The following is a 288,358-nucleotide window of genomic DNA, read 5'->3' as shown; positions in this document are numbered from 1 at the left end:
CACTCATTGATAAGTGCATATTAGCCAAAAAGCTCAAATTAACCAAGATGCAATCTACAGACCACAGAAAGCTCAAGAAGAAGGATGACCAAAATGCAGATGCTCCCACTCCTTTTTAAAAGGGGGGAAATATTCATAGGAGGGGATATGGAAGCAAAGTTTAGAGCAGTGACTCAAGAGATGGCCAATCAGAGCCTGCCCCACATGTAGCCCATATATATATATACAGCCACCAGAACTAGATAAGATTGATGAAGCTAAAAAATGCTTGCGGAAAGGGACTGGATATAGATCTCTCCTGAGAGACATATCCAGAGCATGTCCAATTCAGAGGTCAATGCTAGCAGCAAATCACCAAACTGAGAATAGGACCCCCTTAGGGGGAATTAGAGGAAGGATTGAAAGAGTTGAAGGAGCTTGCAACCCCATAAAAACAATGCCAACCAACCAGAGCTTCCAGGGACTAAACCACTACCAAAAGACTATACATGGACTGACCCAGGGCTCCAACTGCATATGTAGCAAAGAATAGCCTTGTAGGGGCACCAGTGGAAGGGGAAGCCCTTGGTCTTGCCAAGGTTGGACGTTGCCTCCAGTGCAGGGGAATATGTGGGAGGGCAATAAGGGGGATATATAGGGGAAATACCCGTATGGGGAAGGGGCAGGGGAGGGAATGGGGGCTTATGGACAAAAAATTGGGAAAGGAAATAACCTTTGAAATATAAGTAAAGAAATATATAATTTTTTTAAAAAAGATCAAAAAATTAGTTCTAATGAATTCCAGTTTATCAATTCTTTTCTCATGTCTCATGCATTTTGTATTGTATAACTGTAATAACCATACTCAAGGACAGGTATTTTTCGTCTTAGTAACTATGAGTCTTACAGGTTTATGACTTATAATCTGGTCTAGTATCCATTTAGATTTTGCCTCTACTCCTTGTCAGAGACCGTCAGCCAATCCTGTTTATAGCTGGCCAGCATTCTGGATATATTTCTGGGCTCTCTGTTGTGTTGGGTTGCTCTTTTGTCTCATTGTTTACCAGAATCATACTCCCTTGATCACTGTAGTTTTATAGTAAGACTTAATATTGAGCTGTGTCAATCCCTTGAGCTCTTCAATACTGAACTGACTATTTTAGGTCTTCAGTATTTCCATATAAACTTTAAAATCAGCTCTTCAATAGCCATCAAATGACCTCTGACTATGGCTGTCTTAGTTACTTTTGTTGCTGCTATGATAGGATATCCCATAAGATCAACATAAGAACATAGTTTTGTTCATGACTCAACATGGCAAAGAAGGCAGTGGGTGGCACCTGGGCACTTGGCATCCACACTCTGGAAGCAGAAGTGAGAACGGTACTGAGTCCTGAGGATTGTGCTGCCCAGGGTGTCTCTTTCCATCTCAGTTAAATCTCTCTGGAAATGTCCTCACAGAAACATTCAAAGATGTGTTTCTATGGTGATTCTAAACCAGTGAAGTTGACAATGAAGATTAACCACTGCTGTGACCTCGTTTAGAATAAGGTTGTTGACAGGTGTCATGAATGGGGATCCCAGCCAGTGATAAAGGTCCCTAAAAGAGACACAAAGAAGAAACAGTGACCCCACAAAGAAATATAGGCGATGGTAGAGACAGGTGCGGGAAGGTCTGAGTGTAAGAAACTTAGTTTCTACAGTTTTAGAAGCTGGGGAAAGCAAGGATTATCCCCTAATAAAAGTAACATAGGCATGTCCTCATCTCGATGGAAGATTTGGCTTTCAGAATCATGAGAGAATAAAGTTTTATTAATCTAAGTCACCAGGTGCATGGATATTTGTTATGTTCATTCTAGGAAATAAGTCCATGTGGAAATCTGAGATGTTGGCTTTTCTTGTGGATTTTCGTTTCTCTCCAGAGGTGCTGGGATGTGAACGGAGCCCAGATGCATGCCTTGCCAACTGCCATCCTATCACTTGGAACCATTTGTAAGCATGAAGGAAACTGTACCAATCTCCATAGCTATCAAGACAGGCAGTCTTCTGGAAGTCAGTGAGGGAAAAGATGTTTCTCTCATCAAAAGGCATCTGAAAATAGTCGCAGTTATCTTTCCCTTCATTGTAGGAGTGATACAGACATTGAAGTCATCTTGCCTACACCCAAGAAAATTCTTCCATGCTCAGGGGAAGATGAAATATGGAGTTAGGTTCATTGCACAGGCACAGCCATATTGACACACAGTGTAGCTTGAAGCCAGAGCAGAGAGATTGGATTCCAAACCGTGAGAACATGGAAAGCAGCTGGTGATGAGGCAGGAAAATGTGCGGTTGGTTGCCTTCATGAACCTTCCCTTGCAGAGACAGTGTAGGAGTCGGCCATTTAGCTTCTTCATGCACCGCAGCTGAGCACTCCAGAATAAGGCCCGCGTGTCCTTGCTGGATGGTCAAGGTTGAGCCTCAGCTGTTACTGCCCTGGCCAAGGCGCATGCCCCATGTTTCTCACTGTCCTGGCAAGAAGACCAGAGACGACATCAACTTTGGGACCTACTGCGCAATAGTATAACATTGTCATGGGAACGCAGATTAGCTCTCCTATTTGTGAGACTCGCATGTGAGCAAGGTTGGTGGGTGCAGACAACCTGCCTTGCCTTTTGGTCCTGGGTTCATGAGTGATTGTGGGTACTAGGATGCTTTATTGCTCACTAAACCACTGGTATTTTATCCCAGTGAATCCATCTTCCCCTTCCTTGCCCTTCCCTTCCTTTTGTCTCCTCTCCTCTTCCTTCCCTTCCTTTCCCCTCCCATATTTTACCCTTCCCTTCTCTCCCCTTCCACTTTCTTTTTTCCTTTCCTTCCCTTCCTTCCTTCCTTCCTTCCTTCCTTCCTTCCCTTTTCCATTTCAAGCCCGTGCTGATTAGCATTAGTCTTGACTGGATTGGCTGTCACCTAGCAAACAGCTCTGGACATGTTCAGGAGAATGTTTGCCAACAAATTAGCAGAGGAGGGAAATGGATGGCCACCCTGAATGTAGGTAGCACCATCCCAGGGGCTGGGGTCCCTGGCTGGAGTAAAACAGGAAAGGGCAGGAAATTGCCTGACTACCAGTATCCATCGTCTCTGCTCCTTGACTATGGATGTGGTGAAAGCAGAGGCTTCATGCCCTCACCGCCATGCTTCCCTATCCTGGGGACTGTGCCCTCCAACTGTGAGCCTCAACAAACCCTTTAAGTTGCTATTGTCAGGTTATTCTGTCAAAGGAAGTAGAAATGTAGCCAATCCTGTCTCCCTTCCATTCATCCCCATTTCCTTTTGCCCTCCAGCTTCCAATCTTCCTTCTGCTGGTGGTGAGTTCAGAGGTTTTATTTTTAATGTCTGAAGGCAATAGATACTATGACAGGTGAAATAATGCAGTTCAGCTGAACCACAAGGATGTCGAGAGAGTGACAGCCTCCTGCAGGTACAGAAGGCATGGAACTGCTGGGCAATGAGTGTGAAGCAAGTACTTCCTCCTGGTACCCAGCCTGTAACACAGAGTCTATGGTTCTTGTGTTCTAAATGCCTATAGACTATTGAAGAGATCAGAGAATTCATAAGAAGGGAAATGAAAAAGCAAAATGATGTGTGTGCATACAGAATGGGGAGCAAAAACATAGCAAGTAGTTTGAGAAATTGTCTACTTGTTTAAAATGGTTCTTGAAACCTGTCCCGCCTGAGTGTAGTGTGCTTAGCTATCAAGGAGAATCAGCCCCCAGGAGGAGCATGGCAAAGTGATGAATTTCAGAAGAAAAGGAAGCCTCTGGCTTATTAAGACACAGAGTCTCTGCTGGCCAGCAGCTGAAAATGAGCATCCTTTGTGGTAATACAGTGCCCTCTCCATCCATCCACATTACAACAAATGACAGGATTTCATCTTTTGGGATGCTGAATGGTATACTATTGTGTGTATCCATTCATTTGTTGATGGACAAACAAGTAGACACAGAAAGAAAACACTTTTTAATTGAATCTGCAAGATCTGATTTAATTCAAGTACAGGGTAGGCTGTTCTTACTAGAGGGCATACAGAAAGCCTAATCAATATGTCGGAAATTATTAGTGGAAAGGTCTGGTGTTCTAGATCATTGTATGTGATTAAATATTATATCACATATATAGCTAGTGAAACTAGAATTTTCTCACTATAAAGGGCTCAGGATTGAAGATGAGGTAGGCCTAAGCAGTTGATGTCATCTTGACGTGGCAGATGTCAGAATGTCACCCTGGACCCCATAAGTGTTATGTATCCGTCAGTAAGGTTATCCCACGTGGGAGGTGGGAGCAGTAAGAGCAGGAGTTCATGGACAATCTCAGCTGTGTTGTGAGTTTCAGGCTGGACTACGTGACAGCGAGATCCCGCAACAGGAAAACAAAACAAAACAAACAAAACAAAACCTGTGAGAGGGCTGGAAGGCAGCTCAGTGGTTGGTGTGTTTGTCCCTTGCAGCACAAGTGTGATTGGCCATAATTTGCATCCTAAGAAGACCCAGATACCTGCATAGTGGGGGTGCCACCTGCCTGTAATTCCGCATTCTGAAGGTGGAGAAGAGGGACCCCAGAACAAGCTGGCTCAGGTTCGATCAAGAGACCCTGCCTCAGTGGGTAAGGTGGACAGAAAAAGTGAGGGAGGATGGCTCCCACATTAACTTTAGGCCTCTACATGCACAAGAACCACACACAGACAAACACATGTGTATACACAGACTCACAAACACACACGCGCATGCACGCATGCACACACACACACACACACACACACGCATACACACACACAAGCATGTGTGTACATAACTGAAAAAGGAAAAAGTGAAAAAATCTTGAAGAGCCCTTTGCTCCTCCCCTCAGCTTGTGCCTCCTGGCAGGCTGTTGGCTCTAAATTGTCCCCTCTCTTTTCTGAGGCGTGTCTATGACTCCGAACATTTCTTTTCCTCAAAGTAGAAACATCTGTAAATTCTTCTTATTCTATAAATTCTATTAGTCATTAATTCCTTGTCTGGAGAAGTATCTTATTTCATTTTTCTTAAATATTTCATTCCCCTTACTCTGTATGCTTTCTGCCTCATTGAGAAATCAGTTTTATTGAGATACAATCCCCTCACACAGAATCCATCCCTGCAAAGCATGCACTGTGATAGCTTTAACTGCAAAACTAGAGCAGGACACATAGAACAAAGTCTCCTACTGAACCACTTCTAAAGGACTCATTGTAGGCGTGATCAATTCCCTAAATATGCAAATGCAAGCTGCCCCAGCACAGTACAGCCCTGGAGAGTCTGGGGAGGTGCAAGCCTCAAGCACACTGGATCAAGGAAGCAGCTAGCGCAGCTAAAGGGACCATCTTAACTGATTCTGTGGCCATGTCTCCACGTGAGCCACTGTAAGAAGGAAACACATTTAAGGTGTCGAAGGTACCGAACAGCACGGCATGGTTTGGGTTTTTCGTATATCTTTTCAGCTATGTTTGTTACAAATGTGGATGCGAGAACGATCACCAGGTTGAGCCTTTCCAGGCTGAATCAGGTTGTATCCTCACCTTCACCGCTGCCACCAGAAGCCGGCACAGGAAGACCACTCACAATGCAGCCTTCATTCTGGAAACTTCCGGAAGGACCGGCAAGGGGAGTCGGGGTGGGGACTGCTCTACTTAATGTGTTTTTCTTTTCCTTAAGTACAAATGCACACGGAAATAACAACAAACAGGTGTAGTTGTATACTAAACGTGCAGCCCGGTAACGGCTTCTTGCCACCACGCTGTGGCTGTAAGAGCTTTGTGCAGGTCGGCGGCTGCAGCGCCGCAGGCTTGATGTCAGCATCATCACACAGGAGCCACGCACACACGTAGCTATGAGTCTCTTAGCACCATTGTAACGTCACTAGGCAATAAGAATGAGTCATCACAGTGTCATCTTACAGGGCTCCAGTTACACAGTCGGGTCCAAGGCTGCTATATCCCATAAGCACTCGGGACTTCACACTGCCACTCCCAGAAAACCCCTCACATCTTTGTATTTATGAGACAGCTCCCACTCTATTCTGACTAGAGTAGCCTGAGATATGCTTTTTGGCCCAAACATCTAACTTTTTCTCTGGAAGTACCTTTCAATTTTATCTTGAAAATACCCTTTGAGCAGTCCACCGAACTAGGCCCCTTCATTTCTCTCAGAGCATCACTTTCTCCCAACGACCATGCCTCAGCTCCCAAACTGCAGATGGACAAGGGTAGAGAAAGGTAAAGGAGAACAGGAGGAGAAATACAGTTGGGACAGGCAACTGGCTAAGGCTTACATGATCTGTCCCCTCACTGTGTTTATAAACTTAGATGTCAAGGCACTGAAGAACTTTAATCATTTAGGTTCAGATCTGTGCTGTCAGTATTTAAATCTTACCACATGGTAACAGTACAAACAGAACCAGGGACAGCAGGCAGCTACTGCCCCTGTGAGACTACTTCAGAGCCAACAGGAGTGATTTCAAGGCCAAATGGTTTGAAAGGACCCCCCACTGCTACTCACACTCTCCTCCCACTCCATCCTTCCCTCTCCCTCCCCTTCTCTCACTCCCCCTCTTTTCCCCTTCCTTTCCTCTTTCTCCTCCCCTTCCCTTATCCCCTCCATTCTCCCCTGCCCGTTACTCACACACATACACTCTCCCTCACTCACACACTCACACTCACACACACACACACACACACACACACACACACACACACACTGTTACTTTCGTTTTGAGAGCACAGGCAGCTAAGCCTATTATTAGAACCTGGTCTATCGATGCGGTATTAATTTCTATATTATCATTTTATAGTTCAGATGGTCTAAGCCCTGTGCCATATCTGAAAAAACCTTCTACTTACAAAGCATGTGGCTTTCCCCATATCCCAGTAAGGATGAACACTAACTGCTGTCGTGGGCCTGTGCGAAGCAGCATAGCACCCTAAACCCCACATGGGAGGCAGTCCTCTGAGTCACAAGGAAAGCCATGGGTGGGGTGCTGTGGACCGCAGATGCCCAACTCACCACATCCACTACCCATCAAGCTCTTGCCCCCGTGAATGAGAATTCTTGGAAAAGAAGTAGTTCCTACAAAGTCTCAGGAAACCTTTAATGTCCATAGCGGGGTTGGAATGTTGCAGGTCCAGAGCCTAATGACTCTTGGGTGATCTTTAGTCCCATGGATTTAGGAGCCAGTCCTGCATGACTCTTCTATGTCGGACGGATATAACACTCCCAGAAACAGATTAAAAAAAACCCTTGGAATGTAATAACAACAAAATGCTGTTCTTCACCAACCAAAAGACTAAAGTCAGGTAGCATCTGAGGCCTATAAGTGAGATTTCTTCCCTCCGCTGCAATCCATTTGTCTGGTGTTCCCACCGGTTTGTTTGGGTTTGTTTGTTTGATTGATTTTCTTCTTAAATTTTTTTTCTTATAATTGGGGCTTGCTTCCAATGTCAGAGATTTAGTGCATTGTCATCATGGTGGAGAGTGTGACAGTGCAGCACGAGAGCAGACAGCACTAGAAAAGTATCTGAGAGCTCTATGTCTGGATCCTCAGGCAGGAGGAAGAGAGACCCTGGGCTTGCAGTGAGATTTTGAAAGCTCAAAGCTCACCCCTAGGGATATACTTTCTCCAATAAAGTCACAAATCCCATTCCTTTCAAATTCACCAGGAAATGAGGGAACACCCCCAAAACACATGGTTTATTGTTCCATTCATGTTAACTTTACCACTGGGAACAGTGCCCCCAAATACAGCAGCTTCTAGGCTAGTGATTTTCAATTTCCCCAATACTCTGATCCTTTAATACAGTTCCTCCTGTTAGACCCCCACCTATAAAATTGTTTTCATTGCTACTTTCTAATTGTAATTTTGCTAATGTTATTAGTATGAATTCAACTGTGACTTTTAAAAGGATGCCACATTACTTAAAGAGTTAAATAGTGTTTTATATGAGTCAGCAAAATGGTTAAACAGCCAGAATGATTTCCAGAGTGGTTGTACCAGCTTGCAATCCCACCAAAAATGGAGGAGTGTTCCTCTTTCTCCACATCCTCACCAGCATCTGCTGTCACCTGAGTTTTTGATCTTAGCCACTCTGACTGGTGTGAGGTGGAATCTCAGGGTTGTTTTGATTTGCATTTCCCTGATGACTAAGGATGTTGATCATTTCTTTAGGTGCTTCTCAGCCATTCAATGTTCCTCAGTTGAGAATTCTTTGTTTATCTCTGTACCCCATTTTTAATAGGGCTATTTGATTCTCTGGAGTCTAACTTCTTGAGTTCTTTGTATATATTTGATATTAGCCTTCTATCAGATGTAGGATTGGTAAAGATCTTTTCCCAATTTGTTGGTTGCCATTTTGTCCTATAACAGTGTCCTTTGACTTACAGAAGCTTTGCAATTTTCTGAGGTTCCATTTGTCTATTGTTGATCTTAGAGCATAAGCCATTGGTATTTTATTCAGGAAATTTTCCCCTGTGCCTACATGTTGGAGGCTTTTTCCTACTTTGTCTTCTATTAGTTTCAGTGTATCTGGTAGTTCCTCAGAAAATTGGACATAGTCCTGCCTGAGGACCCAGCTATACCACACCAAACCCAGATAATTTTGTGGATGCCAAGAAGTGTATGCTGACAGGAGCCTGATATAGATGTCTCCTGAGAGGCTCTGTCAGAGCCTGACAAATACAGAGGCAGATGCTGGCCGCCAAGAATTGGACTGAGAACAGGGTCCCCATTGGAGGAGTTAGAGAAAGGACTGAAGGAACTAAAGTGTTGCAACCCCATAGGAAGAACAACAATATCAACCAACCAGAAGCCCCAGAGCTCTGAGGGACCAAACTACCAACCAAAGAGTACACAGGGACAGACCCATAGCTCCAGCTGCATATGTAGCAGAGGATGGGCTTGTCGGGCATAAATAAGAGAAGAGGCCCTTGGTCCTTTGAAGGGGAATGCCAGGACAGGGAGGTGGGAGCGGGTGTTTGGGTGCGTGTGGGAGCACCCTCATAGAATCAGGGGATAGGGGATGGAATGGGGGGTTTCTGGAGGAGAAAGCAGGAAAGGAGATAACATTTGAAATGTAAATAAAAAATCCAGTAAAAGAAAAAATGCTTCAACAGGTTAAAATGTCTGTGGCCAAAATTTATGACTTTAATTCGAACCCTAAGTTGTACAAGTTTCCATGACATCTACACATGAGCATGTGCATGTGCATGTGCATGTGTGGGTGCATGCATGCATATGTGTGTGTGCACAAGCATGGGTGTGTAAACACACCCAACTTGAATACAAATGTAATTTAAAACATGTATGCATCTGATGGCCAGGATTTGTATCAAAAGAAATCCATACCAGTGATGTGTTGCAGAAGGGCCTCTCACACCTCAGCAAAGACTTTTAAGCAATAACACCCACTTAGCCTCATACAGGCACCAGCCTTGGTACTGACCTTAGAGCATCCTGCCTACCAACCTTCTGATCAAGGCTATTGCTAACAAATAATCATCGAAGCCTCCTCATCTGGCCTTTAAAAAGGTTCTACACATATGCCCCTTTCTCTGATTCCTATGCCATGCTGACTTATTTGATGTTAAATAGCATTGTTACTTAGGGAATCCCCTCTGTCTGTCTGTCTCTTTTTCTCTGTCTCACTCTCTTTCTATGTTTCTGACTCTATCTCTCTGTCTCCCTCCATCCCCTACCCGTGTGTGTGTGTGTGTGTGTGTGTGTGTGTGTGTGTGTGTGTGTGTGATGTCTGGAGGAATGGATAATGTCAAATCACGGAAGTCATGCTTATAATTCATGAGCATATTGACAAAACTCAGGAAATGAGGTTGGAAATATGAGTAGAAATCCATAATGAATCCTCTGATAGGCTCTGCTGATGGTTGATTAAAAAATAGTCGATTAGAAAAAAAATCTAACAAAGGTCTAAAGAAAATGGTGTAATTTTAAAAATATACAATAAATATGTAAATATAGTCTTCCCAAACCTCTCTTCTAGTTCCAACACACATAAAAATAAGAGATTCATAATAAAAATACACAACAGTAAAAAAATCATAACAACACAGCCGTATTTGGTGAACAGAAGGTAATCTATGTGCACACGCCAATATGCAAGCTAGATCAAGATCAACGCCGGAGAGTTAGATCCAGCTCGCACCAGGAAGGTCGCTGTTCCCGGGAAAGTATTTTAGCAGCCATCAGAGACAAAGACGACAGAGCAACGGGATGGTTCTTAGGACATCACCAGTGTGGACTTCTTTTGATACAGATCCTGGCCATTATGTGACATATTTTTGTCTTAATCTTTTGATTCTTTGCCTTGTCTGTGGAACTTTGGTGGCATTTGAAAATAGGAAAGGAGTATTAGCTGTCCAAGGTTCCACAGAGCTTTCCTCACTGGAAACATCAAAGGAAACACCGATGCTTTTGTGATGGCTTTGAGACAGAGGAGGGGACCCACCACTCCCTTGGCAATTGGTAAGGAAATCACTGTTAGTATTGGTTATCATTATTAATAGCCTTCCTGATGTTCACACAGCTATAATTAAGCGAAGATCTTGGTTACTAAGATAATTAGATGCCTCATTTACAGCCCAAGGACTAGGAGTCAAACAGGCAACTGGACTGCTGATGCTGCCCCTCCACAGAGCCATGCCATGAGAAAGCCACATGAGATTGCCACAGTAGATTGTCCCAGCTTCTGAAGGCACAGGATGTTTCACACTTTTATATCAGACATTCTACTACCACAGCGTCAGTAAACCGTAGATGTCCCTGCAATTATGTCTAACAAGGCCAGAGGACTTTACACTTACCCTGGCAGCCTAACAGAGATACTGTTGTGACTGGCACTAAACGAGAACTGCTGAGATTATGAGGTTAACACAAACACAAGCCTTCATTTGCATGTGGCTCTGTGATAGGTGCAGACACAAACCGTCATTTGCATGTGAGGTGTTCATAACTTGTCTAAACACCCATTCTCCAGCTACTTAATAGGCTGCCTAGGCTCACTCAATGGGCCAGCTGGAAGATCCTTTCTTTGGCTGCCTTTCTTGGTATTGTAACATTAGGACCAATAAAGGGTTTCTCTCTAATTCTCTTTTCTTGCCTACTTTTAATATCGTAGGCTGAGCTCATAACAGGAAGAACGGAACAATGGGCAGGCTATGAATTCTGGAAGAGCTCCAGAGATCTGTGAACATCTGGAGCTAGGGTCTCAGAAACCCTCTCCTCAGAGCTGTACAACTGGATGCTGTCAAAGGCTGAGGAATTCCAACATCCAGACCTGACCAGGAGTTACACCACCAATTGCTGCCAAGTGCTAAGGAATCTTGAATCCCTGAACTACTTACCAGAATTAGGGATCACAATGCCTATGACCTTCATAGATGCTGTGTCTGGAGGGTGCCACCTGCTGCTGTTCCTGCCACCATGCTGCCACCACTCACTGCTTAGAACACCAAAGAACTCCAAAACTGCCAAAGACTGGCCATTAAGTAACTTCTCCTTACCTAGCTGTAGTTTCTGCTGGATAGCCCAATATGGCCCCAGGCAGCTAATTGGTAATAATTTCACTTGTGACACTTCAGAAGATTTGTGAAACCTGGTGACAAAATTACAAGTATCAATAAAAATCTGGAAATTTTAAGTAAGCCTATTTTTAATAGTAGTGACCATTTAATGACTTTTTAAGCACCATGATATTAGTAGGATTAGTTGAAGGTGTCCTTTTCCCAAAGAGATCTCATTGCAGCAGATAAAATTTTGGCCCAGATTCTTCTCAGTGGCATCATTTTTAGGCTTCCCAGCCAAGCAACAGCAGCTCACCCAGGACTCAAGAAAGAGGTCAAGGAGCTGCCTTCAACTTCAAGGTGACCCCGCAGGTAGCCACTGTTAGCTTTAAAGATGAGAGACAATACACAGAAGCAATGAAGACAAATCTTGCCAAGAAATGACAGTGAGGAGTAAATAGCTACTATTTACTAAGCAAAAACAGCAACAGCCATCAATCAATCAATCAATCAATCAATCAATGAGAATCACACAGGAAACAAACCTACCTCTTTGAGGCATAGGTTTGTAAAAGCCGTGTCTCTGTGATCCCAGAATAGGCTCAAATAAGAAGAGAGCTATAGACTTAGGCTCTGGACTTGGACAAATGGACACATTTTATACTGTGGTATTGGGGGTATCAGAATCTGGTAATATCTCGAGGAGAAGAAAGATGACATATGTAGGATATGTGGAAAGAATACACAAAAGAGGGGCCTTGTAAGGAGGAAGCATTTGTGAAGTCTACACAGGGGTCCAAGAGTCTTGAACTGAAACATCAGTCTTAGCTTGCAAAGAATAAAAGCCATAAAGTCAAAATAAAAGCTATTTACAGAGGAAGAACTACTTGACATACCAGCTCTAAGGGCTAACTCAGGGCAGAAGGGCTTCTGCATTCCTGTCAGTAAGGAGGAGACTGCACCACACACACAGCACTGAGCAGAGCCCACAGAAGAAAGACACTTAATACGAGACCACCATGCTAGTGTAGGGGCTACTCTCGATGCACCTTGAGTGGCCTTCACTTGGTTCGGGCAGCTGGTGCTGAGGCAGTGTCTGTGCTGTCTCTGTGAAGGCTGCCATGTTTTAGTAAGGCAACCCTCAAGCATTGGGCCCCAAAATGAGATCAATCCTTTAGGAGGCAAAGAAGAGAGTGCTGTTTTCATCAAAGACAGAATGTTTTCATGTTTAGCCAAATGAGGTCTGAAGTCTGGCTAGCTCCACGTGTGGCAGTACCACTACTGCTTGGTGAGGCAGCTCACTGGGCCTTTTAGACCTCCAGCCATTGAGTCTGAGTTGGTCAAAGCCAGTAAGGGATGCTACAGTAGAAAGACAAAACTGCTTTATTATTTTTATTTATTATTATTATTATTATTATTATTATTATTACATATTTTGTTTACATTTCAAATGTTATTCCCTTCCTGATTTCCTATCCATAAGTCCCCTATCCCATCTCCTCTCCCCCTTTTTCTATGAGGGTGTTCCCCCTTCCCAACCACCCCTACTTCCCGCCCTGACATTCCCCTACACTGGGGGGGGGTCCAGCCTTGGCAGGACCAAGGGCTTCTCCTCCCTTTGGTGCCCAACAAGGCCTTACTCTGCTACATATGCAGCTGCAGCCATAGGTCAGTCCATGTATAGTCTTTGGGTAGTGGTTTAGTCCGTGGGAGCTCTCATTGGTTGGTATTGTTCTTATGGGGTTGCAAGCCCCTTCAGCTCCTTCAAACCTGAGACAAAGCTTTTATGATCAGAGTTTATAAGCACATTTCCACAAGAGACTAGGAGCCAGCTAATACAATTTGGTGTGTACCGACAGGCATAAAAGGGAGAAATGAGTCTGAAACCCCAAAGTACTTTGTCCTTTGGCAGTCCAATTGACATACTTCTGTTACACAGAGCTGATGCTAACATAACTCAAAGCGAAGAGCTCTCCCCTATCTCTTCTGTATAGGAAAGATCTTTGTACCAGAAGAGCTACCCCTGGCTCTCATCAACATCAGTAGTACACACGTGAAGGCTATCAAATGTTCTATGACCCTGTCCCAATACCACCAGTCTCAACTACGTGTGCCCATACCCCGTGGTTCATGGTATCTTAGTGACTTGACCCCAGCATCCAATGGAATCACCAGCTCGAAGCCTTTTGCACACATGCTCCCTTGGAGACTTGGAAATCCCAGCCCTGCACCTGGTCATCTTCAGCGTTCAATCAGTGAAGTTCATGTTTGTGTGTGTGTGTGTGTGTGTGTGTGTGTGTGTGTGTGTGTGTGTGTGTGTGTGTGTGAATGCAGGTGTGTTCATGCCAGGATGTGTTTTAGGAAGATCAGAGAACAACTTTATGTATCAGTCCTTGTCCCCCACTTCAGCCCCCATTTTGGAGACAGCTGCGTACACCAGGCTAATTGAAGTGGGAACTTCTGCCACCCCCTCCCCCACCCCCGTACCTTCCATCTTGCTCTCAGAGCACTGGGGTTATGGCTAACTGCACTTTCCAGGCTTTCCATGGGTTTGTAAGGTTGTATTTATCTCCTAAACCATCCCAGAAAAATGTAGTTCACTATCTTTTTTACTGTTGACCTTTGCAGTCTGAGAAAGACAAGGCGGCCCCAAATTAAAGTTGAATGTTTGGTGGGAGATAGCTCACCAAATTTAATATAAAAAATTAACCTTTTAAACATGTTTTGTCCGGGAAGACATCTAGTTACATTACCTGTCAACAGCTTACCCTTTAGCGCTGTGTCCAACCTAGGGCCTCAACCACTTTTCTGATTTTTTTTTTTAACTAAGCAGTGACAAATCTGAAGGCTACTTGCTGACAAGCTAGTGTTTAGACATTTCCAGTTGTTCCTTAGAGAGTCAGCCTGCTCTCCCCATTCCTAATAACAACTCTTAAATTCTCACCCAATTCTGATGTAAACGATCGGAGTTTTCAAGATGGCCGGGCTGGCTAAGAGGTTCATCTAGAACTTGGGAGTCAATTTGTCTGGTAACCACCATTAGCGCTAGAAACCTGATCTAGCGCAGCTGGAGTCTGGGCCCAGTCCAGCCAATTCCTTGCAAATGGTTTCATGTGGGTGTGAGTCTCTGTGATCCCTCATGCAGTAACTTATTTTCTCCTGGAGGGCGAGATTTTCCTGGTGGATTTGGTAAGACGCTCAGCAGTAAGACAGTAAGATGTGCCTACGACCTTTACAGAACAACCCGAAGGACTTTGTCAACTTTATGCTCCTGGTTGTCATGAATAACAACCCTCTTTCACTCTGAAGACAGTCACACATGCATGTACACACACACACACACACACACACACACACACACACACACACACACACACACACACACACACGGTTCTCCACAGTTGATGGCTTCTGGCAGGGGTGCAGGTGGAAAAAGATTCATCTTCCCTTGGGGGTGTGGGGGTGTGGGGGTGTGAGGGTGTGGGGGTGTGGGGGTGTGGGGGTGTGGGGGTGGCCACTAGGAAAGAGACTGCTCTAGTGAGCATATGAACAACACAAAATGGACTTGTCCTTTTTCAATTGAGGAAGAGGGCATGGAGGAGAAGACGCAGACATGGGAGGACTAGAAAATGAGTGTAATTGGGGGCACACAATGTAAGACATCCAATAATCAATTAAATTTTTAAAAAAAAAAATTGATAGACTTTACCCTTAAAGCCTCAGAGTGCTGAACTTCTGTGGAAGAAATTTCAATTATTAACTTAATTTTCTTTACTGATCTATCTACTGAGATTTTCCATTATGTCTTGTATCACTTTAGATAACATATTTCATACAGATTCTCTCATTCTCTTAAATTGTCTGCTTTATTTACAAGAGTCTCTTGCATGTTTCCTTCTAGCCTTTTACACACCTGTGAAGTTACTAGTGGCCTATCTGGTGTAACTTTCTATTTTGATTATGTCTTTTCACGTGTGTTTTTCTTTTGTATGGTTTTTGAAATTTCTAGAGAACTGGCTATGCAAGTTTATTGTGTTTTCTATTGACGTGCCATATGTGCGGTGATACTCACTTTCCCTGCTCAATGGCAGCCCCAGGGAGGGCATTCTAGACAATCGTGCTCCTTCTGGAAGGCTTTAAATGACAAAACCTCAAGCATTACTCAGGGTCTTTTAGAGGAACGGAAATGGTAGAATGGCTCTCTCTTTATAAAGGGGATTTAGTGAAGCGCCTCACAGGCTGTAGTACAGCTAATCCAGCAATGGCTGTCTACCAGCAGAACATCCAAGAATGAAGGCTGTTCAGACCATGAGGCTGGATGGCTCAGCTGGTCTTCAGTATGTATCAGAATTCTGAAGATGTAGGCTCGAAGGCCAGTGAAGGAATGGACTTTCCAGTGTGAGGGAAATCAGGCGGAGAGCAAAAGCTTTCTTCTTCCATGCCCTATATATGTGCTGCTAGAACAAGGTGACCCATATGAAAGTTGTATCTGTCCACCTCAAAAGGTCTGGATGAAAGGGAGGTCAGTATCGGTATACTGAGGAACAGACTGCAGCATACCAATTCTGAGGAACAGAGCACACCCTGAAAGCATCTAGGGACCACGCAGATGTCCTGAATTTTTGAAATGTAATGGCTACTCTTGGTTGTCAGCTTTTAAGGACTACGTCCAATGACTTTACAGGGCATGCTTGCCTACAGATGTGCATTACTGTGAGCAAGACCGTATGTCAATGATTATATAAACGTACTTACTATGCAACTGATTACAAAATACAGAAATATTTGTAATTTATAATAAATATGGTCTTAGAAGATGTTAACATCAATCAATGGAGGAAATATATTATTTTTATGTGCTTCTGAAGAAAAACTTTTATTCACATGAAGAAATATGGAGTTAGACTCCTAAGGTATTCTAAAATTTACTAAATATATCACTGTTATGTCAAAATGCTAGAAACAATTTCTAAAAGTAAGGACTAGATGAAGTCTTTGTAACCTGGAATGGGTCAATTATTTTATTTTTTTCTTTTAAAATTTATTTTCATTAAATTCACATAAATCTTTATTTCATTTAAAAGTGTTTTTAATTTAATAGAATTATATCACTTCTCCCTCCCCTTTCCCCCTTCATCTCCTCCCAGTTACTATTCTTCAGATCCCTCTGGGTCTTTCAACTTAATAGCTTCTTTTTCTTTGAGATATACATAGTACATGCCCACAAATTATATGCCCTATACGACTTGCTGAGTCTATTTCTGTTGTTTGTGTGTTATGGTTTCAAGGATGACCTCTCTGCGTTATATAACCTATAAGGGGGCTCATGCCTGGGTTAGGCTAATTTTCCATATCCCAGCAGTCATGTATAGCCTCTTCCTTCCATGACGTCATTCCTGCTGATACTGATACTGTTCTGCTCTTGTCTGTGCGACAGTTTCCAGCAGGGACTGTTTCATAGCCCACTGCCTGCTACTATGGCTCTTACGATCTTCCCACACCCTTTTCTGCCATGTTTTCTGAGCTATAGAAGCAGGAGCTGTGATGTAGATGTAGCCATCGGGCCTGGGTTCTCCCAGATTCATTGATCTCTGTACCATGTCCAGCTGTGGTTTCCTGTGATGGTCCTTATTTGCTGTATGTAAAAGATTCTTTGATGAGTGTTCGTCTCTACACTTCTGTGTGAGTATAAAGGTAAGGTTTTAAAATGTGATGAGGAATTTCTAGCCTATTAAAGCGGAAGCAGTATATTCTTTTCTAAGATCCATGACCTCACCAACCACAGAAAGCTGGCCAGGTTTCCAGCACCAGACATGATTTTCGTCCTGTTGAAGGGGCCATAAGTCCAACCAGACAGACAGCTGTTGGCTGCCACCGATATGTGAATGCCACTTCTTGGGCCTTTATGCATATCTTAGAAAAAGAAAGTTTAGATATTACATTAAAATCACAACCCATTAAATAGGTTAAAATTAGACTTTGCAAATATTTCAAACATTTTGTCTCTATAAGATATCTTTAGCACTAGGAAAAGATGAACCGCTAATAGGAAAGTAACTTCAATTATCATATCTTACAAGGACCTGTATCCAGAAATAGTCTTCTCTAGCTCTTCACCAGCATCCCAATCAAAAGCCAACTTGATATTTTACCAAAGATGTACAGACAGCTAAGAATTGTGTATGTACGTACGTATATAAAGATATAGAACAAGGACTTGAAATGCTGCTCCACGGCATCAATCATTAGTAAACTGAACGCCAAGTTCTGCACTTTCACATAGCTTCTAGCACATCTAAAACCCCAAACTCCGATAATAACGGGAGCTGGCGATGGGACAGAGCCTCTACCCCAGCTGCTGTCAGAGTATGATAAAGAAACCTGGGGGAAAGCTTGGCCGTCTTCACAAGTCTTAACTTATTTACTGCAAGATCCAAAAATTTCATTCCAAGGGTGTGCCCAAGAGAAATTAAAAGCATATGTCCATGCAATGATTTATATGCCTATGTTTTAAGGAATATATATATATATATATGTGTGTGTGTGTGTGTGTGTGTGTGTGTGTGTGTGTGTGTATTGGTGTTTTGCCTGCATGTATGTTTGTATGAGGGTGTTAGATCCCCTGAAACAGGAGTTATTGTAGACAGTTGTGAGCTTCCATGTGTGTGCTGGGAATCGAACCCAGGTCCTCTGAATGAGCAATGCTCTTAACCATTGAGATATTGCTATTTTCCTATTTCTTTATTTTATTTTATTTTATTTTATTTTTATTAACTTGAGTATTTCTTATATACATTTCGAGTGTTATTCCCTTTCCGTTTCCAGGCAAACATCCCCCCCCCCTCCCCCTTCTTTATGGGTATTCCCTCCCTTCTTTATGGGTATTCCTCCCCATCCTCCCCCCCTTGCCGCCCTCCCCACAACAATCTAGTTCACTGGGGGTTCAGTCTTAGCAGGACCCAGGGCTTCCCCTTCCACTGGTGATCTTACTAGGCTATTCAATGCTACCTATGAGGTCAGAGTCCAGGGTCAGTCCATGTATAGTCTTTGGGTAGTGGCTTAGTCCCTGGAAGCTCTGGTTGCTTGGCATTGTTGTACATATGGGGTCTCGAGCCCCTTCAAGCTCTTCCAGTTCTTTCTCTGATTCCTTCAACGGGGGTCCTATTCTCAAATCAGTGGTTTGCTGCTGGCATACGCCTCTGTGTTTGCTGTATTCTGGCTGTGTCTCTTGGGAGAGATCTACATCCGGCTCCTATCGGCCTGCACTTCTTTGCTTCATCCATCTTGTCTAATTGGATGGCTGTATATGCATGGGCCACATGTGGGGCAGGCTCTGAATGGGTGTTCCTTCTGTGTCTGTTTTAATCTTTGCCTCTCCATTCCCTGCCAAGGGTATTCTTGTTCCCCTTTTAAAGAAGGAGTGAAGCATTCACATTTTGATCATCCGTCTTGAGTTTCATTTGTTCTAGGCATCTAGGGTAATTCAAGCATTTGGGCTAATAGCCACTTATCAATGAGTGCATACCGTGTGTGTTTTTCTGTGATTGGGTTACCTCACTCAGGATGCTATTTTCCAGTTCCGACCATTTGCCTATGAATTTCATAAAGTCATTGTTTTTGATAGCTGAGTAATATTCCATTGTGTAGATGTACCACATTTTCTGTATCCATTCCTCTGTTGAAGGGCATCTGGGTTCTTTCCAGCTTCTGGCTATTATAAATAAGGCTGCGATGAACATAGTGGAGCACGTGTCTTTTTTATATGTTGGGGCATCTTTTGGGTATTTGCTTGGAAAGTTGTTTTCCAGCCTTTCACTCTGAGGTAGTGTCTGTCTTTGTCTCTGAGGTGTGTTTCCTGTGGGCAGCAGAATGCAGGGTCCTCGTTGCATATCCAGTTTGTTAATCTATGTCTTTTTATTGGGAGTTGAGGCCATTGATGTTGAGAGATATTAAGGAATAGTGATTATTGCTTCCTGTTATATTCATATTTGGATGTGAGGTCATGTTTGTGTGCTTTCATTCTCTTTGTTTTGTTGCCAAGACGATTAGTTTCTTGCTTCTTCTAGGGTATAGCTTGCCTCCTTATGTTGGGCTTTACCATTTATTATCCTTTGTAGTGCTGGATTTGTAGAAAGATATTGTGTAAATTTGGTTTTGTCTTGGAATATCTTGGTTTCTCAATCTATGTTAATTGAGATTTTTGCAGGATACAGTAACCTGGGCTGGCATTTGTGTTCTCTTAGGGTCTGTATGACATCTGTCCAGGATCTTCTGGCTTTCATAGTTTCTGGCTTAAAAGTCTGGTGTAATTCTGATAGGTCTGCCTTTATATGTTACTTGACCTTTTTCCCTTACTGCTTTTAATATTCTTTTTTATTTATTTTGTAGCGTTTGGTGTTTTGACTATTATGTGACGGAGGTGTTTCTTTTCTGGTCCAATCTATTTGGAGTTCTGTAGGCTTCTTGTATGCCTATGGGTATCTCTTTTTTTAGGTTAGGAAGTTTTCTTCTATGATTTTGTTGAAGATATTTACTGGTCCTTTGAGCTGGGAGTCTTCACTCTCTTCTATACCTATTATCCTTAGGTTTGATCTTCTCATTGAGTCCTGGATTTCCTGTATGTTTTGGACCAGTAGTTTTTTCCGCTTTACATTATCTTTGACAGTTGAGTCAATGATTTCTATGGAATCTTCTGCTCCTGAGATTCTCTCTTCCATCTCTTGTATTCTGTTGGTGAAGCTTCGTATCTACAGCTCCTTGTCTCTTCTTTTGGTTTTCTATATCCAGGGTTGTTTCCATGTGTTCTTTCTTGATTGCTTCTATTTCCATTTTTAATTCCTTCAACTGTTTGATTGTGTTTTCCTGGAATTCTTTCAGGGATTTTTTGTGACTCCTCTCTATGGGCTTCTACTTGTTTATTTATGATTTCCTGAATTCTTTCAGGGATTTTGTGACTCCTCTCTATGGGCTTCTACTTGTTTAATTATGATTTCCTGAATTCTTTCAGGGATTTTTATTCCTCTCTGTAGGCTTCTACTTGTTTATTAATGTTTTCCTGTGTTTCTCTAAGGGAGTTCTTCACGTCTTTCTTGAAGTCCTCCAGCATCATGATCAAATATGATTTTGAAACTAGATCTTGCTTTTCTGGTGTGTTTGGACATTCCATGTTTGTTTTGGTGGGAGAATTGGGCTCCGATGATGCCATGTAGTCTTGGTTTCTGTTGCTTGGGTTCCTGCGCTTGCCTCTCACTATCAGATTATCTCTCGTGTTACTTTGTTCTACTATTTCTGACAGTGGCTAGACTGTCCTATAAGCCTGTGTGTCAGGAGTGCTGTAGACCTGTTTTCCTGTTTTCTTTCAGCCAGTTATGGGGACTGAGTGTTCTGCTTTCGGGCGTGTAGTTTTTCCTATCTACAGGTCTTCAGCTGTTCCTGTGGGCCTGTGTTTGGTGTTCACCAGGCAGGTCTCTTGCAGCAGAAAAGTTGGTCTTACCTGTGGTCCCGAGGCTCAAGTTTGCTCGTGGGGTGCTGCCTACGACCTCTCCGCGGCGGCAGCAACCGGGAAGATCTGCGCCGCTCTTTCCGGGAGCCTCCGTGCACCAGCGTTTGGTGTTTTCCTCTGGCGTCTGAGATGTGTGCAGAGTGCAGTCTCTTCTGGTTTCCCAGGCGTGTCTGCCTCTCTGTAGGTTTAGCTCTCCCTCCCACGGGATTTGGGTGCAGAGGACTGTTTATCCAGTCTGTTCCTTCAGGTTCCGGCGGTGTCTCAGGCGCAGGGGTCCTGCCACTCCTGGGCCCTCCCCCACGGGAACCCAGAGGCTGTATACAGTTTCCTCTTGGGCCAGGGATGTGGGCAGGGGTGGGCAGTGTTGGTGGTCTCTTCCGCTCTGCAGCCTCAGGAGGGCCAACCTGAGCAGGCGGTGAGGTCTCTCTCCCACGGGGTCTGGGAGCAGAGAGCTGCTGCGGGCCGGGATCCGAGGGTCTATTTTCCTATTTTTATAGCAGAAGTTTCCATAGGACCCATAGACCCACAAACCCCATCAGTGTGTTCATTAAAGAAAACTGATCATGTCTGTAGTGGAGAATGGAATTTGTGGTTTTATTTGCAGTTTGCTAATTATGATTAATGATATAGAATATAAATTTGAATTAATATTCTATATATTTATACTCACACATAAACTACTGATGCTTATATTAACACAGGGAGTTTTCAGGAACATCATGCCAAGTGAAAGAAGCCAGAAGCAGACAAAGGAGAATATTGAGTGGTTATATTAAAGGAGATTTATACAGAGACAGAGACCGGGTCCCAGGTTTCGCAGGTCCAGGGAGAAGGGAAGTGACTGGAAATGGCTGAAGGCAATGTTTGATGATGGGAAGAGACCTCCTATCCTTAGCACAGTAGTACCCTTAGCATAGTGGTTCCCAACCTGTGGGTCCCGATCCCCACTGGAATTGCATATCAGATAGCCTGCCTGTCAGATATTCACACTATGATTTCTAACAGTAGCAAAATTACAGTTATAAAGCAGCAGTGAAATAATTTTGTGGTTGGGGTGCATCCCAAGATGAAGTGTATTAAATGATCGCAGCATCAGGAAGGTTAGGGATCACAGCTTTAGTCGCATGACACAAATGTGCAGCTTTACTGAGATCTTCAGTCTCCACTGAGCATGGCCGGGGTTGTTTCTATTTATAGCTGTTGAAAGTTATTTTTTGTTTTTCTGTTTGTTTGTTTTTACCCTGGCATTTCAAAAATTTAGCAAAATCTGAGGGGCAGGGATAGAGTATGAGCACTGCCAGTGTGTTTGCTAACACTAAAATAGCAGGAAAGCAGAAGTGAGAAACTTTGCATTTTAGAATGGCATCTCACAAAGACATGGCTGTTAGAGAAACACGCTTTGGGTGTGAAGCTTGTTGAAACCCCACGATATCCGTGGGCTCACTCTGCTGCATCTCCCTGCCTCTGTCCACCTTGCATTTATTCCTAAAAAATCTAGAAAACGTCTTTTACCAAACAGTAAACTCATGAGGCGACATTTTTTCCACATTAGAGACTTCAGTTTTCAAGAAATGTTGCCAAACTTGCTTAGATGTGTGTTTCTGTGTATTTTCCAAAGATCCAGAGGTAGGGAGAACGTTATCTGTGCAATGTGGATAAAGTTTACTTTAAAGCAGTTAGAAGATTTTACACAGAAATAGCTTCCCAATTACTGGCAGATTTACACTTAGAAACTTCTAGATGTAGAAGTTTGATTGGCCACTCTATTTAAGAATGCTCTCGACTAATATTTGATAACGTGTAGACTGCTCTCACTTGGAGTTAGGTTAGGAACGTGTAATCACTGACTGTTTTTTTTCCTGACAGCACATGAGAATAAAGAGCTACATACATCCCAGGAGGAGAGATGTGATGAAAGGACACAATTCTTTCTTCCCTTCCCAGGCAAGTGGTGACTTGGTCTTTGACCTCAGGCTTGGCAAATGTTGCTGTAACTAACAACAACTAAATGAGAGTAAATACACAGTTGTCATTGGGGGCTGGCTGCCCCAGCATCCTCTTGGGCATCTGCACATTTCCACAAGAGAAGGTTCTGGTATAGGAATGAAGAGACCAGGAAACAAACCTGACTCCAGCTCTGATCAAGGGCACAGCTGGGCAGTTCCCATGAGATCCCAGCAGTCACACTGAGTCACTTAGCCGAGTGCAGGAGGAACACAGTTGGTAAACATCTTGACTTGCACTTGTTATTCAGTGCTTCATGGCCAAACCCATGGGCTAGCATCACATTTGCATGACATATATATTATTTCAAAATTAACCCGTGTTTGTGATGACGAAATAAACTGTTTGCTATGACTGATGAAAACTTTGAGAACTGTTTCCTTGGTCTCCTGTGAGATGTGATTCTCCTCTTAGGTTGACACAGTAAACTTCCTTTATGTAAAGGAGTCCAGGAGGAATGTTCTATGTCTAGCATTCTGTTCTAGTTCCCTCATTATGACTAATATCTGAGGCAGTTAACTGATGCAAAGAAATCATTCATGTTGGCTCACAGTTTGGGGTCTTCTAGTTCATGGTTGGTCCACTCTTGGTCTAAACTGATGTAGTATATCATGGTTGTAGATGTATGGCAGAGAAAACATTGTTCTCTCATGACCAGGACTCTGATGTCCTTTAAGGCACACCTACAAAGACATAAGGGCCTCTCCAAACCTTTTTGAATCCATTTGTACCTAGGGGTTAAACTGTGTGTGTGTGAGTGTGTGTGTGTGTATGTGTGTGTGTATGTGTGTGTGTATGTGTGTATGTGTGTGTATGTGTATGTGTGTTTGTGTATGTGTGTATATGTGCATGTGTGTGTATGTGACTGTGTGTATATATGTATATATGTGTGTATATGTATGTGTGTGTCTGTGTAAGAGAATGTGTATGTATGAGTACATTTGTATGTGTATATATGTATTCATGCATGTGTTTGTGTGTACGCTTGAGTATGTGTGTTTGTGTATGTGTGTATATGTGCATGTGTGTGTATGTGTGTATATGTGTATGTGTGTATATGTGCATGTGTGTATGCGACTGTGTGTGTGAGTATATGCGTGACTGTGTGTATATAAGTATATATGTGTATATATGTATGTGTGTGTCTGTGTAAGAGAATGTGTATTGAGAGTGCATTTGTATGTGTATATATGTATTCATGCATGTGTTTGTGTGTACACTTGTGTGTGTGTGAGTGTGTGTGTGAGTGTGTGTGTGTATGTGTGTGTGTGTGTGTGTGTGTGTGTGTTTGTGTTTGTGTGTATATGTGCATGTGTGTGTATGTGACTGTGTGTGATTATATGCATGATTGTGTGTGTATATGTATATATGTGTGTATATGTATGTGTGTGTCTGTGTAAGAGAATGTGTATGTGTGAGTGCATTTGTATGTGTATATATATATTCATGCATGTGTTTGTGTGTACACTTGTGTGTGTGTGTGTGTGTGTGTGTGTGTGTGTGTGTGTGTAGAAGCACAGTCAGAATCAGGTAGAGGAAAGTTCGTTTAGACCACATCCCCTGGATACACTGAAGAGCCAAGGCCTTGCTGGAGTAGCGAGCATTCAGGACTTCATCAGACCTTTTCTCAGTGAATAAACAGGAGGCTGGAGAGACCACTGTCCATGCACTAAGGGCACAGAATGGCACTTGCTGATGCAGTGTGGTTATATGGTTCTCTGAGCTGGCAGTGTTCTATAAACTCAATCGGGTCTGGTGTGTCAATGGCCCATGCCAAGTAACAAGGCGTCTCCCTAGGGCAAAGTGTGCACACAGAGAGATTCTATTCCTCCTGTCCTCTCCCTTTTGCTCCTCATTCATTCATTCACTCATTCGCACTTGTGATACTGGACATTAAATCCAGAGACTTATTTAAGTTATGTAAATCTCTCCTACTGAGGCCCACCCCAGGCTTCCATTTACTTATTTTCTCTGGCTTTTAAGCTTTCTGAAAAAACTTCCATTTTTCTAGTAACGTTTTTTTCTGGAAAACAATGGTGAGAATGATATGTAAGTGTAGCACTTCTTTAGCTTCTCTGTACAGACTCACAGCCTGTGGTACCTTGCAAGTCTAGTAAGTTCCCCTGCCTCTGGGAAACCTTTGGACAGGGACGTTAACACACAGTCACTGAAGAATGGAAGTGGTGGTTAGTGCCCACACAGAGTGGACTCTAGGCATGAGTTCAATTCAGGACTGTTTTTATTGTGGAAGCGGGTTTGAGCAAAGCAAGATTTGCCTAAAGTGTATTTTCGTTGGCTCTAATTCCAAGTGTCCTAAGCCTAAGTCATTTAAATGAAGATAACTAGGCATAATAATTTCTAAAACCCCATTAAGCACAATCACATGATCAATAATGAATGTAAAGTAAAACATTTAAGTCAGTATGAAAAACTGAGTATGAAATCTATAAAGTTCTAGAGAAAAGGCAGAATTTGGTTTTAATGCTCAAAACATTCAATTTACTTGAAGAGTGAGAACACACTTCAACCCCATTTCCCATGAATGATTCTTGACCTTGGCTATGTCAAATATGCACGTATGATGCTCAGACCTTGCCCAGCCTTCATCACTGGGCTCTCACAGGGAAGGCCGTGTAGCCCCAGCAGAGCTGTGAATAGCCTAAATAAGCTCCCATGGCAAAGAACGCATCCTCTGTCTGGAAGGTGAGAAATGACTGAAAAAGCCATGTCATGATTTGGTGTGTTGTCTCCTCAGTGGGTCTGAGAAAGCAGTTAAATCTGTGACCATGAGGTAAACTTGGCTAAATGTATGCAGACTATTAGTGTGGGAGGATTTCTAGAGACTCTGGGGATCTCTAAACCCTATAGGTTCAATTTAGACTATGGTAGCATGGAGTTATAAGGATGGTCTTTTCTGTTATTTGAAAAATAGCAGATTGTCTGGGATCAGTGAGATGCCCAGAGGGTGAAGGTACCAAAGCTTCAGCCTGTTCAATCCCTGGGTCCCACATGGTGGATGGAGAGATCCAGTTTCATGTGCATGTGCTGTGTTATCACCCAAATAAGTAGATGGATGGATGAATGGATGGATGGGTGGATGGATGGATAGATAGACAGACAGATAGATACAATTTTAAAAATATATTAGATTAATAATAAATGCAAAATAACGACAAACCATGTCTTAACAAGATGTTTATGTAATTTGGCCGCTTACTCCCTGGTACTCTGCCTATGGATGTGGGAGACACAGATGTGTTGTTTCATAACTATAAAGGATTGTTTTGTTTTGCAGACCTTGGTATTCAACTCTGTCCCCAGTACATTCTAGGCAAGGGTACTACACTCTGCTACATCCCTAGCTTGGAATCATTTCTAATGTTTTGCTGCTGTTTTATTTCTGAGGAAATCTTTCTCTATAGGCCATGCTGGCCTTGAGCTCTCCGTGAACACCGGGTTGACCTTGAGCCCATTACGTTTCTGGATCCACCACTAGAGTGATGAGATTAAACAAATGCCTACTGATTGAGATTAACTCCAGTTTTCATAGTATTGGAAGGTTCTATACAAACTCCTGGGGGAGCAAATTAACCAGCAGTCATACCCAGCTGTGAACCTCGAGAGTTACAATAATGCTTGCCTGCTGCTGCTACATATGCTCATTGGCCCAATAGAGACATGAAAACCACTTGCTATAGGAGTAACCAACAGCTTTCTGGTTGGATTAAGGCCCACTTCACAAGATGGAGCTCATGCCTGGTACTATTATCGGGGTTCAAAGCTTGTGAGCATAGAATAAACTGCCCTCTAAGTGAATGGTTGTTAATACAGGGACTCTTTCCGACCTGGTAAACAAGCAGAGACTAAGGGCGTGTAGAGTTCTGAGCACTCTGTGGAAAGATTTGAGTGAGAGCAGAGGTAGGGAGATTAGGGAGGAGTTGGGGGAGGGGCGCCGTGATCAGAATATAACATATGGAAGAAAATCTATTTTCAATAAAGAGGCACATGAACCTGAGAGAGGAGAGCGTTGCAAAATGAGGAGGAAGGGAAAGGGAGGGTTTGTTGAGGTGGAATATATATATGTTGTGGTTTGCCCTGGAGTTATCTGTATTTTGATGCTAATTCCACTGCCCCAAGGACAGCTGCCTAGTTGTACTCAGGACTCAGATGACTTCACCAGAACCTTCTCTCCATTGAATTTGCAAAATACCAGTGAGGGGAAGGTACAGGGTGGAAGGAGGCCTGTCATTGGATGAGAAGGAAGGATGGGTGGGAGAGAAGTTTGAAGGAAGAGGAGGAGACTGGAACGGAAAGGAGGAAGAGACAGGAGGGAGAGGGAGAGAAGCCGTGGCAGGACAATATGGCAGGTGACGTTAAGATTCCTCGCTGTACCTTTACAGGTTGTTATGAATGTTTTTAAGGGATGGATGGGTATTGGGCTTTGTATGTTTAGGTGGGCAATTATATCAATTGGGCCAAAGGTTATTTTTACAACACACACACACACACACACACACACACACACACACACACACACACACACGTACATATATACATACGGAAAAAGAGTTCAGTGAATAAAAGCATTTGCTCTGTAAGCATAAGGACCCAAGTTCCAATCCCCAGCATCGACATAAGTGACTGAGAAAAGCTGCACACGATGGGAGCTGGCACGTTGTCTTCTGGCCTTGTGTCTTTGGTCTTCTAACTGTACCTGCATGGCAACCTCATGTACTTGATCTGGGGAACTTTCTGTGACTTCCTGAAAGCTGACTCTATATTTCACCTGAAATTGTTCTCTGCCCACCCTTCACAGATCTGACCACTTTAATGTTGTCTCTCAGATCTTGGGGCCCTGATATTCTGTGTGCCCTGTGGACACTGGGGAGGATTCCCATGGGGAGTTTTCCTCTCTTCATGTGCACACGACAGTGTAGTGTAGGTGTCTGCTGTGTATCTGCACAGGTGTACCTCTGTGTGCACATAGTGAAAGCTAGAGAGGTCCGAATGCTGACTTCTATTGCTTATGCCTTTTTGAGGTGGGGTCTCTCTTCAAACCTAGCACTTGCATGGTTTTGGCTGGGTTGGCACCCAGTCCTAGTGATACAGTCTCCATCCTTATATTGGTGACATTACAGAAAAGGATGGCCACATCTGCCTCTTTCCTCAGGTGCCGGAGTCTGAACACAGGAACGTGTTACTTTATTGTTATTATATTGTTTTAAATTTCAGTCTGCCTTTCCTTCTGTATTTCTACCTCTTTTTCTGAATCCCACCTTTGTAAGCACATTGTCTTTCTTTTGTCATCCAAGTGTTTATGCTCTCTTCGGAATTCATTCTTTTATTTCTTAAAAAAAAACCACAACCCCTTATACTCATTTTGTTGATCTCATTGGGATGCTGTCTTGTTCACTCTCGCTGGTGTGCTACTGCAGAAATGGGAATTTCTGAAGCCAATTTGCCTTGGATTTTCATGCTTTTATATTTTTGTGTTGGGACGATTGCATCTAGGGTTAAAAAACAGTTGGGATTTATTTTTATTTTTATTTAAATCATCTTACTCTTTCAGCAGAAGCATTTAAGAAGGACTGGACTACAATCAGGGTGAGATGCCATTTTTCTCTGGTAGACTGGTGTTCAGGGCACTCCTCTGAGAGTAGAAATCCATCTACTAAAATATCACCATGGAAGGGTAGCCTCAGTATGAAAGTATAGTCATGCTCACATAAAGAATAATCATTCCTCCAAGCCAGTCCCTGAGGATGTGAATGAGCAGTGCAGTGCCCTTTTACGGAAATACAAAGATTTCTTAAGCCTCTGTGTCCCGGCCACCAGCAGTTGTTTAAGGCGCTCCCTAAACAGTGCCAATCCCCCCGGGATGAGCTGTGGCCTTTCCCTCCTGCTCTGCCATGCTCCTATTTCAGTTTGCTGTTGATGCTAGAATATTCAGGCACCACCCGTCTCTTCTGACAGCATTTGTCTAGCTTTCTCCAGTTTATTTCCTGCAGATTCTGCCAGAATATCTTTCCCAGTCTGGACAAACTTTGCTTAACATCCTTTAGTTTTAAATCCAGATGTTTCTCTAAGAACACCTGTACTATTTGAAAGGGCATTTCCCCCTGTAACTATTTGTCAGTGGCTAAGAACACACAAACTAAGACAGATACTTTATTAAACAGGGGGGTTATACGACACTCTTTCTATTAGATCTGTTTATGAGCTTTGCCATTTTTATTGACTAAGATTTACTGGGTACCAGAGAAATTTAATGCCAGGAAACAATACTTTGGTATTTCCCCCAATGTCTGACTTAGAAACAAGTATTTTGGGTGGGACTGTATGTGGCCGTGATTACCTAACTACAAAGTTACATACTTCAGAGAGCACCCTGTAATCAAAATAGCCTAACACCTTACAGTGTAGTTTTCATGTAAAATGTTTTAATACTCATTCCTCAGCTGAGGGTAAAACATTTGAAAAACAGACCCTGGTCGGTGGCCTTTGGTTACCAGGGGTGGACTTTGAAGAGTATTCTTCAATTACCTGTCTATAATTCTAGTCTAGACCTCTGTCTGCTTCTAATCCCCAAAGATGCCAAGGCAGCAGCCCAGCTCTTACTTTGGTGAACTCCAACTAGCTTCCTTGAGGCAAGGGTTGAAACTGCAAGCCCACATAGACCCTCTACATTTGTGCTGCTGCTATGGGGCATTTTGTTACAGCAACAAGGAGAGTGACTCACAGGCACCACCGGCAAAGGCTGAGTGACTGTGGGAGCCTGAGGGCTGTCCAGGTGCTGAGCATGCCAAGCACTAAGCAGAATCAATACACCCTCTTCCTATAGTGCCACCTGTCCTGTCTCCTACCTCACTGGCTCTCAGTCCCAGACTGACAATCACTATTCATGGAATGGTCGTGTGGTGCTGGATTTATTTTCTCTTGTCAGTTTTGTTGTTGTTACTTTTCTTAGCTGATATTCAAGTTGGCTTTTGTTTTTAGAGCTATCCACTGAAGCCAGACATGAGTCCTCTCTTACAAAATTATCCTACCTTACTACTCCTGTCTGTAGCACTGTTTTTACAAGGAAGGATTTTGTACAGCAGGTAGATTTTCAGGAATTTAGTGACCTGACATAGGTGTTTATAACTTATGTGAGGTTGAGGACATGATAGTTGTTTCCATTGCAATTCTACATGGAAGCAGGGAGTAGAGGCAACTAGCTTACTGGGTGGTTGTTTGAAAGGAAGTGTTTAGCAATGTAACTCCGATAAAAATCATAGGAGGAAACCAAAGCCAGGGTCATTGTGTGATCTTCACGGTTACAGCACTAACTGGAAACATAGTCAAAACAGAGCATGTATGAAAAGCTTGGCCTCTGGATTCTATCTCAATTCCTGTACTATTAACAACTTTGGTTTGTTTGTGTTTTGTTTGTTTTGTTTTGTTTTGACTCTGCAAGGTGACCTCTAACCTAAAATTCATTTTATAATTGCATTATAAAAATTGATCAAAAGCAAATCTGGTTTTTGCCTCATCATCAAAATAAATTCTATTATATATAATCATCATTTCCACCTGTCATTAAAAGAACGTAGAAGCAATTACGATGTATTAAGTTTCCAAATAGTTTCTTTTTGTTCAATAACAGGAAAGTATGAAATATATCTTCTTTTGATAAAGCACTATTGTTTTATTAATCTGAAAGTCTATGTTGTTCTTGCTATTCATCCCAAGTATATGGATCTATTTTTATACTGTCTACCAATTTATAGTTATCTTAACAAAATGTTTACTCTACATTTATGTGAAAATGAGGAGAAATTTTACAGAATCATAAACCAAATAAATGTTCAACTTTAGTTGATATTTTCTTGCTACCACCTTGGGAGTTCTAAGATTTGACAAATTCTAATTATATAAAAAGTTGGGTTATTTTATTTATGCTGTAGAAGCCGTCCAATTTAGTAGTTTTGGAAAAGGGAGACCAGGAAAGAGAGAAAACAGAAGAAAGGGGAAGAAGGGAAGGAGAGCGAGTTAGAAAGCAAGGGAATTTTCTCCAGGGAATGTGTGGTCTAGCATTCAAACAGATAAAATAATTTTTAATTCTTCCTTTAAGGTAGTCACCAAATAACAGATACCTATCTTTTTTTAAAAAAATGTATACATTTTATTAATTTTTAAAGATTTTCATGCAATGTAGCTTATCACAGTAACCTCTCCTCCACCCAGATACACCTCTGCTTCCTCATTTACACCATCCCTGGTCCCCATTAAAAATGCAAAAAACAAAACAAAACAGAAACCACGATGACAACAGCAGCAACACGACCTCTTTAAGAAGAGGCCACTGTGCAGCAGGTGTTCCCATCCTCTGGCTCCGAACGATCTTTCCAGCTTTCTGTGGATTCTATGCAACGTTCCCTGAGCCTTACGTGTAGGGCTTGTGCTGTAAATGCATTAAATGGGACAAGCCATTTCTGGTCAACTGATCTCTACATTCTGACCAGGTGTGGCTTCCTGTATTGATCTCTGACTGCTGCAAAGAGGGAGGGCGAGAGCTACACCTAACTGTGTAAGGATATGTATTTAGAATACAGTTAGGAATCATGCTGGTTTGGGAGAGTGGCAAGGGTAGGTTCTCCTCTAGGTTTCATGGCCTCACCAGCCATGGGTAGTTGGGTATGACTACACTGCCAGGAATGAATTACCTCCTAGTGAGTGGGCCTTAATTCTAGTTAGAGAGGGGCTGGTTACCCCCCAAGATACAAATGCTATTATTATAACCTTAGGAATATCTTACCTTCCTTTTCCAAAGGTACTAAGAGTAGTGCTAATCACCTATAATTTGGGGGGAATTTCTTGGGCTCCCCTGACCAATAGTCTATGGTTTCAGGGAACAGCATTATTGCTCTTAATGGGATAGCATTCAGTTCATACACATGCACACACACACACACACACACACACACACACACACACACACACACACACACAGAGAGAGAGAGAGAGAGAGAGAGAGAGAGAGAGAGAGATTTTGGCAAACACGGCTAGCATATGCAGACATCCTCCGTGTTATCCGTTCCCCTCTACCACCTCTGCCGCCTTCCCTCTCTCCCCCCACACAAGCTCACCTTCCCCCACCCCCGGTTTTCCATTTTCCCTCTCAGAGCAGCTGTGTCTTACTCTTCCACTCTGTAGTGCTCCTGCTACCCAGCCCCATCCCACTGTCCCCATGGTCCTCATTGCTTCCCTGGCTCTGCACTTCCTCCCTCTATATACTTATATCTAAATACTTGGCGCTATGATCCACATAAGAGGAAATATGTGGCACCTAAAGTCAGCAACTGAAATTACGTCTAACCAGAGTGTCCAGTTAGCATGGAAATATTTCTATTTGTGGGATAAAAGGGCAACAGAAAACCACCCTGACCCTGACTTGACCCCCAAGACCAGAGTCACGGAAAGAACACACTGACATAGACTTGACCCCAAGCTCAAGGCCAGGGCCAAGAAACAGAAGCCCACCAATCCCTGAACAGGAAAGCCCACCAATCCTTGAGCTCACCCAAGCTCAGGAATTGAAATCCCACCAATCCTCATCCTGGAACACTCACCCAACCTTGGAAAGCTCGGTCCCCCAACACCCATCCACCACCTCCCTTCTCTCCAGAAACCTCGTATAAACCCTGCCTTCTGCTCAGTTCCCTGCTGCAGAGAAAAACCCAGGGGCTTTTCCTTTCAGATAAATCTCTTGTGTGAGGTCTGTTGTACGATCAGGGTGACTGTGCTATTCCTTTGCCCCTGATTGCTCTAGGGAGCAAAGCTGCAACACTCTTCAGGAGCAGAGCTTTCGCTGCGGAAACCTCCTTCTGCAGAGCTGTAACAGTTTACCTGGAAAATGTCCCGTGCGGCGCTAAACTGTTGTATTGGGGAAAACTTTGTCTGCAGTGGCTGGAGCAAAGCTATAACACTCCTGTGGGGAAGCTGTGCCCTTCAGAGCTGCAATGATCACACTATTTATTTTACTATGATCCTTAAACATAAAAATGAATATATTTTGTAATAGAAGAAGTGTGAGGCAATACCAAGTGACCAGAAGGACCTGTAGCTGGAGCCCTGCAGAGATGGTCCTTGTACAGGACTCATAGTGATCCCCTCTCACTGTAGAGCTGGTTCTATACAAATGGTTTTCACATCAAGGAAATCATTTTGGTTAATAGATGATAATTTAAAAGTTTCCATATCAAGATAGAATTCTTTTACTTAAGTTCATATGCACTAATACGAAGGCTTTCCCTCACTCTTCTCTTAAAGTTAATTAAAGTAAAGAAAGAACACTGGGTGACTGAGCAAATTGTTCCTTTCTTCCTGGAGAACATGACCAACTGCAGCTCTAGTCTTGTAGTGAAGTGTGACTGAAGTCTGGCCAGTCACAGTGGATCCATTGCCAGGGCTGGCCTCGTGCAGAATCATGAATGACCTTTCTCTTTGTCCATTGGATATCCAGAATCTGGTGTTCTAATGGAGAACTCCAGAACCTCCATGATTCCCGGTCTGGGGATCAGAACACCCAGCAACAGGTAATTTACATCTATTTTCTGTTGCCTAAAAATAGCTGTCATCTCAAAGCATCTTTCCTTTGATGGAAGAGTAACAGACTCCTGGCTTGGTGGTATAGCTCAGTGGTAGAACGTTTGCTTAGAATGTATGAATCTGTATGTTTTGTCATCAACACCAGGAAACAACAAACAGAAAAACAGCAAAAGCTGCCGTAACATTAGCATTTTTTTTTTAAAGGATGTGTCTGTTGTTGTAGTTGTTGTTGGTAGCGGTGTTTTGGGATTTTGTAGACAAGGTCTCACTATGTAGCCTTGGTTGTCTTAGAACTTGTTAGGTAGACCAGGGTAGCCTCAAATTCTCAGAGATCTACCTGTCTCTGCTGAGATCAAAGCTTTTTCTGGCACCTTAAACAATGATAAGAATGGGCTAATTTTAGAAAAAAGTTTTAGGAATATAACTCAAAAATAATAAAGTAGGAAGGTATCTTCATACCTGTGCCCCGCCACTTCCTACCAGGCTCCAAGATACCAGCATGCATGTGCCTACTCTGTCACTTCCTACCAGGCGCCCTGTCTCAGTGTCTTCTTGAGAAATGGCTTATGGACCTTTGAAAGACAGATGACAACGCACTGTCATTAAACGGCAGCTATGTCTACACTGTACTGGTTGGAGAGCACTGCACAAGCTGTGTCAGTAGGACTCCCAGTTGGGCTCTCTGACCAACAGTCAGAAGCCTTCTGTGCTCTGGCCCTGGATGATGCTTAGTTGCCAAACTTAGGACACAAAGGGATCACTTCCTCCAACTTGATGTCTGGACTCTATCTTTGGCTGTCCAGAAAGTGACATGGTGGCAAGTCAATTTAATTAAAGAAGATGTTGCAATAAAGTTTCCAATATTGTAGCATCTGCCACTCATACTTGAAACAATAGCAACAGAAGCAGAAGAAGTGGACTGCTCAAATTTTATCATAGCTCACAGCAAGTGAGATTTGATTCATTTTGTACTTAACTACTTCACTCCAAAAATGTGGTGGTAAACATATAGGTGAGTCCTGGACTGGATGCTAATGATTGGCCTGAAAGTTGGGACTTGAGGAGCACGCTTGATTCTAACCAATAGTCCAAGCCTTGCTTGAGGACAGGTATTAGCTTCTTAACTGTGACACTGTGCTAACATATAGGTGCTTTGTGACATATATCCCTTCAAGCCTGAGGGTGCCTTCAACCAAAGAGGGACGTATCACTAATTAATAACTCCTTAGTAAATGATGAGTGCAGGCACTGCAGGCTACTGTCTCTTAGTCTCCGTGGTCACCTTGGTTGGTCAGGAGCACACACTTCCCACCAGCCTTTTCTGAGGTTGTACTGTGTCACTGCCTTAATGACAACTTCTATAGAGATCTTTAAGTAGAGGATACCATGATCCAACTGGAAGCTACAAGTTGTGTTCTTTTTCCTTCTTTGTCTTATTTATATTACCCTGCTGTTTTCTTTAATAGATATATTTGAATATAGAAAACACCTCATTTTTTTTTACAAATATGTCCCTTTATTGCTATCAAAGTGTAGAAAAATATATAATACAAACCAGAATCATGCTATTACCCATGAATGGCTATACTTACATCAGACAAAATAAGCTCTAAAACAAAAAAGGTTACAATAAAAAAAGGCTGTTTTATAAAACAGTCAGTATACCAGGAAGCAATGATAATTATAAATATATATGTAGCCAATAATAGACTAGCAAAATTTTATAGAAACTACAAAAGATGTATTTTAAAAGTCAACAATACTAGACTCTTCCATAGCCCATACTCAAAAACAAGAACAATTAGACAATCACTAAGATATCAGGAGAGTTAGGAAATGTTCTACATCAACCAAGCCAGACATTTACAGAGCACCTTCCCAGCAGCAATGGTGGCTTTGCTCTTCAGTGAAATGTTATTCAGGGTTGGAACCATCCCAGACCATAAAACAAACTTAAATTATCTATGAAGCTCAAGCCTGCTACAAAATATACTATCTGACCACCACGGAATGAAGTTAGGCATAAAAAACAAAACAAAACAACAACAACAACAACAAAGCAAGATCTATTTGAGAAACTCACATGCAAATGGCAACTAAAAACACATTCCTAATAGGTCAGAAAAGAGATCAAAATGGAAGCCAGAAAACATTTTCAGATAAGCAAAAATAAAGGACATACAAACTGATTTGGGATATTTCTAGAAGAAACCCTAGAGAGAAATGTGTACATACATATCTACATTTTATGTAAATTAAGATTTTTATAAGCAGCTATATGATGAAAGGTGAAAGATCTTAAATCAATAGACTACACTTCCACTCTAAGATGATGGAAACTAAAAGAAAACTCAGACTAAAGCAGGTAGAAGAATTATAAAACTTAGAGTTACCGTTAAGTTGCTGTGATTAAAGACCATGGCCAAAAGCAACTCGTTTGAGAGTTTCTTTTGGTTGGCTGCTGGCTTGAGAGGTATAAGGGTCCATCCTGGCTGGAGGAGTTTGACCACAAGAGGCAGATGTTTCAACTGGAGCAGGAAGCTGAGCGATCACATCTTTAACCACAGTCACAAAGCAGAGAGGAAGCAAAACCATAAATGCTCCAAGTCTGCCCAGTAATGCACTTTATCTAGCAGATTGGATCTCCTAAAGGTTTCTTAACAGCCCCCCCCACCCCCCGTCAGTGCTATCAACTGGGAACTAAGTGTTCAAATAAGCTATGGGGGTATTTAAAACCTAACAAAATCAAAAATTATAAAATAGAAATTACAAAGAATAGAAAGAAAATCAATAAACCAGAGCCTATTGCTTGTAAGTTTCAACAAAATGAAGAGGAAAAGAAGTCCAGTTGCCCGGCTAAGAAATGGAAGATAAGACATCATTTCCGACCTTCTTCCTAGAGACAACAGCAAACATGTGTTCATTGCAAGCATCTTTAATGGCAACAAACTCCGGGAAAAAAAGAGTATTAGATCCAGATGACAGGGTTGAGATACTAAAAAGTCTGAAACAGATGAGAGACGTATAAACAAACATATGCTATGTACTTTCTAACATAGAAATGTAAACAAACATAAACATGTAAACAAACGTTCAGTAGTAAGATTGTTAATATTGAACAGTTAATAGGGGAAATGGCCAGATGTGTAGTCCACACCTGGTGCACCTGCAGTCTCCCTCACACACAATAATAATCAATAAAAAAGAAGGTAGAATCAGCTACAAAATTACTTCAGTAAAATGTGGAACCTCCTCCAAGTAATTATAGCAGTGACATAAAAATAGAGCGAAAAGAATGCAAGAAAAGAAGGGAAAGGAACTGGATACATCAGAAAAATAAGAAACCATAAAAGTGTAGAATGAGCAGTTATCTATGCAGAATCTCAATATGTGCATATAAATCTAGCTCCCAGGTCACCTAAGGAAACATTTCAGGTTAGGTTTACAAAAAAAAGTACCTCTAAGTTGTTTTCAAAAGACCTACTTAAGGTAGAGAAATTAAGACTAAGCGGCACCGTTCGCACGAGAATGCTGGCGGGTCAGCAAATCCAAAGGAAAAAAAATAACAAACGCTACCGTTGGACAAAATTTAAATAAGAAAGCAAAGGAACAAAATTGCACACCTGAAAATACAGAACTGTACTGTAGTTTTGAAAAAATGGCAGTGGGTCATCCCATAACCGCAGAAGGCTTTATCACCATGAAATTCCAACAGCTTATGACTGCAACCCTCTCATTACGCTGCCATAAATACACAAAGTAAAACTGAGGGCATTTGGAAGGTGTTTGAGTCCATCATTCATTTAACTTAAGAATAGACAGTCTGAACAAAAATTTATGAAAGCCATAAATTATTTGTATTGTATAATAAACAAGTTTTGGTTAATGGGGCTGTATTTTATATTCTCCTTAAAACTGTTTGAACGATCCTTTGGGAACATATTAGATTTATTTATCTCTCCCCACAAATTATATATGTGTGTATGTATTTCATAATTCAAGATACTTTATAATCAGATGAAATGTTAAAAATATGTGAAATATTTTTAAAATAATTATTATCCTTTATGTGAAACCCAATAAACATTGATATAAAATTGATTGCATAAAACTTCATAGAGGCCTCATGTAAGAGATGCTGTAAGTTAGAAGTTATGGACAAGTGTGTCAGAGAGAAAAGTTAGCTCATTTTCTTTAAATGAATAAAGGTCAGGAAGTAAGTAATACGTAGAAAACAACCATAACATTTGCTTAGTATCTGTATACCTTTTAAGTCTCACTTAATAATTACCTTTATCTCCAACTTTCAGAAGAGCTAAGGAAGCTCTGGAAGAGTGAGCAAAGCCACACAAGCGGGAAGAAAGTGTTAAACTCTAAGCCATCGTTTGGGGATGGCTGTATTGTGTTGGTTTTGGTGCCCAGGATTGATCCCAGGGCCCTCTGTCCCACAGAGCTACACTCTAGCCTCAAGCCTACTATTCTGATTGCAGACTCTGTATGAGCTCCTGACATTAAGCTGGAAATGGAAAGACTCATCCATCCAGAAAATTATAAATGACAAGCACGATGACGAAATGAGAAGACTGAATAAACATGGTAAGTGTACAAACAGTAGGGAAAGAAACCCACCAAGGTGGCCGCAGCAAAAGGCTCTGTGGGGTTTTCTTCCCAAATTAAAAACAAATCACTTCGGATATTCAATGCTAGGGAGACTGAAGGAAACTAGAAAATTCCAGATCCTTGGGATAAAATTGTGGCAGTGCACTTGGCACTATTTACTAAATTAGAGAGTGAATAAACTCTCTAATTTGTTTCATCAAAATACTAGATGCTTGTGTGGCAGACAAAAGATTCTAAGTGCTCTCTCTCTCTCTCTCTCTCTCTCTCTCTCTCTCTCTCTCAACAGGGATCACAGAAATTCTTGAAGGATATTAAATTCTAACAAGCTACTTTGTAGCTTTACTGATCCCTGTCCTCATCTTGAGGTCATAGGATTGGCAAAACGGAGAACGTGAACTCTCCTCACCACTGGCACCTAGGCATTTCCACAAATGCTTCTGCCTTTCTACTCATCCATCTTTTCCTCTCAGGAAAACACTGTGCCAAAAAGCCTTTGGGAGAATAATTACCAACACTCCTCAAAGCTTGGACAGAAATTTCCTAAGAGATCTTTTTAATTTCTCTCTCTCTCTCTCTCTCTCTCTCTCTCTCTCTCTCTCTCTCTCTCTCTCTCTCTCTCTCTCTCTCTCTCACCAGGATTCATTGCAATCGAAGCTTCTTTTGTAGATACCCAGCAGTGTAGAGCTGTCGAACAGGGACTGGTGAGTTAGAACAAAACATCAAAGTTCTTCCTTCACCTGAGCACACACTCTATCTTGCCATCGCTCCACATCTTCTTTAGGCTCTTCCCAGAAGAAGAGGCTATGCAGATCTTAATATGGAGGATGGTGTTTATTTTCCCCTCAGATACATGAGATACATTTTTGCATATCCTAATGACCATGTTCATAAGGGTGAGATTTCTGGCTCCAGCCAGAGCCATCTGTAGCTATGGAGCAGCAAGATTGTGACACGTCCAGATAGGGGTCCTTTCCAAGACTCTGGTTTCATAAATTCCAGCCTTCCATCAACTGAGCCAGAGAGCAAGCAATAACCTGCTCGTGCCAAGCACCTAGCTGCTCCCCGTTGATCGCACACTGTGTTGACAGAGAGACCATGAAACTCTTCAGCACAACAGATAAATACATAGAATTTAACTGTCGGGTTCCAGTTGGACTTCCACAAAAGTAAAATACATTCAAAATAGTGCTATTCAAAGCTGCAGATTATTGGACTACAATATAAGCAAAATTGGATTATAATCTTCGGTGACTCTTGGAATTTGAGTGGGCCCTCTAAAGGTAAATCTTTCATGCTGAACTCTGCTTTATAATCACGCCCAGAAAACAAGGTGATTTTGACAAACCGGTTCTCAGCTTGGAAACCTTCTCCCTCAAATAACATCTTGTCAGGTTCTTTCTGAATGTGTGTGGGGGTGGGGTAGGCGAGGGGTTGCAAACATAGCCGAGTGTCCAGGGAGGGTAGGCGAAGACCGATGCGGTGAAGGTTTCCTGGGATTTTCTAGAGATCAGCCAGTTTCTCATTCTCAAAAATCTCAGGTGTGAGTTGGGAACTCAGCCATTAATTACAGTCTAAGTGCGCGACGTTTCCCGATAGTGCCGTAGAGAGCTGTGCTGGCATCCGCACATGCTTCGGAGCTCTGCCAGATGCCTACACGATGACAGGTGAACTGTAACAGCAGAAGGGGCACATTGTTTTATTTTTGAGAAGCCATAGGAGATGGGAAAATGTCAGGTAGCCTGGTAATTATGTTTAAAGAAACTTGATAATTAAAAAAAAAAAACTAGTAAGGAATCTGCTGAAACGTGTGGTTATTATGTGGCTACATGCCCCATCCCATTGCTTTACCACAAAATTAACAGTTAGAAATCCTCTATCTACCTCTTGAGTCTCTCAACAAAAGACACTAGGCCTAAAACCCTAATGAGGTGGGTGAAAAGTTATTCAGTGCTGTCATTGACAAAAAAAAAAAAAAAAAAAAAAAGAAAAAGAAAATAAGAAAAATTCACCGAGGCTGTCCCTCAACCCAGTGTGGGAGCAGAGTGGGCAGTACTCTCTGGAAAACATTTTGATTATTTTCTCATTTTGTGGCTGGCATTATGCTCTGTGGATGGGAGAAGAAAGCAAGAGAAACGCCACTCAAAGTACACTTGTAATGACCATCCGGTCCTCAGCTAAATGTCTACAGTAGGTGTGTGGGGGTCCTCTGATCGATTTGAAAGATTTCAATAAATCTCAGGTCCATGGACTGCCCAGAATTATTCAGTCATGAGGAGGCACGAATAGGGTTCGTGTATCTCACACGGAAAGCTCAGGTGGACTGCTTTATTTCAAAAACAAAGTAAGGAAAGACTTTATTTGTCTTACACTTCCACATTGCAGTCTATCATTGAAGGAAGCCAAGGCAGAGACTGGAGCAGAGTCTGAAGTAGACATGACAGAGGGACATTTCCTACTGGATTTCGTTTTCATTGTGCTTAGCCAGCTTCTCTATAGACCCCAGGACTACCTGCCCAGGGGTGGCCCCAGCCATAGTGGGCTGGACCCTCCTCTATCAATGAGCAATCAAGAAAATGTCCTACAGACACACGCGAAGGCCATTCTGATGGAGCGTCCATCCTTCCAGACGTGTCAGGTTAACAACCAAGAACAGCTTCACATCACACAATGTTTACACCCGTGTTTACATTGCACACTATAACATATATTTCAAATAGAAATTTTTACTGTAATAGCTGTACTGTACTGTAAATTATATTGAATTTAAATATTTCTTTTAAAACGACATGTCTTCCTTAATGAGAACAAAACTATACACGTTTCATGAAAGATAAAATCTTTACTAAACATCTATTTCAATAATTGGTTAGAGTTATCCAATGACGGGGCAGGTGAGCACGAAAATTCTTGGTACACAGTTTGTCTTGTTTTGTTTTTTCCAAACTCTGACAAACATGAAGTTTCTTCTAAAACGATCGTGTGGCTCTGGACCACTCCTGGGACTCTACCCCAGGGGATGTAAGTGCACACACCAGGGAGGTGCCACATGCCTGTGACTTCAGCACGCAGGAACCCGCGGCAGGAGGATTACGATAACTCAAAGCCAGCCTGAACTATGCAGTGATACCCATCTCAAGACAAAACAAACGAGAACAAGACAGAATTCCACTAAAAAGTATCTTCCTACAGACGAAAGCATTTTAATGTAGAATATTAGAAATTTCAAGTTGAATACTCAACACTTTCTGATCCTACCATCCCGTCATGTTTCTGTACCTTCTCAGCGAATGGCCCTCAGCACTTACTATAAATTAGCTTTCTATTGAATAACTAAAAATATAACACTGTCATATGGTAAAAAACATATAAACCTTATCTTGTAAACTTTAATAAGGGCTGGGAGATGGTTCAGTCCACGTGTTGCTCTTAAGAAGGATCTGGGTTTGATTCCTAGCACCCACGTGTAATTCCATATCCAGGGGATCCAATATCCTCTTCTGACCTCTACAGGCGCCTAGTGTATTCATGGTGCACAAGCACGTATGTAAGCAACTCGCCCATATACAATAAATTCATCTTACAAGGTAATGATAAAAAGAAAATATTAATAGAAGATTTCCAAATAATTTTGTTAAAAAGAGAATCGAATTCAAGGCATCATTATTGGAAAGTTGTCATGATAGTGAGAGATTTTTGGTTCAGTTCCTGGCACAGTTTCTGGCATAGTTAATGTAGATACTCGCTTCTGCTGGCAACATACAGTCAAAGCAGAAGAAAATAAGTGCCGGTGGGGGTGGGGTCATCCATAAATGGGACATTTCTATCCTACCCTAGCCTCAGGGAGCATCATAAAACTGATGGTTGAAAGACCGTAAGAGCCAGAGGTTGGAGAGACCCTGTCTGGCTATTAAGGATCATCACATTCGCAAGCTCACAGTGGTTGTGGTTGCCTAACCAGATCAAGCCAGAAGCAAGTCAAAATTCCAGAGTGGGTGAGGTAGATCAGAGAGCCTCACCCCAGCTACAGAGCTACTGATAGTTAATGACTGCTGGACATGGGCATGAGTCTGTTTTCTTAGGGATGAGGACCCCAAATTGCCCATGCTTCGGTGAATAACCCTACACTCATGCACGTGTGGGAGGCACTAACTGGACTCAATGGGTTAAAAACCAAATTATCATATGAAGTCCAGAGAAAGGCAGAGTGAGGTGGGTCTGGGAGAAGTTGAAGCAATCAGGGAGTGGTGGGTATGATCAAAATACACTGTATTTGTAAGAAACTCTCAAAGAGAATAAATATATAGGGAAAAAGTCATTTCCAAGAGTAGGAGTGTCACTCAGTGGTAGACTACTTCCTCGACCTACACAAGGCCATGAGTTCAGAATATTTGTCTCAAGGAGAAATTATTTATGAAATCTGTAAACACTGAGGAATATCCGCTGGCAGCCATCGCTGTTGTGTGTTTTAGCACATGGCTGGGATCGTGTGAGGAGATGGCGGTGGTCAACTGTCTCAGTGGGAGTTCTCTCCTTTGTCCCCCATATTCTAATTTCAGGTATGTATGTATAGTCATATTCCATTTCACCAAGGAGAATCCGTGTTTGTCCTAGTGGATCCCTAAGACTGTAACAGAACTGGAAAGAAATCCCTGTAGCCAGGCAATGCTCTCGGGCAACCATCGCTCCATGTTGGCATAGATATTGATGGAAGCACCCCCACTCTGCTTCCCTGTGGAAAATGAGCATCTGTGTGCAACTCACAGTGCCTGATAATAGCTGAGAAGGACCGTGAGACTGTCTATTTACTATTGTATGTTCTAGGTCATCCAGAAAGACCTTTTAAAATACAAGTTCCTTTAAAATATAAGCAAATAAGGGGGTTGGCCTACAGCTCTTTGTTAGAGAGCAGGCTGAGTGGGCTCAAGGCCCTGGGTTCCATCCTTTGTAAGAAGCAAGCAAGACTGTGCTTGCTCATCAGTGGCACCCTCGCACATCACATGGGTTGTTCAATGCACTGTTCTCCCTTTAGGACTCATTTAATCATATGCTCCCTTGTTCCTTGTGGCCCAAGGAAGCAGGATTATTCTTCTTACAAACTCCTTTCGCACAGCATCTCTGTGTGACATGCTTGATGCACAGGTTTGTATAAATGCATTTTACCTTATCTGTACTGTGACAAAATCATCGTACCGCATTCCTCAACATGCATCCCTATGTTTTAATGGACTGTATGCTATCAAAGCTCAAATCAGAAATGGCTTAAGGCAATCATGTGTGGGGGAGGAGTCTTCAACACTGACCTGTTTCAAACAGAGCTCTCGGTGACAATAAAGAGCTGACTTTTAGATATTTCCTGTGTATGTTTTCAGTACCCTGGCACTCAGGGCAAGCCATTCTAGACTTTCCTTTACTTCTCACTGGCCCAGCCAACTGCAAGGACATTTATCATCCCATTTCTCTTAATGGGGGCATTCGTTTCACTGTGCAGAATACTCTCTCAGGCTTGCACCTTTCCAGTCACTCTGCTCTCTGCTATTTCACAAGGTATCTTTAATGTTTTTTTTAATTGAATGTAACAATAGCATTCTCAAGACATTTTCTTATCTGACAAAAGGGCTATCTGAAAACTTAAATACCAGGAACCGGAAGAAAAGAGACTGCTGTTTTGATCACTCAACTAACCTCTTTGAGTCACACGATGAGAGTCGCATCACACCATCACCCAGTTCTTCCTCTAATGGAGTCAACACAAGAACAACTATCTGTTCACGGCACATTCAAGAAAACAGCATTAGACAGTTTATAAGGAGGATACCTCTTTGATCTAAATTTCAAACCTTGTTTTGCAAACGATATTTAAACAGCTACATATAATAAAGTGTCATATTTTTTTGAGCAAAGCTTTAGTAAAACTCATTGAATCTTGAAGTCGATACTGAGTCCTTGCCAGCTGCTGCTTGCCTGGTTGTTAATTAACATAACATTATGGTACAAGCCATAAACCTTGAGGAATACTTCTCAAGGGTCATTATTCCATCTCTTTCTAAGAGACTAAAAAAATGATACTTTAATTTTTCATTTTATCACCTCTTCCCTTCTATCTTCAACACACACATGCATGCACATGCGCACACACACACACACACACACACACAAAGAGGAGAAAGAGAGAGAGAGAGAGAGAGAGAGAGAGAGACTACAACATACATACATATAGAGGATGGAGAACAACATAAGGGAATTGATTCTCTCAACTGTGTTAGTACCACAGATAGAACTCAGGTAGTTAAGTAAGCTTGGCAAGTCCCTTTAACTGTTGAGCCCTGGTCTCCTAATCAGTGTCTTAAATATGTATAGTAGTCATTCGTTCTCTCCTTTGCTTTTTTGTCTCATGTTAGTGCCAAACAAGTTTCTGATAAAACTACTACATGCTTTGACAAATCATTTTAGACTGATAGGATCCTATATCCATATGTAGTTCCCTCCTGCCAAGAATTTACATTTTCACTGGGACTTACTTTTAGCCATGAAATGTGGTGGAACTAATGATATGTGGGTGACTTTTGTGCTAACTGCTAATAAGTCTGACTGTGTTCTCTGCTATGCTCTTGAGTTTGGAACTACCAGGAAGATTGCCCTGGTTGTTCTACTAGAACATGAAGCACATGGAGGGTGTGGGAGAGACAGGCACCACAGGGACTCCATCGAGAGATACAGAACCCTCCCTCCTGCACCCTAGTGGGAGGACGGCAGTAGAATCCCAAACACTGACATTTCGATCTCCATCTATCTAGACATAATCAAGAAAGAGCCAGCCATATTTTAGACCAGCAACTGAGCTGGTTATAACACAGTGGAAAATGGCTGTTTTGAGCCAGTAAATGATGGTGACAAGTTACTGGGTGACATCTTTCATGACAGCTCAAGTTTTAGATATATTCATATTTATGATTTCAGTGACTATATCTTTTAAATGTCCATTAGCTTATATAAGTGAGTAATAGCTCTCGGACTCACAGGGCATAAACTCTGCCATGGATAATTTTGGTTGCCAACTGGACTACACCTGGAATCAGTTAAAATCTAAGCTTTTGGGTATTCGAAGCAGGAAGACCCACCCTAAGTCTGAACCACCCCTCTGGTGGCAGGCCACACAAAAGGACACGGAAAGAGGAGAGGGGTTTGGGGGAGGGACTGTGTAGAGGGGACTGGGAGCAGGTGCAGAGATCAGGATGTAAAGTGAATAAATAATTAATGGGGGAAGGAAAGTCTGCTTTCTGCATGCTTAGCCTCGCCCTAGCTAAAACCTACTTCTAAGGCATTCTTTCACTGGTATTTGATCTATTTTTCAGGATTCCAACATAAACTGAAGAAAAACAGCTCTCCAGGAATAGCATTTCAGAGCCAGATTAAGAATTCTGACATCCAGACTTGTGGGTTGAACAACTACCAGATTCTCAACCTTTACATCACCAAGGAGCCTTGCTGGACTACATGGATCACTTCCTATAAGCCAGTCTAATGAATCCTCTTTTAATACATGTTAATTCTATCAGTTCTGTTCTATTATGGGTGGTTCTCATCCTTCCTAACAGTGGTTCTTGGGCTGGAGAGATGGCTCAGTGGTTAAGACCACTGACTGCTCTTCCAGAGGTCCTGAGTTCAATTCCCAGCAACCACATGGTGGCTCACAACCATCTGTAATGTGATCCAGATGCCCTCTTCTGGTGTGTCTGAAGACAGCAACAGTGTATTCACATATATAAATAAATAAATCTTTAAAAAACAAAACAAGACAAAACAAAATTAGTGGTCCTTAACCTTCCTAACACTGTGACCCTTTAATACAGTTCCTCGTGCTGTGTGGTGACCCCCAACCATAAAATTATTTTTGGTGCTATTTAATAACTATAAATTTGCTACTGTTATGAATCACACTGTAAGTATCTGTGTTTTCCAATGGTCCTAGGTGGACCATTTCAACTCTTATGAAAGGGTTGGTTGACCCACAAAGGGATCACAACCCACAGGTTGAGAAACACATCTTTGGAGAATTCTGACAAGTATAGATTGCAATACAGTTGTTCCTCAGTATCTACTGGGGAGAACTCTCAGGATTCCCTTAGTTACCAGCAGCTACAGATGAATATGTCCCTTGAATGAAACCCAAGTATTTGCATACAATTCAGGCACCTGTTCTTGTATAGTTCAAACCATTTCTAGGTGGTATAGCATATCCAATGCACTGCAAACACTGTTTACTAGTGAATCGTTACTACACTGAATTATTTAGATAAGAATGACAAGAAGAATGCCTCTAGATTGAGTGTAAGTGCAGTTTTAAAATATATACAAAGTTGATTGAATATGAGGATGCAGAGCCTGAGGATGCTTCATACCAAAGAGTGGGCTACAGGGTGGGTGTTATAACTAATACTTAAGTACTGGAGAAAACTCAATATTTGTATTTATGTGTGGAATCTGTGCTGTCTAGGAGTTTCTAGGTTCTCTCTCTCTCTCTCTCTCTCTCTCTCTCTCTCTGTGTGTGTGTGTGTGTGTGTGTGTGTGTGTGTGTGTGTTGTGAAGAAAAGCGACAAGACTCTAGAACCAACTGCCCTCCAGCAAAGTTAAGTTCTCATGGCACTGGGTCCTGCTCTGGTTTTATCTGGGATACTGGGTTCAACTCTGGGCAGCAGAGAATGTAAGGTATGTAATGATTTTCCTCTAGACTGAAATAGTGTGTTCTGATTAGTTTTGTCAACTTTACACAAACTAGAGTCACCTCAGAAGGGAGAGCCTCATCTAAAGAATTTCCCAGGTCAAACTGCCCTGTGTTGTCTGTAAGCCTTTTGCTTAACTGGTAATTGATGAATTAGCAAGGTCCAGCCTGCCTTAAGTGGTGCTATTCATAGACAGGTGGTAAGGGCTATACAAGAAAAGTAGCTGAACAAGCCATGGGCAGCAAGCCATTAGCAGTGCTCCTCCATGGTCTCTGCTTCAGCTCACAGGTACAGGTTACTGTTTGAGCTTCTTCTCTGCATTCACTTTCTGAAGGACTGTAACAGGGCAGCATAAGTTAAAGCCCTAACTTCTCCAAGTTGGTTTTAGTCAGTGTTTTCTCATAGCACCAGAAAGCAAACTAGGGCAGAAGTTGCTAATAGGCATGTGGGATATTGCTGTGACGGACCTGACTATGTAGTTTTTATCCCTTGCAGTGTTTTGTGGGAGGAAAATGGATGATTTGAGAACTTTGAGCTGGAAAAGCCATTGAGTCCTCAGAACTCAATGAGCTGTTGTAAGGACATGGAAGATGACGCTGAGGAAAATGCAGGTGATGGGGGCCTAGCTTGTGAAGTTTCAGACAGAACTTTGAGAGTTCCTTAAAGGCTCTATTGGGAGTCTTAATGAGAATCTGTGGAAGTGAAGCCTTCACTCGTAGGAACCACCAACACAGGTCAGCTTGACCACAAACATCAGCTGAACAATAAAGAGACCAGCATCCATCACTGACACAAAATCTTCTGGGAACTATTTCCTCAGGGTCAGCTCACAGGATCTGTGGTCCAGAGAGGTCAAACCTACTATTCAGTCTGGCAGCCAAACTTGGCTGTGTGTAGGAGTGTCTCCTTCATGGTACCCATTTTGAAGGGATAAAGGGGACATGGAGAGCAGAGGAGGCTTGGCACTTGTGGCAGGGTCAGAGTCTCCCTGCAGAAAGGCCATTGGTGAAGGCCAAGCTTCAGTTGTAGTGGAGACCCCAGTGTGTTGGAAAGACTCCTGGGATGGTGACACCCCGGAGCTGGCCTGAGTCTATATAACACAAGCCGTGCTTGTTGAGGATGGCAATGTTGGAGAAGTGAGATTGCCCGAGCCATTTGCAGCCCAGAAAATTGTGAGTTCCAGACATCAGACATTGAACTTTTTATAGTTGGATTTGGGTTTTGCTTTGATCTGTTTGTGACCATTCCCTGGTTCTTCCTCTTGAAGTAAGAAAGCATTTAACTTGTTTTGATTTTTATAAGAACCCACAGTTAAGAGACTGGATTTTTCTTTTTAAAGAGACCTTGAACTTTCAGTGTTGACATGTTTAAAGACTGTGGAACTTTTAAAGTTGGACAGTGTTTCATACAGTGAGGTTGACATGAGATCTTGGAGACAGACAAGCAAGGTTACAGTTTAATAGTGATGTTTGTGTGTCAAGTTTACACAAGGGTGAGTTGTGCTAGTTTTTTGCTTTTGTTTTTGTTTTACGCAAACTCAAGTCACCTGGAAGACAGAAACTCTCCTGAAGAATTGCCCAGATGAGATTGGCTTGTCCTCCTGTCTATTGTATCTTTTTGCATTGCCAGTTGATGTAGGAAGGCCCAGACCACTGTGGGTAGTGTCCTCTCTAGGCAGGCGGGCCTGAACTGGATAGGAAAGGTAACTGAATGAGCCAGGGGACACAGCCAGTAAGCAGCCTTCCTCCCCATTCTGCGCTTCAGTTCCTGCCTCCAAGTTCCTGCCTCCAAGTTCCTGCCTCCAAGTTCCTGCCTTCAAGTTCCTGCCTCCAAGCTCCTGCCTCCAAGTTCTTGCTTAAATCCCTGCCCTGGCTTCCTTCAGTGATGCACTGTGACAGAATAATATAAGCCAAGCCTTTACACCTCCCCTTCCAAAGTTGGCTTGGTCAATGTTTTATGACAGCAACAAAAAGCAACCTAGGGGGATTGGGGATTTAGCTCAGTGGTAGAGCGCTTGCCTAGCAAGTGCAAGGCCCTGGGTTCGGTCCCCAGCTCCGGGAAAAAAAAAAGCAACCTAGGGCATTGTCTCCCCAGGGAAGAGCAAAAGGGACTCAAGGGACTCAGTAAATAAAGTTCACATGTCTCAGACAGCAGAAACCTACACAATTCCTGAGTGTCCCTCCACAAGGAAACAGCTGTGAAGAGAGGAAACTGACGAGCCACACTGAGGAGGGGAGAGTCTTTGACCTGAGCGTCCTAGAAGCTGCACAGAGAACCTCAGGGATCCAGCTTGCAGGGCTCATCAGCTGCGTTAGCGTGGGCTTTTAGTGATGCAATTATCTTTGTGTTTTACCCCTCCTGTAAGTAATTCCTCGCCCACACTCCTGTAAGTAACTCCCATAAAAACGCACTAGTTCATGAAGCTGGACCTTGATGCGATTATGGCTTTGGTCTGTCGTGGGTTTCCTGCCTGGGTGAGTGGGTGTGTCATGTCTCCCCAGGAAAAGTCTCGCACATCAGCCCTATTTCAAAGAGCTGTTTATAAACAAGTGTGTGGAATCTAGAAATTATAACTGCCAGGTGTAGGGATATTGAACACAGCTGGAGCTACTGAGGCAGGACTGAAGAAGACTCATGGTGCACTTGAGTCCAGCTGTTAAAATATCTGAGGGAATGCTAGATCTGCCTTCCATTGCTTTCGGGAGAGTGAACTCTGTAGATACACAAAAGCAAACTGACTTAATGTGAAATGGACTTTTCCAACTGTCAGTGTCTCTCAGTTAAACAAGGCCGCTGCTCACATGGGAGCTTAGACTGTGCTCCTGACCTGACAAGAGCCTGAAACTGTGGAACATGGGTCTTACTAAAAATCGATGGTTTTGAATTATCTCTGCTTATAAGTAAAGTTGTATGGGAAATGTGTTTGTAGATGTTTTTACTTATCAATAAAGAACAGTTACTCTCACCTTTGTCATATCAGCTTAGCGATTTATAATAAAATATATGTCTGCGTGTGTTAGGTCAGGACTATGATCTTAATACAACTACTTAAAAACAAGAGAAACGTGTGCCACGGTGCTTTAATAGAGCGCACTGTTCTGAGTTAGCACGCTGGCCTTTCTTTGAAGTGTTAGAAATGGACACTGTTTATCCTGAAGCTCCTGAAAACCATCTTCCATGTTCCTGCATAGATTTATTAGCTTACACGAGTAGGAGTCACAAAGACATGACAAGCAGATTTTCTTTCATTTTTTTTTCCTTTATGACTGTACAATTGAAGAAACATTCTAGAAAAATTAGAGGGAAAAAAAGATGCTGTGAATTTGAAACATTTGCAAAGTTGAGTTTTTTCTTTGTTTGTTTGTTTGTTTGTTTGTTTGTTTTTATGAACCAGAAAGAATTACATGTGATTTGAGGAATCAGAGGCATCTTGCGGTTCCTGTTTCCAGGCAGTTCTCCTGAGAACTAGCGAGAGCTGGAAAACTCCCTGAGGAGGTCTTAGCAATTGTCTCCAAGAGCTCCTATGGTACAGAGAGCATCGATTTCAGCCTGGAGTGCAGAAGTCTTTTTGGATACTTTCAAGTAAACATGGAAGGACAAAGACAGCCTTAAGGTAATCAAGCTGATATACCTGGTAAGAAGCAATCATATCATAATAACAGAAAGAAATGAGAGAAAGGCTGCATGTGGAGCTGTGTGCCTTTCAATGTGGGGATACAAAGAAATGGGTGTGCGGAAGGGGCAGTGGCGAGTTTATGGAGCATGGACTGATGGATCATGGGAAGTCAAATGCCTTACGGACACTTTCTACACAGTTGGAGCATCTCACTTATGGACCACAGATTGGAGATTCAACATTGTGAATTTTCTACCTTACAGGCCTCCCAGGCCTCCCAAACAACCATTGGTCACATTCTTTTTTTTTTTCCTATAAAGATGGTCTTATAATGATAAATTCCCAAAAGACTGTGAAAGTTACTCAGATTGCAAAAGCAAAACATTCCTGGTAAGTGTAAAGCAAAAGAAGGGTTAATTTTTTTTTTCATGATTTCCCAGCTTCAATCCAATGATTATTGGACTTTGCCTATGTAATAACAAATAGCACTGTCTTAGTTAGGGTCTCATTGCTGTGAACAGACACCAAGACCAACATGAGTTTTATAAAGGACAACATTTAATTGGGGCTGGCTTTCAGGTTCAGAGGTTCAGTCCATTATCATCAAGGCAGGAACATGACAGCATTGCAGCATCCAGGCAGGCATGGTGCAGGAGGAGCTGAGTTCTACATCTTCACCCAAAGGAAGCCAGGAACAGACTGAGCATCCTCAGGCAGCTAGGAGGAAAGTCTCCAAGCCCGCCCCACAGTGACACACTTCCTCCAACAAGGACACACCTTCTAACAATAGTGCCAAGCATATGCAAACCATCACATGCACCTTTTATCAATGACTTGTTGATTATTATTCTTTTATTCTTGGTTTTGTGAAGAGAGCAGTAAGGTATTAAAACCTCGAGACAGAAGAGTAGGCAAGAAAAGGTGGGATTTCAAGTGAAAGAATTAAAAAGGGTAAAATGAAGATATTTGAAACTTGAAACTGATGACCAGAAGTGGATGACAGGAGCTGAAACAGCGAGCCATCATGTACTAGCCTTTGGCATTAGGCCCTGGAAAACCAGGAACGCTCATGGAGGGTGAGTCTGCATCCCCTTCTCTTTGTTTCTACAGTGAGACTTCCAGCTGTGGAATGCTGGCCTCTCTCCACTACTTACTCCCAATGGCTTAACAATTTGACTCCACTGTCATTGAAGTCTTTCTTTCTGGGAAGTTATGACTATTCAGAGCTGTGGCAAGGGCAGGTCAATTCTTTTCAAAGGAGGAGCATTAACTGGCTCACTTAAGTCACATACACAGGACCACAGATTCTAATCTAGATTATGTATCTCTGTGGGGAAGGTGCCTTATATCTCCATTTGTCTGACTCGATGTGGGAGGAAGGAGAAAACATATTTTCTTGGATGCTCCTCATCTTGAATGAGATGTCATTCCAGATGTATATAATGGCGGTCAACCTTGACATGTTTCCCAATAAGCAGCCATATTGTTCATGGATGCCTTTTCACTGTCATATAGAGAAGACACAAGAACAGCAGCCATCCTGGTCCTCTCATCCCTACAGCCTTCTCTCAGCCTCTTCTGGGATGTTACCTCAGCCTTAAGTTATAGGCATTGCATTGCAGACGTATCATCTGGGGCTGGGGACAACATAGCCAGTTGTTTTGTTTCGACCAGCTGTGGCTTCCAATGTATTCTCCATCTGGTCCAAGAAGAAGCTTCTTTGATGAAGAGTGAGATCAATGCTCATCTCGGGTATAAGGATAAGATCTAAATAATAACACCAGAGGACACATCAACTCTGATGGGAAATCTCACAAAGCCCCATCCTTAAATGAAGAGATACAGCAACTAGGGTCTGCTGAGAGGAGAATCATTCTTACCTAGACATGAGCCCTCTGATTGGTTACCCAACACCAACTAGTCAACCCTAAGAACATATACGTATGAGCAACACTAAATGGATTTAATAGGATATATGTTCATGTGTTTTGTGTGTGTGTGTGTGTGTGTGTGTGTGTGTGTGTATGTATACAATAATAGTAATTAGAGAAAAATGTCATGAATTTGAAAGGAAGTGTGTATGAGGGAGACAGGGGAAATATTAGAGGGAGGAGAGAGAAAAATGATGTGACTACAGTAAATATATAAGATTTAAGAACTATAAAAATATTATAAAATAATTGAAAAGATGACTCCAAAACCCTACCGTTGCTAGCTGTGTGCTTTGGGAAGGAGGTGGCTAAATCCCTTTGAGTCCAGGTTTTCTTGTTTGTAGAAAGGGAGTAGGCAACTGTAATGCTAAGGCAAACCAACTGTAAACTCTTCTGCTAAACAAACCGGTATGTCATCACTAAGATAGGAACTAGGCTTTTCCCCGCTGCTCCCTGGATCAACTTTTTGTACCCACCTGCTCTCATCCGCAGAGTCCCAGCTCCTAGTGTTTACCCAGTAGACCACAATGTTTTCCTTGTACACAAACAAGGACTGGCCCTTGACCATGAACAGCAACACTGTCAGCTGAAGTCAGCCACAGATCTCACAGGATATGTCACCATCCTCCAAACACCTCGTAGGTTCTAAATTGGAGATTCTGATAGGAACAAGACTGCTCCCAGCTATTCATCTCAATGCCCTAAACTCGAGCTTCCTGTAGCTTCCCAAGTGTGTTTTCTGCCATTGAGATTTACCAACCAAGCACTGGAAACTGAATCAAAACTCCCTATGTTGTAAACTCTCCTGTTTCACTTTCCTTAGACTTTCAGATTCTATATGTTCACAAACCACAAAGACACTGGTCACTGTGCTATTAACTCTTATCTCCATAAAGAAGATGGTAACTGTGGGACCAATGTGGAGTCAGATGGTTTCTTACTTACTTAATTTCATAGCCTTACCTGTTTGAACATTAGATTCTTCTTTCTTTAACAAAAAGAGGGGGCAACTAATGGAGTTTTGTTAAATAAAATAAGATGGGTTGGTGGTTAATACAATGATTGGCGTAAGCTAAACACATTATTTAAAAAAAATTTAATGTAGGCATTGAACCTTAATTTCTTGTTGTGATCAACTTAAATAAAATGACTGTCTTTTTTTTTTTCTTGAGACTGAGTCTCACTGTACATCCCTGGCAGTTCTGGAACTTATAGTAGACCAGGCTAGCTTGAACTCAGAGATCCATCTGCCTCTGTCATTGAGTGAGTGCTGTGATTAAAGGATATGTTGCTATTACGCCTGGCAAATGTCTGTGTGTTGACAAACTCTGGGTTACTTCCAAGTTAATAGTTTTTTTTTTAATGCTATAATGGTAACATAGAATTTAGGAAAACTAGAAGATTCCTAATCTTTTTAGCCTGCTCAGATTGACATCTACTCAGCAGAAGTAGATACAACTATGAAAGAGGTGTATGTGTTTGCAGCCACAGCTACATAGCTATATATACTTGCATGCACATTCCTCCACAGATCTGCATATGTATATGTAAGAAAACACACGAAAGGGCAACTTCGTACCATCTGCACGTGGTAGAGTGTAACATTCAGAAGGTAGAATGCTAAGCAGGTTGCAGATGGCTCTTGAATCCCATCAGTTGTGGAATAAGTGAGTTTCAAAGAACAATTAAAGACCTTAAAACCCTCTAATCCAAACTACTTGCAGCAAGAGCAGCTGAAGGCTACATTGGTAGAAGTCATTTGAAGACTTTGGGGCAACAGGAGTTGAGGCTCAGTTCTAAAGAGATGCCCCAGAATAGCAATGAGGGTGCTGATATGAACAGCTGCAGCAGGGCAGGCCGTACTGCACCCTCAGAACTGACTGTTGACTCTGCAGCAGCATGGCAAGCTTGGTAACAACAGGCTGAACAATGCCAAGGGTCAAGAAACATACAAGAACAGAAATAAGGTATATGGTTCACCTTATTGGGTGGCACCCATGAATCAGCAGAGGTAGAAAGCTCACCAAATCCCACAGTTTACAAGGGTACTACCATCCAGTTAAACTAACAATTGTGGTTCTAATGCTCCTGATAGATGGAATGAGACTAGAACGATGATTTCTCTCTTCAAACTCTTTAGGATAAAGGCATTTCTGTCCTCTTATATGAGGGCAATTGTTACATCATCAGTGTTTGATTGGCTCTGAAATTATCCCTCTTGACTAGGAAGACTAAGGATCACTGTGGATGAAGACATAGTGGCAAGAATCTATGGGTGCAGTGCGAAAGAGAATCCATTCTTGACCTGGAAAACCCCTGTCAGGATTTATCAGTCCCCACTGCCAAGGACCCTAGCCAAACAGTTTTGCCCGCTAGTCCATGACATGCAAGATGTTTATTGAATGCCATCAACATCAACACTGAATGTTCCTACAGAGGAACAACTCCTGAAAGCCACACCGGTGAGCCAACAATGGAATCCCTGGCTGGAAAGCATCTCCAATGGATATTCCTTTGGGATAGCATAGCTGTGTGGACAGACACTATTGTTAAAACAGAATAAAGCAATACTGTCGATAGCCCCTCGGGGTCTTTGATTTGAACACTGCAGACGGAACTTGATCCTCTTGACTTTATAAATATGACAGAAATAACTGTGGGAGAATATGCTCATGGTGTTGGCATGTGAAGAAGAATTTAAAACCCAGATGCATTTGAGGGAAAAAAAATCTATCGGCCTAAAAATGTAAAAGCAGGAAGTCGGGAGACACTGCCATAGATAATATTAAAATGTATGCGATACTCTGAACTGCATTAAATGCTCATATGGTTTATAACTGTAGAACAAAACCAGCCACTGCAAACCATGAGGATGATAGCTCAACAGAAGCAAGGAGATACAATGTGAACCATGCCAGAGGAAGGCTCGAGGGAGAGAAGTTCTGGGTGAATGTGTATTTGACACATTATACCCCTGAACATAGAAAAGCCCTATCCTGAGGGTGAGGCTCTTAGGGTTGCAAAGCCTTCTTGGGGGTCCATAGATGTTGTTAATGTGCATAAAAAATGTCCACCGTAGCTCCCCTGTCATATATTAATGACCTGAAGGCTGTTCCCCTACAGAGACTACTTTAACTAAGCTTAGCTAAGCCTGCCCTCTTCTCATCCGTACACCATTCAACCTGCCTCGTTATTTGTATGCAGTAGCCGTGCTTCTTTGTTCTACTCTACAGAATAAACACTCTGAGTTTTCAGGGAGCTCAGACTACCTGATCCCAGCCTTTTTATGTATGTGTGTGTGTGTGTGTGTGTGTGTGTGTGCATTCTCTCACCATCGTTGTCAGGTCGGGTCCTTGAAACTGTACAAAGACTCAGTCAGCAATGAGCCCACAAATGAATGAGGTATTCAGATATTACTTATAGTTAAACAGCATAGATTAACAAATTTAAACAACGGGATGCCAATTTTTTGCCATGTTGCCAAAATAAGAATATGGTTGTGATATCCAGCTGGTATGAAGAAACTTAATAATGGTGTCAACTCTACATGGCACAATTTCTTTGATGATGATTACGAAGAAGTACTTAATCTTGTTGGTACACATATACATGCATGATAATACGTGTGCCCACGCAATTCTGTTCATGAAGGCAAATAACTAATGAAGAAATTATTTAAAGGATGGATAAAATGAGTATTCAATTATAATATTTGACCCTGTAGTCCTGAAAAAGGACAGCAGACACATGCAATATTTTCACAATAAATCCTTAAGTGCAAAAAGCAAGCCACATGCCAGCACTAGCCTGTCTGTAAAACAAGCTATGTATGCCAGCATTGTGATGTGTGAGGAGAAGGGTGCATTGAATCCCAGTGCTCTCCTAATGCTCTTGTGTGCAGTTGAGTGGATGTAAATGTGCTTATTTCCCCACCCCCGAGACTAAATCTGTAACAAGATGTGTGACGTTTTCACATATTTCTTGTGATTCTTACAGACCCAATATGCTTTCTTTAAATGTATGAAAGATGAATATTTATAACATATTAAACTGTAAGTTTCCTAAAATTGTTTTTATAATTAAAATAGAAGATGACTCTTCACATTTCTAACATCAGAGGAGCTTGCAATGACTTCTGATGTGACATATGTCTCATTATAAATACATTAAGCAGTAAGTCAATATCAATCAAAATCAATGAGCCTTATTTACTACCATAATTTTAGGCATTGTTGGTACAAAACCCATGTATCAGAAAGTAGGCAAAAATCTGACTTGTTTTAGAGGGAGGAAAATATTCTGAAATATGTAGAATAAAACTAAAGACTATTTTAGAAAACTCTTAGTGAAATTTCTATTTTTACACTAAAAACAGTGTTTGCAGTATAATATCCAAACACCTTAACATAACATTTTGAATGTTCTTTTCGGTCATATTTAAAATAAGCATAGGAAAAAAATGTGTTAGGTGGCCAGGGTGAAAGGTAGCTGCCTCTGTGCATTAAGTCATATAATAAATTATGTAGCCCTAAGCACTGTAATCCACCGTCAATGGCTCAACTCAACCTGTTCTGCAAAGGAGACAGGCAAAGTCCTGAGAGGAGGAAGGCTCAGTCAGCAGGCAGGGGTGTGGATCTCTGTAGCTTGTGGTCAATCCACATCTGGTTCAGCTACTTTCCTTACATCCACTGCCAGAGAATTCTACCATGACTTCAACTTACGAAGCTGCTGAAACCCCTAGAGTGCTGGCAAAGGTTCCTGCTGCGCCTTTACTCCTCACCCTTCCACCCAAAGCCACGGTGGCCCGGAAATAGCTTGCTTGGGGCTATCAAGATAGGCAAGATGGCTTAGCCAGTAAAGGCAGCCAAGCCAGGGGACCCAAGTTTAGACCCATCTCCAGTTTAGACTTCTATGTGGTAGACGGAGAGAACTGACTCTCCCAAATTGTCCGCTGACCTTTACATGTAGATCAGGATGCATGTATTCACACAAACACAGTAAATAACTAAACTGATAAAATGGCCTGCCTCTGTTGATTTCAAAGTAGGGACAGGGTGGAACTTTTTCTGTTCAAACAAGAGGCTCACACGAAGACACACAATGCAAGCTGGGGGAAGAGGCACACACCTGAAATCCCAGAGCTGAAAAACTGAGATAGGAAAATCTCGGCTAATTTGAGCCAAGGTAAGCAACATCACTATATATCAAGTAGTGAGTTTCAGGCCAACCAGGGCTATATATAAAAAGACTCTGTCTCTTAGTCTCTCTTTCTTCTCTGTCTTACACCACACACACACACACACACACACACACACACACACACACACACACACATACACACACACATAAACACATACATATACATACACACATAACATACACATACATACACACACACATACACACATACACACACATACACACACATACACACATACACACACATATATACACACATACACACACACACCACACATACATACACACACACATAACATACACATACATACACACACACATACACACACACACTCATACACACACACATACACACATACACACACATACACACACACACACACACACACACACACATATACACACATACACACACACACACACACACACACACACACACATACACACACACACACACACACACATACACACACACACACACACACACACACACACACACACACACACACACACACACACTCACACACACCCGAGATGGATGATAGAAAACCCTCAGCAGCCTGGTGTGTCCATCTCCCTGAGGGCTCACCAGACCAGACTAATCCTAGATGTTCAGTGCCCTTTGTCCTATGAGAAATTAATTTCCTGAGCATAGAGAACTCATGGGAAGCTAAAACAAAACAAAACAAAACAAAAAAAATGAAAGAGAGAGAAAGAGGGAGAGAGGCTTTCAAGAATATTCTCTCCCTTCAACCAAAGAAAAGGATTGAAATTTAGAAATAATCAATTTATATTTGCATCTATTCACATAAAATCTTTATGCAAAAGTCAAGCTTTAGAAAATGAGTATATTGTCACAAGAATGGTATAGATAATTACAAAAATGAGCTGTCTGGGCTATTCTGCTGATGCGCAATTGAAACGCCACTGAATACCTTGTCTCTCTCACTTTGCACACAAATACTCTTGTTACTTGAAGCATTTTCATGGAGAAAAGACCTGAGACAACCTGTTTCCCTTGTCCCAAGTCCAACACGTTCATTTCTTAGTCTCAGTTTCTCACCGTGCTAGTTACAGGTTTCAAAGTCCTATGCTCACCTCTGAAGACACTGTCCCCATTATATTAGGATTGTCCTAGTCACTAGGTTGTCAGGTGCTAGAAAACATTTTGCTGTGATGACGGCTTGACGACGACGACGGCGGGCAACGGCGACAGCGACGGCGACATTTTGCTGTGATGGCGGCAGCGGCGACGGCGACGACGGCAGCGCAACGACGACGATTTACACGACGGCATTTACGGCGGCAGCGGCGGCAGCGGCAGCGGCGGCATTTGCGGCGGCAGTGATGATGATACCACATTCAAATGAATGCCGATTGACTCCCTAGCAAAAATAAGGAACTATGTGATATTCTTTACTATGGTTTGTATCATTGAGCCCAAAAGCTTTGTGATAGACGCTACCAATCTCAAGGTAGGGAAATATACCAAAGGCCAGCCTCAAGCTTGGGGAGGAGTTCTGAGGAAGGGGTATCTGGGAGCATTGAAACAAATGACTTGAAGTCAAATCATGGGTCCAAGCTGACGACCTATGTTCTGCTTGAGACAGCTTTTTACCCTATTTTCTTCTCTGTTCTGCTTTCTCTGGAGATCTCCAGACAGCTAGCCCTCCCCCCCCCCCTTCTCTCTCTCCAGCTTTCTCTTGCTAGTCTCAGCTGGAAACAGATCTCCAAGCAGTTCTGTCTTGCTATTCTAAAAGAAATTCTCTGGATAGCTCATGTCTTGCAGATCATAAACCCAGTGTTTTACTTTATATATCAATCTAGTCATTTGCTCCAGGTTCCCTTTTGATTATCCTATGAATCAGCATCCCACAACTCTTAGGAGATAGCAAGCACACATTTTCTTTTAACATTGCAAAGGAATTCAGAGATCTGCCTGCCTCTGTTAAACACAGAGGATAAACTTGCTGGGTGGGACCCAGTCCTGAAATTACAACGTATACCACACCTGGGCCTAACTTTGCTCTGTCCCAGACCAACCCTGACCTCAGGAATCTGCCTGCCTTTGTAAGCATAAACAACTTAGCTGGGTGGGATCTCCTGTGATCACCACTCCCTAAATCTCTACATCTACTTCCTTAGTATTTTTCTGCCAAGTTGGCTCACAGCGCAGCTGCTTTTGTTTCCTTTAGAGTCATGAAGCTCCTCATATAATTCATATTGTATCCTTATTTTTTTTAAAAATTGTATATTTTTGAACCCATGTTTTTAGAGTTTTTTCCTGCAGCCTTAAAAGCTGTCCGAAGGTCCCAGCGATAACCATTTTGCTGAGACTGTCTCTGATTATCATGGAGTCCTTAATGTTAACAGAGAGGACATTCCTTGATAGAGGAACATAAAATATGCACATTATTATACAAACAAGCCTTAGACCCACAGCAAACATTATTAACATTCATGGAGGCCGACACCTGCTGGTCCTGTCCCAGGGCCAGGAACCACGTCATTCTGTCCCTACCAAGACCATGCCACACCCGGCAGAAATGGCACCTTAGAGTGAATGCATTTCACAAAGTGCAGTAGTCAGCTAATATGGGAGACAGGCTGCTCCTTAGCTCTGAGTATGTCTTGAGCCTTCGTCTCTGGCCCCAGCTCCTACCGCGCTTGTTTGATTTCATAACGTTCTGAACGTAAGCGCTGTGTTGCTGCTGCACAACCACTGCAAACGCTTTCTCAGCTTACAGACTTCAGGCCAGCTCCTCTTGTACTGGCTTGTTTTATGTCATCTTGACCCAAGCCACAATTACCCGAAAGGAGGAAACCTCAGTTGAGAAAATACCTCCGTAATCGCCAACTGCAAGGCATTATCTTAAATAGTGATTGATGTGGGAAGGCCCAGCCCACTGTGGGTGGGGCCATTTCTGAGCTGGTGGTGCTGGGTTCTATAAGAAAGCAGGCTGGGCAAGCGGTGATGGGCAAGCCACGAAGCAGCACCCGTCCATGGCTTCCGCATCAGTCCCTGCCTCTCGGTTTCAACCCTGTTTTTAGTTCCTCTCCTGACTCCCTTCGCTGATGAATTGTGTTATGGAAATGAACTCTTTCCTCCTCACGTTGCTTTTGGTCAGGGTGTTTCATTACAGCAACAGTGACCCTAACTAGGGCACCCTTCCGTCTTAAACACTCTGTGCCAAGATCCACCTATGGTGGCCCCTTCCTGCCCATTCCATTGAACCATTCTATGCTGGGTCGAATGAGGAATGTTCACCACAGTCTCGGGCATTTGAGCACTTGGTCCCCAATTGGTGGCCGAGTTTGGGAAGGTTTAGGTGATATAGCTTTGCTGGAAGAAGTCTGTCACTGGGGGCAGGCTTGGGGATCAAAGCATGTTACTCCCAGTTCACCCCCCTCTACTCACTTTGCTTCGTTGGATGCGAGTTCTCAGCTCTCAGCAGCTGCCATGCTTTCTCGCCTTGATAGACTCTTAGCCCTCTGGGAACATAGCCCCCCAAACTCCTCTAAGTTACCTTAGTCACAGTGTTTTACCTCAGAAAAGTAACTAATCCCTGTAGCTACCACCTCACCCATCCCTGGTTCATACCATCATCTTACTTTAAATCGCAGCATAGCCTACAGACGTACTGACCAAATTTCTAATCTGTTTTATGAGTCCCCTCATAAAAAGCTCCACACTGTCTGGTTCTCCACCGCGACCTGGCATCTAGATAGTAGGTGCCCAACCAGACTTCAATGATGAGTACATGGCGCTGTCTTTACCTTGCTAAGATTCAACTAAACATGCGGGAGGTAAGGAAAAGTGTGTAAAAAGAAAAGTATGAAATTTGGCTCTTGCTCCCAGGACTCGTCCCCTAGCACCTGGCATGTCTTTATGCAGAGAAGGGCTAAATTAGATTCAAACCATGGGGTAGGTTTAACAGCTACTAAAAATAAGTATCAACACATAAATTTGGATGTTAGCAAATCTCACTCCAGATCTTTAAACTAATTCTATGTATGCAATATAAACTTAGAATATCTCTCTTAAAAAAGACCACATGTCAAAGGCTTAATTCAAAGTAAGTTTGGGTGACTATTGTGTGGGCTTTAAAGCCTTTCTAGACCTATGCAAGTACAGTGTAGGACGCCCCGGAGCAGACTTGGAGTCTGTACGAGTGAGAGGTGGGGCAGAGCGAGCAGGTACCATACGGGGGATTTCAGGTAGCAAGTGCTGGGAGGAGCACATGCATATTTATGAATGCCCTTCTTGTCAGTATGTTGTATTGTTTATTCCCACCTTCTCCTCAGCCACAAAAGACACCATACACATCTGCTGAGGGAATGAGAGCCTCAGAGCTTACAATTCAAATGAGATGATCAGACTTGTTACCCAAACAGTGTGTATACCCAATACAGAGAGCATCAGTTCAGAGAGGAATTTCTGCTGGACATTTGAGCTGGCTGGACCTTACCTGGGGATTGCTTAAAAGAGATCCAGTCTCCTCAATGGGGCTCTGCATTCTTAGAGTGGGCTGGTAGCTATGGGAGACCATCATTGTTCAGGACAGATCTCCTTCACGAAGCCCAATAGAGCAATTGGAATGAGAAGTCTTCCGCAGGAAATAGAAGCAAATCAAACTTTGAAAGGGGGAGAGTTTTCAAAAAGTAAAACAATGCTAATGGCATCTCCTCCGTTTAAAATGTGAACAAGTCTTTTCGCTTCATTCTCACACCTGCTCTACCCGCTGCCTAGAGAGACGAGCCCCCACACTGCTGTGCTCCGCGGAGCTGCTGTGGCAAGGGTTCTGATCGACAATAAAACACATCGAAGACTTTTAAACCGAGTTTGAAGAAATCCTAGCTGTATTTTTATACTTTTAACACGCACCAGAAAATAGTGTGAAATAGGGTGTCAGCGCGTCAGGAAGAAAGGTAAAACTGGAACAACGTTTTAATCTGCTTCTCTCACCCCCTATATAAAGCCACTGCACCTCTGTTTTATGAGACGGAGCTTGGAAGACTTGGGTTCTCCTTTCTTTTCCTTTTAGAACTTTGCTTTCTGGTTATGTTAATAATCACAAGGAAGAGACGTGCTCTTCAGGGTTTTATCACCCAGGAAGAAAGGAAATACTTTGCTGGGTTTGAAATAACTGAGATTATTTTCCCTATAGCGATATAGGCATTGGGTAAATCATCCTAATATTCCATAATTCCAAAATATTGTTCCACTTAAGACAGTTTAATTTGTCGACACTGGAGTGAGTATAGGCTCTCATTGCCTATTAAATGCTGCTTTGTTTTGGTTGGGTTTTTTTTGTTTTTGTTTTTGTGGTTTTGTTTCTGTTCGAGACAGAGTCTCACTACGTAAACTAGGCTGGCCTGAACTCAGAGATCTTTCTGCTTCTACCTCCCCGGGGTTGGATGTAAGGTGTGTGCTACCACACCTAACTTAAATTATGGTGTGTGTGTGTGTGTGTGTGTGTGTGTGTGTGTATGTGTGCATGCATGTGTGCGTGTGTGCATGTGTGTGCATGTGTGCGTGTGTGTGTGTGTGTATTCAATCATTTTAGTGGGTATTTGAAAATGTGGCAAACAGAGATTTTCACTGAGCACTACAGTGTTATCTACAGAGGAAAAAAAAACAAAGGAATTTAAAGTTGTTGGATATTTGTTTTTAGAAGTTTCTGGTCTACACGACTTTGTAATGTATAAATGAAATTCAAAATTAATTATGGATTCATTTATGTAAGATTTCATCTTTAAAATTCCTAATATTATATATGAAAAGAACCCTTATTTTCAAGAATTTGAATATTTTGCTTACAAAGTAAAACAAAGCACTTTCAATGTGTGAAGAGATCCTTCCTTCTTAGCTGTCACTACATCAGTGCTTTTGTTTCCATAGTAACAGTTGTTTGTACTATGGTGATATAACAGATGAAATACATGGTCTCTCTTAAGTCCTTCAATCCAAGAGGCTACCTCTCAGTAACAAAAGACTGTTTTGTGAAATTTCAAACCTAATTTTACGCTTCCCTGGTAATACTCAGACGAAATCTCCCAAGTTTGGTTTTTTTAATGAAGGCAAAAGTACTCAAGGAGTTGCAAACAATTGGTTTAAGGTCAGACACACAGGATTTAGTACCATTTGAATTTTGTGGCCACAATTTCAGAAACTCCCAACCCACCTGAGATTCTCGGCTAGCACATAGGCCACAGGGGTGGAGTAGCCTAGACCAAGTCCTTACCAGGTTTCCTGGAGGGAGTCATTAGTGTTGTTCTACCTGCCAAACCCAATGTGCACATTTTCCTAATCACCAAGAGCTATCTGAACACCCCTCACCCGCCCCCCGAATATAGCCATGGAGCTGTTGGCTTCCCTATCAGTAGGTGCAGCCAGTTAAGGCCGGCTCTGTTACCTCCTGACCCTAACATGAGTCTGTGGAAGGTTTCTCCCAGGTAAGATTCTGATCCACTTCAGTTCCCCTCTCTGTCTGTCTCTTAAGTACAGAACACACCATCCTGCTAACTCCTGCCTATGGCTACAGGTGCTCTGAATGCTTCAATCATATTTGGTATTTGAAAAATGATCTTTTGTCTGAAAAAGGGTTTTCAGAGCTCATTCCATAGGATTCAGACAAAGCCAGGGACCAGCCACAGACCCAAGAGACACAGGAAGAGAGCACATGGCCTGTGGGTATCAGTGGGCAGCCAAGGCTGTCTGCACTTCAGAAGATAGGATGGCTTTATTTGGTTTTTACCTCACTGGGGCCCTTTCTTAACGCCCTACAGTTAGCTGAACAATCTCCCTTGCTCACAACCCCATGGGTCACTTGTAAACATTTGTGAAATTGAAGCCTCCGAATGCTGTTAGTGAAAGCCCTCTGATCCTTAAGGCATTATCATCAGAAGAGAAAATGTGCAGACGTTTCTGAGCATGGTAAGCTCTTTGAATGGACTGACATTTCCCCAGATGCCCTAGTTCTGAAAAAAAATTATTATGAAAGTCAGCTATTTCCAGGTCCACTGCCCTCTGAGCGAATGAGTGGTTCTTTAATCCCAACAGGTCCAAGACTGATCACGATGGCGGAGCGCCTTGAAGGCATTGAGTCCGAGAACACACACCACTCCACAGACATGGTCCTCTAGACTCCTCGGTATCTATCAGGCTGTCAGGGTGGGGACTGCATCAAGACTGGTCTCTCGCCCACAAGTACTTTTCACTGGCTTGTTGGATTCCTCAACCCCTTTATGGCTGGTTGCAGAAGAGAAACTGGGAAATCATACCGATAAAGTGAACTTTGGAAATGTCCTTTCTCTTAAATACATTTGAATTATTTTTAAATTCCTTTTGTGCTTACTTCTTCTATGAAGGAAGAGAGCTGAGGCTTTCAGGAGCGGTGGATCCATTTTTTTTTCTTCTTTAAGACCAATTATAAGAACCAAGTCATATCCATGAACATATGTAGATTTTGAGTGTTTAATGAGCAGAAGTTATGAGATGCGCTATAAAAGTGACAGCAAGTGTTGACAATCAGCAAGGCACCTGCCACAGTCATTACCACCCTCCCCGGTGTCCCCTTCTAAACATGGAAAGCCATTACAGCCCCTCTTCTGTAAGTGGAGAATTGGGGAATGCACACATATGTGTGATGTGCTCATTAAGCAAGTCACTCCAGATTCATGAGCCCTTCTCAATTATTTTCTTCTTACATTAAATTTATTTAAAATGGATACATCGAACTTATAAACGTTTTACACCCAAGGGGGAGCCATGTGACATTTTGATACATGTACGGATTGCATGATATTAAAACCCAATTAAACATCCTTCTCTTCTCTGACATTCTTTATTTTTATGGTTAAAATATATAAAAATTGTTTCCTCTAGCCTTTAGAAGTCACGGACTACTGTCCTTCCTCTTACCTTTCTGTGGAACAATCCATTGCTCAGGACATCTGAGGAGCTCACGGGATCCCATCTTTATGTAAAACTGGCCATTTTTCATCATAAATGTTTTTCATTAATTTCAACATTAAAAATTTTAAATTGTGTGTGTGTGTGTGTGTGTTTGTGTGTGTGTGCACATGTACCAACTCATAGCAGAGCACATGTGTGCAGGTCAGAGGAAAACTTGTAGAAATTGGTCCTTCCTTCTACCAGGTAAGTCTCAGGGATTGAACTCTGATCATCTAGTTTGATAGCAAGCTCCTTTACCCATCGAGTCACCTCAATAGCCCTAGTTTTGGTATTAAATATGGCACTAAGCATTCTCTATCTTGGCTAAAGAGTTTATTGACACTTCTTAGATTGTCTACCAACAAATGCATTCCTCACCTAACCGAAGTATCCCCATTAAGAGCATCATAGATAATTATAGACACAGTAATGAAGTATGTGAGGCCTATGAAAATACTTAGAAACTGTATACACAGAATTAAACTCACAAATCATTTGTAAGAAGGTATCAGAGACACATGCAAACCAAATTCTCCAAACCCTCCTTTGCCCATGAGGAAGAAGAGTTTACATGTTAATCAAAGACCTATGTTTCCAAGTTTCAACTTTTTAGACCTTTCCATTTTGCTGCACTTAAACAATACAGTGACTTTTTACTCAGAAATTGCACATTCAAATTATTTTCACCGTTTATAATATTTTCCTGAAGTGGAGGCTATATGTGTTCATCAAAAATGACTCCTGTATTACAAATACACTGTCCCCTTAACTAGGATGCTCCTTGACTCAGAATAACATCTGGCTTTTTTAAAATCACATTTGTTTTAAACACCTGTGACTTAACTCTAGCACTTTCCTGTGAGTTGTGTGAACTTTGAGGAACGAATGGTATTACTCTTATCGATTCTGCTTAGCTGGTTATCAGCGACTTTTCACTGTGTATTTTTATGAGTTTCAACAGCAGGTTTAGCTGGTGGGGCAATTACCAGACCGGGAGATTTAAATCCATTGTAACTTCGAGTGCACATCACACCCAGCACAGCACATGGGTGGGGCCTGCTATAACAGTCACACACATTTGATGGGAGGAATTACTCCAGGCATGAGAAGTCTCTCCTCGTTTGGAGTCTGTCTTTGGAGAACTCCTCTGAGCAGAGACACAATTTATTACAGCATCCCATTTCTTTTATGTGTCTCTCTCAATTTGTAATTCTTATCCCTTTCTGCATGACGAGTTCACTGAACATCTAACTTAAAGAAATACACACACACACACACACACACACACACACACACACACACACACATACACACACACCACGGGCACGCGCATGCACTCAGGTTCTCCATAACAACAGGAAGAAGCAGGCTGCTGACTCTTTTCAAGAAAGAACCAGGATATCTTTTTTTTCCCCCCTGTAACCTCACCCACTGTTCCAAATGTGTGTTAACTTAAGAAGTCCCATTTGGCTGCTTGCAGAGGGCTGAGTCTGAATCTCTTGCCTACCAGAGAGTAGTAGCATCTGTCCTTGATCAAGCTCCTAATTAGATCAGCTAAAGCCTAAGAGGAGGTAAAGTGTGGAGACGATAAATTGAACATAGAACCTGGGTTTGGGGTGAAAAAAAAGAAGACACCCAATTAAGGAAGCACCCATAACAAGGCCCTGGGTTTACGTGGCCCAGACTCCTCTCCCCACTGGCGGCCAGGAGTGTTCACAGACTCAGTGCCCATCCATCATGTCTGCCCTGGCGGCTCTACTTTGAGCCTCAGATCACAGATGTATGCCGCCTTTTCATGGGTAGACATCTACATCTGGCTGAGCATCCCTCCACAAAGGCACATCCATCACCCTGAGAGGGGAGTTCAGGGGGTGACCGTGATTGGAGATTGTGCAGAGGAAGGGAGAGGCTCATCCCTCAGGTCACAAGCTCCCTCCAGTGCCTCAATGAATGGCTAACTTTAGAGCGGCCATGAAGAAGGTTGTTGTTATTGTTTGGAATGAAATTGATTTTCTTTCCCCAAGAATGCAGTTCAGAAGCTGCCTGTGTTGGTGAGAATTTGCAAAACAATAGTGGGAGGAGTTCTTAAACATGGTTCTGTGACTTAGAGCCCCTCTAAGCTAAAACGTCTTGTTGTGCGCCACCAAAAATATTCAAGCCAAGTGCTTTGACCTTGCTGTAACACCACTCCCATCTCATTGTACTTAGGATATTTTCTACCCTTAACTATCAGGATCTTACAACTCTGGCAATTGTGTGATTGGTGATTAGTAAAACCCTAGAACTATGACATCGTGTCTGTAAGAAAAAAAATCACGGAAATACTACACATGAGTAATCTTAATAACTGAGTCGCACAGATGAATTTGAGCAACTTCAGTGGTGGCTGTAGGGTTCCTTTTCACATGCCACTGCCTTATAGAATCTGGGTGAGTTTGATTGTATTTCCTCCTCCCTCTTGGCATATCTCTGCCCCGCCCCCAGCCTCCCTGCCTCCCCAGGTGGGTAATTAGAAGACTGCTAGGCCTCATCGTCACCCCATTCACCCTCTGATCTTTATTGGAAGGTTTTCTCCATTCCCAACTGTAAGCCTGATTTCTGTTCATGCAGGTACTTCCAGATGCTTTCTGCCCAGTTCCCAAGCTGAAGCAGAGGTATGGAAATTTCAAAGGGCACACATTGTCCCCATCAATGCAAATAAAAACCTCTCTTGCCCACTGGGAGACTGGAGACTGGGAATACAGATCTAAAATGGTGGCACGCCTGCCCGGGAATTCAGTCCAACACCTTCAAGGACTGTCTTGAACGTTTTTTAAACCACAGAAGATGTTGCCGTTTGAGCCAGAGTGAATTTGTAAAGGAAATGCCAGGTGGGGAACTACTCCAAATGCCTGGGCTGTCCACAGCCTCCCTGCCATGGTTGCCCAATAAACTGTAAATTCTCCTTTTAGGGAAGCTGCATGCACACAATTACAGCACGAATACTTTGAATTACCCTCCCTTGTTGTGAAGCTCATATCGTCACTCTCTGGTCATACTCATTTAGGGTTATTTTGGTTTCCAAGACCCTGATTTAACATTCATGGTATTCGAGAGTCCTTATGGGCAAGACACTGAACAGCAAATGTTGCTCAAATACATTTCCAGGTTCCGCTGGGCATCTTCATTCTATAGTGACCGAGTAACTCCTGCTTGGACAGAACTCTCCAAAAGATAGGATCTCTCCCTGGTATGTTATCCTGGTTTCTCTGCAAAGTTGAAAACTGGCAAAAAAATTTTGGAGCAAATGGAAACATAGTATACTTTATGATGTTTTATTCTAAAAGCTGAGTTTTGAGATTCACCTCCTCTTTTACACGGCTTCTAAGTATTCTTCTGATGTCTGCAGACTGACTCCACACTGGGAGTCATGGTCACGGGCACCAGCATCCAAAGCACCAGCATGGGTACCACTGCAGGGGAGGAGACGATTCCTGGATTCGAATGTTAGTTCTCATCGATGGCTCTTGTGACAGAGACCTTTGAGCACTTGGAAATTGGGACTAACAGTCTGCAAATGAAACCACTAGAAAACACTTCAACTAGGCACCCCTATTCAAAACCTACTCAATCCTCCTGTGACCTTTGGGATGCCAAGAAGAATACACAGAGACAAAGAGCATAGTATTTAAGCATACTCCCTCTGCTGGTATATTAAAATCTTCTTGAATACTCTTTTTTGCTTATAGAAAATATCATTTGGAAACATCATTTTACATTCTGACTTTATGGCTTAATGGCATCTTTGTCTCAGAATCGTGTTTATCCCGTCTTGACCATCTGAAACAGTATCAGTCTGCTTGGGAAACGATTGATAGTGGAGTTCCTTTCAGGAGAAGAAGAGACCATGCAGAGGCTCTTGTTTCCCCGGGAGTCCAGCAGAGGTCATTTGAGTGAGCATCAACTGACACCGGAAGGGAAATGGGAAGGTGACCTTTCCAAACATGCACTCTATATGACACTCACACTGAGGCCCTTGTCTATGCCACCAACTCAAAACTATTAAACAGCACTAAGTTTATCTTATAATTTGAAATGACGGGGGATCAGATGAAGGGATTGGAAGGGTTATAAATGGGAGATCAGGAGATCTGTGTTGTCAGATTCGGTGTTATGACTCAGAGCAAAATTAGAAAGCCGGTCCTGTCGGTGCCTTCCCTACACTTATGGAGATCAAACCCCTAAAAAGAAGCAAGGAGGAAGAATGGATGTTGGTGCATCGTTTGCGATGGCTGGAGTCTGTCACAGGGTAGAAGGCATGGTGGGGGAGCAGCTGTGGGCGTGGCTGCTGGAGACTGGGCTATGTGCACAACTCTCAATGGACCAGGACCGAAGCAAGAGGATTCGTGGTGCTCTCCTGGCTTGCTCCTTCCCTCACCTTAGGATGAGTCTTCATCCCTCTAATCCTCCTTCACAACCTCTGGCTCACAAACCCAAAGGTATGGGGACGTGGGTTCTGTTTCCTTGGGGTCTTGTGGCTGCTGTGGCCCCCTCTTCTACTGCACCACGCAGCATTCTTTTGGAATCCTTCTTTAACCTTCCCTGTTGTAATGCAAACCACAGGTGGAGAAAGCTTTCCTCAAAGGCCAGGCTAGAGGCTACCTTAAGCACACTGCCCATCTCCCTCTGCAGATGCACTACTTCACTAGGAGACACTCTCCCCAAGTGCAATGTGCCTACTGTTTTGCCCTTGGTTGCTTTCTGCCAGCTCCAGACTTGACTGGCTTTCTGAGGGGCAAGTGTTAAGGGAAGTTGAAGCATTTCTTAAGGGACTCGCATCCCTCAATCCCATGTTTACAGTTTCCAGCAGAGAGCCATCCCCAGAGCCTTCTTCACAGGTCTGAACACAGGGCTGACAGGTTCAGTTCTGACAGCCAGACTCTCCTGGCCTCCAGCCCTGAGGCCCTTTGAACCATCTGTCTGTTGGTTATTGGGAACCACTCCTAGATTCCTGCATTGTTGGATAGCTGACCTTCCTTTTCAGTCAGAAGTATTAGGAATATACAATGTTTCTTTTAAGCTACCTTCCCAAGATCTTGGGGATAGAGCTGTTAATCAGCTAAACTGTAATCCTGGATCAGATTTCTGCCCATGTCAAGGCTGCCTCTGTAACATGGCCCAGGCCTGAAACAGAGCCTCAGGCTTGGAAGCCAGCCCTTGTCAGTGTCACAGTCTGTGGGCCATGCTATGTTCCTTCTTTCCAGATCTTAATTGTCACAATATAGCTGCAGTTACTCAAGTCCTAATGGAATAATACCAGTGGGTGAAGAAATAGCTATGAGACAGGAAGGCTTTCGCTATGGAAAGACTATTACTTTCACTACTTGGAGAGGTGTTTCAAACAATGTATTTGGAAAGCAATTTTATCCACAAAATAATATATATTAAAATAAGGCCACAACAATCTAAGATTCATCGTCTGACGTCTGGAAACTATATGCAAATGTTGAACATTCACAGAATAGGAAACTGGATCCCTGAGTAGATCGTCACAGCAACCCTGACACACAGTCTGAGCTAGATACTCCTACATAGGGAAACACTCTTCATTCAGCTTGACCCTTAGTGACTGCCAACTTTGGCTGAGGGGCCACTAGAGATGAGGGACATAAGCATAAAGGCCAAAAGACAGTCCAGACAACATACTAGTGTCCGAAACTGGATTAGAGTCTGAGCGATCTGGGTTTCGTCTCATCTCTGATGCGGCCCATTCAGGAAAGGTCTTCCTTTGTGTCTTCAAGGGGTCTCATGGAACAAGTATAGAGCTTCAGCCTTGGTGGTTGCTAACACAGTGTTTGAGGAGGAATTTAAATATACCTTAAGCCATAGTTACCTCAGTACTACCATTTGCTCACCTACGTCTCCAAGCAAGGGCTATGTGTCTCAACTTTCTGTAGCCACTTTCTCAACAATAGAAACTGCCAAGACCAGCCATGTGTCATTTGTCATCTTCACCCAGAAATGTTAGAGCATTTTTTCCCCCTTATCATTCTGGAAGAATCTTCTAAGCATTTTAAGGTCTGACTAAAGATTGCAAAATTCACGTACTTCTGCCAAATAGTGTTTAATACTAACACCAAAAATAAAGAGTATTAGCCCTAAAGTCATGCCCGAGCAGGTTCAGGCAGAGAACAAAGCATGTCACGCGGGGATTGCCCAACAAGCATGCTTCTCATAACACTGGCTCTATTGTCTGCAATAAGAAGACCCGAGGAAAGGCCTTGGCAATGCTGCTGTACATTTATTTGGCTTTGAGCTTTGATAATAAGTTGGCTGGGATGTGATCTTCACTATACTGAGAGATGTAAAACGCAGCTTGCTTTTGAAGACCTTGGCCAGTGACTGATAGGTGTTTATTTCAATGTCACGGGTGTTCTGCGTGTCTCGTGACAGTCTGCCCTCGCTCATTTCCCCACGAGTAACTTCCCAGGTAACAGTGACACGTGTGGACTTATTTGACCTTGTTCTACAACCCCCACACTGCAGCGATCAGTCTTGCTCTTACTATATGTGATGGCGGCAGAACTTCAGTTTAGCGAGGAAATGTCCGGTGGGCCAGCATCTTGGTTTCGCCTGCAGTTTTGCCTAAGTTCAAACTGCACACCAGATTCTCAGTTGTAGGGGGTTGTAGGTGTGATTTTACACATGCGGTGATGAACGTATCCAAGTCAGAGTAGCAAGTGTATAGGAGTTTTAACAGACCTAGTCTTTTAAAAGAGAATTTGTCCTAGGGAGCCAGGAGGTTACCTTTTGGAGGACTTTAAATGAGAAATCAATTTTGGAAGAATCCTGAAAAGTTCTCATTTTAGGAGTTCCTCTTTGAGTGGGCTAAACTTTATACTTTATAGGGTTGCCCTAACGGACTGAGAGTCTGTGAGGAAGAGAGGTAAAGGCTAAGTGAACTATGACTTTGGTGCATGAGTCAGGAACGGGGAGGTGCAGGGTCCAGGAAGACTGGTGGGGGAACTTGAAAGTATAGTGACAATCCAATTTCTTCAGATACGAGGAGACTCGACACCAGTCCTGGACAACCAGGAGCCTTGTGTTTGTAGACTAGTAAGCTATTTTGAAAACTTTCAGGCTAAATACTTTTAAGTGGAACACACAACTCCACAGGCCTTGGGTGTCCAGGGTCGAGTGCCTGGCTCCTGATGGTTTCTGAGTTTTGGATTCAAATCATGCATTATCCATGAAGCACTCCCCATTTAACAGCGTGTTGGTATTCTAGACAATAGGCAGATTCCTATGGAAAAACGCAAGTAAGGTAACCCCAAAGTGCACACTGCTATCTAAGGCTTTCTTCTAACCACGTGCAGATCCATGAGGACAGTTAGCAAGGCCCTAGTTATATTCACTGCCAAGTCCGTGGCCCTTCGAGTGTGAGAGAGTGTGAATTTTGGCACACGGCTATGTTTCTTCTGCTCTCGCTGCATGTCTCAGAGATGCCATTCTCCATCACTCCTCCTCAAAGCAGACTCTCCCTCAGCTGCTTCTCTTCCTTGCCACAGAGATTAGGTTTGCTGTCCTATAAGAGGATGAGTTTGAAAATGCTGAAACAGAAGAAAATGTCAAAAAGATTAGTATCTGTATTTGTAAAGTGTCCGGAGAGTGTGAATAAATTGATAAGTGGCAGACTCACTGCCCTGTAATTTAACATGCTACATTTAGACACAAACACCCATACAGCAGAGGCCCAGTCAGGAGCACACAGAAACAGTTTTCATTTGCTGAATGACTAAACAACATAGTCCTCATGGGAGCTGAAATTTCACTACACACATACAGCTTTGAAATTTCAAAATTATTTACTTATTTATTCATTCATTTATTTAGTTTTAGATGGAGTCTCACTGTGTGGTCCTGTGTAGCCTGAAACTTGCTAAGTAGACCAGGCTGGCCTCCAATTTATAGAGGATCTGCTTGCCTCTGCCTCCTGAGTTCTGGGATTAAAGCTGTGCGTCATAATGCCCAGCTCTGATTTGTTTTTGATAAGTTCCTATAAGAGCTGTAATATTCTACAATATTTGAGCTCTTATATTTTATTTTTATCTTATTGGGAAAAGGTATATATGTAGTACTACTATTTAAATATTCAGTAAGACACAAACCAAAAAGAATCTCTTCTGAAATCAAGTGTTTTTAAATATATATGTGTTATGTCGAGACTTGTGTGGCCTGTTATAGTGAAATATATCGTGGGGATCTTTAAAATGAAATATCAAAATATTCTTGAGGCAAAATAAACTAATTTCAGAAGTGAATTAGATTTTAGGAACATATATAATTACTATTGCTATGTATTATAATTTCTGGTGAATCATTAATGTGGATTTGGATAAAGAAGGTTTCAAAATATGGTTGGCGTCAGATATTTTGTCAAAATAAAGGTTGTATTTAGGGACATAGAACAAGGGCAGAAGAGGAGAGAACAGAGATTTCATTTGTGGGTAAACTTGATATAGCTTCCAGTGCGTCACGTGTACTCTTTATTTTATATTTTGTTTTGATAAGTGTTTAGAGTGAACCTAGGGCCTCACACAGTCTATGTTCCATCATTTTGAATGAATAAAGGGCATTTCCTTAACATTTTCAGTGAATTCTCCTGGTGCTCAGTAACGCTGAGCTTCTTCCTGATTGAGCATTTACATTTCTTACTTTGAGAAATCTGTTTTCAGAGCCTTTGCTCAGTTTTTAAATTAGGTCCTGTAATTTTATGACCATTTGAAGTACAAGATGTCCCCAACAGACAAACTTATTTGAACACTTGGTCCCCAGCTGGTGGCACTGTTTGGGAAGATTGTGGATTCTTTAGGAGTAGAGCTTTGCTAGAGGAAGTATAGCCCAGCCTCACTTCCTGCTCGCTCTCTGTTTCCTGAGTGTGAGTGCAACTTCACTAGCCAGCTCCCTGCTGCTTCCCTACCAGTAGCCATGACCTTTGCACTGTGAGAATAGGTGCTTTTCTCAGCACCCTTCTGGCCAGGACTTCCACTTTTCTCAGAGAATTGTCCTTCCAAATCGGTCAACGCAGATTCCTTGTGAAGGGAAGAGCATATTCTGGCTCTGCAATTAGAAACAGATTTGCTTATAATTGTTAGAACTTAGTGCTGAATCAATGTTCCTCGCTTTTGTCCCCATCCCTATTTTGTACATATTGATATACCCAGTCCATATCACTTTTGGTTACTATTTAGACAAACATCTCATGCCACCCTTTCACATTAACCTTTGTGCCTTTAGACCTCATGTTATTTTCTTGTAGATTCATTCTTTCACTGTCTGCCTGCCCTGGTGGAATGTAAAACATTTACATTTAATGTAATTGCCAAGGAAAGGTGGTGTGCGTCTAGTACCTTGCCTCTTTTTGAGCTCCTGGCGTTTGCTTGCCCAAAGGGCTTATACATCTACATGAAAACTCGTGCAGTGATTTTTCAAGCAGCTTATTAATAGTTTTCCAAGGCTAGACACAATTTATATGTCATTTGATGGGAGAACGGATAAACCTAAATGTATTCCTCCAAACAATATGCTAGCATTCAGGACTGAAAACAAATGAGGATAAACTATGCCTGAAAGAAAAATTTATCAAATCATGAAAAGACATTCGGTGAAATAAGGGAAAGAAATCAAATTGAAAGGGCCACATGTCATGTGAAAAACTGTGGAAAAGGCCAAACTATGAAGACAGTAAAACACTGGTTTTATGGAGCATAGAGAGAGGTGGAGGGATATGTTTAAAGTGGTGAAAACACTTCATAAACGTTACACTGCTTGCAATGATGGCCGCCAGTCGTGGGCTTTATAAATACACAGAATAAAGCAGCAAGAGCCGAATTTGAACATTAAATATGTACTTAGGAGATTATGATGCACCAGTACGGGTTCCTATACTATGGCAAACATGCCATGGCGATGGGAGATACTGATAAAGGAGGAAGTTCTGTGTGCTTGGTAAACCTCTGAACATGGCTCTCCATCCTGAATCTAATTTCCTCTTAAAAATAAAACCCTTCCAAAAAAAAAAAAAAAAAAGAAGGGCAATATAACATTGTAACATCGTTACAGATTATCCCTACTTCCCCTTCTGATACTGTCCTGTGGAGAACTACTGTGCTTGGACAAAGCCAGTCCACAAGAACCCCCTTTGCTTCTGGTATCTCTGCTTGTCTTTAATGTGTTTAAGATGTATTCATTCTACTTTCATTGGAGTGACAATTGTATTCAGTATATCTTTATAGTGATGGTCTCTGATACAATGCCTATTAATCTCCCCATCCACTCACAATGTAACATACACTGTGTCGGGTGCGTTTTGAAGTATTGACAAAATGGTGATGGACTGACCTCTCAAATAGCTTTTACTTGCTACATCGTTCAATAACCTAACTTCCTTTTACGTATGTAACATTGTCTCCAGTTTAGAAGTGAGGCAAATAAGCCCTTGGACACTTAAGGTAATTTGTCCAAAAAAAATCACATGTTCACAGTAGTGTCAAGATTCCAAACCTGACTTCGAAATCAATAATTCCAGCCACATTTCTGGACTGTTTCATTTAATCCAGAGTGGTTCTTCTCTGTGTCCAAGGAGAGCTCACAGTGAAACCAAGGTCCTAATCTAGTTACAAGGAGATGTTGCCACTCAGGAAGATGTGTGACAAGCAAGGGAGGACACCATGATACCTACCTAGATAATCAGAAGTCTCGGCCTGCAGAGAAAGAGTGGGAGCCACGTTGCAAAGTCTCTGATAAATGAAGAGAGAAGGTCAAGTGTGACAAATAACACTAATGAGAGGAAACAAAAGGGAAGTAAAGTTAAACACTAGAGATGATTAAAAATGGTGGTAAAATGAAGAGAGTTGAAAATACCAAAGAAGGCAAACACCTTCCTGTCCTTTTTCTAGAACACAATGATACAAGCAAATGAAGCAACACAGTAAGGGAAACCAGGAGTTTACTTAAGGCACAGTCAAGGGAAGTTCTGAGAAGAAAGCTTGAGCTAAGGGTGGAGAAGCCAGTGTGAGCTAAGGGTGGGCAGTTGGTCCTTTAGAGTCCCCAAGCTGCATTTGAAGTGAGAGGGAAGTCGATGTGAGGGGGACTTGAGGGTTCTCACTAACATTGTGAGGATCACACAGGGAGAAAGAGCTCTCCACCGACGTCTGTCCAGTGGCCTACTGGAGGTTTCTTCTCTTTGTTTATCATGTTTGTAGTTTACATTTATTAAAAATGTATGTATTTGTTCATGTATACTTCTCCTATACTACATCCCAACTGCAGTTTCTTCTTCCTCCTCTCCTCCTGGTCCCTAACCCTGACATCCCATCTGTCCCAGTTCCACAGCTCCTCCATTTCCTTTAGAAAAGAGCAGGCCTCCCAGTGACATCAACCAAATATGACTCTGTCCACTCTGACTGTTAGGAGTCCTGCGAGGACACGAAGCTATACAACCATAACATTTATGCAGAGGGTCTAAGTCAAACCCATACAGGCTTCCCCATGTTGTTTCAGTCTCTGTGAGCCCCTGTGAGTCTCTGTGAGTCATGGTTAGTTGGTTTTGTGGGCCATATTCTTGTGGTGCCCCAGTGTCTGCCAGGGATTTTTAATGCAGAATAGTGACCAGAGGCTTTTCTCGTTTGCCACGAGGTTGACAAAAATCCCAATATCTGCAGTTTGAAATTTCTTGGTCTTTGGAATAATTCCAGCATCCTCATCTGGCACAGCACCGGGCAATGGCAAGCGAATGAGTATAAAGAGCTCTGAATTTTGAGAACGTATGGCAGTGGACTGACTTCAATCCCAGAAACACTTTAAACATCTTTAAACCTACACTATTCCTTTAAAATGGATAGAGATTTTAGAAGTCCGTTGCCTGTTGCTAGGATATCAGTACTCTTAAGAAACATGTGCCTTGTGAGATTAATAGGAGTTGATCTTTGAAAATAGCAGTAGAGAGAAATGGAGGCTTGAGAGAAATAGGCGGATGCCTCCAAATTAAGCAAGTCAGTGTCCCTGTGTTTGCTGAGTCAGGAGGAAGGCCTGGCACAGAGGCATGAGAAGGCAGGAGGATGGAGCCTCAAAGCCCAGAGAAGCTGGAGCCAAGTCAGCAAACCAGAGAGTCTGGGACTCAAAGCTTCAATTTGACTCGGGCTCTATGAAGAAGGCGATGACAGCCGACAAGCTTTCTTTCATTTATGAATCACAACCTTCTTGCAGGGAGAGAGATACGTGATCTCCATCATGTCCAGACTTTAAACTGTGATTGGGAATCTAATGTAATGATTTCTAGGGCCATATTCATTCCTCAAGTGTAATGAAACGACCTAGCTCAAGTCTGTCCCGAAATTTCCCAAGTGACCCTACTTTCAAACTACAGAACTGATCCCCCGTCTCTGACTGAAGTCAGGTAGAAAATGATGTTGTTGACAACACACATTCTCTTGCTTACAGAGATAAGATGGCTTGCAACAGTTATCCTAGTTCACAAATGCAGTTCCACAAAACTTTATTCTATTTAAATGGTGGACTTTGCAGAATTACCTTGAAATCTTTATTTTAATTTTGTCCATGGGCGTCTTTGGCTGGCACACATGTGTGCACACCATTTGTGTGCCTGTTGCCTGAGGAGGGCAGCAGCCATCAGATCTCCAGGAACTGAATTACAGATGGTCATAAGCCACTGTGTGGGTGGTGAGAATCGAACCTTGTCTTCCATAAGAGCAGGAAGTGCTCTCAATCACTGAGGCATCTCTCTACCCCTAAATGGTGAACTTTAAAAGAAAGATTTGTTCAGCTAAGGTGTGTGTAGCTGGTAATGTCGCTACTCTTTTCTTTCAAAGATGAAAGAAAATGATTGAGAATCTTCGCACATTGAAGGAAAAATCTACCACCACATAATTTGATTCATCCTTTGTGGCCCATAACATACAGTGGAGCAGTGTGGAAAAAATATTCTCATTTCCCAATCCTACAATAATCTGAAGATGGATTCTCTTGCTGCTAGATCCATGTGAGGGATACTCGCCCCTTGCAGGTTTATGGTTAACACAGTCAGTTCTAGAATAGTTTCAAATTGAGGTCATGTCTACACATCCAAGGCATCAAATACTTTTCTTGGGGGCTTTCCTGCTCAAAGTGAAGACAAAATGTTACTAGACTCCTTTGCCAAAGGTGGCAGCCAACTGTGATTCCCCTGATCCCTTTCTTGTGTGTCCCTTCATTGCCCCAATGTGTAACTTGTGTAACGGTTTAAATCTTATGCAAAGCTGTTGCATTTAAATCCCCAGCTCTCTCCTCCATTCCCCTCCCATTCTCCAGTCCCGTGGTCTGGCGGATGCTATACCTTTGAGAATGTCTTCATGAGAACATTGTTGGCCACTCTGCAATCATGTAGGGGCCAATAATAAATTTATATAATCAAATGTAAGTAGGCAAGTGTGTGTGGAACCTGAGTTACAAAGCTTTACTGTACACCTGATTCAAAGAACTTTTTGCATATGTTCAGCAAGAGGTTTTAAGCAATGAGGAGAACATTCTGGGAGCAAAGTACCAGCTCAACTCATTTGTTTGTTTGTTTGTTTGTTTGTTTGTTTGTTTGTTGGAAAGATCAGAAAATAGTCTTAAAAGTTTAACATTGAGACATCATAAAAAACCATGAGTATTTCTTGTTTTATTTAAAACATTTGAAAGTCAAAGATGCTTTCTAATTAAACCAATTAATAACAGATTAATTTATTATTTGTGCACTGCACTCTGCCAAATGCCAAATCAGGGAAAAACAAGCAGTTTCCACAAAAAGTATTTGGAAAAACAAAGCAAATGTGTTTCTTGTTCTCTCTCCCCCGAGATTTATTATCAGTTTCTATTATCTTTAACTAATTTGTTCAGTTCAGGCTCTAATTCCAGTGCCTGAATTGATTTACCATTCATCTTAAAATGTCTTGATACTACATTAAAATGTGCATACCATATGTTAGCCATGCCCTGCAAAATTAATCTAACTGATCTATTATAACAGTCACATTGCTTGATTGTACATGATAAATAGGCCTCGGTCCTTTTTTGTATTTGATGGGTTTGTACAACTGCACCAGAGGTTTGGTTTGTCAAACCCATCAAATAGGTAAGGTTTGTCTGTGACTAACTTCTTTTGTTTCTATTCATCTACTGACTGCACAGGGACAAGATATTAAGATGCAATTGAATTGTTTGAGTTGTGTCTCCTCCTATTTCTCCCCCTCTATCTAATAGACTGAGGCCAGAGATGTCTTAAACGTGTGTCTCACCCTGACCTTGGGGCATCTTATTTTTCTGTTCTTCATCCCAGTGTCCTGTCTTAATTCCCCCTTACCCTCCTTTCATTCTTTTCTTTCCCCATATCTCCTAACATTTCCCCTTCTGCCTATGCCCCACTGAAAGCTCATTCATGGAAAATTCAACATCCAACACCAGCCCTGTTAATATAAATATCTGATATGCAGGATATCTGATATGTGACTCCCGAGGGGTCTGGACCTCCAGGTTGAGAACAGCTGCTTTAGAACATGGGAACAGAGATAGTATTCTCTGAGTTCTTCTATGCCACTTGAAAAAGCTTTGCTTTTCTGTCTTTCCTTCCAGATCCATGACAATCAGTTCTCTAGTGCTTCATCATTCTGAGTCCTGTGATAAAGCTGTCCCCATTTTGTACCCAGAGTTATTGAAAATACTGGCACCCAGCCCATTGCCATCCTGTAGCGCTCATATCATACCATCCACAGCATAATTTCAATGTTACACATGACCAATACTTGACAGTTCATCAACACACTTAGATCTAATGATAGGGTTCTTGGTCTTACGTTACTCACACCCCAACTCTTTGACAGGGCGCTAAAGCTTTTCATTCTCCATTGACTACCTCTCCTACTCTAACATGCTATAACATTCATTCCACCTGCCTTTTCTGTTCCTTTGTTCCTTAGATGTCCCTGCTGCTTCAGTCTCCTAGATTTCCACTGCCTTCACTGTCTTCCCTCCTTCCTGGCTCAGGATAGCTCACAGGGGTACTTCTTGTTCAACTCTTGCATTTTTGTCATTTCTTGGCAAGCTACTTCAGAACACTTATCTTGGTAAAGACAGTCTGATAACACACCAAGCCCAGGTACTTGCTGGTCACACTGTTCTCTTTCTTCCTTTGTCAGTTCTAAACAAACTCCTACTTCAGTCTTTTCCTTCTTATCCCTGTGTCTTCTTGTGAAATCATGTCCCACCAATCAGAAATGCTCTACCGTGAGTGCTAACCCTTTTCCCATGGCTTCTCTTTCTCTACTCTTACTTTCAGTGAATGGTTGTAATGCTCTCAGTCTCATCTACGTTAGAAAGTGGGATCAATTCTCACACTTTCCCTCTCAGTCTTTCTGGTTAAAATGCTGTGGTGAGGATTTTCACACATGGTGTGGCCACCACACACAGTTCTTTACAAATGTTGCTTTATCTAATTCTCAGGTTAATTTTACCAATCCATTTACTATTGCTTTTTTTTTTTACCACTGCTGTGAAACAAAAATATTAAGACCCTGAAACCTAAAACAGCCACCCAAAGACCAACTAGTACTAAATAATAAGACAAAGACTAACCAAATACTGGTTGCAACTTTGAAACATAGCATGTCTCTTCCTGCATGACAAAATTTCTTTATTCTGGGTCCTAGCCAACTCTTATCCCAGTCACAGTAGTCCCTAAGGCAGGGTAGCTAACACTCACCTTGTACTCCTCAAATTATTATTCAGAACTGATAAGCCATAACATTGATCTGTGGGGGGGGGAATATCTAAAACAAACTATGAGCTGTACTGTTTGAAACCAACATGGCTATTGAAACAAATATGATGTCTTTCTTTTAAAATATTTTACATTGATGATCTACAAAGCTTTAAACTAGAGTAGAGGAAGTGTGTGGGCAGAATGAAATTGTTAAGTCTTGAATTTAAACTAGAATTTCAATTTGAGTCAACTCCTTACTAGATGTGAATTTAGAGATGGTCCCATAATCACTCTGCACAACAGACCTCCCACCTTTGATAGCTATAGTATAAGACTGTCATGAGAAATGGATTGGTTAATTTCTGCCATCACATTATGGCTGCCTGATTTCAGTAAGCCTACACAGTTAGTATGATTATCCCCATATGGAGGTTATGTGAGCTGGTTGGAGAACAGGACTAGAATCCATGCTTGTCTTGATCAACTGCCCTACTGTTCACCAGGAGACAATAGTTTTCTTACTGGAATTCATTCTGTCATAGAGCAGTGAGGAGCTGAAAAACATAGGTTTGGGTTGACAATCCCACACTTGGGGACTGAGTCACGCAGAAGCCTGTCTTCTAGAATTTGAAGTTGTCCTCCTTGACTTGGAAACTGGAATTAAATGTCATTGCCGAAGTCATTCCCTATAGTCACAGATCATTTTTCAAATGAGCGTAAAGTTTCTTTGAGACAAGAATGAGCACACTAATCCACATGACATAATTCCCAATAAACCATGTTAGCACCCCAGAAATCCAGCCAAGCAATCCTCTAACCACCACAACATCTGCCGAGTGAGAGTGGGCCTGAGGCCCTGGGTGAGCTGGGTCTCAGTGTAAGACAGACGAGAGGCAGCCTGCCAACTTGGGAACACCACATTTTCCAACATTTTAAAGGCATAGTGGAGGCATAAGAGATGATACAAACAATGGGCTGGTTCATGTCAACCTGTCTTCCAGATCACTCAATGACTGGGAACAGTTACTGCTCAATGCTGAACAAAGATTTGCCCCATATTTCTTTTAGTTCTGAAGACCAAGGCCAGCCTATTGAACATGAGCTTTTGTGGAGAATTTGATCCCAACTTTTTACAGTCTAATAATTTATCTTCTGCTTAAACTGGATACATTCAGCTGTCCAGTCCGTGAACCAATGCTAGATTCTGAAGCAACGCGCACACGTATGATGAAGTTGGAGAAGTAAAGATGGATTCGACATGACTTGGGAAATAAGCAAGTAGCTCATAAGAAGAGGAGGGGGCCTGGGAACCAGAAGAGACAGCCTGACAGCAGACAGAAAGTGATTTAACACTCAGACAGAGAGGAAAACTGAGATCGGCAGCTATGGCCAAGAGATACAACGTGAACCAACTGTACTGAAACGAGACTGGAAGGACACGACATATTACATCGACTTTTCCCATCACAAGATGTAAGCTAATCTACTTTGCTAAAAGCAAACACACTTTACCCTTGAGAGAATATTAAGTGCCCTGAAAAGGATCTGGGGCTCACTTCGTAAGACACATTTCATCAGATATTTAGAATGTTCACTGTAGAATCTCTGGCCTTTCATGTTTTTCATTTTCTCATTCTTCTGTGATAATGAGAACCACATTCACTCGGGGAACAAGTTACAACCCAACATTTTCCCAACCCTGGTATTCACAAGTAGATTCACATACATGGTTTTCATTCCCAGATAAGAGATTCAAAGGATTTAGCAACAAATTGTACACACATGTGCACAAGCACACACACGTGTACACACACACACACACACACACACACAGAGACACACACATGATTTTAATATATAAAGCCATGACCCTAATCAGCCTTAAATTGTTTTATCCATCATGCTTTCTGAAAAAAATTACACCTGTTTGTATTGTTACTATTCTAATTTCAGTTTATTGTATGTATGTATGTATGTATGTATTAATGTACGTATGTATGAATGTATGTATGTATGAATGTATGTATGTATGTATGTATTTTATATACAGTAGGTGCATGTGTACCATGGTGTACATATGGAGATAAGAGGTCAACTTGCAGGAATCATTTCTTTCCTGTCACCATGTTACTCCTAGGAATCAAACATAGGTCATTAAAGTTGGTGGCAGGTGTCTTTAACCTCTGACCAGCTCTCTGGTCCCTTGGTTTCAGAACTTTGGAGACCATCTTAATTGGTCTATATAGACTTGGTTTGTAGCTGCCATGTAGCAATGCTCTCCCATGTTCAGTGTTCTTGTGGATCAGTGAAAGACAAAGAAAGGATTGGGTGGCTCTAACATTGCTCTTCAGGGCACCACAGAAAGTGACTCCTGCTTAGACTCACAGTTAACTGAGATCCATAACAGGGATTGTTCAATTATACTGACTCAAGGGGTGAATATATTTTCTGAAGAAATAATACAATTAACACATAACTAACCCGGATACTTCCTTGATTAAAAGAGAAGGAGTGGAGGATTAAAAGAAAAGTGAACCGTCAGGATGATTGACAATTAAACTGAAATGATGCACAGAGCCAAAAGAAATGTGACGTTGTATGTGATTTATTCAAAGTCCTGTCACATAAATGTTCTTAAAGGAAACCTGATGGTGAACGTAGAATCCAGAACGCTGCTGTTTGTTTTATTTTCACGTGTTCACCTTCAGTAGACATTGTTATTTCTGGAAATCCTTTCTTGTGGTGGATGAGTTCATCTCATCCTTCTTCCTTCTCCGTTCCCCACTTCTGATGTTCAGACTAAGCCCTCATCTCTACCTGCCCAGACAAGCTCTGTTTTCAAACTTCTCATCACCCTACGAATTTAGCTACAGAATTACCACAGCGTCTCCATGCCCAGCCACCCTGTTCTCCTGCTAGGAGCCCCGGTGTTGCACCCAATGGCTTGATCTAAATGGGACTGAAACAGTATCTAAAAACTGACCTTCAGCAATCATTCATAGTGGATATGTAAAAACCATGGCTACCCAGCGCTTGCGTATTTCTATTGCACCAATGAGCAACAGATACATAGATAAATTCGTTGCTCTGACCCCCTTAGAAAATCTGAATTTCGTGGAAAGAAGTTTTCATAACTTGAATTGTCACTTTTTCTTTTATTTTATGACATTTTGTATCATGCCAAATCATTCAATTATAGAATTGTTCAATGCGTATACTATATTTTTGTACATAAAACGAAGTATGTGTGTGTATTTTTTTTTGTTTATTTGTTTTGCTTTAATTTTAGAAGAAAATCAAGAAGCTAGGGCTAGAAATTTGACCACCAGAGACTTAGAAATAGTAAATTCTAAATAACAATAGATTCAAACCTTCTAGGAATAAAAGGTGATAATGAGTGATTTCCCAATGGGGTCGAGTAAAACAAATTTAGTGGTGCCTTAGTCACAAGGACAGCTGAGAGTTGTGATTTGTCCACTCCTGGCTTGAGTCTCTCTCCTGTGACCTCTTTATAGCGCTTCCAAACAAGCGCCTTATCAGGAAGATTGTGCAGTCTAAAAGGGAACAAACCCACCGAAACTTCACAGTGAACCCTGTAGGCAAAGAACAAACTAGCAAAGAATTTCCAGGTATCATTGGAAGTGGACTAGGGTTTTCCCGAATTGTGCTGGATGGACACCAGAGTTTAGAACATACTAGATTCTCCAGTCTCAAGACTCCTGGTCTCAGGCTAATCACTGGGCTATTTTCTCAGCTGGCAGTCTCTACAAGTACTGTTACCAAAGTGACCTCCCAGTCTGATGCTGTAAACATCAGAAATAAGCACCATAGCCTTTCCTTCAGTTGGCTATTTTTGAGGACAAATGGAAAGGACCACATGGCCTTGGGACAGCTGTTCCTATGTTATTTCTAACTGAATGTGACATGCAGAGTTTTGGAATATTGCCTCTTCCTTCGAGCCCAACTTAAGGTCAGGTCCACCTACAACTTCACGTTTACAGAAAAAGAAGATCTACTGGTTTGGAACGGCAATTAAAATATTTTAACTTTCCATCGACAGTCCTGGTGGCTCACTGGGATTCACCAATTCAGTGGCCAGACAATAAGGAGGTGCTCACTGGGAAAGAGCGAGTTTGGAGACAGCAGGAAGGGGTTGATCTTCCCTTTCTGCCTTTTTTCCCATTTTAGACTCTGACCTTATCCATGTGATAGGGTGAAGTCAGATGCTAAGCCTTGTGGTAGGAAAGGCCATTCTTCAGAACACTCAAAAGCCATAACGATGTTTTTAGAACTTCCAGGACTTTCCAGTGGCTTTAACTTAATTAGTCAATGAAAGCAGTATCATGCAAATCAAAGGAAGCTGCCCAAGGCTGCTTATTATGAACTCAAGACTTTGCTTGCAGAGGTAGAATGTGTGGTGTGATATCCTCCAAAGACTGCTGTAAACAAACTTAGCATATCCATTGTAGATTTTGCAAGGAGACCTGCCTTGAAGATGCACTATGGGGTCTCTGTATTTTTGACTTAAGATGGGCCTTCTTGGAAGATCCTGCCAGGGCAGTGTGAAAATTTAGGTCTATGTTCTTATTTCAAAACATAAATTTTTGATCAATTTAAATACTCATCATACTTAATATCATGTAGAGATTTGTATTATAGGAGAATAGAATGCAATGTAAAGTAGGGAAATGGAATAATTTCATTTAAGTTCAAGAGTCCTCTTTAATGATCTATTGAGATGGCTCAGAGATTAAGAGCACTGGCTGTTCTTGCAGAAGACCCAGACTTGATTCCCAGCACCCACATGGTGTCTCACAGTGAAGCATATTCTAGTTCCAGGGTATCTGACTTCCTTTTCTGACTTCAATAGAGTGCACAGAGATGCAGGTGAATACTTATAGACATTAAATACAAATAAACATATCTCTCAGCTCCACCTGCACCATGCCTGCCTGCCTATGTCATGCTCCTCCCTTGATGATAATGGACCAAACCTCTGAACCTGTAAGCCAGCCCCAATTAAATGTTGTCCTTATAAGAGTTGCCTGTTCACAGCAGTAAAACCCTAAGACACAGGGCAACATCCACCTTCAGAGCAAAGCTTTGAAGCTCTACTGCAAGCCCCGGATATCCTGACATAACTGAAGCACAAGAAAATGACTTCAAATCCAACCTTATAAAGCTGATAGAGGCCGCTAAAGAGGAAATGAATACATCTCTTAAAGAAATACAGGGAAGTAACTATTAAACAGGTCGAGGCATTTTAAAAGGAAACTAATAGATCTCTTAAAGAAATATAGAACATATAATTAATCAGGTGAAGGAAATTAATAAAACTGTTCAAGACCTGAGAATGAAAAAGAAGCAATAAAAAAAAAACCCACAATCTGACAGAATCCTGGAGATGGGAAACCCAGGAAACAAATACAAGCATCTCCACAAAATACAGGAGAGGGAAGAAAGAATCTCAGGAGTAAAAAATATGAAAGAAGAAATTGATACATTAGTCAAAAATGTTAAATCTAAAAAATTCTTGACATGAAACATCTAAGAAATCCAGGACTCTATGAAAAGACCTAACCTATGAATAATAAGAATAGAAGAATAGAGTGCCAGCTCCAAGGCCCAGATAATATTTTCAACAAAATCATAGAAGAAAACTTCCCTAACCTAAAGAAAGAGATGCCTCTAAATGTACAAGAAACTTACAAAACAGCACAGACATTGGACCAGAAAAGAAAATCTTCCTGCCATATAACAATCAAAACATTAAAGCTACAGAACAAAGAAATAATATTAAAAACTGTAAGGGAAAATGGCCAAGTAACATACAAAGACAGACCTATAAGTATTATACCGGATTCTAAAATCCAGAAGGGCATGGACAGATGTCTTACAGTCTCTAAGAAACCACAGATTCCAGCTCAGGCTACTATACTCAGCCAGACTCTCAACCCCTATAGATAGAGAAAACAAGATATTCCAAGACAAAACAAAATTTAAACATTATCTAGCCACAAATCCAGCCCTACAGAAAATTCTCGAAGGAGAACTCCAACCCAAGGTGGTTAACTACACACAAGAAAGCACTGGACAGGCAGGCCGATGATAGAGGGAATATTTTCTATGGTATGGTTACCAATAACTCATGTTTTATGTAAATCAGTCTTTTTCTTGGATTGAGATGGATAGTTTAAAGGGTCAATTTTGGGGTAAAATTATCCTACCGTAATACCAATTCTGTTTTTATTTGATTATTTTTGTTTTTTTGTTTTGTTTTGTTTTGTTTGTTGGAAAGGCTAAGAAGAGAATGGTTAATAGTGTTTAATTACCGAAAGAGGACTCAAGATTGTCTTGGAACTTGGTTTCTATGTAACTGACTGAGCATGAGCTCTCTAACACCTGACTCGGGGATACTGAATTGTCATGAGTCAGCCAAGTTTCAGTCAATTACAGGCAACCACTGGAGCAGACCACATCCACACAGGCAAATGCCTGCTGGAACCAATCAGACAGTCCCTGTATTTTATTTCCTTGGTTTATGTACCCACACCGCCTCAGATGTTGGTACAGCTCTCAACCTCTTGTCCAGTGTGCTGTTAACTCAAATTGTTCTAACATTTGGGACAGAAGCTCTTTGGATTTTAAACTATTTTTGCATACAGGAAGATCTGTCTTGAGGATGAAGCCCAGGTATTAACACGAGATTCCTTTATGTTTCACGGACACTGTCCAAACAGCCTGGAGTAATTTGGTGCACTATTCTGAGTGTGTCTGTGTTTTGACTGTGGTATGTCACATGGGGTCAGAACTGAATTCTTCACTTGTGATGTCATGCTAACACCCAAAGTTTCAGATCCCAGTGTGTTTAGGATTTGGGGCTCGGGATATTCAGCTTGTGTTATGAAGGGCATATTTAAGAGCAGTAGAGTATGGCTGTGGTGAAATTGTGATATTCACGATTATTACATAAACTCTTTTAGAAGGAAGCTGACCTGTGGGGATTCTCTGGCAAATAGCCTTGCTTTGACTTCAGTAAGAGTGATTCCTGGCACTTATCATAGGGTTTTCTCCTCTACTCATGCCTTTCTTATTCTGAAATTTGGAAAGTGAGTACAATCTGGCCTTGTCTTTATTGTGAGTCAGCTGTCCATCTTCTGGGTCCCAGATTTCAGGGTTATAGTTGGCACTAGTATGATCCAGATCCTAGGGTAGCAAAAGCCCTGGGAGACCTTGACCATTGGCAGAAGAATCTGATGTCCAGACCAGTTCTGCAGACTTTGTGAGGAAGACCGAGAGTCTGCAATACTGTGGGAAGGAAACCTTTATCCTCTTACTTTTACTGTGGTTGTTAGGGTTCAGATCAGAGATGACCTCCAAAGGCCCATGTGGAAGACTTGGTTCCTTGTGCAAACCTCCTCAAAGGTGGAGCTTGTGGGAAGTGATTGGATGACGAAGGCTCTGCTGTCTCCAGTGGGTTACTCCATTCCGCATGTTTGCAATCTCGTGGGCTTTGGGGAGTTGATGGACACTTAGTTCTTTGCACTTATTGAAGGAAGTGTGCTCTTTGGAGCTTTCCTTCTCGGTCTGTCTTGACCTCAGTTTCTTGCCCTCTCGTTTTGTCTTTCTGCTTCCTGATTGTCAGGATGTCAGAGAGTAGTGTCAAGAGTGTTCCATCACATGCCCACCACCATAATGTTCTGCTTGTGATAGGCCCAGATAAAGGAGTCACATCATCACGGACTGACACCTCAGAAACTGAGGTTCTGGAAGGATGGTTCCTCTTGTCATGGCCTAACCCATGTGATTGGTGGCAGTGATGGGAAGCTGATTAACACAAGGATGGATGCTTCCCAGTCTTATCGTAAGCCACAGATCAATAAGAAGAGAAGTGCTGAGGACACGGGTATACCACACTAAGGAAATGGTGTAACTCCATCACCTAGACTCTATAAAGAGAGGGACACCTCGCACCATGATAGCAACAGTAACAGACCCATCAATCTGTCATGTGACCATGGAGTCTATGAGCAAGGAACTCCCAACTTTCCTGGGGTTTTAGTTTAACCTTGTCCTTGCTGCTCATGTTGCCTACTTAAATTGCCATCTGTCTGTCTTCTTGTTTGCATACAGGGGTCTGTGTGTCTATCCATCCATTTCTTCATGAACCTGCCCCTTCTCTTTAAGCGTCTGCAGCTAAGGTAAACTCTTCAGCACATCTCTGACCTGTCCCTGACCTGTCAACAAACAGCAGCCAGCAGCTCAGTCAGTTCTGCAGTTTTTGCAGCTTGATTGATTCCTTGTCAGAGCGGAGACCTTTATTCCCTAAATCTGTTTCCCAGCTTCTCCTGTATTTACTCTGTAAACCACATGTATACATGCTTAAGTATATTGGGGCTGGAGAGATGGCTCAGTGGTTAGGAGAAGTTTTTTGCTGTTGTACAGGACTTGGGTTCAGCTCCCAGCAACTATATCATGTTATTCAGAGAATTCGAGGCATTTTGCTGTCCTTCACTGGCTGCTGCCTGCCTGTGGTACCCAAACAGACAAGTAGGCACACATGCATGCACATAAACTAAATAAATCCTTATAGAATCTTTAGATAAATCGGCCATGTGGTATGTAGTACACGATATGAGAGTGAATACTGACTGGTAACTAAGAAGAGAACAGTAGAACCTGTGATGACCTTGGCCGAAGCTGTCAAAGAAAGTGAGAGAGAACATTGACCTCTAGAGCTCTGGCCCCTTGTGGATTCGCTGTCACTCAGAAACTTCTGGGTTTGTGCAAAGATGCAAATGTGTCACCTGTGTTTCTGACTCAAAACAATGTTCATTTACCAAGGAATTTCTTTGTGAAACAGCCAAATAACGTGCCCAGTATTTTCATAAACACTGGCTTTTCTCAGATTAGAAAATTTAAAGGTATCAACCTTATACAAATAAACACTCATAAACTTTTGTTTTCTTTTGTTTTTAGAAAGGGTCTTCTTTTGTAACATTGGCTAGCCTGGAACTCACTGTGTAAACTGAGACTTCAAGCTTGCCCCCTGCCTCTGCCTGCCAAGTGCTGGGACTAGAGTCATGAACCATCATGGTGAGCTAAAATTTGTTAATAAATGAATATATATGCAATATAGTATATAAAATCAAATATATGATTAGAAATTACTTAAATAGTTTTAATCAAAACGTTCATAACATTAAGATATCTGTTTTGAGGATTCTACAGAACAGATGGGATTGCTTAGTCCAAGTATGTGTACCATCTAAATGAGAGAGAAGGAAGCTGTGTGCTGACACAGCCTTAATTAATCCAAGACCATTTGCTAGTGTGAGTGAGCCTAAGGTTTTGTTTAAGACCTCTTAGATCATTGAGGAAATAGGCCAAAGTCCAGAGCCTGTCTTCAAGTTTAGGAAATCTGGACCATCTAGAGCAAGGTTCTTCTAAGCCTACAACTCCAGGGACTGCACCACGGACAAACATTCCCAGGTACCCACTCCAAAGGAACAGCTCAGAAGGCCGTGTTGGTAAGAGAGGAGGGAGGACTTGGAGCCCAGGAAACTCTAGGCTTGGTTAGCATAGCTCACAAGCTTGCATATTGCTATTGCACTCAGGCCGTGGCTTCAGTCGAGGGACATCCACACATTCTTCCAAGCGTCTTCTAGAAAAAAAACTAAACTTAGCTGTAGGCCACATTTTCTCCTTTTAAATTCTTTCTACCAATTTCCAGCAAGGGCGTTCACAAGAATGAGGTACCAGACCAAGTCAATGATAACCAAGCAAACAAACAAGACAAGAGCCAATGTTAGAGGAAAGACAGCTGAGACTGAGGGGCAAATACATCTACCGTCTAACTGATAGACTGTAAACAGACAGTACTTTTAAAAATTCTACATTGGGGGTGGGGTCTGGAAAGACGATGAAGAGCCCATATTGCTCTCACAGAGAACCTGTGTTTGGGTCCCAGCACCCACATCAGGGAACTCTCAGTAGCCTATAACTGCAGCTTGCTCTTCTGAACTCCCCCAGGCACCTGTACACATGTGTGGCACAGACACACTTGAAAGTAAAGTAACCCTTAAAAAAGTAAAGGATAAAACATCACTGGCTCTTGAAAGAGTTGAGGTAGCTTTAGGAAAAGCAGAAAGCTGTATGAAAAGCTGTAACAAGTCTCTAAAGGAGCCGAGCAGAAACTGTAAAAATAAAAAGTATGGAGATGTAAACTGCAGAAGAGAAAGCACGCATTACGGCAGGTTCGTATGTGTGTGAAAGCCACCCTGAGTATAAAGCAAGGAAGGGAACCGCGGCCCAGGACGTTTGAGAAAAGCAAGCGAGCAATGGCGGCTGAAAGACCATCCCCAGCCAGGCCGCATGCAGCGGCTCGTTCAGACCCACGTGTCCTTACCCGGTCGAAGGCGTGACTCATAGTTTAGGATTGGATGGCTCATTTCTAAGGGCACAACTACGGCAAAAGAGAAAACCCCACATCGAATGATGAGACTAAGGCAAAATATCAAGGAAAACAGACTTAAAATCAAGCAAATACAAAATGCGCCAAATATGGTATTGGGTGGAAACATAAAAATTTTTATTTTGTATCATGCAAGTTTTCACATTACAGATAATGTGGGTGGGGGGGAGCTCCCTACTGAATTTTTTTTACAGTTCTTCATTAGTGAAATAATTATTTCATACAATATCCTCTGATGACAATTTTCTCTCCCTCAACTCCCCTCACATCTTCTCCAACCACTCAACTACAATTCTTCTTTTTTCTCTGTTCATAGAGAAACACATTTAAAATATGTGAAACACAGGAAGATATAGATCAAAATCAGAAAGATACAAACGCCCAGTGAAGTGTTGAGGGTCGTCAATGCTCCTCAAAATGGACTATTTTACCAAGCATTGCTACACAGGGACTATTGCATTCAGTAACAATCCACACTGCTGTGAACTGCATCCTGGTCAGGTAACCAGACTCGGCCGTGTAAAGGGTCCAGTGGTCCCTGTGACAGATCAGAGCCTGTCCACATGTGAAACCATCCACCTGTGACAAAGAAACCCACCGAGCTTTGGAAACTGGACAGCTGTCAAGTTTGCTGGCATGACCTGCACCATCCTGAGACTTCCATTTTTATCCCACTTAGTGGGAAAGGGACCCCTTTACTGGACAATCTCGATGTATTGAACAGAGGGCCCTTAGTCTGCGCTGTGAGGGGGATAGTACGCCGAGCCTTCTCTGTGTTTCAAAATGGACTTTTCTCTTTTATTCTAGAACCCTAAAACAAAATTTATGACTCACACGCTTGGCTAAAGGAGAAGAGAGGGGAGAGAAAGAAGTAGGAAAAGGACAGAGAGAGATAGAGAGAGGGAGGAGAAGGAGAAAAGGAGAAAGCAAAATAAACAGAGAAGGGAGAAAGGGAGGGGAGGGGAAAGAAGCAATCCACAATGATTATAGTTGAAATTTCTAACTCAGCTCCAAGTAATCGACAGGATCTTCAGGAAAACATGATGGGCTTCTATGTATAAGCAGCCGAGTACACATAAATGTCAAATAAACGATCCTGTTCCCGTTTCCTGCAGAAATAAGTTCTTTTAAATGGAATGGAACTTTAAAACATGTTTACATAAATCCTGCTTTCATCTCCAGAGGATGAAGACCCAAAAAGGCGGGCGAACAAGCACGGCACAGGCAGATCTGGCCAATAAATCCTGCGGTCCTACTGTTCCTGAGAAGAGTGGCAGAACTGAGGCTGTGAACGACACAAGCTTAGAGCAGCTTAGAGGCCTGCAGCTCACCATAGCCATGACCAGCAGGACCATTTCCAAAGGCAGAAAGGAAATAACAAGTGGGTGTGGGGTCTGCAAAAATAGCATTTGAGCAAGTTCAGGAAGTGGGGCCTTAAGGAGGAATGCATTCTGGGAGGAGTAGAGAAAGAAAACAAATGAGTTCTTGCTTTGATTTTTTTTTTTTAAGTTTTACTTTAACGGTGTATTTGTGTGACTACAGACCTTCATGGGCACTGAGTACATACCTGTGGAGGCCAGAAGAGGACATATGGTACGTTGCCACTGGAGTTTCAGGAAGGCCAGAGTCTGTACTCCCTACCCAGAGTTGGTGCTGAGAATCAAATCCAGCCCTCTGAAAGAGCAGTAAGGTCTCTTAACTTCTAAGCTGTATGCCCAGTCCCTTTTGCTTTGACCTTTATGTAGGTAATATTTTATATATAGAAACAAGAAAAGCTAGATCAGTGGTTCTCAATCTTCCCAATGCTGTGACACTTCCTCATATTGTGCTGACCCCCCAACCATAAAACTATTTCGTCACTATTTTTGCTCCTTCTATGAATTGTAGTATAAATACGTGATATGCAGGATATCTGACATGACCCTCAAAGGGGTCATGACCCACAGGTTGACAAACACTGACCTAGGTTGGTTGGTGTGGGCAAGGTCCTGGTTGAGTCTCTGTTGCTGGGATAAAACATTGCCCACAAGCAACTTAGGGAAGAAGAGTTTATTTCACTTGATAATTCCCAGGTCACACTCCATTACCAACTGAAGCCACTGGCAGGAACTCAAGGCAGGAACCTGGAGATAGGAAGTGAAGCAGAGACTATGGGAGAATGCTGCTCACTGACTTTCTGATACAACTCAGGAGCACCTTCCTGAGGGGGGTGTCACTGCCCACAGTGAGCTGGCTATGCCCTTCCATATCTAAACCATTAATCAAGAAAATGTCCCATAGGCTTGTGTATGGGTCAATTTGATGGATACATTTCTCACTTGATTTCCCCCTTTGCAGCACAGGCAGTAACCGTTTTATTAAGAAAAAAATTATTCCTTTTGACTATGTCGTTTTGTGTAAGAAACATAAAAGCATGAAGACAGATGAGTCATATCTAATAATTGTAACTTCTGATTTTCAATCTGTATTAATGAAGCATATTCGGTTCTAGAGCTTCTTATTTGAATTACCTATTGCCCAATGATATAGTTTTTGGTGCCACTCTAAATAAAACTAATAAAACTCTTTTAATGGATTCGTATTGAGCAGCAAGATTAAACAGAGAGAAATCAAACTCTCGCATTTGAAAATGAACTCTAACAAAAGAAGGTGGGGTGGAGAGAGGCTGAGAGCACGTTAACTTCTCTAAACGTATTTCACACGACTCTGTACATGGGTGCACCTTTACGTAGCACCACAGCCCACCCACATTACAATTCTTGCCCTACCGTTTTATCAGGATTTAGAACGTGGGTCCCCCAATGTGTTTTTCCAGTCACCTGGCTGTGTTATCTCTGACACACATTCGGTTTACATGAAGCCTTTTTTTCCCTGCCTGCTCCATTTCTTTCCTAGGCCAGTTGGTTTCTCATTGAGGCCTCCTGGTGGTCCCTGCTCCCTCGTCAGCAGTCACCATGTCAAAGTCTTGATGCGGTGCACTACTGAGTCCCCATGCTCAAGTCTCCTTCCTGGCCCTCTGAACAGGTGGGACTGCCGGTAGGCGCTACCACACCCTTGACGCGTGCTTTTCTGCTGCTATTCTTCCATGCCCCGGTGCGTTTGCATGTGACCGTTTTCAAACCCTGCCTCTGCATGTGTGAGCTGTGCTTTCATCCATGCCGTGAGACTAGGAGGACCCCCACTTCCTGGACCTATTCCCAGCGCTAAGGCAGGATTTGTGCTTCAGCCATTGCTAATGTAAAATTTCAGGTAGTTCAAACGTACGGAACCGTTGTAACTGAGATCCGACACACACACCCCACCACAGTAGGCTTTTTGTTGTTGTCATTTAATCTTCCAGGCAGTGTGACTGACACAGTATGATTGACATATATAACAACCTTATGTCAGTCCCGTTTCCATCACTACAACAAAGTCTCCAAGCAAACCAACCGATAACAGACAAGGCTTATTTTGACTCAAATGTAAAGATTCCCATCCATAAGGGGTTGGCCCCATTGTTATAGGTGGACACAGCAGATTCCTGGGGCTTGTGGGCCAGCCTGCCAGTCTGGCTTGTGTGGTGAACCTCACACCAGAAAAATGATACCTGATGTTGTCCCTTGTCCTCTATGTGAATACACAAAAAAGTGTTCATGTAACCACACATGAACACCCACACAGAGAAATAGAAAATGATCTGGTTGAATGGCACCATGGGATTTGAAGCTTCTTCAAAAATTGGGGGATTAGCCATGTTAGAAAGAGTGTGGTGGTCAGTGATCCCACAGGTACTAGCCATAGGAAGGACATGGCGGTCACTGAAGCCACAGGAAGACCAATGAACAGAGAAATGAGGTCAGGACTGTGGGAACAGCAGTCCATGGGTGTACTGAGAATAGGCATGTGTGTAGTATGGGACTTACATTCAGCTAGTAAATAGCAAAATGTAAAATGTACAAAATGAGTTACATCACAATCAAGGAAATAAAGGAGTGTTTCAGTTGTTTCTGGGATGTGTGTGTATGACTGGCTGTGGACACAGGGAGGTGCAACCACACTGATAAAGTTAGCAATTCCACCTCCACCATGTCTTAGGAGCAGCATGTGAGCTCAGCCCAGAGTTCCGAAGCCACCCTCACACAGACAGCAGGGGGAACTCACTTCACACTTCTGTAAAATTGCTTTTGATTATTTGCGAGGATTAGCCAAGGAGGAGCAAAGTGGAAAGATTACCCCAGCTACAGAGACTTAACAGCCTGGTGAAAATTAGCCTCAGAAAAACACTGCACCTCTGAATTAAGAAGGAGGCCCCAGGTCCTGCTAGGGCTTAGCTGAGCTTGGCTCTGAGCCTGCTGAAGTACTCAGGACGATCAGCTTCTGCAACTGAGGCATTTGTTGGGTGGAAGCAGACTTGGCTGCTGCCGAGGATGCTACAGGGTCCACGTACTCTTGATTCCTTTGTTTCTCACACTTTAACTCGAAGCAATCTGTTTCCTCCAGGAAGGAGTCTTGTCTTCGCGCTGATCTCCTTAGCAACGTTGATCCTGAGGAGCTGCCGCACGCTGTCATCATCACCAGAGGCAAGCCTGTGTACCAGTGCCAAGGTCAACAGGTCAACTGTAGGCATCCTTGCTACTTTGTAGTGTAACCTTTATTGCGATTAGAATACATCATGTATGTTTCACTATGTGTGATGTATGTGAATGTGTTGAGTATGTGCACATGTGTGTATGTGTATGTGTGTGAGTTTGTGTATGGGTGTGTTCAGGCTTCATAGATACTGTCAAGTAACTTGGCAAGGCTGTGAGATTTCCCACCAGCAGAGAATGTGCCCCTCTCACTAAAGCCCTTGCCAACAACTTGGCATTCTCTTCTTTCCATAGCAACTGTTTATGTCTTTCAGCTTTGTGTGTCTTCCTCAAAACTTCCGTATCTGTTCGTGACTTGAGCATTTTTACATCAATTTTTCTACGAAACTGTAAACCTTGGCGAAGTCAGCCATGCTGTAGGCGGTTACTTGAGTCTGGGGTCAGTGTGGAGTGGGCCTGTGTCTGAGACGGACCTGCAGAGGTTGCAAAGCTGCTCTCAGTCATGCTTCTTGCTTGGTGTAGAGGTCATGCATGTGCTATTCTAGATTACTCTAACAATTTTCTATATACCTCAGTGTACGGTGTTTAAATTTTAGGTTATTGATATAGAAACACATAGATTTATATGTTAATCTTTTATCCATTTTTTTGCTGAATTTAATTGTTAACATTTATCTTTTGTCTACAGATTTTGAGAAGATTTTTTTGTCTGCAAAATAATTTGACTCTAAATAATGACATCTTCTGTGTTTCCCTTAAGCCATTACTGCCCCTTCCATATGACGTATGATGAAAACAGATGGCAACAGAACGCCCTTATCTTCTTCCACTCAGCAAGAATGTTTTCAGCTATGCATCCATGGGTTCAGGAGTCTCCTTTTAGGCATTCTTCATTAAATCTAGGAAATCCCCTCAAATTTTACTTTGCAAAAGCTTTTTCGTTTTTTCAATCAAATTTTGTGAGATGTGTTACTCTTACAATAAAGTACCCTAAATGACAAGCCCACTCCATTCTTCTAGTATAGGGGTGTGTGTGTGTGTGTGTGTGTGTGTGTGTGTGTGTGTGTGTGTGTGTGTATGCGTGTGCTCATGAGTACAGGGGCATTGGGGGCCAGAAGAGTGCATCAGATCTCCATAGCTGGAGTCACAGGCAATTGTGAGTAGCCCACAGTATGAGAACCTGACCCCAGTCCTCAGCGAGAGCAGCTCATGCTATTGGCTGCTAAACCACCCCTCCACCCCTCTACCTTATTTTTTATATCCCTGGATTTATTTTCATGGTGCATTTCACTTCTGTCTTCGTGAGATGCTGTATTGTAATTTAGTCTTGTATCTCTCTTTCCGACTGTACACTGAGCGTAAGTTTGTCTTGTACAATGTATTTGCAAGCGCCTCCACTTTTCCTACTCTCTGAAAGAGATTGTATTTTCCTGTTTACAGAAATCGCAAGTAAAGCTTTGTGGATTGCTCATGGTTGTGCCTCCCTTGCCTACCCCTGCTTGGTTGTTCAGCTTTTTTGGCCACCTGACGCACTCTAGAATTACCCGAGAAGAAGGAAACTTAGTTGGATTTTCTCCATCATATTGGCCTATGGACATTCTCTGGGGAACGTCTATCCACCCCAGATCGGGAATTAACAACAGACACAAGCATCAGTTACCCCTAAGTCCAGCTTGGTGACCCAGTGAGTAGCATATTGGAGAAGCTGGGGTGAAGAGTCCAAGGCAGCTAGCTGTGTCTCTCACAGTGGGTGGCAAATCATGAGCACTGCAGCCTCAGCTCTCCGCAGGACTTGAGGACAGCTGTACAAGTGACAGCAGCTGTCTACTGTTTCTGTAAAGTCAGGTACTGCCTTGTGAATCTTGCAAATGTCCACCGTCTCACATTGTGACGTTTGTTTACTTCCTGTCTCAAGTGTCCAGGAGAGAGAATTTCCAGTGGGAGAAAATTAGTATATGATAAAAAGTGATAGGCAGGAAAACAGGGAAGTGTGGAAAGAGAGGGAGCCATCTCACAGTGGATCAGGCCTGGCAAACACAAGCTCCACAAGCTCGTCAGCCATTGGCACTATGGTGTGTGGATGGCAGCTCACCTCTGGGTCTTTCTCTCCCAAAGGCAAGTCACCAAGGGATTGTGAAACAAATATCAGTTCCACCCCGGGGGAGGAGTTAGTGCACAGACCTGAACAGCACCCCTCAAAAACTAAAGATACTCCTCAAAGATAGGAAGTACCAGAGATATACTCACCTTCTATTGTTGCGTAAAGAGCAATATCAACTATGTATGATGTGCTCTCAAGTGGGATTCTGGGATGGAGACAGACTAAGAGACTCTGGATGATGTGTGATGATGTGTGACTTTTAAAATAAAATAATAGCCTATGGCTACTGCTCATTAGCATTCCGTTCTAAGGTGTGATGTCATGCTGTGAGAAAACAGGTATAACTTTGCTGCAATGTTTTCACAACTTCCTGTGAAGAGAGGGGACTCTACAATAAAAAAAAAAATCTTATATTGTAAAAGTCTGCTTTCTCCTACCTTTTGGAGCAGAACTGAGTAAGGCAGTGTCCATTTTCCCTTGTCCTGACAAACATAGTTAAGAGTTCATAACTGTGTAGTTGGTAGCCAGACTACAGTGACTGTCTCATGATCAGCTGACCTGGAACTTTGCTATTGATCAGCAAGTCTGAAAAAATTCCATGTATATAACTGAGATGACACAAAGATGTATATCTTTGTATCTCTCTCTCTCTCTCTCTCTATTTCTCTCTCCCCCTAATATACATATATATGTATATATTATACCAGAGAAGGTATATATGTACTCTGAACTTACTATTTCATTGGCTATCCTCCCTGGCCTTTGGTATAGTTTGATAAAACACTATCAATAATTTATTGATAACTGGTTAATAATGAATAAGAATGTATTAAAACATGGGAACTGGATTGATGACTTAGAGGTTAAGTGTATGCTGCTCTACAGAGCCTGGAGTCCAGTTCCCAGCATCCTCCCAGGCAGCTTACAACTGCCTCTGACTGCAGCGGCCCTGTTCTGGTTCTCTAGGCACCTGCACTCACATGCCCGCCCATACTGCACACAGACATGCACGCACAGGCACAAAAATAAAAATTACTTTAAAGGTGGTACATGCAGAGGCTTATGCACAACTTTGAACTCTGTGCTATCATGAGACAACCTAATCATCACTTCATAGTAGGACTCTCCTTGTATAAAACAACTGCGAAACCTTTAAAAACCATCTACTGTGTCTGTGCAGATCTTCATGAACTCCAATAGCAAAATTTAACCAGAGTGGCTCTGAATCTGCTTCTTAAAACTTCATTGCAGCCTCTAGGTGTGTCGGTGCAAGTCTGTAATCACACAAGAAGGCTGAGGCCGGAGGAATTCTCTGGCTTTAAGATTACTGCTCTGGGGGTTGGGGATTTAGCTCAGTGGTAGAGCGCTTGCCTAGCAAGCGCAAGGCCCTGGGTTCCGTCCCCAGCTCTGAAGAAAGTTGAGACAACAGTTCTGAAAGTAGAAACTTGAGCAGTGTTGTCCGCAGTCCAGTCACTAATTTTTCCATCGTGCTTTAGAAACAACCTTCTCCAATTAAGTTATAATCAGTTTCATAATTTTAATTTTCATCTTAAGAAAAATTAAATGGCCATTTAAATTTAAAATAACATGCTAAATTAAAAACAATCATGCTTCGTTTTAGATGCCAAAAACAAAGATCTGTATGTCATTGTTCATTCTCTGTTGCCAGGTCTTTGGTCTTTTGGTCAGGACTCTCTGGGCCTTCACACCACTTGTGTCTTTATGGTTTAAATTAAGAGGTGACCTAGTGAGATTTCCATGTCATGAGAATTACACAATAGATTTAACACTAGTCACTGAGAAAACCAACTCACCAGGTTCAATGTAATATTAATCTTACAAATTCTAGATCATCCCTTTATGAATGTGGGGTTTCCCTCCATCTTTTGACAGATGCTTAAGTGATTTATTAAAGGACTCTGTGTGTGTGTGTGTGTGTGTGTGCGTGTGTGTGTGTGTGTGTGTGTGTGCACGCGCGCGTGTGCGCTTATGTGCACATGAGACATGGCTGCATATATACTCATGTGCACTTCCTTCTAGAAAAATAAAATCTAAAAAAAAAAAAAGTCACCGAGAATCCTAAACACAAAGATGCTAACACGTTATGACTCCAAGCACTATAATTTGATGTTTGGGGTGAACACTCAGTGCTGAGTTCTAGCCATCAATATTTCTGAAAAAGAAAATAGACTTTATAACAGGCCAGGTTACTTTCTTGGCACGGGTTATCAAATGAAAACAGTGGCTTGAGAAATTACACAGCCTGCAACAACTTACATCAGAAATAGAAGTAACCCAGGCTCAAAAATAACTTACGGACCCATCAGCCAATCAAACGCGGTACTACTGAAAACAGACCTAAACGTCTTAGTCACAGCACAGAGGCTGATTTTCAGGGTGGGTACCATAGACAAGTACTCTGTGAAGCTACCACCAGGCCCCACAACTGGCTGTGCACCTGTGGGAAAAAGCATGGCGATGAGCCAAGCAGACAGTCCAGATCTCCAGCAAGAGGTGCAGGTGAGCAGGGCCAATTTCAGACGATGACAATCCTCCACGGAGCCTCAGGGCATAGAGATCACACGACTATCTCCCACAAACACATACTTCAAAGCTCACATCTTATGGCCTTGGAAACAAACCAATGCATCCCATGTCCACTGGTGGGACCAGGGAAGGGAAGAGAGTATGAAGTTAAGAGCTTAACATTGAAAGCGAACTGCTGGACTCTTGAGTTTATACAAGAGTCGGTCACCTCTGTGTTTTCCTTGGAAGATACTCCTTGCTTCCTGCTAAGACGGGAGTGTCCACCTGTGCTCTGAGGGCACACAAGTTTAACATGCTCAACTTGCACAGCTTGGAGCACTGTGGACAAGCCATTTGGGATATTACACCTAGCAGGGGTAAAGCAAGACCTGTGTGTGTGTGTATATGTGTGTGTGTGTGTGTGTGTGTGTGTGTGTGTGTGTGTATGTGTGTACATATATATATGATGCTCTCATCAATACATCCTCATACAGGTGCACCCCAAGCAGGATAGAAGGCTTCGTGTCAGTTGATCCGCTGCATCCTTTTAGATAATATTACAAGAGCTAGAGAGCAATCAAATCTCTCTCCAGTAAAGCAAAAATGATCCTTTTTAAAACACGTGCATTCTTACATCAAATATCAGTTGTGTCCTGACAAGACACTGTGATAGACGGTAGTAGCATGGCTGAACACACAGTTCGTGCCTGTGGTCCAGGAAGCTTGGGAGGAATAAGGATGGATGAGAAGCCAGAGCTCCCTCTAGCTCTCTGCAGGAGTGCGATGCCGCCATGACCCAACATGGTGCCACCTGTTTTCATGGGCCTTGCTGTGAGCTCCAAAGCTGAAGAATCCGCAGGGCCCTTTCTCCCCAGCCATCCTGAGGTGATGGTGAACACATTCCATTGTAAGCCACAGGCTTCCTCGAATTATTGACCCGAGTATTACCACATGAGTACATGCACAAAAGGTCGCATTTTATATACATAGATATATTGTATGCATATACATACAAGGATCATTGGTTGTTCTCTCAGCTGAAAGTGCCTAGGGACAGTAGCATCTGAGCAGGAATGGTCACACCCTGTGCTGGGGTCCTAACAACACTCTGCAATGACCTCAGTCTATGCTTCCTCCAGGATCTGAGACTGAGGGAGGACAAAAGTGATGAGGAAACCTGTGGTGTCAGCAAGGAGGGACATGCTTAAAGGAAGCGAATCAAGAAACTCACCTGTCGTTCATGGGACTCCTGCCTAGAGCAGCACAGGAACCAATTTGAACGGCTCTGATGAGCAAACCAGTGAGTCTATGGGTCGTAACCCTAAACGTAAGATATATATTGATGTATCTAGTGTTATGAAAATAATGACTGAATAAACAGTAGGAGGGACAAATCTGTTTATTACATGAAACATTTCCCAGCTTTATTCAGACCTTCTGCCATTCAGGAAGCCTAGGATTCCTTACTACATCAGGATAGACAGGAACGTGAGCACTGTTTGGATCATCTTGGGAATGTTTGTGATAGGTCCTTAATTATTTTAATAAGCTACTCTTTTTGTTCTTTTTTTTTTTTTTTCTGGAGCAGGGGACCGAACCCAGGGCCTTGCGCTTGCTAGGCAAGCGCTCTACCACTGAGCTAAATCCCCAACCCTATAAGCTACTCTTTAAAGAAGGAGTTTATACTTGTCTTCCTGGGACTTCTGCTCTACCCTCCCTCAGGAGGCTGGAAAGAGCAGGGCAGGGGAGGCAGGCAAGAGTTAAATCTCTTTCCCCTTTGTTCTTTACAAAGGGACAACTGCCTCCTGTGTCCAGGCACTGGGTCTGAAGGCCACTTTGTCCCCTGAAGGAGGAACACCTGGTTTGAATGTGTTGAGCAAGGATGGGAGGATGCCCATGGGGGCAGGACGCAGGGGAGGAACCCTGCCAGGAGCCAGGCCTCAGCTCCTGGACAGACTGTGCTAAATTACTGTCCATCCAGTAGGAAATAGAACAGAGGGTTACTCTAAAGTGAGGCTTGTTTTTAAATCATCTTGGGCTACTAGTAAGTACACAGAGATGTCACGGGGACAGCCATAAAAATACAGCAGGAGAGAAGACGTATCATCTTTAGTCCACAAACAATGACCATGTGGTAAATTTCAAGTTGTCCCTGTTAAGGGCTAACACCACCGTCTGCAGAAGCTGTGGCAACCAGAGGCTAAATAAACCTGGGCATGGAATCTCTCTGAGTCAGGGTCTCAGCCCACTGAGCCACTCCAGAGGTCAACCAAGGTCAAGGAGCAGCTGTGGGGATGAATCACCCCTTCCGTCCTTACAAGTTCCTTCCCAGTTCCTTCCCAGTGTCTGCTTCCTGGAATCCGGCGGCCTCTGCTTGCACCCCAGGCCTGACCCCTTTCAGAACCCAATCTATACACACCAGTACATGCATGCTTATTTGCATGTATGTATATGTGTTTGCATGCGTGTTTGTGTGTTATGGCTGTGCTGCAGTAGTTGAAAAGCTAAGACAGTTGCATAGAGAATAACATAGAGACTGGCCACCCACCCCGTCCCACCTGAGTTGTATCTTCTGAATATATATCAGGGTCTCTCTCTGCAAGCAGACTCTGAAGGGTTCTCAGTGTCCACGCTACTGTCCCTTACCAGGTTCTAGCTTATGACTGTGCCTTTCTCTAAGGGTGAAATAAATATCCTCTCCAGGCTCAGAACACCCACTGATGTGCTCGGACCATATTTGTCTTCTGTGAGCGATCCTAGACAGTGTAGCCTGACACACCCCAACCCCTGCCCCAGTCCACTCCTTCCAGGGTGACTGCCCTGAAAGCCTCTCTCACCCTCTCGGCTTCCACACACATTACAGTCTGGCCGTCACAGATCCCCAGTTGCGCCCAGTGCTTCTGTTGGAATCTGAGCCAGCCGTAGTCTGTTCTTTCTTGCCCCACGCACTCTCCCATTCAAGATTAGCAATATAGGACACAGTTGAGCTTTTAATGATTAAATAGCATCATACTTAATTCAAACTCTGGCATAAAATTCTGCTTGGGGACTTGCATATGCCTCGAGTGAGGTTCTTCCAGATACCCCATAGATTCCAAATATCACCCTCAGGACTCCACTCTTAAGAATGACACTTAATCACACATTTCTAAGCTAGTCTTGCATGTGCCGTTACTTTACCTGTTTCTATCTGTCCCCCTCAGCTAAACTGTGCCCTCTATGTGACAGGGCCCATATTGATTATGTCATTAAGCCATGCTGTAGCAGGAATGGCGAGGCCGCCTCTATGTAAATGCTGAGGGCCACAGAGCCGCAAAAGTATCTCCTGCAGGAAGACCTAATCGAGATCTGCCTGGGAGACCAAGGATTGCTGGTGCAGACAATGCCAGCCAATCAGGAACTACTGTTTAGAAGAGGGGCTTTCTTGGACCAATGGGACGCGTGTGGAGGATATTAGAGCTTGCAGCAGTGTTCAGATGAGCTTGCTGTGGTAGTCCAGGGCTTAAGCGATACCATGCTTTGCATCTATCTAGTCTGGCTGAACCTTAATATGTGTCGGAAAACTCACGGGGTCCAGGTGCAGGGATGCATATGTGTTACTGATGGAAAAGATACCAGAAATGGCGATGGTTAATAAAAGTGCCCAACGACCCTCTAGATTATGCTGGAAATATCGAGCAAAGAAAATAGAGAAGTAAACAAATTAATATGTAGAAATACTGGCAAGGAAGAACCAGAAACCAGTTTTTGTTGATTATATCAATGATATGCTTGTCTATTAAAAAATTATCCCAAGGATTCTGAACAAAACTGTATGAAAATGTTAGAATTCAGCAGCAGTCAACAGGGTTACAGAGGTAACCAAATCAGTTGGCCTTCTACGTCACCGACAAACACATACTCCACACTGACAAAAGTTGAGAGCTTCAGGTACGAATGTAAAGGAAAAAATTGTACAATCCATGTGGAGAAACATCATAACCAGGCTGAAGTAAAAATAAGTCATCATTGGAGAAAACAACCACATATATGATGGAAAAGCTTAATATTTCTTTAGCATGTCAATTCTCTATAAAGCGGCATTCATTTTACCTATGTCCAAATATATTCTCTGGAAGAGAATTCTAAGCAATGACAAGACATAAAAAAGGTATATATAAAGTAGACATTTTTGAATAAAAATTCTGGAAAAGGACATTCGGGTGGGGAAGGAGTCTACCCTTCCCCACAGACTGTTTATTTTGTACTATGTGGAATTGGCCAGGTTAGTGGCACTGTATCAATAATATACTGTGGAACCTACTTCATAATGAAAATGCTCGCCATCACTTGTCCTGTCGTTCTAGGCTTTCTCAAAGCAGCTTACCGTGTTAGGGACCACATAGCAGAGGAGGCTTGCTCACCTGATGCCAGCCAAGAAGCAGAGAGAGTGAAAACAGAAAACTAGGGCCAGTGTCCCAGAGTCCCCCGATAGAGAATGATCACAGTGACTTGGACCCTCCCACTAGACCCCATCTACTAGGCCCCACCCTCAAAAGGGTCTATTAACTCTCCCACAAGTACTGCAGGCTGTACCCCAAGATCTCAGCACGTAAGCCCTGGGGGATGTTTAAAGTCCAAACTGTTGCAAAGGAGCATTAGAAATCTATCAGCATGCTGTCTGCGAAGACGAGCTGAGACATTTAAAGGAATTAAATAAAGGAACACTTGGCATTCTTTCTCTTCAACAGAATTCTATCTCCGAGGAAGTAGTGAGCATAAATGTAAGAGTGTGTGATGAAGACTTAGTCACCCTTCCTCCCTATGTCTCACCCTCTGCATTCTCTTCCCAAGCAGTAACCACTGCTCCCAGGTTGTATGGCTCTTTGATAGTGGTCCTGCTGAGCACCACCAGGCTGGCACAAATGACAGCAAGCACGTACAGCGCCTCTATGTGTGCTGTGCTTTCTGTATTACTTGCTGCTGCGTCTGAGAAACCAACCCCTGTCCAAAGAGCTCACTAATTTGCAGAGCACCCCACTGAGTGGATGGTTCACTGGTCACCCGCTCATCTCATCTGCATGTACCTGTGCACTGTCATGGCCGTTCTGCTACATATAGGTGCTCTTCGTGAACAGCATTGCTGTAATCAGAATCCTGGGCATATAGACATCCTGCCTCAAAGGACATTGGAATCATAACTTGGATGTTAAATATTTCTCAAAAAAAGGCTCATGACTTAAAGGCTCGCCCCACAGCTGGTACTGTATGTGTCAGGGTCCAGATGGCCTGCAGCTCTTTTCTCAGGCACAAACCCTGGCCAAAATATGCCTATGGGACTGCAGAAAGCTAAAGCCATGAATAACGGTGAAGGAGGAATATTCTATGGAGAAAACAAGATCACAGAGACAGGGAAGTATGGGAGAAAGACTCAGATAAAGACTGTTTGCTTAATCAGTGCTTGGCGGACTGGCTTTAATAGCTGGCTAAACGATATATAAACAGTAGTGCAAAAAAAAACAAAAACAAAAACCCTCATTCCTAAAGTACCCAGAGTCCTGTGTCTCTGTCTCCCACTGAGTTTTTTTCCTGGTTCCTAAGCTGCCCCGAGCTGTGCTGGGTGTAGCAGAGGTGGTATAAGGAGGGCGATCATCGAGAGAACAGACAGCTTATAACAGATTAATCCACAAACAAGTCCAAAGCTCATGGACTGCTAAGAGCTCAGCTGGGGAGTTGGAGGATGTAGGTCCCGGCAGACAGCTTGGCAGACAGCTTTTGAAGCTAGAACTTGCCTCCTCCTCCCCCTCCTCCTCCTCCCCCTCCTCCTTCTCCCCCTCCTCCTTCTACTTCTCCTCCTCCTCTTCTTCCTTCTCTTCCTTCTCCTTCCCCCTCCTCCCCCTCCCCCTCCTCCTCTTCTTTCTCCTCTTCCTCCTCTTCCTCCTCCTCTTGTTCTTCTCCTCCTGCTCCCTTCCCAGTTCTCCAGCAAAGATTAGCCACTTTGCTCCACCATACCACAGACTCAGGAGCAATGGAATCAGACAGTCATGGAAGGAAAATTTTGAGCCATGAGCAAAGTTAACCCTTTTCTCCTCTGGATTGTTTTTCTTGGGGGCAGTTTTCATCATGATGGAAAGCTAATACACACACTTACAAGCGCACATTTATGTCTGTATGATCTTACGTGTATGCATATAATATAGTGTTGTATAGATCATCTTACCAGTTTCCACGAGGAATTGATCACAGGAGGCAATCAAATGGTAAAACCCGTGGCCCTCGAGTCCCTTACCTAAAACTGCCTAAGATTGGAATATGACCTATGCCCAACTGCCTACATATTTTACAGTAGGTAGCAAAATGTACACTCCATAAATAGCTGACATGCTATATTATTTGAGAATCCTAAGAAGAAACTGATCTTTATGAGTTCAGTTTGTCCTCATATCTCCTATTTGATGAGATCTGAAGAAAGAGAATCCCTGTGTGTATTCCTAATGGAAATGATTTGATGATGGTTTTATTAATATATATTAATAAACATTCCCAAGTGTTCTCTATAGAAATTTCTATTCCTAACAATTACATTGGACAGTACCTACTTCCCCACATGGCACTGTTAGTAAAGTTTTCACTTTTGCTTACCTGATGGGCTGAGAAAGGATGCCATTTCAGTTAGGAATTTCGTTTCTCCTAATATGAGTGAGATTATGCCCGCCCTCTGATCTTCTCCCATGTTTGTCCTTGTTTCCCACATGTGTCTGTGTCTTTATACGTTAAGGATCTTTGCCCATTCTCTGTGGCTTCCAAATTTATCTTTGCTCTTCCCCATGTGTATTTATCTTTATTAACCTTCCCATGTAATGTCATTTACTTTGTTTCTGGGTTTTGTAAAAGCTATAAATTTTCCGAAGAACATTAATGATTAACCTTCAATTAAAAAGTAATGTCATTTCTGTTTCTAATCTCATTGGTTTCTCATTCTGATAAATTTTCTGAGTTTTAGTGAAGGACAAAAAGATGTGATTGTTTTTCTTCCCCTACTCAAAGGGCCACAGCCAATACCACACTGCAAAAAGCAGGTGAATCAGCAAAGAACAAAACACCGTGTTCATTTAAAGGTCTATACCCCTCACCTATCCACATTCAGAATCTCATTGAAATGTTGGTCTCTTTTGATATCCAAATTAGAATCAGCTTGTGGAACTTTTATAGATGGATGAGCAATTCCTTCCAGAAGAAGGAAGCAAAACTAGACTATTAGAAGAAGGACTAAGTTTGATTTATCTTAAGCCCTTGACATGGGCCCACACCATCTGGGGTGATCCTGGCCTTCCCCAGAGACCTTTTGAGAACTTTCCTGTTCTGAAAACAAACAAACAAACAAACAAAGTCAAAGCAGTAAAATGTCTACTCATCATAGAGGAAAGTACTCTTACAGAGACCACATCAGACATTATACTTCCCTTGGAGATGCTTAGTGACACAAATCCTTCACTAAACCTTGTCTGAAAGCCAGACAGCATGGCCCCTCATAGACCAGTGTGTGAACAAGTGGGTCTCCCTTGTTCCTTGGAGCAGTCTCTTTCCTTCTCTTTGTTGGTTGTGTTTAATTCTGATGTGTTACCTTTTGTTTTGTCTTATTTAAAAAAAAAACTAATTGTCTTGGTACTTTCTAATTAGAAAGGATTTGGGGAATGTTTGAGTTAACGAAGCTTTCAAGAGCACGCTATCTAACCTGCTCCTCCTTTCTCTGTGATTTCTATCAGCTTATGGTGATGTTAGCATGTGGGCCCAATCTACACAAAGTCACTTAAGAAAACAAAACTCTTCCTTTCAGAGAGTGTAAGTCTGTAATTGGAGCAAGCAAAATGTTTACTAAATTGGACAAATATAATCTTCTACCACCAGTCTTAAATAAGTTGAATTTCAGAAGTGTTTTATAATGTAGACTTATAAGACATGCAATGTCAGGATTAGTGAGTAGTGCTGCCAAGTGTGTATGACCTTGAGAGTTAGTGCCCTTCGTTCAGAGGACAGAGTATTTGGAACCCTACTGTCACTAAATTACTGCAACGTTGTATATTATCTACCCAATCTGATTAGCTCACTCATTATTATTTATTATAGATGAGATACTCTTGGGGAAAAAAAGTCTAGCAATGACAGTGGTTCACAGTCCTGCTGGAATTTCCATAAACAGCTCTTGCACTCTTTCCTTGGACATGGACTTGCACATGTATGTTTCCGTTGGTGTTTGGTACCTATCCTGATGCCATGAAACAAAGGACATAGCCCTGGGTAAAGATTATATTGTCAAAAATAGAGTGGAGAAAGCAAGAGGGCAGAGTAGAGTGTGTGTGTGTGACTGGCTACTAAAGCAGTCACTGCTAAAGCCATTCCGCCTTGCAAATTTGGATCCTAAAGAAGTAAAGCAGCTGATTTGTGAAAAACAATAGTTTTAGGTGTGTGTGTGTGTGTGTGTGTGTGTGTGTGTGTGTGTGTGTGTAAATAGCTATAAGCTAAGCATGCCGCTGCAGTTGGCTTAGGAGAGAGTATAGAGCTGGTGGGATGGCTTCTTCTCATTTAAATGAAGTTACTAATCTTGTGACGTGACAGACTGTCTGAAGATGCTCTAAGTTGCCTTAGATGTGGTGGGAAGGGAAGATGAATAGCCTGGAGTTGCTACTCAACTTCCATTCATTCTCGTTGGGAGCTATGGTCTTGAGCTGGGCACAGGTTTCCCCTGCAGTCACTGTTTTCCCATTCCTCAGCCGGAAGGCAAAGTGCTTCTCTTCTCAGTGCTCTGATGGTTGCAAGCCTAGAACTGACCACTTGTGCCTCCCCTGTGCTTCTCACGGCGTGGGCTGTGGTGCCCTGGTTACAAGTTCAAGTCCCTGTTGCAAGTGAAGTATATGTAAAGACCTCAGAGGATAAGGAAGAGGCCATCAGATGCTATCTAATGCCACAGAGGCAGGAGGCCGAGGTCAATGCAGGGATCTGTAAGGTGTTGAGGTGGGTTAAATTCTCACCAGCAATTAAAACAAGACTACAGGGGATGGGTACAACTTAACTATTCAAACCTGTTGGATCAAATCCATGATTTTGAAGAAATGGAGGTGAACGCCTCTCAAAAAGTGCCAAGATGGTGAATAATAACGGGTGACTTGGGGCATGGGGTATGGGGATGTAGGAGGCAGAGCGTTCTTGATTTCAGTTCTAAATACCCAGGGTTGGTTTCTTACTAACTTATGAGCACTCGGTGTGCCAGTAACAGTATGGACACTCACATCACATATCATGCAGGTTCACACACTATAGACAGTTCTGGCAAGTGCTCTGAGTGACGCCAAATGATTTACCAAACATGGAGAGAGTCTCCTAAAACAATCGATAGATGGGCACCGATTTAGAGTGGGGCAGACTTCTACCCAGACCCTAGAACATTTCTACTAAAAATCCCTGCTGCCTTAGGGTGTCCCTTCTCAAATAGTCCTAGAAGGTGAGTATCCCCAATCTGCCTCTTTATCCCCTCATACTTGGACCCAAGAGCTTGGTTTTAGCAACTTTTCTTGAGTTTTCCCTTTAAAAGTCATGGATTCTTTCAAAATATCAGAATATGAGTTTTTCCGTTATATAAAGAGCTTAAAGTATATGTATTTTTATTTGATCTTTCCCTGTGGTCTGGGGAAGATCACACCTAAAAGTGCTGTGTTTAACTTAAAACCTTTTGTTGGAGCCATCAAGTTGGCTCAGTGGGCAAAGGTACTTCCTGCTAACCCAGAGGACCCGAGTCTGATCCTCCAGAAACACAAAAACACCTCTGTGTGTGTGTGTGTGTGTGTGTGTGTGTGTGTGTGTGTGTGTGTGTGTGTGTAAATACAGTAAATCAATTCTTCAATTAACTTTAAAACCTCACATCCTTAGTCAACACCAGTGCTAGACCAGGGAGGATGACTTCCTGTCCACTAGTAGGAATCGTCCTATTCTAAGTCTTTGGTGTTTTCCTCTTGGAGTGTTAATACTGAAAACCACAGAAAAAGAAATGATTTTTTAAAAAACTCCACAGAGCCTCTCACTCACCCTCTTCACAGTAGCTGACAATGTCAGAACATCGTGTCTTCAAAGCCATCTTCCGTAAGCATGTTTCTTTTGTGTTGAATGAGTCACAAGTCAGGTCTTTCCTACTCTCAGAATAGCAGTTTTCCCTGCACTAGCCAGACTGAAGGTACACGTGAATGCAATAACATGTTTTCTGCACCCAGCTCTCTTCAGGGTGGAGGGTCTGTGGTGCTGGAAGTTGCAGAACAATATGCCTCCTTCCTTGGGCCTGGAATGCCAGCCCCACCCAACAGCAGCCCTCCTCACCGTGGGGAGGCTCCAGGGCTGGGGACTTGGCAGCTTTGCACATCAAGCAGTCTACTTAGAAGAGTGGCTTTTGGCTTAGCTTCAATGAGAGAGAGGTCTTTGTTGTGCTCAGAGGGAAACTGGCAATGTTCTTTCATAGGTGTTAGGGTTTGAAGGGAAGGAAACAGTGGCATTAAGTTTACAACAGTTACTTTGCAAAATCTTCAGATCCATAGGCATGATCTGATTTTTGGACAAGCTGTGCATTAATTTCACAAGGCATTGCCTTACCTTTGCCCCCTAGTGTTAGCTGGTTTACTGCAATATAAGCAGGTTTCATTTTAAGGCATTATAACAGGTCTAACCCTGGGTGGGTCATTTTCAGACCCTTGGTACCTTAGATATTCTCTGGAACTTGGAGAATCTTTCTTGGTGAGATCTGTATCACACACACACACACACACACACACACACACACACACACACACACACACACACAAATCATTTTCAGCTCTGGGAAAAGCATCTCCATGCATCTTAATAAAGAAATACTAGATTTCATTTTTGTGGTGGTTCGGCAAAAGGAAACTTAGGGAATTATAAAGGGAGATATGGACTCCATTATTTTATTCTGGGGTTTGATCCACAGACATTCAAATTACTGTTAGAGATTTCCACCAGTCCTTTGAAGACTCCACCTAGCCTTCACCTCACGTCTGCCCCACCCCACCCCAGTCCCGCCAGGGAATTTGGTATTTCTGTCTGCAGCTGAATTTTTCAGTTACGTTGCCTCTCATCTGCCTCCAGCTAGGGCTCGCCTGGCACACTGCTGCCACATTTCCAAACAGAACTGTCTGTGCAAACACAGGCATCGTGAGCTCCCTGCACTCTGGAGGGAGGTTAAACAGTGGTACCAGCTCTTTTTTTTTTTTTTTTTATCTTTATTAACTTGAGTATTTCTTATTTACATTTTGATTGTTATTTCCCCTTCCCTGTTTCCGGGCCAACATCCCCCTCTCCCTCCTCTTCTATATGGGCTTCCCCTCCCCATCCTTCCCCCATTACCACCATCACCCCAACAATCACATTCACTGGGGGTTCAGTCTTGGCAGGACCCAGGGCTTCCCCTTCCACTGGTGCTCTTACTAGGATATTCATTGCTACCAATGAGGTTGGAGCCCAGGGTCAGTCCATGTAGTCTTTGGGTAGTGGCTTAGTCCCTGGAAGCTCTGATTGGTTGGCATTGTTGTTCATATGGGGTCTAAAGCCCCTTCAAGCTTTTCCCAGTCCTTTCTCTGATTCCTTCAATGGGGTCCGTTCTCAGTTCAGTGGTTTGCTGCTGGCATTAGCCTATGTATTTGCTGTATTGGGTGTGTCTACTTGGGAGAGATCTACATCAGCGAAAAGAAATTAGGAAACGACACCCTTCATAATAGACCCAAATAATATAAAATACCTCGGTGTGACTTTAACCAAGCAAGTAAAAGATCTGTATGATAAGAACTTCAAGCCTCTGAAGAAAGAAATTGAAGAAGACCTCAGAAGATGGAAAGATCTCCCATGCTCCTGGATTGGCAGGATTAACATAGTAAAAATGGCCATTTTACCAAAAGCGATCTACAGATTCAATGCAATCCCCATCAAAATACCAATCCAATTCTTCAAAGAGGTAGACAGAACAATTTGCAAATTCATCTGGAATAGCAAAAAGCCCAGGATAGCTAAAACTATCCTCAACAATAAAAGGACTTCTGGGGGAATCACTATCCCTGAACTCAAGCAGTATTACAGAGCAATAGTGATAAAAACTACATGGTATTGGTACAAAGACAGACAGATAGACCAATGGAATAGAATTGAAGACCCAGAAATGAACCCACACACCTATGGTCACTTGATTTTTGACAAAGGAATCAAAACCATCCAATGGAAAAAAGATAGCACTTTCAGCAAATGGTGCTGGTTCAACTGGAGGTCAACATGTAGAAGAATGCAGATCGATTCATGCTTATCACCCTGTACAAAGCTTAAGTCAAGTCTGTCTCTTATACACATCTGATGTGTATAAGAGACAAGGACCTCCACATCAAACCAGATACACTCAAACTAATAGAAGAAAAGGTGGGGAAGCATCTCGAACACATGGGCACTGGAGAAAATTTCTTGAACAAAACACCAATGGCTTATGCTCTAAGATCAAGAATCGACAAATGGGATCTCATAAAACTGCAAAGCTTCTGTAAGGCAAAGGACACTGTTGTTAGGACAAAACAGCAACCAACAGAGTGGTACCAGCTCTTACCAGAAACCATACCATGCAGTGCACAGACCTCAGGCATCTCTCCCATAGAGACTCCTCTCCCTGCTATTCCACACTGACAAACTGCAAGCAGTCATCATACAGCCCATATCAGTGTGTATTTGCTGACTCCTAGTAATCCTCAAATAAGCTGTCATACATTTTAAACACTGGATAATGAACAAAGGGACAAGAACAAGGCCATTATTTTTTACCTTGGAATTTTTATAAATGGGGACAAGACTTTGATCACGCATGTCACTTACTGTATGACATTTGGTACGATGGTCCTCTGCAGTGTAGACATCAGCAGTTAGTTCCCCTACACCTAAGGATGACATTTTCTAAGCCTGTCACAGCATATACGGAGTTTATGTATTGTCCATTCTCTGCCCATCTGTCTTTCCCATAGTTGTAGTCTCTCAATTTAACCTCACCAGTTTTCTGGGAGCCCATAAAACAAATGACAACGCTTCTAAGATTGATTGGTAAAGCTAACATATAAAGCTTCTACTTAGGGTCTTTCTACCCATTTGGGGCTCTGTCCTGTTCCTTTCCCTTCTTAGAAGCCACTGTCTTCCTTTTGATTTTGTAGATTATCTCCTTTCTGGCTAGCTTCTGGGTCAGAGGGCTGTAACATGTTTTACAATACCACAAAGGTGCTTAAGAGCCACAGTTGAGGGAACTGAGAACAGAGAAGCCCCAACTCCTGGCACTCAGCCAATCAGCTATATTGTGGATCTGCATGACTGATTCACCAAACAATGCTCATATTGGGTTTGGCAAGTTGGCTCAATGAATTAAGATACTTTCTGGAGAGAAAACACATGGTTAAAAAAAAGAGAACTAGTGCCCACAAACTGTTCTTTGACTTCTATATGCATACATACATACATACATACATACATACATACATACATACATACATACATGTATATATACACACATATATGCAATACTATATATAATATATAATATGTATATTAAAAGGAATTGATATTCTAAAACAAGTCCATATGGATTCAAAATGCAGTTCTCCAGGGGTGAGACTATCACATAATTACATCACATGTGGGTAAACAGGTGGGTTGATTCCATGCAGAAGAAGCTACTGAGCTGAGATCCTCCACTGGCAGATCTACTGTCTCCAGGTAGAATTTTAGTGGACACACTACCACCCAAACCCCATGGCCTATCAGCTGGTTACAGAGCAGGACTACTAGTCTTAAAAGTTTGAGTTGACTAGTCTTTGCAATTTTGTTGAATGACTTTCCCTTAATATTAAACCCCTGTGAATCTCAAGAAAAATTTAATCCATATGTTTTTGATTCGATTACTCTTAACTCATTAAGTGCTTTAAAAAGCTATTTGAAATTTGAGAAGTCGTTCTTTATGGGTTTTAGCAAGCCTTTGTTCTCTGAATTAGGAAGGAGAGTTCTGCCAAGACTTAATGGTATTTGAACCTCTGTCTGCTTAAGAGGACTCTACACTCAACAAAGTGTCCACCATCCTGTCACAAACTCTCACCGTATCTGCCTTGTGTCCCTCCTTATGCATGCTTAGTGACATTGGAGATTCTCTGTTACTCACATGACAATGACCTTTGTGTGCCAAATAACCATTACCATTAAAGTCAGTAACACCAGGGAGTTGAATACAAATTCAAGCTACAATTTCCTTCTGCAAACAGTGTATTAAAAGCAAAGCTAATGTTCTGAGAAATATGTGTTATGATTCCTTGATTCTGTTCTTTCCCATCTTCCATTCTATGTCCTCTTATTCTCTCCTTTTAGAGTAAAACAGAATGTCACTCTATAGCCCAGGCTGGCCTAGAACTTAATACAATCTTGCCTCTACCTTACTAGGAGAGCTGCGACACCATGCTTGTACACTGTTCTTTTTCTAGTTGTTTCTTATATAAGTCAGAATACAAGGATAGTTCAGTTTTAACTCTCAATATCTAGCACTGAGGAAAAAGAAGTATTTGGCATTGGCATTCACAGCATTTCTCAGCACAAGTACTTAAGAATGAATATGTGCAGAAAGCAAGACATGCTTGAGATTAGAGATGGTGTCTGCCTTATACATGATACAGATTTGTCTGTAGTAACAACAGATCTGGAGACACAGAGATGTTGGTGGCCCCTGACATTCATGGTAAGACATCAGGATACAGTGCTGTTCAAATACTGTGGATACATGGTCTTTGTAAATAAGAGTTGGCAAGTGTAGTGTTAGCTGTTCTTTCTAAAAAGTGAATTAGGTCATAACCCATATACAGAAAGAAAATAATCTTTAAGACACATGAAAGCTACAGGTTGGAACCATGGGAGAAAGGGATGCAATTTAAACAGGAAAAACAAACACAATTTACCTTAGTGGTAAGATACAGAGCAGTCCCATGGGACCCAAGGTTGCAAACAGCTCATGAGAAACAGAAAGAAACACCAACACTGGCACCTGCTAATATCTTTGGATCACATAGACATTTCCAGCATCAACCTATAACATCCTATGAAAAGAAGATTATGCAGAGAGCTGGAGTGTGGCACCTTTCCTTGACTCCATGGACAAATGCTTTCTCGGACGTCTGGTAAATACCTATTCAATCTTCAGTCTTTAGAAAATTGGATTCTGCGGAACCAAGGTCCCTCAGTGATTAGGGTCATTTGTGATAAGTAAGTGCAACACAACTTAACTTCAAAGTCATGGTGGCAAAGCCATTCATCTCAGCTCTAGGCACGGACAAGGGTTTTAATTCATTTTGAACTTAAAAACTACAACAGAAATAATTTGAGATTTGGGTATACAGGGTCGTTGCCTCATATCTAAGCTTCTTGAGAGCAAATGTGCTTTAGATTTCACGGCTTGGAATAGTCACTGATATCCAATGGTATATGACCAAAATTCTACACACAAAATATATGTGTTTCATAGATACCCTAGGCACATAACATAAAGGTAGTCCCATGTAATATCTTGCCTTTTAACAGTCATGTGTCCCAAGGTAGGATCACACAAAGAATTTCTAAATCATTGTGTTGGTCCTCGGACTTCGAACCTTTCAAATTAAATAAACATCTAATCTTTTCGCCTTTTATCTATGGATATTCGTGTGTGTGTGTGTGACCAATGTGTGTGTGTGTGTGTGTGTGTGTGTGTTTGTGTTTGTGTATTCTCAAAGTCCTTGAGAAGACTATTGGGCAAATATATGCACAAAATAGATTTTTAAATGACACAGTTTAAATCTTACTTAAAGAAATAGCTTGGTGGTGCTCACCTTTAATCCCAGCATTAGGGGAGGGGTAGAGGCTGGCAGATCTCTGAGTTCAAAGCCAGCCTGGTTTATAGAGTGAGTTCCAGGACAACCAGGGCTATACAGAGAGACTTTGATTCATAGAAGAAAGGAAGAAAGAAAGAAAGAAAGAAAGAAAGAAAGAAAGAAAGAAAGAAAGAAAGAAAGAAAGAAAGAAAAGAAGGAGGGAGGGAGGGAAGGAAGGAAAGAAGAAAGGAATAAAGAAAAGGAGGAAGGAATCCCTGGGTTCTTTCTTTTTCCTTTCTTGTTTTCAAGGTACTGATGGACTTCAGCAAGAGTTGAGGCCAGTCTCAGAAGAGTCTCATTTGAATTAGTATTTAACTCTCAAACTTACAGCTGATTTTTACTGCTAATGTTCACGTGATTTATTTAAACAAACAAACAAACAAACAAGCAAATTGGAGAAAAATATTTACCAGATCTGAAGTGGTTTGTCGTGTGATAACTGAATACACACAGGGTCTCCAGGTCACTGTTACTCAGCTAAATGTATTGAACATTCTGCCCAGCATACGAGAATGAAGACGGATACGATCCAATGGCTTCCCTGTGGCTCTGTTAGAATGTGGATGCACCCAGATGAGTCCCATAATGTGTGGCAATCAGGACCCTGCCGGGATTACATAGCAGCAGGCACAGTAAAGTCCACCTTTGAAAAAAGGAGGCTGGTTGTGCAAAGTCCTGGGAAGTGATATCTAGCTTTGGGACTGCCATGATTAATGTCAGAAGTTGAAGTGTCTGATCAATGTCTTTTCTACATCCTAGGAATGCTAGAAAGATCCAAAATTAAATGTGCTGGAAGAGTTGAAATCTACAGAACACATGTCGCTGGTTTCGTAGATAATGCCTATTCTGTGTCTCACTTGGTAAAAGGCAGGTGGGTCCCTTGGACCTCCTTCTTGAGGGCACTAATCCTGTTCATTACAGGTCTGTCTTGGTGAACTAATCATATCCAAAGGCCTCACCACCAAGTAGCATCATCTGGGCGTGGGACTTTGTCATGCAAAAGTGCAGAAGACTCATTTAGTCCACAGCTCCCTGTCAGGATTTCTGTCCTTTCTGCAGCCACTGCCAGGCCACACCTTTGTGTTCTGAACCATTGATCCAACAAGCTCCTGAGTCCCTTGAGCCCTGCTTGTTCTGTATCTCTGCCTGCCACCTAATAATCTCCCTTTACTTCAAACTAGGATGATAGATAGATTTGGCCACTCCCATGGTCGCTGGCGGATCAAAGAGAGAGAGCAACAGATGCCCACAGGGAACAATTAGAGAATCTGGACAAAGAGAATGGTAATCTACAGGTCCAGTAAGACCTTATGCCCCAACCCCAAATAAAAGTAGAGGAAAAACAGTTACACTGTCTCCTCTGACCTCCAGAGACATGCCAACATGGTGTGCTTTTCTGTATATGTGCCACACACATGTACACACACATTTAAAGTTAAAATATATATGTGTCACCTGCAAAGCCCCCTCCAATTCATAGTGTTCCTAGCAGCTTTATTCCTAATATCTAAAACCAAGGGAAAATATAATTGATTAAATAAATATTTTAACTGTGGTTCATTCCACAGTATACTACTCAGCAAATAAAAAAAAGGACAGAATATTGATACATAATCTGGATAGTTCAAGGGTAGCATGTAAGAGAAAAATCAATCTGTAATGATGAATGCTATATGATCCTATTTATATTAAACTGTTGAGATTACATAAATACAGAGAGGGATCACATATTGGTTTTAAGGTTATGGGTGATTTGAAGGGGCTAGGAATAGAAAAGTGTCAATAAAGTATTCTGTTTTTACAAAGATAAAGGTTTAATTATGTGTTGGGGGAAATGTTTGTACGAATTGAGATACACATGGAGTCCAGAAGAAGGGTCAGATCCCCTGAAACTGGAGTTACAGGTTGGCTGGGAGCGACCTGACATGGGTGCTGTGAATGAACTCAGGTCCAGTAGCAAGAGGTGACAGAGTTCTGTAGCTCCATTTGGATGGTGTTTTTATCTACACGTGAGAAACCGTTATACAGGAGCCACTTAGATGCACGTGAGAATGTATACAAGGTGACATCTGAGTAAGAATGTGGATTGGGCTTGTGGCGAGTATCTGGTTTTGATATTGCTTGTAATTTCATAAGAATCTACACTTACAAAAAAACCCACATCATCAAACATCTCCCTATGATCTTAGCTCTCCTTGGAAGAGCTAGCAAGGAAGACCCTGTAGGGAAAAACATGTGTCGTCAACAAAAACCAAAAAGTTTTCTTTGTCTTCAGCCCAGCATCATCTGGCCCAGCCTTCTATCCTGTATACATGAGACAGGATGCCTCCAACTGCCCTGGGATGAGAAATAAATGCAGCTTCCCAGTTAAAATCCTAAATAAGATAGAGATGAAAGGAGGATTTAAAATCTCTAAAACAGCCACAGAAGCCTGGGGATGGTGTACACACTACCTGGGAGGGCAGAGCCAGGTGGGTCTCTGAGTTTGAGCCCAACCTGTTTTACATGGTGAATTTCAGGACAGCCAAGAGTCCACGGAGAAATGCCATCTTGGAAAAGCCAACCAACCAACACAAAACAACACAACAAAAACGCACAGGTCATTAAGAACTTTGACATTTGAGAATGAAGGGATTCTCTTCTGGGTGGCTGAGCACAGTAGGAAATTAAGTATGATTATAGATGAAAGCATTGTTCATTCACTCATCAAATAATTGTTAGATATAACATCCTTCTACTTACCAACAGCTTTGGAAAAATTTAAAAGAAAATTCTCTTTTTAGGGTGCTCCCAACTTAGTGTGGAAGATTGAAATGAAAGCAGTACATGGAAACAAACGGAAACTTACTCTAATCCAACACTTAGGTGACTACCAATGGATATCTTAGTGCCATGGTTTTAGCTGGTGAATCCAAACAATTAAGGGTAGAAGGATGATCTTTAATTAAAAATAGGGATGGATACACTTGACAAACACATTGATCAATCAAAACAACAGATGTACAACTGTCTTTGAAATATAAAGATATGCTATTTAAGTCTGCAAATTAAGCTGTAATAATCTATAGGATCAGTAAACTTCTTTTCCTAATCTGGGGTTTAGGGAGCACTATGGGAAGATGGGAAAGAGAATCTCAGCTGACTCTCCCCTATGGGCCACCGTTACTGGGACTCCAATCTCCTTCAGCTTTTCCACACTTATAACTTGTCTGGAGTTTTCTCCTGGGCTTCATTTCAAATGTGCTATTTATCAGACCTCAGGTCACTCCATCCTCTGGGGAAGAGGAGGAGGAGCACACACGTGTGTGTGTGTGTGTGTGTGTGTGTGTGTGTGTGTGTTCTTCAATCTTCTTTTTTTTATTACAGAGATGGGTAGAATCTTGCTAGTAGAGAGGACATACCTTTAGGGACCTTTTGTCACTTTCTGGTTTCTGCAAGAGATGTGTGTGTCACCTCTGATTTCTTATTTCAAGGTTGTAGAGAAAATCTGTTCCTAAACCTGCTGATTTATGATTGTAAATTATTACGTTGTTTTCTCCTTTTTACACCCTCTGGAATTTATTAATTCACAGCTCTTCCCCATTTGCTTTCTTTACATTTTGAAGTAGCAGACAGCTAAATGAAGAGAACAAACCAGCGCTGTTCCATTAAGTCATGTACAAAGCCGTCCACCAGAAAAGATGTTGAGACCTCTCATCAAGACATCCAATCCAAAACTATGTTTTTTCCATAGAACGTTCACGTTTAAGTCACTTTAAACACTAGGTGTGGATTTTAAACTCATTGGCTAATCTTAAACAAGTCATGGCTGGATTTTCTTTGCCCTTCAATTTCCGAGGTAGTTTGTCATTCTGAGAATGGAAGGGTCTTTCCGGAGCCTGTCCTATCAACCAATGCAGTGTGGGGATTAGACAAAGCATACTCTACTCTCCCTCTCCATCTCCCTCCACTTTTTTTTTTCGTAAAAACACAGGAACTGAAGCATCTATTCCCCACCTGCTAATCCTGCAGCCAGCTCTCAAACCTCAAACTCACTTTGCACTCAAAGAGTATTTTGAAAAACCTGTTCTTGAAGTCAAAAATCGAATTCCCTATCCGTCAACTGTGTCTGGTTTTATTGCCCCTTGAGATTCAGTTGGCCCAATCATTCTAGGGCTTGCCCTACGTTAATTTTCTTGTAGCCATCCATAATTGGTAACCCATTCCCATCCATGTTTACTTCTCTTTCTCTTGTGAAAATTCAATTTAAAGAAGTATGGTCTGATGCCACGTTCAGGATATATGTTGTGTTTCAGACTCAGGAAACATTTTCCCTCCCTGTACTAAATTGAAAGCCAACCATGGTAGCATTGGATGAGGTAAGCAACCTATACAGATGTACATTTTTGTATCCTTAAAATCCTAGTCATGTAAGTCAATGAGTGATATCCTTATTTCAGGGAAGAATCCAAAGAAAACTTAATGCCTTGAAACTATATCATAGGAATGAGTCTGAGAGGGAGAGAACCTACATCTGTCCAAAAAAGTGGCCATTGGGATCATTTCCAGCCTATAAGTCTCCACTCAGTGAACTTTATTGAGCACCGATGTCTAATTATCTTCAGTCAGTATAACTGATTGCTTGAGATGTACCAAGAAATCCTTAAAATCAACAAAAGTCCACCCAACCTTATGTGGATCAACTGAGACCTAGCTAAGTTGGCCAATAATTTGACTACTTTGTCTGGTGGTAACTCTCTGCAGTGCTTATCTGACTTTAGGTAGACGTTTAGCTGTTGAGTCTTGTGCTCTTTTTATTCATTGTGTCTCTGTGGATTTAAAAATATCCCCCTCTGAGTGTGATGCCCATTCTGGAATCTGGAGACAGCTTTGGGCTTCATGAGTCAACGAGAAATTGCTGTTTTTGCAGAATCAAACTGTTTGCTAACAGCACTCCAGTGGTTCCTGTAAACAGGTACATTTTACATAAGGTATTTCCTTTTCTGTTTCCTGACCTAATGCGGCCTTTAAGAAATGAGTTATTATCTCATCTTGACTAAATTATTACTTTTAAGAGGGAGAGGCACTGGTGAATGATCCTAGAGAGAACACTGGACCCAAGTCAAGAAAGGGTCATGCATCGGCCGAGGCCACAGAAGTCCCAGAGGTGTGGCTGTCTGGGGCATTCCTGGGCACAGGAGTTTGGTTGCCTCCCTTTCCAGTTCCAGGGCTGCTTTCCACTTGATGCATTGTCTCACTTTCATTAAACCGTTTATGTGTACTACTTAGGAGCCAACTTGTCTTCTTATTAATGGAAAATATGAAGTGGAAGCCAAGAAATATCCAACTGTTTATCCACTCTCTTTCTTCACCCAAATCAACTTCTCTACCACTGCCCACATAGACATAACAGAAATTCATATAGCAATGTACATTGAAATTTCATCTTTTTCTTAGCTAGTGTATGTCTGTAGTCTACTCATTTATTAAAGGGTTTTCTTCCCCCCATACTTTCTATGTTAGAACCTTTAAGATCAGACCCAATGGAGGGTCTCTAATCAGAAAACCAGAGGTACTAGTTCATTAGAGCCATGAAAATTGAGTAGAGAAATAGCAAGCAAATGGCCGTATGGACTAGTTCAGTTTTTCTGTTACTGTGAAGAACATGACCAAAAGCAACTTGGGGGAGAAAGGGTTGATTTCATCTTACAAGTTCAGTTCATCGTTTTGGGAGGCCAAGGCAGGAGCTAATGGCAAGGACCGATGTAAAGGCCATGGAGAAGCACTGCTTACTGGCTTGTTTATCGTGGATCACTTAGCTTGCTTTTTTTATACAACCGCGGACCACCTGCCCAGAGATGACACTGCCCACCATGATCTGGGCCCGCCCACATCAGTCATTAATCAAGAAAACGTTAAACTTTAACATTACCTATAGGCCAATTTGAAGGGGACATTTTCTCAGTTGAGGTTCCCTCTTCCCAGATAACTCAAGTTGATTAAAACAAGACAAAAGCACCACCAACAACAAAAAAATTAGCTAGCAGAACCTATGACCTTGAGAAAAAGGTCATTATTGTCATTCAATCACACCCATACAATATGCATACCTAGCCATTCATTCTGGGCCTCTGGGATATTTTTAAGAAAATACAAGTTTCAGGAAAACCATTTTAAAAGCTAACTTAAATGATATTCCTGAGTTCTGAATCAGAAACTCGAGGTTTTGTTTAAGCAGCCTACTTTTGAATAAACTTTATAGAAGTTTCACTTATTTAAAAAAGAGAATTAGGCCTACAGATAATTTGTCTTAATGGAAGATTAAAAAAGTAGACCTCCACAAGTAAAGTCTAGGGATGCAACTTAGAGGAGAGGGCACATGGAGGGGTGGATCCGGATCCTCTGGAGGAGGGGTTCTTACAGCTCACCTGTGATAGTTGGAGTCTCACAAGTGGTCTGCAGTCTAAACATTGGCTCTTAGCTGAGGTATGCGATTTTACTTCTTAAAAGAACCAAGTAGTGTGAGTTATTAATCTAATGTGCCAGCATTTAAATATCTTAACTACCTTTTGAAATTCTGTAATTGTCTCCTATGCCCAGAGGATTTTTACATTCTATTCTAGGTCTTAGTCACACAGAAAGTATGACATTTTAATTTTTTCCTACTATTCTTTTTAGATCATTTGGAACCCATTGTTTTCCTCTGTTTTCTTTCTCCCCACCCTCTCTTTATGTTGGAAACTCTAAGCTCACACAAAATACTGGGCCTCAAACCAGAAAAGTAGGAGATACTTTTTCATTGACTGCTTAGAAGCCAAGTTCAAATTCACTTGGATGTTCATGGGACAAAATCCTCAGAATCTTGCTTCTTATTTCAAAATTGGATTTCCTATTGGTCTTTTGGAGTGAAGTCTCCCACCCAAGTAAAGTGGAGCTGAGTCCTGGAGAGGGGAGTTGAAAAATTCTTGTCCACAGTTTTTGCCGTGAGAGGAAGAACACTCATAAGTGGATAGTCTGTTTAGTGAGCTCTTGAATCTTTGATTTAGCCTAGAAAAACATTTTTGCCTATACTTTTAGTAGACCCTTCTACCCAAAATTCACTTTACTTGAAACGGCTTAGGAAAAGAAAGAAGCCAACAGCCCCATGTTTGGACTAAGAGTCTTTCAAATGTAGCTGTCATTGCTGCTAGCTGAGGCAAATGTCTCTGTGATTGGTGACCCTCATAACCTGGAGTACTCCCCAGAAAGAGAAATAAAAGAATCTTGTTTAAGTAACCTCTATCTCTAGATGATTTGAAATACTTTGACAGATCTATATTTTTATTTGAAGAAAAAGAAGAAGAAAAATAATTCAATCAGAAAAGCCCATCTGTTACTAATCGATACTCTTGCTGGAGAATTAAGATGGTCTCTCTCTCCCCTGAAATCTACTGATAATTTTAAAGTCCTATGCCATTCATTGAGATCAGATGCACTTACTCAGCATCGGGCCTTGGAATTACATAAATAATAAAGTCCTCAAGGCTGATGGCATGAGAGCTGTGGAATGTGTAACAACATAATCAGGAGAGAAATCTACATTTAATCTAAAGCATGCCAACACTGGGAAGTAAGATGGATTGCAAATCTCTTTGTTCTCTGAGGCCAGACTGTTCCAGGGTGAGGGCTTTTCCAGGTGTTAAATCTTTTGCTCTTTTATCTGAGGTGATGTCTTATTTTCTTTGTTTATAGCTTTGGAAGTTGTTATAACAAGACACATGAAAGAGATGTGTGAGCCAACCACCAAAGGCTAAGTCAGTGCTCGCCACCCAAGGCACGCACAAATGGAGCCAAGAAGTTTTTAACCTGATTGTCTCTTAATCTTTTCCAGTGAGCCCGGGATGACTTCCCTGGTTGCCAAGCCTGTCACAGTGTCTATGGGTGACTGTTTTTTATCGCTGAGATTAGCTGAAGTCTATCAATTCTAAGACTTCGGCTCAGGCCAATGCCCGTCAGATTCCATCACCAAGCAGTGTAGGAGTTCCAGAGCACCTCGGAGCTGTGATTACATTTCACAGCACTGAAGTCCATGAACTGACCTAAGCCCGAAAAAATTCAAAATACAAGAGAACCCGAATAAGAGCCATGCCTCTCGTTTTATGCAAAACTGCCAGCTGTATTATTCACCAGTCCCCAAAGTCAAAACAGAGCAGGGGAGGTGAGCTTAGCAGGGCGGCTGGAATGCTTGTGTGCACCTGACCACCTGTCCTTGGCCTGTCCCTAAATGGAAAGCTTTTTATTAGAACCTCATTATTGAAACCTTATTTATTGCAGGCATTCATTTGCATATTTTAAGCAATACCATCAGATTTGCCTTTCTGTTACCAAAGATGAATTTACAGATGTCTTTTGGTCTATTCAGGAAGTCATCTGGCAGAAATTTCAGGGAGATGCCACAAACCTTTGACATCTATGTTTGAACAGCAAAGAAAAACGATGGTGTTTGCTCTGTGACTCCCAGCAGGCTCAGTGTTAAAGGGAAATGAGAATTTTACAGCAGAAGACAATGATGGTTCTGTCCCCTGTCCCACTGAAGACATAAACACAGACCTGGGCCCCTGAAAACTTGAAGGCCAGGGAAGCAGCGAGGGAAGCAGCCAGGCTAAACTGCAGATCTTACCTGCCCCACCCCCAACCCCCATCCCCTTACCCCACTGCTCTAAATCTAATCCCCAAGTCTCATTCTCAGGTCTGCCCCAAGCCAGCTGCTCCAGGATCCCCTTCTTCTCTGTCCCTTTCTCCAGTGGATCATATAGATCTTCATCTCCAAACTTCCTTTGACCTCTTCATTGCTCTATCATCCCCCCACTCCAACTCCTCCAGGCATCCCTTGGGAATCCTTAGGCCACTTCAGCTATGGAGCAGGCAGGCTAACTGCAGATCTTCACCTCTCCCTCCATTCCCCCAAGTCTGACCTCACATTCTCACCCCACTTCTCTACCAGACCTCCTTCTGTGGCCTTTCCTCACTCTCTAATCCCATGTCCAGGGTAGAAGCAGATCCTATGGAGCTCCTATGGAGCTGCTCAACCACCCCAGCCCAGCCCACTACCTAAATGTGAGCTTCAACACTCACAAGCGTGTTTTCACCTGCTTTACTGCTGGCATTCCCTTTGCATATTATCACAGAAAGCCATAACGTTAAAATAGCCTTTATGAAAATGAAAGAGATCCATAAAGAGGAAATGAATAAATATCTGATAAAGTAATCTATGAAAACACATACAAACAGTAGAAGGAAATGAATCAAACCTCAAAGTAGAAATAGAATCAATAGAGAAAACCCAAACTGAAGGAAATTTGGGAATGGAAAACTTAGGAACTTGAACAGGAAACTCAGAAACAAAGTACAGCAACAGAAAACAAGAGATACAAGAGAGATTGTCAGGCATTGAAGACATAATAGCAGAAATAGATACTTCTCTCAAAGAAAATACTAAATCTAAAAAACTCCAGGTACAAAACATCTGGGAAATCTGGGACACGATGGAAACCAAAAACAGAAGCAAAACAAAACAAAAACAAATCTAAGAATGATAGAAAATAGGAATAGAGGAAGGAGAAGAGATCCATATCAAAAGGAACAGAAAACATTTTCAACAAAATCATAGAAAACTCTTCTAATAAAAAGGAGGTACCTATAAAAGTACAAGAAGCATATAGAACACTAACTAGATTGAGTCAGAAAAGAAATTACCTTTTGTAGATGATCAAAACACTAACCATACCAAATGAAAGAATATTAGAAGTTATAAGGGACCCCACCTGACTTCTCAGTGGAGACTCTGAAACCCAGAAGGTCCTGGACAGAAGTTGTATAAACTCTTAAGAGACCAAAAATGTCAGCCTAATACTATGTTCATCAAAACTTTCAATACAATAGATACAGAAAGAAAGACATTCCATAATAGGGTTAAATTTAAACAATATCTGTCTAAAAATGTAGTCCCACAGAAAGCATTAGAAAGAAAATTCCAACCTGAAGAGGTTAGCCATGTACAACAAACACAAGGAATAAATAATCCCAGACCAGCAAATCAAAAGAGGGAAACCAAACAAAAATATGTACGTGCATGCACACAGGCACACAGATACACATACATGCACACACACACCACCACTACTACCACCACAGCAAAACAACAGGAATCAAATAGCACCGCTCATTGATACCTCTTAACACTAATGTCTCAATTATCCAATAAAAAGACAAAGACTAATAGAACGGATACAAAAACAGGATTCATGCTGCATCCAGGAAACACACCTTAATACCAAGGATGTACATCACCTCAGGGTAAGTAGATTGAAAAATATATTTCAAGTAAATGAACCTAAGAAGAAATATCTGATTAAATAGACTTCAAACCAAAACTAATTAGAAGACATAAGGAAGGGGACTACATACTCATCAAAGAAAACTGCCAAGAGGTCATTGTAATTATTAATATCTATACATCAAGACCAAGTCACCAAAGTTCATTAAAAGGAACACTACGACAGCTTAAGTCACATATTGACTCTCACACACTGATAGTGGGAGACTTCGATATCCCACTCTTGCAAACAGAAAGGAAATTAAAAAAAATAAATTAACCAGAGAAATGCTGGATTTTATGAATATTATAAGCCAAATGGTCCTAACAGATATTTACAGAAGATTTCACTGAAAAAAAAAATACTTTCTTCTTGGCACTCATGAAACTTTCTCTAAAATTGACCACATACTCAGACACATAGCAAGTCTCAATAGACACAGAAAATTGAAATAACTATCTGTTGAATTTAAAGCAGGATATCAACAACAAAAACACAGGGAAGCTGAACAATTTAGTACTGAATGAAAAATGAGTCAATAGTAATTAAAAATGAAATTAGAAGACATCCTAGAATTGTATGAAAATAAATACAGAACATACCAAAACTTACATGGTACAATAAAGACAAGTTGATAACACTAACTGCCGACATAAAAATATTGGAGAAATCTCATAATATTCATTAAATAGCACACCTGAAGTTCTAGAATAAAAAGAAGAATTCACACCAAAAAGAAGTAATGACAAGAAATAATCAAACTCAGGGCTATATCAATAAAATAGAAATGAACATGTAGAAAAAAAAAAGAATACACAGAATCAATGGGACAAAAAGTTGGTTCTTTAAAAAACTAAACACTATTGATAACCCTTTAACCAAATTAACTCGAAGGCTCAGCGATAATGTCCAAATTAACAAAACTAGAAATGAAAAAGGAGATATTACAACAGACATCAAAGAAATCCAGAGAATCAAAAGGACATACTTTAAACCCAGTACGCCACCAAATCGGAAAATCAAAAGTAAATGGAAAATTATCTTACTTAACAAATTTAAATTAAGATCAGATAGGCAATTTAAATAAACAAATAACTCAGAGTGAAATGAAAACACTTTTTTAAAATATACTAACCAAGAAAAAGCTCAGGGACAAATGTTTTATCACAGAATTCCACCAGACTTTCAAAGAAAAATTAATTCCAATACTTCTCAAATACTTTATTTAGTGGAATCACTAAATAAAAGCAGAAGTAACATTACTCAATTTGTTGTATTAGCTCAAAGATATCCTGATATCCAAACTACATAAAGACCCAACACACAGCAAAGAAAAATTTACAAACCAATTCCCTTTATGGACATATATGCAAAAATTCTCAATAAATTACTTGCAATCCACCATGATCAAGTAGGCTTCATCCCAGAGATGCAATGATGGTTCAGCATATACAATGTAATCCACCATATAAATCAACTAAATGACAAAAACCACATGAGCATCAATCTCAGATGCAGAAATAGCCTATGAAAAAAACAATCCAACAACTCTTTAATATAAAAGTCCTGGAGAGATTAATAATACAAGATACCTTCCTAAACATAAAAAGGCAGTTACAGCAAGTACAAAACCAATATCAACTTAAATGAAGAAAAACTCAAAGCAATTCCACTAAAATCAAGAACAAGACAAGGTTGTCCACTCTCCAAACTTAGTCAATATAGTACTTGAAGTCATAGCTAAAGCAATCAGACAACTGAAGGAGAGTAATGGGATATAGACTGGAAAGGAAAACATCAAAGCCTTCTTATAGAAATGACAAACAGACTAGAAGGAAATCAGGGAAACAATATCCTTCACAATAACCTCAAATAATACAAAATACATGATAAAATTTTAAGACATTGAAGAATATGTCAGAAGATGGAAAGATTATCCATGCTCTGTAGAATTAATGTAGAATTATCCAAGAATATATCAGAAGATGAAAAGATTATCCATTCTCATCAGATCTGTAGAATTAATATAGTAAAATGGCAATCCTGTCAAAAGCAATCTACAGACTCGATGTAATCCCCATCAAAATCCCAACACAACTCTCCACAGATCTTCAAGGACATATGAAAAATCCAAGGTAGCTAAAACAGTTTTGAACAATAAAATTACTGAGGTATCACTATCCCAAATTTCAAATTGTACTGCAGAATCACAGTAATAAAAACCAACATGATACTGGCACAAAAATAGACACATTGATCAATGCAATCAGATTGAAGATGAAGACATAAATCCAAATACCTATAGGCATCTATTATATACATTATATTATATATTATATTATATTATAAAATATATATTATAACACATAATCTGTATCACATATAAATATGTATTATATAAACATATGCCAGAAATACACACTGGAAAAAAGACAGCATCTTTAAAAAATGGTGCCATTCAAACTGGATGGCTGCATGTAAAAAATACAAATAGATTCATACTTACAACCCTGCACAAAACTCAATTACAAATGGATCAAAAACTTCAACATAAAACCAGATGCACTGAACCTGATAGAAGAAAAAATGGGAATGGCTCTGAATGCATTGGCCGGGTCTTTCTGAACCATTAGCACAGGCACCAAGACCAACAGTTATAAATGGGACCTCATGAAACTGAGAAGCTTCTGCACGGCTAAGGACACCATCATTTGGAAAAAGCAGCAGACTACAGAATGGGAAAAGATTTGTTTTTACCAAATCCACATCTGAAAGAGGGCTAATATAAAAACTATAAAAAGAAAATTTAAAAACCTGATATCCAGAAAAGAAATAATACAATTTAAAAATGAGGTATGGATCGAAACAGAGAATTCTAAAACAAAGAACACAAATGGCTGAGAAACACTTAAATGGTGGACACCCTTAGTCATCAGGGAAATTCAGAAGTGCAAACAAAATTTTCTTTGGAATTTAATCTCAAACCCATCAGAATGGCTAAGATCAACAATGCAAGTGACAGCTCATATTGCAGTGGGTGTGAAGAAAGGGGAACACTCGTCCTTGCTGGTTGGAGTGCAAACTTGTGCACGCACTATGGAAATCATTGTAATGGTTCCTTGGGAAGATGGGAATAGATCTACTTCATGATCCAGCTATGCCATTCTTGGTTATACACCCAAAAGATGCTTCATCGTACCGTAAGGACACTTGCTCAATCACATTCATTGCTGCTATCTTCAGAATAGCCAGAAATTGGAAACAACCTAGATGTCTTAAGACAGAAGAATGGATAGAAAAAGTGGTATATTTACATAGTGGCATATTATTTAGCCATTTAAAAAGAATGACATCATGAAATTCACAGGCAGTTGGGAGCAACTAGAAAAAGTCATTCTGAATTAGGCAACCCAGAATCAGAAAGACAACATTTACATGTTGATATTAGCTATTAAATGAGTGATAATCAAGTTACAATCCATAGACCCGCAGAAGTTAGTTATAGAGTAAAGGACATTATAATGGGCACATTTGAAAGCATTGCTGTTATTTGCACAGTCAAGATCATTTGGTCCTGACATAGAAGTTACTAAAAAGAGGCTTGGTACAGAGGCTAAAATACACATGGAGATCACAGTACAAGGAAGATGGCAGAAACTTTCTCAGGATGTGGAAACAGTCACCATCTGATTTATATTAACTCTTTATTATGTGACCCTCTGTGGTGGTTTGAATAGAAATGGCTCCCATAGACCACATGTATTTGAATGCTTGGTCACCAGATACTATTAAGGGGTATGGTCTTGCTGAAGTAGGTATAGCCTTGTTGGAGGAAGTGTGTCACTGTGGAGGCAGGCTAGGAGGTTTTAGAAGCCCAAGATAGGCCTGGTGTTTCACAGTCACTTCCTGCTGCCTGCAGATCCAGATGTAGATCTCTCAACTACCTCTCTAGCACCATGTCTGCCTGCATGCTGCCATGCTTCCTGCCGTGATGATGATGGGCTAAACAGATGAAATTGCAAGTCAATCCCAAATAAATGTTTTTCTTTTATAAGAGCTGCCATGGTCATGGTGTCGCTTCACAGCAATGGAACGCTAAGATACCCTCCAGCCATTCTCCTAGCTAGAATGTATGAGTGAGAGCTCATGAGAATTTTACTCATCGCATTTCTCCCATCAGTTGCCACAGAGAATTCTGATATTATCAATATCTGAACCATTCAATCGATATTACTTTCTGTGAGTGACTGGAAATTTGTGCTGGCCTACCCAAACTCCTCTTACCCTCTTATGTCTGCCCATCTCCAGGTAAATAGTTATCTCTGTCTGACTTTTAAAGTGGTCTCTAAAACTCTGCTTTGCTTTCGGGTTGAACAACCTGAGAAACAGATGGGAGGTGCTGAGTGTGTCTGTTTATAACTCTGTCTTAAATGATACCTTCAAAAAAGAGAAGTGAATGACAGTGGGACTGGGGGCGGGGCAGAGCTTTGTGAACAGAAGGGGAGAGAGAAAGTAATTTGTTTGTTTGTTTGTTGTGTTTGCCATATGTAGTCGAGACAGCTTTCAGAAGCAGGAAAACCAGGCTGTTTTTACAGAGGAGAAAACCAAGTTTCAGATAAATGGAGTGGTTGGGTTCACCAAGCTTCATGATAACAGACTTCCTCTTTCTGATATAGTGAACTAGTGATAACCTGAAGTTTGTGACGCATGTTCAGTAAGGTTTTACTCATTGAGAACACGAACCACAGCGACAAGACCAACACACGCATGCTCCTTCTGCTTCTTGTCTCATCATCAGTTTATTGATGAGAAGACAAAGACTTAATTAAAGATGTCAGGCAACTGGTGGACTATGAATTGTTCACATGGGGACAGAGGTTAAAGTGACAGTCAGTCAAGGTCAGGCTTGGTGTTGTTTCCCAACCACTGTACATTATTACCAATCTAGGTAGCTCTAATTAACTTCCAGGACTTCTTGACAGAACACGATGGTTTCACTGTCCACTGAGTAGTTTTGTCCTGTGCATCTCCCTAGTCTTTGGATGCTATCCATGCATCCTATGTTCCCCTGAAGTTGTGTAAGCTTTGATTATCCTATTGTATCTGAAATTTATACATGATGGCTTAGCAAGTAGCCCCAAACATAAACTCTCAAAACTAGAATCAATTATTTGTTTAAGATGATTTGTTCTCTGCAGGGTTTATGAGGGGACTCCTGCTGTGACTCTTATGGAAACCTGAAAGGTTGACTGGCCGGAATGACCACAGATGATTTCACTCACAGACCACAATGACCCAATTCCAGTACAAACTGCCCCTCCATCACAATAGCACAGGTTTTATACACAATGTCAGCTAAACTCCAAGAAGGCAAACCACAGTGCTCAGGGACCCATCCAGCCCACAGGAGGAGGCACTATTCTGTTAATGTTCTGTTGGCAAGAGCAAGTCATAGTAAGTAGACTAATGTCCCTCCAGATTTTCGTAGACTACTCTCCCAAAGACTGTGAGCATAAATATTTCATGTGGTGATGGGGCTTTTTAGATTAATAGTTTAAGAACAGCATGGCAGTATGGAGATGTAATTCAGAATTAGCTAGGCAGGCCTGATGTAGCCTCAAGAGGGAGAAGCCAGGAGGACGAGAGTCAGAGGAAAAGAACACAGCGGCCAAAGCAGGTTGTACTGCTTCGTGTGTCAACTTGACACTAGCTGGAGTTATCACAGAGGAAGGAGCCTCCCTTGAGGAAATGCCTCCATGAGACCCAGCTGTAAGGCATTTTCTCAATTAGTGAACAAGTAGGGAAGGTCTAGGCCATTGTGGGTGGTGCCATCCCTGGGCTGGTGGTCTTGAGTTCTATAAGAAAGGAAGCTGAGAAACCCAGGGGAAGCAAGCCAGTAAGAAACATCCCTCCATGGATTTTGTATCAGTTCCTGCTTCGTGACCTGTTTGAGTTCCAGTCCTGAGTTCCTTTGCTGATGAACAGCAATGTGGAAGTGTAAGCTGAATAAACCCTTTCTTCCCCAACTTGCTTCTTGGTCATGTTTGTGCAGGAGAGGAAGCCCTTACTAAGACACAGATGGACACCATGTAGCTGTGAGACAGGTAAGTAAACAACCTCTCTCAGTTAGAAATCATGTAAGGGCTTCTCCCCTGGAACACGAAGAAGGATGGCCAGTCTGCACACCTCTTGATCCTTTTCTTGGGATGCCAATTTTGGATTTCTGGTCTAAAAAACTATAAAATGATAGGTTTGGTTAGTTTAAGCTACTAAGTTTGTGGTCATGGGCTACAGTAGCAGTAAGAAACGACAATACAAACCACTCATCCAAATGAAGAGTCAGCTTGAAGGGGGAATCATCAAAGGCCTCAGAGTCACACAGCTCTTAATGTTATGGTGCAAGCAGACCGTAACAACAGGTGCGCTCAACAGCGCAGCATCAATGGGCCAGCACATTTCCAAGGAGAGAACGCTGCACCCTTTTAAAATTGTGCATTAATAATAATGTGTGACAAGAACAGGCTGTACAAGAGGGCATTGGAAAGTGTGTGATTGATGTTAAAAACAGAAGCAAGCTCTGGGTGTATAGCCGAGGCACAGGGAACAACCAGGAAAATGAACAAATAGAGAAATAAAAAGGCAGGCCACAGGATATTAGGTAAAATAAAAACTCCGATTTGGGGAAGAGAAATATAAGTAAAACACTCTTTTAGAAGATTTACTTTTTAATTTGTGTGTGTTCATCTGCATTAGTTTATATATGGCACATGCTTCGGGTGACTATGGTGGCCAGAAGAGGACATTGAATCCCGTGGTTGTAAGCCACCTTTCATGGGTACTGGGAACTACATCTGGGTCCTCTGTAAGAGTAGTGACTTCTTATCTATAAAACAATCTCCAGCCCATCAACATCTTAAGGTTTTAAAAATGACACATGGGTGCATAAATTCATATACACACAACAGAAAGAGCTAGACAATATGTGTGTTGATACACACCCTCAAATAAGGACTGGAGTTATGCATCTCAAAGTACAGATTATAGATTGCTTGGGATGCTTTTGACTTTTTATCCCCATACATGCTCAAATACCTTGCAGTTACGAGAAATTGCATTTTGCTAACAAAGTAACATAACATGTTGACAAGGAATGCATTTTTTTTCCAGAAACCAGTCATGATTTGGGGAAGTGGCTGGTATCATGTGCTATCATTAGTGTACCATGTGCTTACTGCACCTTTCCAAGTGGAGGGTAGAAAGAGTCCTTGCCTTTGAAGAAGAGGCAACAGATCTGCCCTTAGAGGAGGTCTGTTCTACTCAGGGAAGCAAAGGAGCACTCATGAGGCAAAGGGGGAGGTGAGCGAAGACCTGGTGCCTGCTTAGAAGGTAGCTATGGTGACCACTCAGAAGGGGACCAGTATCATAGCCTGCCTGGAGACAGCAGAGGGTATCAGGCTGGCAAAAAGCTGGATATATTCGTTTTTAGAGGAAGCAATGTTTATTTTGTTTTAATTTGCGTGGGTTCCAGGTATGTAACCCAGACGGGCCTCAAATTTGCAATCCTCCTGACTCAGCCTCCCAGAACTTGGAGGAGTTGCCAGACTGTGTCACCATCTCAGGTCTGCTTGTGAACATTGTGAAAGCAGGGGAGGTCAACTTTGAGTCCCTTCAGAAATCAGGTTGGGCTTTATTATTTTAATGGTTCCAGATCCCCTACTTGTGTGGCAATACTCTGACCTGGTCCCAATACAGCCAGGCTATGTGCAATTTGGGCACCTTGCCAGTACTGGAAAGAGATCCAGTTATAATAAACCAAATTTAATTTTATAAAAATGAAAACACATTTTAGCTTGGCCAAGCTCAGTGCCCAGAAGATAGCCCGGCTGCTCCCCCCTTCCTTCCCCTGTGATTTTTGCAATGCCATCTCCTACCACACAGATGCAATCAGACTCAGTTTCTTTTTGTATAACAACCAGAGATGAGCAGACAGCAGCTTGAAAGTGAGGGGTACATTGAACTCTCCACCCCAAAGAGAGAAAAGGCTCCCCCAGGAATTTCTGATAGATCCTGACTCTAAGATCTAAGGTTTAAGAAAAAGAGGAGAAGAATAAAACCAATGTGCCGGGATGAGAGTAGAAAACAAATGGGACATATGTCTCTCCTCGTCACATGGACCACCTACCAGATATCCTTTAGGCATCCAGCCTCTGACACAGCCAACTCTGTCCTGATTCAAAGGAAGCATTACAAGGTTCATCAGCCCCGGATGTAATGGGGACAATGGTGATGTGTCTGCTGTCACTGTGGGTGTCAGGCCCATCTATCAATGGTGCTTTAGTGATGCTGTGGACTGTCACTAAGGCTGCCTTGGAATTCCAGCTGGTAGAGGAAAAGGCCTTAAAGGCTCACCTGCCCCCGCCCTCAGTGATGACAACAGGGATTTCGGCAAAGAAGAAATATAAATGTTCTCCTCCCCTTTTTGAAGAAAGAGATGGATAGGGAGAACTTCACTGAGACAATGGAGATTGTTATTGTTAACTAAATACTTGATTTTTATCTCAAATTGTTTTGTGTTCTTTGTTTTATTTGGGGGTTCAATTGGTCAAAGCCATGATGGTTCCCTTGGGAGAACACAGAATGAAACAAAAACAGGACCTGCCACAGGAATTCACAGTTTCTATCCATATTCCTCTTAGGGAAACTACAAATTTGGAGAGGGCTTATGACTCAGGAGACATAATTGTACTTGGGGCCCTTAGCCTCTTACCTATCTCACCGCAAACTCAGAATGCTTTTTCCCAGCTGCCCTGCCCTATGATCTGGTGTGGTTTTTGCAGCAAAAGACGCCTATATTCAAATTGTTTAGCAAATTTTGTGACAGCAGTTTGAAATTTTAGAAGGCAAGGGAAGGTTCTCCTGAGAAAGCAGTGTAGGTAAGTAGTGTTTTGTTTTAGAATATTCAGAGAGGCTTGATTTAAGACACTTAAATCTTACACTTTGACCTGCACTCAGTGTTACAAGTTATTTTAACCATAAGACTTCCACAGTGATAAAAATTTTGCTTTTTGATCCTTGATGGAGGGAATTGTTTTAGATTCCAGGTCCTCCATGAGATCTTCAGCCATCCTGGACTACAAATAGGGCCCCTACTCTGACTGTTCCAAAAGCCCAGAGAGCCTGGAACCTGCTTGGCCCTTCTACCAATAACATCCACAGACAGCTATAATAGCTTCTTTCCAGATGCACACTGTAAAAATATACACAGGAAAACCACATCGCCCATTGTCCCATTTTAGCTTTTGCTCAAGGGAAAGTGGTGTTTTCAAATCATTTCAGTGAAAAGCATCAATTTCAAGGTCAGATAAAATACCTTCTTCTGGGTTTCAGACAGTCCCCTGCTATCTCATGGCCTAGTCCCATGACACTCTTTTTGTAAGTCTTTGAGTGACTTTCAATTTCTCTGCTGACAGGAGGGTTCTGTGAGGATTTGTACTCAGATCATCAAGGGCTGGAAAGAAAAATGTACCTAAGGCATCTAGCTGCACTGCCAGGCCAAGTTGGTGGGGTACACAGCTGAAGAAATCATGGAGTCTGTGGAAAACTCTATGCCTCATTGCCCTGATGCATCATGAGGATGTGACTGTCCTTGACACATCTTCATTAGATGTTGAATCCGATGTTGTCATGGGGACATCTATAGACAAAAACGAGGACTAGATGGAACACTTCCAATAACCATATTTTTCTATTATCATTACCATCATATATCCTCTGTTGGGAAATTGAAAGTCATGGAAAGAATTTTAAATTGGTCCATAATGCAACTAATAGGTAACCTTATCAGCTGTAGGTGCGTTTCTTTCCATAATCCACGTTAGCGAAGTGGCAGTGGCATAGCAATTTCCAGCACGTGTGGGGCCTGATTTAAATAAAGACCTGGCACTACGACAGCCACAATGACAGACAATAAGTGGAATAATGACCATTTGTGCACCTCTGTCCTCTTTGGCTAACATGGGAGCACCATTTTAAAAAGATTATGTCCAAGAAAAACTAATATGTTCTTGTCATGAATATTTAAAAAAACTCCCAATAAACTCATGAAATACTAACTCACATTTTTAATGTCTGCCTGTAGTTCGTTCAGTTTTTATTTTTATAGTTTTAAATTATGCATACGTGTCTGGATATGTGTACTTGAGTGCAGGCCTTGTGCAGGTCCTGTGCAATGATGTCACATAACATATGCAGTGCTCCTTGTGGGATCACGTGTGTCTGCTGACTCCCCACACTTAAAGAGACTCTTACAGGACCTCATGCCTGTGTTTCTGCTGACTTACCTGGTGGTGTTTCAGCATTCCTATCTTTTGTGTCTCTTTGGAATCTCAAGTATTCTGTATTGAATTCTTTACCAACAGTGGTTACTGATAGACCATCACACTGTAATGCTGGGATTACCCATAGTCCTTTGCTATCTGCTTAGTCATCCAGTCATTTGTTAATATATGGAACTCCTGTGAGTCGTGACGCCATGACCTAATCAAAGATGGCTTCCCTACACACATTTCTCCACCTATCTGCTCATTAGCCTGAGCCATGGGCCCTTCACAGTTGTGTATTTACAAATTTCAGTCGGAACATTATTCCCCCTAACTTTTTTTCACCCAGTATAAATTTGCAAAGTTGAATTTGTGCTCTTTAATAAGCAGTCTTTCATGTCTCATAGCCCATTGTCACTGTGTGTTCATTCAGTCACCATTTTGGGGGAGACATTTACAGTTTGGGGGTTCTACAGAAACTCATGAGGTGCCTTCTGAGGAAGCCTCTTGAAGGCTGTTTTGTGTATGTTAGCAATTCAAGGGGCATTGTGGCCTGCAATCACACAGAGGACACCCCAGAGCTCCCCACATGTGATCATACAGCTATTGACATGGGAAAGCACTCATTGGTCCATAGCATCAAACAGCTTCCAACAGTTCATAGCATCAAAATTTTCAATCTTATTAGCTAAAGTGGTTTAATTCAACCTTGTGCTCTTGTGTTTTGTTGTATTTTCTTTAAAAAAAATATCATATGTGCACTTCACACACAAGCACGGCATCTACATCACTAGTGTCCCTTGCTCAACTCTTACCATGATCTACCCCTCCCTCTCAAATTCATGACCTTCTCTCTAATTGTTACTATTATGTGTACATATACATGTGCATCTACTGAGTCCATGTAGTGTTGCTCTGATGTCCCGATGGACTTGTGTGCATGGCTGAGCACTTGACAGGACAACCTATGGGAGAGCTTGTCCCTGAGCATAATTGATTCTCCCTGTCTCAGCATTTGGTGACCAACTTCAAGCTCTTCAGCTAAGTGTGGGACCACATGGAAATATAAAATTTCTCCTCTCAGTGTTGGCATGTCAACTGGGATTGTTGTTATGCTGGTTTTGCTTAGGTGACCATATTACTAATGATTCATGGGCGGATGATTTTCTCTGATGTGTAGGGACATGATCTTGTACCAGGTACCTGGGCCTCTGACTCTCCTGACTTTTCAGCCTTGTCCTCCTTGATTTCCCTTTAGCTTTGAGGGTACGTGTACGACTTGTACTGAAGATGAATGAGCTGGTGCTGAACACTCACTGCCACTTCCTCTCTGCATTTTGACCAGTTTGGGATTTCAGTAATAATCTGCATCAGCTGCAAAAAGAGCTTTTCTGATGGAGAGTGAGAACTCCGTTTATCGTGGGTATAAGGGTAAGTACTTGGGATGCAGTTAGGAATTAGTGGTTTAAGAATGTGTTTGTCCTCTAAGATACATTACCTGCCCAATCACGAATAGTTGAATAGGTTTACAGTGCTGAGCATGAATGCCATGAAGTCCAATTAAACATGTTTCTTACCCTCGAGATGTAAGTGCTGCTCTTGCGTCGCTGTGGATACCCTGCCAGACCAGTCACAGTTGTGGTTGGTAGGCTTTACAGATGGGCAGGACTGTTGATTGCTTCTCTATCTTGGCATCTTGCATAGTGCCTTCTGATACTATAAGATCTAGTCCTCAGAGAGGAGGAAGAGTCTTCCAAATCAATTCTAGCTTTATTCCTGGTCCTTTTCCAAGGTGGTGTTTTCAGCAACAGCATCTCTCTGTCAAATTCTAGAAGGCAACCAAGGTCAATGGCAATAGCCTCCATTGTTTGGGGAGATTCTTATGTTCCACCAACCAATACCTTGAAGAGAGATTTTCCAAGCTTGGCACTGGGTTTTAGATAAAGGGTGTATAACTTTCATAGAGAGAACCACAAAAATCCAATGAAATATATATGCATGTATGTATATAATTATATATATATCTATGCACATATATGTTGTATAGAGACATGCACAAACACACACATATATACACATGTACTTAAGTGAATGGATGCACACATAAATATATCATATGTGTGTGTGTGTAAGTAAACTTGTAAAATTTAGATTATATAAATTCCCTCACCATTAGTTTTTGATCTCAGAAAATTTGCCTTTTTCTCATAAACTGTTTTTAAAGTGGTATTTTTTCTGCTAGTGTGTGTGTGTGTGTGTGTGTGTGTGTGTGTGTGTGTGTGTGTGTGTGTGTGTGTGTGAGAGAGAGAGAGAGAGAGAGAGAGAGAGAGCGCATTTGTGACACTAATCTTCTGTGGATTTTAAGTGGCAGTCCCTCTCCAGTCTGTGGTGCGTCTTTGCTTTATTTAAGATGTCATTTGATGAATAAGATCCTTTAAAGAAAAACTAATAAAATCAAATGAGTGATTCCTTTTTGTTGTGTTTGGCACATTCTGTGTCATGCTAAAGAAATGTTTCTCTGGCCTGAGGTCATAAAGCAGCTCCCTTATATTTAATTCTAGAAGTTTTAAAGTTTTACTCTTGACATTTAAGTTCTTAATCCATCTGGATTTCATTTTTGTGTATGGTAAGAAGTAGGAAATCCATTTTTATTTTTTTCCATATGAATAACCAATTTTTCCAGCTCCATTTACTTAACTATATTTTCCCTTTATTGATGTCAATAGCAACATGCACACATGCACGCACGCACGCACACACACACACACACACACACACACACACACATTGATATTAAAAATTAACAGGCCAACACAACCATTTTGAATGTATGGAATTTTTTTATTATGTTTAGTGGGAAACATTTCTTTTACCAGTACTGAGGTTGAACTGCAGGACTTCATGCTTTGCCTTTGAGCTGAACCCCAACATTAACAATATTAGGTTGACTTAGCACATGTAAGGTAATAAGCTGGGGAATCTATGGGTATTAAGTCTTTAAACCTGGTGAGTAGGTACAGCATCCGTATTTTGTGATATGGAATGGGCCAGTACTGTCTCCCAGGGTGGTGCCTCTAATTAGGGTGGCCGAAAGAATTCAAAGCATAGCTAACTCCGCTTCATGCCATCATTCCAACATAGAATTTCATAGCTATTCCCACTAAAAGTGAAAATGAGAGCTTGCCCACTGGCAAAACGCTGGAGGGGCATTGTCCCTGAGCAGATAAAGGCTGTATCCATTGGCACAGTGGTTCTACTTTTTTCTCAGCAGAGGGGAACAGGGACTCTTGGATGTAAAGGTCAGTTCCTGCAGTGATGGGAGAGCATGGCCTGTCATGGACAAAGCTAACTCTGCTCGTGGGGCTGTATCTACCCAATGGCTAAGCGTGGCCAGCAGGCTTTGTCCCTGCTCTTAAACATGGTCTCTTAACTGCCCTGTCACACATGCTAGGCCATCTCCATGCCAGGAAATGTTTGAAATCCCTGGCAGCTTTTCTGGGAGCTTTCAGGATGCCTGTTTGTAGGTAACACCTAGAAGCACATACACATGGAAGCAGGTAGCTCCAGCCATGTTCCTTCCCACTGGAAAGGTCATCTATGGCTGGAAGCATCTTGAAAAGTCAGGGTTTCATAATAATGAAATGTGAGTTTCACTAAACACTGAAGGAAGTACCTTTGTTTCTTTTTCCCAACCACTTAGGCGAAAACATTTTAAATCTTTGAACTATTAAAAAAAACATAAACAAGCAAACAAACAAACAAACAAAACAGAAACCACAGACCAGCCCTGACAGCTCAGCAGTAGTTTGCTGAGGTCAGACCACAGTCTGCAGTGGTTTCATCGATAGAATTCAATCAGACCATTCTTGGAACGAAGGTGTGGACGGTGTAAGATCAGAGAACTTCTCCATCTTGGACTTGCAGTGGAGAAGGGATGCTGGGATTTTTTCCCCTTTAGATGGAGAAGTTAGGCATTATTTTTGCAGTTAATTTATACAGAAGACATCTATTAACAGGGAGCTGTATTCTCCATGGTGGGAGTTCACCAGGAAGCAGGACATACATTTCCTTCCCTTCTGATGTTTACATTCTTGGGAAAGGAGAACGACACTAATGAGATGAATGTATGGCTTGTCAGATGGTGATGTATGCTAGGAACAAGAACCAGGGAGGGGTTGAAGGGCAAGATCGATCGAGCTGTGACTTTGAACTTTGGAGTGATCAATGCAGAGATAGAATTCAAGCTATGAGGCTTTAAGAGATCATTAAGCAAGTGAGGGTGGGCTGTGAGTGAAGCAGATCTGAGGTGGGAAACAGGAGTACATCCTGTCAGTGAGACAGGAAAGAAGCATCAGAAAACCCGAGGAGTAGGAGGAGTCAGGAGGGCATGCACTTTGTGAACAACGTGTCAGTAAAGGCCAGAAAGAGGGAGAGATTGCCCTCAGACTACACCATTCAGGAGCCAGAGTCTGCATGGACTTGTACCATGGAAGTCAATAGTTAGCTTGGTAGCTATGGTGGATTACAGAGATGAAGTCTTGCACAAAGAACCTTCTGGGCTACAGAGAAATCACAAGGATATAAGCTGATATAAGATACCAGGATTAACATCTTGAAGGTTTTTTCTTATAAAGCAAAATTAGACCTGTGCTATATTTTGCTGGGAGGGAGGTAAGGGGGCATGGGAGGAAGTGACAACTTTGTTTGTTAAAATAAAAAATGGAAAAAAATCTAACAGAGAGGGTAAAATTGATGCTAAGAGGAAAACTTACTGTTAGGATCCCATGATGGTAGAGAAATTGGACTCAGCCTGGGAACCAGGGAGAACATGACCGGTAGCAGGAGTGCCTGCTAGTGTATGTGTGGCTTGATGGAAATTTCTGGGAGACATATTGTATTTATTTCTGTTTTCTCAGTTAAACTAAGTTCCTCTGGCAGTGATACTGGATGCCCGGTGCTGGAGGGAAGAAGGGATGATGAGAGTAACAATGTATGATGGGTAGTGGACAGAATTTAGGCTGGGCTCCTGAGATGCAACAATGGAGTAGGGGATACGGGCAGCTCTTGGGGTGTCTGTGTGTTCCTTACAACTGAATAGTACTTTTATTAAATATGCATTTTTCTGCAAAGGAGTTGTTGGTATGTTTTAGGCTACCTCCTGGATTCACAGCCATGTAAAATAGACAACAAAAATCATAGCAAATCTACTCAAGAAAATCTGTAGTCCATGGAAGCTGAAGGACTCCAGCTTCCTGTGTGGAAGGCAGGGCAGGCATGCAGAGATCATGACCGGGTGGTGCTCCTTACACAGAGTAAAAGAAGGAACTGTGGCCAGGACCCAAAAGCTGAGCTCCATAGAACCATCTTCAAGGTACCAAGAGTTGCCAACTTAAACAAGACCGAACAAAATACCAGGCCAAGGGAGGAGCTAGAAGGATGGACTAGACATCGCCCAGAACTGTACTCTGGCAAATGCTGTCTGCATACCTGGTCCCCCATACATCTGCTTCCTTTAAATGTAAGCAAGGATGAAACAAGCTTCAAGCATCAAAATGGCTTAATGGGTAAAGGCATGTGTGGCTAAGCCTGATTATCCGAATTATTAACCCCAGAATCCAGGTTATAAAAGGAAAGAACCAGCCGTTATAATTTGTTCTTTGGTCTACACATACCCGTACCCATGCATAAACTTGTGTACGTGTACACACACACACACACACACACACACACACACACACACACACACCACACATACATATACACACTCACCTATACACATGCTCACACACATATATACACACATAAACACATACAAATTGAAATACATTTTTTGCTGTTAGGAAATTGTGCAATACTGAATTGTCCAGTTGTGTAACAACTCATTTAATACTTAAAGAGAGGGGTTGGGGATTTAGCTCAGTGGTAGAGCGCTTGTCTAGCAAGTGCAAGGCCCTGGGTTGGGTCCTCAGCTCTGAAAAAAAAAACTTAAAGAGTTTGGATTATGACTCTTAATGTTTTCATGCTTGCATTTCCAAAAGGTATATTATAACAAGGGCTATTTATGAAGAATGATGACTGTTTAGATTGAAATGAAAACATCCAAATTATGGAGAAGATAAATTGTGTCACATATCAACCAATCACTCTGGGGGGGCTTAACCTTAGATTCTCTCTAAAACTAGAGACACACTAATTACAAAGACAAAAGGAAAACACCTTAACTGATATTTTAAAACAAGCAAAACCAACTCTGAAGTTCTTTTCCCTACGCCACTGGAACCACCTCTATAGCATTGACTTCAAAGCTGAAGGGGGAAGCTGTTGGCCTGGGTTTTTGCCTTTGGGATTATTGAAAGGTGGGGCAAAGGTTTGTTCCAGGCAGAGAAGCTATTTATTAAGCCCAAGGCCAAAGCTGACCAACATATCCAAGTTATAAAGCCTTAGAAAAACAGCAACTTACAGTGGAAACTCTGACCTGCTCTGCCTCTGGTGAGCCGATGCGATTCAACAATAATAACAATAATAATAAATCTGGCTTTCCTATACCCAGCCTCATACCACACTTTTTTTTTCTGGGAGGAAAATCAATTTATATTTCCAGGCAGGAATTCCAAAGTAGAACTGGGTATTTATCATGACTGAACTGGACTGACAAGCTCGTTGCGTTCTATTTTAGACACTTTTCCTCCATGTTTACGTTTGAGACGGTTAAAGCTACCCAGGGTACCAAAGACACCCCACAGGAAAACGGGGCCTTTCCGCAGAACCTGGGAGTCACCCGCTGCCATTCTAATCAAATTAAGGTATGATTGCAATTTGTTTTTATTAAATATTCCATTAAAAATAAGCTCGTGCAAAGTATGCACTTGCTTGGGTCTGGCAGCCTTCTTCTCAGCTGCCGTCACTGGGTTGAAGCATTTTCTTTGAAATGCCTGCCAACTATTTTTGCCCCGCGCCACAGTAACAATACAGCAATATAGGAGTGATTTATCCAAGTGCGTTTATAATGGGGTGGGGGTGGGGTACGTGAAAGGCTCTCGGAAGTTCAAACAGACTCCTGAATTACAAGTGGACCCTAAACTGTGTGTGCACTGTGCCCTTTGCAGATGAAAGTACCACCAAGCAAGTCATTAACAGCTTTCATAGAAAACAAAACAGAGGTTAGAAAACTCATACGTGTCCATCGGCTACGAGGCTGGGCCCGAACTGACTCCTGTAGGCCAATTACTTGCCTCTGCTTCAAGGCAGGCGTTTATTAGGGACACACTTTGAAAGGGAAGTCAACACAAGCGTCTTTGCTTCCACGGTTACACCCCACATTTCTATCCACATCTATCTCCATGCCAGAATAGCTTCCCCGAGTCGCATGACAATCAGACTTTACTCAAAATAACTACACGAAGGACGCTTTTGCTAATTTGTCTCTGGTTTCACATCTGTGTGTGGCTTTTCTTTTCTTCTCTGTTCTTTTTCAAAAACCCACAACAAAGGAAGAAAACTATGGTTTTGCCATAGCTGCAGGAGCTTGACGCTCATTTAGAAAGGCCACTGTGTCCGAAGGATAGGTTGGCAGCTCTTTTGAGTTTTTCTTTACTCGACCCTTCTGTGGGAAAGAAAGACGTGAACCACGAGGCAGTACAGGTAGAGACCACCCAAGGCCCAGCATGTTTGAGCGGCCAGTGACCTCCTGCTAGACACAGCGAGGCGGTGAGGAAAAACCCCAAATGCAGCCCCCATGGATCCTGGAGGATTTTCCGCTTCATCCTGCTCTGTGGGGGCTGCAGGGACACAGACAGAACTGATTATTTTAAAAACAATGCGGGACCACACTGGGCCTGACCTTGCCCAGAGCCCCAGTCAGTGTCTTCTGACCTCCTTTCTCCTACGTTACCCCTCTATTTACGGAGGGCTACCATCAGTTTTCTTTTCTGAAAGAGCTGTCAAGAATGTGGTCTGTGGGAAAGAGTCCCGAATGTGGGCTTTTAACACATCAAACTCCAGGCGTGGACCACCTCGGTATGCCATGGCTAGGACCACGAAGCGGCACCTTCTGTTTGGTTCAGCGACTTTATAAGGTGAAGGGAAGAGCCCAGACTTGAGCACACATGTTTCCTTTGTCATCTGAGCCACCTCTTACCTCAAGATGAGGGGACACGCAGTGACTAGACAGTTAGATCGGAAGTCTGGCTGAGAAGTTTGGCAGCAACCTTCAGTGCGAAAAAGCAATTGAGTGATTTCAAACACATTTTACATTTCCAGACTGTTTTTACAGGGACAGTAAGAAACTTTGGTTTTGTGCATTTGTGCTGGTAACAGGGGTGGGGGTGGGGGTGATTTTTTTTCCTATCTAGTCTGGAGCTTAACCGACTTCTTTGGAAGGGACTGGCTTGGTGTGAGTTGTTAATTAATAACACAGAAAGGGAAAAGCTGGGAGAGATGGCAAGAAAAGGGGCCATCAGATGGGCAGGATGTAAAACCGTTCTGCAGAGTTGCAGACTGTGTAGATGAAGATGCTAATGTCACTGTGTGGCCAACAGGGCTTGACTACTTGACTGTAGTTAGGCTTGGTAAGCTCTGGGAGTGTCAAAGTTACAGAAGGTGGAGCCACTATCTACCAGAAGGAAGCCTTGAGTCAAATAGAAACGATCTGCTTGTAAATCAGTAGATGAGTATCTTGAATGTGATTAACACATCCTGCCTATCATGTGGCCTAGAAAAAAGTAGGCCATTAAGAAATTCTTGTTGGATAAATGACTGGTCTTGTACAGTGCTGTCCTCAGTAGATAGCTACTAGATGCGCTTTCCAAATAGTTCAGAATATGGTCTGCAAATTATTTCATGTGTAGCTTAAAAATATTATTAGCTTTTGTTTTTTCCTCCCCCCAGAGTTACTGAGTTCACTGAATCCCATTTCTTGGCTGGGGCTTGGCATGGCCACCGAGGCCTAGAAGGGAGGATTACATCTTGGAAAGAGAGAAGCCTCTTGTCAGTTTCATGGTGTGTCTTGAAAGGTCATGAATGTTTTGTAAATATGACTATTTTAACATGAACATATTTTTATTGACAGTGAAATGCTGAGTGATTCATACATTGTTATCTCGAGTCCTTTGATTTTAAATACTGGGCAAAATGAAAGCTCACCAACAATGTAGATTAGACCTTCCTGGAGGCAGTTTCTCTTCTTTGATCTCCTGTGTCTATAGTTTAAGAATTTGGTCATGTTCTGCAGACTTAAACTAGGGTAGGCTCCTTCGTGGCTTTCTCGGACTTCTGTAGAATCGCCCACACTTTCAGGTACATACTGAAGACGTGGTTGGAAGGGCTGAGGGTAAGGGTCCCGACTGTCTCTTACAAGGGCACCGATTATGAGATCCGGGTCCCATCCTTACAACCTTGCTTAGCCCCCGTTACTTACTCAGAATATCCATATCGGAGGCTAAGGTTTTGACAAATGAATCAGTAAACCCATAAGCAGTCATTTAAAAAGTCATGTCAACTAGAGTTTGTTCCTTTAACATGGAAACATAAATGAAACAGGAACTATATAGGATTTTAGATTTGTTTGGAAATTAAGGGAAATGTAGTGGGTTTTGGGGGGGGTGTAAAAATTATCCATTCTGGTTTGTATTATAACTAGCAATATATTAGGATACACCAAAACAGTATCAATTTACTCATTTTTAAATTTTTATTTATTCTTTATGATTTCAATGCATGAAAAATGATTTTGATAATACCTACCCTTTATTTCCCCCATCCAAACCCCACATATCTCCCTCTAAATATCATGTCTACTTCTAGTTTTAAAATATAAAAGTCCAATTAGTGTTGCCTGTGTCAAATGAGTATTGGGCTGACCATTGACACATGGGCAACCTACCAAGGGCTACAGCCCTGAAGAAAACTCATTCTTTCTCCCCCAGCAGTCATTTCCTACCTGTAGCTCCTCAGGTAGGAGTGAGGATCGTATCCATGCTAGATAGCATGCTGTTTGGTTTTGTGCAGTTCTTGAGAAGATAATTACAGAAGCTGCGAGTTCATGTTTGTGACATGTCTACCATAGTCTCTTGTTCTTTTTTTAAAAAAATTATTTATGCACCTTGCATCCCTATCATCCCTTAGTTCCTCCTTCCTCTCCTCTCAGCCCCACCCTTATAAACCCCTCCCATGTTCTTGCAATCCTTCTTCCCACCCCTGAGCCTTGGGGTAGGGAGTGTCCCATTTGTGGATGAATACTCTGCAGTCATTATCCTCTGTACTTTGACCAATTCTAAGCTTTTGCATTAACTCTTAGTCACTGCAAGTAAAAGTTTCTCTGAAGTTTGAAAGCAAAATATAACCTATGAGTATAAGTATTTAGAAAGCTGGCTGTTGAATATTATGTCTACTTGTCAAAATGTAGTTACAGGTTCTCCCCTAGGGTCCTATGACCCATCCACCCATGAGTTGGGGCAAGTTATACAGCACCAGGCATGAGTTCATTCCTTATGAGTTCTCTTGGATCCACTCAGACAGTTATTGGTTACCCCCGAGACATTTGTGCCAATACTTCACCATTAGGCATCTTATCTGGTCATTATGGTAGCTAACAAGATTCAAAGATGGGGAAGAAAGACTGTTAATAATTTCTTTTCTCTTCTGCAGTAGTCTGCAAAGGACTTCCTGCACTGTAGAAGCTTGTTGTCTGGGAGGAGGATTCTCTAATGCCTTGAGATCCATTAACTGAAGTGTGTGGTGTCTTCAGAAATAGGATCTTACCCTCAAGTTCTGGCCAACGACCAAGCTCAATAGCAATAACCTGTGTGGTTTTAGGGTCTCTTGAACCATCATCTCCTGAGTGGAAGTGTTGCACACCTGGCACTGGGTTTTCTGTCTGACAGTCTATGAGTTCTGGTGGAAACATTATCCTTCAGTTTGTGGGAGTTCTGATTAAATTGTTTCTTATCTACCTTTACAAAGCTTATACAATAGTAGGCTTCCATACAGCATCTCAAGCATCCTCTTCCCAAACCTCTGACTGTTTAGTCTCCCATGACCCTCTCCATATCATCTCCACACCCCTTTTTCTCTTTTTCTACTCCATACCACCCATGCTGCTCTATTCTCTCCTTCCTTTAACTGATTTCTTCCTTCGTCCCTTGAAGGTGCCTTTCTACTTCCCCCGAATTCTCCAAGACTTCAGGTGATACACATAAATCTAGAGATGTAGGGCTTGACTCTGCTTAGAACAGAGCATATGCAGTCACTTAACTCAGAATAATTTTTCCATTTCTATCCAATTACTTGGAGAGTTCATTATTTCATTCTTTTCTTTACTGATGAATAGTATTTCTCTGTGTTTATGGACTGCATTTTCATTTTCTATCCATCAGTTAATAGACATCTAGGCTGTCTGTATTTCCAGCTCTTATAACTGAAGCAGAAATGAATGGATGAGGAAGCATCTCTACAGAAGAACGAGTCTCTGAGGTGAGTGAGCGATGGGCAGAGCTGGGTCAGATAAAGCTGGATCTGTGCCTATTTCTAGCATTTTGGGGAATCTCCACACTAATTTTTATAAGAGCTACACACATTTGTATCCTGACCAACAGTGAGTGGCAGGTTCCCTTGTCATGACCAGCGTTGATTGTCATTTGTTTTCTAAACCTAGGCCATTCTGACTGAACAAAATACAATCTTAAGATGGTTTTAATTTGCATTTCCTTGATTCTAAGGATGTCCAATATTGTAAAAATTATTTCTTAGTCATTTTTATCTCTTCTTTTGACAACTCTGTTCAGATCTAAAGATCATTTTATGATTAAATTGTTTGCTTTATTGTACTTTGGGGGTTTTGTTTGATTTTAGTTCTTTACATATTCTCAACAGTAATTCTCTATAGGATATACAACTGGGTGCTCTCATCATTTGATGTGTTTATTGCTGTATTAAAAATGCTGTTTCACTACCACATGTTTATTCATGACTAACTTACTTCTATTAACTTTCTAAAACACAATTACTCCTTCCTAGCTCCCCACCAATAATTCTTTCTACATCGAGAAATTTTTCTCTATATATTTTAATTTTAATTGATTCATTGAAGTTATTAATTAATAAATTCAAAGAAAAAAAATGCTGTTTCATTTCACAGGGTCCACTTGTCAACTTTTGGCATTAATGCCTGAGTGAATAGAGTTCTATCTGAAGTCTTTCTCTGTGCCTGATGTTGTAGTGTGCGCTCCCTATGGTAATTTAAAAGTTCAGGTCTTTCCATTGGGATCTGATTGTTCTGCAGGGTGAGGGATAGTCATATAAGTGAAATTATTCACTCTACTACAGGACTGAAGAACTTACTAGGAAAGCTTGTGAGTGCTGCTTCTTCTGCAGGTTCAAGTTGTCTAAGACATCTTGTGACTTGAAAGTTGTGTCATGTTTACTTTACGTTAGGTCCTTAGGATTTAGCCCAGGGTCTTATGTATTCCAGGCAAGTGCTCTCCTAACTCATCTATATGCCCAGCCTCTAGTTTTCTCTTTTTTAAAATCAGAGGTTCAATGTTGAATAATTAGAGTAACAGATAATCAATGAGGGTGATAGGAAATCTGAGGGTAAACAGTGTGTCAACTTGATCTTCATGGCTGTCATAGAACCTTACTATGCAATAACTAATAGGACACTAACAAAATAATTACCAAAGAGATGCTAAGGTATATGCTATCCAGGGATACACAAAGTTGACATAACTTTCAAGTGACTGAATCTCTACAGAATGTATTATTCTCTTGCTGGAGCGTGAAATCAATAGGCATAAGATATCTATAAAACTTCAAATATTTGGAGATTAGTATTATTGAAAGTACCTCCTTGTTTATAGATGACAGCAAACAGAAATTTATAAGATTTTTGCTATTACTGACAATGAAAACATACTATGTCAAATGCTCTTGGATTGAAGCTAAAGCCATTCTTATAAGGCAACTGAAAGCTTTCAGTGCCTGTGTATGAAAAATAATAAGAACAAAACCTGCTGTGGACATGAGCCAATGGGGCAGTGATTCACTCCTGATAGAAGCATCCACTGGTCCAACCACCAGAGAACTCAGTGTGGAGGTTCCTCAAACATTGAGAAATGGATCTATACTACATGTAAGTATATATCCCAAATGTACAAAGTTTTAAAAATCAATACCTAAATTTTCACATACAGATTAAATGAATGAGCAAAGTAAAAACAAATATGAGGGTCAAGAAGGCCAGACATGGTAACACATGATTTTAATCCCAGCACTGAGGAGATAGATTCTGGTGGATCTCTTTGTGTCTAAGGCCACCCTGGTCTACAAAGTGAGCTCTAGGCCAGACAACCCAGACCACCTAGACCTAAATAGTGGGACTTTTCTCAGAGAGACGGGGAAGGGGGGAAGAAAAGAGAGAGGAAGACAGAGAAAGAGACGGAGAGACAGAGTTTTTGAGAGGAAGAATAGAAAGAGCAGCAGCCAGAGTAAAGATCAATACAATAAAAGCATAAACAGGTTAGAGTCCAAAAGTAGGACCCTAGTAAAGGCCAATAAGGTGGACAAATCCGCACAAGGATGAATGTTCAAGGAGTCATAATGTACACCCTGTAGCCTCAGGAAATTGTATAGAGATCCTCACAAAAGTAAAAAAAGAGACATCATAAAATTATATAGTAGTTTAATAACTTTCTCAAAATACAACTTCTTAAGTCTTGTCTACAAGATGTTCAGGTATAAATATGGAGCAGAGACTGAGGGAACAGGGAATGACCAACCAATTACTACCCCAACTTGAGACTCATCCCATGTGAGAGAGCCAACCCCTGATAGCATTAATGATACTTTGCTATGCTTAAAGACAGGAACTAGAATAACTGCATCCTAAGAGGTTTTACCCAGCAGCAGGAGGAGGCAGATGCAGAAAAACATCAGGCAGAGCCCAGGGACCCTTATAAAAGAGTTGGGGATACAAGTGAACAAGTCAGAAGGGTCAAGGACATCACAAGAAGACAGAATCAACTGACCTGGGATTATGGGGCTCACAGAGCCTGGGTCACCATTTAAGGAGCATGCAGGAGTTGGACCTTAACTCTCTACACATTTGTAGAAAATGTGCAGCTTGGTGTTCATGTGGTACACTTAACAAGTAGAGTGGAACCTGTCCCTGCCAATGGATCCCTTTTCCTACTATTTGGACTACCTGGTTAGGCTTCAGTGGGAGAAGATGTGCTAGACCTGCTGGGACTAGGTGTCCAGGGTGGGGTGGTACCCAGGGGGCTCCCTTTCTCTGAGGACAAGGGGTGAGGGCAATGGGGGAGGGATTTGTAAGGATGGGACTGGGAAGAGAGGAGGGAGTGGGGCTATGATAAGGGTGTAAAGTGAATAAAAAGTTTAAAATAAAAAAGTAAAGCTTACCAGAACTGATGGAAAAGAAATAAAAGAGCTGAATGGCTACCTATGACAGAAATTGATTTAATAAACCAAAACTAAAAGAAACATCAGACACATGATTTCCTTGTTCTTTTAAAAATCTCCCACAGTCTTATCTCAGGTAAGGGCTCTGAACCAAGAATAGAGTAAAACAGAAAGTTAAATGCCTAAAGAATTCTCCTTATAATGCAAAAGTCATCCACAGACCCTTGGGAAACTTTAACAGAGATTATAAAAAGGCAAGAATAGCATATCCAAGCTACATGCAGCTATTCTAGAAAAGTCATTGAATATTAATGATATAACAAAACAATAGCTATAGATTAAGCAAAAAAGAAACCTCAGCACCCATTTCTGCAAAACTCACCAGCACCCAGGACTCATGGGAAGGGCCACGGAGCTCTTATGAGCACTGAGAAAACCTAAGGAAGAAGTAGACAGAATGCCAAAGAATCTGGGTCTCCCTTGCAGTTGAGGACAAGCTAGCTGTTCTTTCTCAAGTCCTCTGATGCAATATAACAGGGGGAAAAGACACGAAACTCATAAGGTAGGTAAGGAAGAAGAAAAACGAATGTATTCAAAACAGACTCTAGGTAAGGAGATAGTCCTCAGTGTTTCATAAAAAACACTAGAATTAACTAGGATAACTGGATTATACATGAATATAAGAAACAAAATCAATAACAAATAAGTTAGGTTTATATGTAATAGCAACAGAAATTCATGTTGCACATGCATATGTAATAAAATATTAAGTCTGCCTTTTTCACATTTTTTTTAATTCACATTACATCCCAATACCATGACCCTTCCCTCCTTTCTTTCTAGTTCTTATCCTTACAAATCCTTTCCCACATTATGCACTCCCTCCTGCTCAAAGAGTAAGATTCCTTGAGTACCACACCACCCTGGGACATCTAGTCCCAGCAGGACTAAACACCTCCTCTCCCACTATCACCCAGCCAGGCAGTCCAGGTAGGGAAAAAGAATCTAATGGCAGGCAACAGAGTCAGTGACAGCACCTGCTCCAATTGTTAGGGGACCCACATGAAAACCAAACTGCACATCTGGTACAAATGTGTAAGTGGCTTAGGTCCAGGGCCTGTGTGCTCTTTGGTGGTGGTTCAGCCTGTGAGCTCCCATGGGCCCAGGTTACTTGACTTTGTAGGTCTTCTTGTGGTGTCCTTGAGCCTTCCAGTTTGAGCGATCCTGTCCCCTATTCTTCCACAAGACTCTCAAGCTCCTCCTACTTTTTGGCTGTGGATCTCTGTATCTGTTTCATCTGATCCTGCTGAAGCCACTCAGGTGACAATTATGCTAGGTTCTTGTCTGCAAACATAGCAAATTATCATTGTCAGTGTCAGGGGTTTGCTCTCTCTCTCTTGGAATGGGTCTCAAGTTGAGCCAGTCATTGATTGCCCATTCCTTCGGTCTCTGTTCCCACTTAATCTCTGCACATCTTGTAGGTGGGACAGATTTTTGGTTGAAGGTTTCATGGGTGGGTTGATGTCCTCCTTCCACTGGAAGTGCTTCCTGGCTACAGAGATAGCCACTTTAGTCTATATTTCCCAGTGGTAGGAACCTCCAGTAGGGTCACCCTGTAGTCTCTCACATCCCATGTCTCCAGCTAGTCCCACAGATGCACACCCAACAATTTCCATTCTCACTTCCAGACTTTTTCTGTTCCCCTCCCCCCACACATGTTTCCCCATCCCCATAACTCTCTTCAGCTCCTCTCTCACAGAGTTCTCTCTCTCCATCCACATCTGATGAGTGTTTCGTTTTCCCTTCTGTATGAGATTCACACATCCTCCCTTGGGCCCTCCTTTGGGTCTGTGGGTTGTAGAATTGTTATCCTGAACTTTAGGCTAATGTCCCATTATAATGCACACACCATACATATCTTTCTAGGTCTGCATTATCTCATTCAGGATGATATTCTCAAATTCCATCTGCCTGCAAAATTCATATCCTTGTTTTTAATAGCTGAATAGTATGCAATTGTATAGATGAACCATATGTTCTCTATCCATTCTTCAGTTGAGGGACATCTAGGTTATTTACAGTTTCTGGCTATTATGAATAAAGCTGCTATGAACACAGTTGAGCAAATATCCCTGTGGTGTGGTGGGACGTATTTTGGGTATATGCCCAGGAGTGGTGTAGCTGGGTCTTGAGATAGAACCATTCCCAGTTTTTGAGGGACCACCAAATTGATTTTCAAAGTGTTTGTATAAGTGTGCACCCACCAACAGTGGAGAAGTGTTTCTCTTGCTCCACACTCTTGCCAGCACATGTTGTCACTTGAGTTTTTGATCTTAGCTCATCTGACAAAGTAGCTGGATGAAATCTCAGGGAATTTTTGATTAGCCTTTTCTTTATGGCTAAGGACATTGAACACTTCCTTAAGTGCTTCTTTGCCATCCTCTGTTGAGAATTCTCCATTTACTCTGTATCCCATTTTTAAATGGGTTATTTGGTTTGTTGATACCTTCCTTCTTGATTTCTTCATATATTTTGGATATTAGACCTCTGTCAGATGTTTGGTGGGTGAAGATCTTTTCCCATTCTCTAGGCTGCCATTTTGTCCTATAGATAGTGTGTCCATGGCCTTGCAAAGCTTTTTAGTTCCATGAGGTCCCATTTGCCAATTGTTGGTCTTAGTGCCTGAGCCATCAGTGTTCTTTTCATTCAGGAATTTGTCTTATGTACCAATGAGTTCAAGGCAGTTCCCTACTTTTTCAACTATTAGATTTAGCGTGTCCAGTTTTATGTTGAGGCCTTTGATCCAATTGGACTTGGGTTTTGTGCAGGGTGGTAATATGGATCTATTTGCATTCTTTTACATGCAGACATCCAGTTAGACCAGCACCATTTGTTGGAGATGTTTTCTTTTTTCCATTGTACAGTTTTGGTTTCTTTGTCAAAAATCACGGGTGTGTAGGTGTGGGGGTTTACGTCAGGATCTTCGATTTGATTCTATTGATCCACCTGCCTGTTTCTATACCAGTACCACACAGTTGGTATTAATACTGTGCTGTAGCACAGCTTGAAATCAGGGATGGTGATACCTCCAGGAGTTCTGCTATTGATCATGTTTTTTTTTTTTTAGCTATCCTGAGCTTCTTGGTTTTTTGGGGTTTTTTTGTTTTTTTGTTTTTTTCATATGAAGTTGAGAATTGCTCTTTCAAGGTCTTTAAAGAATTGACTTGGAATTTTGATGGGAGTTGCATTGAATTGTAGATTGCTTTTGTTAAGATGGCTATTTTTACTGTTAATCCTACCAATCTATGAGCAAGAGAGGTCTTTTCCACCTTCTGGTATTTTCTTCAATTTCTTTCTACAGAGACTTGAAGTTCTTTTCATTCGGGGCTTTTACTTGCTTGAGTAGAGTTACACCAAGATATTTTATATTATTTGTGGCTATTGTAAAAGGCTATTGTTAAGGTGTTCTTACCATAATTTCTTTCTCAGATCATCTATCATTTGTATAAAGGAGGGCTACTGAATTTTTTGAGTTGATTTTATATCCAGCCACTTTGCTGGAGGTGTTTTTGAGCTATAGAAGTTCTCAGGTAGAAATTTAGTGGTCATTTATGTATACTATCATATCATCTGTGAGTAGCAATACTTTGATTTCTTTTTAATTTGTTTCCCTTGATCTCCTTTAGCTATCTTATTGCTCTAGCTAGAACTTCAAATAGTATGCTGAATAAATAGGGAGAGTGTGGGCAGCCTTGTTTTGTTCCTGATTTTAGTGGAATTGCTTTAAATTCCTTCATTTAATTTAATATTAGCTATTTGTTTGCTATATGTTGCTTTTATTATATTTAGGTGTGGACATTGTATCTCTGATCTCTCCTAGACTTTTTAACATGAAAAGGTATTGGATTTTGTCAAAGGATTTTTCAGCATCTAGTGAGAGGATCATGTGACTGACTTCTTTCTCTCAATTTGTTTATATGATGGACTACACTGATGGATTTGCATATATTGAACCATCCCTGGGATGAAGCCTACTTGATCATGGTGAATAATGGTTTTGGTGTGTTCTTGGATATGGTCTGTAAGTATTTTAGGATTACTTTTTGCATCAATGCTCCTATGGGAAATTATTCACTGTCTTAATTAAGTCCGTGTGGTATAGGTGTCAGGGTGACTGTAGCCTCACAGAATGAGTTTGGCAGTGTTCCTTCTGATTCTTTTATGTACTAGTTTGAGTAGTAATGGTATTAGCTCTTCTTTGAAAATCTGGTAGAATTCTGCTCTAAAACTCTCTAGCCTGGGTTTTTTGTTTGTTTCATTGTTTGGCTGGTTTTGTTTTAGTTTTTGGAAACTTTAAATGGCTGCTTCTATTTCCTTAGGGATTAAAGGACTCTTCAGTTTGTTTTCCTGAACTCAATTTAACTTTGGCAAGTGGTACCTATCTGGAAAATCATCCATTTCATTTATATTTTCTAATTTTGTGGAGTATAGGCTTTTGAAATAAGACCTAATGATTTCCTCAATGTCTGCTCTTATGTCTATTTTTTTATTTCTGATTTTGTTAATATGGATACTGTCTCTCTGCCTTTTAGTCAGTTTGGTTAATGGTTGTATACATTGTTGGTTTTCTCAAAGAAAAATGGTTTAATTGATTCTTTGTATTGTTCTCTTTATTTCTAATTGATTAATTTCAGCCTTGAGTTTGTTTATTTCCTTTCATCTACTCCTCTTAGATGTGTTGCCTTTTTCTAGAGCTTTCAGCTATACTTTCAAATTGATAGCATTTCTTTATGAAGGCATTTAGTGCTTTGAAATTTCCCCTTAGCACTGCATTCATTGTGTCCCATAAGTTTGGATATGTTATGCCTTCATTTTCATTGAATTCTAGAAAGTCTTTCATTTCTTTCTTTGTTTCTTCTCTGATTCAATGATCATTGAGAAGAGAGTTACTCAGTTTCTATGAGTTTGTAGACTTTCTTTTGTTTCTGTTTTTGTTGAAGTCCAGCTCTAATCCACGGTTGTCTGATAGGATACAAAAAGTTATTTCAATTTTCTTGTATCTGTTGAGGCTTGCCTTGTGATTGACTATATAGTTAATTTTGGAGAAGATTTTGTGAGGTCCTGGAAGAAGGTGCATTCTTTTGTGTTTGGGTGAAAGGTTCTACAGATACCTGTTAGGACCATTTGATTAATAATGTTGGTTTGTTTCATTATTTCTCTGTTTAGTTTCTGTCACAATGACCTGTCCATTGGTAAAAGCAGAATATTGAAGTCTCCCCCTTATAATATGTGGGGTATATTGCAGTGTAAGCTTTAATTATGTTTCTTTTACAACAGTGGATGCCCTTGTGTTTGAGGTATATATGTTCAGAATTGAGATTCCATTGAGATTTTTCTTTGATATCTATGAGTTATTCTGCTTTTAGCTGAGATAAATTCTGCCATCTGATACAACATGGATAGAGCTGGAGGCCAGTGAATGGAGATGCTAAGTGAAGTAAGGAAGGCACAAAAATGGAAATACAGCATGATTCCATCTGTGAGTGTCTAAAGTGGTCAATTTTGCAGAATCAGAGAGTAGGATGTTGTTGCTATGAGCAGGAGGGGATTTATGGAGACCTAATATAGAGCAGTATGCAGGTAGCTTCATTATGCTGTATACTTGTAATTTTGTGGGAAGATGGGGGATTTGGGAGAATTTATTTGTTTTATGTTTATAAATGTTTTTTCTGTATAAACACATATGCATCGTGTCATATCTGGTACTTGGAAATGTCAGAAGACATTAGATCTTCTGGGAATATAGTTATAGACATTGTGAGCCACCATTTGCATTCTTGGAACCAAGCACAGGACCTCTGCAAGCATGATAAGTGTTCTCTCTCCAACCCTATGATGGGCTTGTATTAGATATTCTTTATATTCATGTTCACACACACAGAATTCTGTAAAGTAACAGCTATTCTAAGATCACAAGCCTGGTGATCCTCTCATTTTGTATCTGTATTATAGGACATATATACTCTATATGTGTACTAAATAATACATGAACTGAGAATGGGACCCCCGTTGAAGGAATCAGAGAAAGAACTGGAAGAGCTTGAAGGGGCTCAAGACCCCATATGAACAACAATGCCAACCAATCAGAGCTTCCAGGGACTAAGCCACTACCTAAAGACTATACATGGACTCACCCTGGGCTCCAACCTCATAAGTAGCAATGAATAGCCTAGTAAGAGCACCAGTGAAAGGGGAAGCCCTTGGTCCTGCTAAGACTGAACCCCTAGTGAACGTGATTGTTGGGAGGAGGGATGTAATGGGGGGAGGATGGGGAGGGGAACACCCATATAGAAGGGGAGGGGGAGGAGTTAGGGGGGTGTTGGCCCAGAAACCAGGAAAGGGAATAACAATCGAAATATAAATAAGAAATACTCAAGTTAATAAAGAAAAAAATACATGTATTATCACATATATCTGCATGCAATTCTTTGTTGTGATAACTTGATGAAGTTATTCAATAGTAACTTGTAATGGAAACAAGTTCAGAGAGAATGGGAGGTGGAATCAGGATGGAGGATGAACACAGTGTTTGTGTTGCCTTCTCTTACAAACTGTCCTTGAACCAGACATATTCAGGCCAATGTTACAATTATTTTATAGCCCAGATGAACCTGGTGCCTGAAACCATTCTAGACTGAGGCATGAGGGCTCATGAATACAAGCCTGTCTGGACTATAAGACTGAGATCAAGGACAACACGGACAATATACTCCCTGTCACAAAGCAAAAATTGGATAGAAAGGGGAGGTATAGCTCAGTGTGAGAGTTAGAGTGCCTGACCAGTACATTAGTACTAAATTCAGTCCAAAGCACAAAAGCAAGAAGAAAGTAATTATTTCATGATCTATTTTTGCAAAAATCTGGCATTACAGTCAGTTACATGTTAAGAGTTGCTACAATGATGATGGTACCTTGGAGGAAGCATATATTTACTTATAAAATGAGAACAGAAAGAGGGTGGGTTGAGAATACGTGGGCAAGAAAGCATTTCCCCCAAGCCTCCCTATCTGCAGAGCTATGGGCCATTGATGGCTGCTAGAAGAAGTAGAATCACTTTTCTTTGCAGGCAGCTACTCGAAGGCTGCCCAGGCCCCATTGGGTGACCCCACACCCATTCACACACAGGCAGCATTCTCCAGACTCAGTGCTTTAATATTTCAGAAGGCGTGAAATTGGGAGGAAAACATGTTGAGGCAACCCAGGGGGAAGAATGGAAGTGGGGAGTGGCTATGATAGATACAAGTTCACATGTATGAAGTTTTTAAAGAATAAATAAGGGTAAACCATAAAAAAGAACTTGAGAGTAGAAAGCATTTGATCAGCATGAAACCATCACAAAAGGGTGGGGCTCTTGCTACTGTTGCTTGAGCAGAACTGAAGGCTCAGTTTGGGATGAATGAAGATTGCAGTATCATGCAGGGATCCAGTTGCAACGGTCCTGGGAACTGAGATTTCATAGTATGCTTTATGTAAACATCAGTTATTAAGTATACCTCTTTGTCATCAAGATAGCTTTTTTTTTGGTCCAGAAGCATGCTAAATTGTAGTACATTTCACCAAGTAATTGTCATTAAGAAGGGGTTGATTCAGAGACTGAAGCAATAGTCACAGGCCTTATGGGTCTGTGCAAGGTTCCCTGCACATATACTGCAGATTTCAGTTTAGAACATTTATGGGACTCTTACAGGTGTGAATGAACGGGTCTTGTGACTACTCTTAGGACTATTTTTTGTTTGTTTGCCTTGTTTGACTTTGATATGATGGGTTTTGTTTTATCTTACATTATTTAATTTGTTCTATTTTTGTTATCTGCTAGAAACCTGTTCTTTTCTAATCAGAGACAGAATGGGAGCAGATACATATGAGGGATGAGGTGAAAAAGAAGTGAGAGGAGCAGAGCAAGGGGGAACTGTATTTAGATTACATTGTATGGGGAGAGAATCTGTGTTTAGTAAAAAGAAAGAGGAGGAGATAATATATTTAACTCACATTAAAAAGAAGAAAATGGTTGATCCTGTTTTTATAAAACAATAGAAAGTTTTTAAAAGTAATGTTATTACATTTCCTCAACATTTAATTAATTTATTTATTTTTGTGTGTGCAGGCATATGTGTGCAGATGCATGGGTGTGTGCAGGCAACTGTGTGTCTGTAGGTGTGTGTGTGTGTGTGTGTGTGTGTGTGTGCAGATGCATGTGTGTACAAGTGCATGTGTGTGTACAAGTGCATCTAGAAACCAGAGTTTGTCCTCCACTGTTGTTCATTAGGTGCTTTCCCTCTTGTTTTTATTTTATAATTCTCCTATTTCTTGAAATTATAATATAATTACAACATTTCCCATTCTCCTCCCCCTCTTCTTTCTCTCAAATTCATGACCTCTCTTTCATTAGTTCTTTATACATTCTATGTCAAATATACATAAACATATTTACTATATATATACTATGTATAATATATATATTTACAGTAAATATGTTAATATATATTCCCAAATACATAAAAACAACCTTCTTAGTCCACATAATGCCATTTCCCTGGGGAAAACTATTTCTCATTCTTGGCATTTCTTAGTTGTTCAGAGTCTTTGTCTTGTTGAGGTCCCACAAGCTTCCCCCTTCCACATTAGTGCACCTATTGGTGTCAGCATTCAGGAGTTGTTTGGGAAGCCACATTGATGGGACATCATGAGGGTAGCCTCTCTATCATTTCTAAGAGACACTGTCTCAAAGCGAACCTCCTGTTTCTCTGGCTCCTAAGTCTTTCCATGTCATCTGCAATGACTCCTGAGCTTTGAGGTTCAGGAATTGTGCTGCAGATGTTTCTCTGCATTTTAATTGGTTGTGATTTTCTGTAGTGGTCAACATCTGTTACAAAGAGAAGCTTCCATGATGACTGATGATGTCTTAGCTAGGGTTTTCATTGCTCTGAAGCTACACCATGACTAAGCTACTCTAATAAGGACAAACATTTAATTGGGGCTGGCTTTCAGATTCAGAGGTGGAGCCCACGATCACCATAACATGGCAGCATGCAGGCAGACATGGTGTTAGAGAAGGAGCTGAGAGTTCTGCATCTTCATTCAAAGGCAATCAGGAGAGACTGGTATTTTCAGGCAGCAAGGAGGAAGCTGTCTTCTGCACTGGGCAGAGAGTAAGCATAGGAGACCTTGAAGCCACCCACATAGTGACATACTTCCTTCAATAAGGCCATACCTCTTAACAATGCCACTTCTCATGGGCCAAGCATATTCAAACCACCACAGATGAGAACTGCACTTATCTGTGAGTATCAGAATCAATACTTAGAATTTAGTTGAGAGTCATGATGCTTTACTAAATTGGCTCTTATAGTTCTCCTCTGAGAACCATGATTTCACCAAGCCTGGATAGTTGACCAGGTTTCCACTGCCAGGCATGGTTTCCCTCCTGTTGAGTGAGCCTTAAGACCAGTGTCAGATATTGGTGACCACAGGGGTCTGTGTGCCATTATTGCTGCTTCAGTGTGACTGTGCCATGCTGGTCATTGTTGTAGTTCATAGGTGTAATAGGTAGGGTTCTTGGTTGTCCCCTATCTTTAGAAGATTGCATAGAACTTTCTGATATTATAAAAGCTAATTCCCAGGGAAAAGATGTCCAGGTCAGATGCACCTCAGGTCCTACAGTTCCTGTGTCAGGAATGCATGGTTTCCAGAGACTAGGACTTGCCTTACCCCTCAGAAGGTGATCAAGGGCAACAGCAATTTCCTATAATATTTTGGAAGTGTCATGGACAGCCATGGTTAATAACTCAAAAGGGGGCTTCTGGTGTCTTATGTTAGTATTTTGTTAAATAGTCTATGGCTCTTAGTGGGCGCACCATCAGCCTAGATAGAGAGACTTCATATAAGCATATATGTATGTGTACACACATATAATAAAGTATTATACTTAATTTCAGGTAACTGTAGAACAATATGCTTCCCTGTAGCTTTTTCGGACATTCTGTTATTTCCCTTCCTTGCTCTATATTCTGTATTTATCTTCCTCCTCCTCCCTATTTAATGCTACCCCATTTCCCCATTTTCCCTTCAAATCATTTGTACTCTATTTCTTTCTCATTTTCCATGGTCTCCTTTTACTATCTTAGTTTCTGTCATTATTCCATGGTATGTACTCACACCTGAAAAGTGAGCCTTGGGAACTGAAGATGAGAGAAAACGTGATATTTGCCCATCTGGGTCTTGTTTACGTCACTCACTAGGACCTTAATGCTTTAATGATACTTCTCTAAATCTAGGCTAAAATTAAAAAAATTCAGAGAACGTTTGACAATGGCCACTATCACATCAGTTTATACCCAGTAGGCTCTATCATCACACACATTGTATAACATGCATAGCATTTCAACAGTAGCTGTGTCATTGGTTTAGGGCAAGTGACACAAGCTGAAATTATCTTGGGAGAGGGAACCATGGTTGAGAAAACATGTCCATTAGATTGGCTCATAGACAAGTCTATAGAGACATTTTCTTGATTAGTGATTGATATGGGAGGGCCCAGCCCATTATAGATGATGCCACCCCTGAACAGATATGTCTGGATTGTTAAAGTAAGCAAATGGAACAAGCCAAGAGACTTTTTTTTAAAAGAGACTCAGAACGTTTAAGTGTTGAAATACTTAAAGACTATGGGACTTTTAAAGTTATTGATGTGACATTCTGTTGTAATACTCATACTAACATGGGATCTTGGAGATCAGCAAGAAGGGAGAGGTTTGCATTTTTGTATCAATTGTCCTGGTTGTCGTGATTACTTGGTTGTTTGTGAATTTGACACACACTATAATTATCTGGGAAGATGAACTTCATTGAGAAAATGCTCCCATTTGATTACCTGTAGGCAAGTCTATAGGGAACACTCTTATTTAATGATAGATGTGAGAGAACTCACCCCACTGTGTGTGCACTGGCCCTGGATTGTAGAAAGCAAGCTAAGTGAGGCAGAAGAAGCAAGACAGTAATACATTTTCCTCCAGAGCGTCTGCTTCAACCCCTGCTTCCAGGTTCCTGCCCAACTTCCCTTCATGAATTACCCCTCAGAAACAGTCAGATGAAATAAGCCCTTCATTCCCCAAGTTTCCTGTAGTCTGCCTATCAGGGAAACATAAATCTAACATAAGACAATATCATTCACAAAGAAGTAATTTTGACAATATAAAATATTCTAGTCAAATAAATCATTAGACTCTTCTGATGGCAAGACACAGACTAGAACTTGATTTTTAATTAATTAAAATATAGATACATTGTAAATACAGTATAATTAATAATCTAGCTATGATTGGGGGGAAAGGAGATAGCTTCATACCTTCATTTCTCTTCTGCTACTGTGATGAAGTACTCTGAAATAATAACTTAGGGGCAAATGGATTTATTTTAGCTCATAGTTTCAGGTAATAGTCTATCATTTCAGTGAAATCAAGTCAGCATGAATTAAAAGTAGGTAATTGTATTGCATCCACAGTCAAGAACAGATAACAATAGATGCATTTGTATTTTTGTGAAGCCTACCGTGCTCTTTCCCCTTATATTTCCCCAGATGCCCTGCCTAGGGAATAGTGCCACCCGCAGTGACACAGTGAGCAGTTTTCCCCATCCCAATTAATGTAATCAAGAAAACCCCCCCTAGACATGATCACAGGTCAACCTGATCTAGATAACTCTTCACAGAAATTCTCTTTCCAAGTGATTCTAGACTGTGTCAGATTGACAATTAAAACTAACCAGGACAAAGAGGCAAATACCTCTTTGTTAGCTGTTTGAGCTAACATATCATGCTCTATTTAGAAATATCATGCTTTCCATTCACTAAACGCCAATGTCACCCATCCTCCCAGGATCACAACCAGCATCAGTGTCTCCAGACCTTTCCAGATGTTGCTTCAATGCTGTCTTTGTAAATGGGGCTACATTTCAGCACCACCAAAGTAGAACAAAACAACTTCTGACATCGTGAGGGGACACACAAGGCAAGAAGCTGCCGAGGAACGAACGTAACTGCAGCGCCATTGTTTCAGAAATTGTGAAAAGTGGCTTTCAAATGATAAACAAGATGAGTGACTCTGCCACCAGCAACACTCCCCACGGGAGCTGCTTAGACGTTTAAAAAAAATGACAGCAATTCGGTCTCCAGCACAGACAAAGCTGTAAGAGATGCAGCAAAGACTGTGAGAAGTCATGGTGGGCTTTTTGTTGTGCTGCATGTTCGACCTTTAAAAACACAATATTCTGCTATTTAAATGAGAAATGTATGATCTCTGTGACTAAAATTATTTGCAGAAGTCATCCATGTGATAGCTAGACAACATCCGGATTTTCTAATTCATTAGACGAGGGTTGGGATAGATATTTTCTAAAACTTCTTAAGTGATGTTAACACCCTGGAAAGTATTCCTCAGCACTGCTGACCTGCAGGTTCAGTGCGATTCCAATGCAAGCTTCAGCTGGTGCTCAAAGAAGAAATCCGGAAATAGATGAACAAAGTCAAACGTATGTAGGGAGAAGAGGCCAGTCAGTGTAATCTCTTGAGATAACAGAGTTGGATGACAATATGACCTGATTTCAAGGTGTGCTGTTAGGGTAGATGAGGAGCTGGTGACTGGGGAAAGAGCAGATCTATCTGTAGTCAACAGTCATACATTCAGGTAGCTCTGTCTTATCTCAACCCATTCTGAGTATTCTGCCGCACAGGACAGCCTCTAATTTCAAATTCCAAAGCAATGGGAGAGAGCAAGAGAATATGGTTGGGGGAAAGAAACAAAACATCATGTTTTCTAGAGTGTTATTCATTCTCTCTCTCTCTCTCTCTCTCTCTCTCTTTCTCACACACACACACACACACACACACACACACACTACATGTATATGCTCATGTGCATAGACGTATGCATATGTACTTATGGAACGAGATGAAGAAAGTGGGGATGACTTGGGAGGAGGCGGTAGCCAGCAAGATGAGGTGAAGAAGACAAGAAAGGCACAGGGGAGGTGAAAGAGCTGCATACAATGACACACATGCATGGAAAATTCATAATAGAGCCCATTGCTGTTGTACTCTCATTAAAATACTCCTCAAATTACGAAGACGTTAGAATATAGTTCCCTGTGTTCCTTCTGTTGGTCTGAGGGGATGGAGCAGCATTTTCCCATCTCACTCACATCTCAGTGAGCAGAAGACAGTCTTCATGGCAACCTCAGTACAAGCCTCCCTGGCAAGGCTCCAGGCAGTCAATCCTCCATTCTCTCAGTCACCCTACTTCACAGTCCTCTGGCTTTGTTGTTGCTCTGAGCTCCTTTTCTCCTGTCTCTGTTTCATTCTTTGGGGATGTGGTCAGATCTTACCCAGGGATGGAGGTAACATTCTAGTTGTACTGCTAAAACAATTAAGACCCAACAGAACTAGTCAAAGGATAAACACAAGAACCAGCGTTGAGAGATAAACCTCCAGACACATTCAGTAGAGAAAAGGCAGCCTTTTAGTAAAAACTGTAAATGTTTTAAAACAATTGGTACTGATGTAAATAACAAACTTAAAGCACACTGTAAATTACACTAAACTAGAAGATTACAGCTTTAAAGGTAAAAGATAAAGGTTTTCTTTGGGGGCTAAGCAAAGATTTCACAGTAATGGGCACAAAAAGTACAAATTATAAAAGCAAAATAAAATGCTAATCTATTATTCAAAAGTGAAAGGCACTTGTTCATCAAGAGACAAGGTTAGAAAACAATAAAAGGCAAGCCCGCATGGGGAAGGTGATCGGTTCATACACCTGAGTGGTCTTCTCACAATATTTGCCCAAGCATTTTACCTGCCAGGAATGATTAAACAACACCTCCACTAATTTTAAAAGAACTCGAAAAGATTATATCCACCTGCAAAAGACATGAATATGGTCAGGGTGTGTAGGAAGAGTGCTCGCTGTTAGGCCTCACAGGGAATTGCAAAAGCCACCATTATGTCACTGTCCTTCAAGAGCAACACCCGAAGTTAGAAAGGCCACAGCTGTGCCTTCTGATGAAGAAAGAGGCAGTTTGTTTTCCTCGTGAAACTGAAATGCTGTGCTCACCGTGAGCTGCTGTCTACAAGGGCTTTCTAGAGAGTTTAAAATATAGATGAAGCGTGGCCTGGAACTTCACCCACTCCACTATTACTCTAGACATAAAGCCACTGGTAAATAAATAAGTTCTATAAGAATGTTTGCAGAGACTCTAGAAGTAACAGCCAGAGATTTAAAACAAGCCAACACCATCCAGCAGGAATCAGGACACATGTTATAAGTGCACCGTGAAACACTACTCAGCAGTTTCTAGGAGCAGCCTCTGGATACACCCACCACCATAGTGTTGACAACAGCGTGTAGAACACACAAAGCCCCACAGACTAAAGGTGAGCGTGATGTTTGGTTCTCTGTCAGGAACAGATCAAACGATATATAGCAATAGCCACAGAGAGCAGGGTCAGGGCAAGGGCTTGCTTGCTGAAGACACCAAGAGTCTTCTGCAAGAATGGCAACATCCCATGTCCTGCCTGAGGGAGCATACATGTTTCTCACATGTAAGTGGGTGAACATTTTCGGATTTCACCAAGTGAAGTATTTAAAAGGACTGTATGTGGGATATACTTACATGTAAGTTATTTGTAAAGACAACATACAAAGGACTATTTTAAGTGGATGCCTAGGTCATAAAGCAAGCAAACTAGGATAGTCATGGTTTGACGACTAAGCACAAAACCACACCTTGATGAACCTGTTACTTTTAACTTCTAATGAATCTGCTGAATTTCTATATTTTGACCTCTTTCACCCACATTACAAACCAGGAAGTATAGATCGTTGATAAAATATGTTTGATTAGAAGCCCTACATAAAGTAATATTGATATGTACATTTGGCAAAATCACAGCAAATTTAAGCCTTCTGCAGTTGTAAATATGTGGACATTCTTTTTGTTATGCAAAAATAAAATATTGCTCATTTTTTTTAGTTTTTTTTGAAATAATGTGGTATTTCAAAATATGGCTGCCCTGGAACTTGCTTTGTAGACCAGGCTGTCTTTGAACTCACCAAGAACCACCTGCCTCTGCCTTCCGAGTGCTGGGATCAAAGATAAGTACCATCACACCTGGCCTAAATATTACTCAATTTTTTACACAGAACTCATTTTTATTAATTAACTGATTGATTGATTTATATCCCAAATGCTTCTCCCCCTCCCAGTCTTTTGCTCACAGAGTCCTTCTCCCCACTTCCCCCCCTTCTCTGAGAAGGTGGAGACCCGCCCTACATATCTCCCCACCCTGGCACATCATGTCTCAGCCTGATTAGGTGCATCCTCTCCCATGGAGGCCAGAAAAGGCAGCCATGGAGACTGAGCTGCATGTCTGCTACGTATGTGCCTAGGGCTTCTTTCCACCATACGTATGTCCTTTGTCTGACAGCACCCAGGGGTTGAGATTTGTTGACTGTTTTAGTCTTCCTGTGGGGTTCCCATCTACTTCAGGGCCTTCAGTCCTTCCCCCATCTCTTCGGTAACTGTCCCCTACCTCCATCTAATGTTTGACTGTGGGTATCTGCCTCTGTTTCAGTCCGCTGCTGGATAGGGCCTCTCAGAGGACGGTTGTGCCAGGCTCCTGTCTGCAAACATAAAGAGTATCATTAATGTCAGGGAATGGTGCTTATCCATGGATGGGTTTCGAATAGGGCCAGTTATTGGTTGGCCTTTCCTTCAGCCTCTGCTCTATCCCTGAGCTTGTTTTAGGCAGAATAAGTTTGGGATCAAAAGTGTTATTGGTGGGTTGGGGTCCTTCTCACTCCAGTTGTAGCCTTGCTTGGCTCCAGGAGGTGGCCTTTTCAGGTTCCATGTCCCCACAGTTAGGTATCTTGGTTAAGGTCACCCACAGTGGCATCTGGAATCCTCCCCTGTCCCAGGTCTCTGGGACTTTAAAGAGAGTCTCCACTCCCCCCAACCACTGGAAGCTGCAGATCTCCATTAATTCTCCTGACCCTCTGGTTCTCTCTCCTGTCTCCCCCACACCTGATCCTACATCCCTGTTTCCCTCCACCTCCTTCTCCCAGCCGTCTTCTTCCTTCCCTCTGCCTCCTATGACTATTTTGTTTTCCCTTCTAAGTGAAACTCGACACTCTTGCTTGGGCCTTGTTTCTTGTTTAACTTCGTTGGGTCTGTGCAATGTATCATGTGTATTCTGTACTTTATGGCTAATATCCACTTATCAGTGAGTACATACTGTCCTGTCCTTTTTTTCCCCCAGTATTTATAAATAACAGCTTTATTGGAACATTGTCATGCTTCGGTTTTTGTTTGTTTGTTTCTTGTTTTGTTTTTTTCCAGACAAGGTTTTTCTGGGTAGACCAGGCTGGCCTTAAATTCTGAAATTCACCTTCCTCTGCCTCTTGAGTGCTGGGATCAAAGTTGTTCTCCACCATACCCAGCATTATACTCAGGTTTTAATGCCTCATTTGTGACTGCTTTTATCATACAGTGGTTCAGTTGGATACATAAGTGGCCATTTCATTGCTTATGCAGTATAGTGAATGCCACGTGTATCAAATGTTTTAGTTTTTATTTTAGTATATACTTGTTCTTAGGTACATACTTTGTGTATCACAGGAATAGAAAAAAATGTACTGTAAATGTCCTTTTGAGGCATGTTGGAATATGGGTTATTCTTATCAAGTTAGGTAGTAAAACCTTTCTATTGTGCAGTTGACAGAATAGCTGTGCTAAAGAGTATAGTGTGCAGTGATATTATCAGACTGAATACTAATACTCCCAATGCAGAGGACCCGGGCCTTTCCTTTTGAGTCTGGGTTAACACACTTAGGATGATATTTTCTAGCTTAGTTCATTTGCCTGCCAAATTCATGATGCCCTTATTTGAATAGCTGAATAGTACTCCATTGTGTAAATATACCACATTTTCAGCATCTATTCTTTGGCTGAGGGACATCTAGGTTGTTCCAGTTCCTGGCTATTACGAAGAAAGCTACTATGAACACAGTGGAGCACATATCTTTGGGACATGGTGGAGAATCTTTTTAGTACATGCCCAGGAGTGGTATAGCTGGGTCCCCAGGTAGAACTGTTTCCAATTTTCTAAGAAACTGCCAGATTGATTTCCAGAGTGGCTGTACAAGTTTGCAATCCCACCAACAATGGAGGAATGCAGAACTCATTTTTTAATAGTTTACTTTCTGGAGGTCAAAGGTAGTTATGGGATTGGTTTGATATATTTACAGCCTCCTTGGGTCTGTGGTCCATCCAGGCATTGAAGATATGGTATGTGTCTGCACACTCCCAACAGGAGGGCATCGGGACAGAGCCCCCTCGCAGTCCTGACAGTTATCTCCTTTCTTTAGCCATGGCTCCCTGCTGCCATCTTCAAAGCAAGAGGATCTTTGTTGGCTGGGATGAGATTATAGTAATAACCACCTTTTTGTCTTCATAACATTCTTCTAATTGCACATCTAGTCCTTTTATAATGTGAAAAGGGGAACTCATTTTGCTAATTTTTACTCTATGGAAAAATCAAGGTTCATTAATGGAATTTTTATGCATATACATGGTTGTTAATATCCATCCCCAATTTTCTTTTCCTGACACCCCTCCCTGCTCTGATTCTGCTTTCTTGTTATGTACATGTATAAATATATAAATAATTTATATTTGTGTAGATAGAGATTCTATGTATGAGGAAAAACATGGGACAGTTTGACAAAAAAAAATAGCTATTAAGTTCCAGTGTGTCAGTCAGTAACAACAGCTTCCTGTGGCGAAATTTATATTATGTCTAATCTCTTTATAGAAAGAATGCAATTGTCATCAACAATTATAACTCAAAGGCAAAAAGCCATAATAATGAAAAAGGAAGCAAAATGCTCCCTGGTCCTGGAACAGCTTTTTGCTGTGGTTAAGTGAAAAGGGTTGATGGATTTTAATTTCATGATAGTCCTTGGCTTCTACAGTAAATAATTAATCTTTCTGATGAAATGTTGTCATGTTTAATAATTCTGTCCTTGTCTTTCACTGTAGCTCTGAGTCTTAAGGCCTTTTGATCCTTAGATTAGGCTCTGCAAATGTTCCTCATGCTTGCAGACAGATGTCTTTCATCGGAGGTGGGATTAACGGGGCTTAGCGAGCTTCCCAAAATTTGGACTCCAGATTTTCATCGTCTGTACCAATTCTTCTCTATGCATTATAGGAAGGTGTAATATAGTAAGTGGAGCGATTCCTTTGATGTATGATTTTGTTAAAACCTGATAAGGTGGGAAGGGACATTGAAAATGTTTTTAAAGCCTTGAAATCTAAAACAAACTCCTGAATGTGGAAGGACTAGAAATACTCACATGTGTGGAGAGAGGGAGTCAGGGAAGTTGTCCTGAGAAATAGTCTCTTCACTAAGAAATCACAAAATCACCTTGTTTTAATGGGCCCTTTAGTGTTTTGTAGGTTCCCCAGAAAGATTTTGTAAGGAATATAAAGACAAGCTCTCCAGAGTTGGCTGAAAGAGTTAAGTAGGCTACCCTGGCAGTCTAGCAGTCCTTCAAACCTATCTCTCCTCCTTTCTTTCTTTTCTTCAGCACTCATCTATCTGTCTGTCTAACTATGTAGCTAGTTAACACTGAGTTATTAGCTTATAGAGACAAGGTCTGATACGCCAGGCTTTCTTGGGCTCTCTGTATACAGCCCAGGTTGGCTTTGAACTCATAATTCTCTTGTCTCAGCCTTCAGAATGTTGGAATTACAGGCACTAAATCTTTATTAATAGAAGCCTTGTTAATACAATACAATACAATACAATACAATACAATACAATACAATACAATACAATACAGCTCTTGCCTTTTAGAGAAAATCTACACACTTTAGGTTATGGGAGGGTTAAACATTTCAGTTTAATCTTGTTACTATCTAGTCCTACCATCCATTAGCATCACTATTGATTACACAGAATGATGACAGGGTACATGTGTGTGTGTGTGTGTGTGTGTGTGTGTGTGTGTGTGTGTGTGTACATGCACATGCAAGCACACACATGCACACATGCAGGCTTGAGAGTGTACAACACCCTACCCAAGCATTTACATTTGCAAGACAGCTAGACAGAGAATAGGTGGTCCAAAGATAGCATCAGCAAGGAATTAACAGGATTCTGTGTTCCATGGAGCACCCAAATTGAGGTAGTTATCAACCAGGCTCTGAGAGAAGCCATGTCCTCCTGGAGCTGGAGAACTCCATCAAATACTGACATCCAGGTGGCTTAAGCTTGTTTCAGCACAAATCTGAACAATGAAGATGGAGATAAGTAACAAGAAAGACCTCAGTCACCACACAGCCTTCCATCAAAATCTCCAGACTGAGACTGCCCTATGTCATCAGCATTTCTACAGAGTAGAAGAGGGTAGAAGGCCTTTGTGCTGAGTGAGAGAAGTGTTTCTAGAAGGAAGGATGGAATATCTTTTAAATTGGCTCTGCCAGCATCAACAGCATCCCCATTAGCACATTTTCTCTAGCATAAGATGTTAGAAAATGCCCTGAAACTTGTTTTGCTTTCCAGCTCTCATTCCCTTCAGTTCTTGCTGACTAGGTGAAATCAAGACACACAGTTGTATGTACAAAAAGAAACAGGCAACTGAAAATCTCTAGGCCAACCTGCCTTTACATTCTTCACTTCCATTTTTATCTCCTCATCTTTCTTGTCTTTGTTAAGTCACTCAAGTTTTACTTTAACTAGTTATAAATGTAAATAAATACCTATTCCACAAAATCTTCAGAGCACAATGTTTGTTTCCCACCACATATTAGAAGTTGGTTTATCTCATGAAAAAGAACTACAATAGCCATCTACATGAAGGTGTGCACATAGTACTTCTGTAATTAAAGTGTCACTATTTAATTTGCATAATGTTGATAGCTTTAGAAATAGTTCTATCGCCATGTTGCTCTGAATGTGAGTTTTTCAACAATTTAAGTGAGAACAACTGTTTAAATAAAAATAAAAATTAGTCACTTAAATCCTGGGTCTTTGGGTCTTACTAGCTGCAGATCCAGGGCTGGGAGCCATGTGCAAGCTATTGGTGGCTGCCGTGTGGGACATCTCAGATGGTGCTGTGGTTTCTGTGGCAATGAAAAGGAAGTTTGACTAACACAAGTTTATACTGCATACTTTAAAGGGAGAAATGGGGAACATGACACTGTTTCAGATTTATCTGTCGGAAAACAGCTAGATGTGACCAAATCATTTTTATGTAATGCCACCACAGGTAAAGGGCACAAAAGCTTCCCAGTGTGCCTGCTATTTACTACTACAGTGGTAAAAGTTTCATCTTGAAACTTTATCATTTTGCATATGAAATATTTGCTTTTGAATAAACCCATTTTGTAGTTGTTTCTTTCAAAAGTACAAAAATGTCCTAGTAAATAAGTTTAGTGTCTCTAGCTCTCTTTTCTGGCTTGGAAATCTGGGCTTATTTCAGACTGTAAAACCTAACACAGATGACTTTAGCTGCAGATGTCTTAATAAATATAAGCCAGTGACATTCAGATACAGTTTGCCAATTGGGATTCCTTTTTTCCCACCATCATACTATAAAATAAATTCCTTTGTATGCAGAACCCCCTTGTTTTAAAATTCCTCATGCACCCTCATTAACTTATTCTAACTAAAACTTTACGCCACGTTACCTAGGTCTCTGGGGACTTCCAACACTAGTGAATTACAGTCTTGACACACCCTACAACTTCGTCCAGCTTGAGAAAAGAAGCCAAACACTTATGCAGCATGTAGAATGAGCCTCCATTTGTCCAAGGATGCCCCATGCTCTATTCTAGACCATTCTCCAACACCTCTGCAAAGCCGAGGTTTTCCTCATGTAGTAGACAGAGCACTTATATACCCACAGAAACCAGTAGACACAGTAGGCTGCAGTAGACACAGGGACCTTGGAGCTGCAGTAGACATAAAGACCAGGTACCATCAGCATAAGGCTGTAATAGAAACAGAGGCCATAAACGCACAAGGCCTATGAGGTTGCAGTAGACACAGAGTCCATGTACCCACAGTAGACAAAGCCCATATTACTGCAGGGACCATGAGGCTGCTGGTTGGATCCAAGACTTGCCTAGTCTTACCTTCCTTACCACCCTGGATTGTCTTCTTTAATGATGTTGGCCAATGTCTAGATGGCACAGCTTAAAGTCACCTTATTTCTTCAAAACATTACCGTTGCAGTCATAGGTGTGATTGAGGAACATAAGCAGAACAGAACTATTTGGACTGTCATAAGAGGACAGAGGGGCTTGAAAGTCCAACTTCCTCTTAGCCCAGGTTAGGGTGCCCAAATCAAGAACTGAGCCACCAGTCACCTGAGCAACCATATCAGGGACCTTGAAGTTTCTCTTTCCTCAATTTAGGAATCTCATTCCCATTCTGAGATATAGAAGAAACCTTTGCTCTCATCACCAGGTTTTCGGATCTATGGCTACTTTGAATTGAAATCCTACTGATTCTGCCCCAGTGACTTATTTGTCTCATAATCATGAAAAGATGTTCAACTCCTTGTTCTCTGATTAATGGAATATGAAACAAGCAGCTCCTGGGAATCAGAATAACTAGTGACTTCATATACAGAATCTGTTAGAGCTTAGTTCACAACCTTCCTAATGCTGAAACCCTTTAATACAGTCCCTCATGGTGTGATGACCCCCAACCATAAAATTATTTTCGTTGCTATTTCATAACTATGGTTTTTCTACTGTTGTTAATCATAATATAAATATTTGTGTTTTCCAATGGTCTTAGGTGACCCCTGTGACCCTGGAGGGTCATTCATCCTCCCAAAGCTGTTGTGACCCACAGGTTGAGAACCACTGGTTCAGATTAATAGCTGCTAAGAGAATGAAGACTGGAAACAAAACCACCTCCTCACTCATCAGAACTAGATGACCATGTAAGCAAATGAAGGTATCATTATGGTTTACTATGAGGAGTCGTGTGGATGGGCCTGGCAGAATTGCAGTTTTCTAAGTGTCCTAGGTCAAGAAAAATAAGACTTGTGAAAGTAATATTAAAATTAGGACAAGATATCTTTAATTTTATACTGTAGGAGGAATGGGAATTTTTCTGAGCTAGAAGTTATTCCTGGTGGATTGTTTGACCCATTCCATGGAAGAGTAAATTAGACCCGACTAAGACTGTGACAGTGAATGATAGAATAAAATGGTTAGCAGAGACTTGAGTAGGGTGGCCTTCCCTTTTCAGCTTTATTCTCCTAGGTTGGTGTCACTCTGGGAAAACACTGGAGAAGCTTGGAATTAATGGCTGTCCCTTTTCAAGGATATGGGCTTCCTGCTAGGATGCAATCTATAAATGCTATAGCTATAACTGTACATAATAATGTAATTCTGATAATCAAATGCATAAATATTATTTTAAGTATAACTTTCATTTTATTTTTCGAGGGTGTTTTCTCTTCTGTCTTTATAAAGCCACCTTTTTTCATGGGTTTTAGTGGAGGTTATGCATAGCACCAGCAGGACGAAATCATGGCGGGTGTGTTCAGGCTACAAGCAGCTTCATGAGATGAATTCCTACTACTTACTATGAGTGGCACAGCTCACACAGAAACACAGCTTGATGGAGTCATATGTGCATATGTGTGTGTGTGTGTGTGTGTGTGTGTGTGTGTGTGTGTGTGTGTGTGTGTGTGTGTGTGTCTGGTAGTGGGTACCTGCGCACTTACGTGAAGATATGCACAGAGTTCAGCAAAAGGCTTCTAATGCTCTGGAAATGGTGTAATAGACAGTTGTGAGAAGTCCCAGTGTAGGTGCTGGGAACTGAACTCAGGCCCTTAGCAAAAGCAGCAAACGCTCTTGACCACTGAGACATCTCTCCTGGCCGGATGTTCAAATTTCTTCATGGTATGTGAGGGGTTCTATAGACATCAACCTACACATAAACTAGGCAGTTGGAGAACACAGACTCTGCCTGTGTGACAATATCTCTGGTAATCCAGACCAAGTTCACGTCTCAGTAAGTGTCTGTTACAGATGAGAATCAGGTACATCTGATGAAACAGTCCAGTGGCAATCAGCAGGAGCAGCCAGAAACTTACTGGGGAGCAACACTAGATGGACTTGGTAAAGCCACAAATGAGTCGACTGGGTGATGCTCTTCATTGAGAGGTAAGTTTCCTTCTATGTTGGTCAATAAAGCCCCCAATTGAAATACAATGATGTTTCATTTGTCATTGCTAAATTCCACTTATATGTTATGACACAGTCTAAGTTTTATGTTCAAACTAATTATTAGTATTGTTATTATTATTATTATTGTGTGTATGCACACATGTGTGCATTGGTAGAAGAAAGTGGAAGAGCTGTACAATGGAACCATCTTCTCTAATGACTTAAATGATTACAATTAGCCCTGCTCTGTTACATGGAGATTCAAATTGTCATATGGGACAATTCGTTTCCAGCCGTGAAAGTATCAATAAATATACTTGCAATGTGATGTGCTTCCAAGAACTTCTCTCCATATCTGTGTACTGGAGAGAGCATTATCAAGTTGACTTACACCAAGAGCAGGATCGGCTATGCTTATGTTCACTATAGCGAGCCTAGGAAACACATCTCGCTTCTACACAGAAAATGTAGAAAAACAACCAACTATAGAGGTAGGGAAAGGTTAAGAGGGGCATGGAGTCTATAAATCAATCTTTTTGTAAGACAAACTTTGGAAGAAAGGCTTCATATTCAATTAAGTGGGGTGTGTGTGTGTGTGTGTGTGTGTGTGTGTGTGTGTGTGTACACACATACAAATACACATACATACATACATACATACATACATACATAATACATACATGCACCTGCTCACTCACAGCAGTGGAAGGTTTTCACAGAATGAACCACTGTCTGGTGGGATTGGAAGAATCCATGGAAAGTGGGCTGCTAGTATATTAGCCAGTAGAAGTATACCAGTAGTCACTCTAAGCCACTCATTTATTAAAATTATTAAAATTATCACAAACCATATCTTCTGGCCAATAAGGAAACACAATTTCCTTGTCTTTTCTGTTACCCGAAACAATATCAGGTGTGTAAATGAGTGCTAAAAAGTTTGCCTGCACATGGTTTTCCGAGCCAATAACTATAACTCACCAAAGCAGACAGTGTTTATTGGAAGATAGGGAGGCAATGGGGAGAGGAATTATGAATAACCTCCAAGTAGCTAGTACAACCAATTGAGCAGAAGAGTCTGAATACTTACTGGAATTTAAATATTGAACCAGGACTGGGATGATTACATTATGAGAAAGAAGCTTGATCTTGAAGCCACGTAGACTCTGTTGAGAATGTAATGAGAGGGTGCATGCAAGGGAAGAGTGCAAGGCAGGACCCAGAACAAATATTGATGGCAATGACAGTTGTGATAGCAGGAATGGGAGTGAGGTGGTGGGGATGCTGAGGATGAGATGGGATTGTGAAAATGGAAAGAATGGACATGGGGGTGAGGATGATGGGAATGATAGAGATGATATTGAAATGGCAATGGGATGAAGATATGGGTGATGCCTACCTAGTAGTCATGGATGTGAATATGTACAAAGATCTTTGCTTCACTCCTGCTACCTTCAGCTACATATTAAATACCGCCAACATGTCTCTTCTTTGCTAGCACATGTTTTGGCCCTAAATATAAATGTTAATGTTAATTTTGTTTCATTCCCTGGCATCTCAGTCTTCAGCCTTTTTTAATTTCACTTGGATAAACACAGCCAAGTATTTTCTTCCAAAATACATCTACAGTACATCCAAGGGTTTTCCTGCAGACGGATTCCCAGAACACGGAGCAAAAACGAAAAGCTGTAGTGTAAACAAAAGCAACGTTATTTACAAAAACTCAACTGAAGATTGAACAGAGGAAGAATGAGTCAACCTCACTCCCCAACAACAGACTTCTCTGTGGTCTTGTGGTCTTCTTTTTAAGCTCTGTCAGTTGTTTTCAAGTTTAATGTGCATGAGAATCACCTGGTGGGCTTCCTAAATTGAAGATTCTTGGGACCCACCTCCAGAGGATCTTATTCAGTGCCTAGAATGAGTCACTGGAAGTTGCTCTTCAAAATCTTTGTAAGATAATGAAGATGTTGTTTATTCTGTGTAGCACACACGGTATAGTGGCCATTAGCACTGGGCCCCACCTACCATCTCTCTTCTTACAGTCCGGGCTGCCACTCTGAAATTAAGATTCCATTGTGCCTAATGCAACAGTTGTGCAAAGGACTCTCCTGTCCTCAATCTGCAGGTTTTAGTCCTTCCTCTCCTCCTATTGCCTCTGCTCACTGCTCCAGGGCCGCTATGTTGCTAGACTAGACGTAGAAAATCACTAAGCCATGTTTCCAATTAGGCAGATGTGATGATCAGTTATTTTAGAAGTATTTCATAACTGCCTACCAGGGGACATGTGGAGATTACAGACCGGCTTTACAGGGTGTGTTCATGGCACTGGGGCATCAGAGCCAATGTCAGTGCTTAGTAGTGCCTTTTGGGGTGCTCAGCTGTGGCCCTTTTGAAGTAGGCTCATATGCAAAAGACAACATTGTTCCAGTCTCCTGTGTGCTCTTTCTCACATCTTAGCATCGGAGATATAGAGGGGTTATTACCATGAGAGAGAATGCACGCACTTCTCTTTCCAAGCTTTACTCACATCCTATATGAACCCGAGGTCTCTGCCCCAAGAGGGATGTAGGTACAGCTTACAATGCACTGAAAAGAATTTTAAAGCATCACAAAAATTGATGACCATCAGACTTAAATGTCATTTCATAATTCAAGTCTTTAATTAGAAAAGCTTATAGATTATATTAATTTTTCCCAAAATTAATGTTCTCTCATCTTGGTTTTATTCTAGACTCCTCCATATTGATAATTGCATCTCAGAGGTCATTTCCAAAGCCAGTACCAGCTTTTACATGAGGGAATCTTGTAGGAACACAGACACACACACAGACACAAATGCCTTTTAATGATATAACCAAGAACATTATGAGTAAAATGCTATCACCTGAAATACAGAAATACATATATTAAGTAAAACTAGAACAGCAGAGACAAGGGCACCTTGAAGGAGATGGAATGTGTAACTAGAGCTCTACAGAGAGACTTAATAGCTGAGAATTTTCAAAAGTAACAAAAGACTGGAGTCAAAGACTAAGGAAAAACTATGAATCACAAGCAAATGAAAAGGCAAAGCACATTTGTTCATTTGGTACGTGGGAAAACTGCTAAAGCGAAAAGACAAAGGGACAAAGTCAAATGTCCAAGGGAAAAACCCACATTACCTAACAAAGAACGATGCTGAAAGCTAAGTTTTCAACTTAAATGACCAAAAGGTGCAGAAAATGAAATAACAATTTTAGCAGGCTGAAAGAAGACAATTTCAAACCCAGAATTTTTTACAAACAGTCCTTTGAATAAAAGACCCTCGCAGAGACTGGAGAGTTGATTGGCAGTAAAATACACAATGAAGGAAATACCCAGAGTTTTTCAGGCACAGAGAATAAAAGAATATGGAAGCACAGAACAGACTGAGAGTTGGGAAAGCAAAGTGACCAATTTGAGGGCTGGGGGGCTTCTGTTTTCTGTGTGACAGTAACAGTACCATGGTTTGAAATGAACCTGAAAATACATGGGAAACACTGATGGCGCCCACCACAGGACAGGTGTAGTTGGTGACGATATCATTACAAGTAGCTGTGCAGAGGTGCCCAGACAACCAGGGGGCTCTGCTCACATCTTGGTGGAGAGACATAGTAGCAATCATGAAAGGCAGTATTGGTAATAAACTAACATGGCACATAGAACAATAGAATCACAAGTATTTTAATTAAAAATTAAGAGAAAAATAATTCAGGAGGAGAATAAACCAAACTCACAGAGGCAATGGTGAGCAATAGATTTAAAGCAACAGATTTAAAGTCAAACATGGCTGGAAATGTCTTAATTGAAAAACAAAGACACTGCTAACAATCCCGAATTGCACAGTGTAGAAGGCATTCCTCATGGTGAGGACACTGAAGAAGCTTACAAGTACTGGTGGGCATGGGACAGCAAGTGACATCACTGTACTGCTATGCTGCTGTTGCATCACTGAAGACCACACAGGGCTAGAAACAAAAAGGTATGCCTAGAGTAGAAATGGCCTGTCTGTACCAAGATTTAATTCTGACTTTATTTGCAGGTAACAGTATAAGGTTGAATATATGGCAAAAGCTAAGAAACTAGAAGGATCCAATGAGGTACATTAGCACCCTCTTCACCTTACCATTGGTGAGGATACAGTAGAAAGTGACAAATGTTTGCCCACAGCTCATGTTGGCTTTGGACTCCCTCTGTAGGTGACCATGGAGTTTCAATTCTTCTGCTCTGCCTCGCTATAATCTGTAAGCACTAGGATTACAGATGTGGAGTAGGGAGGAAAGGAAGAGGGGGAAGGAAAATGGAGAAAGGAAAAGGTGAGGGAATAGGGGAAGGGACAAAAATCTAAGGGCTGGACAACATTGGTGGGGATAGGTAGAAGTTAGTGGCTTGCTCTCTGTGGTAACTATTGGGAAGAATTTGCAGTAAGTACTTGCATGTCCTCTCTGTCACAAATGCCTTTATTACAAGGATACTACTACGGTATTGTGGATGCAGGCGATTACACATTGCAATGTGATTTCTAAGAGCAGAAGATGGGGACTCACTCTAAGTGCCTCTGGTGAAATAAAGCAAAGGAATGAGAGGCGGCCTTTCCTCAGGCTGAAGTGTGCCTGCCAAAGGTGTTGCCAGTGAGAGGAGGTGCAGGTGTAGAACTCACACAAAGCATGTTGTCACTCTGGGAAAGAAGTAGAGGACAATGAGGGGAGGTGGCAGTCCATTTTGTGTTGTGAACATTTCGGGAGATGGGGGACACAGCACTCGGGTTATTCTGAATATAAGATTAACAGAGCACTTTGTTACTTGGAGTCTATTTCTACTGAAAATGTGTGTTGAGCTGAAATTTAAACTAGACTGGAGGGTCCATGCACGTGTGTGTGTGTGTGTGTGTGTGTGTGTGTGTGTGTGTGTGTGTGTGTGTTGATAGTGACAATGTTACAGAAAGTGTCTGAGTTTGGTGGACGTTCACAAAGCTGAAGAAAAAGAGTACTTGTGAGTGAAAGCTGAGTGTGAGGCAGGCTGGTGACATTTTCTTCTATTTATTCTAGACTTTTAAACCATGTGACTTCACTACCTTTTAGGATAAAATAAGCAAATAAAACCAAATATGGATAAAGCTAACATTCACACAGTAGGACTACTAAAGCCGTGTGTCCTTAGTTGAGGTTTTATTTTCACATTGCTTATAGTGAAACCAGCCCATCAATAATAGCTTTACTATCTGAAACTATAAATGTCTACAACTCAGAGAGAGCTGCCGCAGTCTGTGATTTTTTTACTTTCAAAGTAGACTGAGTCTGAGGACTTCTTGTTGCTCCTACTTTACAGTGAAAAATAAAATAAAACATCTGAGGTTTGGGATAGAGAATAAAAGTGTCATGAAGTATTATTCTTGAGAAAGCAGGCTCCGCTAGGCTTTTGAAATCTTCCCAAATCTTCTCAGCCTTTTGACAGCTTCTCAGATAACTCAAATGGCCAGTCAGACATGTTGCTGTGGTAAGCACCAGGTGGGGAAAAATCAAAGAGGAGGGTGGCAGGGGACTTGTTAGTGTGACAAGCTCTGCTCTGCACCTGGCAGGCATACGCGCACACATGCACACACACCCTCTCACACACAGATGCACGTGCATGGGAGCCAGGTACCAAAGTAATTCAAGATTTTCCTAATGGTTAGAAACATGAGTGCTTATTCTAATAAAACAAAAGACAATCTAATCCAAGCAGTGGGGGGAATAAAAGCACAATATTGAGTAGCCCTGTGGACCCATGGTCAGTCTCTAAATAACAATGGAAAAGGAGTACAGAGAATTATTAACCTATAACATGAATATCTCTATTGCGCTCTTTACTTTAAATTTGACTTTGGTTTAACCCACTCTTTGTTTTTCAATAAAAAGCATGACATGTTTGCAGTCTTTCTGATTGATGTGTCGGTAACTTTACTGTCTCCCACCCTGACCCAGTCTGTTTCTCCCTCTGCTAGTGCTAGGAATTGGACCCAGGGCATTGAATGTGCCACCACTGAGCTACACTGCCAGTTCTTATTTTTTAGTATTCAACGGCTCACTTTAAGAAGTCTTGAAATAAGAATCAGAGATATTTTTAAGGAGAAAACTACTTTTGAAGATATTATTGCTTGGCAAAATTGTAGGACAGCCAAAATTGTCATTTTGAAAGTGGAGTTTATAAAAACAACTTCAGCCATATAGTCCTAATCAGCTGAGAGGTTTCCACCCTCCAGCGCCATGCCAGCTGGCTTGGGCAGCCACAGATTTTTTTTCCTTCTTTTTTTGGCAAGTGCTCAAATACAACATACATTTTGAGCAGCTGGATTAACCTAACAGCTCTTACGAGAGCCCTTTCATCTGTTTTACAGAGATAGAAGGCTCCAATTTAATTATAGTCTAACTGGAAAACACATACATTTCTTCCTAATCACTAGACTTACAACAGAAACACGTAACTCAGATTCTAAATGCAATATTTTGATAAGAGTGAACTCTCATTTATCATTTCCTTTTGTACATATATATTTTATTGTTTGATTTTTTTTTACTTACCCAGTGGTTGCCTTTTCATTAAAGTAACACTCAAAATCACACACATGACACAGACTTAGACAGCCCTGTAATGAAACACTAAAATTCTTTGCTTAACATGCAGTTGGTTTGGGTGGTTTTTTTTTTTTTTTTTGGTTGTTTTTATTTTTTTCTTATGTCTGAGTTTATAATCAAAACAGTATTGGACTTTTTAAAAATTTCACAGTCACCACGATGATGGTATTTGCAGTGTTCTAAATGAGAACCATATGCTCTTCCCTAACCTATTTAACAGTGGTGGCCAGATGTTTGAACAAATTATGAAAGACAGCTCCCAGCTTATCCTAACAGTTAAGCCTAATGCTGGCCACTCACTTGCTCTCACAATCTGTCCTCACTTCAACTAACAGGGGAAAAATGTCTACCTTTAGCAACCTATGTGTCTAGGACTTGTGTTTTTCCTCAACTTCAAATACTGACAAACATTCCGAGAAGTGGAAAAAGTACCTTTAAAACATGTATAGGGAACTAGGAAAAACAACATAAGAATATAACCCTAGTACACAAGAGACTAAGGTAGAAGGATCATGAGTTCAAGACCAGCTCAAGCAGCATAGATAATTCCAGGCAAGCCTAGGCTATAGAAGACCTTGTTTGGAGAGACAGAGAGAGAAAGAGAGAGAGAGAGAGAGAGAGAGAGAGAGAGAGAGAGAGAGAGAGAGAGAGACAGAGACAGAGACAGAGACAGAGACAGAGACATAGAGACATAGAGACATAGACAGAGCAAGACAGACAGACAGAGAATCATAAAAACCAATAATCACTACAAAAATTTAAGTGATAATTGACCCTTAAAACCACATGTAATATTAGGATATGGTTGTTGTGTATTGTGGAGAAGCTTGTCCTATATGATGGGCATAACATTAAATGGAGAAAGACTATGATGAGCTAACATTATACTTGAAGTATAAAGTTACAGAAATTTGGAAATCCAACAAGCTAATAAGATAAGATGAAATGCTAAATATTTTCAAAGGAAAGAAAAATGGGAGAGGGGAGCATGGATGAATGAATAATGGTGCCAGTGGTGTACTAGTGTCAGCATGGTAAATTTAAATTTAACCATATGCATTAAATGTAAATAGTCGAAAATTGCAGTTAAAACAGCAGAGACCGAAGCTAAGGGATTCTTCAGTGGATAAAGTGCTTGTGACAGTATGAGACTCAGAGTTGTCAGCTCCAGAACCTACGTAAATGCCGAATGATGTTGAACTCCTGCCCATAATTCCTACACTTAGAAGGAAGAGTCTGGGACTCCTCAGAGAAGCTTCCCAGCTAGCGTAGCCGTAAGAGTAAGCTCTGGGCTCAATCCCAACTCTACCTACCTCAGTGAATACACCCTTGATGTCAGCCTTGGGCTTCCACATGCACACACATCACTGAACATAGAGTTTCATTGTCAGGCAATTTGCTGATTGAATCAGCAATCTGGAAGCACAGAGCCCTCCACATAAGAGCACCACCATACTAAACTTAAGGACACAGGAAAATTCATAACTATAGACCAAACAATGAGTACACTACCAATTCTCAATACATGCAAATGGATCCAAATCACGCACAGCCCATGTTCTCTGATGAAAATGGGCTAAAATTAAGAGCAAGTGATAGAAGTGTTACAGATAAGTTTAAAGTTGTTTGGAAACTAAGGGAAACTTTTCTGAGTTGCTCATATGTAAAGTAAGAAACAGCCCAAGCTGAAGAAATGGCTCATGAATTAATATCAGAATATTAATTCATACTAAAATCAAGCATAGCTCTTTGTTCCTGCAACTTTGGCATTGATGAACAGAGATCACCACGGATTCAGCCAAACCTGAACTATGAACTTTGGATTCAGTGAGAGACCCTATCTCAAGGCAAAAGGGCAGGGAGAGTGATAGAGGAAGATGCGTGACTCCTTCCTCTGCCCCCGTGTGTGCACATGTGTACATGCACCTGCACATCCATATACAAAACCCTAGTCCCCACACAAACTAAAAAGTTAGCAAAAGAAGTATCAAAGCCCTGTGTGATGCTGTCAAGTTTGTCCCTAAAAGCAAAGATAGGCACTTTTACCCTCAGGACTTAGAAGTACAACAATATAAGCATAAATAAAGACCTTATAAACATGACATCAATACATCAGGGAACCAAGAGATATTTCCACAAAGGGTCAATAAAAACCAGTGTAGCCAACCAGGAAAACAGAAGAGCCAAAATGAATTATTAATATCAGAAGCATTTGTGCCAGCAAACTTGACAACTGGGACAAAGTAAACAAACATCTTGAAAGACACAGCTACCTTAGCTGACAGGGGGAAAACCAAGAATCTAACAGGCTTATCTCCTCTAAAAAATAAATACCGCAATAAAAAACATATGTAAAGAAAAATTCTAGCACCGAATAGTAACACACACACACACACACACACACACACACACACACACACACACACACACACGCACACACACATCTAATTAATTAGAAGGACAAGAACCTTCCAGAGCATTTGGAAACTGCAGGAAATGATGTTCTCAAGCAGAGAGCAAGAATGAGGAGACGAGCCCTTGTAACTGCCAGAGTTAGATGCTAAGAACCCTACACAGAGGCTCCTAAAGAGAGCAGTGGAAGGGCTGGAGAGATGGCCTGGGGTTTAAGGGCACTTGTTGCTATGGCAGAGGATCCAGGTTTGATTCCCAGGACCCACAAGGTGGCTTCAAACCATCCCCAATCCAGTTCCAGAGGAATCGACACTCTCTTTTGACCTCCTCTGGTACCAAGTGTTGTGCAGGTGAGACACTGGCACAAGAAATGAATAAAATAATTGTAAAAATTTTAGGAGGAAGTTAACAATGGAGAAGCCACAGTATGAACTGGTCAAAGTGTGGGATGTCAAAGGTAAAACTTTCCAAAACGTTGAACTGCCAGGTAAGGTAGTTTAACAGCCAAAGAACTTCAGAAGGATAAAGACACAACATCTGAGTACCAAATCTGCCTAAATTCCTAACTGTCAAAAAAAATCACTGGGGCTTAGGCAAGGTGCCCAAGGGCCCAGCACACAGGCAGAGAGAGCAGAGAGGAAATCAATTTCTGGAAGGGGTGTGGGGTTAATAACTGTTTTCTGTAGTTTTAACCCAGTCCATTCTGCTGTACTTTATGGCCACAAAGCAGACAGAGGAATCCAACAGCCTGGTACAGCAGATACAGAGTGTGATCCCAGAAGAATGGCTTCATGTGCACGAGAACTGCAGAGAGGAGCTCACAGACAAGAGGAGAACCCTACCCACATCTTCTGCTATCCATTGATGACCAACAGACCTCACAGGGATTAGGGTAAAACTTAGCAGGTGGGAGTCAGAGAAATAGATGTGGTACAGCATCAGCTATGTTATGACAGCAGAAAGCATTGGAATCTACAGCTTTGAGAAGTCAACCAAAAGACACCACGCTCCAAATTATAAGCCACACAGTAAAACAGATGAAGAGGGAGGTAGGAACCGGCCAACATATTACTACAGAATGGGGCTAGAGAGAGAGTTCAGTGGGTAAGAGTGCGTGCTATTCTCACAGAGGACTGGAGTTTCGTTCCCAACACCTAAGTCAGCACTGCCTGTAACTCCAGCTCCAGGAGGATGCCCTCTTCTGATGTCCATGGGCATTGCATTCACATGCACATAATTCTACATGGATGCACATGCATACATACACATAATTAAAAATAATTCAGTAGAACTTTAAAATACATTGTGCTATTAAAGGGACCAATGGGATGGCTCAGTTGGGAAAGGCATTTGTCACCAATTTGACATGAATTTAATTCTTGGTGGAAAGAGAGAATTGATTCCCACAGGCTGTCCTATAAGCTTCACATACATACTAACACACACACACACACACACACACACACACACACGAACATAATAAAATTTAAAACTATTATCTAAGGATAACAGAAAGCACTAATAATGGCAAGAGTTTCATTGAAACCACAAGATAGAGTAACCTCACATAAAATTCCATGCACATATATGATACATGATGATTTATATTTATAAATATAAAAGGGCCCACCTGACATCACACCTTCTGTTACTAAACAGAAAAATGGCAAACAGAAAGCAAGAGCTGAGAGCCAATAAGCAAAACAGATTTAGAGGAACTTCTTCCCCCAACATGTTTATGCATAGAAGTCCCCTGGAGGATCCCACACCCGACTCAGACACATGGGTTCCTCTAGAAACCAAACAGGACAAGACAGAGTGCACAGGTAGAGATCTGATACAAGCCAAAGGGCAATAGATTTCTAAAAAGGAAGGAAAGAGGGAGGGAGGGAGGGAGGGAGGAAGAGAAAGAAGGGAGGAGAGAGTGAGGGAAGGAAAGAGGGAAGGAGGGAGGAGAAAAAGGAGAGACCCTACAATGGCCTTTGTCTTCCAAGGGACTAACATCCACTATAAAATGAGAACGAATTGATTCTAATCCAAACAAGTCATGGAGCTGGGGGCTGCTGAGGAGGACAGGAGAGGCTGTTGGCACTGACGGTTCTGCATCTTCATTTTTACGTAGTTTCTCTGGTACAAACACTGTAAAGGCTCATTGAAAAGTATACATTACGTAGTCAGTCAGTGATGCATGAATTATTTCTCAATCACTTTCTCAGAAAATAAAAAATAAAGCTATGAACAGGTTGTAGATCCCTCATTCCCAAAAGATGGTTAATTGTGAGAAATATCCCTGAAGACAGCTGGGGTCTGCGTGAGTCTGCCCTTAGGGCTAAGGACAAACTGACAGGACACCATGTCCACATAGCCTGACTCCATCCTTGAATCCACAAATTGAAGAAAATAGCTGTGGAAGCTATCATCAAGGCCTCGGAAATTTTTCTTGCAGAATACCCAGTATTTAAAAAAAAAAAAAAGTAAATACTAAAGCTAGAGAAGAAGAAAAAAATCACTATCACAGAAGACCAATGGCTGATATTATTGTGAATCGATGTGCATTTCAGATCTTATTGTATCGGGGCTGAAGAGATGGCGCAGTGGCTATATGAGCATTTACTGCTCTTGCAGTGGTTCTCAGCCACCTGCAACTTCCGTTCCAGGGCATCTGATGCCCTCTGCCGGCCGGTTGGGGCTCCTGCAGGTACGTAATACACATAAACTCAAACATACACGCATACACCAAAATGAAATAAAATTTCAAGCATCGAAATAAATTGAAATAGGACAACAGAGTTACAAGAAATAAATAACTGTAGACTCTCTCCAAAAAACTAGGTTCGTTTTCCTGCTCCCACTAATTTAAAGTAACAGAAATGTGCCAATGTGTGTGGTAGCAGACTAGACCCAGTGAAGAGAACTGTGGGGGCGGACATCTGTGAGAGATAAAGCACAGAGTGCAGGACAGATTAGAAAAAAGAAGTACACAGATGTGGAGATGAAATGCAGAGGGGCGCGGTGAAAACACCCGACAGGGAGTCAACAGAAGTCAGGAGAGCAAGAAAAGACACAACAGTTGAGAATGCAAGTCACGTCTGTTCCAGATAAAGGCTGATGTCTTAAGACGGACATCATTCCAACATGGCTCCCAACTGCCGCCTTCAGAATAAAAAGCCATATAAGAGCCTCTCTGGAATGCCAGTGGGCATGCTTGTGTCTTTGTTTCCCTTGGTTTTGAGCCTTTCATGAAGATTAGAAACTAGGATGAGACAGGAACCGGTTCATGAGTTTTGACAAAATGTAACTGACAACATCAATATTCAAACTGTAGGACACTGCATGACTCTAAATTCACTGGGTCCCTTCCAAGCCATCCATTTGTGAGCAGGTCCCTCCCCTAACCTTTGTCCTCGTTTTCCATCAATGATGTAAATGTAAATTTAGGGTTGCTGTATACTCCGTGGGCCCTCCCCACTGTCATTGAGAAATGGTTGTTTCTATCCATCCTGACATATGTAATGTATCTGATTCTCGAACCTGCTTGATCGTCATCAGTCTAGCTGCATAAGCTTCCTTTCACCTAGGACTTAAGCTTGCCCAACTATTGAACACTCAACCTCCCTGAAGTCCTGTTTGTAGTTAGTGGATTTCTAGGATAGTACATAGCTAATCCTGTTAACGTCACTCTGTATAGCAATTCAGTTTTATTTCATACATATTAAATTCACGTGAAATTAAAACGCAGATTCATTTTAGTTCTAGAAATCAAACTCGGGGACGTGAGAAGGCTAAGTAGGCACTCTGCCACTGAGCTACATTCCTACCCCTTGGTTTTCCGAGACAGGGTCCCACATATAGCCATGGTGGTCTAGAACTCGGTGTAGCCCATGGTGACTTTAGCCTTTCAGCTTCTCTTCTCTTGACTCCAGGGTGGTAGAGTTGTAAGTGTTACAAGCCTGTGCCCACATGGCTGTCTGGTTTGGTTATTTTGGCTTTATGATCCACTCAGCGTAAATATTTTAAAATTACTATTGTTTTCCCTGCTGATTACATATCCTTCTCCTCTGGGATTTTGGATTCGTTTCGCTTGGGCATACAGCACAGACTGTCCACATAGGTTTTAAGACCTTTGAAGCAACATTAATCTCTAGGTTCTTTCTCCTGAGCTACCTTTTACTTTCATTTCAATTTTTATGTGCTCTATAAATCATATGGTACTCCCGTGTCTGATGAGTTTATTTTTTAAAAATATTTATTCATTTTTATCTTATGCTTGTCCTTTGCCTGTCTATACGTGTACCAAATGCATGCAGTACCGGAGGATCCCAGAAGAGGGCACCGACACTGTGGCTACAGGTGGTTGTGAGCCCCATGTGGGTACTGGGAAGACGACCTAGGTTCTCTGTAAGAGCTCTTAATCATCTGGGCCATCTCTCCAGTGCCCCTCCGCCCTGATTGTTTTGTGCTACAGATTTTTTTTAACCATAAATTTAAAGCTGTAGCAAATACAATATAGATTTATCCTTACTGGATTTTTAAAAGTTTACAAGCAGATGATGCAGAAGACCAGTTTCAATGCGCGCTTTTCTTCTTGTAGAAACTACAGCTTGAGTAATTCTAATTGAATTCTCACTAATGCTGTCAGTCTGTCCATTTGATTTTTTTATTGTTACTCTTGCCTCATCAATGATCTCTATTTAAGAAAGTTATGATGCCTTTAACTTAAGCTTTCTTCCATTTCCCTTTTTCTTTCAATAAGAATAGAAGATTTGAGTCATCTGAGATAAAAAGAAAATCTACAAGAACTACATTTCCTTACCCTTTAGATAACAGCCACACCGGGAAACTTATTTAAGTCAACCATCTATTTAGAGCTATTCTAAAATTGACTTTTAAAAACATTAACAATTACTTAAAGAACCATAATAGAAATCCACTCAATGGACCCTTACAGGGTCAGAGAGTTTTTGAGGAAATGACTGTGACTTTTGGATTTGTTCGAATACATGGCAAAATATAAGACTTAAAAATAGCTATACTTGTATGAATTTAAGAACTACCTAAGAAAGGATGTTTTAGCTATTGCAATTGCTTGTAATAAAAGTTCTGGACTATGGTCTATCTCTGAGCACTTTCCAGGTATCTGAATAGAGCCATTGAGAAGCTCTGGCTGAGGGAATGGTTCCTCCTTACTGAAGTTCTGCAGTCTTCCTGGGTCAGTCTGCACTCACAGAGACTTTTTCGGATAGGACTCAACTCCTTGTTTGGAAATAAATTCTCTTCTCCTATAGGTTTTATAAAATAAACATAGCCACAAGTACAAAATTTCCTTATTATTTCACAGCATAAGATCGATCCCATGATTTCCTTGTCATTGTGCAGAAGCCAATGTAGTTCTAGACTCACAGCCCAATATGGACATCACTGTAAACTATACGGATCCACAGTGCCACATGAAAATGTCATTTGTTCACAAGGTTTTATTTATTTTATATTGCTTCCACTTGTAATGGGGTTATTTATTTAATTTTCTTCATAAGTCTTAATGTTAACAAAAATGTTCTAAGTCATACATAAAATGCAACTTTCTATGAACTAGAAAATATTAAGAAAAAAATGTTTCCTGTACTCGAAGTCCTCGAGTACCAATCTGCTTATAACCCCATCTTTCTAGAATTCCAGCTGAGGATCTGTTTGATCTCCTCGCACCTCACCACGAGTTTTGCCTCTTTGATTTTTCTTTTTACTTTTTAGTCTTTATTTCTCCTATCTTGCATTTTCAACCATTTCTAATTTTTTTTATTACTATGGTCACTCAACTTTAAGTCCATAAACAAAGTATCAAGTTCCTGATAACTCAGCGGAGGAAAATCTTGTTTCTGGTGTTGTATTCTCGCCTCCTGGGTCTGTAAGGTTTCTTCTCAAGCCCTTTGGTTTTCTTATGGCCACGTTCATCATTACTGTCACTCAGTTCCCCTGCGTCTGAGATAAAGAAGAGTTGTGGAAGTCGCTCACCATCTATCCCTAGTGACTGCCTTCTTTCCTGGTTATTACACAGACCCGCCTTGGTAGTATTCCATCAAATGGTAGCGTTTGTGGAGGTCATGGGATGCTTGCTAGATTTTGTTGTATTCTCTCAGTATTTATTCTTTTTCTTAGCACGTAAACAAATTATTTAGAGCCAGCTAGGTTAATTTAAGATTTTCTTTAAGCTTTTTGGGTCAGGACTGGAATACACCTCAGTCTACAATTAATATAGATACACGGGTAAAGCGTCAAACTCTGAAGAAGTCTGCCCTTGTACCATGACAGAGTGTGCTACCACCCTCATGGAAACAGAAACTGCTTTCAACATTGTGTGAACACTGGAAATGGTCCTCAGAGTTCTTTTGTGTCTGTTCGAAGTTATCACTCGGTCAGATATTCAGGCTTCCCTATCTGGAGGCTTTGGGGTCTTCAATGGTGACTATTTTCTTTGTCATACCCCTTCCCATACGCTGTAAGAATGGGGCCTCCCTGGATTTCCAGTTCGCTCTCCTCTGCCCAGACAGAACACACACTGTTTAAGTTCCCCCTTTATTCTGTGGTCTAGAAGGCGTCTCCAGACTGTAGGCAACAAAGCGGGGGCTTTCTTTTCTTCTCCTTTAGTCTGGTTTATACTGTAGCTGTGAGTGTGTGTGGTTGGAAGAGACTGTTAATTCCAAGTTCTCTCACTGTGTCTTTATTGAAACTTACTTGAATCCATTTTGAAGCAATAAAACAACAATTCTAAAACCACAAAAATTCTATAATTTGGTCTCTACAATTCAGAGCCATCTCCATTCCTTTATAGATTCTTACATTTCTCCTTTGTGTTTTTGAAATGTGATATTATGCTTTGCCCATGGTAACGACACAGGCACATCCATTAATGCACTGACCTGGGGCATCATATTTATCTGGAATTAAGAACCATGTTGAAGTTTAAGCTGTGCACCATTAAATTCCTGCAGACTCACTTTTACAGCTCTATGTGCATCCCACACACTAGCTTCCTAAAGAGCCGTCGCCACAGAAGAAAGGCTGGGAAAGTGAAGGTATGAGAGTCGAGGGATGGGAGGAAAGCTAATAGGGTCAGAACGTGGCAGCGTCACAGGAGATGAAACACAGCACATGTGCTTTCTGTTCTGAGTGCTTTCCCACATCCTGTGTGTTCTGTACCATGCAGGTGACAGGACCACCCTCTAGTGGGATAAAGAAGCACGCCAGTTAGCCAAATCCAGTGTGCTTTGCCTTCAAAAGAAGGGGGAAAATATGACACGGGATTTTTTTCCCCTTGTTTTCCTTAAGAAGTTTCACTTCAAAATATAGTCATTAAGAGAATGTAAAACTTCTTGAGGTCGTTTTCCAAAATCCTCAGTACTTCATTTTTATAATCTTGGTAAAATACATAAGACACAGATACAGATACATAATCCTTACAGATACTGAAGTCAAGGTTTCAGTGCTTGCTTGGGTCAGCTTTACAAGCAATGCTGTGATTAGAACTCACAGGCACTCCTGCCTCATGATAGCAATGGTGAAAGTTCCAGTGGCCAGAGCTTCCTGAGTTTTGAGTAACCCACCCCACCCTGTGTTTTGAATAACCCATCCCATTGCAATTTTCATGTGTTCATTGCTAAAGCTTATTGACAGTAGATAATTAGATGATTTAAGAGAAATATTTTTAAATCTTATTGTCATATGTATTTTACTCTTCAAATTAACAAAATCAAATAACATAAATAAACCCCTTGATGCTAAAATTGCAAAAGATTTTGAGACTATGTCCCCTTAAATTAAAAAAAGAGAAAAACAGTATCCCAGTCTCTTCTGGGTGATAGGATATTTCCAGTAAGCTTTAGAAACCATCTACTTTGGGGGTGGGGGTGGGGGAATCTTAGGGAAATGCCTAAATGCCTGTTTGCTTTCCCAGTGTGAATTTACTCAGAGACTCCATACGCTTTTTCTATTTTCCCAAAGAATCCTTTGGGTCCAATTGTTCCTTGTGGCTTTTTTTCCCCTTTGGTGGCTAAGACAGATATTAAATCACCTAGCTTCTAATTTTATCTCATCACCTCAAAGACATATTTTTACACCTATTACCTAACAGGTAATTAGAGAGAATGGCAGTGTGGTTTGGTGGTTAGATGCTTGGCTGGAGGATTAAAGAACTTGATCTTTGGACTCCCACCACTTGAGCTGACTCTGTCATTGGGTTAACACTTGGACCCATACAAATGCAACATTCCCAAAGGGAAAACCAGCACTTCATCAGTGGTGAGAGGGTAGCATAACCAGAATAGAGCCATTGTGAACTTGCCTTGAATGCTTTGAGATTTTATAATCAATGGCGGAGTCTTGCCAGCAGCTGCTAAGAGACTGGGGCGTGGACTAAGAGGCACACTCTGGTTGGCTTTGGCCTACTCCTGCATGCCAGTAACTCCAGAAGATTTGCTGAATTCCCGAAAACAACCTAGTTTCTAAAGAAGGTTGAAAGTGTCAACTTTATTTCACTTTTGGCTAAATCCATAATGATGTCTACTTGGTGGTATCCTAATACATTTTATTCAATCTGAAATATTAGCAGGTTTGGAGAGAAAGGGCAAAAAACCAAGTTTTTATTTCTGCCCAATATCCACCCCAAAATATATTGGAAATTTTTAAAAGAAATAAGCATAGATCATAATTCATCTGACCTAAAATTAGAATAAGAGCCAAGTTCATACTTTGAACTCCAGAAGATATTAATCACTACTAGAGTATTTTGGACCAAGTTGAGAAAGAACATCACAAACTTGTCAAAAAACTACTTCTGAACAAAGTAAACATAATAAGTATAGACAGTTTTGATAGTTGCTAATTGTGATCTTAAAAATATTTTGTGACATTTTTACTCGTGGAAAATCATAGAAAAATGCACTTTCTATGCAGGATATAAGACAATGTAATTCCATAAAAAGGGGTGTGTCTAAACAACAAAGCTGCACAGAGAAGAAGATATTAATGCAAAACATGAACAAAACTGATCTTGGAGAAAATTAATTTAATAATGAGGAGATCTGAATAATCAAAATATAAGGAGAGCTTAAAACTCAACTGTAAACAGGTTTAAAAGGAAAAAAGAAAACCCTCAACTTCTAAGTAAGCAAAGAATTCTAAGAGTCCTCCTCCAAAGATGATGTCTGAATGACCAGAGAAAAATCCCCCAAGACTAGTCATTGTGGACACATAATGAAAACCGCAGAAAGACTCCACTTCACACACTGAAAGAAAAGGGGGAATTGTTTCTGAGGACCTGGAAAACTTGGAATTCTTATACCTTGCCTATCAGACTCTTAACTGTTAAAATAACTGAAAAACAAGAGAGCTGAAAACATCTAACCCTGAAAAACATGTGCTCAAATGTTCACAGAAACATAATACAGGAGTGGAAAATGTGGAAGCAATCCATGTCCCAATGATGAATGCATGTGTACATACACACACACACACACACACACACACACACACACACACACACACACACCTAAATAAAGCTGCTCAGTTTGTATACTATTATTTGTATGTGTGTTTTCAGGGCTGACTAGTTGGCACTAAAACGCCATTTGGTGTGCTCTTGCACAGGAAAGACCAGCTCACCTGTGCATAGCTTTCCTCAGTTGCCTTTTATTAGGGGTGAAGCCTCTGGAGTTTTTCCTGTCCATTTTGCCATGTCTTTGGTGTCAGCCTTATCAGCTCGTTTAAGCAATCATGAGTAATTTTTGGTTGTAACTTCTGTTATGACTAGAAACTCAGTTTCCCAGCAAACTCCAGGATGCTCTGACTCTTGGAACTTTCTGGTCCCTCTTCCTCAATGTTCCCTGAGCCTTAAGTGTGATAATGTTTTGTAGATGTATCCACTGGAGACACAACTCTGCACTCCGGTTCAATATGGCTTTCTATAATCTGACTGTTGCAAGGAAGCTCCCCTAATGAGAAGTGAAGACTACCTGTGGGTATTCAAATGTTTATGGATTGTTGTGAGAAATTATGATAGGTTATTAATGTTTGTATATTTTCCTCTAATACCAGTGATTTCACGAGCATTGAGCAGTTAGCTACATTTCCAGTACCAGACATGGCTTCCCTTTGAGAAGAGGATCTTATGTCCAACTAGAGAGTTGTCAGTTACCACAGAAGCATGTGTACTACTTCTGCGCCATTAGGATTATCATGCCATGTTAGTCATTGATAGGATTCATAGGCAACATAACTGGTAGGACTAACGGTTGCTTCTTTCCTTTGGAAGCTGCATGGTACTTTCTGGTACCATGAAAACTAGTCCTCAGAGAAGGGGCATTGATGTCAGTTCCATCTCAGGGTTTATGCACCCCTGTTTCTGAAGTTCATGTGGTCTCCAGCAATAGAAACTTGCCTTAAATCTCTGGGGCATAAGCAAGGGCAGGAGCAAAAGTTGATAATTTGGGGGGGGGGGTCGCTTGGGTAGCTCTGGCCAACAACCCAAAAGAGGGCTTTAATGTCTAGTATTAGGGCTTATATTAGATGGTCTTTGGATCTTGGCTGGAGCACTATAGGAAAATTCATTGAAACTATATATGTATATAATATACAAGAAATTAGGTATACTGTAAGTTTTCTTCTTTTTAGGTAAATAGAATAGCATGATTCCTTGTGGCTTTTTCAGACAATTGCTTTATCCTCCACTTCTCCTGCATTACCCTCCTTCTCCACAAAAAGCATCACTTTCCCACTTCCCTGATGAGATCACTTGTAGGGAAAAACCTCTTGTGTACTGTATGGAAGCATCACCTTTCAATAAAAAGCTGATGGCCTATTAGCTGAGACAGGAAATAGTAGATGGGACTTCCAGTGGGGAGAGAGGATCTTGGGAATAGAGTCAGGTGTGGGAAAAGATTCACCCTGAACTCTGAGGAGACAGACATATGAAACCCAGGAGAGATAACCAGCTGTGTGGCACTCATAGAATAAAATAAACAAGTTAATTAAATTACGAGCTAGTTGGGGAACAAGCCAAAGCTTGTGGCCTAGGTGTTTACTCATAAATAATTTATTCATAAATATAAAATGCGAATTTATTCACAAAGAAATAATAATTCAGGGTCATTCTTTGGGGAATTGGGGCACGGGTGAAAAAGCCTGAGGTTACGACCACTTCCACTCTGCTATTCACCTCTCTATTGCTCAACAACTCCCATATCCTGGCAAATGTCCAGGATTCTACTGTCCTGGTTTCTATAAAACTACAGGCTATGTACTCACATCTGAGGATCTGGAGCTCAGAGTCTCCAATGAGAGAGAATGATATTTGTCTTTCTGGGTCTTGGCTACTTCACTCAGTGTAGTTTTTGCTAGTTCCATTCGTTTGCCTTCAATTTTTCATAACTTCATTTTTCTTTAGAGGTGAATAGTATTCCATAGTGTGTGTGTGTGTGTGTGTGTGTGTGTGTGTGTGTGTGTGTGTGTTGTGTGTGTGTGTGTGTGTGTGTGGGTGGGTGTGTGTGTGTATGGTGTGTGTGTGTGTGTGGTGTGTGGTGTGTGTGTGTGTGTGTGTGTGTGTCTGTGTGTGTCTGTGTGTGTGTGTATATATGCGCATGCACATCAGCAGTCATCAGTCACAGGACTTTTAGGCTATTTCCATTTTCTAAGTACTTCAAATAGAGAAGCAGTGGACATGGCTAAACCTTGTCTGTGAAGTAGAAAGCAGGGACACTGAGTCCTTTGAGCATATCCACATAGCTGGGTCCCATTGTAGATTTAGTTTTAGTTTGTAGAGTATTCTCCATGCTGGTTTGCATAGTGACTACACTACTTTACAATCCACCAACAGTGAATGAGGTTTCCCTTTTCTGTAGTCTCTCTAGCATTCGTTATCAGTTGTTCTATGGATCTCTGGACAAGCACAGTTCCTTGTGAATGTCTACTCTGATGGTGACTGAGGATCCCACCTTTGGAACATGGCTGCCATCTCCAAGACCTCTGTGAACGAAAGATGGAAGAAGATATGAGCAAGAAAAAGACGTCAACTGCTATTCTAGTGTTGGTTGGCTTTTATGTGATTTAGAAATCAATCTGCTACTATAAACACTTGATTGTTTTTCAGAGTTCATAACCAGTTGATTTTGACCCTTTCTGAACAATTTTTAATGTGTTCGTGGAGGTGTGATAACACTTGTCTTACAGAAGGGTAAAATTCTGGAATGTACTGAGACTAAAGGATTCAAGGTTCTGAATGTTTTGTTCAATTGATTTCTGTGACATTTCCAAGAAAAAAAATAACCTGAACATATTCAGCCTATTTATTTCATGTTCCTCTTTACTAAGATCCTTATAGGATTTTAGACCATACTCAGGAAATTTCATCATCTGAGTGTAATGATGGCTCAGAATAAGATACTTTACCTGATCTATTGTCTACACTAGTAGACCATACTAGAGGAAACCACTCAATTGATGGGTCCCAGTGTCCAGCATGTGAAACCTAGTTAACTCACTTTCGAATCAACACACATACTTACCCAGTAAATTATAAAAGCATGAACAATACATGTCTGATCTAAAAGTCATTCAGTATAATCCTCCAGTACCAGAAACAAAGAGGAAACTTTTAGTTTTAAAATAAAGTAACAAGTCATTGATTCAGTGATGCAAAGAGGGGCTTCATAGATGGCTATGAGTTATTTGTGTGTGTGTAACTGGACTGTTGTGTTGAGAAATTTTCAGATGAGAAAAATGAAATATGTAACTAGTGATAATTCAACACATTGTCTTCAAAAGCATAAAGAACGAGAAGTTTGCTGTAGAGCAGCAGTGTGGCACAATGGATTGGACATGGGCAAGACAAAGAGGTCACTGTTGTATGAGTGTTCCCACAAAGCTCCATGGCTATGCTAGTTAACTTAGGTGAGAGCTTGACACAGCCCAGGATCATCTGAGAGGAAAGTCTTGATGGAAATTGTCTAGAATAGATTGGCCTGTGGGCATGTTTGTGGTAGGTTATCTTTACCTTTAGCTAATGTCTGAGGCCCCAGCCCTCTGTGTGCAGTATTATTTCCAGTCAGGTGACCTTGAGCTAAATAAGAATTAACAAGAACCTGTAAGTAATCCAACCTGGGGATGAAATAAATAAAATAGAAAAAAGATTACAAAGAATAATGAAACAAAGTATTGCTTCTTTGAGAAAAACAATAAGATTGTCAAACCCTTAGTGAAATTAATAGGCAGAGAAAAGGGGGATATAAAAATGGATATGGAGAAAATCCAGAGAACCATGAGGACACACTGTACTCCTCCAAATTGAAAATTTTTTAAAAGTGGATAATTTTCACAATATATATCACCTACTGAAGTTAAATTAAGATCAGATAAGCATTTTAAATATAACTATAAACTCTAGTGAAATAAAAGCAGTCAATAAAAGTCTCTCAACTAAAGGGCTCAGGGTCAGATGATTTTAGAACAGAATTCTACCAGGTTTTCAAAGAAGAGTTAATGCCAATACTCCTCAAATTATTTCATTAATAAAAGCAGAAATAATATTATTCAATTTGTTTTATGAGATCATAATTACTCTGATATCAAAACCACATAAAGGTCCAAACCTTTCCCCCAAAGAATTATGGGCCTTTACGAACACAGATTTAACAATTCCCAATAAAATAATTGCAAACAAAATTCAAGAACACATCAAAGATCATCCACAGTGATCAAGTAGGCTTCATTCTAGAGATTCAGGATCAGTTCAACACATGTTCATCAATAAATGTAATTTACCGTATAAAAACACTGTAAGGCAAAAACTACATGATCATCCCATTAGATGCTAGAAAAGCTCTTTGAAAAATTCAACATCTCTTCATGATAAAGGTTCTGGAGAGATTATGAACACAAGGGACATACTTCAGCACAATAAAGTAAGATGGCACCAAGCCCATAACCAATATCGACTTAAATGGAAAGAAATCCAAAATGATTCCACTAAAATAAAAAAACAAGATAAGGTTTTCTATTCTCCCTATACATATTCAACATAGTACTTAAAGTCTTATCTAGAACAATAAGACAACTCAAGGAGACTGAAGGATACAAATTGGAAAGGAAGGAGTTAAAGTATCTTTATGTGCAGGTGACATGCTAGTATACATAAGTGACCATAAAAAAATCCACCAGGAAACTCATACAGCTGATAAATGCTTTTGGCAAAGTAGCAGGATACAGAATTAACTCACAAAAATTAGTAGCCTTCCTATATAAAAATAACAAATGAACTGAGAAGAAATCAACATCTGAGAGAAACAACACTTTTCACAGTACCCTCAAAAAATACAAAATATCTTGAGATAGCTGTAGGCAAGTAAGTGACAGACTAGTGTGATATATACTTCAAGTCAAAAAGCAAATCTACAGATTCAATGCAGTCCCCACAAACCTTTCAACACAATTTGTCATAGACCCTGAAAGAACAATTTTGAACTTCATAAGGAAACACACACACACACACACACACACACACACACACACACACACACACACACACACTAGTTAAAAACAACCCTGAATAGTGTAAGAACTGCAGGAGGTTATCACCATTCTCAACCTCAAATTATAGTATAGAAGTATGGTTAGTATGGGACTGACAAAAATTTGATATGTAGATTAATGGAATCTAACTGAAGATGCAGACAATCCAAACACCTATGGATACTTGATAAAGAAGTCAGAAATATACACTGAGGTAAAGACAGCATCTTCAACAAATGGTGCTGGACAGCTGAGTAGAAGACTCCAAATAGATCCTTCACAAAACTCAAGTCCAAACGAATCAAAACTATCAACATAAAACCAGATGCACTGAACCTGAAGGAAAAGAAAGTGAGGAAAAGTCTTGAACTCCCAGGCACAAGAGACAACTTGAACAGAATACCCATAGCTCAGGCACTAAGATCAACAATAAATGGGGCAACAATAAATAAATGAAACTGAAAAGCTTCTCCATGGCAAAGGGCACCATCAGTAGGACAAAGGACAAAGGGACAATCTACAGAATAGAAAGATTTTACAACTGCACATTCAATAGTGGTCTAATATCCAAAATATATAAAGAACTTTAAAAAAAAAAGACTAGATATCAAGAGAACAAACAACTCCATTTAAAAGTGAGGTATGGATCTAAATAGAACGTTCTCGAAAGAGGAATCTTAAATGGCTAAGAAAAGTTCAGCATTCTCAGTCATCAGGAAAATGAAAATCAAATCTACTGTGAGATTTCATTTTACACCCATAAGAATGGGCTAAGATCAATACAGCAAGGTAACAGACAGTTCATGCCGGTGAGGATATGAAAGTAAGGGGAACATCCATCCATTGCTGTGGGAGTGCAAACTTGTAGTCACTTTAGACAGGATCAGCGTCATACTTCCCCAGGAAGATGGGAATCGCAGTCTATTAAAATCCAGCTATAGCACTGCTGGGCATAGGCCCAAAGAAAGACACATCCTACAACAGAGACACTTGGTCAGCCACGTTCATTGTTGCTCTACTCTTTATAGTCAGAACTTGGAAACAACCTAGATGTCCCTCAACAGACGAATGGATAAAGAAAATGTGGTAGTTTTACACAATGAAATATTACTCAGCCATTAAAAGAATACATCATGAAATTTGCAGATAAATGAATGTAACTATGGAAATGGAGGTAACCCAGAAAGACAATTACAGTGTAATTCCATTTTTATGTTGATATTAGCTGTTAAGTCAATGATAACCAAGCTACAATCAGCAAAACCACAGCTATTAAGTATAGAGTAAGAGACCAGGGTGGGACAGATAGAGCTCACAGAAAAAAGGTAAATAGAATAGATGATTATGGATGGATGATGGTGACTGGAACAGGGGAATAAACTAGAGAAAGGGAGGGGAATGGGTGAGGGATGGAATATATGAAGAAACAACTAAAACTGAGTGCCATTTGGGTGGTAAAATGGAGTGTAACAGAGCAGAAATTTCCTAAAGTACCTATGTATCTGAAAGAGAACTCAATGAAATCTCCAAATAATGTGGGAGACACAGCCCCAGTTGGCCATCTCCTGTTTCCAGTACTGGACTAGGTTATATCTAATTGAGTTGCTGGCCAGAGGGCCCCTTGGTAAACCTCCAAACAATACATGCTATTGCCAATAGTATAGGTTGTTCTACACAAACTGACAGCGAGGTCCCATTTCTAAACAAACAAACCAAAAGCCTACGTAAGTCATTGAACATGGAGAAATAGAGCTGGTGCCAACTTAGAACCTTTACCCTAATGGGTCAGTGTTCTTGGTGCTAAAATCTATTCTGAATGCTAGCAAATGAGAAATGTAAACACCAACCAAGCCACGAACCCTTTGATCTACCATCATGTCCTGTCTACAAGATACACTAGTGTAATGTCACAAAGCTGTGGGAGGATCCATCCAATATCTGATTTTACTTAAGAACCACTCTATGAGATGGAACATATTCCTGTCTCTGCCTGGGTGATCAATAGCCTGAGGCTAAATAGCCTTGGGACCTAAGGTAAAACCAGATGCTACTGTTCTAAAAACAAACAAACAAAAACAAGTAGCAATAATATGACTCCTAATGACATTCTGCTGTAGTAATAGATCAGTACCTTGGCAACCTTCAACAGAGGAGCTTCTTCCTGAAACAGATGAGAATAAATACAGAGACCCACAGTCAGACGTTATGTAGAAAGTGATCAACCTTGGAACATCCATCCCTGGATGGAATGTCTCCATCAAATGCTTCACCTAAGCTTCAGAAACCCTGTAGAAGCTGAGGTGGAAAGAATGTAAGAACCATCAGGGATTGAGGACACCTACGAAGCAAGGCCCTCTAAAGACAGTAGGACTGACAGTGCACATACGATCTCACAGAGACCAAGGCACAAGGTCTGCAGGGGTCTCTGCCAGATGGAGTCCAAGGACTGAGAGGGGAAGTAGACACATGCTCATGCCCTCAATCCTAACACAGATGCCATCTCCAACTTATAACCACTTGCAAATGAAGAATTCTTTTCTCTAAGGGAAGCTCACAGAAGAAAAAACTCCTGTTAAGAGTAGGCTCCATGCCTAGCAGAAGATGGACAACAGAAAACAAACTCAACATTGTCTTTGGAGGTTCTTGGTCTCATAATGTCATGCCATGGCTTTGTGTTTTCTTCCATTTTACTTTTTAAATTTTCTCTTTTTCTATTTTTCACTTTTGTTTTTACCTTATAGGTCCTCTTTGTATATAGAGTGGCTTCTAGTTTTGTGTTTTTTAGGGAATTTCTGAGTGCGCAAGTAAATGGATCTCTGTGTCTTTATCTGTCTCTTGTACCTGTTCTTGGGCTCTTTTCCTTCTGTGTGTGTGTTTCATCCTGCTCTAATGCCTGTTTTGTTCTGTCTTATTTTATTTTATTCAATTATTATCCCTTAAATGTCAGTTTTCTCAGAAGAAATGGAAAGGGGTCATTCCTGATGGGAGAGTATGTGGGGAAGAACTGGGAAAAGTTTGTGGACGGGAAACTGTAATCAGAATATATTATATGGGAAATATTTTCACTGAAAGAAAAGAAAATAGAAAATCACAACATTTTTCTAAAGACATTTAAAGTGACATGAGAACTTATATTTAATATATAGATAAAATATGTCAGAGTGACAATCTGCATATTTATTCTCTGCTACCAATTTCCATAAATTGATTTCTCTAATTGTTGGTCTATTCAAAAATATATAGATTATCAGAAAGAAGACTGTGTTTATAAAAAAGAGATAATAAAGAATATTTAGGTGTATTTATAGAAAATATAGAAAAATAACATCGGTTCAGTCTTTCTACAGTGAATATAGTTACCTTTAGCTTTCACTACACAGTTGTTGAAGCGCTACAGTATTGTACGTGCTGGACAAGTGCTCCACCACTGAGCTCTGCCCAGACACACTATATCCTATGGAGAAGTAGATGAATGATAGATAGACAGACAGACAGACAGACAGACAGACAGACAGAGTAGATAGATAGATAGATAGATAGATAGATAGATAGATAGATAGATAGATAGATAGATAGATAGATAGATAGGCAGGCAGGCAGGCAGGCAGGCAGACAGACAGACAGACAGACAGACAGATAGAGTAGATAGATAGACAGATAGGATAGATAGATAGATAGATAGATAGATAGATAGATAGATAGATAGATAGATAGATAGTTTGTGTCTGTGTGCCTGTGTGTGTGTGTGTGTGTGTGTGTATTCTTTTCAGACAGGGTATCACTCCATGTCTTAGCATAGCCTTGAACTCCTTATGTTGGAGAATATGACATTGAACTTCTGACCCTCCTACGTCTACCTACAGAGTTCAGTGATTACAGAGCATGCTGAGAATTAAACCCATAGTTTTGTGTATACTCAGCATTACATGTGTATTTATATGTGTATATATATATGTATGTATATTATATTGTGTATATAAATTTTAGTCACTTAGATCCTCAGTCCTTTTCATTTTTATTGTACATGTATTTTACCTGCACATATGTTTGTGTACCACTTGCATGCCTGGTGCCCATGGAAGAAAAGAATAGACCAAAAGAGGGCATTGAGTCATCTGGAACTCTCAGATGCCATGTGAGTGCTGTGGGTCAAACCCAGGTCCTTTGGAAGAGCATCCAATGCTCTTAAATATAGGCCATTTCTCCAGTTCCTTTGGGATTTTTTTGGTTGTGTTTTTTGTTTGTTTCCTTGTTTTTGTTTTGTTTTGCTTTTTAGAAAAAAAAATGAGTGTTATGTAAGGGAAAGCTAGTGAGAATTAGTCTTTGGAAAGCTCTGTCCTATAGCCGAGGTTAGACCTCATTCCCAGGAAAGGGCTAGCAGACTATGCCTCTCTACAGAAATCAGTCAGGTTGTTGTGGAAAGGACACATCTAAGAAGTGCAGAAGTCCCATGCATGACAGTAGAGAATGGGGTCTGGAGTAGACCCCCCAAAAAATCAGGGATACCTAGAAAGGAAAAGTGCAAAAGGACCTATGAGTAGTAATAGACACTCAGCACAGCTCCAGGATCCCTCCTAAGCTCTTCAGGACCTCAAATCAGTCAAACTGGGATTTGTAGGACTAGCCAGTATAAAGCAGTTTTGGAAATGTTAATAAATATATCTTGATGGAAACTAAGCATGAGGGTTAGAAGAAAGAGAAACACTCAGAAAGACGAGACCACATGTGAACAGGGCGCAATTGTAAGGCACTAGTCATACTCTTTGGGTGGTTCTCAAGTTGTGCTTCAAATGATGGGTAAGAAACTTCATTTTTCTTTTTTCTCTCTCTCTTTTGATAAGTGAGAGTAGAGCATGGCTCTGGAGACGTCTGGTGTGGAATTATAATCTGACGGGGTAAAACCCAAAGTCACGAGGGTTCCATGAGGGGTTTTCTACAGCTGCTGGTGAGATTCCAAGAAAACTAAGTTTATAACTGGGAAGGAAGAAGGCTTTAACCAGTCATTGATTGTGTGGTAATTCATGCTTTGCCTCTGGGGAGAGGCTTTAACCAGATTCCTGGGGGGTGGGCTCCTGTTCCCTCGCATCTTTCTGTGGCATCATTGAGCAAACACAATGGAACAATGACATCTGTTCCATGACTAAATGCTTGGTCCAGTTCAATGCAATTCATTTTATTGAAATAAGTAAAGATCGAATTGTGGACCAGTCAGATCCCAAGAATCTGAGAGATACTAGACTACATCAGACCCCTTGTTCTTAAGACTCCAGAGCTGCAACCTTTAGATTAAGAAAAAAAAAATAATAACCAACAACAAAAAAAACCTGTTTCTTTTTGTTGCTTCTGGAAGGTCAAAAATATTTCCCCAAGATACTGGCAAATTTCACCTAAGTTGCAGTGAACCGTCTTAAGCGACATGCACCGCCGTGCAGCATCTAGCAGAACTCAGCGTTTTCATGTGTGACCATCTTACTGCTCAGCACGCACATCGGCGAGCTTCACTTACAAATCTGCCAGGAACCAGAAGCAAGTGCGCCACCACTATGCACATTTAAGAGTGAGTGCAAGGACCTGCAAAGTTGCTCTGTGGGTGAACAGGACAACTTGGCAAGCATAATGACCTGAGTTGGATTCGAAGAGTCCGTGGTGGAAGGAGAGAAGCCACTTCTGAAATTTGTCCTCTGGTCTCCCCTCCCATGCCACGCCATGCTGGACCCTGCATCTATATGTATGACAACCCCCCTATTCACACTCATTACTAAAAAGGTAATTTTTGAAATAAAAAAATGTAAAAACATCCCTTAATAAGTAACCAAAAGTGAAATAAAAGCAATGTTTCTGATCTTTAAAAAAAATAGACAAATTCTGATCCAAGTATTAATAATGACCAGTCAACTCTGGGACAAATTAACCAATTCATTATGAAGTTACTGGTTTTTTTATAATATATTTTTAAAATCTCAATTTCATCATTGTTGAATATATATATATGCATACATAATTTCTATATATTTTGAATATATATAGAAAACATACATCCACACATATTTTGATTATTCTGCATATCAGGATTATTCTGAATGGTGGTGTATGTGGTTGGTCTGATTCATGCGTCTATAAAGGCCAAAGATATGCTGCTCTGCTTTAATTAACCTACAGGTCACCAAGGCTAAACAGAAGTCCAGGGAGAATGACAGTGATGAATGGTACCCTTGGCACCCTGGTGTTCTGGTAGTGACAAGTGCTCATGGTTGGCCTCCTTCCCAGAGCCTGTGTCTGAAATTCCTCCCATAAGAAGCTATGAAGCAGTGTGCCCCGTGCCTTGTGTGCCTTGTGTGCCTTAGGGAGAAAAGCAATAAACATCTTTGATATGTTAAACAACTCCTGTGGTTCATAACTTCCCCAAGCAGGAGGTAAGAGAGAAAAGCCATAGTTCAAAAACATGATTAGATTCTTCACCCGAAAATCTGGAAGTACCATGTTTGCAGCATTTGGTGAGAAAATAGGAACCTGGTGAGTTGCAAAACATTGACATAGCTTTACTTACACTGAAAGCAAAACTTGAAGGATGCAAGCCTTGAAACTCTGCATGCTCAGATGGCCAGTATCAAGGTCATTTCCCCATCCAAGCCACACCAGGCAGACAATGGGGTCATTTCACAGACACAAGCCAGTAATTAGAGGTGACTGTCTCTGTCTGTGTGCTTGCTAGAGGGAGCACTGTCTGGCTGTGGTTCAGGGGTGCTGTGCCTGAAGAGCGGTGGGGGCAGGGGGGAATTGGTCACACACCCAGGAGCTCAAGAGAATAGTGCCAGCAGAAGTTGGGGAGCCTTCTTGGGTGTTTTGTAACACTGCTGGACAGATACTATTTCCTACCGCCCTTAAATCATATTCTAAAGCACCGTTTTTATTTTAAACAGTAAAGCAACACTACTAAATACGCACACTCTCTCTTCGAGATACATGTTGTCCCCACGTTAGTACTCCCCTAGGTGGAGCTGCTGGGTTCAACCTCCTGAGGAGCCAAGACTTAGCTCCAGTGACTTTAGTGTTGGAGGCAGGTGCCTCATGTTGCCAAAATCAGTGCAGGCAGCACAACCACAGATCTGAGGGCATCTGGTCCTCAGGATCCCGTCCCCTGGAGGATGCACCCTGATAGTGTGCTCCCAACATCCACCCAATGCATGAATGCTCTCTTCTCTGTCAAGCTGGAGGACCTGGCGCTCGGCACTACTCTCGGGACGTACTTGGTGGACCAGTCAACTGAAGCAAACCTTTTGGCTTCAACTATGATCTTGTTGCCTCGATGAACACATCCGGACCTCCCCAATATAGGGTCTGAGCTCTGAATCAGACAGGAGATGCTCAGTGCCCATTCCCTGGGAGCTGAAAATTAGCTTGATTTGGGGAGTTTGGCCACTGTCACCCTTTGCTTCCATAAGCCACCTCCCGACTTCAGCAAGTGTACCCTCCTGGATTTCTGTGATTCCATCCCACCCCAGCAGTGGTCCTTGCTAAGCCTTTGCTGTTGGAGATGGGCCAAAGTCTGGCCTCAGCTCAAGCTGAAGTAGATTCAGCGAATGTCTCCCCCACTGCTACTGAGTCTATTTGCATATCAATGTTTTCCAAGAAACTGGACTTTCTTCATTTTCACAGGAGCAAAGCAAGGCAAAGCCAGGAAATAGCACACTGATAAACTTGTCTAAACTCCCAACCAAATACAAGGAGCCTCATGCATTCTAACAAATCAATAATATGTGTCACACACAACAGGACTACGTTGTACAGTAGTCAGTGGGGCTGTTTCAGACTTCACATAAACAGTTCTTTACCAGGGCAGCCTGCAGCCTGATCTAGCTTCTAATCTACTCAGTAGGGACACAAACCACCCTGGAAGGTTTCCCAACTTCCCAGGTTGGTGTTATGTATCTGGGCTTCAAAGCAGGGGTGTGCACAGCCCACATTCCCGCAGGAAGTAAGGGATCTGCAGGAGCAGAAATTGAAAGGCAGTTACCTGGCACCGGACTGGCACAATCTGTTCAAAGTACTGTGCACAGGCATGAGGTCAGTGGAGAGACAGCCCAGTCTGTGAGACAGGCTTCCTCCAGCCTTGGTGGTTACCGGCTAGCCAGTAGCACCTGCCAAGCTCAGAGGGCTGCAGCGTTTGCGTGTTTTGCTTTGTTTTTGACCTTTGCAGGAGATTTCTATGTCACCGAGGCCAAAGCCCAACATGTTTATGTAGTAGCATAGCTTGAAGACAGTTGTAATCGGTGACCTCTCTCTGCCAGCTCCCCGAGAGCTACTGCTATTATCTAGAGTCAAGGTGAGAAGGAAGAGAGCACATGATACAGAACACTACTGACTTTAAAAGTAGAAATCTTGCTTTTCTCTTGAAAGTAGATTTCTGTTTTCAACTCCAAATGTTTGTCTCTATTTCAAAAATCTACCAATATAGGTTGGATATCTGTAATCTGGAAGTCTAACATCCAATATTTTCCCAATTCTGAATCTTTTTAAGTGCAAAAAAAAAAAAAAAAAAAAAAGGCATGCTTGGGAAATCCCCGACCTGATGTCCTTGAAAGGCTCCTCTGTAACCCAAGTGGTAAATATACCAAATAAAGTCACTGTCCTAGCTTACTTTCTGTTGCTGTGAGAAGCACCATAATCATAAACAACTATCTGGGAGGAAAAAGTTATTTTATTTTATATTTCCTGGTACCAGTCCATCACTAAGGGAAGCCAGGGCAGGAGCCCAAGCAAGAACTGACGCAGAAATAATGATGGAATCCTGTTTCATGCCTGCTCCTCCTGGCTTGTCCGTTTTGCTTTCTTATGCAACCCAGAAACACCTGTCAGGGGTAGCACTGCTCACAGTGATCTGAGCCTTCCTATATCAGTCAACAATCAAGAACTAACCTCACAGGCCTGCCCACAAGTCAATCTGATGGAGGCATTTCCTCAGCTAAGGTGTCTTATTCCCATGTGACTCTAGTCTGAGGCAAATTAGCAAAAGTAGCCAGCATGGTCGTCTCTTTTTATCAGATGTGTCTAGGTCGTGCATCAAGCATAAATGAGCTCCAGGTCTAGATTTGGGCTCATTCCTAACATACTATGCTAAACAGATGCAAGCATTCTCAACTCTTAAATCAAGGCTACTAGACCTGCATTTTGAAGACAGAGGGTTGGCCATTCTTAGTATCATCTTTCATTTTAGATGGCTAAGAAACACTAAATGTGCTTGAAAATATGACTCTGTGGGGATGACAATGGATATCTAGATGACAACAGATTATAAAGCAATTCAAAACCCTCAAGTGATGATTTTGGACATGATACTCAGCCTGAGGTATAAACTGCGGGTCCACTGAAGACATATGGTCTTCACACAGCTCTTAGCACAGAGAGTCAGTGTGTAAGTCTACAACAAACACCAAACTTTCATGTGCTTTTATTTACAATGGTAAAGGCCGTTGAAAGAGATAAAAGGCAAAGATCCAAAGACTAGTCCAGTTATAACATTCAAGTTTTACATATTGTATGCACAATAGAAAAATAGGAGTCAGACAGCTCGGCATTATTACATTTGACTATACCAATATGTCCCACAATAACAATGAACACACATATATTTGAGAATTGGCATCCTCAGCCATCGGAAAAAAACACAAACAAAATTATGTAGGGATTCTGTACTTCTGTCAGAAGAGCTCTCATTAAGAGACCAAACAAAAATTTCTGTCAATGGTACAAAAGAAGTGAACCCTTATATGTGGCTATAAAAACGTGAACAAAATCAGCCACTGTAGAAATCAGTGTAGACGCTCCTGAGAAAGCTGAAATGAGAAAGGCCATGTGACCCAGGATACTCCGTCTGGGTTATCTGAAGTGATCAAAGATAGCATTTCATAGAGGCCCTGACTCATCTGCACTCACCACAGTAGCTGAACATGCGTTCAGCCCAGGTATTCATAAGCAAAGAGATGAGGAAACTGGATTATGTGTCAACAATAGATCATAATTCAGCCATGAAGAAAAATGAAATTATGATATTTGTTGGAAAAAATGGTGGGCTCAAGATAACTGTGTCAGGTGAAAGAATCTAGGCCCAGAAAGACAATGCAGAATGTGGAGGAAGAGAAGAACCAGTGAGGAGAGAGAAGCAGCTGGGGATACTGAGAGTGAATAGGATCACAGAACACTACACACATGCATGAAGATGACTCAATGGAGTCTGACATCTTTCACAAAATAAATGACTACTACTTGTAGAAGGAAGAGCTTCTGTGAGTCAGACTTCCTTCACTGTAGTCCAGCATTGGGAAGTGGAAATGGAGGGTAAAGACTTTAAGCCAACCTGGGCAACATATACCCTGTCTCAAAAGGTAATAAAAGGCTTCCTGTATGTTAACTACAATAGGCCCAGTTTATGATGTACAATAAAAAAAATTCTATTTTTTTCTTGCGGTGTTTGAGATAAAATCCAGGACCTCATGCTGGGCAAGTGAGCTGTGTCTCCTGTCCTGAGCAGAGTCTCACTTTCCCGATCAGCTTGCTGAAGCTTTGTATGCATTTGACCCAAACAAGCCCAACCGAAACATCCATACCTATCAATGATTCACAATATTTTTACAGAAATGAGAAGTAATCTGGTCTTCTTTTATGGAACAGGAGACGTATTAGCACAGAAAGTGGAAATGAACATTTTTACTTCCACAAACCTTTTGTTCTGCAGGCTTATAATTTTCAAAACCTACATTTAAAAAGAATATTTAAATGCTTTAAGATCCCTTCTAGCCCACCACCCACCAGATGTAGTGGAAAGGAAAGGTTACTAGGGCAAAGGAGACTGTGGACCTGTTTAGAAATAGTTCTTTGGAAAGAATCCAGTCTGTGTTGTCACGATACCCACAGTTCAGTTCACAGGAATCAGCAGCAGCAGCCCAATCCACTTGAAAACACAATTCACAAATCAGCAATGGCAGTTCATTCCAGAGGAAACCATGAGGCTCTGACAATTGGCCAAGTCCTCAGAAGATGCAAGAAGCCACTGGAGCACCACCAGAAGTTCTTCGGCGGTGTTTCTCTTTATAAAGTCTTGTCAAACAATGACCAGCAAAGAATGGCAAGGCGAACTAATACTACAAAGCATCATCAGTGAAGACCAGCATCAGCAAAGCCCAATGGTGACCAGCAAAGAATGGCAAGGCTAACCAATATCACACAGCATCCTCCACTGTCTGTTGAATCATTTTTATACCCTTTCCAAACATCACATGTTCTCTCAAGTGTCTGCTCTAACAAAACATCACAAGCCCTTTTTCCAGACTGCTTCCAGAAATTCTGTTCTCAGCAAAACATCCTCCCATGTGTCTGCTTCAGTAAAAACATTCTCTCATAAGAAAGTTTCCAGAAAAAACACCACATGACAAAACCGATTCTTCAAAGAAGCCAGAAATCTCCACTTCATTGTACTTTGGAAAGCAAAGTGGTAGGAGAGAGGCTATTTTCTTAGGGTGGAACTTGACACAAGGTTGAGACTACTGTAGCTCAAGCTGGCCTCAAACTCATGCTCCTCTGTCATAGCCTCTTAGACACTAAGGTAACCAGTGTACCACCACATCTAGCTTGAGTAAAGGCTTTGGGGAACCAATTCAATGAGATTTATCTTCCACTTACTAGAATATCCTCAGTCACAAAGTTTGATAAACAATGTAACAAACCTAAGAGGCAACACCCCTTGGCTCTTCTCCTCAATGGGTAGAAAGGAGTGTCACCAAGCTGAAGTGGGAATTCTAGTTTTGTCATCTCTGAGGTCAACCCCAGCAACAACCTGGCTTTAAATGATGCTTAGCACTTTTGTTTTCCCGTTTCTAACCCTTTAGCAAGTCTCTGCTTTGAATCCTTAATCATATTGGAACAAAAAGACTGAAAACTTTTGACCTTCCAGGGAAACTGTTAGGCTTTCGACACTGGGGGACTCAAATTCAAAAAGAGTGGCCAACCCAATTCTGGTCATGAGCATAAACATTGTCTGGGCATCTCTCATCCAAGCCAGCTTAATGGTTTTCAAGGTCACAGTCCTTCTGAAGTGTCCCCAGGGCAATAAGTTTTATCAAACTGTTGAGTTAGTCACATTGCTCTCTAAGGGAACAAACTGCTTTCCAACACAATTCTGGGCAGAAAGTAATCTACTTTCCCCTTGATATTTCCTGAGATTGATGTTCTCCAAGTTACCAAGGCAAAGGGCAGACATAGATGAGATGTTTACAAGAATACCAAAATTTGGGATGGAAATTCTTAGTGTAGGAGCCTTTGAAGATAAGAAGAGTTGGAGGCCAACATTCCTGGCAGCTCAGTCAGACTCCCGTTGGAGATGCCATTGAAAGGTTGAATGACCACAGTCATGGCCACAGCCGTGGCTGCGCCACATTCTAAGCTGCTTTACTGTGTTTAAACCTTCTGAGAAAAGAACTTGTCTCTCTCAGCTATCTCCACAGTAATTTCAAGTTGAATTTTGGCTAACACCCTTTGGTTTTACCATCAATGCAGACTTTGCTCTTCAGATAAGACCGAAGAGGAAGAGGGGAAGGAAGAGGGGGAGGAGAAGGAGGAGGAGGAGGAGAAAGAGGAGGAGGAGGAGAAAGAGGAAGAGGAGGAGGAGAGGAGGAGGAGGAGAGGAAGAGGAGGAGGAGGAAGAGGAGGAGGAGGAGGAGGAGGAGGAGGAGGAGGAGGAGGAGGAGGAGGAGGAGGAGGAGGAGGAGGAGGAGGAGGAGGAGTAAAGCCTGCCAGCAGGGTATTCTCAGCCATGTATTTGGAGAATCTGTGAGCAACAGACAGGATTCTCATGTTGACTTCTGGCTTATGCCCTGAAGAATTGGTGGTCTTCCCTGTCAACACTCTGTGAAATCACACTTCAACAAAGGTTTGATCTACTGTTGGTTTTGTTTTTTAATTAAACCAGATATCATGTTTTAAATAATATTTTGTTGTGGATAATATTACTTAGAGGTTTCTACTCCATTCTAAAAGACACAAAACCTTTTTATTCATAGTAAGCCTTAAAGCATTAGAACTGGGCAGATATCAACCCTCTGTGCTATTTTGTCTACTTCCCTATCAATAACCCTGAGATATCACTTGCCATGTTCTGCCTCAGCTCTTCCTACTCCAACAGGTTGGCCCTCATGGCCATATGCTATTGACCTACCTAAGCCATGGTGCCTTCTTCCTCCTTCTCCCCTTCTCCTTGTGGTCCCTGCCTCAGACTCCAAACCTGGGAACTAAAGCCCTGCCTATCTCTCTTCTGCCTAGCTATAAAATGCAGGCATCTTTAGTCACCAATAATTTTAAATTAGGGATCAAAGTTTGTACAACAAAAAGCTGGGAAATACATGAGAATTCACTCATCTTGAGGCAAGGAGATCCTCAGAGACAGATTTTTGCATTACAATACATAGCAACACACCAAACCTTAACAATATTTTTTAAATTATTCTTTGAAAATTTCAAACATTTATGTGATATGTTTCATCATACCCATCCAGCATAAATCCCACTTGGAATAACAAGGAACAAGGCCACACTTTTCACAGCATTTCCTCCAGGAACAGCTGGAAGATCTTGGAAGGATGGTGAGGCTCCTGGAAGCAAAAGCAAAAACCTTCTGGTTTTCCTCAGGTTCACAGCAAACATTCCAGGTTCCCGTTCCCAAGGCTTGACCCAAATCTAAAATATTTGCACAGAGCTCTTCTTCTTACCTAAGACCTGGGAAAGCCTTTGTTTTGCATGTTAAAATGCATCTCACCAGCTATGAGCACAAGTGGAATATCTCAAGGTATCGATTACTGTAAAGGAGGCACAATAAAAAGGGTGGTTCCTGTTACAAGTATAAAGAGAAATAGGACACACCAGGCAATTCTTCAGCAGAACTGCTGTCATAATCCCACTGCACTGTGGACAGATAGCTGGCAGCTGGCCCCAGCCCACACGGACACTCAGCTTTTTGAGACTTTTGATATAATCTCTTCTATACCAGGAGCCTCAAGGCCATTCCACAAACTTCACATCTATTTCATTTGCTAGAGAAAATAGAATAGTGTCGTTGCTAAGAATGAGACAAGGTCAAGAAGTGAACAGATAAGCGGGCTTGTCTGCATTCTCCCTGCAAGGTTTTATAGTTCTCGGGCAGAAAATTCTATAATTGAAAGCAGGATTTTGAATCCTTTTCTCTGGACTATTATTTTCTAAAAAAAATCATATAATTAATATTTAATATGCCATAACACAAATTAATAAGATGATGAGTGGTGCTGCAACATGAATATTAATACTAATATTAGCTATTCTAGATAGGAAGCCATTACTTGTGACCTAGTGAAGATGGATACCCACAAACCTGAAATCAGACCTTCACGAAGCAAGGCTTACGTGTCTTCAATGCTATTCTTGACATTTAATCTGTTTTTCTCTAAAACGTAAGCTGCTAGTGGGCCTCACTAATTGATTTTTCAGCTCTCTGATGTGTCTAGACACTCAAACTAGAACACACCACATTATATTAACTAAAAAATGCACAGCACACCTGTCTGGAGAAGAAATATCCTACAATCAGTTGTCCCCAAACCCTCGGCTATTTCCAACATGTCCACTTGGACTTGGATGTAACTAAACATTTGTAGAGCTGTGAAATTCCTCTGAATGGTGTTGGTCAAAGTCTTGGTTTTCACCCACATTACCAGTGCTTGACACTGTTATGATGGAGAGCAGCTAAGAGGGTGGTTGACCTGACCTTGTGTTCAAGAGCTGTGGCCAGCTCTTGGTGTCATGCACCTCCGGCCATAGCAGCAGATCTTTAAAAGCATGACTTGGTCAGTAGAAGATAGCTAGCTATTCTTTTGGCCAGAAATAATCATTTTAAAATGTCAAAAGCAAATTTTCCTGAGAAATGTGCAATATGAAGCTGTCAGGGCAACAAACAGATCCATCCTTAAATCTGCTCAGGGCTGTAAACCCCTGCCATTCAAAAGAGCAGCCCCCAGCCGCAAGATCCATCAAGTATCTGAATTTCGTCTTGTGTGAGGAGTCACTGTGAGTTTTTAATTTCCTTTGTTTTCCATTATTTTTAATTTAAACTTGGAATCCGATGCTCAACTGGATATTGGAAAACTGGGAAGTATATTTGAACATACTGGGATTTATGAGTCTATTTTTAATAAAATCAAGTACTAAAACCTTTCAATGAAAGTGTAGTCCCTTAATGGTGCTGTGAGGTATGAACAGAATACACCCAGCATAAAACCCTAAAAAAAATGTAAAATTTTGGGTGAATAATTTTTTATGTTGACTTCATACAGAAATGAAAATATTTTGGCAGTGTGGAGTCAAATAAGATACACACTACTATTTGTTTGTCAGCTGTGGTTGCTAGGCAACTAAATGACTCATTCAGCTCACAGGAGAATGCTATTGGATGGAGCTGACCCTGGTTTGTCTCCATTTCCCACCCTCCACACATGTCCAGACATCAGTAGAACAAAGTCAGGGATGAAGACACCTTCCAAATGCTGCTGTCTCCAAGCTGCCGGGTGTCACTGTCAGATTCAGTTCGTGGAAACAAGATCTGGGCAGCCAGGTACTCAGAGCCAATGCTGAATAAAACCTAGATTCAGGCAAACTTGCTCATTCCTTCTTTTATTTGCACTTCAATATAAAAATGTCTATCTAATCTACCTATGCCTCCACTTTCAATTCTTCAAATTACTGTTCTCTGCCAAACACAAACACACAAACACACCCACACACACACACACACACACACACACACACACACACACACACATATCCACACACGACACTTAATAATGTCCTGAAAATTTAGGCAACAATGACCAATGTATGGGCTATATGATTACTAACCCACTATATAATATCAAATTATTTATGATTTTAGAATATAGAAAGATAAATGGCGAAAGTTTAAGTGGCCAACGGATGTCCTGTTTCCTATCTATCAAGTTTAATTTATTCTCTATACAGAAACACTGGCATTAGCATTACTTACTACACACAGAGTGCCAGCTCTCTTAGTGACTGTCTTTAATGCATTAAACCAGAGGTCCCCCGAGACCACCAGAAAACACAGATATATTTACATTATGATTCATAGCAGTGGCAGAGTTACAGTTATGAAGTAGCAATGGAAATAATTTTATGGTTGGGGGTCACTACATGAGGCTCTGTACATTAAAGTGTCACAGCATTAGGAAAGTTGAGAGCTGCTGCTGTATACAAATGCTTTCTTTCACTTAATCCCTAAAGCAATTATCCATAAAGAAATGTTTTCCTGCTGCACTTGACGACTTGATTCAGGTAAGAAACTCAGGAGCAGAGAGGCCAGGTTTTCCACCATCTTCGTTTTTCAACAATTTCACCCTATGTCTCCTCAATAAACTATCTAAGGACATTCAAGTTCCATGTGACTGTATTACTCATAGACTCATAAAAACCAGTAGAAGAAAATGGGTGTATAAAAGAAGTTAAATTCCCACAAAATCTCAATGATAACATGGTCTCCTTAACAAGACCTCCATGATACCATCAGTTGACATGCCAATTTAAATAGGGAGATTTCACGGGTCCCATACCTGTGAGCTACAAGCAATCTATGGCTGCTGAGGGAGGAAAAATGAGTCTTCCCCAGGGATGCGCTGGCAAGAGGTTATTCAATCCCAAGTGGTCAGCCCTGAGCATGTGCACATAAGAGCAACAATAAGTGGAATAAGCAGGTAGTATTTATACATGCATCCACACATATGTGACAATAAAGAACTCATGAATTTGAGGAGGAATAGCGCACATAAGAGGAATTGCAGGGGATAAAGGAGAGGTGTAAATAATGTAAACATGATACTAGTGTATGAAATTATATTTTAAAAAGCTTTTAATATATATGAAATATATATAATTTATTTATATTTATAATAATAATTTATATATACTATATATTAATTATATTAATTAATTATATTATTTGTAATTAATTATAATTATAGCTATATATTAATTAATTATAGCTATATGTAAAAGAAGCTATCTGGGGTGTGAGAAGCATGCTATGGCTTCCTCTTAAATACAGTCTTACTTCCTGTAGCACCACGTCCTGTTTGAACCAGACATGTGCTTAGAGACTCATGAGATGGGATCCCAGACGCAGTCCAAGAGCTCTGGCTTAATCAATGAGTTCATTTCTTGATGGACTCATACAACAGTAATGTTATTGGTGTAGCCAAATGTGGAAACGGAAAGATTTACCTTGTCCACACCTCTTCTTTTTACCTCTGTGCTTTCTGGATTATGAGACAGGCAGCCTCTGCCACAGTCCCACTCACCCACTTTAAACCAAAAGCAGCAGATCCAGCCCACCTGGAACTCCAAGTTACCAACTGTGAACAAGAAGAAATGCCCCCTTTCTACGTTGCTTCTCTAAAAGGCTGTCACAATGATGAAAGCCTGAAGAACACAGATGGCCAGCCATGATCCCAGGAATGTTATAGAAACAAGTAAAATACATTTCAATAACACAGTATGATCTGACATGTATTACTTTTTATTATTTTTGTATAATATTGATTGTGTATGTATATGTGTGCGTGTATTTCTGTGTGTGGGTTTATGTCCATATGTGCTGGTACTCATAGAGGCCAGAAAAAAAGGTGTCAAATCTCCTGAAACTACAGCAATAGTATTGTGAAATGCCTAATGTGGATTCTGGGAACTGGACTTGGATCTTCTGCAAATCAGTCTGCACTCTTACCTGCTAAGAGATCTCCCAGGCCACCTTTATTACTATTGTAAATCTCTTAGTGTACCTAAATTATAAAGTACACTTTGTCATAGGTGTGTGTATATATAGGGCTGGCAATATATACTATACATCGTTGACCATTATTTCCATCACATTAAATAATGGACATTTACTTACCACTGTACTCAATGACCATCAGTGAGTGACCATCAAATCCAAAGCCAGCTTTCAGATGACACTGAAGAGGTCATGAGATTGAGCTTCCTCAGAGCGGAATGAAAACCACCATCCAAAGGCAATGTGGGTCATGCTATACCTCTGCCAAGTTCCAGATATTCTGTTCAGAAGGTGCAGTGGGGTGGCACCATCAGAAAAAAGATTGTGTAGCCAGAAAGGCATCTTCCTAGTATATTCCATTAAACAAGCAACCTTAGTGTGCCCAGGGGATAGCTATGCCACACAAGATCTTAAAACAGACTTCTTGAGCATGGACAATGTCTTACTTCTTAGATACACCATAAGAAGCACCTTGAACAAGTTATTTAACTTCCCCCAGTCTTGGTTTCCCCTCCTGTAAGTAAAAAAACATAACCAGGAAGTTGCATTGAGAGCTAGGGAGATTGGACAGTAGCCTCGTGTGTTGTGGAGATGGCATAGAGCAGGGAGAGAAAATGGTGCTCACTAGGATGTGTGCATGCGAAAATTACATTCTTTAACTTCATAACATATTTCCTGGGTTGGTATCTCACTTCTTAAGTATGGTGAATACTTTCTTGCCTGAATTCATCACAGCTTGTCTATCTAGTCCTCAACTGAAGGACATTTTGGTTCCTTCTGTGGATGATGCTTCCATTAACATCTGTGCATAGGTACCTGTGTGAAACTAGACTGTTCACATCATTTGAGTAAAAACCCAACAATGATTATGAATATATCCAATAGTAGTACAGTAGGGTTACCTACTGTGGGTTGTTTACTGAATGTGGTGGTCATAGTTGCTGTGCAGTTTGGATGAGAATGACCCCCTTCAGTTCACATGTTTAAACTCTTGGTCCCCAGTTGACAGAACTGTTTGGGAAGGATTTGATTGTGTGGCCTTGTTAAAAGGATATCACTTAGAGGTGAATTTTGAGGTTTCGTTGGAGAACGAGCTCCCAGCTCCTTCTCCAACACAATGCCTGCCTACCATGCCATGATTCTTGCCATGACAGTTATGGACTCTAACCCTTTGAAACAACAAACAAATCCTTTCTTCTGTTGTTAATTTGGCCATAGTGTCTTATCACAGTGATAAAAAGTAACTAAAATAGTTATCAAGTTGATTAGATCTGTGATCAAATTAAAGACAAGCTCTGGATAGGTCAATAAAATAATTTCCTAGAAAGCTAACCAAGACGGGGATGGGGGTATCCTCCCCTAGAGTGGGCAGAACTGTCCTATGACAGCTGTGGTCCAGATGGAAAGAAGTCTGAGGGAGAAGCAAGGTTGATTTTGCCTATCTCCCTCCTCTTCCTGATGAGAAGTACATGAAGTAGAAACTTCTGGTTTCTTTGGAAAGTCAGTTATGTTAAATGATGTTTTGCTTAAGGCAGACATGTGAAAGAATGTTTTCCTGAAGCAGAAACAGGTGAAAGGATGTTTTGCTAAAGCAGACACTTGAAAGAATGTGTGTGATCTTTAGAAGGAATATAAATATGACCCCACAGACAGTGGCAGCTTGAGCATTGGTTTGCTTTGCTCTGTCTCCCTAGTCTTTGCTGGTATTGATGACACATATGTGTTGGTTCACTTTACAGTGCTTTGATGACCTTTGCTGGTGGTGTCTTGATAGAGAGAAACCTACTTCAAAGAACTTCTCCTGAGGTTCCGGCAGCTTCTTTCCACTTCCACAGACCCAGGCCAGTTGGTTTCTTCTGGATTGAACCACAGTTCTTGATTCCTGTGTGTTGCATGCCAAGTGGATTGGTCTGCAGCTGCTGATTTGTGTTTGGTGCTTGCTAGTGGACTGGACTGAGAACAACAAAGATTGCAATTGCTCCAAAGAACTATTTCTAAACAGGTCTACTTCCCTTGTGTACTGATAAAGTTTCTTTACGACTACCTCTGGTGGGTGGTGGGCTAGAGGAGAGGTTGAACCTTATTAAAGTAGGCTGAGAAAAATGTATGCCTCCACGTATACCTAGATGCTCTTTTGGTACTTGGCTGACAATGGAATCCAGCTTCTTTAGCTTTTCAGCATGGACTGGAAGACCACAGCTCTCTGGAATCTTTCAGCCCTTCAGCACAAGATTAGCATTTCTGAGTTCTCAGCCATGGGTACTAAGTAGGTTCCCATGAGGTCCCCAGTCCCTTCATTGTGAAGACAGTCATTGCTAGGATATCCAAACCACATCATATAAGCCAATAGAAGAAAGCCAATTTGCCCTATGTATTCATTTCAATGCTTTTGTCCCTCTAGAGGATTCTGACTAATGAAACCATTGTTACCACAAACAGAAGACTAATGTGTCCTATTATGACCTAAGACATGGGTCTCGTGACTTTTCTGATGCTGTGATAAATGCCATGAAAATGTAGGGAAAGAAAGTGTTTATTTGTCTTATATTTTACAGTCCATCAGAGGGCCAGGCAAGGCAGGAGTTAAAGCGGGAACCTGGAGGCAAGAACTGAAGCAGAGGCCATAGAGGAGTCCTGCTCATTGTCTTGCTCTCACTGGATTGCTCAGTTTGATTTCTTATACAACCCAGGACCACTTGCGCAAGGGTAGCACATCCCATAGTGGGCCCTGCCACACCAATCATTAGTCAAGACAACGTCCCACAGACTTACCTTAGGCTAGTTATCCCAAGTGTGTCAAATTGACAAATGAAGCTGATTGTTACATGGCCACAGTGTCAGTGGAAAGGGGGATTTTTCAGTGCCATCATAAACTTGTAAGACTATTGTCTATGTCATTGTATGGTAGATGATTGTACTGGAAGAAATGAGCAGTGTCTGCATAAAGTGTTCAAATACACGAATGAATGCTCACAAAGGATCAAATAACATATATAATCTCATGAATACTTATGCCTGATAGCATGATAATATTATATGTATATTTTTAAGTAAACATAAGATAATGTTTCTGTTGCTTTTGAAATATCCTTAATGTTATCAATGTCTCCTTCCTCTCTCTTCTCAGTATTCTCTCCTTCCTCTTTCCCGGTTAAAGGCCCACACATTTTTCCTATTTCCCCTTAATACCACCTCAATCCTACTCTTCCCACTCTAGAGCTCCCCCACTCCATGGTCCCTTTTTCCTCCTCTGGCAGTTACTCAAGGTTACACAGCTAAGATTTAAAGCTAGGATTCACAAATAAGAGAGAAGGTATGGTGTTTGTCCTATTATGTCTGGGTTACCTCATTGTAATATTTTCTAGTTCTATCCATTTACCTGCAGATTTCATTATTTCAATGGAAAACTATTCTGCTGCAAAAAAAAATTGAAATAGTGAAGTCTTCAGTGAAGTAGCACATTTTCATTGATTATTTGGTTGATTGAGCAATGGCAACTTTTGCATGCACATGGCAACTGTAGCTTAGTGCTGTCTGCTCCATGGCCACTAGTTCCTTGAGGGCAGGAACCATCTCCAAAACCCACAGAAGTTCAATATTTGAGATTTCAAAAGTGTTTTAAGAATGTCAGAGTATAGTCACCCACATTCAATTTTTGAAAAGCCTGAACATACAAAAAATAGCCCATATTATATTAGAAAGGTTATTACCTATTCCTCAAAGAATAGTAGATACTGCTAGAAATGACTTCAGCAATCATCTCCCAGGCAAAGCCATGTTTTGAGAATGAAGAAACGAGAAACCCAGGAAGGTAAGTGATTGACACGTCACAATGCCCTTCATGGCGTTCACAATGGCTGGAAGTCTAAGTGAGTGGGAAGAAAAGAATGTCAGCAACTTCTTCATACTGCTCTACATTTTACCTGTGGACATACAACTCTGACAGGTGTTGTTGCTGCTGTTTGTTTTGTTTTTTTTTTAATCATGGTTTAAGACACAAATAAGATGCATGACATCACCTCAACCATTCCTCCTTATTTTCACATTACAACAGCTCATGTTTTAGATTTTTGCCAGTGGATAGATTCTGAACCTGGAAGATGGGTGCTTCACTGAACTCTAGTACTGCTCATGTGTAGTCTGGGGTGAGAGGGTAGCATTCAAATGCCCTAATGTGACCAAATATCTGACAAGAAGCAGATGGGCTGAGAAAAAGATTTGCTTTGACACACTGTGAGGGTGGACCTCTACCATCTCAGGAGGAGCACCACAGCCAGTGTGCTCTTAGCTGAGAGGCAAGGATTTCAGGCTACAAAATAGGAAGACAAGAGCCAGTGGGCTGGTGGTAAACCTTAAGCTCCACCCACATGACCCCTGGAACCCAGAAAGTCTCCACCTTCTTAAAGCTTCATAGCTTCTTTGCTTCCTCATGACAAACTAGGACAAGTTTAGACCCTAGATCTTGGGGAGAGGTTGTATTTCTCATTCAAATGATGACACCAACAGATGGAGTTCACCAGGTGTTTTGCAGAAGGGAAGAACAGAATCTACGGAAAATGTTCGAATTGATGAACTCTGGTTTTCTAGTAACTACAGAGGGGGCTTTGCACTAAACTGGTTGCTATTAACTTGGGGCATGATTGTCACTGGAGGTACAGAACTTCTTCCCCTGGAACAGAAAATATGGATACCACATTCCTAGCTCCTACTGTCAGAGCTGAAGGAATGAGGCTCAGCTCAAGTTCACTGGATATCATCCTTGTCCCAAACTGTTGAAATAACCAGCCTTTTGTGAAAATTAGATGTTCTTTTCTTTAACTATTTCCTTCTTTCCATGGTTTAAATATATTTTTATGGATGTAGAGTGGGATGCTGGAGAGATGGCTCAATACTCTTGCACTGCCTTTGCAGGGGACCCAACTTTGGTTCCTAGCACCCAAGTCAGGCAGCTCACGACCACCTATTACTCCAGTTCCAGGGGACCCTGTGCCTCCAGGGGTGCATTATCTTATTTCTTAGAAATAAAATCTTTTAAAAGAGAATTTAAGAGGTGGAGCAGAATATTCTGAAGCATTGGGGGAACAGAGATTAGAGTTAGATATAGTCTGCAAACCTATGTACATGTAAGAAGTTATAAATATATTAAAATAGTCCTTTAAAAGACTTAAAGATACAAAAATATTTTAAACGATTTAATATATTATTTGTAAATTGTAGCTTGCTTATTTTCCTGAAGCCCTTTAACCAATATGACAATTTCTTTCCCCCATTAGCTTCTGGCCCCCAGTTATCAGAACACCAGTGGCTACAGGGTAGGCTGAATGTTCAAGCATCCTCTCACAGTATGCAGGCTATGCCATGGGCAGCTGTTCACAAGTCAAGCAAACTGCATTGGTTTGTTTTTAGTTTCCTCCTTCAAACAGAGCCTTGGCTTCAAGTCAGGTTGTGTGGGTAGCCTCCAGATCCCCTGGGCTGGAAGAATGTCACTCTGCAGAAGGTTTAGTGCGGGAAGACTCACTTTGAATTCGAAACTGTGGCTATGTAAAGAACTGGATGCCTCAAAGCTTGCAGCAGCCCGAGTGGCTGCACATCAGCTGTGGCTACCTGCAGTCCTTGGGGCTGCAGTTCAAGGCTACCTCCAAATCCCAGGGCTACAGACGGTGTTCCAGCTCTGTCTGGTGCTTTCAGAGTTGGAGGGATAAACATCGTTAAAAATGGGTTGTTTAGGAAGGCTATAGCCACACTTGATAGAAACGATATTTGTTTTCATTGAGTGGTGTAGGGTGTGTTTTCTTGCATCATCACTCTGGATAGCAGCTCAGGGTCCTTTTGTTTGTTTTATAGTGCAACATTATTTTTTTACTAATATCTGGAATTTCTAAAAACAAGAAAGTTATGATACTTTCTAATTTTGGTCTTTAAAGATTTTCCTTAAACCTTATGTCTAACTGCCTCATCATGATAATGTATTGATGCCCCCTCCCCCATTTTTTTCCGCTAACAACCTACTTTTAACAAATCTTGGCTTCTAGCATTTTTTAAAACTTAATCTCTAAAACAGTTTAGAATTGGTCAAAAAAATTCACGTGCGCGTCCATGTACTCTCCGTGGCTCCACTTCTTAATAACCCAGCCTGATGCAGTCCAGCTGTGGCCTGGGTAACAAAGTTAGTGTCTTCTAATTAACTTGGGCACACTGTCAGTCACATGCCCTCGTTCTTATTGATGTCTGTTTCATTCCATGTGGCCACTCAGGAAACCACATTCTCTCACCCATCTCTTCTCCTTATGTGGCCTTGGATGTGAGCATGGCTTTCCATGCTTCGGAGGCGTCCTGGTCAGAATGTTCCTCCGTTCGACTTCACTTGGGAGTTGTCTCGTTTGTCTCTTGGCCCTGTCTTAGGGAGGAAGAACACAGAGGCTGGCCATTTTAAGGAGATGGACTATTACATCAACATGGTTCCACTATTGACTTTGAGGTTAGCCCCCTGGCTTAGGCAAGGTCTATTCAGTTCTTCCGTAGAAGTTGTCGGTACCCACTTCACATGGAAGTCATTCTGCATGTGCCAGCCTCAAGGGTGAGGAGTTTGATCTCTCCACCTTGAGAGAAGAGAGCATTCCCCTAACTTATTTGGATTACTTCTGCAAAGGTAATTGTCCTTCTCCCCCAACACCTTTACTTATTTGTTCAAATCTTTGCCTATATTAGTGTAGACATGGGGTATTTACAGCAAGAGTTAGAATCGAATGCTACCTTGTTTAATTTTGGCACTTCATCCTCCCGGCCCAGCCATCAGGCTATTTTAGAGGAGCCCTGGGTTCTTTTGAAATGTTCCCAGCAATATAGAGTTTCTTCTCTTCTTGTTCTTGGGGGATTTGTTTTTGTTTTTGTTTGTTTGTTTTTTGTTTTGTTTTATTTTTATCATTTTGATGCTACCTCTGGTTTCCTACCACAGTTCTAGATCCAGTCTTTTCTCTAGGATCTCAGATTTCTTCGTTCAGAAATTTGGATCCAAAGTCGAACTTTAGGATTCAGATGAATTCATGGCTCATGAAGTATTGTCACTTCTACAACCTGTCATTTGGCAGAAGAAAAATATATACGTATATATACCAACCCAGTGTATGTATTTGCAAATACTGCTATAGCTAAGTATAGCTCATACTAGAGTCTTCTACTCCTACAAGGGTTGCTGAAACTCCCTCTACAGTGTGTCTGTGAACCCCATTTTAAGAGCAAAACTCCTAGGTACCACCATCTCCCACCCATTTACCCAATCTTTCAGATCAATATATGTGTGTATCATATATGCTAATATACACAGCATATATAATACTAATATTAACATATATACTTTATATTTCAGAATATAGACAATAGCATCAGAATCATTGGCCTATGCCTGTATAGGAAACAGTCTTCCCAAGTTAAGCTTGTGCATCTTTTAGAACCCTCTTGCCTTTAGTTTTATATATATGATTTGTTTCAATAATTGATCGGCCATCACCTTCCACACTCTCTATACCTTGTCTAGTGTTTTCCCATATGTTATAATAAAATTAGAACCTTTTCAATCTTCATTCATCCCTAATGTTCCCCAGGTACCTAATATATCTATTTTCATTTTTCAGACATTATGGTCCACTCTGCAGTTGTGTTTGATGGCATTGTTCAATGTGTAAAGTCATGTGCTCACCTCGACAGTATTATGCAGGATTATTTGTCCCCATCAAAAATTTCCTGAGCTTTGCAACCCTTTCTTTCTCTGAACCCTAGACACCCAATATCCTCTTTTAATTTATTGGGGTTGAGTAATCCAAATACATGGACAGATGTCCACAGAGCCCAGAAGAATGTGTCATTACAGGAGTTTATGAGCTGCCCAATATGGGTACTGGGAATCAAATTTGTATCCTCTGCAAGAGCATACACACTTTTAACCACTGATTGATTTGTATCCCCAACTCTCAACCAATGGTTTTGACTAATTCCACCCTTACCAGAATATCTTGCAGCTAAAATCACACCATAGGAAACCTTTAAGAATGGCGTCTTTTACTTAGAAATAGTCACATAAGTTTCTTCTATGTGTTCCCATGGCTTGCCAGCTCATTTATTGTTAGTGTTAAATATTTATTCTATAATAATATACAATATTTAATCATTCACTACTGAAGGGCATTTTGGTTCTTGACACAGAAGAATCAACTTGGATTCTGTTCGTAGCCAACTTGATTCTTGCTGGCTATGCATATCTTTAAAAACAAGTTTTAAAAGTACATATGGACAACTTGGTTTTGTGCATACATAGTTTTTTAATACTTTTAAATACTGTTGATTAACTACTTAAAAGCACTATGGCATGGACATGCGGTGCTTCGTGAGCAACTATGAAACTAACTTCTAGAATAGCTGGACCACTCTGGCATTGATTACACCATCAGTGCCCTGGTGTTGCTGTCAGTCCAGTGCTCAGTGTCATACAGTGCTGCCACCACCCCACCCCACCCCCATTTTAGTCATTCGGAGGTGTGTAGCAGCAGCTCATGGTTCAAGTGCATGTTCTGAGTGTGCAAAGGATCTCGGCATCCATTCCTGTGGTCGGCTTCCAGGTTTGCATCTTCCTGTGTGAAGTGTCCTTTCAGATACTTTGTCCCCTTTCTTTGCATTGGGTTGTTTTTGTTCTTATTGTTGAATTCTAAGGGTTCTTCCTGTGTTTTTGGATATGTGCTTTATCACATATGACTTCCACAAACATCTTCTTCTAGTCTGGGGCTGATTCTCTCTTGTAATGGTGATTTTAATGTTTAATTATTATTCCGATGTAGATGTGTGTACATTCATGATGTGTGGGGAGGGAATACACATCACAGTACTCATGCGGAGTATGGAGGACAACACTGTGGGATCAGATCCAGGCCTCACACTCAGTTTGCCAGGATTGTGCTGCCCGACCTAAAGATCCTGGTTTCATTAGAGTTTGTTTATCAAGAAATTTCCTTTTAATCCTGTTTTTATATTTCATTAAACATTCATCGCCCCATCTAGAATCACGATCGTCTCCATTACCCTCCAGCCTCCTAGTCTTCAGCTTTGCCTTCGGGCCCATGACTCATTTTATGCTATTTTGTGAAGAGTATAAAATCTGTGTCTATAATTCTTAATTTTTCTTGTTTCTGAGAAATTAATATATATGCACAATGAAATATGATCACTCCCTCCTCTCCCCACCCCACCTCCCCTCATAACTCTCACAGAATTCCTTCTCAACTCCCTATCAGATGGTTTGTATGATAACCCACCATAAGCAGTTAGTGCCGCCCGTGTGTGTGTGGATGTGAAACCATCCAGGGGAGCATAGACATTCCACCAACAGTAAACGCATGCCCAGTTGAGTCTGCATCATTTACAAAGATAAAACATCCTTGCCATATTGCATGACTTTGCTCCTCCACCAAGGAGCAACCGTGTGGAGATTGCTCTGGTCTCTCACTGGTCATGGTTACAGTCACTTCAAGAAGTGTAGCTTTAAGACGTGTAGCATCCAACTTTGTTCCTCTTTGTTATGATGTGGCTACTTCGAGTCTTTCTTTCTATATGAAGTTTAGGTTGGTTAATTTCTACAAAACAGTCCGCTAGTAGATTAAAACTGTTGAATATAAATAAGCCAGCCATGGTGACACAAGCCTATGAGTCAGCACTCTGCGTGAGGAAGGTGGATTGCCACAGTTCATGAACCACCAGAGCTCCTTATACTATCTAACCATACTATCTATGTTGAAAGAAGAGAAAGAGGTGCATGTAGGGAAGGGGTGGGCATTGTTTCACACATAGGTCAAGGTAAAGAGGGCAAATGCCCTCCCGACAGCCTATCTTCCTGTCTTTTAACATGGAATTTCTTTCCCTCTGTTTAGATCTCTTTCAATTTCTTTTATTAGACTTTTGTATCTTTTCATCTATGGGTTTTATATGAATTTGGTTAGAATTGGAGCTAAACATTCTCTGGTTTTCAGCTACAAGTTTTGATGGCCCCTTTCTGGAATGTAGGAAAAGCAGCTGGAGTTTGTGTGTGAGCTCCAAGCCTGGTCCCCCAAACCCTGAGCTCTACCCCCTCACTAATAATGCATATTAGCTGCAAGAAGGTCTTTTCCCCAAGTTCTTTGAAAAGACTTTTAGACCTATGGTACAATTTTCTCTTTTGTCTTGTATAATGTCTGTGTTACAATTTTACAGGGCATAAAATACTGTTTCTTTAATTTCCCAAAGTTCATTTTAGCTAACACTTTTAGCTAAGGTATATAGGCTATTGATTTTTAGATCTTTCTACTTTTTTATATTATTATTTATTTTTTATAATTCTGTGTACCTCACAAGTTGAAAAGCATACATTTTTCATGATGTCCTTGTTTTTAATGGCTGAATAGTATTCCATTGTATAAAATGTACCACATGTATCTATTCTTCAGTTGCAGGACATCTAGGTAATTTCTAGTTTCCAGCTTTTATGAATAAAACTGCTATGAACATAGTTGAGCAAGGGTCTTTGTGGGATGGTGAGGCATCTTTTGGGTACATGCACAGGAGCGGTATAGCTGGATCTTGAGGTACAGGGGTTCCTAATTTTCTGAGAAACTACCAAATTGATTTCCAACGTGGTTTTAGAAGTTTGTACTCCAGCCAGCAATGAAGGTTCCAGGTTCTCCACATCGCTCCAGCATGTGCCATCACTTGAGTTTTTGATCTTAGCCATGTTTAGGGTTGTAAGACGGAATCTCCAAGGTCGTTTTGATTTTCGTTTTCCTGGTGACTAAGGATGTGGAACATTTCTTAAAGTGCTTCTTGGCCATTAGAAATTCCTCTGTTGAGAATCATGAAATTTGCAGGCAAATGGATGGAACTAGGAAATATCATCCCAAGTGAGATAGTCCAGACCAGGAAAGGCATGCATGAGATGCCCTCACTTAGAAGTGGATATTAGCTATAAAGCACAGGACAATCATGCTATAATCCACAGGCGCAAAGAAGCTAAGGAACAAGGAGGATCTAAGTGAGGATGCTTGAATCTCACTCATAAGGGGAAATGAAATAACTTTGGAGGTGAATGGAGAAAGGGACCTGGGTGGGAGACAGAGTGGGGAGAGGAATGGGAAGTGGGGATAAAGTGTGGAGAAAACCAGGTAGGGGGATGAGGGGTGGGGGAGGAGAGAAATTGGTAGGGGGCATCTCTGGAATGAGCAGAGACCTGGGATGAGTCATCTCCCAGAAGTTCATGAGGGTGATTCTAGCTGAGACCTCTAGTAGTCAGGGATATGAAGACTGAAGTAGCCACCTCCTATAGCCAGGTGGGACTTCCAGTAGAAGGCAAGGGATACTAATTCACCCACAAAGCCTTCACCCCAAAATTTGTCCTGGCTACAAGATGTGCAGGGATAAAGATGGAGCAGACATTGAGGGAATGGCCAACCAATGACTGGTTTAACTTGAGACCCATCCTGTGGGAGAGAGCCAACCCGAGACACTGTCAATGATACTCTACTAGGCTTGCAGAAAGAAGCCTAGAATAACTCTCTCCTGAGAGGCTTCACCCAGCAGCAGATGGAAACAGAGGCAGAGACCCACAGACAAAGATTAGGTAGAGCTCTTGGGAAGGTGGGGGAAGGATTAAAGGAGCCAGAGAGCTCAAGAACACCACAAGAAGACCTACCGAGTCAACTAACCTGTGTCCATTGTAGCTCACAAAGACTGAACCAACAACCAAAGCATGGAGAGGTTGGACCTAGACCTCCTACACATTTGTAGCAGATGTTTTTCCCTGGGGACTCCGTCCAAAATAGAGCTTCCTCTTTAACAGCTTCTGTCTGTTTGATCATGCTTACTCAGTGGTTAGGAGGGCTGTTGAGGAGTACTCTACATGTTTCAATTTTACAATCTTACAATCTCAAACTCTCCGTGTCCCTAAGCTATGATTATTACAAATATTTCTTATTATTTTCCCCTCTCCTTTTTAGGAGAAACATCAAGATCAGCAAAGGTCAGAACTAGGCATTTGCTCTTCCCTATCTGTGAGCTCGGTTCTGATGAATTCTCACTAGAGAATGAGCCTTGGTCATGGAAAACACACCGGGCATGTTTCAAACGTGTTCGCTACTTTTCCTGGTGCCAAGGACACAAGGTGATTTTTCTTGGATCCAGTCATGAGAACCTGCTGGCCTCCTTTCAGTTAAACTCGATGAAGCAGAGCTTCTTCACTCTCTATTGACCTTCTATAAACTTAGCATCCCGAAGTCCTTCAAATCACAGTCCAGCCTAGGAAATCCTTTTGGCATCTCCAGTGAGCTCTGGTATAGGTAAGCAGGTGACAGCTATCTGTTAGGATTGACGGTTCAGGTGGTGAGTGACAATCTTCCCTGATGACTCAATGCTCTTAGACGGCTAAGGAAAGCCACTGGTTTTCAGTTTTTCCATCTTTTGTTTTTTGTGTCATCACAATGAGAGGGACAGTTTCCTAGTACTTCAGAAGTGGGCACTGAAACCGGAAAGTATTTGCATCTTTTTTAAAGTAACATATTTAAAAGGAGTGACACCATGGTTAACATCTGGTTGCTAGATTAAAATTTTGTGGTTAGGAAAATATTTTTGAAAGTACAAGGCTAAGCGATCAACCCATAAAACTTTGCTCAAATGAACAAGTGTTCCACGGATAAAAATCCCTTTAGCCATTGGGAGGGTAGTAGCCATAAATCCCTTTTTCTTGCAGGCAATTTTACCATTTCAGCAGATGAATGCACAGTTAAAATGAAATCTATCATCTGAGCAAACTATTTTCCCAGTTATTGAGTTAACTGAGGTGTGGCTAGATTTTCTTCGGAAGACATTTGTCTTCTGAGGAACGGGCTGCAGTTTATGCTAAGCAGTCAAGGCACTTACCTGAAGTTCAAAATGCAAGAGAGACCAAAAAAAAAAAAAAAAATCCTAATGAAGACAAATAATACTCTGGGGCAGCAATTAAAAAAAAAAAGATAAATGTGTGAAGAAAAAAAATCACTAAGAACAAAATATCAAGACACGTTTAACAAAGAAAAGAAACAGGCCTTCGTAGAGCCATACTGGAAACCAAGACAGGAGAAGAGAGTTCCATCCTAGAGTTTTTCAATTCTTCTTTAAATTGTGTACCCACAGCAGCGTGTCAACTTCAGCCCAGCTCTGAGAAGGAAAGATCAAGTCACAAGACACTGAAAAGTATTTTGAGATGTGTATGACAAACAAGAGACGAGATGCTTGATACAGAAAGAATTCCACATGGCTACTTGAAAAGTATCGTCTACACCTTTCTCTTTTGTTGTTGTTGTTGTTGTTGTTGTTGTTGTTGTTGTTGTTGAATGATAAAGCTGTTCTTTCATTCAGTGGGTCTTCACATTTGTAAGAAGGGTTGAAGTGATACAAAACACTGTTGTCTGGCCTGTGTGTGGATGTCGATGGTGCGAGCAGAAAATGCTCAGCATGGTTTTCTCTCCTCCTGATGTTGACAGCTTGAAAACTGCTCCCTACAGAAACTACTCCTACCGAGATTAGCTAAGTCCACGTGTGTACCATAAACCCTGGCACCTTGTTTATTTGTATACAATAACCCGCCTCCCTGTCCAGCTGTATGCAATAACCCTGTTCAACTCTTTCATAAACATGCTGAACTTCTGAGTTACTGATGGGTAGGGAGTCATGTGAGAGGAACAGCAAGCAGCTTTGGACCTCACAAAGACAGCCCATGGGATAGCGTAGGCACGATGGGTGTGCGTCTGAGAGGCTGAGCCCCAAGGACTACATTTCGTTTCCTGAGGGCCTCAAGTTGTTGTTGAGCACAGTGCTGCTTATTGCCCTCATGGTCACCACATCCCCTGTAATTTGTGAGTTGTATGAAAACTCTAGGGGAGTTTTCCAGCCCCTCACTGGGCATTGACACCAGGACTTAACACAGTAGTGATTGACTTTTTCCAAACTTTGCTGCTAGAGCAGATTAATGACTCATCCACCAACTTTAGAAGGAATTTGGCGATGTAGATTGTTACTAAAGTTAGGTTGAGATGTTTTTGTTAATGGCTTCAATTAGAAAATCTTGAGGAACAATTTAAAGTTTAGAAAGCATACTTTTGATAGTTTATCAAGATATTCCTTGGGGTCAGGGAACAAGAAAGGCAGCCCAGTTATCACTAGTTGACATGCCTTTCTTGCAAAAGATGGGGGTTGGTGACCAAAGATGATGATTAATTTCTTGTACCCATTTATGACCCTAGGTTCCTAATAAAAAATTGTTAATGAGTAGAAGGGCACTCTGAGGACTTAAAGTAGAAAAAACTGATTATTTTTATATATAAAAGTTTAGATTTATGATTAAGTTTTTTTTGTAAGGTTACTTTTTAGATAAGAAATAAAATAATTCTTTCTTTATGGCTGCAGAAGTACAGACTGCCAGTAAAAGAACTGGCTGAGATGACTACCTCACTCGCTTACTCTTTGCTAATCTGTATCAAGTTGCTTCCACATGAGTGCACAGGGGTCCTTGGGAAGAATTTGTTCTTCACCTGTAATATGTAAAACGTTTAATCACGTAAGGGTTTTAGGGAACGTGCTATTTTTTACTAAGACTTGTAATCGTTTACTTAAAGAAAAATAGAATGTAACTCCGCATGGTAATATTTTATTGCTTCAGAGATTTTGCCAGGGGATATAAGGTGTGGGAAAAAATAAAGTTGTTGGAGACTTGCTTCTTCCCCCAAGTGTGTGTGAGTAGGTGCCTGCTTTAAATCAGTCATCGACCTCAACATCTCCTTGGGTCACTGAACTCACTGTCAGAGCTGGCCTTCCACACTGAGGTTTCTCCACCAGAGATCCCAGTCCACCTGGTCCCAGCTTTCTGTGTGTCTGTGTGTCTGTGTGTCCATGTGTCTGTCTTTCTTCATTGCCTTGCTGCAAGTCAGATCCATCCCTAGAGCCATGATGATGCCACACATGTGCAAGCACACAGACACACACACACACACACAGAGAGAGAGAGAGAGAGAGAGAGAGAGAGAGAGAGAGAGTCCCCTAGCAGATAAAAAATTAACATTTCCACAGAACTTAGGCATCTCTCTGGGTGGCTGTCTGCAATTAGGCGTCCGATCTTCCCTTCCATCGGGAATCTCTTCAAAGTCTCCCTCCTTTACACAGTAAATTCACCTGAAATTCCTTCCCTTCCCATATCTCTCTGTTCCTCTCTTTATAGCTAAAGAGGCTTGCATTTACATTCAAATACCATTTTTTTCTAATAAAAATAAAGCTGTCTTTTAAGTGCCACAGTCGATTTAAGTAAATATGGAGACATGTTTAATTATATTATTTGGGTATATTTTTATCACTTGTATAAATACATACTCTCAAATTGTATATACAGATTAAGACATTCCACTACACACTGTGCAATTTTAAAATGTGTTGGAGCAGAAGGAATCTGTCTTATCACTGAGGCATTCCAACATTTCTTTTGATCTCATTCTAGACGATCAAAATACACTCAAACGTGAGGGTTGGGACTTGCTGGGTGGTGGTCATGGAGGGGAACAGCTGTTCCCCTGTGTGCTGTAAGCACATGTAAGCCACCAGCCCACAGCACTTTCAGACACACATGTTGAGAAACACAGCCACAAAGAAGCATGTTCTCTGTAAGACCAGATGATAATCAGGGTGATTTGGTATTTTATATTTCAGAACTTTAGTGCCCATAAACGTTCCAAGAGTAATAAGAGGAAGAGTGGAAACTACCTGAGTTTTTTAGGTACAAAGCATATATTGAGTATTTTATGCTCATAGATTGAGTCACAGATAGCAAGCTAAAAGTAGATGTTAAATTTAAGCCATGACTTTATTTTTTTAATGGAATGATTAAGGCTTCATGCAAAACCAGAAAATCCAGGCTATTATATTAGCTATTATATTACATTAGCTATTGATTTTGTGTCCTGAGTCAAATATTTTTTAATCTCTTTCTATCTCAATTTGCCATGTTACAACAGGATGTTAGTTTTCAAGTTCCGAGAATGCTCATCTTTGTCCAATATTGCCATTATAAAAAAAAAAAAGAAGAGGGAACTGTTCCTAGCATGTGTTCTATTGATGAACAGGAGGTGTACAATGTAGATTTATCATATGGGTACAGCTGGGGAGAAAGACCTATCTCCAAGATTAAATTTCATTTTTAATGATTTCTTAGTTAAATCCTTTAAGCATGCTACTTTTAGGATTTCCTGTAAAATCTTTTAAAGTGCCCAAAGGAAAAAGTGAAGGAGAATAGGAGATAAGTCAGTGGGGGCATTGCCTGAGGCCCCAGCGCGTGATGGGTAAATGCAAGAAGGAGCCCCATCCGCTGGCAAAGGCTTCCTCAGTCCATAAATGACCACCTTGATCTTCATTCCGTACCAGGACATCTGATGCACAAGTAATGCGAAGAATGTCTGTCTGCGGGTTGAAGAGGTTGAAGGAGAAGGGAAAGCAACAGTGTCAGTAGCCCCGAATGACTTGACCATGGTCCCAGATCTCAGGCAGATACTTAAGTGCGTTCCTCACATAACTGTGCCTGATGTTGCTTCTCATAGATGGGCGAGGCTTTGTGTTGCTTTTATTTCTGAGTGGAGATCCTGCAAGTACGTCCCAAGTAAAACATTGGCAGAGAAGTAATCCCGTCACAAAATGTCCCTGTCATTTTGTCTTTTATGTGATTAGAGGCAGATGTTGCTTCACAAAAATCCTGCAGCCTCTTCTGTCTGTCTGTCTACTCTTGTGCTCACCCAGCCCCAGCAGGATAAATAAGCAAACATGCCCCTTGGCTTTCTGGCCCAGCTTGGATACATGTATTTTCTTGTCTCAACTTATTGTCACTTATTTCATACAAGGAATTTCCAAATGGTTTCAGATTATAAAACAAAACAATGGATCAATGGGCACGTTTATTAAACATGAGTTTCAACTTGGTTAAAACATTTCCGTAGAAGTACATGTGTCAAATACAGACAAGGCTGAGCAAAAGTCAATTAGCGAGAGGCTTGACCCTCATGTCTTCTTAGCTCTGAGCAGGGCATTTGACTGACCCATCAGAGGTGTAAATGACATAACTGGTTCATGGGAAGGTTTAAAGATGGTCATCGGGGCTGGACAACTTTGCATTAGATTACTGAACGATGCATGCATGTATGTTCCTGAGCACACATATTCACATGCCACAGTGCACATGGGAGGTAGAAGACAACTTGCAGGAGTCAGCTCTCCCCTTCCACTGTGTCTCACAGGATGGTATTCAGTTCACCTGACTTGGTGGCAAGCGCTGTCCATCCCTGAGCCCCTCACTAGATCCTGTGCCATTTCTCTCAATCCTTCTCCCTAGTGGTCAAATGGTTTGCATGAGGATAGCCTCGCCTTTGAATTGATGACGCTACACAGCTCCAGGTAGATACTACATGGCACGTGCTAGCTATTTTCCTTTGACTTGTTCACTGAAAATACTTTCAAAGCATGCACATGCTTCCTTCCATGTGCTTTGATAATCAAAGGGACTCTTACAGGGCTGAGCAAGTCCAACGTGGCTTGGGCAGGCCTAGCCTCCTCTCCATTCCCTCTGCCTTGCTAAAAACTGTTAGATCACATTCCTAAGGCTAGCCACCAACCTCAATTCCCTTACTTTGTCACTTCCTCCTCCGGAGGCTACCTCTCAAGGTCCAGGTACCAGAGTATTATAGTCCAGCAATCAAATCCTCCTTTGACCCACCTAATTAACATGCCCAATCAAAATTAAACACCTCTTCCTAACATGGGGTTTTCACTTTTACCCTTATAAACTATTGCCTATGGGCCACGTCTGTCTACTCTCTATCCTTAGGCAACCCTTTCTCCCTCTGGGACAAATGACACTTCCTCCTCTCCCTTGTTCCCTTCCCCTTCTCCTTCATCCTCTATCTCCTGTCTGTGTCTCCTATTCCCTGTCCTTTGTCTCTCTTGGGCAAATAAAACTACTTCATTCTGAGAACTTGGTCTTGGGTGTTTTGTGCCAATACTGGTCCCGTCAATAATTTCTGACCCAAAATTGACTTATTAGAAATATTTTTAAACTCTCATTTGAGGAGCTTCATATCATTTTCTTACTATTTTAATAATTCTTTGCGAATTCTATACAATATATTTTGTTTACTTTTATACCAAAGTCTTCCCTATCCCACCCCATAACTATTCCCTCAATTCATGTCTTTCTTTTTTTAATGATTCGCTGACTCCAATTTTTACTGCCCACTTACTCATGGATGTGGGGCCCTCCACTAAAGCATGGTCAACTTACCAAGAGCCATGTCCTTAAAGAACAGACTCTCCCTGAAACCCATCAATTTTTCATGGTTCCTTAGTTATGGGAATCCCTCCCCTTTCCAGTGAGAATATTGTGGTGATTTGAATGAGATTGTTCCCCCATATGTTTGAATGATCGATCCCCACTTTGTGGAACAGTTTGCAAAGAATTAGGAGATATGGCATTGTGGGAAGAGGTGTGTCACGGGGGATAGGCTTTAGATGTTTCAAAAGATTTATGCCAGTCCTAATTAGTCAGTCTCTCTCTCTCTCTCTCTCTCTCTCTCTCTCTCTCTCTCTCTCTCTCTCTCTCTCTCCCTCTCTCCCTCTCTCTCTCTCTCTCCCTCCTACTTTTTGATCAAGATGTGAATTCTCATCTGTTTGCCATCATGTCTTTATCTTTACGGGTTCTAACCCTCTGAGATCACAAGCCTAGTGGAATGTTTTCTTTCATAGTTTGTCTTGGTCATGGTGTTTTGTCAGAGGAGTGGAAATGTAACTAAAGCAAATGTAGACCAGCTTAGTCTTGTACAAGCAGTCACATTGGCTGTAAGATCCAGAAGGCAGTTTCACCAGGGCCATCCCTGAACTCTGGCTCTTACAAGCTGCATGCACACTCTTCTTTAACAGACCTTGAGGAGAAGGCAATATAGATCTCCAGTTTGTGTCTAAGGACTCTACTAACACTCATCTCTTCACTGTGATCAATTGTGAGCTTCTGCATTAGTTAACAGCCAGAGTGGCTCTACCCACAATGGGCTGGGTCCTCCTAGTCTACAGCCATGGCCATAAGCTAATCAGACAAAGGCAATTCTTCAGTTGAAGTTGGCTGTTTCCAAGTGACTCTTGTTTGTATGGAGTCGGCAAAACCTGACCATTACCGTAGCACACACCTGGCATGGGCTTTCTGTTTGGCATTTTATGACTTTTGAGAGGAGCCTGTGTAGAGTAACTCCAATTAAGTCTGTTATATGAATATTTGTGTGTGTGTGTGTGTGTGTGTGTGTGTGCGTGCACGTGCGCACATATGAAACTTATAAAATGGGTTTCTGTACAACTTTTTTCTTTAACAATTCTTAGTGTTAATTATCTTTTCTCCCTTCCCCTCCTTACTTCAGCATTCCTCCTCGTTATTTTCCTTTTTCCTTCATATTACTATGTTCTCATTTTGGTTACCTAAGCATGACTTAGCGACACTGTATTTATCACTGCTGTCATCAGCAGCAGCTAAAAATGCTGATACTATGTGAATGTTATTACCACAATTACTTTGCATGTTGTGGTGCTTTGATGAGAACGGTCCTTGTAAGTTCATAGATTTTAATGCTTTGTCACCTAGAGAGTGGCACTATCGCTAGGATTTAGAGGTGTGGCCTTGCTGGGGAAAGGGTGTTACTGAGGTTACTAAAGCCCATGCCAAACCTAGAATATCTTTATACTTTCTGCCTACAGATCTGGATATAGAAGTCACTGCTTCTCCAGCACATGTCTGCCTGTGTGCCACCAAGCTCTCCACCATGATAACAATGGACTAAACCTCCGAAACAATAAGCAAGCCCCAATTAAATGCTTTCTCTTGTAAGAGTTGCCATGGTCATGATGTCTCTTCTCAGCAACAGAGCACTGAGTAGCGTGCGTATGCCCATGTGTACGTGTGCGCGTGTGCGCGCATGCGCATGTACACACACCACACACACACACACACACACACACACACACACACACACACACACACATGAATTTTCATTACAGGTACCACAGTTCTTTATGTGCTGCATAAGGTCGAAGAAACAAGCTATTTAGCTTTGGTCACTTCCGTTTCATTTTATCCAATAAATGACCTAGCTAGCATATTCTTTTTCATAGAAACTGAGTCTTAGAATATACAACTACTTAGTCAAGCTCACAAAGGAAGGAGTTATAGGTCCAAAGCGTCCAAAGTACCTTCTCAGCTAGCCACCATAGTCTTTGTCCTCTAGCTGACTGTATTGACATTCCATACCCAGCCATAAGCAACCTACTGCGCCTTATTTGCAGGCGCACATGAAACAACTTCTATAATACCCAATATGGTAGCCTCCTCTGCCATACTCAGATTTGCTAAATAAACAAAACTTACTTCCATGGAACATCATGAATGGAGCCAGCCTGAAGTCTTAGGAGCTGTGGAAGCAAAGTTTAGAGCATCGACTCAAGGAATGGCCATTCAGAGTCTGACCCACATGTGGTCCATATACATACAGCAACCAAAACCAGATAAGATTGATGAAGCTAAAAAATGCATGCTGAAAGGGACTGGATATAGATCTCTCCTGAGAGACACACCCAGATCATGTCCAATACAGAAGTCAACGCTAGCAGCAAACCACTGAACTGAGAACAGGACCCCCTGGGGGGAATTAGAGGAAGTATTGAAAGAGTTGAAGGAGTTTGCAACCCCATAAGAACAACAATGTCAACCAACCAGAGCTTCCACGGACTACACCATTACTGAAAGACTATACATGGACTGACCCAGGGCTCCAACTACATATGTAGCAGAGAATAGCCTTGTTGGGGCACCAGTGGAAGGGGAAGCCCTTGGTCCTGCCAAGGTTGGACACCCCCCAGTCCAGGGGAATATGGGGGCAGTAAGGGGGATGGATGGGGGGAATATCCGTATGGGGGAGGGGGAGGGGACGGGAGCTTATGGACAGGAAACCGGGAAAGGGAATAACATTTGAAATGTAAGTAAAGAAATATATCTAATAAAATTTTTTTTAAAAAAAATGACCAGAGGACACACAAGAAAGAAAGAAAGAAAGAAAGAAAGAAAGAAAGAAAGAAAGAAAGAAAGAAAGAAAGAGAAAGAGAGAAAGAAAGAAATGAATGGTATTTGCTCAACTCGAATTGCATTTTCATATTTCTGACCTTCATTTCTAATCACAATTTTAATTATGTTATTACAATCTTATTATCTGACACTATCTTAACTAACTTAATCATGTTTTGAATGCTGTTCTTAATTTGTTGGTTGCCTCCATACTCCTTATAGCCCGCAGCTTCCATGTGAACTACCAGAGCAAGAAGGTCCAAGCCTTAGGCTACAACTTATGATGTCAAGTTATGATGTCCATCTCCCAACTTTACCTGCTGCCAAAGTCACCCAACAAAAATGCAGAGAGATCTCCATCCTAACAGTTGTTTTGATTTTATTGGATAAGGCAGAGTAGGGTTGCAATGAAGGACACACTTGCTCTGGCCAGGAGAGCCTCTGGCCTTTCTGGGGCACAGAGGGAAGGCTAGAAGGCTGGGGTTGTTCTATTTTAGTAAGAAATGCTAAAGGAGATGTTTGAAAGACTGCTCACGGACACTCAGCACTTACTTGAGAGTTGGCACTGAGCTCTGATTGATGGGCGGGTACACAGAGGCACTTAGGAAATGAACTACTTAGAGCTGCTGCAGGCTTTTTCTTCATGTTGCATTTGTGAGACTGTATGTTAGGCAAGTGTCCTTGTATAAGTGACTCACTGTCTTTGTGTTGCTGAGCTGTCCTTGTACGGTGTACTACTAGGTGACCTGTGGTTTGAAAAGGCGTCTCATGCCAGTTCCTGGGACTAAGCCAATCACACAGTACAGCCTTCTTCCATAGTCTTCCTCTCTCCCAAATGTTCCACCATTGCCAGACAACCTGTGAGATGCAGCTTCCCTCCAAAGTGTCTCTCCACATAATACCCCACCCTAACACACACACATACATAGGCCAGGCCCTGACATCTATGATGCCATTTTGAGGCTGACAGTTTTCACATTAGCTATCATAGACTTGACTACTCTTCTTATATCTAAGGAGCTAAATATCTGAAGCCGTGAATGTGAAGGAAGTGAGAGGCACTTACATTGTGGCTTACTCATGGCTCTAAAAGGGGGAAAATTTCATTTAAAATGTTACTGTCACAATGTACTTATTAGTTGGAGACATCTCAAGCCTTAACATTTAGCTAAGTTTGACTCTAAATCTTGCCAGTGTCTTCAATCTCTCTAGGTTTGTAAGGACACCTGGTGTTTTGTTTATTTCTGAGAGAGGCTCTCACTGTATGGTGCTGACTGAATTCCAACTATGACTACTATCCAAGGCCCTCTAATCTCTAACTTATGCTCCTGTTTCTGCTGGTAATTGGTGAGTTGAGATCCATAGATGACATTGAGATCCTGATGAAAACAAGTAAGGCATTACATTGCTGTGCCATTCAGTAATAGTAAAAAAAAATTATTAAATTATCTTAACATATTCTACTAGCACTTGAGTGGAAAGTGAGACTGGGGTTGAGGCAAAAGGGCCATGAGTTTAAGACAAGTGTGGACTACATAGTAAGTCCAAGGCCAATATGATAAAATCATCCCAAAAAAGAAAAGAACTCTCTCAAATGTAGGTTAAGACCCTTGACCATTCCTTTTGATAGGAGATGCAGGGTCCTTCGACAGCTCATTCACTCTCTTGTCTCATCTAATCTACATTTTCTTCTAGGCTCATTCCCATTCCCAATAGCATCTTTATCACCCATCCTTAACGATGGGCCTCAGGGCCTCGGCATCTCTCTGTGCTTTTCTTCCTTTCTCACAAATAAATGACTCCTCAAGAGTTTCCTAAGGCAGAAGTGGCTTTCATTTCAGTTGCTAAAACCCTTTCCATCCCCTAGGCTTCACCATCAACTGTCTGGCTACTCACTCCTATCTACCCTTGGGTAAAGATAGCTGCTACTTCCTTCTTCCAGGGATAGATCTTCAGGCCGCAGCTCTGCACATGGGCGAGAATTTAGTAATCTTTTCTGAGGAGGGCCTGAACTGCCTCGGAAGAAATCTTCAATGACCAGAGGTACCTCTTTCTCCATTTTGTTAGAAGCACAGAAGTGCATTGTTGGAATTTTTAGATAAAAAGTCTTTATACAGACCTCTGCTTCCATAGGTGCCTTCATGATAGCCAACGCTGTAGTATATCAATATGCTTGCGCATATGGGCATTTGCATACATATATAATGGTTCTATACACATTTTATAGGTGAAATAACTATATTACTATAGTGCATATTATCATTATTATATTTTATATATAAGTGATACACATAATTGCATGACTATGAAAGATATTCATAACAACATACAAAATATAAAAACAAATACATATCAAACTATGTACATATGGTTACCCATATATTCACCCTGCTTTCAATTTTATGAACACAGTGTCTGTAAGTGCACAGTGTATATCTACATGATTCTCTCACCTGCCTATGATGTACAGTTAATCTACACCTCCCCAGGTTCTCTCCTATCAGGTTCCTTCCAAGCAAGATTCTCACTATGCCTGGCCAGTCATAGATTCATTCATGACCCTCAAAAGTTCCATAGTGAAGGAGAGACAGGTTCAACTCTGAGTAACTGTCTAATAGGAACCTAATGTTTCCATTCTAGATGTCAATTTAAACATCGTGTAGAGACAGGGTAAAAACTGGAATTTATCAAAAGCAAAAATATTCAGCTCAGAAATGAAACTTGGGCCTGACCTTGTAATTTTTGGGTCATTACATGGTAGAGAGCTCTGCCCATCCTTAGGCAGTGAGAAGCTGAGTTTATCCCCTTTTGCCACATTGATTATAGTCACGCACACATGGCTCACAGAGCCTCCCCTGTGCCAGGTTATGTACCTGAAGAGCTTGACATCATAGTTTTCCATTGTTCATCTTTTTGAAAGCTTTAATATTATTGCTGTAAATGTGATTATACAAAGCTATAAATTTCTCACTTAATCCATTTTAAATCTCTTTGACATATGACCAGGAGTTGGAAATACATAAATGTTAAATTTTATGTTTTTTTCCATGTAACCATGGCCTGCTGTTCTATTATAAACTGTCATGTCACCCAATCAAAGGAAAATGGCTAATAACGCTTAGGATAGTCCAAGGAACATAGTTTTTGGCATGGACTTACCAATTTTAATAGGATGTAGTCAGACTGATGAAATTTGGGAGTTTTCAAAAAATGGTAGTGAAGGATGAGGGAAGACCATCTCAGGTACCTTTGTTTCTCCCTGGCATCATCTCCTCTCTCTCTCTCTCTCTCTCTCTCTCTCTCTCTCTCTCTCTCTCTCTCTCTCTCTCTCTCTCTCTCTCTCTGATGTCAATCTGTTTCCATATGCCCTGTGGCCAGAAACCCATTTCTGTGACACCAGCATATGCACTTCTCATTGGTTTCTAAATTAAACTTGGATGTGCTCATCAAGGCCTCTTACCGAGGAAGAAGAGAGGGCATGTTTTCACAGAGATTGTAGATTTTCATGACAGACGACCAACACTCTGCCTCCGCAAAACTATTTTACTCTAGCAGCTGAGGCTAACTATTAGCTGGCCAACACTTCAGCCAGATATTTGCTTCAGGTTCTAGAGAAGGGGGATGAGTCTGACTTTGAAGCTAGAAGGGCCCCTCCTCCTGTCTCAGAGATGGTTCCTGCCTTTACAGATGCGAGTTTCCTCTTAGCATACTTTCTACTCAGCAACATGGCAATAATTGAACACTGTGGGGGATTCTGCCAGTATTTCAAATCATCCAAGACATGAGGTCTTTGGTCACACAGCACACAGAGCACTGTTAATCACCAGTAGCTACTAGCAACAAGTTTCACAGTAGAGTGCCTTCCAAAGGGACTTTGGAATGTAAATGTCTCAGGGTTCCTTAAAGAAGTGTTTGCATTCAGGATATGTGAAAAGGGTATTATCTGGAGGAGTTACCTGGGAGGGACAGAAGCCACCCTGAAGAAGGGCTCATTCTAGAGTAACCATGCTATACTGCTACCAGGAGACTAATGGAAAACCCATGATCCTGGTGCCCTGACTTAAGGAAATAAGTGGAAAGTCAACTCGTAGGGAACAACCAATAGATCTTCACTGTAGAATTCCAGTCAATGAATGTAGAAGGAATTCAGCAATCGCAGTTGATATTAGAACCCCATGGTAATAACTGTCACATGGCCTTTCATCTGCTCAGTGTCCCTCTCATGAGCCACCAGGCCCATGCTTCCTCCTCCCCCCACCACCTCCCACTGGCCTGTAATCCCAACATGCCATGACTGAATGTGATGGTGACACAGCTTCTATTCCAGTGTGTGCAGGGACCCTGGTACCCACTTCAGAGGTACTGATGGCTACAAGTAAGAATGGCTATACCAGTACTCTCACAAGTAAACCAGGAGAAGGAGGACAGATGTGGCCATAATAAGGAGTAGGGCAGGTGAAAACCAGTCCCAGAGAAATGAGAGAAACAGCCAGGAGATGCTCAGATGAATGGGGATAACCCTTCATCCTCACCCTATGCTCTACTGGACCACTAGGATTCACTTACATAACATACATTTTTAAAAAGAAAACTAAATCTTTCAATAGAGAGACCACAAAACCTGAAGGACTAAGGGCATAGAACTTTCTGACTACAGAGTCTTTTGCAGCAGCCCAGTAGAGCCCATGAAATAGTCCTGACTCTCCTAAACAGATGGTGATTATCTCATTAGCAGTAAAGCTAGTGAGTGTCCTGGGCTCACCCAATGGACACTGTGGGGCTGGCATTTGGCCACATTAGGCACAGGCACAGTGAGCTGGTAGTGGCAGGACACCATTCAAAGCATGGAAGCACAGACTCCTTCTAGTGTACAAGCAGAGGATAGGAGTCCAAGGGAAGATAGTGAAAGTATAGATACAGCAAGGCCCTGTTGGAGGAGGGTGAGGGGAAAGATACTGATCTACTTCCCATTCTGTTGCTGTTATAACAACACTCTGACTAAAGAAACTGAGGGAAGGGGAGGATTTATCAGGCTTCCACTTCCGTGTCATATTAAAGGAAGTCAGGACAGGAACTTGAGCAGAAACTTGAAACAGAAACCATGGAAGAATGTTCTTTGCTGGCTCACCTTCTGTCTCAATGACTGCTTCACACTTTCTAATACAACCTAGGATCATCTGCCTAGGGATGGTGCTGCCCACGATGGGCTGAGCACTCCTGCATCAATTAAGAAACAGATCAACCTGATTAAGACAATCACTGTCAACTGAGACTCATTTTAGGTGATTCTAGGCTGTGTCAGGTTGAATGTTTATGCTAATTAAGACACATCCTTTGAGTGCTTGGGTTCTAGATTGCAAGGGATGGAGGACCTACCCATAAGCAATCTGACAAATAGGCAAGAGATCACAGATGGCTTTCTATGGGGACTCCTAGGCTGAGGGATTTAAAGCAAGGAAAAGCATTAGATTTGTCATAAGAGACTACAAAAGGCCACTGGAGAATCATGACCCAAGAGATTTCTCTAGGAAATCAAAGCAGACTCTATGACCCACAGCCAATGGTCCAGATGGTATGAGTAGTAGCAAATCATTCTAGAAGCCTAGTTACAACGAAAAATAAAGTATGAAAGACAGCCTCAGAATCTACTGTAGAGAGAGTCAGCAAGTCTGAATGATCTGTAGAAAGAACAAGTCCCTCTCAGGACAGAACAAATGAGATGTACTATCTTAGGGTTTCTATTTCTGTGATAAATACCATAGCCAACTTGTGGGGAAAATGTTTATTTGAGCTTAAAGCTAGCTAAGTGTATCCCTGAAGGAAGCCAGGGCAAGATCTCAGGGCAGGAACCTGGAGACAGGATCTGATACATGGAGAAGAGTTACTTACTGGCTTTCCTCCATGGCTTGTTCAGACTACTTTCTTATACCAGTCAGGACCACAAGCTCAGGGATAATACTGGTTACAGTAGGCTGAGACCTTCCATTTCAACCACCAATCAGGAAAATGCCTAATAGGCCTGCCCACAGGCGACTCTGGTGAGGTCATTTTTTCAACTGAGTTTCTCTGTTTTCAAATGACTCTAGTTTATCTCAAGTAGACATAAAACTAGACAGTACATGTTTCAAGGACATGGAGAATATTCATGGACTCTCATATAATGGAAATACATCAATGCTTATATCAGGGCTTCATATTTTGATTCTCTCTCTTTGTGTGTGTGTGTGTGTGTATGTGTGTGTGTGTGTGTGTGTGTGTGTGTGTGTGTGTAAATGACATGTCAGGTATTTGCTGGCAGTACTAAGATCCTAATCACAATGACTGGGGCCCACAACCTCTATCTCTACCATATGTTCACTGAGGTACATTCAAAAGGACGATCTCATATGGACAAGAACCCAACTGTGCCTGGGAAAAGGGATCTTTCCTGTATGGCATTTGCTGCAGGTTCTTTGTCCCCAATTATATCTGTGCACTTGGGAGGTACATTATGTCACTAACTAAACTTTTGGATCATTGTCACTGGAGCTATCAAATGTACCCATTTCAGTTCCTTCACTGAGGTTCAGCATTCACAGGAAAGGTATGTATGTAGTTGGAAGGCAAACTGACTTCAGAACAGAGCCCTGAAATTCATCATGCATGCTTATTGCTTCACACACAGAGAGGGGGGAAGGGGGAGGGGAGGGGAAGGGAAGAGGGGGAGGGGAGGGAGAGGGAGTACATTCTGGTTCTATGACTCTCCCAGAAGTATAAACCAAAGACACAGCTTGATAGTTTGCTTTCCTGTTGCTGTGATGAACACCATGACCCAGAAGCAACTTGGGGAGGAAAGAGTCCATTTGACTTAAACTTTCAGGTTACATTGAATTACTGAGGGAATCCAGGCAGGAGCTCAAGCAAGAACTGAAGCAGAAACCATAGAAGAATGCTCCTTAGTGTCTCACCATCCTGGTCTCATTCTCAGCCAGATTCCTTATGCAACCTAGGCTGACCAGCCTGGGGATGGTATTGTCCACAGTGGTTCTCCAATGCCTGTAACTCAGGTGACAGCAGATGCTGGCGAGGATGCAGAGAAAGAGGAACACTCCTCCATTGTTGGTGGGATTGCAGACTGGTACAACCATTCTGGAAATCAGTCTGGAGGTTCCTCAGAAAATTGGACATTGAACTGCCTGAGGATCCAGCTATACCTCTCTTGGGCATATACCCAAAAGATGCCCCAACATATAAAAAATACACGTGCTCCACTATGTTCATCGCAGCCTTCTTTATAATAGCCAGAAGCTGGAAAGAACCCAGATGCCCTTCAACAGAGGAATGAATACAGAAAATGTGATACATCTACACAATGGAATATTACTCAGCTATCAAAAACAATGACTTTATGAAATTCGTAGGCAAATGGTTGGAACTGGAAAATATCATCCTGAGTGAGCTAACCCAATCACAGAAACACATGGTATGCACTCATTGATAAGTGGCTATTAGCCCAAATGCTTGAATTACCCTAGATGCCTAGAACAAATGAAACTCAAGACATATGATCAAAATGTGAATGCTTCACTCCTTCTTTAAAAGGGGAACAAGAATACCCTTGGCAGGGCATAGAGAGGCAAAGATTAAAACAGACACAGAAGGAACACCCATTCAGAGCCTGCCCCACATGTGGCCCATACATATACAGCCATCCAATTAGACAAGATGGATGAAGCAAAGAAGTGCAGGCCGACAGGAGCCGGATGTAGATCTCTCCTGAGAGACACAGCCAGAATACAGCAAATACAGAGGCGAATGCTAGCAGCAAACCACTGAACTGAGAACAGGACCCCCGTTGAAGGAATCAGAGAAAGGACTGGAAGAGCTTGAAGGGGGCTCGAGACCCCATATGTACAACAATGCCAAGCAACCAGAGCTTCCAGGGACTAAGCCACTACCTAAAGACTATACATGGACTGACCCTGGACTCTGACCTCATAGGTAGCAATGAATATCCTAGTAAGAGCACCAGTGGAAGGGGAAGCCCTGGGTCCTGCTAAGACTGAACCCCCAGTGAACTAGATTGTTGGGGGAGGGCGGCAATGGGGGAGGATGGGGGGGGAACACCCTTAAAGAAGGGAGGGGGAGGGATAAGGGGATGTTTGCCCGGAAACCGGGAAAGGGAATAACACTCGAAATGTATATAAGAAATACTCAAGTTAATAAAAAAAAAAAGAAAGAAAGAAAAAGAAAATATTCCACAGACATATCCACAAGCTAGGGTGATCACTCTTATAATTATAATTCGGGATGGTTTACATCAATAGCTAAAGCTTGCTAAGAGTCCATGTTTATAGTAAGATCTCCAGGAAGGACAGAGTCAGTGTACAAAGTTCCAGATGTCCCTCTCAAAACATACAAAGTTGGACCTTGCTTTCTGTAAAGTTTACCTTACCCTCTCTATGCACAGGTAGGTAGTACATATGATATGATATGATATGATATGATATGATATGATATGATATGATATGATATGATATGAAAGGATAGGATAGGATATGTAGAAAGGTGGAAATAAGAAGGAACAATTCATATGTTGGTTTATTTTGGGTTTCAGAGAATAAAGGTCTAATATTGATGTCTAAATTTCTGAAGATTACCATTAAAAATACTGAAGATCTGAGGCCATAAACAATTACAATTAATTTTCTTCTAATTCTGAGAGCAGAAATGATAAGGTCAAGGTCCTGAAGTTTCTCCTGTCCTTGTATGCCGTTGCCTTCATGCCCAGTCCTCCCATGGTTTTTTCTTCCTGAGTGTCAGAGCTGAGTTCTTTTTATAAGGACATAGTCAGATTGGCCTACTCCAATGGCCCCTTTTACCTTCTTTGCCTCTGTAAAGATGTTTTCTCCCATTGCAGTCAGAGTTTGAAATACTGGAGTTATCTCCTCACAGGTCTGTTTTAAGGGACACCACTCAGCCCACAACAGTGAATACTCTGGGTTCACCTCATGCTGCATTGATAAACACCATGACCAAGTTGGAGAGGAAAGGGGTTTTTTTTACTTGCATGTCATGACCACAGTCCACCATCGAAGAAAGTCAAGCCAGGAACCTGACCAGGAGCAGAGGTGGGAACCAGAGAGGAATCTGCTTACTGGCTTGCTCCTCTACAGCACCAGCGTTGTTTCTTACACAACCCTGGATCACCTGCCCATAGTTATCTCCCAAAGTGGGTGGGCCCCTCCAACATCAATCAAGAAAATGCCCTTAGGAGTTTGCCTACAACCCATCTGATGGAAGCAGTTCCTCCACTGAGGTCCTCACTTCCCAAGTGACTCTGGGTGCAAAAGCCAAGCAGCTCACCCTATATATTGTTTCTCTGTGACACAATTGCTGACACAGGTTAGGGGTCCATTCAGTGTGTGGTAAATACAGATCAAAGGTGAACTCCAACACTCTGGCTGGCATTTGTATAAGAGCTTTTGTTGAAGAAGAAAAAAAAAAGAAGAAGAGGAGGAGGAGGAAAAAGAAGAAGAGGAGGAGGAGGAGGAGGAGGAGGAGGAAGAAGAAGAAGAAGAAGAAGAAGAAGAAGAAGAAGAAGAAGAAGAAGAAGAAGAAGAAGAAGAAGAAGAAGAAGAAACAGCCATTTGTGTTTACTTTCCTTCATTCTATTGAATATTCAAACATGGGACACTAAACACTGCTGCTGGGCTATGACTGGTAAGGGATTCCAAAATGTTTAAGACCTGGTCTCTACTTTTGTTTTTAAAAACTTCATTATTTTAACACTCTCTCTCTCTCTCTCTCTCTCTCTCTCTCTCTCTCTCTCTCTCTCTCTCTCTCTGTGTGTGTGTGTGTGTGTGTGTGTGTGTGTGTGTGTGTGTGTGTGTGTGTGTGTGTGTGTGTGTGTGTGTGTGTGTGTGTACACATATGAGTGCAGGTATCCTCAGAGTCCAGAAGAGGGCATCAGATCTTACAGAGCTGGGGAAACAGGAAGTTGTGAGCCATTGACTTGGGTGCTAGAAACCAAATGCGGGTTCCCTGCAAGAGATTATGTACTGAGCTGAAAAAAGACAGCAACAACAGACAGGCTAACCGAGTGTGGAGAGCCCAAGAGGCCTCAACCCTGCACAGAGAACTGCAGGTAACTAAAGAACGCTGAGAGGGAGAAACAGTTGTTCCCAGGGAAGAGCACACCAATCAGCTGTCCACTACCAAATGGTCATCCCTGGAAACACAGTACGTACAAGAAGCATTATACAAGCCATTTATGTATTTAGGAATATATTTTAAATACATATATGTATGTAACAACAATAAAAAGAGGCCATGAATTTGAAAAAATAGGGAATGAATTCAAAAGAGAGCAAGGAGAGGTATATGGGAAGTTTGGAAGGAGGAAAGGGAAGAGAAGGAAATAATGTGATTACATTATAATCTCAAAATAAAAGAATGTTTAAGAAGAGCAGTATGTCCTCTTGACTACTGTGCATTTCGCCACCAGCCCCCTTTCTTACACAATGGCCTCTAATGAGAATGTATGGTTGCCATCTGGTGAGCAAATATCAGCACTGCCCAGCACCACTGCGAGTGGCGGGTGGCAGGTAGTCACCCTGCGTCTCACGTCATGAGCAGATGCACAGAATTATGTTACCACATTTATCTCTCAAGTGTGACAAGGGATGGCGTAAAGTGATACTGTGCTTCAGAAGATTCTTTGAGAAACGGAGCCTTAAAGACTGACAGTAGAACAGATATAGTAGTCAGAGGAGAAATTCAAATTAAAAAAAAACAACAACAACAACAACAAAAAACCTGGTCATCTTTATTAGTAATTGGAGAGATGCAAAATCAACAGCACAATGAAATATCCTCTCTCCTCTCCCTCTCCCTCCCTCTCCCTCTCCCTCTCCCTCTCCTCTCCCTCTCCCTCTCCCTCTCCCTCTCCCTCTCTCTCTCTCTCTCTCTCTCCCCCCCTCTCCAGTGTTAGAGTGGACATTTGTAAAAAAGAAAAGTTAGGCGCAACTGCGTGTGCTTAGATTCCTGCATGGGAAGGCTCAGGCAGGAGGGTCATGATTTCAAGATCAGCCTCAGGCATGGGTGGGATGCTACGTAAATATTACTAAGGAAGAGCAGTGCACGGATGTGGAGCCAAAGGACCGCTCTCCAAGCTTCTGGTGGGAATACCAGTGGGCTCACCTGCTGTGCACAGAAATGCAGTTCTTAGGGCAGTGGAAGCATAGCTCTGCAGGGGACTGCTACAGCCCTCCTGAGGGGATGCACGGGGAATGCATCCTGGTCAACAGTGCTTCCCAGATACTGCTCATAGCACCAAAGATATGGGACCCACCGAGATGACCATTAGTGAATGGACAGATGCAGTAGATCATTGTGATGTGAGTGAGTGCATGGGCACCCCCACACACACACACACACAGCATCTCATCATTTACAGAAAAGTAAGATGGAATGCGAGGCCTTGTGCTAATTGAGAGGCAAGTACTAAATATAATACGGAATATTCTTTCTCATAAGGAAATATTTTAAGAGGCAAAGAGAATTAATCTACAGGAGTAATTAGTAGGGGTGGGGACATGAGGCAGCGAGAGACCAGGTAACAGTGGAGAGCGTAGTTAACAGTGAGTTGTTATTTTATGAGTCACTAGAAGAGAGTTCAGTTTCCAGGTAGCAAGCAAGGTGAAGAAGCGAAGCACGGTCACCCTGGTTGGTCAGCAAGTGTTTTATACACAAAATGGACTGCACCACTGCACAACCTAATACATCCAATTATTAAAGGTAAATCAAAACTGTTTAAACATTGTTTGGGAGACAGAGATGTTAACTACCCAGACTTGATCTCTGCACATTCTGCATTCACTACAACTTATTACATTTGACTCCCTACCCTTGTATAATCAAAATAAGTCTTTGGAAAGATTAAAGCCAAGACCGTATCTCACGTAAATTGGATGTTAAAAACTTAACATCGTCGGCAGCTCAGGACCACCTGTGTTGATTCCGTCTACCTTCTCCCCGAGAGAAAGCTTTTGAAAATTCCTGAAGAAAAATCAGTCTTGCTAATGGGTAGGGTAGTCGGGCCACAGTTAAAGGGTGGCTCTGTGCTTTAAAATGTCTGGTGTGCCTTGACCACAGATTAACCCACCGGTAGATGAAAATGCTCCCTTGGTCACAGCATACAGATCTTTGTGGTCCTCTCCTTCATATTCCTCTGCAGCAGAGGGTCTCTGTGAAAACATTTTTTTTCTTTTGTCCCCTTTAACTATTCTGAAAAATAATCTCTGCGCAAGGACAGCCAATGTGTCACACTCTCTTCCTTCTGGAATTTCATCTGTGCCAAGTAAAAACCCTTTAAACTCGGTTGCTGATGGTGACCCAGACGGGCTGCCTTTGAACTGTGTCACACCTCATGCTAGAATCTCTCCCAGCTTAAGGCCAACACTCGGGCGAGCACACAGTATTTTCTGCTCCGTGGCAGTTTGGTAACAAAGGGGCCGTAAATAATTCCCGTGTGAAGTGTTCCAGTTTTCATCAGTAGTTTTGACTGAACAAAAAGGCGCTTTAGAAGCAAAGCCCCATTACTGTCTGCAGAACAATGCGGGCCTGCGGTAGGTCTATTTGAGACAAGATTTTACGGCTATGTCATAAAACATATCTGAGTAAAAACACATGCTTTCTTGATCATTAAGATTTTTCCAAAAGAAGGGGCCAAACTTCACAATACAGCAGAATCTCGGGTTTGCTTTGCTTTGATTCCTGTAATGAATGACCAAACAATCACAGGAGTTGTGGGTTTTAACGTAAAAAAAATTAACCATTCCTGAAACACCAGAGGCCTATTGCGGAGGTACTCAAGCCATTTGCCCTCTTTTCCTGCCCAGTCTGGAGTGAAACACAGGCAGTGAACTGAGCCTCTCTCAAAGATTCAGAGCAGTTTCTCACCCTGGATGTCAGTGCTGGCTGGCTGTCCTAAGTCACTTCCTGATGACACATGAGCTTGTCTTCAAAATAACAGTGATGCAGGAGAGAACCAGTCAGAGCTACAAAAATATGCTAAGGAAACATTAGCAAATTTTATTCTAAAAAATTCCATAAATTAAATACATTCCTAGAATTTCCAGCATTTCAGCATGCAATATGTTAATGGTAGCTGTTCTGGTAAATGCTGGCTCTCTGAACTTAACCAACACGAATGCAAGCCTGTGACCCATCAACCCTGCTTCCTCCCACCCTGGCTACACTCATTTTTTTGTCCATGTCTACATGCTGGATATTTCAGATTCTACTCAGGGATGGGATGATGCAGTACTTTTTCCTGATTATTCTTCTGTTTTTCTTTTCCAATTAGTGTTACAAAGCAATAGGTTTCACTACAACCTGAATTTTCATAATTTGTTTTTACTATTCCATCTCCCTTTTTTCTCCCCATTTCCCAAGCCCACTGTACTCTTCCATGCCTAGAAGTCCCCTTCCCCTTTTCATGGCCCATATGTCCTATGACTCTCCCTCTCCCTCAAAATCCACCCCCATAATTCTCTTTCTAGCTTCCTTACCTACCTACCTACACTACACACACACACACACACACCACATGTGACAAATTGTGTAAATTAAAAGCAAGGAACCACATGAATAAGAACATGCAATGTTTGCGTTTCTAAGTCTGAATCCATCGATTCATTTTCTTACAAGTTTCATAATTTGATTTTTCTTTACAGAGGAATAGAATTCCATTCTACACACCAATCACATTTTTTATCGATTCATCTGTTGATGAGCAAGGAGGGTGATTCCTTTTTTTGGGGGGGCGTGGCTACTGTGAACACAACAATGGTAAAATGGTTGCACACTTTAAAAAGTGTCCACCCAGCAAAGGAAAGGATCCGTAGCTCAAAAACACAGCCTGCAGAATGACACAGTTTTTACAAGCCGTATGTCAGACAAGGACTTAATAGCGTGAGTATACAAAGAGCTACAAAAACAAAACATAAAAAAAAAACCTGTCAATCAATAATAAGCTAAAGAACTGAAGGGTACTTTTGCTTTTATACCAGCACCTCATGTTGTAGGTCTTAAATTTATATACATCAAAGGAATGTGGCCATATGCAATGCACACCTAGGTTTCTGGCTTCAGATGACTGTCCTGAGCACAGGGCACATAGCAGCCACCTTTCTTCAGAATATATTGCCATTACTCTATTGTGACAAACAATCACTGTGTCCAATAGCCACAGCGAGCTATGTAATGTTTCCCCCTGCCACGTAGGTGGTGGAGGGCTGTGTCCTCCCCGCTCATCACAGACCTGTCACCTCCTCCCATACGATGTTGGTGGCCCCTGGCCTCAGGACAGCCTGCTGCTGTGGAGCTGCCATGTGTTCTCCAGGTAACTTTATCTCCGAGCAGGCTCCAAGGAACCACCACCCTCATCCACGTCTAGCTTTGGCAGCAGTGTTTCAGGTTCAGAAAAGTACTAGGAATAAGCACAGGACTCAGTAGCTCCCCTAGGCAGAGTGTTTTTAATGCTACTTGGCTTATCCCAGGTTCTTAAGTTACATTCCTTCCCGGTGTGCTTTTCTGGCCGTGGGTGGCCTGGGTAAGTCACCCCAGCTCTCCATGGCACATAGTGACCTCCACTGGAGCTGTTCTTTGCTTCACTCTTGGCTCTGGTTAGGAGGTGGAGAGCTCCCTTCAAGAAGCAAGGAACAAACAGGCTAGTTTGGGATTTCAGAGTATTAAACACATTCCAATGTTGAAACTCAGAGTCTGTGGCCAGCTCACATTTCACCTAAGAGATCAACCAAAGAGCCTGATAACTTTTCTGGATACTCAATATACACGTGCGTATGTGCACAAGCGCGTGAACAGAGAACAATCAATAAATCACTCTTCACAATTAAGCAAATAAGCTTCCCAAATAAAGAAGGCATATGCAATTATTACTAACCATTAATAAATAAAGATATTTGGAATTACCAGTAATCCATTATATACTTACGCAGCCAAACTCAAAACAACGATGGACATCCAGGGCACTCACACAATGCTACCTACCTTTGTGATCCAAACAATAGATATTAATATTCACTAAGCTAGAAGTAGATGTCATATGTCTTCACATGCCTGACTCACATACCAGCCAGGCAAGCTAACTGAAAGTAGGGGAGTCCCTATAGATCATGCGACCAGCACCTCAAGCTGCAGGTAACTGACCTTGAATCTGACCCTAAGTGCAACCTCATGGTCTAAAGTGAGACCACGTACACAGCATCCAATGAAGAGGAGCTGCTCAGGGTCTGCTTGCTGCTAATCATGTAGCTAAATATTTAGGAAGAGTGCTTGCTGCTGCTAAATGCAGGCGCTGGTCATTATCTCTATAGGAAAGAACAGAACATTCGACCTTTTTCCATTAGAAGTGTAAACATTAGATACATTTTTGGACATCTTTTAACCCCAAGAACACATGTCAGCTCCTAATTTTCATTGTTTTTCCTTCTGAGACTGTGAACTTGCTGACCCATCGAGGCAAAATATTTTAAAGCATTAAGATTTTCTTGGCAGAGGGGAGCAAGTTCAATTCTTTGTGAAAGTTTGATGTACAGGACATTCCAATTCCTGGATCCACTCAGAGTCTTTGTCTCCCTAATAAAAATTCAATGGTAAAAAATGTACGGTGTTAGTGTCTGTCTTGGGTACTTTTCTACTGCTGTGATAAATAAATAAACAAACCACCACGACCAAGGCAACTTAGAAAAGAAAACATTCCATTTGGAGCTTCCCATTTCTGAGGGGTAAACTGCACGATGGCACAGCAAAGACATGGCAATCTGTAAGCAGGAGGCAGAGAATGACTGGGAGTGGTCTTTTGAAACCTCAAAGCCTACCACCAATGATACACTTCCTCTAAGAAGGTCACACATCCTAATCCTTCCCAAGTAGTTCCATCAACTGGGGGCCAAGCATTCAAGCATGTAGACCTATGGAGGCCATTCTCTTTCTAATTACTACACTATCAATGCTAAATTTTGCTGACCATGTGTGAGTTGAAGAACATCATCAAGAGGAATTCTCACGAATCGACTAAGAGGCCAATTAGCTGAAAGCCAGAAAGGGTGGAACAGAAAGGGCTACCTGGATCCTGTGCCAGTAACAGGGACTGTGCACAGGCGTGAGATACTGTACTCGGGTGTCTCTTTGTGCCCCTTCTCCTCTCCCATCCACTACCAGCATAAAGTCAAGCACTGTCCTGGGGTACTTGGGCCATAGATGTGGGAAAAGCCCCCTAGATCAATGGTTTTCACCCTGTGGACTGAGACCGCTTGAAGAGTTGACTGATCCTCTCACAGGTCACCTAAGACCATTGGAATATACAGATACTGTTATGATTCACAACATCAGCAAAATTACAGTTGTAAATTAGCAGTGAAAATAATTTATGGTTGGGAGTTACCACAACATAAAGAATTGTGTAAAAGGATCACAGCATTGGGAAGGTTGAGAACCCCAACTCTAGAATGATCTGTCATTCATGGAATCACATTAGGCTTTTAGCATTCAGCTTGGGGTTAAGGCTGAGAAGATGGGAGGGGAGTGTAAAAGCAGCAAACAGTATGTTATTGGTGTTAAATTAAATGCACAATAGAAGATAGAATAGGAAAACAATAACAAGAAGCATTTCTATGGAGGATGTGGTGGAGCCCCCAATCTGGGCTGCTCCCATGCTGTCTACCCAAATACCAAATCTCTTCCAAAAGCCCAAGGCTACTTTATGCTCACAGTCCCCACATCTACACTATCCTTCACATCTCATACCAAGGGACTTTCTCAGCATTGGATGACTGATTCTTAAAACTCTCCATCATTGCATTTCTCTCTCCCTTTTTTGTCAGAGAATTTGATAGTTATCCCATCCCTGCAGTACTCTGACCAACATGGCAGTCTCTGTGGAAGTTCCAATCACTGTAAAGTTGGAGGTAAACGAAATTGTTATGAAGATGCGGAATGGGTTGGCCCCAAAGTCATACGTCATCAGGGAGCAAGTGCTCTTTATTCTGTAAGATTTAAATGAACAGGAAGAAATAAAGGATGATAGTTTAGAGGACCTCACCAGCTAGACCAGGCTTTATCTGAGAGGTGGAGACTCAGATCTGGCTGCACTGTGATGAGGGTGCAGGACCCAAGAACACAGTAACCAGAGTTTGAGACATTGCAGATTGTATGCTTCAAGCTGGGGTGTCATATCTAAGGGCTGAGGCATTCCATTAGCTATAGTTCCTAGATAAGCTGATCTTGAAACTGTGGGTCTTCGTCTCTTTTTCCAACCACTGGGCATGTGGGGTCAGCTGCTTTTCTGCAATCTCCAAATAGCCGGCCTCCTAGAACAGTGAGTTCAATGTAGGGCCTTGGCATTGGGGGTTTTGAGGGAGCAGATATTCATTTAATTTTAAATAAGGAAAAATGAGAGGGGCAGTAAGAAGACAACATAGAACACACACACACACACACACACACACACACACACACACACACACACACACACTTTCTTTTTCCAGTTGGTGTGAGCTGTCATACACTTGATTGACTTACCAGAAGGAAAGTCCTGAGAAGACAAACAGAGAGGAAGAGTGATTGCCAGCACATCTTGTCCAAAGTGACACATGGCCTGCGCTTCACAGCCACAGACAATCCAAATCTGGTAATGGTCACAGGACACTGCCCAGAACAAACAGATTCTGAAAAAAATTGTTTAAACACTCCATGCATTATCATAGCTTTGTCCAACTCAAGATGCCACCGTCTGGCTAGATGCTATGTGCCCTGGTGGCTCTGGCTGACTGGATGCCTGGACTTCCAAGTCCTGGGCTTCTACCTGGCCTCTGAGCTGCGCAGCACTTCATCACAGAAGGAACACAGAAGGCAGGGGAAGGAAATTTGCTTCCCAGCCCAAAACCAGAGCTGGAAACTGCTTTGGTTTTCTCTTCATGATCTAACCTTACATGTTAAAAATCTCTAAAAGCTCTACCTATGTTCTAATCCTTCTAATACCTTTCAACCACTGCCTTAGAAACCAGAGACTTGTCCTGGGTGGTACAACACACAGACACACACACAGAGAGAGAGAGAGAGAGAGAGAGAGAGAGAGAGAGAGAGAGAGAGAGAGAGAAACACACACACACACACACACACACCACACACCACACACCCACACACACACACACACACCCCTACCCCAGAAATGGAACTCAAGATTAGGAAGGAAGGAAGGAAGGAAGGAAGGAAGGAAGGAAGGAAGGAAGGTAGGGAGGAAGGAAGGAAGGAAGGAAGGAATAAATAAATAAATAGTGGACGAGCATCTACTGTCCCAGCAGTATAATCCTGGGGAGGGATCCTCATGACTCTTGAAAATTTCTGCTTTCCCAAGCCTTTGAAGTTTGTTTACTCCTGAGTCTTCTGAGTCTCTGACTCCCTCCTGCCTGGAGGGACTGTTTCAATTCAAGGCTACTTCCCTAGGACTGGCGAGCACAGGATTGCTAGGGTGTGACAAGCAGAAGTTGTAGCTGGACTTGTTCTTCTGTCTTCTATCTTCTTTCAGTCTTAAGTCTCAAATCCTTCCTCAGCACACTAGCCATACACACATATGTATATCCATGTCACATAAATGTACACACACATACACACATACAAAGCCATGACCTTTAGCTGTTTTCATTGTATCAATAACAACCATTTCAATATCGTCAAGAACTATTCTTTCATTCCTTCCCCAGACATGTTCTTCCAGATTTCTTAGAATAGCTCTGCCTTTCATCGCTTCTTTGCGCTGAGTTCCACCGAAGTGTAAAACACAATGGGAAGAACACACGCATGTTTTCTGATCCTTCTTGTTGCCCAGGCCACGCCAGTGCTGTTCAGTGGTACCCCGAGATAGTGATCGTCCAGATTGGAAGGCACAGTGCTATTTACATAGAGAAATCCATCTTCCTATGTGTGACATGTTTGTTTCCATTTGAAAAACAGCAACTTGTGGCTATAAACATAGCTGATCAGATGTTCTAGTGGTGTTGTGTGGGCTCCTGATAATGGATCCATTAATCTTCACGTCACTCAGACTTGAGACCGCAGCAGGTCATCAGCTGCAGTGAGAGTGGTTGACTTAATTATTTCTGAGCCGTCGCTGATTAAATGGGAGGTAGTATAACAGCAGATGTCACCTCAAGTAGCCCTCTGCCATAAATAACTACTCACCCCTCCTCTCGTCCAGTTCCTGAGCTCTGCCTTGCCCATGTCTCTGTGGAGAGGGCATGAGTGGGTACAGGAGACCCAACCCTTGTCATGAGGGACTGAGGAAGAAAGGCATTTGGACTGGATATTCTACTTCAGTCCTTGGAATTTTTAATCAAATTTTCAGTCACCCTGAATCTGCTCTGGAATTCAAGAAACTTAATAATGAGGCCATGGAAAGGAATTATTGCAGATAGCGACATGATCCTGTTGAAACAATCCTTTACATTGTAGAAAAATACCTTCTTTGAAGAAAAGACGCCCATAAGGGCCCATTGGCTCCCACCAACCTGCATATTTTTGATTTCCTAATACTTCAAGCCCACGTTTGGCGCTCCACCAGGAATCTGGGGTAGGAAAGTTTTGAGTTAGATACTCGCATACAATAAATTTTAGCTGACAGGCCAGGCACTTACTTTTATTACTGTGTCTCACTTTCCCAGGCACACCGAGGAGAGAGGCAGGAGACTCAGACTGTCTCCCAGGACAGCATGTGTGCTTTGTGCAGAGCCCTTCTTGAAAGGATTCAAATGTCTAATTACATTTTCTAGAGAAAATTTACTATTTTGCAGTAAACACTTACAAATTTACATGAAACAAACTCACTAGCATCAGTACTTATGACTCCAACTGTCAATGGCTAACATATCTGTCATTAACTGGCCTTGTGAAGTGCTATATAGGTGTTATTTTTTCTTCTTTTATGCTGAAGAAGAGGTGAGCCAGAGGTATTTTCATTAGTTTGGGGACTTAAAGAGTATTCCCGTTTAGGTGTTTGTAAGTGTTATTTTTAAATGATATTGTTGTATAATTGCATGTATATGTTAGGTTCTCCTCTATTCAATGGAAAAACAAGGTTCTCACTACCAGTCATAACTGCTAACAAGACATGGACGTCACCCAAGAAGCAGTCAGGAAGAGCTGTTGTAAATCAGACAACAATGAAGAATGCAACCTCCCATTGCCTCTCTTGAACCAAAGTGGGGTTCCCCAAGCCAATCCTCTCAGCTCCACAGCAGCTGTTTCTGAGAACTTTTGAATTAGCGAGAATGGAGAGGAATTACATTAGGAGCTGAAACCCCGGGGTCTCCCATCTAGTGCTCCTTGACTCATCCGATCATGACTTATTCACTGAGCTTTGGATCTGATCTTACCTTTGCACAAGACTCCTTTTGATAGAGAGGCTGCCACTCCTACCAGTTTTTCCATTTATAAGTATAAACCAAAAGTCAAAAACGTACCAGCTTGGCCTGACCTTCCTGACAAACCAGCTCTACAGTGAAGCCTTTCTCCTTATGATAGAGACTGACTAGAGGCTCTAGTCATTGCCAATGACCCAGCCATGAGCAATGGAGCCCTTTACTACCAATAGGGGGGGAAAGTCCCAATTCAGAATTGCAAGTGTGTTTCTTATGACTGTGACTTTTGACCAATTATGAAATCAAAACCTTTTAAATCAGTCTTCATAACTGTCTATTTTGAATGCTGCAGAAAACAGGCAGCCTCACCTAAGTTTTGGTCTTACCTTAAATGAGGAGACATAAGGTCATTCACTTAGCCTCCATGTGCTTTTATTTGCAGGTAAAACCAAGAGCTGTGAGTACACAGAGTACACCACACAAGAGACACCACACAAGAGATACCACACAAGAGACTAGCACTTCGCCAGTGTCCTACAGTATACTACAATGCTTCTAGGCTAAACATTCTTACCATCTTGCAGAAGACCACATAACAACAAGAACTTCATAAAATTAGAAATCATCTGGATACAGTCTTAGGGGTCTTATTTTTATATGTAGAAGACTATCTATGTGCTCCCCAAACTGACGCCCACATTTGTTTTAAATACAAACCCATTGGTGCCACAAATTCTAATATTAGCACCTACTCCTAAAAACTAAACATCGAGCTGTTCTTACAGTATCTGTCAAGTGTGTCCAGTAGCCTAGAAATGAGAATACAGTTAGTCTATGATGTCCCACTTGAGGGTGAATCTACCAGCTCATTCTCGAAAGCAAAGAAGCTAGGGGAAAGAACTGCTATCTGGGGAGTCAAGGGACAGAGACATAAACAGAAAACGAAACAGAAGCCCTTGGTGGCTCTGCAGAATCTTGGGCTCCTGGACATCTAAACATCCAGGAAAGCCCTGACTGTGCTGGTGTCCCTGGAGCACAGTGGTAGCACACACAGCCAGCAGGGCATACTAGATAGAGTCCTGGGGCTTATCTCACAAAGGAGCCCTGGGGAATCAAATTTACACTTCCATTAACCACAGTGAGGTTGCAGCTCCTTCTGGCTGTGCTGATAAACCTGCCCCTGGATGGAGCCTGGTCTATTCAGGATGGAAGCAAAGGACTCAGGGCCTCACTGGTATTCTTTCTCTGATTTTAATGAGGTGCTAAATATGCAGTTTGATTATAAGCGCTTCCATTCCAGTGATGTCAGTGTCTTAGCTGCTGAAGGACAGGCAAGGCCGTGAGGCTGGAATGGGGGATCTGGGGCAATCACTCCATAGGAACGTGTGCACTCAGCAGCCAGGCATGCGCAGGGCAGCGGCCTTTAGGTAATGTCTAGGAAGAGCTGGCTTCCATTCGAGCCTCTGTGGAAAGAGCAGGGCAGGGGCGCTAGAATTTGGGGAGCTGTAGTCTAACAGACACAACATAGGTTATATATGTATGTATGAATTCTTGTCTGCTGTTGTCAACCAGCTTCATGAGAAAGTTCATCTGACCACGCCAGTTACTGCATTCAGTGGCTCCAAGGATCTTTTCCCTTCTGCAAGATACACAAAGTATCAACTATTTTGCTTTTCTTTTATACAACATTTTTAAAAACATTATTTCCAACATTTTGAAACAAGCTAAACATTTTGCTGTAGGAAAACTAAGTTTTGAAGTTTGTGTGTGTGTGTGTGTGTGTGTGTGTGTGTGTGTGTGTGTGTGTGTGTGTGTGTGTGTGTGTTTTATGTAGGTGCTTGAAGTAGCCAGAAGAGGGCATTAGAGGCCCTGCAGCCAGCATTAGAGACAGATGTGAGCTGCCAGTGACATGGGACCTACAGCCAAACTCTGGTCCTTTGCAAAATCAGCAAGTGCTCTTAACTCTCTTGCTAATCCCTCAAAAGTAAATGTTTCAAAAAGAATTGATAAATTATTATAGATATGTGTTATTTATATCCTGAGAATGCATTTAATTTAAAAATAGAACTTTTTTTGCTATAAGTCTTATTCATGATTTTAATAGTTTACCGAATTTACAAGATTAAATTAAATCAATCTGATTAAATTTTTAAACTAATTTTGTGGTCTGGATACAGAGTACCACCCCAAATGCGTGGTTTTTAAGGTGTGGTCCTCTGTGTGTTGCTATCATTCACCGGTCTAGAGGTTCTCAAGAGGAATGTAGTCTCTAAGAGCATTACTGAGTCAGCACTTTTCTGGACACCTCTGTTTTCCTCTGCTTCCTGACAGCCTTGAAGTGAGCAGCTCCACCCTTCCACTCCTTCACTACACGAGAGACCACAGAGCAGACATGAACTAAGACCTCTGAAAAGGTGAGCCCAGAGAAATCATTCATTCTTTATTGTGGTTCTGTCAGGTGTGTGTCACAGTCACTAAAGAAACTAACTATATGAATATATGTAACTATATATTTATAACTATATAAATATCTAACAGTGACCTCTGACTTATTAACAAGTAGATTATTACATCTACTAATGTAGAGCAAAGTTATTAATGGCATAATTGTAATATTTAAGGCTAAAATTGAAAAAGTTCCTAGACAAGAATACTAACCACCAAGGTGGGGGATGTAGCTCAGTGGTAGAACACTAGCCTAGCATGGTCAAGGCTCTGGGTTTGATCCCAGGATACTGAAAATAAAAAACAAGGAATGGAAAAGAGAAGGAACAAAAAGGAAGGAAGCAGGAAAGGGGGAGGGTGCACATTCTAACATTCTAGCACTTGTGTTTTACCTTGCCATTCATGTCCCATAGTGCCCAGTAAGGTTGGCCCCTACTCAGCTTTCAGTTGATAATAGGAGGTACAGTTAATTTCAGACCTGGGGGATGTAAGCACAGCTCAGCAGGCCTCTGTGAAGCTACCTCCTTCCTGGACGCTTACTTCTTTGAATATTGGAAGGTTAACAGACAGCCACTGCTGAAGCAGCCACCCTAGATCTGATGCATTCAGGGCAGGGGGTGTGGCCACAAACAGAGCAGCCACTCTGCCAAGAAAACAGAGCACAGTAGTGTGCTTGCCTGGATGAAATCCCAGATTATCTCAAAAAATATCCCAACTCACCAGTGAAGAAAATCCATCTAGCCTGGGATGGGAAGGCAACAGAGAGACACATGCTTATGTTTAAGAATGTATGTATTATTTATCTAAGTACGTAAATACCTAACTGTTTACAAACATACATACAGAACATACGCATATGTATTTGTACATATGCACACATGCAGATGTGTTGCTATGCTTAGGTAATCAAAGGGCTGCCTGAGCGTTTCTCGTGTTCAGTGTTCAACATGTCACCAATGCCATCATTACAGACCCATATGAATCTCTTTGACTCTGAGGCAACTTTAACAATTCTTTAACAAGAAGTCAGATTTATTTACTATAGTTTTGGTGAGGAGAGTCTGACAAGGGTCTGCCCTAGTCTGCTTTTTACTGCTGTTATAAGTGAGCAAAAACAACTTTGGAAGGAAAGGGTTCATCTGACTTGCAGGTTCATAAACCTGTAAGAAACCAAGACAAGGACGCATGGCAGGAACTGGAGAAAAACTGTGAAGCACTCCTCATTGGCTTGCTCCCCGAGGCTTTCTAGGACTACCTACTTACACCGTAGAATCACCTGCCCAGGGGTGGCCCTGCCCTCCGTCAGCCGGCCCTCTCATATCAATTATTAGTCAAGAAAATGCCTACATGTTTGCCCATCACAGGTAATCAGATGGAGGCATTTTCTCAATTGGGGTTCTTCCTAGATGAGTCTAGCTTGTATCAAGTTGACAAACAGACAAAGCAAAACAGGATCTTATGTAGCTCAGGCTGACTGTAAACTTGCTTCTGTGTAGCTGGACATGACTCCAAATCTTATTTCTGCCTCCTGAATGCTGGGAGTTCAAGTACACAACATCACTCCCAGCCTGCATTTACTCAATATTATGTAAGTCAGGATTTCTGATGTATTTTCTTAAATGAGCTGATTTGCCCTTGAGAGAGAGTGGGGTTCAAGAACATGACTTTGAAGTCAGTTGGTCTTGGTGCATGGTTACATTTCTTGGTGCTTTCTACTATGAAGTGATTACCCATCTCTGCACTTGTGCCATTTGTAAAACATGTTGGACAAATTCTAATGACTGATGTGAGCATGAAGGAAGTCAACATATGGCAAGTGTTTGAGACTGAGCAAGCTGACTAGTGTCTTATTACAGTCAGGACTGGGTACATCTGTCACAATGTCACTGATGCTGAAATCATGGTTATCGGAATCATCCTGCTAATGCTTTTGATTAACTTCTGTTATTTCAATATCTATGTCTTTGCCTCTAGCAGTTCAACCATCACCATCACCACTCATGTGTCAAAGCTGTTGCTTTGTACCCACAGTTTGGAGTAAGGCTAAGCAAGTGATTCTATAGCATCATATTGCAGGCATCTCTCGGCTGGAGAGGATCAAATAAAAAGGATTATTTTAGGGCGTGCCTGTTCTAAAGAATCATAATTGGTTAACCATGGCCAAGCATCACTGTGAGATAATGTGACAAAGCAAACTCATTCACCTCAGAGCCAGAGAAGAGGGGGAGGGAGAGAGACAGAGACAGAGATGGGGGGTTCATATCTTTCTAAAGCAGCTGACTTTTGATATATACATTGAAAGAAATTAGAAAACATGCTACTGTTTTGCAATGGTTACTTCCACACATTATTGTAAGGAACCAAGTGATGGCACCTGCCTATAACCCCAGCACTTGGGATTTGAAAGTAAGAAAGTGGGACTGGAGAGCTGGTTCAGTGGTTAAGAGCACTGACTGCTCTTCTAGAGGTCCTGAGTTCAAATCCCAGCAACCACATGGGAAATGAGGTCTATGACCTATCTGAAATGAGGTCTGATGACCTCTACTGGTGTGTCTGAAGATAGATGCAGTGTACTTATATATAATAAATAAATACATATTTTAAAAAAAGAAAGTAAGTAAGATAACTAGGAGTTCAAGGTCAGGTTGGGCTGCCCAGGGAGTATGAAGTTGCTCTGGAATACATGAGACCCTGTCTCAACAGCTCTCTCCACATCTGCCTCCCAACCCTTTTCAAAGAGTAATTTGCTCACCATTGTGCAAGATCATCAAATCACCATGGATTACAGCTGGTCTTCAATAACAGCAAAAATGACAGAAAGCCCACATACACATGGAAATTGAACAATGCTCTACTCAATGATAACTTGGTCAAGGAAGAAATAAAGAAATTAAAGACTTTTTAGAATTTAATGAAAATGAAGGCAAACATACCCAAACTTATGGAACACCATGAAAGCAGTGCTAAGAGGAAAACTCATAGCTCTGAATGCCTCCAAAAAGAAACTGGAGAGAGCATACATTAGCCGCTTGACAGCACATCTAAAAGCTCTACAACAAAAAGAAGCAAATACACCCAAGAGGAGTAGACAACAGGAAATAATCAAACTCAGGGCTGAAATCAACCAAGTAGAAACAAAAAGAACTCTACAAAGAATCAACAAAACCAGGAGCTTGTTCTTTGAGAAAATCAACAAGATAGATAAACCCTTAGCCAGACTAACCAGAGGCACAGGGAGTGCATCCAAATTAACAAAATCAGAAATGAAAAGGGAGACTACTTGAGGACCCAGCTATACCTCTCTTGGGCATATACCCAAATAATGCTCCAACATTCAACAAAGACACATGTTTCACTATGTTCATAGCAGCCTTATTTATAATAGCCAGATACTGGAAAGAACCCAGATGCCCTTCAACAGAGGAATGGATACAGAAAATGTAGTATATCTACACAATGGAGTACTACTCAGCTATCAAAAACAACTACTTCATGAAATTCATAGGCAAATGGATGGAACTAGAAAATATCATCTGGATTTGAGGAAATATAATCACAAAAGAACACACGTGGTATGCATTCACTGATAAATGGATATTAGCACAAAAGTTTGGAATACTCAAGGTACAATTTACAGACCACATGAGGCTCAAGAAGAAGGAAGAACAAAGTGTGGATGCTTCAGTCTTTCTTAAAAGGGGAACAAAATACTCACAGGAGGAAACAGAGGCAAAATGTGGAGCAGAGACTGAAGGACAGACCATCCAGAGACTGGGGATCCATCCCATATCCAGTCACCAAACTCAGACACTATTGTGGATGCCAAGAAGTGCATGCTGACAGGAGCCTGATATAGGTGTCACCTGAGAGGTTCTGCCAGAACCTGAAGAATACAGAGGTGGATGTTCAAAGCCAACCATTGAGAACAAATTCCCCAATGGAGGAGTTTGAGAATGAACTGAAGAAGCTGAAGGGGTTTACAACCCCATAGGAAGAACAACAATATTAACCAACCAGATACCTCAGAGCTCCCAGGGACTAAAACCACCAACCAAAGAGTACATATGGAGCAACCAATGGCTCCAGCTGTATATGTAGCAGAGGATGGCCTTGTAGGACATCAGTGGGAGGGGACGCTCTTGGTCCTGTGAAGGTTTGATGCCCCAGTATAGGAGAATGCCAGGGCAGGAAGGAGGGAAGGAGTGGATGGGTGTGTAGGGGAGTACCCTCATAGAAGCAGGGGGAGAGGGAATGGGATAGAGGTTGCTGGAAGGGAAATGGGGAAGGGGGATAACATTTGAAATGTAAATAAAGAAAATAGCCAATAAAAGAAGAAATATGAAAGTATTGGGAATGTCATGTTTGTAAATTTTCCCAACATCTCTGCGCTTCTGACATTTCAGTAGTGCTGAGAAAATTAGGAACAAGTAAAACAGGGGCTGCTCCAACCTGACATACTGAGGTGAAGTGGGGGTGATGTTTGTTTTATCAGTTGTTGATCTGATCTGACAAGATATCATAAAAGGAGAAGTTCACAAACGTGTAATGGAGATAGTGAGTGACAGCCACATGTCAGAGAAACTCTGTTTTATATCAACAGAATGGATTAAATCTGCCTACATTATAATAACAGTTGTCTCAGGATTCCCAATACTGCAATAGCATGAGTATCCCACCCTGGCTGTTTCACATAACAACCCAGTAGTTGCTCAGTTCACCAAGCTTGATAAGTGGGCAGACCCTATCTGGCAAGGAAAACCTGGAAGGTTGCTGGAGAGTGGCTGACCATAGCTTGCAAAGGAAGCATGGGGTCTTCTGGAATAGGCAGCAACAACAGGACAAATAACTCATCAGCAAAGCAAAGACAGGCCTGGCAAGAGTGAAGGCCCATGAGAAAAGGAGAATAATCTTCCTTTTGCATGTTGCCCTCTCTTATTTAGGCTGCTACCTGGAGATACCACATTCAAGGTAGGTCTTCCTTCATTGGTTAAGGCAATTAAGAAAGCTCTTCAGTTGAGGCCCACTTAAGTGATTCTAATTTGTAGAAAGTTGATCTCAAACCAAATATCACAGAATGGTCAATCACCTACCACCATGCTGTGGAGAAACATTTCTAATGACTTAATTATGATTTTCCTTATTTCCTGTATGCATATGATTTTAGGATGTATATACAAAAAAAAAGAAACAAAGAGGAATTATATTTTGGTCTCATATGTTGATGTGTAGCATCCCAAAAGATGTTAGTAAGTTGCTCACATGTGCCCCGAAATTGTGAAGATGGTGGTAGGGAGAGTGAGCAGTGATCCTGGAATGCCTGTGTTGCTGAATTTGCTAAATCTAACATCTGGAATTTTAAAACCGCCCTTGCAGTTGTTACCAACTCAAATCTGTGCTTTAAGGTCACTAAGGAAGCGTTTGTAGTCTTGACAACCCTAAAGTCCTAAAATTTAGCATGGAGTGTGTGAAATACAAAGCACACAGTGGTACTTTCAGTGGCTACTCAACTCACAGGTTTCCTCAAGCTTTGATTATATTTTAACTTTTATTTTGAAAACGTTATTAAAAAGTGTAAAATTGGCACTGCATGAAATGTTTTTGTAAATAAAATATATTATTGCTGATAGTGAGTGTCTAAGATGAACATGTGTATCTATAAAATGTGTTTCTGTACCCATGCATGCCAACGGATGTTAGGGGTAAGGGCTAAGTGACAGAATTAACACCAGTAGCCCTCTTCCTACTTCTATGGGAAGCATGAGGGTGAAATGCTATAGGAATGAAGAAAAGAAGGCAACCATACTCTTTCATTACTATTAACCCAGAACAAGGAGAAATGAATACTATTTTGAGGAAAGTTAATGAGCCTGTCAGGAGAACTCCAGGGAACATGGTCTTTGACCCGAGAGTCATGATAGCTACTGTATGGAAGTGGTGACTGAAAACTCACCCCCTGCTCGAATTAAGTTTCCTTAGGAAAAGCATTAGAGCTCCAAGGTCTCTGAAAGACTAATGAAGGAGGAGGACAAGAACGAGGGGAAAGGATGAGGGAGAGAGGAGGAGGAGCAGGAGAAAGAGTAGGAGGAGGGAGAAAGCTAGAGATGGCAGACATTTCAATGTATAGAAATATGATAGGCTCTGCTTACTGTTCTCAAAGTGAGAATTCTGTAGTCAAATGCTATCTGTCACTTCTGTCTCTCCACTCTCATTGCTCAAGATGGGACTGGGAATAATGGAAGCTGTCTTCTTGACTTCCAGCCATTGTTACCTACAGCTCTCCTCTGTGTAAGAGGTAGGAGGAATGAATGGTTTTGTGTTTCAGGCCTTTGTGAACTAAGATATAATCAACTTGGCTGGGGTAACACAGCTAATTCCCCTAGCTGTGCCAGGTACAGTATTGTAGCAGAGGGAATGCCCAGCATGGGATGGTCTCCTTAGGGACCCTGCTGATCACCTCTCACAAAGCTCTGGATGCAGGCAGGATAGAGGAGCTCAGAAAATTCCCATTCTGTTTCTCTTTCTCTGCTAGCTCCTGGAAGTCTATTCTATGGGACTTGTAAACATTCTTTCCATGATGTAACTTACTGGGCATTCATCACAAAACAGGGGCTTGTTCCACTTCATCTCCTAACCTCAGGAAATTGGGTAAGGGGTAGCTGGGACTGGCTATCTACCTCACAGAAAGAGGTCTTAGTATACCTAGTCATGCATCCCAGAATATCTTTACTTAAATTCAGCTCTTCTAGCAGAACACTAGCAAAGATATTCAGTCCTTTCACCTGCATTGGTCCTCAGTTTTGAGACTCCACCCAGAGTAGATGGCACACCATGAGGCCTGCTGGATGCATGCCCCAGAAGTACCAGAGAACACTTCTACCCAGAACATGGTGTCAGATGATCAGGTGAAGGAATGCTTTATGTTGCAAAGTCCAAATCAGTGGTCATGCCCCAAAACTGGATGAATAAGAGATACTACCAGTTGCAAGTCACCATACAACAAAGAGACTTGTTCAACTATGTTCATAGCAACTTTATTTATAATAGCCAGAAATTGGAAACAACTCAGATATCTCTCAACTGAAGAATGGATAAAGAAAATGTGGTTCATTTACACAATAGAATATTATGCAGCTATTAAAAATAAGGACATCATGAAATTTACAGGCAAATGGATGGAACTAGATAATATCATTCTGAGTGAGGTAACCTAGACCCAAAAAGACATGCATAGTATGTACTCACTCATAAGTAGATATCAACCATAAAGTACAAGATAACCATGCTACAACCCACAGACCCAAAGGAACAAAATAATAAGGAGGCTCCAAGGGAGGATGCTTGAATTTCATTCAGAATGGGACACCGGATGTGGATAGAGGAAGGGAACTGGGTGGGAGAGGGAATAGGGAGGGGAATGGATGGGGAAGATCAGACGTAGAGAAAACTGTGGGGGGAAAGAGTAAACAGAAATTGGCAGTGGGGGGTCTCTAAGACATGCCAGAGACCTGAGAAGGGGGAGGCTCCAGGGATTCTATGACGGTGACTCTAGCTGAGACTCCTATACGGAGCCTGAAGTGGCCACCTCCTGAAGCCAGGCAGGCCTCCCAGTGGAGGAATAAGGACACCAACCCACCCATAAAAACCTTTGACCTCAAATTTGTCCTCCCTGTAAGAACTGCAGGGCAAAGATGGAACAGAGATTGAGGGAACGAACAACAAATGACTGCCCCAACTTGAAGCCCATCCCCTGAGCAAGAACTAATCCCTAACACTGTTAATGATACTCTGTTGTGCTTACATTACAGGAGCCTAGCATAACTGTCCTCTGAGATGCTCCACCCAGCAGTTGACTGAAACAGATGCAGAGACCCACAAGCAAACATTAGATGGAGCTCACAGAGTCTTGTGGAAGAGTTGGGAGAAAGATTAAGGAACCTTGAAGGGATAGAAACTCCACAAGAAGACCAACAGAATCAACTAACCTGGGCCTTTGGTAGCTTCCAGAGACTGAAACACCAACAAAAGAGCGTACATGAGTTGAACGTAGGCCTCCACCCACATATGTAGCAGTTGTTCTGCTTGGTTTTCATGTGGATTCCCCAACAACTGGAACAGAGGCTGTCCCTGACTCATTGACTTCCTGTGGATCCTGTTCCCTTAACTGGGCTGCCTTGTCTGGTCTCAGTGGGAGAGAGTGCACCTAGTCCTGCAGTGAATTGATGTGCCAGAATGGGTTAACACATCAGGGGTGCTTCCACCTTCTCAGAGAAGGGGAGTGGTGGGGAGTGCCTATAGGAGGAAGAGATTGATAAGGGGGCTTGTGATTGGGATGTAAAGTGAATGAATGAACAAATGAATGAATTAATGAATTAAATGACTAAATGGGAAAAAAGAAATACTATAGAAGGGGAAGGCACTCTCAGTTGCAATTCTTCACTGAGTACTGAACAGAGAAGACCCATATGACTGGCATGTCCTGGAGGTCACAGAATGTTGCTTCAGGAATCCCATCATTTTGGTCCTCATGTTCTGTCACACATGACTATGCTTTAGGAGAGCAAGTGTTAGTTATGTCTATTTTCTCAGAAATGCCCTTTTGTGGGTTCCTCAAAATGTGCTTTTAAAATGATGTAAGAGACACTTCTATGAGCTTCTCTTTCAGGAGAACCTCGGAGGTCTCCCTGGGAGCATCCTTCTCTTTTGAAATCTCCTACATTTCCAATACATTGTAACTGCTTTTCTGAACCAATTTAGTGTCTTTCATAACTCACTTTAGTTGTGGTTTTGAACTACTCTTTAAAGAATGGTTTCGTACTCCAGGAGGGTGACTGTCCACAGGGGGGAAAATAAGAAATAGGGCATCCTAGAGAAGAATCTCCCCTTGCAAGGACTTCCAGATTCCCCATGCCCTGCCCTTGGTCCTTCCTGCACCCTCAGAGACCCTGTCCAACCTCAGACTGAAAATCCAGCCCTCCTTTTTCATGATGGAAATTCCCAAGTTTCATTCTTAGAGAAGAGAGGGAATTTTCTCCCTGCCTCTAGCCAGAGCCCACTGGAAGGCAGCAGCAGTAAACTAGCTTCATATAGTTATTATGAGGGAAAACAGGCACCATGAGTGGCTATTAGAAAAACATTTGTTGTGTTGATTGGAGGAAGAATATAGAGAATTGGACAGTTGTTTCAGAGAGGATGTTGCCAGCAAATGGGGGTGACTGTGGTTGAACATGTTAGCAGTGGGCAGGATAAGGGGTGCCTGATCACATGGTGTGGCATTAACAGTGGACATGTCTTTCTGCAGACTGACTTGCTTACGAAGTGTTTCTTCCGTGGTCACAGAGTGGTTTGTACTTGAACAAAAAGCACCAGTGCCCAGCTGCGAGCATCAGTCCAGGTCCCGGAAGGCATGAAGAGTATTGTCTTCTCCACAAACGCCTGGATGTGGAAAGAGGCAAACACAAAACGAATGTCCTTCACATGGTTAGCACTGCTAACAATGCATTGTTAACCACACTCAGTGTGTCACAGGGTGAGAGGCATTTCTGTCATCCCGCTGTGGTGATTGTTGCCCAGCAGTACTGCAGAGTCTTAAAGGGTGTGAGCTGACTGTGTGAGCTGACTGTGTGAGCTGACTGTGTGAGCTGACTGAGCTGACTGCAACAGAAGCATTTACAGGGGAAAAGCAAAAGCATCACTCCTTAGGTTAAGTCCTGTCCAAGGAAGGTGTGTGTGTTTGTTGTGTGTGCATGTCATTGTATATGAATGTGTGGTGTGTTATATGTGTGTGTGTGTGCTGTGTGCATGTGTTATTTATATATATTATGTGTGCATGTTGTATGTGTGTGTTTATGATGTGAGGTTCATATGTATGTTTTGGTGTGTGTGTTTGTTATGTGTATGTTTGTGTATGAGTGTGATTGGTGTGTGTGTGTGTGTGTGTGTGTGTGTGTGTGTGTGTGTCTGTCATTAGGGGAATGGTATGTGTATTGGTGTATACACCTGTGTCATATGCAGATGCTGGGCAGCCACTAAATTCCTCTCCACCTGACCTTAGGACAAGGTCTTTCATTGAACCTGGAGCTCGGCTGGGACTCTGCAGTTGTCTTATCTCCTTTCACCCGACAGCTGTGGTTACAACCATGTATGTGAGTCTAGGGTTTGAATTCATAACCTCAAGCAAGAATGCAAGTGTTCTGACACATTCAGCCCTCTCCTTGGTTCCTGGTGTGCTTAGACATCCCCTTTTGCCATGCAAAGGGTAGGACTGAGAGTCTCATAAGTGCTAGGCAAGCAAGCTGCCACTAAGCCCCACCCCCAGCTCCTGAGTGTACTTTGGAACCCCAGTTGTGTTTATCAGCTTAGGCATGGACCTATTTGCCTTACAGTACACAAATGTAACAAAAGTGTTCACTCCGTTTGAATTAAACCTTGGTTAGTTAAGAAAGCAAAGCCTGATTCTCTGTAGTCACCCTGATGAATGCGCTTAGATTCATTTGCTGGCCTCCTTCATGTGTGTAAACTAACCAAGAAACTGAGGTGGCCTTAGGAGAGCTGTAGTCAGTGTCCTTTGCAGCAGGGGACATCCTACTTGTCACTTTGGGGAGTTTTATATGTGAGCTTATGACACCTCATTAAAGCTTGTTTTTAAGGAAATGTAGTAACCTAGAAATGTGATCACCATAAAATTTGCAGGCCTCTAGCATTTATCTTACATACAGTAAGTTTATAGATGTCAACCGACTACAAGCACTTTGTCCATACAGGAAAGCATGGCCTGGTTGTGTACTATCATGTACCATGGCAGAAGTCACATGGTTCCTGCCATTTCACTAGGACATTTCTTCTGAATCGATTTTAAATAGACTTAGTGTCTCTGACAAGAACCAATTGATTAATGGGGCCAGTATGACCCCAAGTTGATCTTTTGGGTTATCGGTCAGCTCCTCTTGAAGGGACTATTTCAGCTCATCAGGAATATCTGATAGCATGAGGTTAAGGTTCAGGTTATTAGAAGACCAGAGGTTGGAGTTACTAATGTGAGGGAAGTTGGGATTCCCGGTTGCTATGTGAAAAGGGAATTCGCTTTTGAGAGTGTTTGAGTGCCAGCTATTGCGCAGGTAAGATATAGGTTAAGGTGGAATTAACTACCACACCAATGGGCTGTGACAAGACCTGAGGGGAATGCTGCATGTTCTCACATGTGTACACTCTATCTCAGATTGTCTCTCTCTAGAACTTCTTACTTTCTCATAACTGAACAGACATCGTCCAGATCCAAGATGCCACCACCATTACTTAGGCTTCTGTGGGAGCCTGAAAACCTTGAACGGTGCTTCTGTTTAAAAAAAAAAAGTGTTTTGGAGCCACAAACACCTGAGCTGCTTGGAGTCTTTAGAAATGGATCCCTGGATCAGCTAGCATCCTTGGGCTTAGGTCAAAGGCAGACTAGACCACTCTTCCACCATGTTGACTAGTGGAAAAGGAGGAAGTATTCCTCATGGTGACCAGTTCTAAACATGGATAGCATTCACTTGTGCTTACAAGTACTGTACTAGTTTTAGAGAGGATGGCTCTGTTGCAGGAGAAAGAATTTCAAATTGGAGGTCAGGGATGCCTTTTCATTGGCTGTCAATCTGTGGGTTGTGAGAGCACCCCCATAAGCACTATGTATCCAACACATGGCACAGCAAAAGAAGTGCACAAGAAACCTTCATTTCTGCCCACTGTCCATTTTCAAAACATCATTATGTGCTATTGAAGGTTGGAGCGCCATTTGTCATCCTGGCACATACCAGGGATAAGATCATTTAAAACATTTTTTTTAGTTTGTATTTATCAGAGCCATGGAAAAATTACATTCCTATTAGCATTAGTTGGAAATATTGGAAAGGGTATTGTAACTCATTCCAGGTAATATCTTTCTTTGTGTTTGGCTATTACTCAGGCTGATCTAAAGAAATACTTGAGTGTGAATTATGTCAAAATCAAAGTCGTCTCTTGAAAATTTGAAATGCATTACACACCTGAGGTGCTGACAGCAGAACTCATGCCAAGCATTTGATCCACTAATACCCATTTTCCAAGCACTCCAGAGCCTCAGATCTGGGTTTCTTCCATTCTTGCACAAGCCAATTTTCAAATAAGGGCTGGGGAAACAGTTCAGGGATCATAAATCACACTGATGGTTGGGGAAAAAGTGTTCTTTTCCTTCTTCAGATGTGGTTCCACGCATTTTTACACATCTTTCAGCTAAATCAGAAATCCAGATGCATGGTTTTGGTGCTTACGTATGTCGTGTCTATTTGTGGCTATTCCGTGGAAGAACAGAGAGCCTCGAGACCAAACTGGGCTGCGCTGGCATAATAAAGTGTGCTGAATACAGTAGAAATTGCTGGGCAGCAACACTCCTGAGAGTGAAGGTGGTTTCCACTCCATGTGTGTAGTCAAAACAGACTAATTAATTCGGCCAAAATATAGCTTCAAGGAGCCACTCACAAGCATTGGCGGCCCAACAACCTATGTGTTCAGTGATAGTTTCAATCTCTCTAAAGGCTCGAGCTCTGTGGTAAAACCATGGACAATTTTTTTCCTTAAATTTTTACCTTTTTAAAAATTCTCATTATGTTCAACACAATAAGGTGTTATTTTTTCTAATCTTAAAACATATACCTAAGGTCTGGGGATACAGTTCAGTGTAGCAGAGCACTTTCTTGGCATGCTTCAGGCCTGGAGTTTCAGTCCTAGGATGGAAAGATAAAGCCAAAAAAGTAAATTTGTTATATTAGATACTACATTTATTATATTATATTGTAGTGTTATATTACACCATAGTATATCAAAATTCTAGTCTCTTCCCTGGCTGCTCTGCTCATTCCCCCCAGTTTTCCCTCTAAATCGATTTCTAGGTGGTGGGATATCTTCCTGTGACTGGCACATTAACGATGCTTCTGTGCACAGGTCATTTGTCTCCACAGCAGATCTATAATGGCCTCAGCTGCGGTATGATTGGCATGGATCTGAGAAGAAATACAACATCAACACAACATAGGCACAAAGTGACCGCCATGCTTTCTGCACTTTCATATCTTATTCTTGCTTCTCATGATCCAAGTCATGGTATCAAATGAAAGGACCCACACAGGTCCATGTGTTAAATGGTTGCTTCTTGGTGGTTCCATTTTGCAAAATTTTAGAAACATTGGGAGGTGGGGACTATTTGGAAGCATGTCTCTGCATGTTACAATGCTCTTCCAAGTGTCTTTCTCTCCCACAATGAAGTCAGCCACTCTCCTCCATCACGCGCTCCTCCCACCATGATGGTCTGCCCAAGCAAAGGGTCACACAGTCATAGAACTCTAGAACTATAGGTCTAAATAAGTAGCCCCTTGGTTTGTATCTGACAGTTGTTGTGTTTTTTTTTTTATTTCTTGTCACAGAAAGAAAAGAAATTCACTTCCTTCATTTGCCTTTTTAAAGACTTATAGAAAATATATACAAAATCCAAGTTGAAATTTCAAATCCTTCAGCTCTGATTCCCAACATGCTTACCAGGCTGTCTAACCTTTAACCTGCTCCTCTGAACTTCATCTTGTGTTCAGGAAACACCTTTCTTTCTTGTGGAGTGATATTATTTCTGGTCACTACTTCCAAATCACAGATCCATCTCCCCACTTTATCTACAACATGAGGAAAAAGAGAGTGGTTTGTGACTATTTTACCTAGCTGAACTCTTACCCTTTCAATGAATTATATCAGATATCAGTTTTAAAATTTTAAAGTTATAATTTTATTATCTATATTATTTCTAGTTTTACTTGTAATTTTATGTTACAGATACTTTTACGTATTCATATGTATACATGTACTTTAAATATTAAAAGCAATAATTGTTTGTAGAAGTCTTATGTTTTAAGAAACGAATTACCAGATAGTTGAGCCTTCTCAATGAGAGGGTGTACCATATGCTCTACTCTAAATCCAATCTGGTAGGACCCAGACTCATCATATTTTTGTCATATATCCAAAATTTGATGATTTATTGCATCTCCCATACACACTGCTGTAACCATTCCCTACTCATACATAAGTCAAATGGCCTCCCAAAAGGGTAGTACTATTCTTACTGATTGTCTTAAAACACCAACACCAACACTTGGGGAGGAAAGGTTTTATTTCAGCATGCAACTCTCAGATCACACTCATGACTGAGGGAAGCCAGGGTGAAAACTCAAGTTGGAAACCTGGAAGCATGAACTGAAGTAGAGGCCATGGACAAGTGATACTAACTGGCTTGCTCCTCTGACTCCTTCAGCCTGGTTTCTTACACATCCCAGGACCACCTACACAAGATGGCACCACCATAAAGAGGTAAGTTCTCTTACATCAATCATAAATAAAGAAAACACACCACAAGCTTGCTCATAGGCCAATCTGATATAGGCATTTTCTCAGTTGAGGTACCATCCCCATGGATGACACTCACTTGTATCAGGTTGACTTAAAACTTAGCCAGCACGCTGATTGTGTCTTTACCTTCTTTGTTAAATAATTCAGTGACCAGAGTTGCTCTTTGAAATAATGAAAGACAGAGACTACCCTTGCTACAAGCTACTCTGTGCTACCCTATAGCCTTCCAAATAAAGCCCAAAGTCTTTGCAGCTTGTGTGACATGATCCCTCCTCAGACCTCTGCCCTGGCATCATTTTTCCTCCACTTACCAATCATGCATTCATCACTAGCTTGTCCAAGCCCACTCATAACTTGTGGTCTTGGAACTGGTTGATCCATTCTTATAAATAATCTTTCTCTCCACATCCAGACAGCTAAACCCTCCACTGTATTAAAGACTTCTCAAGTGTTGCCTTCTCTGTGTATCCTTCCCCAACCCATCTATTGAATGATGTATTCCTCACCCTAACCTTCACAGCCCTTCTCCCTTTTCTGAAATATTGTATCCTTTCCCATAACATATCAAAACTTAGCAAGTTTTATGTGTCAGTGGCCATTGATAACTATCTCCCCACCATGCTGACATGGAAGCCTCAAAAAATTTCCTCTATTCATTCGTAGATATTACCTCAAACACACATGGTATATGATAAGTAGTCAATAAATATTCTTACATATTAAATTAACACAAGCTCAATGCCATTGATCACTTATTCTGCTTTAACAAAATGGCCAGTATATGTTGCCAAACCCTAAATCTGTTTTCCCCCCTCACCTGCCCTAAACCTTTGCCTACCAGCAATGCAGAGACACTGATCCACCATTCTCATTATTAATATCTTTAACAAATGCCTCTTTAGATGTAGAATAACATTCTAGGCATTAGACTTAAATGGTTTAAAACAAATTTCTTACATCCCAAATATTTTTCTCTAATTGAGAAGACCAGGCTTGGTAGCAAAATATGTGTTTAAAGGATCAAGAGGAGATGCTGTTATAGATTGAAATTCACATCACTGAGGCTGGTGAGAAGACTTAGCACTTAGAGGCTCTGGCATATAGGCACGATGGCTGGACTCCAACCTCCAACTCTCACATGGCAGCATGGGAGAACTGACCGCCAAACACTGAGAGTTGTCCTATGCTTCAGATTGCTTTTGACTGCTATGGTCAACACCATGACCAAAAGCAACATAGGAAAGGAGAGGTTTATTTTTTCTGGGACAGAGGTCCTGATCACAACCCAGCAGTGAGAGAAGTCAAGGCAGGAACTCAAGGCAAGAACTGAAACAGAGGCCATAGAGGAGTGCTGCTCACTGGCTTGCTCTCTGTAGCTTTGCTCAACCTACTAACTCATACAATCCAGGGCCACCTACCTATCCAGGAGTGGTACTACCCGTAGTGAGCTCCTGTAGTGAGCCGGGCTCTCCCATATCAATCATTAATCAAATAAGCACCCTACAGTCTTGCCTGCAGGTTAATGAGGTGAATCTAATGGAGGCATTTTCTCAGTTAAGGTCTCCTTTATCCAGAATACCCTAGATTATGCTAATTGAGGAAAAACTAACCAGCACGTGTGTTAACCTTTACATACATACAATGACGCTCTCTCTCTCTCTCTCTCTCACACACACACACACACACACACACACACACACACACACACACACACACACACACACACACACACAAGTACACATGCAATAAAATAAATTTGAAATATTTTAAAACCACACACCACTAACTATCACAACCACTGCACCCACCATCATCACCCACCTCATGACTATCATGCCACCAGTATGTCATCAATCACCATCACTACCATTAGAACCAACCACCAATATCATAATTACCATAACCACCACTACAGTCATCATCAGAATAACCACCAACATCAATACCACCATCATGATCAACATCATTTTACTATCATACCCACTGTAATAGCCATAGTTAGCACCACTTCACCATCACCTCTGCCATCAACACTGCTATGATACCAGCAAGTCTAGGTAAGCACAAATCTCGGTTTCTATGGGAGAATAGAAACTGCCCATGTGTGGTAAAATAAGCAATATTAATCCGCAAACACACTATTTATATAATTCATAACCGTGCTTGCCTGGGTTTTAGTAGAAGTATTATATATTTCAATAAAGCAGTAACTTAACATCTAGAGATGAATCCCAGCTTGTATGAGGTTCTCCCACTGAAGCTCTTTGCTTATGATATTACTTAAGGGCCCTTAAAAGGGAGATATTACCTAATAGCCTGTGACAAGAAATTACTGTAGAAGCTATTTAAATATTCTTAAAATACAAAACAAAACTAGATGTTCGCCAGGCAGAGTTTTAGTGTAGAGAATAAATACCTTAGTACCCTAAAGGAAGGAATGAATTAAGTAGGCCAAATCCATAACATTTAAATAAGGTTTAAAATAAAAACTTGAATTTAGATGAGTTGAGAAGGTTACTGTGAATAAAATATGTATTCTCAAAACTAATTGGGACCTTCCTTATGTGAAGTCCAAGGTAAAAGTTTGGAGAGAAATCTCCCTACTATGTGTCTAAATACTAAAAAACTTCAAGTCAAGCTAGCACACTAAGAACATATGATCTTGACTGGAAAGTTGGCTCAGCAGTTAAGAACACTAGCTGTTCTTCCAGAAGACCCTGGATTCAGTTCCCAGCACCCACATAGTAGCTCATAACCGTCTGTAATTCCAGTTCCAGGGGATCTGATGCCCTCTTCTGGACTCCATGGGCATTTCACATATAGTACATGGACATGGACACCAGCAAACCTCACACACATACAACCAAAGAGAGGAAGAAGAAGAAGAATGAGAAAAGGAGGAAGAAGAGGAGGGGGAGGGGGAGGAGAAGGAGGAGGAGGAGGGGGAGGAGGAGGAAGAGGAGGAAGAGATATGATCTAATCTCCATAAAGCACTTTGAAGATGAGTGGAGTGTGAATTTAAGTTCAGAGTCATATAGATGAAAGTAGCCACACTGACCTTCCTCACTCCTGCTGCAAAGATTTTTGCACAGATGCTTGAGGTATGCAAGAGTCACAAACTCAAACCACATTCTATCCCAAAGAGCTCTGAGTCTTTTGTTTATCTGCAGGCCTATGACTTTCCAAGACACTACAGTCTGCCTCCAGGGAGAGGCTTTAGGGAAGCACTCATGCAGAGACTAGAGGCCCCACCTGTAGACACCGGAGGCATCAGGATTCCCAGACAACCCTGCTGTGAAAGGAGCACACTGGCTTCGGTGGAATGCCTATCAACCTAGTGGCGGGCTTGATCTAGGGAGGGCTGCTTTGGATGGTGGACAGTGAGGGTGCTGGCAGGTATCTGAAGTTGATGGTGACAGCTTGCTCAGACTAAAAGTGGCATGGAAGTTTAGCTTCAATATTAACTGGAGGAATTTCAGAATGAAAGGTTAGGCAATGCACTGAGCATGTCACCCCCACAGCACTGTAGACTCCAGTAGGAGAAACAATTGCTCTCCTATTAAGGCCCCTCCAGTATCCTTTATTCTATATGGAGTATTTAGTTACATATTTATACTGAAAATATTTTATAATATTAAGTAGTAAAATCAATATCATAAATAAATATCAAATAGTAATGGATACTCAAAGCTGGTAAAATAAACATCAATTTTGTTGCTACTATTGGTATGCAAACACAGTCTGCAAAAGACATGGATTTGAACATTGATGATTAGAAAATATCAAATGCCAAATGTCTGCAATTTATACAAATGTTTACACAGTTTTTCAGAAGTATTATTGTCTTCCCATAGTCACTGTCAGACAAGAAATGAAATAAGCAAAATTTGCTTTTAGTAGATGGTTATAGCTACATTTAAACAACAGAACCAAAGCAAAACAGTTTTCCCCACTCTCTTATCCTAGGGAAAGGAAAAAGGATATTGGTATAACTCAAAAACATTTGTCATATATTTTCTCTTGTGTTTAATTATAGGAAGTGAACTGGAGGGTTTAGCTATCTGGCATATAGGATCATGTACTCCTAATGTATTTGCAACACATGCCATTGCTGAAGGAAGAGAAATGAGAAGAGTAGCAATCTACGAATGATCTTACCATGGAGATGTGTACGGCTGGTAAGTACACTGTTCCGCCTAAAAAAGAAACATACCCACTCTAGATCTTGGTGTGCATTTCTCACTAATTTCTGCACAGGGTCTGGCTTGGTTTTATATGTGAGCAGATACATGGCTTTCCCTCTGCATATGTGCGTCTGTTCTATGAAGACTTAGGAAACAGGTAGTTCATCAAATGACTAGAATGGCACTCAGCCATAGAGGAAGCAAGAGTTTTCATCCAATGATTTGCTCTTGGAATAATATGTGCTTGGGGCTGTGTTTTTTTCTCAAAGGCAGACCTTTACATGGAACCTCTATGCACTATGACTGTGTACTGAATCCTGAAGGACATGAAACTCAATAAGTCAGTCCTGGTGCTTGCAGACGGAGTACCCTGCTAATACTTTCAAGACTCATTGATGCAGCCTGGTACTTGCTCTCTCTTGAATTCTTCATTCTGCCTTCTTTCTCTCATCATTCCTCTATTGTCTTGGTCACCTTCACCAAGAGGAGCCTAAATTCCTGTCAGGCTTCAGCTAGGTGGACCTCCTGGCAGACGGAAATCACTCTCAGTGAAGACAGTGACACTTGCCCCTTTTATTTAAATAATCCCAGTTGTAATGACCTGTCTGCTTTGCCCCAGTAAGTAGAAGGTTCTGGCATTAACATAATATCTCTGTATTTCTGAAGGTTGTTTGATTTGAGAGACAATAAGCTATAATAAATGTGAATTTATCTTTCAAAGTTTCTAGGAAATCAGTGGTGATACCAACTAAGAAAGCTGAAGAGAGAAAGGACCCTTTCTTTGAGTGGCAGCTGTGGTATAAACCAGTGAAACAAAGGAACAGGAAGAAACAGAAGAAAAAAATCCAACACTCTGTGGGACTTGGTAAAGTAGCCAGAACAGTATTGTAAACAAAGCATGAGGCCTAGATATTCTTAGCTTTGCGACAGAACCTGACGACCCCATCAATAAAGCTAAATGCTTCACACCCTGTGGATTTCCCGATGAAGAATTACACATTAATAATTATAGAGTCTCCATATAAATTGAGTTTAAAGTTTTTAAGATTCATTCAACAACCTTTTTTATTAGAAGGTAGCTTCTGTGCATTAGAAAGAAGCCACATTTGCTGTGCTTCTCTGTGCCACAGAGGAGTACATAGTGAACAGCTAGCAAATATCGGTGTTTGCTTACTAGGTGGGAATGCCTGCCAGCCACTTGACATAGAACCATGTCAGAGGTATCTGAGGCATCTGTGTTCTCTGTTCACATACTGTCTTAGTTAGGGTTATTATCACTTTCGAAACACCATGGCCAAAAGCAGCTTAGGGAGGAAAGGGTTTATTTCACTCACATTTCCATATAACATTTACCTTCCAAGCAGTGATAGGAGGAACCTGGAGGTAGGAACGACGCAGAGACCATGGAGGGGTGCTGCATACTGGCTTGCTCCCCATGGCTTGCTCAGCCTGCTTTGATATAGCACCCAGTACCACCAGCCCAGGGATAGCACTACTCACAATGGGCTAACACCTCCCCCATTGATAGTTAATGGTCATTTGATTTTTAAATGTTAAATATTCCTATAAACAATTATTATTTTGGCACGACTACTGTTTTTTGTGTATAATACTAAGTATGATTTTTACTAACATGTGTGCTGGCTAATTTATGTCAACTTGACACAAGCTAGAGTTATCTGAAAAGAAGGAACCTCAATTGAGAAAATTTCTCCCTGAGATCCAGCCACAAAAATATATTTCTTAGAGAGGATATAACTCAAACCACCCAAAAAGAGACTTAGAGAAATTGATTATTTAAATTTCTTCAGAATTAAAGTAGCTCACCAGAAGCTACACATAGAAAATAAACAGGCAAACAGTAGGTGAGATAGGCAAGACACCTACAGCAAATACAGGGCCTATGTCCACACTGCGTTTTACATATTTACTGGAGCATCTTGCTCCCAGCTAACTATAGCTGTAGATTTTTTTAAATACTAAAAGATATGATCTTGAATGTTTTTATTATAAAGAAGGTAGATATTCAGTACAACGTATTCAGGTACTGAAGCATCACAAAGTACCCCACCAATATAGACAACTTTTACATATCAGTCAAAAACTTAACACATTTAAAAATACATTCATCTCAGGACTGGAGAGATAGCACAGTCAAAGCCGTGAAAGTGTAAAGATTCCCAGAGCCCATATAAACTGTAGAGACGGTCTAGACAAAGCAAGGGCCACCAAGACCAGCCAGAGCTGAAAGCTGTGGGTTTGACTGAGAAATCCTTGGTGAATTGGAAGAGTGAGCAGTGCTGATTCCTAACACCAACCTCTAGCCTCCACATGTACGCACACACAAGCGCTCGTAGGCATGCAACACACACACACACACACACACACACACACACACACACACCAGAAAAAGGGGAAAAAAATCAATAATCAAAAAACACACTAAACTGACAACAACCACCAGAAATCTACAGGAAAGGACAAGGGAATGCATTGTGCGCAAAGATTGGCAGTCAGTATTGATCATTGGAAAACATTAGGAAAGGCAGACTAATGCAGGGTGCCTTCTAAAGCACTACTAGTGTGCATTAAGGAATCTTCAGGGTATTAGTGAAGCTCACCTTTGAGTATGTTTGTAATGATGTTTTCCCAGACTTGCCCTGACTGTGGGTAGCATGATCCTGCGGCTTTGAGTTCAAGACTTAATAAAAGGAATAAAAAGATACACCTGATCATCGCCAGGAATGTCCATACTTTGCTTCCTGATCTGCAGAGATGATGGCCGAGCTGCTTCCTGCAGTCCAGCTGGGAGCCACTCCTACCTCCACGCCTTCACGTCATGGTGAACCAAACTCTCACACTATGCGCAGAAATAATTCTCTCCTCCACTGATTTTTCACATCTTATCAGCTATTTGTCTGTAGTAATGGAAAGAGTAACTAATACAGTACTAGGATTATTTGGTTTTTAAAATCTAAAGTACTGAATGTTGGGTTTGATGTGGAATAGCTTCACGTTAAGTGAGAGACTGATTCAACGGAATAAGGTGGAGAGTGACGAACAGGACATGTGCCATCCTCCAGACTCCGCTGATAGGAAAATTACTCAACATGAAGAAACACAAAAAAATCAAAAAAGGCTGCCTGTCAATTGAATTATCTTAAAAGGAAAAGAAAGTGTGTCAAATGCAATATAAGGAATGCCATCCCCTCATGGCATAAAGTAACCTCAAATAGAGGCACCCCTTCTCCATTTCCACTTGATGGAGCTTAATTAGAAAAAGGAGCTCCTGCCATCTTTGTGAGATTTTCTTAGACATAAATCACAGTTTCCATCCACAGAAGAGGTAACGATTAAACACGAGCCTTGATTCCAATAGCCAGGAATTATTGAACACTAACACATCACACGAGCATGGGGCTGACCTGCGCAGTTCCTGAGAAAAACACAGGCCAAGTAGGGACCCCACATAGTTAGAGACAAACAGGTCTTTTAGTGGTAGGGATTGTTCCAGGTCAGATGTCACACAGCACCTTCCTCTAGTTCACCCTGACCAATGCAGAACTTCAACACTATACTCTTTCCTTCCCAAAATGCATTGAAAATATTCAATGAACGATTATAACCTCCAAAAGGAAGAGAGATGGGCCACTCGGTGGAAGAGAGCTCATGGAATATGTAAAAGTTAAATGAGAATAAAAACCTGTTGGCTAATGACATAGGTCACAAAGTTGAGTCTCAGGATGTACAGGAGGATTTCAGCAGGTGGAGGCCCTAGGTCAGAGGAGCCCTGAGGACAAAGAGGGGGAGTCAAGGTGGGGACTGAGTAAGCAGTAGGCTTCTGCTGAGCTCTCTAACCCTGCTGTGCTCTCTTTAAAAACTCTCAGGGTTGATTTAATCCCTATCTAGGTTGAATACCGAGTGAAAAACCTGAGGGGACTCTTCCTTCTTGTTTAATACACCTACCAGGTTTTGTTTAAGGAATATGAGTTAGAATCTAGCTCTCTAGGTGCCCTGATTTTCTTTTCTGTCTCTGTGATAAAATATCCCAACAAGAGCAACATTAGGGAGAAAGAACTTATTGGGCTTATGCTTCCCAGTTCCAGCCCAACACTGAAGAGAAACCAGGGCACGGCACCTCAAACCAGCAGGTAACATCCAGAGTGTGGAGAGTAGGCAGAGGACTGCTTCATGCCTGCTCCTTGATTTGATCTCTCCTTTTTATACACCCCACAACTCAAATCCAAGAAGTAAGTGCCTCCCATTTTGAGCTTGAGTCTTCTTTGAACCTCTCCACCTCCACATACCTACAGGCCAACCGCTGACTCCCATCCCCAGGTAATTTTCTACCTTGTGATGTCAACAGTTTAAACTGACTGGTACCCTGAGGATACTCCATTTTCATTCTTAGTTGTGTTAACATAAACCATCCAAGAAGTAATAGCATCTGAAGGTAGACCATCCTATTTGGAGTAGCAATTTTCAAACAGAAACAAGTTAAACCAATTTGTATCCTCTAGTGAAAATTTGAGTAGTAGAGAAAAACAAACAAACAAGTAAGAGACCAAATAGCCATAAAACTGTTTCCTGATGGTTCCATTTAGAAAGCTTTGGTCCTGTGACTCTTCAGTGTGCAGTCATAGCACAAACAACATGGCATGTTTTTCTTTGAAACTAGAAAAGGGATTTCATCAGTGCTTTGCTCAGCCATCCTCAGAGAAGCTTCTTTCTGTAGCACTGAGGACAAATGCAAAGATACAAAGCCAGACAATATGCAGAGAGTAAGAAACCTTGGGATACAGTGCTCTAAATGGGCTATCTCCATCTAATTTCTCCACTTAGAGCTCAGAGCACCCTACAGAAGAAAAGACAGAGAGCAGGTAAGAGTCAGAAAGGGATGGAGGACATCAGGAGAACAAGGCACTCTAAATCAACATGAGCAAAGCTTATATGAGCCCACAGAGGTAAGCAGTGTGCACAGGGTCTGTAGGGCTCTGTACCAGGTCCTCTATATGCACATGGCTTCCAGTTTAATGTTCTTATGCTACTTCTGAATGTGCGAATAAGTGGGTCTCTGATTCTTGTGCCTTCTCTTGGGCTCTTTTCATGCTATTTATTTGTCTTGTCCAACCCTGATATGTTAGGTATCATATAATATAATATGTTATAGTATAATGTTCCTTTAAAAGCCTGTTTGTTTTCTAATAAGAGGCAGACAGGGACAGGATCTGGATGGAAGGGGAGCTGAGGAGGAGCTAAAAGGAATAGAGGGAGAGGACAACATAATGAAGATATATGAAGTGAGAAAAAAATCTACTCTCAATAAAAGAAAGAAGTTCAAGCAAAAAAGAAAGAAGTATATTGTACATTAGAAATTGGGGATTCTTCAGAAAACTAGTTGGTCTCTCTGGAACTTTCTTGTGAAGTGTTGAACAGCAGGCACGTACTAGAGAAGACATGATCAACGCAGAAGAATTTGAGCTTTTTATTTGTACATTTGTCCTTGGAGATGGGGATGGTGAGTCTTAGACCAAATACTCTTCCAGGTTACTATAGCAAGTTAAGAATGATTAAAAACAGCTTAGATGTTGGAGTTTGGTACTCAAAGACCTTTAAATAGCCATCAAACAGCAAAGCTGATGAAAACCAAAACTTTCAGTAGTGTCAAGAGAGCCAGGCTCCAGATAGATAAAGTTAAAAGAGTTGTCCTTGTTGTAAATCCAGAAAAGTTTCTATTCCAGAAAAGGTGATGAGGGCTCGGCTTTAGTGGGATCGCCTCCTAGCCCATCTAGCTTTTAGGCAATCTATTATATCATCCTACAAGTATTTATCCAGGGCAGATTCCACTCTCAGCACTTGCCTCTCTGAGATAAGTAAACAAAATTCCAGCCGTCCAATAATTCATTGTTGGCATTTTTCTAGATTTTTTTTGTTTTGTCTTGTTTTTTGGAATAGTAACATTTTTTGAGACTGCAGGGTGGATAAACTATCTTCTTTGGATCCCTTCTAATCTCCTGATTTTATTAAATGCTTTGTTGCCAATTCAAGAGGTCAACATCTTCCCTCACACACAATGATAAGAACCTACACAAATATACAGTTATTGTTGGGCTTTGGAAAGGATATTAGCTTACATACCAGGCGGCTAAAGTCAACATAAAGATACTGTATGTCTCTGTCTTCCTTCCTAGGACAGTATTTGATCCAAAAGAACTCTTGAGTTAAAGCTGGTTATTTAAACATTTCTGCAATAGCACAATGTCATCAAGTGACTACACGGGCTGGACCTGAGATTCTATCTCTACGTAACATTTAACTATATAGACTTATTCCCAGATGAACCTACCAGCTTAGACAGCTAAGCCTGGGCACTCCTACTACCTCTATGTTGAGGCAACAGGGTCTATGGAGCAACATAAGTTAGGGAAGCTTCATGAGTACAGAGAACTTGGGAAGTGATTTTTTTTTTTTTTTTTCTTTTTTTTTTTTTTTTTTTTTTTTTTTTTTTCAGAGCTGGGACCAACCCAAGGCCTTGGGCTTGCTAGGCAAGCGCTCTACCACTGAGCTAAATCCTCAACCCCAGGAAAGTGATTTTATTGCAGAAAAAAGTAATGACTTGAATTATGCATATTTATGCTAATGTGAAAACGGAGAGTTCTGGGAGAAAGAGGGAACTGCCGAATCACATATTTCCACAGGCCTTAAGGATTCAATTTTGTAGTGATTCTCTCCAAATTTGTCACCCTTCTTTTAGTTAAAATTGCTTTACCTTAAGTGGAACTTCATGGGAGAAGTTGAACATATTACCTGACACCGTCATTTGAGATTCACTGAATTTCTTAATTTTGTTTGATTAAATTGCTTCCAAACCTAATTTCAGAGACCACTAGGAAAAATCACCAAGAATATTCAAGAATTGCTTTCCTCTCTTATTCCATTCCCATCCCTCCTTCCCCCAATTCATTCCATTATCCCAGCCTCCAACACCAGCAGACACACCAGTCAAGCAGAACAGGGAAACAGGTAATCCAACTGAAGAATCTCACCATTCCTTCTTCCCCTCCAAATCTAATGCCCCAGTCTCATTCCTAGTGCTGCAGTCTTCCTTCCTACCTGCCCCTAACATCTGTGGATCCCACAAACCACCTCCTCCTTAATATTCCTCCCCTGACTCATTGCTGTATCATAGTCCCCAACTCAACAGGCATCCCCTTCCACTCCTTCCAGAAAATCAGGTAGACTGTCCACAGGTCTCTTCTCCCTCTGTGCCCCCGGATCTAGTGCCCCATTCTCATCCCCAGCTCTGCAGCAGAACACCTTTGATATTCACCTACCTCTTGTGAATTCTACAGATTTTCCCCTTCTAATCTTACTCCCACTTATATGTGACTTTGTCCCAGACCCAAACCCAAGAAGACACTCCCTTCTAACCCAAGAGCCACTATTCCGAGGGCAACAAATAGGCTGAAGGTAGAGCCACACCCCTTCTACAGCTCATGAGATGGAATCCCCCAGTTCCATCCTCAGATCTGTAGCAAGAAATCTGCTGTGGTCTCTCTTTCCTCACTGATGCCATCCCCAAAGAATCCAAAGACCCACTCCAATAACCTTCCTTCCCTCAACTCATCCCAGTATTTCTAGACACCAATGTCACCAGGCATTCCCTGTGAACACATCAGCTGAGTAGGCCAGAAAAACAGGCAACATACAGCCATCACACTCTCTTAAATCCAGGAAGGAAACAAAGCAAAAAAACAAAACACTCACCAACAAAGGTGAATCACAAAATCAGCACCTAAACCTACAACCATTCAAACACAGATACCTGTGCAAAGAGCCAGGCCAATATGTCTCCACTAATGCCCTGAACATTCCAACACAGCTGAAAAAGAAAAGCACAAGAAAAAGACTTTAGCCAATTATATGAAGATAATAGAAGTCCTTAAAGATGGAATGGACAAATCCCTTAGAGAAATCCAGGAAAATGCAAACAAAGTGTGAGGAAAGGGGGATCCTTTAAAGAAAGTCAGGAAAACACAAAGAAAAAACTGGAGGAAATGAATAAATCCTTTAAAGAAAAAGAAAACACAAACAGGTGAAGGAAAGGAATAAAAGACCAAGACAAGAAAATGGAAATAAAATCAATAAAGAAAACACAAAGAGTTCTGAAAATGGAATATTTAGGAATTTGAACAGGAACTTCAGACAAAAGTTTAACCAACAAAATGCAAGAGATGGAAGAAATAATCTTGGGTGTTGGAGCTATGATAAAAGAAATTAAAAAAAAATCTCTCAAAGAAAATGTTAAATCTAAAAATCTAACACAAAACTTCCAGGAAATCTGGAACACTATTAAAAGAAGAAGGAGGAGGAGGACGAGGAGGAGAAGGAGGACGAGGAGGAGGACAAGGAGGAGGAGGAGGAGGAGGAGGAGGAGGAGGAGGAGGAGAAGGAGAAGGAGGAGGAGAAGGAGAAGGAGAAGGAGAAAGGAGAAGGAAGAGGAGAAGGAGAAGGAGAAGGAGAAGGAGGAGAAGGAGGAGAAGGAGGAGGAGAAGGAGGAGAAGGAGGAGGAGGAGGAGAAGGAGGAGGAGAAGGAGGAGAAGGAGGAGGAGAAGGAGGAGAAGGAGGAGGAGGAGAAGGAGGAGGAGGAAGAGGAGGAGGAGGAGGAGGAGGAGAAGGGAGGAGGAGGAGGAGGAGGAGGAGGAGGAGGAGGAGGAGGAGGAGGAGGATAAGCACAAAGGATGGTGAAATCCAGATCAAAGGCCCAGAAAATATTTTCCAAAATCATAAAAGCATAAAAGAGAATTTTCTTAACATAAAGAATGAGATGCCTATAAAGGTACA

The sequence above is a fragment of the Rattus rattus genome, chromosome 12, assembly GCF_011064425.1.
Source record: "Rattus rattus isolate New Zealand chromosome 12, Rrattus_CSIRO_v1, whole genome shotgun sequence".
NCBI lineage: Eukaryota > Metazoa > Chordata > Mammalia > Rodentia > Muridae > Rattus > Rattus rattus.
Note: the sequence above shows the minus strand (reverse complement) of the source record.